General features: G+C 38.7%; 12 protein-coding genes and 2 long non-coding RNA genes across 23 annotated transcripts; 5 read left to right on the top strand and 9 right to left on the bottom strand.

The window, feature by feature from the left end:
* Positions 1–28,866: 28,866 nt before the first annotated feature.
* On the bottom strand, positions 28,867–35,690 carry LOC122985620 (high choriolytic enzyme 2-like). 2 transcript variants are annotated; one of them, XM_044356435.1, is made up of 10 exons: positions 33,374–35,690; positions 33,170–33,253; positions 32,789–32,816; positions 32,626–32,676; positions 32,095–32,226; positions 31,321–31,438; positions 30,548–30,726; positions 29,814–29,895; positions 29,293–29,417; positions 28,867–29,115 (listed from the first exon to the last, which is right to left on the bottom strand). In XM_044356435.1, the coding sequence occupies exons 2-10, from the start codon at positions 33,221–33,223 to the stop codon at positions 29,111–29,113; spliced, it is 774 nt and encodes a 257-aa protein (XP_044212370.1). In that variant the 5' UTR covers positions 33,224–33,253; positions 33,374–35,690; the 3' UTR covers positions 28,867–29,110. The 2 variants fall into 2 exon arrangements, with proteins under 2 accessions (XP_044212370.1, XP_044212365.1); XM_044356430.1 differs by lacking the exon at positions 28,867–29,115 and having other exon boundaries at positions 29,285–29,417.
* A 15,620-nt stretch (positions 35,691–51,310) lies between these two features.
* Positions 51,311–57,796, bottom strand: LOC122986478 (protein NLRC3-like). The gene is made up of 6 exons (XM_044357763.1): positions 57,778–57,796; positions 55,815–57,585; positions 55,536–55,709; positions 54,167–54,340; positions 54,029–54,075; positions 51,311–53,196 (listed from the first exon to the last, which is right to left on the bottom strand). The coding sequence occupies exons 1-6, from the start codon at positions 57,794–57,796 to the stop codon at positions 52,619–52,621; spliced, it is 2,763 nt and encodes a 920-aa protein (XP_044213698.1). The 3' UTR covers positions 51,311–52,618.
* Positions 57,797–64,932: 7,136 nt separating this feature from the next.
* Positions 64,933–73,204, top strand: LOC122985607 (V-type proton ATPase subunit d 1). The gene is made up of 8 exons (XM_044356395.1): positions 64,933–65,145; positions 67,219–67,390; positions 68,858–69,036; positions 69,174–69,253; positions 69,604–69,681; positions 69,976–70,152; positions 70,371–70,448; positions 72,170–73,204. Exons 1-8 carry the CDS (start codon positions 65,019–65,021, stop codon positions 72,329–72,331), a joined length of 1,053 nt encoding a protein of 350 aa, XP_044212330.1. The 5' UTR covers positions 64,933–65,018; the 3' UTR covers positions 72,332–73,204.
* LOC122985614 lies at positions 67,601–74,579 on the bottom strand. The gene is made up of 2 exons (XR_006404163.1): positions 74,378–74,579; positions 67,601–67,883 (listed from the first exon to the last, which is right to left on the bottom strand). It is a non-coding gene; the product is annotated as an uncharacterized LOC122985614 (long non-coding RNA).
* A 114-nt stretch (positions 74,580–74,693) lies between these two features.
* On the top strand, positions 74,694–79,290 carry foxr1 (forkhead box R1). Its single transcript, XM_044356408.1, has 7 exons — positions 74,694–74,900; positions 75,172–75,264; positions 76,723–76,928; positions 77,737–77,799; positions 77,956–78,083; positions 78,499–78,731; positions 79,211–79,290. Exons 1-7 carry the CDS (start codon positions 74,780–74,782, stop codon positions 79,237–79,239), a joined length of 873 nt encoding a protein of 290 aa, XP_044212343.1. The 5' UTR covers positions 74,694–74,779; the 3' UTR covers positions 79,240–79,290.
* A 97-nt stretch (positions 79,291–79,387) lies between these two features.
* Positions 79,388–87,782, top strand: LOC122985600 (macrophage mannose receptor 1-like). The gene is made up of 6 exons (XM_044356384.1): positions 79,388–81,180; positions 81,394–81,573; positions 83,275–83,499; positions 84,591–84,814; positions 85,914–86,230; positions 87,268–87,782. The coding sequence occupies exons 2-6, from the start codon at positions 81,401–81,403 to the stop codon at positions 87,457–87,459; spliced, it is 1,131 nt and encodes a 376-aa protein (XP_044212319.1). The 5' UTR covers positions 79,388–81,180; positions 81,394–81,400; the 3' UTR covers positions 87,460–87,782.
* Positions 87,783–98,665: 10,883 nt separating this feature from the next.
* On the top strand, positions 98,666–133,518 carry LOC122985573 (lymphocyte-specific protein 1-like). 3 transcript variants are annotated; one of them, XM_044356342.1, is made up of 15 exons: positions 98,666–98,909; positions 109,567–109,707; positions 112,836–113,091; positions 113,203–113,339; positions 114,547–114,787; positions 115,888–116,022; positions 118,046–118,069; positions 118,747–118,788; positions 119,199–119,230; positions 119,685–119,769; positions 120,007–120,147; positions 121,219–121,317; positions 121,634–121,717; positions 122,832–122,934; positions 133,243–133,518. In XM_044356342.1, the coding sequence occupies exons 1-15, from the start codon at positions 98,851–98,853 to the stop codon at positions 133,266–133,268; spliced, it is 1,605 nt and encodes a 534-aa protein (XP_044212277.1). In that variant the 5' UTR covers positions 98,666–98,850; the 3' UTR covers positions 133,269–133,518. The 3 variants fall into 3 exon arrangements, with proteins under 3 accessions (XP_044212277.1, XP_044212292.1, XP_044212284.1); XM_044356349.1 differs by having other exon boundaries at positions 98,683–98,909; positions 109,567–109,711; XM_044356357.1 differs by lacking the exon at positions 121,634–121,717.
* LOC122985593 lies at positions 110,776–115,921 on the bottom strand. Of its 3 annotated transcripts, none has more exons than XR_006404158.1 (3): positions 115,837–115,921; positions 112,808–112,977; positions 110,776–111,161 (listed from the first exon to the last, which is right to left on the bottom strand). It is a non-coding gene; the product is annotated as an uncharacterized LOC122985593 (long non-coding RNA). The 3 variants fall into 3 exon arrangements; XR_006404161.1 differs by lacking the exon at positions 115,837–115,921 and adding an exon at positions 113,182–113,259; XR_006404160.1 differs by lacking the exons at positions 112,808–112,977; positions 115,837–115,921 and adding an exon at positions 111,556–111,595.
* On the bottom strand, positions 124,340–135,691 carry LOC122985561 (uncharacterized protein PB18E9.04c-like). Of its 2 annotated transcripts, XM_044356329.1 has the most exons (4): positions 135,489–135,691; positions 135,048–135,089; positions 130,455–132,699; positions 127,017–127,374 (listed from the first exon to the last, which is right to left on the bottom strand). In XM_044356329.1, the coding sequence occupies exons 3-4, from the start codon at positions 132,688–132,690 to the stop codon at positions 127,196–127,198; spliced, it is 2,415 nt and encodes an 804-aa protein (XP_044212264.1). In that variant the 5' UTR covers positions 132,691–132,699; positions 135,048–135,089; positions 135,489–135,691; the 3' UTR covers positions 127,017–127,195. The 2 variants fall into 2 exon arrangements, with proteins under 2 accessions (XP_044212256.1, XP_044212264.1); XM_044356321.1 differs by having other exon boundaries at positions 124,340–132,699; positions 135,489–135,690.
* Positions 135,692–140,301: 4,610 nt separating this feature from the next.
* Positions 140,302–161,336, top strand: LOC122985536 (troponin T, fast skeletal muscle isoforms-like). Of its 4 annotated transcripts, XM_044356273.1 has the most exons (16): positions 140,302–140,441; positions 145,780–145,819; positions 145,960–145,973; positions 146,547–146,555; positions 148,844–148,978; positions 153,515–153,532; positions 153,793–153,813; positions 154,450–154,468; positions 154,563–154,608; positions 156,243–156,359; positions 156,521–156,598; positions 157,090–157,203; positions 157,362–157,471; positions 158,558–158,648; positions 160,097–160,137; positions 161,108–161,336. In XM_044356273.1, the coding sequence occupies exons 2-16, from the start codon at positions 145,800–145,802 to the stop codon at positions 161,142–161,144; spliced, it is 870 nt and encodes a 289-aa protein (XP_044212208.1). In that variant the 5' UTR covers positions 140,302–140,441; positions 145,780–145,799; the 3' UTR covers positions 161,145–161,336. The 4 variants fall into 4 exon arrangements, with proteins under 4 accessions (XP_044212208.1, XP_044212216.1, XP_044212223.1 ...); XM_044356281.1 differs by lacking the exon at positions 153,793–153,813 and having other exon boundaries at positions 140,303–140,441; XM_044356288.1 differs by lacking the exon at positions 148,844–148,978 and having other exon boundaries at positions 140,304–140,441.
* Positions 161,337–162,415: 1,079 nt separating this feature from the next.
* LOC122985554 (myoblast determination protein 1 homolog 1-like) lies at positions 162,416–165,131 on the bottom strand. The gene is made up of 4 exons (XM_044356307.1): positions 165,056–165,131; positions 164,329–164,966; positions 163,360–163,432; positions 162,416–163,056 (listed from the first exon to the last, which is right to left on the bottom strand). The coding sequence occupies exons 2-4, from the start codon at positions 164,872–164,874 to the stop codon at positions 162,863–162,865; spliced, it is 813 nt and encodes a 270-aa protein (XP_044212242.1). The 5' UTR covers positions 164,875–164,966; positions 165,056–165,131; the 3' UTR covers positions 162,416–162,862.
* A 22,719-nt stretch (positions 165,132–187,850) lies between these two features.
* Positions 187,851–259,747, bottom strand: otog (otogelin). The gene is made up of 53 exons (XM_044356260.1): positions 258,490–259,747; positions 255,705–255,806; positions 254,872–255,029; positions 252,527–252,648; positions 252,035–252,243; positions 250,974–251,104; positions 250,389–250,495; positions 249,136–249,245; positions 248,742–248,867; positions 248,416–248,524; positions 247,926–247,972; positions 246,583–246,728; positions 243,722–243,854; positions 241,881–242,058; positions 240,414–240,538; positions 239,587–239,799; positions 237,486–237,651; positions 235,695–235,769; positions 234,840–234,883; positions 234,198–234,363; positions 223,406–223,513; positions 222,580–222,718; positions 220,047–220,181; positions 219,790–219,936; positions 219,574–219,693; positions 219,275–219,391; positions 218,718–218,874; positions 218,196–218,222; positions 216,784–216,954; positions 213,661–213,939; positions 211,755–211,872; positions 210,594–210,673; positions 206,852–209,706; positions 206,310–206,487; positions 205,928–206,079; positions 205,737–205,826; positions 205,453–205,639; positions 204,604–204,824; positions 204,004–204,142; positions 203,313–203,501; positions 202,803–203,012; positions 202,582–202,686; positions 201,261–201,365; positions 201,046–201,147; positions 199,415–199,513; positions 198,897–198,937; positions 198,274–198,349; positions 197,962–198,140; positions 197,157–197,261; positions 196,199–196,318; positions 195,027–195,072; positions 191,882–191,961; positions 187,851–190,592 (listed from the first exon to the last, which is right to left on the bottom strand). The coding sequence occupies exons 1-53, from the start codon at positions 259,745–259,747 to the stop codon at positions 190,392–190,394; spliced, it is 10,803 nt and encodes a 3,600-aa protein (XP_044212195.1). The 3' UTR covers positions 187,851–190,391.
* A 7,715-nt stretch (positions 259,748–267,462) lies between these two features.
* Positions 267,463–277,948, bottom strand: aph1b (APH1B gamma secretase subunit). Its single transcript, XM_044356250.1, has 6 exons — positions 277,628–277,948; positions 275,708–275,878; positions 273,360–273,433; positions 271,524–271,646; positions 270,430–270,557; positions 267,463–270,302 (listed from the first exon to the last, which is right to left on the bottom strand). Exons 1-6 carry the CDS (start codon positions 277,738–277,740, stop codon positions 270,135–270,137), a joined length of 777 nt encoding a protein of 258 aa, XP_044212185.1. The 5' UTR covers positions 277,741–277,948; the 3' UTR covers positions 267,463–270,134.
* A 1,087-nt stretch (positions 277,949–279,035) lies between these two features.
* Positions 279,036–282,548, bottom strand: LOC122988743 (troponin I, fast skeletal muscle-like). Its single transcript, XM_044361322.1, has 6 exons — positions 282,518–282,548; positions 282,391–282,427; positions 281,143–281,271; positions 279,958–280,047; positions 279,423–279,599; positions 279,036–279,226 (listed from the first exon to the last, which is right to left on the bottom strand). Exons 1-6 carry the CDS (start codon positions 282,523–282,525, stop codon positions 279,140–279,142), a joined length of 528 nt encoding a protein of 175 aa, XP_044217257.1. The 5' UTR covers positions 282,526–282,548; the 3' UTR covers positions 279,036–279,139.
* Positions 282,549–284,514: the final 1,966 nt, after the last annotated feature.

The raw sequence follows: 284,514 nt of genomic DNA, 5'->3' as shown, positions 1-284,514 counted from the left end.
TTTAAACTAGAAAATGTAAGACAGATGTAATTCCTAAATTATACTAAACATCCCAGGTAATGGCAACTTCCCGGTGCCATTACCTGAGCAGCTTTGGGGTATTTTAGCTTCTATATTTGGCTCTAGTCGACGGAACAATTGATGAGCCTGAGAGCCTCCCTTTCCAATTTACCTATTAGATGTAATGGACTGATGGAGGACATCTCTGTGGTGGAAATCTCCAGACCTCTGAAAATCACAACAAAACTACCTGGGAAAATGGGGGTCTCGGTATGTAAGAGGAGGAGGAAAAAAAAGAAAGCCTGCACAACTTGTTTTTCAGCCTCTGCCAACAAAACTCTGCTCATGTTTTCTGGAGGAAAATAAGAGATACAGCAAGAGTTCCTGGCAAGGTCTAAAATCAGTCTGTGTGATCTCTTACACACAAACACACACACACTGCACAAACACTGAGTTGGTGTATGTTTGCAATCTTTTGTACTGTCAGTTAAGGAAGGATAAAAACACAGCAGTCAAATTTGTGAGTAAAGCAAGGTGAGATTTTGCGTCACATTCAGTCTGAACCAGAACAGTAGATTTGAGTTAGATTTCATTAAATCTGAGACATGACCTACTTGAGCCTTAACTCCCTTCAAGTCCAGCTGAAATTAAATTGCATTTTTCTCTCTGCTGCAGTATACATATCTCCTCCATAAATCACTTCTCCTGTGTTCTCCTTTGAGAAGAAAAAAATAAAATACAGAAACCAAAAATGATCTGTATTTTATATTTTTCAGCTTCATGGTGTCCCCTAGTTTTGTGTTAATTCAATGTAATACAGTTAGTTATTTGTCTATGTAGATTACATAAAGCGATAATGTGTCATTCTATCATAGGCAGAGCAGACGGTCACACTGAGCCTGATTGCATCCTGCTACACGACATAAGACTGACTGAACAAAAACCCACATTAGCTTTCCTGCTAAAGTCTCCTTATGTAACTAACTCCTTATCTAAACACGAACACGTCTTGTCCTGCACCTTAGCTTCTTGAACGAGCTACCAAACAAACATCCACTGGGGATAAGTGCACCGCTAACGTCAGTTAGCAGGCTAGGTAGCTAACTAGCTGCTCAGCTGCAGTGCATTAAACAGCATTTAAACATACCTGAAAAGGTAAGATGCTCGTATGGATAGTACAGAGATGGTAAAATACTAAAATACTATGCATTAACAATATAACACCATATCTATTAAATTTGGGTTTAATTACACTGAAAGTCAGACTTCAATATGGATGTTAGGCATCCATATTTGTTTGATAAATGCCGACTCACATACCGTATATCAGAGCTTTCAGGAAACTTTGAGTTTCACAGTCATAATAAGGACTTGGATGTTGACGTGAATGAATTTACAAGTTGGAAACTCGTAATTACAATAACTCAGATATCACAGGAAAATGGCTTTACTCTTCAATACCATTGCTAACAAAACACTGTCCGCCCATGATTTAAGATGCAGCACAAGTTTGTTTACTTTGTCTCTCGTTGCCCTACAGGTGCAGCCTGAGCTCAGCCTGCCAACTGCTGTTAAACACTTGCACCGACATGTCCCTCCACAAATGATTAACATTACATTTAAAATACATGTTGACATTATTTTTGACTGCAAACAGGGATGACTAAATGTGATTTCAGTTGGACTTTAAGACATTACTTGAGACTTAAAAGGAAAAACACTTAAGTCGACATGGTTTGACCTGGTAAAATCCCAGAACAAACTATTATAACACATTAAAAAAAATAGAGAAACAAAAGAGCAACTTGTCAGCCTTCATTGTCACACAGCTTGAATATTTAATAATTCAGTCTTTGCTTTGAAGCAGAGCTGCATGTGACTTCAGACTTGAGACTTGGACTTGAATCGGATTCATCAAAGCTATGAATTATTATTCAGCTTTTTCTCTTATTCTCTTCCCAGCTGTCTTTAGCTTTTTCTGACAATATTTTGATGACATTGATAGGTGCAGGTCTTTTAAATTCACTTTGGTCAGCTCCTGTTGTATCTAAACCAACAAATTATCCAAATTAAATGACAAAAATATGTCGTTGAACTCCAGAACGACACACTCCCGGGTTAAAGTCGGATGTTTTGTTGATCCATTCATCCACCCCAACCTCCTCCCTGTGTGGACTTTGTTGCTCTATAATACATCATCTCATTTCCTCCTTTGCTCTCATCATAATTACTACAACAGCTAGAGGGCTTCCGTCACTCGAATGTAAAAATATGTTGTTTTGAGGCACATTCTCAAATAACTGATCCAACTTTTCGTGGGAGGACAGTCTCACCTAAACTGACTCTACAATTAAATGTGACTTGAAGTCGTTGCCCTGCAAATAAACTGCCTGGAGCTGCAGAACAAGATAATTGTGACAGAAGGGAGCCCGTATGAGCCATAAATGACAGCCGAGAACACAAACAATGGAAATACTCACCTCGAACATGCGATCTGCTGTTTATTTTATCTCATCTGTTATTTTAAAACTCAAATTAAAAGCAGATCACATAGGCTCTTCTCACAGTTTGAGAGTGAGTTTCCAAATTTCTCCAATGTGACTTTGACTGTTTTTTCATCTGTTAGATTCAGAGCTGCAGTCGTCTCAGACAGACCTGTGGTGGCTCTATTTTCCCGACTGCCAGCAATAATCCTGTTAGTACATGTTGATGGTGTTTCAGCTGTAAACAGACAATTTCACATACCTGTCCTCTGCCACGACACCTCTCTCCCCGTTTCTGTCTGTCCTGCTTTTATTATAAGGCGTGTGTGTGTGTGTGTGTGTGTGTCTGTTCATTCACCTCAAAGATGGGCGGAGAAGCTGTCACAGTGCGAGCGCAAATATCCTTGTGCGAGGTTTGAAGATGGTGACGGCAGGCAATCATCGCATCAAACACACACACACACACACACACACACACACTTGGGCACACACACACACACAGGTAGTAGTAATCTCTCGGTGCTGACATGACCGTCTCAATCTGTCTCTCTGCCCCGAGGCCTCTATTGCAGAGCTGATTCAATTTGCCTCCATCAAAATGCAATTTCTCTGCCTCGCCATCACCGCTCACCTCTCCTCCTTCCCCTCCTCCTCCTCCTCTTCTTCTTCTTCTTTCCTCCCTTTCTCCTTGAACTTCCTTTTTCTTATCTCACACCTTCCCTCTCTTTCTTGGTGCCATTTACTTCCTGTCTCTCACCTCATCTCATCTTTCTACCCCTCTCAGACTTTTTTTTTTTTCCTTACAGGTTGGATCCTGATATTTCCCCGGGGTACCCCTGCCAGTCTGTCTTGTGTTGTTTCTCCCTCCCACTGCGATGGGGGGAGACAGGAGGTGGCGGCAACTTTATCCTCTTACAGACCGATAGACGCTGTCACATTGCAGAGGTTAGGGATGAAGGGGTATAAAAGGAGATGGGGATGGCGTCAGGCTTTCATGGCCCGTAGCCCCTTTCAGGCTCTCTGATGGTAAACGGCTGGAAGAAGCTCTGCACCGGCTGGCTGACGGGTTCATAAAAGACGATGATACGCATGTAAAACGGTTGAAAATGGGGCGCTTTAAAGGCAGACTTCACCGGGTTACATCAGATGTCAAAGCTCCTGCCACTAGAGAAACAGAAAGATGTGCTGTGAACATCGCAGAACAAAATACAACAATATTATTACTCTTTATACTGTAGGTGTGATTCACCTTGATGTCAGAATATGCAGGACAGATACTGTTGACTTTTCTTTACCAAACTGGTCTCTTAAAGAGTAACTACACACTCAAAACGAGAGGCTCTCTGATGTGTGTGTGTGTGTCTGTGGGGGAGTGTCAGTACGCAGCTGTAGCCCTGCTGTTTATCACAGTTAATGTTACCATCATCAGCCCTCAATGTCTTGTTAAGCTCTGAATATAGCACAGTTGGTTATTGGTAGACCAGTGTGTTGTGTTTACTGCCACAGAAAAGGAATAAATCTCTTGGTAATGTATGATGTCTCTCTGCCGTCTCTTATCTTGGCTCGCTAACGCTACCAGGAGCTCTGTGTGAGAGGCACAAACTGAGGCTACAGTTAACCAGAGTTCTGATATTTATAGTAGGTGTGGCAGCTGATATATGGAATAGACCTTGGAGTCTTGCCTAATAGAGTTAGGAAGTGGGAAGAGCTATTTCGGGCAATGTAAAAATACCATTCATTTTTCCCGTAGACAATGTTATGTTACTCACAGTTTGAGCTCTCATCAATCATCAGTATAAAAGCTGAACAAACGTGTTGGAAAAAAAATCTGGTACTTTGGTAAAAAGTCAAAGGTAGAAGACTGTGTACAAACCTTTGGGGTAGAAGTTAACTACAACTCCCAAGATGCATTTCAGCAAGAAACTACCAATCACTGAGCTTAAAATTCATGCAGGTTTATGGTGTTGTGTTGGTGAATCAATTTACTTTTCATTTCTGGGTCACTTTTAAGTAACTTCAGCAACTATGGCGCCATTTTTTGTTTACAACTTCAGTGACAAAGCATTTTGAATTCATTACACGCTGATTTAAGCCCTAAAATCAGAGCTGATGGGTAATGTAGTATTTTTAGCTGTCCACCAAAATCACAGACAAAACATGATTTCTCAGTTAAGCTGAAATAGTTGAAACTGGTGGTCATAATATAAACCCATAGGATCATTACATTAACCATGAGAATTTCTACGTTCAGTTAGGAGATTGTGCAAAGAAATTTTTGAAATGCGATACATAATGGGAGTGCACTTTCAAGAATTTTTAAATCCAAGCAGACAGAAACAAGCTAATTTTGATGTTATGACCCAGTTCATTAGACAAAAGGGAAGCAACATAAAACCAGAACACAAGAGGCAAATTACAAAGGAAAAGGTCCTGTGAGTGCTGTTCAAATCAGTAACCAAATATAACCAAAAGAAGGCTCTTTAAACAAGAGCTACAATTATCTTTATCTAAAAGAAACCAAAACAAAAATAAAACCTCACTATCTCAGCCTTACCTGACCGAAACCAAAAACAGTTAAAACAGCACCCCTGCGCCTAGTGTGTCTAAACACAGCAGATAATCAGTGAGTTATCAGTAATCATTGAAGACTATACATGGCCCAATCCTCAGGTAATTAACTAGAACCTCAATTAACACTGAAATTGAGCTTATACCGAGTCATCACTTTCTAGTAAAGGCAGGTTGAGAGACACAGTGGCGAGCTGCTCACAGCTGCCCCGACTGACAAGCTGGCCAATTATTTATAGGTTCAATTCCCCAATTGAACCGTTGGGATTGGAGAGCTGGATCAATAAGTCCAATCAGGATCATCGAAGAAACCAGGAAGTGGGAGGAACAGCTGAACCTTGGGACAGTACAGGCTGATTGACAGGCATAAAAAAACACACACACAAAAACAGGGTTACATATATACTCATATCCGTAACATTTGAGTATATAAAACATTTTTTACACATAATGCATATTTTTGGAAAGATCACCTGTATTAACATCAAATTCATTATGTTTGCAGCATAAACAAACAATGTTATCACGTAACATCACGTAACATTAAGTGTATATATATATATATATGTTTGTATTATAATGTATCTACATATATGGTCATTTATAATTACTAATGATAATATAAATAAAATTAAGAGCGCTGTAACACCGGCCCACATGGGAGTTTTGTGTCAGAACTGAAAAATTCAGCAGCGAATCTTAAACAAGACTAGGTCAAAACCTCATATATGGCTGGACCGTGTATGAAACGCTAGAGGGCTTTTAATTTGAAACGACGGATACAGGAAGTGGTGACACCAGGTCTTTGGCTGACCAATGGTGTAACTTCATCACTCAGTCACTCAGTCACAGACATCTATGTTTATAGGACTGATCCTGCTGGTTTCAATTTATTTTTATTCACTGTCACTTTAATTTTTTTATTTGTTTGATTCTTGGGAGATTTTGTTAAATTATTATGACAAATTTAATCCCATATGTGGTCAGATCTAAGTGAAGTGTCCATCTTACAGCTGTTTTTTTTATCCCTTATTGTTGTATTCAAATGTATTTACTGCAGGATCACTCCTGCTCTTATCTTTTACCACTGTATCTCTGTTACTTATTTACATTTCAATTTTAATACATATCTTCATGTTTGATACTGCTGGTGACATTTTTGTTTTATTGTCCTGTGTAGAGAGAAGGAAAACAGTGTCACACACTCTGGCTTTTATTTAGATGACATTTCAGCCCTCAAGCCTTCTTCAAGATCAACAGTAATAGTAGGACACAGGCACTGGTATGTTATGTAGGCCACATCCTAGTTACATATATGATGGTAATTAGACAATCATGTTCCAAACTACAGCCAATCAAATTACTTTAAACAAAGTGGCAAGAACCATTATGTCTCATACTATATAAAGAGATTTAAATTTTACATTACAATTCTTTAGTTAAGTATATTCAAAAATGTTAAAAATACATTTATTTTGTAATAAATTTCTAATAAATATACAGAAAAAGTTAAACCTCAGCTCTGGATGAACATCCTAAACAACTTAATGTAAATATCCAATAAATGAAGTACATTACAGAAAAAAAACTTCATCATAATCTATATTCAGTCCATAAGGTGACGGTTCTCAGACGGTGGATCCAATAGTGTTTCCCTCTGGGAAGTAAATCATCCAAGTTACCTCCTCCTGGGGAGAGTGATACCTTCTCAATACTAATATACAGTATCTTAGAGAGGAAATAGGATGATTAAATTCAACAAAGTGTGCTGCCACTGAATAATTCATGTTTTTGATCTAATACTGCTTCTCTGTTCAGCGATATGAGTTTTCAGTGCTCGACTTGTCTTTCCAACATATGACTTACCACGAGGGAAAGTGATAAGATAATTAACCGACTTAGTGTGACATGAAATAACTCCTTTTATAGAGATCTCTTTACCTGTGTGAGGATGCTTAAAACTGTACAACAACCACAGCGGTGCCCTCAGAGATACACAAGGTGTTAAAGTAGCTTGGGCTGGTACTGAGTGAAGAGGAGGTAAATATGAGTGAACCAGGTGATCTCTCAGGTTTAAATATTATACTGTAAATATTATACTGTCATTTGATTTCATTGTAGGTTTATTTTTTTAAGAGATCAGACCTAGATCTGTCTTTTATTTTAGTGACAGCATCATTTAGGACAGATTTCTTATATCCTCTTTGTTGAAAGTTGTTTTTCATTTCATTCGTGTTCCTGTCAAAATCATCAGTTTTCTGGCAAACTTGTTTTAATCTGCAAAACTGACTAGACAGGAGACTATTTTTTAACAGTACGGGATGATCAGAGTCTGTTCTTTGTAAAGTAGACGGTCCTTTCCTCCATTGATGGACCCGGGAGCAGGTTCAAGGTCTTTCTCTTTTTCCCAGGTTGTGTACGGCCTTCCCTCGGCCTTGACTTTTTCTTCTGTCTGTCATGCTTGGATAAAAAACTGGAACTTGAGACTGATGAGAGCTGGTCAGAGGAGAGATGATCAGTCTGTTGACGTCCTGCGTGCCGTCTTTTGGGGCTCACTCGAGGTTGCTCCAGTAATAGATGTTACCCTCACTCACATCCTTTTTGTCTCTGTTGAATTTTTTGATTTTCATGTCTTTGATCTCTCTCGAGAACTTCTCCTCCATGTCTTGATTAGCTTTGAGGAGATCATTTCATCATCTTCATTTCTGATTGCTTGGGATAGAGACAGTTTTTTCGCATCAATTGATTTCTCCAATTGATCCAAATCTTTTTTAAGTTGGTCAACAAGCAGAGTCACAAGGTCAAAAGCTTATTCAAGATGGCACACCAGCGTTTTTCTCACCCTAATGGTGGAACAGATATGTTACTAGGATGTGGCCTACATACACACACAAAAAATACATATGGAGTCAGAGTGTGTTGCACTTTTTTCATACTCTCAAGTCTACTTCCGGTGATCAGCACCTCACTACAACCCTTGGTGTGCATTACTTTTCCATTATTTATTGTCCTATGTAAACAGGGCGCCAATGCAAAATAGAGCAGTAAGATTTCCATCCAAATGCGGCACAATTCTTAACCCGAAATTTACAAAAATTGATAAAAGAAAATGCAAATTAACGTGCATTTCTATCCATTACTGTTTTACAAATATTAATAGTTGAGTGTGTCTAAGTAAAGTAAACCACAAAATGATGATGACATAATTAATAGAGCGACAGTAAACACTGAAGTGATGGAAAACGTGATACAAATACTGGTGACGGAGAGCGTAACGGACAATGGAAATGGAGAATCTTGAACAGCAACATCGCAGCTTCTTGCTTTTGGAAGCGTTTTGATAACTGTGTCAGTTAAATGCTGCCCAGCAGTGCGAAAGCTTCGGGGACATTGACACATAATTGACATCACAATTTATTTGCTACATCTGTTTCCTTTACACTTTGTTGTAATCCTCATCCAAGCATAGTGTGTAATTACCCTTTAACTGCACAGTATTGCACCACTTAAGTTGCGGACCTTCGAGTTATTGAAACCTGAAAAGACTAGATACCCCACATCAACATAGTTTTTTTTCAGTATTGACAGTCTCACTTATTTAACAACTGACAAAAAGTGGGCAACAAGTAACCCTGAACATCCCAATGGTAAAACTTCCATTAAAAAGGTTTACCAGTTGATGCTCAAATGTGTGCAGAAAAGGAAAGAAACATTATTACTACTTTCTTTTTGATCTTGTGTAGCAGGGTTTGCTATTTACTACTTCCGAATATGTTATAATTACCTTTAATTATAAATGGAAGTTCACACCTGATTATATTTTTCTCCAAGAGTAACCAGGCAAGCAGATAGCTAATAGCTTATAGCATTTAGTGTGATACCCGCTACTCCCTCTGGAGCGAGAAGTAGCTGCAGTAAGACAGACAGAAAGAAATTAAGGGATATTAATACCTACTGTTATAATGAGCCACCCTGGCATACAGTATTTTAATACATTTTCCACACTGCTGAATTGTGAAAAAACATGTTACTGTGACTGAATGGGAGCAGGCCTGTATTTTCAGAAATCACATCAGCAGTAGAAACTTTCTAACTTGCAATTAAAACTGTTTTCCTCTCAGCTGCGATGTAAACGCACAGCATGTAAACAGAAGTCACCTGCTATGTCATTGCGAGCGGCATGTTTGGGAGCATCATTACAATGAGTTATTGTGTAATTACTGAACGAATCAAAATTAATTAAGGATGTAAAGAAAAATAGCTGTTTAAATAGCTGATTGTATTTATCTTGGAAATGAATGTGACTGAACAGCATCACAGTAAGCATTTTTAAATAGATGGTGTGCGTCCTTGAATTAAAAGAACTTCCAATCACTATGCAACTAAATCCACACAGCGATTGGAAAAAGCTGCAGTCGGTAAATAGAATCAGATGCTTTGTCCCTTGTGAGAAAATATGCACAGGCACATTTAACAATCAGACTTCCCCAAGGACGTTGTGAATGACAGTCTGAATGATTACCACTAGCTGCGAGTGATAATGAACATCCTCATATAGGACAACTGTGTCTGTAAACATGCAGAGGAACATCACCTCTCATCTCCTCTTGTTATCTCTGTTGAAAATTAAATACCACAGAGCAATAATAGATCACGTTTTGTCAAATTTGTTTCATTTAGTTGACAATGCCTGTAATCAGTAATTAGACCACTGAGTATTTTTCCAAACTAATAAGAATTTTAATGCATCAGCCGACCCTTATTTACTGTTGCTACGCCTGTCAAGATTTCCAATCTAGCACTGTGTTTCCAACAACAACAGTGGAAAACTTTTAAAATTTGGGGTATGTTTTGTAACCACGGGGGCATTGATTTCTACCAAAAGGACAAAAGCAGCTCCAAATTTTTAGACCATGTCCACACTAAGCCAACTAATTTTTTTTTGAGCTAAAACAGCCTTTTTTCTCCTCCAAAAACAGAGCTTTTCCAAAATGGCTTCCAAAGTGTGTAAACCTGAAAATGCCTGCTTGGTGTTGTAGTTTGTGTGGTGAAAGAAATGTAGAAACGCTGTCATATCGGTAACAAAACAGAGTGTGGCAGTAGTGCGGTGTTTCATTGGAAGAAGAAGAAGAGCAACCAGTAGTAGCAGTATTCATGAATCCGATTATGCTAAGCTAACTAACATTAATAGCTATTGTTAATAACTAATGTTACTGTGTCAACAGTGTCAGGTCAGATATGTCGACCATATTACTTTTCTATTTTGCATTTACTCTTCAGTCTAAACAGGGACAGATATTAGCAAGCTAACGTTAGCCCTGGTAGTTGGTTCATTCAGCTAGCTTAGTGACACCTGACAATTAGTGGGTGTAAATATTTAGTAACAACTAATCTCTACATATGTACCAGTCAGTTTGTGTGGTGCAACTGGTTTTAATTTAGTGATGCATAAATCTACACTTAGTAAACACTTACAGTATGTTATAACTAAGTTAAGTTTGAACTGACGAACAGCTGGTGTCACCACTGACTAAAGTATAGAATTATGTGCCAAATTTCTCAAGTGATATTGTTAGTGATATTCCAAATAGGCTCCCATGTACTGAGAAAAGTCAGGTCCCTTCATTTTAAATGAACACTAATCAATGGAAACATTTTTTTTTTGATGATGTCTTTTACACTCCATGAAAATGTGCAGCGAATCACATGGATAAAGGAAGAAAAAAGAAGCAGAGAAAACTAGTCACACTTTCTCTCAAGGTCAGTGGAGTGTGCACGTCTGCTGTTATTGAGTAAAGACAAAGCTCCCACGCTGCTCTCCAGAGGCTCCCTGATAGGCTGGCTCACTGCCAACATGTTACCATGTGAATTAATGGTAACAAAGACAGATTGCCTCAAACAACACACCGCACATCTGAGTGCACTTTACCAGAACGGTACATGAAGAACACAGATTAGATACATAATGATGCTGTTGATATGTTGGCACTGATGGAAAAACTCTTTGACATTAATTGATTTTTTTAATGAAGTTGATTTGAACCAACAAGCAAAATGTTTAACATGCATGTTGACTGTTGACTGTCTCAACAGTCTTTATTTTGTCTAGTATTGAAGCAAATATATACTTTAGAGAACAGACTTTCACTCCCTGATGTTCAAGTTAAAGCAATATTTGACCAACATATTGGGAAGTATACTTGTATGTTTTCATACTTTTCTCGATTATGATACCTGCCCTGTTTAGCTAATTTAGCTTAAGCAGTAAAGTTAGCCAAAGTGTGCAGCTCTCGGTGTTCCCAGTAAGCTCGTTAGCTTTGGCCCGAGGTAGCGGGGCCTGTTTCCAGAGTGTAAAAGGCAACAACCTGCACTCCTTAACATAAGCAGCAACTCTGGGCTTCAAACCGGCTCCAATGCAAACCAATGGGTGACGTCACAACTTGCTACATCTATCTTTACATACAGTCTATGGATTGGACCTCGCTCGACTTTTGCACCAACACAATGCAACATCCATATCTGAAGTACTTTCAGAGAACTCATTAGCATGATTAGTATTACTTCAGTATCATATCACTGAGACAGTTGATAAAATGATCGCTGCTGTCATAACGTTTCAAAATTGTAAAATTCTTTCTTATAGTATTTTATTCCTTCATGCCGTGTGTTGGCATCTGATAAGCCTTAAAATCTTATTTTCTAGATCATAATTAATGTTTTTGTCTTTTCTTTGTAATGAGCAGTACAGCCTCACAGAGCTGTTAGCATGACTGTATTTTGTTAAAATTTCACAAGTGGAGTTAAAATGTATTTTGAAAGCCAAAGAGATCTTATAGTCTTGTCGCCCCATAGCAGGGCGACTTCAGCTGATATTACGTGAACATCACCCAAACTGCAGTTAAAAGGGTTTCCCAGGAGACCAGCAATATATTCTCAAGTTGAGACTTGGCAAAGACAGATATTGGTTTTTCTGATACTGCAGTAACCCTTGTGGCACATTGCTGCCCTGTTCGCCTGCGTTCTGCTCCATCACACTGATCAGAGCTGACAGGAGCATCTAAAGCTGCTGAGCCTCAGCTCCTGGACCAGCAACTATCGACTGACTGGTCATCAAGACTCTCAGGCACCTAAATTGATCTCCACGCATGCATGCTCCAACACAAAACCCACACCCACCAACACAATTCACGCAGCGCTATCCTCATTAAAGAGTGAATCAACTCTAAATCAGGCACAGCAGAGGAATCATTGACAAAGTTGGTGTTTGCAAACACCTGCTGTGAAATTAAAAGAAAATCTTTATCCCTGGAGATTCTAATGTTTATATGTATCACCATGTGATTATCACATCACTGATTCCAGGAGTTATTTTATGAAGTCAAGTGTTTACTGTTTTATTTTATCCAATTTCCCTCAACCTGCCTCTTCTGTGTCTACATCATAATCAATCCAAACACTCAGCTGTGGGTTTTACAGCAGCTTTAGCTGGAGAGAGTGATACAGTAATAAGTTGGAGTCAACAAAATATGAGGCTGTAGAGAGACTGTTGCTGTTGCTGAAGTGTTTTTTGGTTTAATTACTCAAATGTCACTGGAGAGGTCATTGTATTGCACACATTATTGACAACAGATCCTGGCTGTAGTCGCATTGCATTGTGGTCCTTTTTCTGTCCCTGCGGGAGTTTATATTGGTCCCATGGATGTATAATGAGAGCTGGATAGGGCGCAACCCATGGATGTATAATGAGAGCTAGATAGAGTGCCGCCGCTCAGCCTTGCAGCCAATTTTTCCCAGTGGACACTGGCGGTATTGCAGCAAAAAAAAATACTGCATTCAAAGAGCTGCCTTAATTGTTTTTGGCCACTAGAGGGCAGCACAACAGACTATAAACACTACACTGACATAACATCACCTTATCAAGCTGTTCAGGCATGTTAGCAAACACATCCAGCAGTTACAGAGCAACATTTTCATTAATTTGAGTCGTGTTTCTGTCCATCTGGTGAGTGTAAGTCCAATATTGAAATTTTGCTCTCTACCAACTCCTGAGGGAAATATCTGGCTCTTAAGCTGCTAAATGCTCCACTATGTTCACCAGGTAGTCTATAGCTAACTGTGTCTGCTATTCAGTGCTGAGTAGGCAGTGTAAGGTGGGATTATTAGTGAAACGACACAAAGAGAGCAGTGAGAGTGAATCTAAACAGTAAAGTTGCAGTAAAACCAAAACAATGAGCTGAAAGACACCAAAATGCTCCACAGAACTGAAGGAAACTGAATGATAATTCTCTCCATGAGTTCATCATTACAATTGTTCCCTTATAGTCATTTGATCCATTGTTACCATAAAAAGATTGAGTAGTGTGGCTTTAAATAAAAATACATAAGAATTAGCAGCAAATTTAATATGGAAATAGAGTTGAACGATTAGTTGATTAATCGATTAGTTGCCAACTATTAAATACCAATAAACCAATGATTTAGTAATTGATGGTTTGTAGTCATTCCTTAAGAAAAAAATATCCAAATTCTCTGATTCCAGCTTTTCAAATGTGAATATTTTGTTTGTTTGTTTTTTGTTTTTTATGACAGTAAACTGAATATTTTTGAGTTTTTAACTGTTGGTCGGGAGAAAAGATGAAATTTGAGGATGTCTCTTTGGGCTGGGAAACAGTGATCAACATTTTTCACATCTTATAGACCAAACAACTTATCAATTAATCAAGAAAATAACTGTCAGATTAATCAGTAATGAAAATAATTGTTAGTTGCAGCCCTATAAGTAACCATTATGAAGAACAGACACTTTCAAATTTTGTAACTTTTAGAAATTATAAACTTGTAAACAGCATTTTTACTAGGTGGATACAAAATGTTTAGCATCATTTTATCTGAGTTTAGCATATGTCTACTGAAACAGTGAAGTAACAGCTTTTATATAAATGAATTGGAGTAAAATGTACATGTATATTTCCCTCTAAAATGTAGTGGAGTTGCACAAATATTTTACACCTCTGGTTGCTGATGTTTTGCCAGTTAATCTTGAAATGACAAAAAATTAACTGAGCAGTAAAATGGGCAGAGAAACCCAAAATGCTTCATCAATAACTCTTTTTATTCTAATTATTGAACAGTTAAGTTTGTTGATTTTACTCATTTTTTTTCTTGCTTTTGGCACCAGCAACCAGCACTTTTTATTCTTGAATGTATATGAGTATGTCCTTATATCTACACAGTATATATCTCCATTGACAGTTTGGTCCCAAGGTAAAGTGCCTGTCTGCGGAGCCCATCTACCCCCACTCCCTCAGGTTTTAAAGAGCTTCGTAGAGGAGAAACACTTCTCTCATTACCTCCATCTGAGTTGCTGCTAATGACAGCTCCACAGCAAGCCCACCTCAGCTGCACAATGAGCACAAATTAATTGTGCTCTCTTCTATGGCAACACTTTACATCCCTTAACAAAGCATGAATACTGAGCACGTCAGCCACTCAACTACAGCACACACACACACACAAACACACACAAACACACACACATTCACCCCACTGCCACCATTCACACTCAAACAAATTAATGGACAAAACAGCCTCATGAGTTGAATTCTAAGTGAAAGGTCGAACGTGATGGAGAGCAAGCCGCTCAGACATCAAACACCTGGTGTGTTCAGTTTGTGCCCTGAGCTGAAGCTCGCACCATATGAATCCACTTAAACATTAGCATCACGTCGAATAGAGTCTAAGTCCTGCATAATATATCAGGTGTGTAGAAAATTAAACTAAATTCTGTAGCATCAACTGTTTCAAAGTGATGCTGAATAAAACAAAGAGTCAAAAATAATAACAAAATATGAAATAGCAATGAAAATATACAGCTAGGGTAATAACCCAATAAAGGAATAAAAAAATGAATGTAAAATGCATTTACGATCAAATAGCAGCGCCCTCTAGCGGCCCTAGTAATTATGACAGGAGTAAAAAGGTGACATCGTTACAGAGCAACGAACATCACACAGGGAGGACGAGGTGGATGGATGGTCAACAAAACAACCAAAGACCTGACCTGCTGTGAACACGGCCGACGAGCTGGCGTCAGACTGTCATGCGTGCCCATAAACATGCTAAGGTGGTTGCTAAGGTTTGTCGCTAAGGTTTTTCTATGTGTTGTGTGTTTGTGGGTCGTCCACTAGCCAGAAGATCTGCAGTTCGATCCTCGGCTCCTCCAGTCTGCATGTCGAAGTGTCCTTACTGAGCAAGATACTGAGCCCTAAATTGCTCGCGATGGTTGTGTCGTCGGTGTGTGAGGCTTAGATTTAGCTTAGACTCCTCCTGATGAGCAGGATGCATGGCAGGGTTAATGCGGCATGTAGTGTAAAAGCGCTTGGAAGACTAGAAAGGCGCTATAAATGCAGTCTGTTTACCATTTACCATGTTGTTCACATTGTTCACTCTCATTTTTCTGATCGCGTTTTGGTATGGATGTATTTGATAAGTTGACATTTCAAGTAAAGAATGAGAAAAATAAGTGAAATCCTACTATTTTAGTTTGTCTCATTGTTTGTTGACGTTGACTCCTGAGTGGGTGGAAGTTGGAGGTGCCACAGCTTCTGGGAGCTAAACAGTCAGGACAGAATGGGCTCCTCGGGGAGCCTTAAAGAGACATGAGCTAAAACTGCCTGTGTCAGACAGAGGCTGAACTGAGGAGCTGCATAAAGGGTCAGTATGAGTTAAATAAGGAGCTTTCTGAACTGTAAATCATGCAAAGATATTCCAGTAGAGCCCCAGAATATAAATAAAGACTTGGAAATGTGCAGAATATGTCGTCTTTAATACCTTTTGGTCATCAAATCTAATTAGATTTGATAAAAATATGGGCTTACAAGGCCAGAAATATCAGATATAAGAAGGAGGAAAACCATGGGGAGCTTTAAAAATTATAAAGGCAAATGAGATGATTTGTTTTTTATTTCACAATCCATTTTAATTATTAAGTTCATTCTATTATCTATTCATGAATGTAAATACTTTTTATTCATTTAGCAACATTTGCCACTTCTGAGACTCTGCACCCTCTCCACTGCACTTGTTAATGAGGGTTTCCTAAATCCTCCCAAGCATTTAGTCGCAGTTTTGATTTTGAATGAAGATCAAGGAATTAAGATCAACGGCGCGGTCAGAATCAATTGCCTGTGATAAATGGGTCTTTCGAGTGTGTGTGTGTTTTCCCCCTGAGGAGGTATCTATTATTTGATATAAAAATGTTTCTAGAAATAAAACACAAGAGGCTAGAAGCTGATTTGTGTCAAGACATCCCAGATCGCCTCTTAGATGACAGTTGGCCCTGCTGCGTTATTGGGCACGCTGTCGTTCTACCCTATCTTTATTTTACTTTGCCAGTGTACTAAGTGCAGGCCCGCAATAGGACCAGATATGAGATAGGAATGTTAGGTTGGCAATATATGCCATATATCAGCATAATCCGAAGCCTGCGGGTGTATCTCCTCGTTCCTCTGAGTCCAATTATAGTGTGTGTGTTGTGTGAGCAGACAGCCTGTGTTGCAGATCGAGCCCCAGATCCAGCCACCTCCTCTCATCTTCACTCTGACACCCACACACACACACACACACTCACATATACACAACTACAGAAACACACAAGCAAACACAATACCAAGGTAGGTGATTTGTTCAAATTATAACGAGGCATGCTGTGCTGCTGCATTGTTGTTTACTTTGGCACAGTTTCCATCATATGTATAGTTAACAAGGGAGAATTTATTTAATAGTCTGAGATGACGTTTTCATTCTTTCACCTGTATATCAACCTTACCTCTGCAAAATAAATTTGTAAGCTTCTAATATGATTTGCCATTTGCTGCCTGGATTACGTTCATGTGTCACATCCTACAGGTCAGTTAAAGGACAAATTAAATGACAACAGTTGAGGTGTTTTCGCCGCTATGGTTAAGATTTGGTTAGGTTTAGGCACAAAAACGTCTTTTTTAGGGTTAGGGAAAGATTGCTGTTTGGGTTAAAATAAATATTTTGTTATGGTTAGGTAACAATTGTGATCACTCAGATAGAAAAATTGCTGTGGCCCAGATCTGGCCCACACTTGACACTTTCATCCGGCCCACATACCACATGGAACGATGCCCATTGGACGGTCCGCTCCTGTTTCCCAGATCTGGGCCACAAGCGAGCCGTATGTCAACCACAAGAACAAGCCAGATAAACTAGAACTGGCCCACATCCAGAACACACATACCTGAGAGCACTGCATCTTTACCAGAGAAGGCCCACATTTGATTTTGGATATTTGGGCCATATTTGCTATTTTACATGTGGGCTATTTCAGGCTCACATCCATTTTGTCCGGGTCAGAAGAAGGCCAGCAGTGCTGAATCATTGCCTGAAGTGGCCCACTTCCGTATGCTATCTGGGCATAGTTAATAGAAACCAATATTGACTGTTGGTGGGAAACTGGAAGTGAAGCCACATTGTTGCACTGGGTGATATGTTCATTCACCACAAAGATTATGATTATAGTAGTTTGTCTCCAAAGACGAAAAGTTTTCCTCAAAACGTTCTGTTAACTAATAAAAATGTATTAAAATTACATTCATTGCTCTCTCCTCATTAAAAATCAATCATTTATGAATATGCTAATATTTTTCATTTTCATTTTTCTCTGTAACATCCATTCTCAGTGTATGTGCACTGGAGGCTTCACTTTTCAACATCACACTTGTGTACATCGGTCCACTATTGGGTCCAAACTATTTATGATGTCACAAATCATGTTCATAGCCCCGCCCTTTAAACTCAGACCTTTGGTGAGTACAGAGAAACTTTCCCTCTTCAGAAGATTAATGTGAAAACCTTCTGGAGTCAAACTCTGCACATACATTATTCTGCACAGTGAAGCTCAAACATCAAAATCAGATGACAATAAGAACATTTTTTTGGTTAATAATAAATGGACTGCATTTATATAACACCTTTCTAGTCTTCTGACCACTCAAAGTGCTTTACAACACATGTCAACACAACACAAGGTGCCAACCTGGTAATCAGGATCTAATCTAATGCTCATTCACACACACACACACACACACACACACACACTGATGGCACAGCCTTCAGGAGCAATTTAGGGTTCAGTATCTTGTCCAAGGACACTTCCACGTGTGGACTGGAGGAGCCTGGGATTGAACTGCCGATCTTCTGATTAGTGGATGACCCACTCGACCTCCTGAGCCACAGCCACCCAGTTTACTCAAGTAAATGATCACCACTGTTCGTACCAAAAATGTGTGAAGCAACTTTTTAACATGAAATTGTAAATTACCTTGAAAGCTGGCTGTGTTCTAGCAGGGTTCTTCTGTCAGAAATGTCAAAATGCTGAAGGTTGTAGGCTGGAAATTGCAGCAGGTGAAAGGGAACAAAAAATGATGTGCTTTAATACTTTAATAATAGCAGTGTGAGGCCCTGGGGAGTCTTTAAAGCTACTGATCAGAGGCTCTGGATCTGTAATGACACCCAATGGGAGAAGGATATTGCTTACTGCCAAGGACCTTCTTCCTCTCTGAACATATCTGCTTGTCATCCTCCTTCCTCACCTTTCCACCTCACTTTGATATATTTTTTACATGAACTGTCACTCTGTCCTTCACCCTCCATCTCTCTCACCACCCCTTCCTGTCTAACCGACGACCCCCTCCCCCTCCTCGTATCCCTGTTAGCAGATGCCTTAGACATCACTTTTCTCGCTGAGAATAAAAAAAAAAAAAAGATTTTACAACACAGCACATCTTTGAACAGATTTAGACAAAAAACTGCAGATGTAGTATTTCTCATGCAGGTGCATTAAAGTGCTCAGTGTCTAGAACAAAACCTGTTCCTTACATGCCCTTCTTTTTAAGACATTTCAGTACATCAGTATTAGTTCATCTTTAGCTTCTGCAACATAACATATTTCCAAGTGAAACGGCAGTAGCCATGGTATGATTTCAGGAGGGATTTGATGTCTTGACAGTGGATGCGACTTGTCTCTGGAGGATTTAAGTGATTTTGAGCTGGATGCTAACCCTCTGTTCGCTCTGTTGACTTTCACACCACCCTCACCCATGTTGTTGGACCAAGAGGTGGGAAATTGAATACATTTCAGCCACAAAAGCTCAGTAATTTAACATATTGTTCTGGACATGGACATTCAGCAGGACTAGCAAAATCGTTGTATTTGTTCCCAAATTGGCATTTATGTTGGTGTTAACATGTTTTCATCTATCAGATTAGCAGAAACATTTTGATGTGAGCTGATAAAATGCAGTCCAAAAAAAACCAACAACAAAACAAAACAGGAGGTCATTACGGCTGTAATTATTACTGAGGTGCACTCTGGACTGGAGGAAAATCACTGACCATCACAAGCAATGTTAAAATCTCCCCACCTCCCCTAGAGAAATAAATCAATAAAATACAAATACATAATTAAGTCTGAATGGGCTGTTAGACTGCAACTATGGCACTCTAATAAATGTAAACAAGAGAAAACAGGGATTTTGACACAATGAATACACAAAACGCCCCTTTTAACATATTAGTCATATGTCAAAATACCATGATGTGTTAAGTTATCTTAGTTGGGTTTTAGAAACTTTCCATTTTTATCTGAAACCCTGTGATACAAACTGAATTAGTATTTTATCCAAAGGCTGATATATCTTTTATATTATAGTAGCAGTTGACTTAAATGTTTTTAGATGCATATAAAATACTCTACTTTGATGAATGATGATCACAGAGAAACTTTCCACTTTCATCAGATGAATGTGAAAACAGCCTTCTAGTTTCAAACTCTGCACATACATCATTCTGCACAGAGAATCCCAAACATCCAACTGATGGTACAAGAAGACACACATTTTTCTCTTTGATAAATTTTTTTTTTGGTCAATTTAAAGGTCCAGTTTGTAAGATTTAGTGGCATCTAGTAGACTGAACTGAGCAGAAATGGAATATAATATTCATAAGTATGTTTTACTTAGTGTATAATCCCATGAAAATAAGAATCGTTGTGTTTTCGTTACCTTAGAATGAGCCCTTAATATCTACATAGGGAGCAGGTCCTCTTCCACGGAGGCGGCCATGTTGCACCGCCATGTTTCTACAGTAGCCCAGAACAGACAAACCAACCACTGGCTCTAGAGAGGGCCTTTCGCGTTTTTCACAAGTTTCGCAGCTACAGTAGGTTCTCCTACACGCTTAGAAGGGCAGGGTGAAGGGAGGGGTATTCAGTTGGTGGCAATGTGCAACCTCACTGCTAGATGCCACTAAATCCTACTCACTGGTCCTTTAAGAGTTGTTATTTCTGAAAGTCTTAGAGAAACGAACCTGTACAGATTCATCCATCTCCTCATTTTTCTGTCGCTATTTTTCATGGATGTAGCTCAGTAGCTAGCTAGCTATGTAGGAAAATGGTGTAGCCATTTTTAATTTTAAAAGTTTGGTACTCTCAAATGTTTAGCAGCAGAGATTAATTTCAGTCACGTTAAAAGAGATTTTGTATACAATGAATGTGATTTGAATAAGAGACTTTGTCCTGTTAGTAACAGAACATTAGTGATCTAGCAGGAAGTTAAAGTGTAGTAATTATTTATTGTGCATTGTTAGAGCATGGTATTTGTGCATTGGTTTAGGTGTATTTGTGGTATCCCAGATGGAAAACTTCTTTCTCTATCTCTATCTCCAACACTCTCTCCATCCATCACCTGGTGTCCTCTCTACACACAGTAACACTCTCACTTTTTGGCACCTACCGCCTACCTATTTAAGTGCATCCATCCACCCCCCCTCACATATCAGTCCATTTATCCATCCATGCACCTTTTTCTTGTCCCTGGTGAATTATATCCCATTCACACCCATCAAGGACAGAAACACCTTCTAGAAGTGTGTGAGGGTGTGAGATGGAGGAAGTGAGGCAGGCAGCGAGAGAGAGAGAAGTGAAGAGGCAACATCAAAACAACACGGTGGGCCACAAGATACAGATTTGGATTTGATAGATGTTGAGGGAGACACACAAAGAGGAAGACAATGGCTTAGGAAAAAAGATGGTAGACTCATTTTTAAAGGATTTCGCTGGTGATTTTCTACATTTTTTTATTGTTGACAAATCTCATGTGCAGAGTCAAACCAATAATGAACTCATCCTTCTATTTACACCTTATCGCTATTTTTACTTTTTGGAGCCGTTTCTGAACAAGCTACAGTAACCACCGTCTTCAGGGATGAAGGAACCTGTCACCCAGTGCAGCAGTGCAGCTCATTGACATGTTTTTTTATAGGTTTTGGACAACAACAGAGGTCTATGGCACAGAGGAATAAGATATATCAGGCTTTGGATATACACACAATACTTGTAAGTAGGACAAGTTCATTGTTAGTTTGGCTCTGCACATGAGATTTGTCTTATCCTTTAAATTTCACCTGGAGCCTTTTTCTCTCTGTGCGACTGGAGACAGACTGGTGTGTAATGATGTGCAGAAATATCAGACTGACTGTTGGCCAGTCAATCAACGCTGTGCATCACTGACAAGGTTCCTTCCTCAAACACAGTGACAGAAAAATCGTCTGGAACACGTCAATAGATATTGATGCATTTATAGAAATCAGTAGATATTAATTGTATTTAAAAGAACAGCCTCAACCTCACTAACTCTCAGCAGGAAAACAACTCAATATCAAACTAATCCTTTAAGAGAAGTCATTGCAAAGAAATTCAAGATATAACAGGGAACACGCACGGTATGATATTCAAATTCAACTGCGATTTTAATTGCCTAAAAGAGAGTTAATAGGCTTATTCCACAAACAACTTATTTCTATTTGTAATTTTCATTACTATATTAAGTATTAATGATTATACTTCACTGACACAGTAGTGATGCAGATTTTACAGATGCCGTCAGATAAAATTTTCTTTTTTAAATGTGGAGTATATGACCTATGACCTTTGGTCTGCAACCCAGACTTTGGAAAACAATGTCAGTCTACACCTTTTAGAGAAAACATTGCAAAGAAAATTTGCATTTTGCTGTAAAAACTTGAAACACGTCGGCATGAAAGTTGTCAGAATTAGAGATTTTTTTAACTTTGGGGGAAAAAATCAGTATATTTTGACCAAAAATGTCTATCAAATGTCCAAATGTGTATCAGCTTTAAAACATAGTGGTGAAAATGTTGAACAACTCTCCATAACTCATATGACAACATCAGGTAGCTTTAACAGAAAACCTTTTGTCTGCTGTCCAGGGGTTCCAGAAACAAACTATCCCATTAGTGGTGAGTCTTGACATGAATGTGTGTGTGAGAGTGTGTGTGAGTGTGTGTGTGTGTGTGTGTGTGTGTGTGCAGAGTCTCAGTAGTTTGGTATACCATCCACCTTCACTGATGCATTCTCCCCTCTCCTCCGTTAACGTGCTGTTGCTAAGATACCAGCCGCTCATCTTTACTCCTCCACACACAACCAGCCCAGTGTGTGTGTGTGTGTGTGTGTGTGTGTGAGAGAGATCTTTTCTCCCTTCTGACTACTCTTGACACACACACACACACACACACACACACACATACACACACACATACCTCTGTGTAAATCATACCTCCACACCCATTCGCCACCTTAAAGGTCACTGTTTGAAAAGGAAGAAAGGTGTTTTTTTTCCCCTCCTGCCTCCCACTCGCCTACAGACACATTCCAGCCTCCTGAAACCTGGAGACAAATTAAACAAGAGCATCAGACTGACCCAAGAGTAACTGAGACACTTCAAACACCAACATTTACATCCCACAACTCTTTACACAGTTGACAGTGTAGCAGCTTGCAGCTGACACCCATGAGATATGCTTCTTGTTGAATGCTGATGGAATAATGTTTTAAGATTTCAAATTTTATAACACAGTACAGTAGTAGATTTACTACTAGATCTTTTAAGCCCATGGGTAGCTCTACTGTAGTCGGTAGAAGCCGACGCGCTTCAGCTGTCCTGAAGCTGAAATAATGACTGTAAAGAGAACAACATGGTAAGACTTTTAAAACAACAATATGTCTATGTACATCTTCCTCAGTTCAGGTTTGGCAAAAAAGCAAACATCAATTTAATACACATTATAACAAGACTTAGATTCTAATTCATAGGTTGTACTTAGGCAAAGCTAAATGCTAACATACCCAAAATGACAATGCTAACATGCTAATGACTAGCATATCATGTTTACAATTGTAGTGTAGCTTGTTAGCATACCAACATTTGCAAATTAACACTAAACATATTAAAGTTGAGGCTGATAGGAGTTAGGGATGCCAAAGTGAGGAAATTACCACCAGCTGATAAAATTCTGACAACACTGGTGTTACCAGTTACACCGGACATTTGACAAGATAAGATATTTGTCGACGATGCTCAATATCTGTTGAGTGCTTACGTTGATCTTTAACATTAGATTTTCAGCTTAGATCTTCACCCTACTTACGAGTTAGTGACGGCGGGCTTTGGGCTGCTGCCTGTGGGTCCTCAGCGGTAACACCGACTACCACAGCCGGCCTAATGGGAATATTAGTTTTCTGCCAGAAATTATGTTTATATAATAATAATTTGCAACAGCAAATATGTTTCAGGAGAAATGTAATGGTGCCTGAATTATATTTTATATCAGCATAATAAGGGGAATGTTTTTGAGGAATATATTTGCCAAGTTGTAACATGTTTATATTGAATGTATTTGCAAAACATTCACTAACAGCATATTTATTACTTGTAGCTTTGTTAAAAAGCATTAACAATGCTTTTTTTATCCGGTTATGTTTAGTCACTCAAAGCACTTGGTTACAGCTACAGAAAGATAGTGGTCTTGGTTAAATACTGAGAAAGTGCACAATGAAGCATAAGACAGGACATGTTTACTTTATTAACATGTGCAACACTTTTGCTACCTAAACCTAACCACATGCAGGACTCAAGACGTGAACCCGGCCTCTGGTACTAAAGTCCTGCAACTTGTACGTCTACTATGCACCAAAGCTGTGAGTGGTACAAAAATGTTGTACCTCCTTCTTTGGAAAAAACCGTCACAACCCAACAAAATCAGACAACAATTATGTTTCTCTTTAATTGTTTTTTGACTAAACAAAGGGTATCTTTAAAAATGGGTCACAAATATGTAGTTTCGTTTCCTACAGAGGCAAAAGTTGGACACATAGTTTTTAGCAAACGTTGCTCAAACAGGAGTATGTGTGTTGGCGACTATATCAGCTGTGGACTCATCCACATTTGCTGATCTAGTGAGTATTTCTGGCAGCAGGATGGTGTGTGTGGGGTTGAGTCAAAAGAAACTACAGTGTGTGTGTGTGTGTGTGTGTGTGTGTTCATGGTGATGAAGGAGCATGTCACCCAGTGCAGCAGTGTGGCTCACTGATGGGTTTTTAATAGTTTCTGGACAACAATGGAGGTCTACAGCATAGAAGAATAAAATAGATCAGGCTTTGAATGCACACACACTTGTTCTTGTTAGTAGATCATTTCATTGCTGGTTTCTGTTTTTTCATGGGATTTGTTGACAATAGGAAAAATATACAATATAGACAGGCTTATCCTATTTAAGGCTGCGGAAAATCTGTTCTCTCTGTGTCTAAATGACATTATATGTAATTTTCAACAAATGACCCTTTAAAAAACAATTTACTGAATGTCATCAGATCAGTTAGCATTTGGTTTACAATCAACAAAATGTGTTTTACTCATTATCATTAAAACAGCACTGGTTGGATGATCACTCAGTTCTTCATGTTGTTGTTGATCACATTGGCTGAGTAGTCATGTAATATTCACTGGGAGACTATTGTTGCATTCACATGGATTCAGGCAGATGGTAGATGGCAAACTGGATATCATTTTAGCAGGATGGTAAAACTAGGCGAGGCTGGTAGAGAATAACAGCAACGGTAACGGTAGGTGGCAGAGAGAGGCGAAGTTTGTCCCCTCCCGCTGGACAACAATGGGAACTTATTTCAGAAATAATATGTACAGTAGTCAACAGCAAGAGAAAAATCATTTTTTGATCCTGTTTGAATTGTGCCATGAATTATACGTCAATTAAAAAAAATGATTTTGCAATTCAAGAAAGTAGCAGTTTGTCGTAAAACTGTTGAAGTATAAGACTGTGAAAATACATAATTAGAAAGACTACACACCCAAAAGTTGCGTGACGTAACGTCATAACTTTCTCTCTCCAGAAGCTACCCAGAGCCACTGAAGCTAACGTTAACGTGATGCTTGTGACAAGTCTTACTCTTTCTTTTGCTTTCCGGCTGATAAAAGGACCAGGAGTCGCTGGATAAAACACATCAGGTAAGATACATTTGTGTGTGTCAAGGTGACGGCCATGTTGGTGACGTATGTTGTGTAGTTTACTGAACAATTTAAAAACTAAATGGTACTTTACTATTTTTATGCTTGTAAATTTTTAAAACAGGGGACTTTTTATGGTGATATAAATTGACAAACATCATATGTGTAATTGGTAGCTTTTACCAATTCTACCAAAGATTATACACATACAAAATAATACATCAGCGTTGTGGTTGTCTGCCAGAAACTGTCATAGATTGACTTTTATTCAGTTTAACAATAAAGACGACAACTCCCATAGTCCCATGCTACTTCACAACGTCATCAAACTCTGTCTATTGTTATTGTTTTGATTGGGAAACCCCTAGCGGCAGAAATTACGTTACATTATGTGCTGTCATCAAAAAAATTGAAATGGTTTTAAAACAGTATCCTGACTAAACTTTTACATATACCAGTGTGCTATAATCCATCAACATATTTTCCTCTGATCTCGACTATAGTTAAAATAATTCATACTTTCTTAGTCAGGATACTGTTTTGAAACCATTGCAGTTTTTTTGATAACAGCAAATAATGACACCTGTTAATTTTGACCCGGGAGGACAACAGGAGGGTCAATATATTTTATTCCATTCTTTGTAAACAATACGACATCACTATAGCAACATATAGTCATGGTGTATTTCGTTTTGCCATCCTGCCATTCTGTCAGACTGTTTGTTTGTTTTTCTTGTGTTATCAGAAGGTGTTGTCTGTCTACCGTCTGCCTGAATCCATGTGAACGCAGCTAAAGGCTGTAAAATTTTCTGCCTCTTGCTCACACTAACAGTCAGACACTGTAGGGATTACTGGTGTTTTGTACACATATGCATGTGAATGCTTGCAGCATAGATGAGGGGGATGCTTCTCAAAATAAAGCTTTCTGTGGAGAGACACTTAACTGCTGGCGCTAAAATTTTGCCTAATTTTTGTTTTTGCCAGGGAAATGAGAATACGCTGCTAAGCAGGGAGACGAGTCCCAGCGCTACTGAGTGATGAGTCACTTCAGTCAGATAAACAGCAGAGACCAGAAAAAGCTAGAGAAATTATCTGTTTATGTGGACTGTCCCTGCACTTGATGTCAGCTGCCAGTTGGAGAATATTTTGCTTTCTAAATATGCCAAAGTGTTTTCATCGTGACAGAAAAATCCAGTTTTGAGTTGATAAATGGTCCAGCTGACCAGAATGTTGTAGACCTTCTGAAAAAGACTTAATCTCTCTCTTTGTTGTCCAACAGCAATGAGCCCATGAGTCTTCAAGCTGGGTATCTCCTCCCTTGTCCTCTTGTTTCCTGTAACAAGGCTTTTTTGCATTGGGCCATTGACCATCCTGGGACTTGTCTTTCTCCCTTTGGCTGTTGATCTTGGATTTGGATCTTTGTCCTCAAGGAGACTCACCCTCACCTCTTGTCTGTATCTCTCTGTGTGTGAATTGTGTCATTGGGTTATGCCTCTAGTGCAGGGGTACCGAAATACAAGTCTTTGAGGTCCGCTTAATACATTTCCATTGCATCGAGTAAGGGTGCATTATATGATGATATTTCAGTAAAAAAAACTCCAGACTTATGAACAACATTTCTATTAATGTGAGAGGCAACACCTTTGTTGTGTAACCAAGTCGTTAAACTTGGACACCAATGTTGTGATGCCAATGTCATTGGTGTAGGTGTCCATCAGTGAGTTCTTCACTGTATTCATTGATGAAAATGTTTGATCTTACGCTTATTCTTTTGACATGATGAGTTCATACCTGTCAACATTGGGCTTTGGAAATAAGAGAGATCCAGGATCCTACCTGACCATAATGTTTACATTATGAAAAGGGTTTCCTCTCTCAGCAGTAGTCAGTTGCTGTGGGGTAGCAGTGGCTCAGAGCTCGTCCACTAATCGGAGGATCGGCGGTTTGATCCCCGGCTCCTCCAGTCTACATGTCGAATACTGAACCCCATATTGCTCCTGCAGGCACACTGAAGGCAGTGCCATCGGTGTGTGAGTTGAGTGATGAGCAGGTTAGCATCTTGCATGGCAGTCTCTCTGCCATGAGCGGATGAATGTGTGTGAATGAGCGAATGTGGCATGTAATGTAAACTGCTTTGATTGGTTAGAAGACTAGAAAGGCACTATATGAGGTTAGTGGGGATGCCCTTTACTGTACATTTGGATAACAGATTGTGCCTTTAAAAATATTTACCAGAACATTAATTCATTTAGATACAGGGGGAAGTTCCTTATATTTACCTTAAACATTTTCTTTCAATCTAGAGTCAGTTGCACCTTTTTTATTTTCTCCTTGTTTTTCTTTCAACACCATTACATCCTGCAATTCTTCCTCACTCCTGCCTCCTCTCTCCTAATTCCTTCACTCACTCTGAAAATGTAAAAATGATTCATCTTTTGGTTATCCCCTGACTTTTTGTCTATCACCACTATGAGGGTCACATTTGTAGTGAACTGCTGAACTTGAACTGCTTGTACAGAATCTGGCATGTTTGTTAAAGGTTTTAATATTTCGCTCCTGCTCCTGCTAACACAACCAATTCTTAATTCAAATAGACACAAAAAATGGGTGTCTAGCTTGTATACTTGCTAAAACTAGAATGCTATCATTACTTCATCTTTACTCCATGAATGACCATGTACAACTTAAAAACATCTCCATCTATTTATGTAAAGATCAGTCACCTGATACATTCCATTTGAAGCTTTATGACAACTATAAGCATCTATTTAGATTTAAACCAACTCCTGTTTAAACCCAACATAAAGTAAAATAAGAGTAGAAGGTATCAGTATCAGTATCAGACAAAGGTAAGTGACTCAAATCTCTAACTGAACCACAAACAGCGTTGATCACAGGACACACCATTACTGCATCTAAAAATAAAAAAACCTATCACTCCAGTTGAGACATAAGAGCCAAGCTGATACAGTACTGTCTTCCTGACTGCTATTCCTGACACCAGTGAGTCACGGTCGTGTCTGTAACCTGCAGGTGACAAAATATGAGTCGGTGTGATGCCTGGATTAAAAGTGGCTGAACAAGCAGGAGACATTTTTTTGGAAATTAAATGTGTGAATGAAAAAAATACAATTCACCCAGGAAAACTAAATACACAAATAGAAAAACTATAATATTAAACATGTCAGATTTTTTGTGTGCATCATACTGTTCAAAGAACAGCTACTGAAACTGAGCATTAGTTTTATTCTGTCACTTAAGTCTGTGGGAAGTGCCATTTAAAACAGTGAATTGATATTAAATGCTTATACTGACAAACTGAGGTTAAACTGATGAACTGTATGCTGTACACTCCTGTTAAAATGACAGAGGGACACTGCCTCCTTTTGGCAGAAAAATGACATCACACTTTTATTTTTATTGCTTTTTTTTATTTATGTCTCACTTCATTGAAGAAATGAATACAAAGTAATTGGTTATGAATCAAAACCGGATAAATTTCCAGGATTTAAACAAAGAGAAACCCCAAATTGAGACACCACGAAAAAGAAGAAATTCATTCATTAATTATTAATATTCTTGAAGTAGAACAGGTGTGGGCCACTGGTATAATCATGACGGGCCAAGAGTTGAAGAATCTGGAGGCCGACCCTCTCAATCTGGTTGGGAAGAAAACAGTGAGACTGTGATTAATAGATTATTGACAATCAGATATACATGTATATATTTTACTTTGCTGCTGTTACATAGAAACCCAATCAGTAGTGGGATGTATATGCTGTGTTCTCATAAATAACAACAGTATGACTTGGTAGTAAAATTCGTTTTTCACTCACAGCATCCGTAAAGCCTGTTGACGCGGGCGATGTCATTGGCGCTCATTGTTCTGGCGCGTCCGAAGGAAAGGTTAGGATTGCTCTTGGCAATAATGGTAGGCCTCCTGTTTTTGGAGAAGGCAAATCTGTAGGACACAAACACAACATTATTAGTATATAATACACAGCTGTACACACACAAACACATAAACACACACCGGCTCCCCTTTCTCAATTATGTTACTGCAAATTAGGTGTTTTTTTCAGACTCTTGAAGTTTGACCTGAAGTATTGTTGACTCAGTTTGTTAGCACTTTTGATTTTTTTTCCTTTTAATGTAATAGAATGACCTATAGTAGAAATACTTAACTACATACTAAGCATTACCAATTCAGACAATCACTAATTTATGTAGCTGGTTTTGTATGTATGATAAAATGGTTTATCTTTGCTCTAAGAAACAAAAAACAACCATCCCATGACAATAAAAACAACTGATATATAAATACACTATACATTCAAAAACATTTGTGTGCACTCACTTGCTGTAGTGCATGACAGAGTTGAAGTCGTAGGGAGTACCCAGGTTGTTAGTCCCCACCTTCTCGAAGTTTGATTCCCTTCCTGCACAGAAGGAGAGAACAGACCAAAATATAAAAACAAAGCTTTTAAATTTTCATATTTTGCCTGTGGTTGCATCTCTTTTTTTTCAATGCAACCTGGTGCTGAAAGCTGAATGCCATGACAAAGTACATTAATAAACATTGTTGTAAATCAATATATTATAAATCTATTCACTAATTTACGTAGCTGGTCTTGTATATATGATAAAGTGTTTTATCTTTGCTTTAAGAAAAGCAAAAAAATAATCATCCTGTGACAATAAACACAACTTGTGTCTCACCCAAGTAATTTAAATCAATATATTATAGACACTAAACTAAGATAGTGAACATGTTCTAGTGAACATTATACTTGCTTTGCATCAGTATGTTAGCATTGTCACTGTAAGAATGTTACCATGCTGATTTGGCTCAAAGCAATGATGTGCTTAACAGAGCTGCTAGCATGGCTAATTAGCTAAAGGTATACATATTTTTACTTCCTGTGGTTATTACCTGTGAGTGTTTGGTCAAAAAGGCCCATCACACTCTAGTTACATCACAAAATTATGAATGCAAGCAGTATACATTATAAACTCACCCCCCATGTTTCTCAGCATTGTATAAAACATAAAACCAGAGCTGTAAAATGACATTTTGGTGGGTGAGCTGACCTGACATGATGTTCTCAGTGAGGATTCTGACGTAGCTGTCTCTGTCGGAGCGGACGTGCTCGTGATGGAAGCCAAGAGCATGGAGAACCTCATGCTGTATGGTGTCCGTGTACAAACAACCGTTCTTCCTCAGGGAGATCGCCTGTCCTCTTGGCTGACGGCCCAGGTAGGACCAGCACCTGATACACAAACACACACACAAACAGTGAAATCATATTAAAAAAAAAAATAGTTATTGTTGATGGATTCCTGGACTCTTGGGTTGATTGAGGAATTTTGAAGTTAACTGGCCAAATGGATGGGGTGCCCTGCAGCCTAGTGGTTAAGATGCAACATCACTGGTTATATTCCAACCTCCTTCCTCTGTAGACTTTGTGGCTTTATAACAGCATCTCACTACTTAGCCCTTTGCTATTGACTGACAATAATTCCTTTGACTGCTGGACATCTTGAACTTAACATAATGTTGTTTTTTGGAAATTTGCTGAAACAACCAATGCTGTTATTTTCTTGGGAGGAAATAAGACACACGATAGGTGGGAAAACAGTTTCTACACTCACAGGCAACCTACATAGATCAGAAAATGAGGGTAGATGTACATAGATTGGCTTAGTAAAGGGACCAAAAAAGTAACCCGCAACACAGATTAACTCTTGAAATGCAATCACAGATTGATGAGATTTATTTATGAAAGTTTCTAGGAAAGTCTTTTCATGAGTCTGTTCTTTTCATGGTAACATACAGTATTTGTGTACATATATGTTTTGCCTACCCACTGCCAGAGTAGAAGTAGAGGTAGTTATAATGCCATCGCCTCCAGACAAAGCGAATGCATGTGGTGCGGTGGAAGGTCAACAGGCTTCTAATGATGGTGTTGCGCTCATTTCTGCCTGCAGAGACAAAGAACAGACTGTTTAGAAGTGATCTACACTTCCTTCAAGCATCCCAACTCACATTTTCAGGATGATTCAATTTTTTTGAAATCATTCTTCATCAATTCAAAAGTGCACCTTTTATCTCAGCTGGTAAACACAGACCTTTGTAAAAAATGTGTCCTCAAATTATAAATCATTCCCTCTGTGTGCTCAATATGCTATTGACACTCAGTTCATTAATTTAAACCCTCAAATTATTTAAATTATTCCCTTGATTTATCATTTATACCCTCAAGTTTATAGTGTCGTTATTATCTTCATTTCATTAGTCCTTCTACACTTCCACTAGTCCTACATTTGAGTTAGTCTATTTAGATATCTATCTAAAGAAGTTCCTTGTCTTTTCTTTCTTGAATTACATAACAATACATAACAAACTCAAATGCCAAGGCTTTTGAGTCTTTTTCAATTCTCCAATTGTTTATTCAAGTGAATCCTACTATAAACAACATATATGTTAAGATAGTATTTCTGCGTATGGCTGGCAGATTTTTGTTTTAATAAAATAATCTCTTTTTCACTTAAATGAAACTTTAGTAGTTCTGAGTGGAACCACACAAACCTGACACTGACTAAACTGTTTTTTATGGGTCAAAAGTTAAGTGACTTACTGTAGGAGGAGGAGATACTGACAGGCACTATGACAAAGGCTCCAGATTTAGGCCATTTGCAGCCTCGGGCTGTGCAAGGGTCTGCATTCCTGTTCATGTTTGGGACAATGTCACCGTGAATCAGGTTCTTTGCTGCAAAACAAACAGACAGTCATATACATATTCAATGCAGGAAGGTGAATCTTGAATTTTACATGATTGCTAGATGTTTACATTTTTATATAGGGCTCAACTGATCAATTAATCAGCTAATATGTCCATCATTGTTTAGATAATTTGATCAGTTGTTGTATGTAAATGTAAGAAAATTGAAATTGTAAAAAAAAAACAATTTCCGAGACCTAAAGGTGACATCTTCAAATTGCTTCTGTCTAACCAACAGTCCAAAATCCAAAATACAGTATCGGAGAAAAAAAGCTGCACATCCTCACATATGACGAGCTGAAACCAGCAATTGTTTGTAATTATTCTTCGTTAAATTGTCATAATCTTCGACATTTTAAAAAATTAAATAAAATTATACTCTCTTACGTATGTTAGCATTTGCTCTTGCAATGATTTCAGAGGCGTCCAAAGAATCTTCTGGTGAGAGGTGAGACAAAGTAGAATATCAGAAACAAGCACCAGCATTATTATCCATATGTCAGATGTGAATTGAGAGGAAAAGATCAAAAGTTCAATAACTTCAACTCACCTGCCTCATCTCCATCATCAGTTGCGCCCTGCAACACAGAGGCACAAGAATGCACAATTTATAATCATGTTGGGTTTTTTTAAACCATTTTATGATGCTGTTGCTATGCAGTGACACCAGGTATCTCAAAATTTACAGTATTTGTTGATTAAAAGAAAAATCCATGTTAAAGAATTACATGCTCTTTTATGTGTTCAGACAGTACTTCTACATTTAAATACATTTAAATAATTTTTTTAAATGATTGAACTGTGTCAAAAATGCTCCGTCACCAAACCTATGAAAACCCTTTTTTCCCCTTTTTAGTTCACTGAAAGTTGCCATTTTGGAGATACATGATGTGTAATATCATGATGCCAGTGTTGAAATTGTCAGTCTGACCGGAGGAACAGCCGTCAGTGAGAGGAGGAGGATGAAGAGCAAAGCTGGAACCATGATGGAGGTCTTTTCCAGTTAAACTTCAATCTGAAAATACAGTCAAAATCTTAACATTTTTGGTAGTTTGGAATAAGTTAAGTTTGGTATATATAAGTGCTAAATCAGAAAGACCAAAAAAGTAAATATAAGGAGATCAGTGAAGTTTACCTGTTGTACCAGGAGTCTGATGCTGGATGCTGCAGGTGCTCAGCTCCTCGCTTTTTATAGGCAGCTCGCCCAAGGTGTGGCGGAAGATCTGCCAATATCTGTCGAGAACTGTCATCAGCCAAATACTTGGTTATGTAAGGCTGCTCGACTAGAACAATTGAACTGCCAGTGATCTTCCAGGGAGGAAATCACATCACAGTGAAGATATCAAGACATCATATCAATGAATGAAGAAATGCAAATTAGAATAAAAGCAAGAAAAAAGAAATAGACAAGAATTTAAAAAAAAAAAAAAAAAGAATGAGCCCTTGGGCTTGTTGGGAAGAATGTGTCAAAGAAAACCATTATGACAAACTGCTTGTAGCGTTGGGTAGTGAAGGAATGCGTTTAGAAACATTTAAAGTATTTGGGTTCAGCATATTTAACGTACATGTTTCTAAATGCAAAACTTGTACTCTTCTTGGATATGAGGATATTTTTACCCAAAGTAAAGATAAGTAGGGTAAAGATAAAAAACCTTCATCAGTCAACATTGGGTAAGATAATTGACTAGACAGAAGAATGTATGTGAATGACAAGCAAACAAATAGCTTATTGTTCACCATTGTTAGGGGTTGATGTGAAAACAAGGAAGCACTTACAGCTTACTTATATTCACTTACTACTCATTATGCTATCTTTTACCAGCATGTGTCCCCATCTATTTTAAGCCATCTTAAGCAATCTGTGATGATGAAACCAAACCTGAATCCCTTCCTTCCAGAGAACTATAGACCTATTTCTAAACTCTCTTTCTTTTCTAAAATGAAAAAAAGGTTGTTGAAAAGCAACTTGTTCAAACACCAGATTTGCACAGGGTGTGACAAATTTGAGTCTGGTTTTCATAAAGTACACTCCACTGAAACGGCTCCCCTTAAGGTTTCAAATGATATCTTAATGGCTGCAGATGCTGGAGAGAGTTCAGTTTTGGTTTTACTGGACATTCATGCTGCATTTGATACCGGTAACACCATATAAATCCACAGGCTAAAACACCTGGTGGCCTGCATTGGAGTGGTTCTCCTCCAATCTCACAGAATGGACTCTCAGTCTCTGGAGGTGAATTTGTGTCAGATACTGCTGCTTTGTCATGTGGTGTCCTCCAGGGGTCAGTCTTGGGGCCTGTTTTATTTTCCATATACTTTCACTAGGACAGATTATCAGTAGTTTCAGCAACATCTCCTATCATTTGTATGCTGGTGAAATCCAGTTATATTTTTCCTTCAAACCTGATGAGCTTGATAGACTTTCTGTATTGAACAACTGTATATATGCACTCGGGAACTGGATGGCAAATAATTTCCTGCAGTTAAAGCTAGATAAAACTGAAGTCTTGATTATTGCTACTGATTACCTACACTCAGTGATCAGGCAGAACGTTTGTGCGTTATCCTCGTCTTCTCAGTCTAATCTGCATAATCTTGGGGTGATTTTTGACCAATCTATGACCACTCCAGCCTCAAGAGCTGAATTGGAGACGCTAATCTTCAACCTATCGGCACTGGCTTCCTGTTAATTTTAGGATTAATTTTAAAATCTTGGTGCTCACTTATAGAGCCCTACATGGACAAGCTCCACATTATATCGTGGACCTTCTGCACCCCAAACCATCACAAGCTGAGCTCTCAGGTCCTCTAACCAGGGTCTTCTAAGTGACCCTTCGGACACGTTTTAAGACATGGGGAGATCATGATTTCCAGGCGGCAGCACCTAACTTTTGGAATAGTCTCCCAATAAGTCTGAGGTCTCTGGACTCTGTGGACTCTTTGACAAACCAGTTAAAAACCAATCTGCTCAGAAAGACATTTAGGTAACGTGGTATTTTATGTTTTAACTTGTATGTTATGTCTGTTTCCCCTTGTGTGTTTTATTTGTTGTTTATTTTTGTTTTATTTATTTGACTGTGAAGCACTGTGGGCACTACCCATTGGTCCAAAGGCCCATTATTCCAAAATCCAAATAGTTTGAAAAATGTCCCATTGGACCAAAAGCCTATTAGTCCAACGGATTGTTATCCTGAAAACATACGCCCATTGCTCCGAAGGCCCATTGCTCTGAAAAATACACACTCTGGAGTTGTTGGAGTTCAGTGACTGCCGGCCCTTGGTGCTGAATGAGTGGAGGGGTAGGGGTGAATAGGAGGTGTAACATTTAAAGCAAAAATAAATAGGATATCATACAGTTATTGTTTGTCTGTTAATGACTTTTTGGAAAAAACAAAATAAACATACACTCAGCAAGAACTTTATTAGGAACACCTTTGCAATCTAATGCAATCCAATGCAACAGCTCTGCCATAAATTCTACTTTTACGACAGTTAAACATTTTTAGGTTTTGTTGACATTGTCAGAAAGGTGATAATTCTACTTTATGTTTATTATTGAGGTTGTAGTATATTATTGAGGTGTAGTGAGGTTGTCAACAGCTGAGTCAACAGCTTCAACCAAACTTGTTCACCAGGAAATTAATTCTTATTGAGAAGAGATGAATCATCACTTCCAGAATATTTCATATGACTAGTCTGAAAAAATGTACAGGTGCAGTATGTTTTGATACTCAAAACCCAATTACATCAGCACACGTGTCAGGTTGTTATGACACAAAGTCACTTGTACAGGTTGGAAACAGCAGGGTTATGATGGAAACTGACTACAGGGGCACTTCACAGTGTGCGACCCAGCAGTCTACCTATATACCCTTTATTTTATTTTATTTTATTGTATTTTATTTTATTTTATTTATGTGAACTGGGTAGACTGTGAAACTTAATTGCCCTTCTGGGATAAATAAAGTTGTCTGATTACTGGCAGCTTTAGGGCATCACAGCAATTATACTGCAGTGCAAGTGAACTCAGACTTTAAATTGACATTCAAGTTTGGCAGACAAAATGCTCTCCGAATCACTTGGGAATGTAGCTTGGCTGCATGTTATTGGGTCCACCTGTGTGACCTATAGTTTACCTTGTTGTTTACACGTACACTACTACAGCATAACTTACAAACACACGCACAAGAAATCAGAATTGATCAGTGGAGCTTTATTTTATGGGCCCCTTAGTTAAATTTTTTGAGATGTAACTTGTCCAATTGTTCTTGTGGAGAGGACAATGACTACTTGTACTTATATTGTATGGTAACAATTATAATCAGAGAGAAAAGTAGTATGCAGTACATAAAAGATAGGTATAGTTTACAGGAGTGAGTTAATTTTCTGAGTTTGTTTATATCATGGACCGAAGTGCAAAATTTTGAGTAACTGGTAACACTGGCACACAGTGCACGTTGATTTACAACTGGAAAGATTATCCTGATTAATGAAATTAATTATTTATTATCTGTAATTAAACCCCTCAGGACTTTTGTGTCACATAATCACCTAAAAAGGGCCTTCACGTGCTGGAATGAAAGAAAACGTGTTTTCATTTTGCACGTGTTTTGTCTCTGCACCTGTTTGTAAATTAATGGACCATTCCTATGAGGGCAAAGTTGAATTAAAATTTGAATGATCACTTTTGTGGGAGAAAATATAAACTATAAGGATACAACAACAATTGTGAATATTTTTACACTTTTTCAAAAGAACCACACAATGTCTTGGTATTTGTGTTTTAATGATAATAAAACATACAATGTCTTGGTATTTGTGTTTTAATGATAATAAAACACAAATACCAAGATATTGTGACCAGTCAGCATCACAGTAACATGAGCAGCTGATCCAGGTGCTTTGTGGGAAAATTATCTAATCAGCACCATCATGAGTTTGTGAGTTCTGTCAATCCTTATTAATATGAATCATAAAGGTGTCTGAATATTTGCTTAAATGCAAGGAACTAGCCAGACTAGCTTGCTATTGTTAGAACAGGTTAATTTTCCTTCATGTTATTTTAACAGTTGCTGAGTCATCAGTAGTTCCTGCACACTCAATACTGTTTCATTGTTACACATATAAAGAGATGGTTTAGCTTGAGTTGTGTGATATTATGAACAGATCCATCAATCATATTAACATGTCCTCCCACATATTGTATAGAAGCGAAAACTGTTGGAAAATTATAATAACAACATTGACTCTGTGAAAAGTAGGTAGAAAAAAGTAGGAAAAGAGATTGTCTTCTTTCAGTGATATGTTTAGGTAGACAGTGTGGGCCAACGCTGTTAATGTGTAAAGGCAGCTGTTGGTGGGTACAGTTGTATAACTGGCGCTTCAATCAGTAATCAACCATTTCTTGTGTTTACAGATGGATTTTTTGTACATATTATTTATACTTTAATTGTATTTGTTTCTTTTACCTACCTCATTGTTCTTATATTTTCATTTATGTCAAGTGGCTGCTGTAACACTTTAATTTTCCTTTGGGATTAATAAAGTACTCTATCTATCTATCTATCTATCTATCTATCTATCTATCTATCTATCTTGATCTGTGCAAGTTTTTATAGTAATTAAGTTTTTTTTATTGTTTCAGTAAGTTTATGTCAGGAAGTTACAGTTTCTTGTAAATTCCACCCAGTCTTGAATTCTGTATTTACGTGCTGTTTCAGTTCCTGGTTCACTTTTAACATCTGTTTCTCTGACATATTCCAAGAACACTCCCCTTTCTCAGAAAATCTTTCGCAAATTCAAGTCAAGTCAGTTTATTTATAGAGCACTTGTAAAAACAACAAAAGACGACCAAAGAGCTTCACAGAGACTGAGAGATACAATCAAATGAAAACACAGACAAAGTTATGAGGATCAGTGAGAAAATTAATAAAAGTGTAGAATAAAATAAATGGGATTTCAATCCTAAAAACACAACAGCATTGCACAGAGAATAAAGAAATAGAGAAACAAAATAAACAAATAAAATAAAAACAGAGTGTGACCATGTTTCTCATACTCAGTGACCCTTTAAGTCTAAATGAGTTATTTGATTCTCATATCAGCGGGGCAGAGGAGGTATCTTCACACACAAATCACAATCAGACAGCAAACCCTGACATACTTTTGAAATTATTAGCAACTAGTGCAGTGCCTGTTCAAAACGGACCAACTGCTTTACTTCCGGCCGCTACTTCAACGCATAGAAAAGTTAATACAGTTGATGTGAGGTGAGAATGAGTATATACACCAACAACATGAGAGAAACTAACATTCTATTATACACAGATGTTATGTAAGGACTCTAATAGTACGTAAATGTTCTTTTCTCATTTCAAGTAGCCTAAAATAAAGTAATATGCATCCTAAAATAAAGTGGATCGATCATATTGGGCTCTTAGATCATTCCTATTTTCTGTGCCTTCAGTTTGGATTTGAGTGGGTATGTTTGCTCCAAAGATTTGTGCTTTGTCTGTAGTGGTGCTTCACATTCACCACGGTCACGGAGCATAGGACACAAACTGGTTTTGAACTCCCTGTGGAAAGTATTTCCTTCATTTTACACGCTTAACTCGAGTCATTGTGTGACCTTTGCTCAACTCTATACATGAACGCCTCCTGTGTCAACGCTCACTGCTAATCTGCCAAACGTGCTGTTAACACTACACTTTCTGTCTAGACACAGGGTAAGAGTATCCATTCTTGATTAAAAGCTCTGTTTTCGCGGTCTACTTTTCTCGTTTTAGAGCACTTTTCTCTGACTCGTGTAACGCCTCATCTCTGTTCTCGCCCTGACATGCTGGAGTCAGTCGGCAGATCCCTGAAGCGCCACCCTGTCCCTGCACAGAGCAAAGTGGCTTGCTGATTGCTGGTTTATTCAAAGTTTATTAATATTAATTGTATCAAAATTACACAAAATTGAAACTGCACTCCCTCTGTTCCTCAGCCATTCACCCGCCAAGTGTGGAGTTGATCGGATGAACAGTTGAAGAGATACAGGAATGACATACAGACGTGGCCGAAATTATTGGTACCCTTGCATTTTATTAAAATAATACACCATTCGCCCTGAACAGTGTTAAAATTAAAAGACATTTTATTATCAATGCATGTCTATGTTTGGTTTGCAATGGAACAAAACAAAAAAGTTGTGAAAATAACTGAATTCATGCTTATTCTACAAAGATATTCTAAAATAGTCTGGACAAAATTATTGGTACTCTAGGAGTTGTAAGAAATGATATGATAGTTTAAGCTACTAGTGTGTTTTAATTAGTATCACTGGTGTTTTCAATCTTATAATCACCCATGCAGCCAGTTTAAAAGGAGAAAATTACTCACTCTGATGTTTTGTGCCACTGTGTGCATCACACTGAACATGGAAAACAGAAGGAAAACTAGAGAGTGGTCTGAAGACAGAAAAAAAGGTAACAGCCAAGCATGGTTAATGTAAAGCTTATAAGACCATCTCCAAAGAGCTTGATGTCCCTGTGACCACTGCTGGGTGTGGTTGCAAGAGGAAAACAAGCCCAAGATTAAACAGAACGATTGCTCGAATGATTGAGAAAGAACCAAGGAAAACTTAACAATACAGATCCAAGCTGATCTTCAAGTTCAAGATACAATAGTTTCAAGTCGCACCATCTGTCGCTGTCTGAATGAAAAGGTGCTCCATGGTTGAAGACCCAGGAGGACCCCACTTCTAAGAGGGAAACACAAAAAAGCCAGACTGGACTTTGCCAAAATGCATGTTTAAAAGTCACAGTCCTTCTGGGAGAATGTGCTTTGGACAGATGAAACTAAATTAGAGCTTTTTTGGTAAATCACACCAACCCTATGTTTACGGAAGAAAAAATGAAGCCTTCAAAGAAAAGAGCACCATGACTACTGTGAAACATGGAGGAGGCTCAGTGATGTTTTGGGGTTGCTTTGCTGTTTCAGGCACTGGGTGCCTTGAATCTGTGCAGAGCACAATGAAATTAGAAGACTATCAAGGCATTTTGGAGCTGAACATACAGCCCAGTGTTAGAAAGCTGTGTCTTAGTCGCAGGCCATGGGTCTTCCAGCAGGATAATGACCCCAAACATGCATCAGAAAGCACCCAAGAGTGGATGGGAAGAAAACGTTGGACCGTTCTGAAGTGGCCTGCTATGAGTCCTGATCTGAATCCCATTGAACATCTGTGGAAAGAGCTGAAACTTGCAATTGGGAGACAGCACCCATCAAACCTGAGAGAACTGGAGCAGTTTGCTTGAGGAGAGTGGGCCGAACTACCAGTGAAGAAGTGTAGAAAGAGTTACAGAAAGCGTTTGACTGCAGTTATCGCCTCTGAAGGCTGTGCTACAAGATATTAAATTATGGGTGCCAATATTTTTGGCAATGCCATTTTCATTTGTTTTATTGTATTAAATCATATGTTAAGTTGTAAATAAAAGCAAAGTTTCAGTTATATTCAATGTGAAATGAAGAACGATGGATACCATATACTCACATTTCAACTTAATTCAGAGAACATTTGTTTTTTTTTAAGAAAGGTGGAACGGGACCAATATTTTTGACCACGTCTTGTACGTACATACATACAGTACATACAGAGATTTCTTCCTTTAGTAGAGGGATTATTTCAGATGACTGAGATGCATGCATTAAACCAAGCACCGCACAAGACATCAAAGTCTCAAGCATCAAAAAGTGAAAGAACAAAAAGGTAAACACAGAGCTCCACCTAGATATGTATCCATACATATGAAACCACTACCATGCGATACAATACAATTCACCCCATTACGATGCAGTGCGATTTGACAAGATTTAATTTACACAATGCAATTCTACGCAATATGATGCGATTCAATGCGATGCAAAAGAATGATGCAATGCAATTCAATATGATAGAGTTTGATTTTTTTTCTTAAGCATACAGCAAATCTTAAATAACTAAAAAGGTGCCATTTTTACTTTACATATTTATTTCTCTAGTACTGCAACTCAGTAAGCATCTCATTTATGTTGTTTCTTTTTGACCTCTAAAAAAACAACCTTTCACAAACAGGCCCTTTCACAAGTCCTTTGCAGTGTAGTGTTCTCTGTCTCCAGTTTACATGCATACGCTCCGTGAACCAAACAATTACCATCAAAATAGTTTAATAATCCACTTACTCAGATATGCGGAACAATAATTCCAAAGCTTGACTTTCACCTGGAGTGTTTTGGCAGCGCACCACTTACCTGTAGCGTGCTAGTGCACTTAAGAGACAGTTTAGAGAGGAGGAATCTAAATATCAAATTATTTGTCACATATTATTGGTCACATTTCTAATAATAAATTCACGGGGCCTCTACTAATAGTTATTTATAAATAAATTGGATTTTACAGATGCAAAGATGTTAAGAAATGATGCATGGCAAGTTCATCCTAAATTGCTTTTGCATTTGCAATTGCAATTGCACTGAGAACGCTTATGCCGGTGCACCGATGCAAATCGGTGAACCTTCCCATCACAAATCCACATAATGAATCCTGCCAAGCTAAATGATTGGGAGTGGAAAATTAATGTTATGCAAGGATCTCCTCTATAGCCAAGTGAATGATATATGAGCAATCAAAGTGAAACACAGTGTCAAATACATGGTTTTTAAAGTCCAGGTAACAGGAGATTCATTGGATTATACTGGGATCTAACCAGTACTGGAGGTCATCATCAGCAGAAGGCTGTAATACCCCAGTCTGACAGCAGGGTGTTGCTGTAGAGATTTGTCTTCATTCAGCTTGTGACAAGGTCATAAAAGGATTTCTTTCCCAATATGAGGTGAGCGCCCTGGAACAGCGGTGTCAGGACAACTCACCTTTTATACCTTTTACTGCTTTTATACTTTTTTATTCGTTTTTATATTTATATGCCTTATATATATTATATTATTTATTGTTATATTCTCGTTTCTGTAATGGAGCCTCCCAACAAAAGAATTTCACACAAGTGTATGTGACAATGAACATCTTGAATCTTACCTACAGGTGATATCACTCTTTTTTTCTGTAATGCTTCAATTTTCATACCAAAAAAAACATTTTTCTGTTGAGTTAATCACCCCTCTCTCATGCAGTAAAACACAAATCATCTGTCTACCGGCTGGTTCAAGTAAGGTGGCACCAGTAAGGACTGTTATATAAACAGTCTTTGACAAGGAGGAGTTTCCTTGTATTTTATAGACAGACTGTTCAAACCAGAAAAACAGCATCACAGCAACACATCATCAACACACATCATTTGTTTTGACCTCTTGCCCTGCAAATAACAACGATCTCAGCAGCAAAGTCAAAACTAACATAACATTGTAATGTTACAACAAAAGTCTTGGGAGGAGGCCCAGGGTGGATGGTTGGACATACAAAGTGTGCAAATTAAACACAGAAGAATATAGACTGTCTCTCCTCTACTACCAACAGTTGATGTTGGTTTCTTTTAACCATGACATCTTTTCCTTAACTAAATATTTATTTAAATATTTAGTTAAGTGTAATTGGCTGAACTTAACCAGACCTTAAACACACTGTTGAGGTGGCAGATCAGGTGCTCACTGACTAACAAACTATAGCCCAGTATCCCTAGGAGTTATGTCTATATTGAACATTTCTGCGCCTCGTGATATTATACTAGAAAGTGCTTCACAAAAGGCAGAAAATTAAAATGGACAATTAATAAAATCATTCAATTTATTATAAACAGATTTTATAACAGATAAAACCAATTCCAGTAATATAATATAAAGACAGTTCGAAGAATGAAAAAGCGCAAGTTTTTATTCATTTCATTTCAGATCTTTATTGTCCCACAAGAGGAAATTCTTTTTTGTAGCAAGGTAGCATAAAAACACAAAACCATGAAACATAAACACAATAAAAACACAAAAATACGATAGAAGACAGTAAAAGTGCTGCTTTTCACTACAGGTGCAGCACTCTCCTCCTGTTCTCTTCCAGTGCAAACATTCAGTGCCAATGCAATGCCAGCGGAGGTGTCAATGCAGAGAGCTCCGGCAAAACAATGCAGGATCATCCAGCAAAAAAGTTGAACCCGTACTGTGTATTTTATTCTTAGGGTATGATCTGAAGGAGCAAATGTGAAACTCTAAACAAAACTAAACAACAACTTCTGCAATTCAACCAGACATTGAAGAAGGGTTAAGTGTGTTCACTTCCAAAAAGACATCTGAAAAGCTTCTCGTGTGTCATAATCTGCGGTGATGTTGCTGGCTCAGCAGGTTACAGCAGTGATTAAAACACGTTGGATAAGCCAACAATGTTCGGCATGTACAGTTGTCTTCACAGTACAGTACATCTTAAATGCACGGGATTATGAATACCAGTGTGTGGAAAATGACTAGGTGTGTGTAACTGACATGAGAACTTGAGTTGCCCTATTTACACTTGGCATTAACATGTGTATCAGGTGATCCGATCACAAGCTCTAAGTACAGGTGTGAATGCACCCAAGATGCATTGAGGACGCATTGAGGTCCAATCACTCAGACCACATTCGGAGGTGATCTTTATGCTTCTTATATGTATTTGTTACATATTGTGTCAGAACCCAGAGTTGTTTTGCTCTCTTGTATAATTAGGTGCTGGTATCGTGTGTACATGATACCAGGTATCGTGTGCACCTTCAGTGTTGTGGTTTGTAAATGTTAAGGAATGTGAACTGACAGGCTGTAACATAATATGATAATTGTCCCTCTGGGGACAATATTGTCATTATTATCCATTTGGGGACAATAATAACATCATCCATCATGTTACTGTTAATGTTTTGTTTGCACACCAGTGTCGTATCCAGGATTTTAGAAATACTAAGACCAAGACTTTATGTACATTTCTGAAGCCAATGCAGAAGTACCTTGAAGTGCACAAGAGTGAATTCTTGCAGCAAGGCAAACATAAACACAATAAAAATGCAATAACATGACTGAAGACAGTAAAAAATAAACTAAGGCCACCATCAGACTGACTTCATCCCTGTGTAAAAAAATGCACCCCTCTCATTTGAATGAAGCCAGCAGAGGTGCCAAAGCAGAGCGCTCTGGCAAAACAATGCAGGATCATCCAGCAAAAAAGTTGAACCTGGCTCAATTTTTGTAGCAGCGCAATGTGACGTCATCTGACAAGGCACTGCATTGGCCAGTCACATACATGCAACGGCACATTCATGATGGATTATTTTCTAATGTGAATGCTGCATTTCTACTGTTAATCTTGCAATCATTGTGATGCAAGATAGTTGCTGCTCTGATAACTTTCCAGAGTTGTAAAATCCTGTTGGTGGTATTACATACGGCTGTGCAGTGTCCTGCTGTCTCATATACCTTCAAATGCATCAATCTATTTCTCCAAATGGACTTTCTGGATCTTATTTCATGTCTCACTGGTAACTTAAACAACATACCCCTATCAAAATTGGTTTTTGGTCTGAATCCCCGCTAAGCATGTGGAATGTCTGACTGTTTGCATCACTTTTTTATTAACCGTAACCAGGATCTTTCCTGAACCTTACCCAAGCGCCTTAATTACCTAACCCCAACTTAACCATATTTTATTTGCCATATCCATGACACAAAGTCACCATATCATAGTTGAAAGCGAGAATTTAAGAAATGTGTCACATACACTGACAATGTTTTGATAATGCTGATTATAATTTTCAAAAGTGTTTTGCTTTGAATGGAAAGCAAACAACATTGATTAAAAGACTTGAAAAAAATGAAAAACAATACATTGCAGTCTGTCAGAGATTTATATAAACAAACCTCAGGGAATGTGGGAGGCTTCTGCCGCCAGCAAGTCCAGGGGTCGCTCATATTGGATCTGGTAGAGTTTGGAGATCAGTTTGGCAATTTTTTGACTTAGCTGAAAGCATCCAGAGCTGTCCAAAGGAGAGGTGAGTGGTGGCATTGATATAAAATGTAACTGCAGGGTTAGTTGTAGCAAGCCTGCTACCAAACAAGCCAAAAATAGAGCAGGATTCTTCTGTGTTGTCTGAGTTGGCGGGTGCTGGATCTACTGCTCAAGTAAGATTCACATAGTGGATAACCGATATACAGATAATAGTCTGATAAAAATCAATTGAAAGTCAAGTAATCATAGACAACACACCATGAAAGAGTATAAGTGAAGGCATTGTGTGTTGTGTTGTATGATAATTGCTTATAAACATGATTTTGAACTGATGAAATAGAAGTGTTACTTCTGTTTGGGCTTTTGGAGACCTACGCTGGAAAACGTGTTAATACAATTAATTTTCATATGCTCTTTATCTATGATTGATGCTAACAGTAGACTTTAGTTAGCTCTACCCTTCCCAAATCTAAAACACAGTACGTCATGTAGGATAACATACTGTTCATTTCTTTGTCTGTGCATGACCTTTTGGCAAACAAAAGGATGTCTGTGTTTAATTTCCCGTACTTGATGTACTGCGGACGTGTGCTGCAACTCCTGATAATGGTGCCGCAGCCGCTAATTGCATATCATACATGTATCATGGAAGAAAAACAGAATTACCGTAGTTTTAAAAAATGTGTCCATATGTTTTCATATATGAAAAGACCCAAAATGAACACTGTAAGTGGACTACTTGATCACTATAAGCAAATTATTTAAACAGCATTTGTGTAGGAATGATTCTTTCCTGAGCTTTTTGATCCATATAAGCGGTTGATCACTGTAACCATGATCACTATAAGCGGTTTCCACTGTTAATAACATAATTAGATTATTAATAGTGAAGCATCAGTGTTAGAGCAGCATGTTACTGTTGTAGCTGCTGGAGGTGGAGCTAGTTTCAACTAATTTATATACAGTTAGCTAGTTTAGTCCAGTGGATCCCAACCTAAGGGTCGAGCCCCTCCAAAGGGTCGCCAGATAAATCTGAGGGGTGGTGAGATGATTAATGGGAGAGGAAAGAAGAAAAAAACAAAGTTCTGATACACAAATCTGTTTTCAGCTTTTTGACTTTTTCTCTAATATTTGATTTTACATGAAATATCGGATCATTTGAACATTTATTGAAATGAAACCATATGAGAAGTTTAGAGGGAAAAATCACCATTTGTTGGAGCTGTTAACAACTCATAGACATCTGAAATGTGACCCTGACTACACCCTGCTTTTTGTAAGACGCCAAAAGCCAAAAAGGTTGGAAACCACTGGTTTCATCTTTAACAATGTGTTGTATTTTAAAAGCTTGTTATATTATCCATTGTGTCAAATCTTCATCTGAAAAGTAACTAAAGCTGTCAAATAAATGTAGTGGAGTAGAAAGTACAATATTTCCCTCTGAAATGTAGTGGAGTGGAAGTATAAAGTAGCATCAAATGGAAATACTCAAGTAAAATACAAGTACCTCAAAATCGTACTGAAGTACAGTGCTTGAGTAAATGTACTTAGTTACTTTCCACCACTGACAAACAACTGTGAAAACAGACAAATACTGCTGGTGGGTAGTTACTTGTTTATTATTAGATAGATATTACTAATCTTTCAGTTTCTCATCCATAAAATGAATACTAAATTTAATATCATGTTGTATATGTTTTCACAACTTACTTCTCACACATCACTGTGATATTTAGGGTGCGTCTCATAACACATAAAAGGACAAGTAGAATCAATAAGGGAGCAGTGGGTGGGGCAGAGGGAGCCATTGCCCCTGTAGCAAGCCTGGAGCCCTCTGCAGCCCCCATAAAATGTAGTGTCTATTATTTGACAAAGAAGATTGTCAAATAATAGACACTTATTTAATTGTTGCGGGTATACCTACCAATTTTTCATTGAGATTCCTTAAATGTGTGAAACAGCACATCTCTGGGTTTTAACAGTTGCTAACTGTCAGCCAGTGTGTAGTCAAACATGATATAGCAGCTTAACCAATTTCTACCAAAAGGAAGAAAGGTGAAGTTGGCATCCTTTAATTAAACAGTTACCAGTTAAACCTGCATTAACTGATTTTTTTGGCCACTTGGGGGCAGCAGAAACAAGTTGTGAACACAACATTGACATATCATCACCTCGTTAGTTAATATATTGAACTTCTTGGCAAACTTAAGCTTATTTCCACATCCAGTAGTTACAGAACCACATTATCATCCATTTGGAGGCATGTTTCTATCCATCTGGCGAATATAAGTCCAACATTCACTCTCTTTGAGCTCTGTTTTTGCTCTCTACCAACTCCTGAGAAAATTAAGAAAGATTCAATTTAAATCTCTCTTTAAACATCAGTTGAGTTTTTACTCTAAACCTAGATTAAATTTTATTCTGTTGCACCAAAACGTTCAATTCAAATTTAAAATGTGATCCAGTATTAACTTTAAACTAACACTTGAGGAAGTTTCACTTTTAAAATGGCTGCCTTTTTGAGATGGATTGAGCAAAATAATCCAGTTCCTCATAGAAAATTAAGGGACAGACTCAACCCAACTGAGATTTATGATGCTGTTGAATTTTTTTCAAAATACCAGTTCAGCAAGAAAACTGTTATGGAGCTGAGGAGGAAAATTGGACCAACCATCAAACATGACAGTGAAAGAAATGCAGCTGTACCTTCAATGCTCCAAATCCTCATGACCCTTAAGAGAGAGATTTTGAGATTTTATGTCACCGGATGTTTCCAGAGGGTGGGTGGGGACCTATTTGGCCAACACAACTCCACTCTCTGCCGAATTGTCGGCAGGGTATCTAGGGTAATAGCAAGTCTGAAGAACCAATACATCTGGCTCTCTCTATCAGGGCAAACAGCTGCTGGATTCTACAGTTTTGCTTAAAGGAGGAGAAATTAGAGCTTCTCTCTAGAGCCATCATGAGTAACTTTTTAGCTAGTTAGCAAACAATGTAATGTTTATACAGAGCGTTTATATAGCATATAGAGCGTTAATACAGAGCAGTTGAAAGTTAACGATTGTAACGGTCCCCCCTCCCTCTTTTTTACTTACTAGATCCAGACAGCATGCAAATTTACTTTTTTAAAAATTTATTTAGCCTTATTTATTTATTTAATTTGGGTAAGCAAGTATCTCCATACTGATTAAACTTTATTTCATTTTGGTTTAAATCAATAAACTTGAATTTGCTAAATGGAGATTAGTTTTCAATTGTGCGACCGAGTTCTGCTTAATTTTAAATCTGGATTTACTCAGTTTAAACCTAGTTTTGCTCAACTCTGATTAGAACTAATCTTAGATTAAATTAATCTTTGTTGGTGCAACCCAGTCTTAGAAAAACAGCAGACTCTCATATATGAGAAGCTGGAACGAACAAATGTTTGGCATTTTTGCTTGAAAAATGACTGAAACTATTAATCGATTATCCAAATAGTTGCTGATTAATTTTCTTTTGATCAACTAATTGATTAATCAACTAATTGTTGCAGCTAATTTATTGGTGTTCAGCCACTTGTTGATGTGTGATTTGTGAATGAGTCTGAGCAGAGAATCTGACTTAAAGTGAGCTTAATGAGCTTAAAATAACAACAACATTGTAGGCTTTGTAAGCTATTATATAGGGCTGGGTATCGTTCAAAAACTTTCATTACCAGTACCAGTACCGATACCTTGACTTGACTTCAATACCGGTTCCTGAGCGATACTTTCGCTGCAAGGATCCCTTGCTTTGTCCCCCGGTGAGCCGGTTGTGGAGGACAGCTTGAAAAATTTGTTTTCGGGGCTAGGCGAGGCACACGCCTCTAACTTATGATGCTGTACACACTCCGTGTTTTGCCTAGAATGCTGCTCCACTGTGTTTTGGTCACCATCTTCCAGGCTAGTCAGGATAGCATGTACTTGACTCCAACCTCCGACATCACATGTAAACACGAAAGTGGCCGAGCTGTAATGGAGGCGGCTAACAGTGCTAACAGAGCTGACAGTGCGAACAGGGGTTGCTGTAGGGGTTAGCATCACCGGAGCAACATGGGGGGAATCGGAGTGTGGGTGCTACACTTCCACAACAACGCTGGCCCATCACCGTGGGTCAGGTCGGTGTTATTTGCTGCAACTGCAGTATGCACCACCACTCACCTGCGCACTCCTTAGGTATCGAAATTTGGTACTGAATGTCGAGTCATTTTTCAATACTCAATAGTATCGAAGCAATTTCGTTGGTGCCATGAAAGTATCAAAGTTCAGTACCCAGCCCTTCTATTATACTGTATGTATGTCGATCATATAGACGAGATTTGTCATGTTCATTAATACTTTTTGATGTGAACATAAACTCTTACATCTGTGAATGTTTAGTGTTCAATCTTTGTAGTATTCAGTAATGATCGCTACCTGAATCAGAGTATAAGCATTGTAGTACTTTATATATTTCTGTATACTCAGAAAATATATAGGAAACAAGTGTAACTCATGTACATGTGATATATTGTCTCGTTCTGATGTGAAAAAAAATCTGTTGTTATAACAGGAAGATACTAAATTTGAAGTTGGTAAAATTGTCCTATACTTTATTCTTTATTTCTTTAGATGACCTGAGTTAATTTAACAGATTCCCTGTGAAACAACAGCTTTGTTGATGCCCTCAAAATATTATAGCAAAAATGAGCATATCCTGCTCTCTACTGGCCAAAACAGTATAAAGCACTTTAGTTAAAGGAAAATCACAACTAAAAAAGAAGTTAGATCACCTTTATATGTGATTCTGGACACAGTAAAGTAAATATCTGCAACTGTCATGAAAACAACAACAACAATGGAGACGAAGAGCAGAACATCAACAAGACTTAAGACTTAATTGAAGATTTGTTGATGTAGGTGATGCTTTTTGGAACTAGTGCATTAACAATGAATTAATGACCAGTTGTCAGGAGTTTTTGTTTGAGATACTACAGCTAAATAATTTTGTGATTTCCAGATATAAATTGGAGAATGTGCCCATATCCCAATAAAACCCAATGTTGTTAGATTTGACTGTATGTTGTCATTAATTAGCACATTACTGTTCAAGGACAACACACACATATACAGTGGTGGTTCAAAGAGAAATATATTATTCCATATATTAATTCTAGTCCAAACAACTCACAGCAATGCGTCATTTTAAAGGAGACATACAATGCACATTTCCAGGTCTATATTTTACAGAGCCCCCCTGGGGTCAGCTGAGAAAAAAAAAAAGTTTTACAGTTCACAAATCTGTTGGCATGGGTTCATAATTCGAGGACACAGATTATAAATTGGTGAGCACAGTTTATACACCATGCACACAGCTGACCCCATAATATTTTTATTCTGGGCTCTACTGGAATGTCTTTGCATGATTTACAGTTCAAAAGACTCCTTATTTATCTTATACTGGCCCTTTTTACAGCCCCTCAGTTCAGCCTCTGTCTGAAGCAGGCCGTTTTAACTCCTGTCTCTTTAAGGCCCCCCTCCCAATGAGCCCACTCTGTTCTGATTAGCCAGCTTCATTAAGCTGTTACGTAAACAAACAATAATATTCAATTTTCACTTTTGTCTCGTTCTTTATTTAAAATATAAAGTTGTCAAATACTTTGTTTACTTTGTTTTAATTTTGTACCAAAATCTGATCTGAAATATGTGAGTGGACAACGCAAACAACCCATGGAACAACCTTAGCAACAAAGGCTACAGAACAGACCGCTGTTTGTGGCCATGCTCAAACAATCTGATGTCATCATGAGGAGGAAGTAGAGGTAACTTTCGGACTTTTAGCATTTAAGCATTTTTACATACGTTCACCTTGGGTTTAGGACCTTTGACCATGTTGAACATAGACATTCGACATCATAACAGTGTAAAAGTAACAGAAAATCACAAAAAGCATGCTATATCCCCTCTAAGGACCCTGAAAATGTATATTCTCATTCAGCTTCCCACTATGAGGGAGGAGGTTAAGTTAGAATGAAGATAAAGTTTGAGAATATGATGTGTTCATAATCAAACACTCACATGCTGAGTAATGTGTGCGTGTGTGTGTGTGTGTGTTGGTGATCCTGCACACCATAAGCCATACAGTAGGTTTTCACTATGAGTACTTCTCTACACTAGTGATTCCCAATTCTTTTAAACCATAGCCCCCCTTCACAGTGATTTTATTTTTCATGACACCCCCTCCATACATAACATAGAATAGAGAACATGAACTAATATCAATATAGAGTGAATTAATGTAGGCCTGTTATTTAATCACTCCGAGAAAAAGGCAGCAGCAGACAGCAGTTTCAGGATATGTCGATGCTCAGATTTGCAGATAAATATTGAACTTAAACTAAACAATAAATATTAAGTAATAGGTTAAATGTATGTTTTTTGTCCTCAAATGTAAAATTGGCTTACATTGTACATTTGCAAAGACCATACAAGTTGAAAATGTTTCAAATTGAGCTAAGACTTTGTCTGTAACTGTTATGAATCTGCTTCATAAACATACAGAGACAAGAGGACAAAGGGGAAAGGCTAGAGGAAAAAAAACATGAAGAACTGGAGTTCCTTTTGAGTCTCAGCTGCCACACAAATGCACAGACACACTCCCACAGATATGGTTAGTGTGTCCATTGCTAGCTAATGTACAGTTGGCACGTTGGCTGTTACAGTCCAAAAAAAGTTGCATAAATGACACAAGGCAAAAATTTGCTTCGCTTTCATCCGAACAAACCTTTAGTATTCAATCTCTTTGCCACAGTGGTGTTTTGTTTCGAGATGCCTCTTGAGCTTACTCATTGCCACATTAGTTTTTCTTTGCACATGCATTCGCTGTGGGGCAGCTAGCTTCCTCTTTTCACTGAAAGCCTGACACCAAGCAGCTTTCACTGTACAGTCTGCAGTTCTTTTGTCAGGGTGAGGTATATCGTTCCTAGTCCATGTTGAGAGCTGATGTGTGTCAGAATTTCTTTGCACTCTATTACAGAGATAAATCTTTCACCTCACTTGCTCTGACAGATGCTTCAGTTCCACAGTCCATACAACAGCCTGCATAAAGATTTTTTGATACTATGGGTATATTTAAATGCATATTAATGAGACAATATCAGCTAAAGTATAGCTGTTTGGAACAACTGTAAACACAACATGTACAAATCAGTTGTTATCCACCATAGACTGACCCTCACTGTCATCATCTTAGCTGTCGCATAACTGCATATATAACAGTTTTTAATAAGGTAATTAATGGCTTATTTCTTACATTTTGATACATTAAAAAAGTAAGCCCATTTTTTGTGGTGAAACATCATTAAAAATGTACAGAAGATGAAAAAAGGGAAATAAATCTTGTTATACATATTTTAGCAAACCCACTGTTGTACATGGGAGGCTACATAGATTCTTAGATTGGTGACAGATAAACAGACGATGGTAACAATTTACAGTCAGACCCAAACTCCAGCGTTCGTTCAAACCCAAATGCAGGGTAGAGGGGTTCGGTGAATGTGGAGTGGAAGGTGTGGAGGTGGATGTGTTTGATAGAAGAGACTGTGGAAGGGAGACTGTAGAAGGACAGAGTGCCTGCAGGCCAGTCCAGATAAACTGCGACTCTGTTAGAGTCAGAGGGCGGGGATGTAGATATGTCTGTTGCTGTGTAATTGTGCCAGGCACTGTAACCCTTGTCAGAGCAGAACAGACTCCAGGACTGATCATTCCATCCAAAACAGCAGGCATCACTGTCTCCTCTCCTCTTGATTCCTCGGTATGTCACTCCGATATTAACCCTTCCTCTCCACCGTACCTCCCAGTAACAGCATCCATTCAGACCATCACTACACAGGAGCTGTTTCCACTCATCAAATCTCTCTGGATGATCAGGATATGGCTGCTTCTCTTTTCCCACCATCACTGCTTTGTTGTCTTCAGACAGAATGAGATTTCTGTGGGCTGTGTTTGGGTCCAGTGAAACCTCACAAGCATCTGATGGAGAAAACAAAAACAACAAGTGGTTTATAATCTAATACACCTTTTCTGTTTGCCAGTAGTTCATTTATTGGTGTTTATTCACTTTGGTCCAAACTAAAATGTCTCAACAAGAATTTGATAGATTGCCATGAAATATGGCACACACATTCATGTTCCCCTCAGGACGAACTCTAAAAACTTTGATGATCTCTTAACTTTTTATCCAGTGTGCTATTAAAGCAAAAACATGTATATTTGTTGAATTTTTGCAAACAAGTATTCAACATGCTTGTGAAACACGAAAAATACTGGCAAAACAACTCTGAACTATATTAGATACTGTATGTGGCTACTGAAGAATAGACAGTTCGCTTCTGAGATGTTTCCAGTGGACATTAAAACAAGCAAGTAAGCCAGAATGCAGCCAGAAGACGACACAGTTGGATCTTGTGGACATAAGGAGTCATTAACGCATCCCCCTCTTTCACTCTTCACACAGACAGTGAAATACAGGCCTTGTTTTACAATTCATTGATGTGTTGAAGTTTTTGGTACATATGACCGCAATTCTTACAGTGAAACCTATGGCCAATGAGCAAGCATTACATATTTCAAAATAAATTATAAAAATGTTGTCTTCTGTGCATCTTTTGCTTTTGGGTACTGTTACACCCCTAGATACAGTAGGATATGATATAGTATCAATGGGATCACACATCCATGTTAATACTGTGGGCATTGCAACCACACTGAAATCATAACCCAATTCAGGACTATTAGAGGGCTCTGCATGTCTTTATAGAACTAGAGTTACAGTGTATAACCTTGACATTAGAAAACAACTTACACCTAAATGGAGATGGTTTCAACCGACACTCTCCATGATTGTCAAAGCTGTGAAAGAGGTAGAGAAGTGTCAGTGAACAGACATATCAACACAGACGTAATGTATAATGTATCGGTACAATAATATAATCTACTCTACTTGAGAGTGTCCAGTTTCCAGTGTGGGTCCTTGAGTCCAGCAGACAGCAGCTTCACTCCTGTGGCTCCTGGGTGATTGAAACTTAGATCCAGCTCTCTCAAATGGGAAGGGTTGAAGCTCAGAGCTACAGCCAGAGAAGCACAGCCTTCCTTTGTGACCAGACAGCCTGACAACCTTTGAACACATAGACAAAAGTGTCATGTTAGAGTTACATTTGCATTAGTAAACATTATATTGAAAGGTAAGCCTGGGCAGTATCACAATGTTAAGGTATTCAATGGTATTTAGAAATCCTGAAGGTATTATTTTCAATACCGTCAAAAACATGTGCTCCTTTTTCTATTAAACTGACACAGAGATGCTCTATTAACGTGAGGTATTGTGGTGCACAACACTTGCCACAAGAGGTCTTGATATAGGCAAATGAAGGTGCAGGCAGGTAGCCGTTGGGACAGATGAAGCTGTGTACACTATTTTCTGCAAGAAAATTGTGGCAAAGGAGGGTAAGACATCAAACCTCTATTCACACCTCAAAGTGCATCACCCATTAGGTTGGACAGACACTGTGTGGTTTTATTAATCTTGTATGTTGTGTTAACTCACACTTTCTACATGGCAACTTTCATGCTCACAACGTACCGATCAATTGACGGGCCACAACGTGATGCTGACACTGAACGTAAGCATGGATCCCCCAGCCACTATTGTGCACTGACAATTCCAAGTAACTTTATTGAAACAAGATGACCGTGCACAACTGGTTTTAGCTGCTGCAAATGTCATAAATGTTTTTTCTTGTTCCTTCCATTAGATGTGCACATTTTTTGTGGAGAAAACAGACATAATTTACTATTCCAAGCAAGCTATCACCTTATACCTCGATGAAATGTTGGGAAGGTATTAAAGGCGACTTTAGACTGTGCGACAACAGCGATCATCTTAAATTTATTGCATGTCACACTGTGAGAGACATCGGTAATAAAATCTCGATCACAGACTGTCAGATCAGTTTGAGTCATTTCATGCCACATTCTGATTGGTTTGTTTGGAGATGTGGGTTGTAGCAGCAGTCAGAATGTGTGAATTTGGTCCTAAATTTCTGGCACTGTCAGAAAGACTGACTCTTTACCACAACAGTAAAGTACAACACTGCACATGACTACAAAAATCTGTCAATTACATTCTCTGTCTTACCCTCATTTTGCTCAGTTGTCATAAATCCTTTGTGGTATTTTTGGTTTTATCAGCATTACATTACATTGATATCCAGAGATCAGAACCCCAAAGAGGTCAGATATCCTTGAACAATGTGAGTGGTTGCAACTTGTTATTAATCTATTTAAATGAAATCTATTAAACAAATATGGACCTGAGAATCTTTAATGTACAGCATGGACTTCCAAGTCCAGCCGAGAGCAGCTTTACTCCTGTATCCTCCAGGTCATTGTTGCTCAGATCCACCTCTCTCAGATTAGAGTTCTTGGAGGTGAAAACTGAGGCCAAAGCTTCACAGCTTCTCCATGTAAGCTTACAGCCACTCAGCCTGAAGAAGAAGAAATAAGTTTGAATGTGAAATGTTTCCTTGTTCTCTAACATAGAAATGATCATAATGAACATATTTAATGCCTCCAGTTATCTGTACACCTACAGAGATATTTTGGAGGCTTTGACCACTGGCAGCAGCCTCAGAAGACCCTCCTCTGAAGCAGAGAATTTCCTCAGGTCAAACACGTCTAGGTCTTTTTGTGATGACAGTAAGATGAAGACGAGTGCTGACCACTGAGAAGGAGAGAGTTTGTTATCAGGGAGATTTCCTGATCTCAGGTACTGTTGGATCTCCTCTACCAAAGAATGGTCATTCAGCTCATTCAGACAATGGAAAAGATTGATGCTTCTCTCTGGAGAGGGACTGTCCTTTATCTTCCTCTTGATGTATTGCACAAGCATCTCTTTGACCTGTGGTTTATTTTCTGTCTTTTTCAGCAGGCCTAGTAGGAGAATCTGATTGGTCTCCATTGAAAGGCCCAGGAGGAAGCGGACAAACAGGTCTAGGTGTCCATTTGGACTCTGTAGAGCCTTGTCAACAGCACTCTGATAGAGATGTTTACATTTAGAGGCCAAGCTTCTTTTCAGTAGATCGACACCAGTATCGATGAATGTCTGAAAGACATAGAGTGCTGCCAGAAACTCCTGAACACTCAGATGGACAAAGCAAAATACCTTGTCCTGGCTCAGCCCACGCTCATCTTTGAAGAACTGTGTCAATAGTCCTGAGTAGACTGAAGCGGCTTTTATGTCAACACCACACTCTTTAAGGTCTTCTTCATAGAAGATCAGGTTTCCTTTCTCCAGCTGGACAAAAGCCAGTTTTCCCAGAGCAAGAATCATCTTCTTGGTCTTTTTGTTCCAGACTGAATATGTTGCAGCTCTGCTGTGATACTTTACATTTCCCTGTTTGGTCTGAACCACCAGGAAGTGGATGTACATCTCAGTCAGGGTCTTGGGCAGCTCTGCTCTCTCTGTGATTTTAAGCATATCCTCCAGAACTGTAGCAATGACCCAGCAGAAGACTGGGATGTGGCACATGATGTGGAGGCTTCGTGATGTCTCAATGTGGGAGATGATGCTGCTGGCCTGCTCCTCATCTCTGAATCTCTTCCTGAAGTACCCCTCCTTCTGCGGATCAGTGAATCCTCTCACCTCTGTCACCACGCCAACACACTCAGGAGGGATCTGACTGGCTGCTGCAGGTCGTGTGGTTATCCACAGGTGAGCAGTGGGAAGCAGTTTTCCCCTGATGAGGTTTGTCAGCAAGACACCCACTGAGGTGGACTCTGTAACATCAGTCACAATCTCATTGTTGTGGAAGTCCAGAGGAAGTCGACACTCATCCAGACCGTCAAAGATGAACACAACCTGGAAATCTTCAAACCTGCAGATTCCTGCTTCTTTGGTTTCAGTAAAGAGGTGATGCAGAAGTTCCACCAAGCTGAAGCTTTTCTCTTTCAGTAAATTCAGCTCTCGGAAAGTGAATGGAAAGATAAACTGTATATTGTGGTTGGCTTTGTCTTCAGCCCAGTCCAGGATGAACTTCTGTGTTAAGACTGTTTTCCCAATGCCAGCCACTCCCTTTGTCATCACGGTTCTGACTGGTTCATCTCTTCCAGGTACAGGTTTAAACATATCCTCACATCTGATTGTTGTTTCTGAATTTAATGGTTTTCGTGATGCTGCTTCTATCTGTCTGACTTCAGGTTGATCATTGATTTCTCTACTTCCTCCCTCTGTGATGTAGAGCTCTGTGTAGACCTGCTTCAGAAATGTTGGGTTTCCTGCGTTGGCAGTCCCTTCAAACAAACACTGAAACTTCTTCTTCAGGTTAGACTTTAGTTTATGTTGGCAAACCACAGTCAGAGTTTCTGAGGAAACAAACGATAAAATCAGTCAGTGGATGTTGACCTGATGAATGTATACATTTCTCAGCCCTCTGGTTCTGCTCACCGCAAATACATCTTGATTGCCTTAATCTGAAGTAATGACTTTTAATGAACACTAAAGAGTAGTGTTCATGACAAATCTTACTTCAAATGAAGGTAATTCAGGAATTTGACCCCACGTTAACAACTTCATATTTTGATCAAATTATTCAGACATCAGACTAATTAAAGTAGTTAAAATCTGGAGTTCATATATAGTTCTTAAAGGTATCTTACTGCTCTGCAGAGAGTCAGCCAGCTGCTCCTGCTTTATTTTCCTCAGGAAATGCAGAACGATCTTCAGAAAGGCTTCTCTTTTGCTGCTGCTCTGCTCTTCTTCTTCACCACCCATGACTTCATCACCTCCTCTCAACCTCTCTGAGCATTCTGGACTCAGAACTTTCTTGAACTTCTTCAGCTCATTCTTCACAAAAGTCATGATGTTCTCTTCAAGCAGCTAGAAAAGCACAATGTGGTATTTAGACTTTGATTAAAATGATAGAGAAAAAAATGATAGATTTTTTTTTATGATTTATATAATGTTTTCTCGTTAGTTTAGGGGGTTTGGAGGTTCTAATGCTAAAATGAAAATAATTGGTGAAACTAAGCTCCTTTTTATAGTAGACCTAGATAGCTGAAAAGGAAGGAATACAATAGAATAGCATAAATATTGTATTCTATTAAATGCTTTTTCAGCATTCAGGGATAACATTACCGTTGGATGCTGAAGGGTAGCAGCTTTGGACATTGCATGAAAGAGCCTTCTCATGTTGTTTGAGGAACCTTTTATACTTTTAACAAATCTTATTTGGTCGAGGTGAATCAAAGACGGAACCACTTTATCAAAGGTGTAATGTGATTATCCTAGCAAACAACAAGTGGTTCCCCCAGTTTACTTGATTATGACCAGTTTGGTCATAATCAAGTAAAGTGGGGGAACCACTGTTGTTTATCAGCTGTTAAAGACTGCACATTACACCTGCCTCCTTGTGTGACACTTGCAGTTGATGTCTCGACTATTACATAAAGTGTATCACCTGCAGCTGAGCAAATACATGTACAGTAACCGACATCATGTGACATCAAGTTGTGAGCAAACAGGTTTGAATGAGAGGTGCTTTCCAGAGGGTTTGAGAAAGAGGAAAACATTTCCAAGACTAATGCAGAAAGTTCAGTTGTCTTAGAATTTTTACAATGTTAATTTTGAGTGTGTTTAAATCTGTAATAATTTCAGACAGAAATAAACAACATTCATTTTCACTAATGCACATACAAATTAATTGTTTGCACTGTATGATGTAAAAAGCGCTGGTGTACTTTATATACCATGAATATTGAGTCCAAGTTTGTTTGATGCTTCCAGGCAGGCCGACCACTGAGAACTTCGGACCTCTTTCGGTGATATCTGTGGACCCAGAAAATGTGAAGTCATTTAAGACTTGCTTTTTCTCTCCAAAAGAGAGGTGGGTCCCCACAATACATAAAAACAACGTATGTCCCCACAACAGGAGTAATACAAGTATTTACACACACACAACAAACTCACTATGGTATGAGAACATTTAATTGACTTACATCATCCTTCCCTGGAGGCTTAACCTTACTTTAACTGTAATTGTTACATGCCAATGTTTTACCAAGTCTTCACAATTTTTCAAGTCTGTCTTAAAACAACAGTCAAATGATTAAATGACCTTCGAAACATGTTTTTTTTGCTGTAATCATTCCTCCTGTTCACACTGACCATTAGAAGATCCCTTCATAATGATATAAATGAAATAAAGTCCCTCTTTTTGTTATCATTCTTCCACCGCAGCTCAACAGGGAAATACTGTCCGAGGAAACCCAAAGAGGGAATTTGATGCTAAAAATGTGGCAGATATCCACTTGATATGACTAACTTAGACTGCTGAAGCCTCATATAAGCTTCAGGTAAACTTTTAAAAACACAGTCAAATTATGGTGACTCATCTTGTGTGTGGACACACTGTGGATTTTGGCCTCCATCATTTACAAAGCACATTTGAAGGGGATCTTTTAATAGCCAGTGTGAACAGGAGGAATAATTACAGCAAGGAAAACCTCTTTCACTGTTCATATGGACACCTGACTGTTGTTTTAACACAGACTTGAAAAGTCGTGAACCTGTCCTTTTTTCTCCAAATACAAGATGAGTCCCCATAATTTGACGTTGTGTAAACAGATTAGTATACACACAGACTATGATGATGTGAATGTGATGTCTTGAGGGGAAAATGAGTTTGATTTCAGTTTAGAATAATTGCCACCTTCATTCTACCTGCACTGAGAAATAACATCTCATTGTCATAATGAATCCATCCATTGTTTACGGTATACCTGCTTATCGTTTGAGGTAGTTGGAGCTGAGCCCAGTTCACAACTACAGCACTTTAGAGTAACAACCTAACGTTGTGGAAGGAAAACCACGCAGGTACAGGAAGAATATGCAAACTCCATACAGGGAGTCACCAGCTGGTCAGTTGTTACAATCAGGCAAAGTCTTAATTATGCTTTATAATTACACTTTTACAGATTAATTTCCTTCCCAAAAATAGCAGCTTAGAGAATAGACCAGTTTCAGTAAAATGTTGTCCAACAGGTACGTGACAGTAAGTGCCATCCAAAAACATACACACCTGTTTAATGAATGACTGGCATTTCTTTTTCCAGGCAGTTCATTTCCTTGAAGTCACATGAGTTAGATAAAATATACTTCTGCTCTAAGCTCTCATGTTTTTAAATCTTACCCAAAGCCAAACCTTGAACTTGGTGTTCACTTTCGGACCGGTCACTAAAAATACTGTAACTTTGACAGATAAAAACCTAAACACACCAAAAACATACACTCATATATGTACATACATGCACACTTTATTAGGTACACCTGTGCAATCAAATGCAATCCAGTACAACAGCTTTGCCATAAATTCTGCTTTTATGAAGCTTCTACATTTTCAGTTTTTGTTGACATTGTCTGAAGGGTGACAATTCTACTTTATGTTTATTATTGAGGTCGTAGTGGGTGGTGGTGGTGTACTGGAGTGCATTATATTGAAAGGGGTTCCTAATATTTTGTACACTTCAGGGGGCAAAATATTACCCACTTCTCAAGCCTTTCAATTAAAATGTTATGGTCAATGGTATAAAACGCTGCAATCACAGCTAATAATACCAAGATGGAAACTAGATGGAAGACTGGATTTCGACCCCCATCACTTTAATTGTAAGTGCATTATGAAGGGATCTCTGCATTGCTAGTATGAACAGGAGGAATGACTACAGCATGAAAAATATGTGTTAATGTTTGTTTGGGCACCTCACTGTTGTTTTAGGACAGACTTGAAAAACTATGAACCTAATCTAATTTCTGACTTGAGTTCAGCTGTGATCTCTTGCTCTCTAAGTGCAGGTCAACAGATTCCTACAATGACTAATAATAAAAACCCTTTAAATTCTTACTTTGGCTCAGCAATTTGTCCTCCCTCCTTGAATTCAATGGGTTCATGTCTAGACTTGTCACTTTTCATGGAGAGACAGCTTGGTACAGGTGAGTCTGGTCTGTCCTGCTTCACTGGGCTTCAACACAACATAAACAATCATCAAGGTTATGAATAAAAATTGCATTAAAGCAAATGTCATTGGGGTTTATACAATAATATACTTATTTGCTTTAAATTCTCACCTTGGCTCTACAATCTGCCCTCCATCCTTGAACTCAATGGGTTCACGTTTAGACTGGTCACTTTTCATGGACACACAGCTTGGTACAAGTGAGTCTGGTGTCTTCTGACTCACTTGGCTTCAACACAACATAAACAATCAACATTCAAATTCCACAACATGAATCAAAATTTAATAAAAGCAAATGTCAAAATTCATATTTTAGCTCTGCTGTAATCTCTCAACCTCTAACTGCAGGTCAGCAGACTCATATAATAACACGCTCATGTGCTTTAAATTCTCACCTTGGCTCCACAATCTGCGCTCCCTGCTTGAACTCAATGGGTTCACGTTTAGACTGGTCGCTTGTCATGGACACACAGCTGGGTACAGATGAGTCTGGTCTCTTCTGCTTCACTGGGCTTTAACACAACAAAAACCGTAGAAGCTGATTTCAGAGTTGAACTCTGAGATAGTGAACAGTAATTGACAATCAGAAAGATGTTTATCTTACCCCATAGCTTCAGTCTGGCTGTCATATTGCCCAGACAGATCGGCTTTAGAGGTAAAGACCCCGTTCTCTGTCTCCTCAGACACACTCATAGTAGAGTGTTCACCTTTACAGAAACAAGCCTGAATGATTTGTCATGGTAAGGACTCCATTAAACCTCAGTGGATGTGATCACCCGTATCAGAAGTCACACACACATCAAGTATACAAAACACTGAAACACCTGCTTTTTAACAGCGAGCTTGATGAAACTAAGTGTATCTTTGTATTCATATGATATTGTTGACTTTTTCTTATTTGTATTATTAGTACATAAAGTACACTTCAGTCAACCTCATCCAAGCTGTCTGACCAGTTCTGAAACTTCTTTTCAAACAGAAAAGTTGGTGCTGATTCTACCTGAGTAAAGTAAGGAAGGTGAATAAATAATTTTTAAATCATTAATCTCAAACTATGAGACAAATGTTGGAAATATATTTATATCTTCAGCATGAACCAAATAGAAAATATCAGTACCATCACAATATTTCTGTCTAAAGTCTAAAACAGTTCATCATACATTTATCATTTTTCCAGTATTGTTCTTACCTGTCACACTCACATCCAGATCATATTAAAAATACTGTAAAAAAGCATTAAAACTGACGATACTCATCGTTGTCCCTCCTCATTCCTGATTATCTGTGTACATCTGAATTTAGTTTCAATTTCACAAACCAGTCCAATTTGAGGCAAAGGCCAAAATATCAGATCACAAGATGTTGTTCTACACTTTCTCCACTAGATGGTGGTAAATTACCTCATCTGATTACACTAACCTCAATCATACAGCAAATGTTAGACGCCAAAGCCCAAACTTTGACCTATAGTAGTCCTAAAGGTCATGAAACCTATAAGCAATGACGTCCAGCATGAAGACACAATTTCAAAGGTTAGAAGAGGTTTTGGTTTTCATATGAGAAATTTCTGTTTTTGTCTGTGCTCCTCTTACTGGTTTGAAGTGGGCTCAGTTGGAAAAAGGTGATGTCACATGCTGTAAATCAATTCATACCACACCCACACAGTCTTGATGAGGGTTAAACTCCTGATAAATGATAAATAAAAATATTGTCTCACCCAAAGTTTTAACTTTATTGTTGCTTATTTAGTCACAAATGTTGAATGTTATAGATAAATAATTTAATTTAATATTTTAACCCTGACCAAACCTTAACACCAAAACCAAGTGTCATTCCTAAAGTGGGTCAAATTATCAATACCGAGACAAAACATTCTGCCCTCATTGATATAAATGTGGTCAAAATATTGAAAACACCACTGAAATGGTGACCTCTTTCAAATAGTTTCAGTAAAAACTGAACATTATTACTGTGCTGAAATTAGGAGTTATCAGACTACATTAGTTTGATGTAAGTGTATCCTTAATAAACTGGAAACAGAATGTATATCAAATATTAATTGCTCAAATATCACTCAAAACTGTCATTAATGTTAACGTTTATCTAAGCTTCATTCATAGATTACTTCACTTCCAAAAATAGTAATTTAACCTGTGTAGAAAATAGACTTGTTCCAAAACAATGCTGACTGTCAATAACCTTGCATAAAATAAAAATAAACACCTGTTTAATGACTGATTTACTCTCTGTGATCCAAATTCAGTATGATTTGTAATTCCTTTGCAAATGCAGATTTCATATAATGAATTGAGTCAAAATACTGGCCTCTAACTGCTGTTTAAATCAAACAATAATAAACTCAAGTTTTTAATTCTTAGCATTGCTCATTCTTGAACTCAACAGGCTCACATTTAGATTCACATATCTTCTCTTTGCAGTGACATTTTCTTGAAGTCACATTAGTAAAATAAATGTAACTTGCTGCAGTTCATATTCAGTTTTTTTTTCAAAGAGGGTTTTGCAAATTTAAATTCCAGGTTTTCAAATGAAATAAAATGAATTCAACAATTCTGACTCAGCTATGATCACTTGACCTTGAAGAGAGTACAAATATAATTGGGGTGAAGAGGGCAGCTGAATCTCCCTTTATCTTAAAAAAGGCCTTATTTATGTCTTTGTGTATTCCCATGACACTGAAAAATGTATGCGAGTGTCCCATATTTATACTGTATATAGGGAAAAGATGAGTTAAAAGATTGTAAATTGTCAACCTACTTTCGAATTTTTGGAAAGTACTATGTTCATTCATGCCACTTTCAGTATTTGTGCTGAAGCCTCACACAAGCTTCAGATAAACTTTTAAATGCACAAACTGACTGTGGACACCAGGGCTGGTTCTGACTATGCTGGGGTCGTCAGCGAGATTTTAGAATGGAGCCCCCAGAACTGTGCAACAATGGCACCTCCAGCCCAGACAAAGTTCCCCCAGTCCTCTGGGCAAAAAGGCAAGTGGGTGTCAAGAAAAAAACAAAAGAAAAACATGTCCCACTCACTTAGTGCCCCCTCCCTTATCTGCTGCCATAGCCCTTTGGTTCCCAAATTTTTTGGCTTGTGACCCCATAAAATAAAACAAAGTCTACCTGGGACCCCTCATCACACGCTGCATTTTAATGAAAGAGGATTTATTTTGTTTAATTTTAATACCTTTTAGAGGCTTAATTAGATAAAATACAGTAATTCACAATACATAAAGCAAAAGTTAGAGGAAAGCTTGAGAAAATAATAATATTAATAATAATTTTATGTGTCAGATACATGTTTTTTTTCTGTTGTCCTATTCTGTCCTATCATTTTGCAAACCCTTAGATTAATCCATCAACCCCTTGTGGTGGTCCCGACTCCCATGTTGAGAACTACTGCTGTAGGCTACCTTCAATGTAGTTTATGCCACAGCCGCCCCTGGTGGACACACTGAGGACTATGAAGGGGATCTTTACAGCCAGTATGAACAGGAGGAATGATAACAGCGAAGAAAAACCTCTTTCAGTGTTCATATGGACATCTAACTGCTGTTTTAAGACACACTTGAAAAATTGTGAACGTGTCCTTTAACCCTAAAACCAAGCGTACACACACCCACACACACGCACACACAAACGCACGCACGCACACACACACACAGCAGATGACTGATCAGATGACGGTCACATGGTTCAGTCAGCTGACGCTAACCAGCCGGACGGACGGTTCTCCTGCGGTAGAGAAGGATCTGACGGTCGGACAGGATGCCTTTCTCCGAGCTGTATTTTAACGTCGATAACGGCTACCTGGAGGGGCTGGTCAGGGGCTTTAAAGCGGGGATACTGTCCCAAGCGGATTATCTAAATCTTGTTCAATGCGAGACCCTAGAAGGTGAGTTGGAAACAGAAGATAGCTAACGGCTAATAGCGGCTAGCTGCACCAATGCTAGCTGTCATTCTGAGCCACTTAGCTCGGCTCATATTAACAATAATATCCCTTTTTATTGCACAAGCCATCGCTCCATTTTGAATTATTGTCACCCAGTGCCTGTCATTAATTTCTATATCGCCACTTTATTCAAATTCAAGGAGAAATACCATTCACCTCTGAACCTTAGGTAGCTTAGCTAAATAGCATAGTGCTGACAAGCTAGGCAAAGAGCGTTCATTTTAGGTAGCTACTGATCAATAATTGGATTTTAGAGGAAGTGAAATTGCTTGAGATTTTACGCTGTTGCGTTACACACTGCAGCTTTGCCATGATGACATATTTAGCTCTACTGCACTGACACTCCTTCAGTTTTAGTATGGTTATTAACGATTTAACGGACTGCTAATGACCGTTTTGTGATAACCCTCGATGTAACTTAACTGATATTTTATTGCAATAAACGCGACTTGTTTTCTTCAGACATTTAATTTGAGTTAAAGGACGGGTTCACAATTTTTCAAGTGTGTTTTTAAACAAGTCAGGTGTCCATATGAATAGTGAAAGTGGTTTTTCCTTACTGTAACCATTCCTCCTGTTCATAGCTAAGCAGAAATATATGGATTAAGGGTCTGTAAAAGATCACATAAATAACTTAACTTCACATTCACAATGTCCACATTTATTATTGATAAAATAATGGCAACAAAACCGCAAAACATTACTTGCTTGGCAGAGTTGTTTTGTTGTTTCTGTTGTTGTTTGTTTGCTTGTTTGGAGGTTGGAGGGGCTTGTTATATGCCATGTTTGCACCTGTTACGTCTCTCTAGATCAGTTTGTTTTTGCATTTTGTATCTCTTTATTTATACAATAAATGATTGATAACAAAAAATTATACTTCACACTGTTGTGGACCATATTCAAAAACATATTTTAGTACTTTACCATTTTTATTTTACTACTCTCTGGGTGGTTTTATTAATTTCTGTGCAGCATCAAAATCAGAAAGTGAAAGATAACACAATCAATCACAATGAAAATTCTCTTCAGTTAGATATTGTGTCATGAACATACAGACACATGGATTTACAAGACACCACAATACATTTGTGGCAGTGAAACATTTGTCAAACAGACAAGAACAAAACTTCCTACATTACACTGCAAACAAAGACCTTTGTCTTCTGTACAAAACAGATAAAATCAGCCACATTAAAGCTTCCCTTCCTGAAACACAGCCCAAGTTTTTTTATAATCATTCATTCGGAAAAATTCATCAGAAATGAGACACTTTACTAAATAGTGTAGCCTTTAAATCATCATGTAATGAGCAATAAAACATGAAATGGACTTCGTCCTCAGTCTTACCTAAATCACTAGTGTTAGTTTTATGTTTTGTATTTTTGCAGTTGGAAGTGCAGATTCATATAAAAAGCCTGTTCAAACACACACACACACACACAGACAAAAAACTTAACAAATTGCTTTCATACCATAGTAAATTTAAAACCAGTGGCTGTCAGTATTAAACCTTCTGAAAAGATGTTATTCTATTTTAAAGAAAAACATGAACAGAAGGGGTTAAAGTCAATGGTGGGACAGCATGGACCTCCTAAGTATTATGTGGTATTATTAGGTGAAAAGTAGCACTTTGTTTCACATAGACAGCCTAGACAGCGTCTGTCTACAGTCTTCACCAAGTTAACAGTGGGGTTGGCAGCAACTGGGACTGCAGAATTGGACATTACAAATTGGGAAAGAAGTGAAACCACCCAAAAAAGACTGCAGCTTGCTTTGGAGAATAAGAAGTGTAGAAGTGAATAGAATATAGAACAGAATATTGGGTAAAACACAGCAATAAGGCCCTCTAGAGTCATTCTCTGATACACAAGTCTGTTGACGAGTAGGATGAGCAGCGTTCTTTGCTTGTCTTGCATCTTAATTTTATGTTTCTTCCAGGCAAACACTTAGTAACACTTATGAGAATGAGGCTCTCTAATCGTCTACACTTTCTCTGTTTGTATTTCTCCTCTGTAGACCTGAAGCTCCACCTGCAGAGCACAGACTATGGCAGCTTCCTGGCGAACGAGGCATCTCCTCTCACCGTGTCCGTCATTGACGACAAGCTGAAGGAGAAGATGGTGGTGGAGTTTCGCCACATGAGGAACCAGTCCTATGAGCCGCTGGCCAGCTTCATGGATTTCATCACGTAAGCAAAAAAATTGCCGTCTTAAAATAAGTTCTAACTTCTCGAACCATGACTCTCCCTGTTAATTTTCTTGTACGTAGCTTTGAAGTTGCAATAAATTCTTTTTCTGTACTGAGCAAAAAAAAATACAACATATTTTGTTTTATGCTACTTGTTCCAACTTCATTGAAGCTCTGTTATCCTTAGTCAGAGAAATGAAGAAAGTACGGATGTTTTTGGCATATTTTAATGCATTAAATGCACGCTGCACATACTTAACACTCATGACAGCCATTTTTCAAAGCATACCATAAGTTTTCCGGTTGTTTTCTTACCCACGAGACAAATAAGTACATGATGAAGTCAGCTTGGATATAGTTGAAACTTGATTGAAGTAGCAGTGAATATTCTGTCTGCTTTTTTCTTTGTCAAACTTATATTGTCATGTGGTGCTGCAGCTGAAAGCATGGACTGTTGTGGAAACTCATTGGTGCATTCAAATATACTCTGACATCTAAAAATGAGAGAGAATAAAAAGAACAGTCATCTACTGTAAATGCATTGATGAGGTACGTTGCCGGAAAAAAAACCAAACCCAGAACACAAAAAGTACACATATAAGAAGATATTATTGGTTTAAAGATATTGCTGTCCAGTAATCCTTAAATCAGATCACATCAAGTTTGATAATCAGGTTCAGCAAAAATAGATTGTGCTGAAATAGACAATTAGAAAAAATCTGCTGTGGTTTGTGTTTCTTTACAAGACATCTGCAGACTGCTGCTAGCTAGTGTTAGCTACCCAGCAGGTAGGACAATTTGTACAGAGTAGCATCTGGAAACTGTTCAGTTCCTGTCCAGCGCCTCACCTCTCCTAACCGGAGATGATACCTCATCAGCTAACACAAACTGAGAGCACAGATCAGTGTGTGGAGTCCACGAGTCTCATAAACTGCAGCAGGTGAACATGCAGTGAAACTAATCGCCTCACAGTTTACAGGGCTGACGTGACTCAAACGGTTTATGTAGCAGCTAGTTACTTTTTTACTAAAAATAATCTTTTTGTGCATGTTGTAATAACTCAACTTTACAACTTAGACGTTTCACACATAGTGCAAAAACAAAAAAATTGAATTAATCAAAGTAATTCCAGATGTTGCCAAAGCCCTACATTACAGTGAAGTTGATTAAATGTTCATATATTTCTTATTTCTGGCAAAGTTCATGTTTCAGCAGGTTGATTTTTCTTTCTACTTTTTCTACATTTAAAATTATAAGTTATGCTTTAAAAACAGTCAGCAGTAAAGGAAAGTATGATGTGTAGTATGTACTATTAATGGGTTAAAGGATGCTCTAGAACCTAAACAATCATTTAAACAAAAAACAAAAAGAGGAAATGGTCAAATTAGTGACAGACAGATCGCGTAGAGATAAACTGACTTCTTCTCTTTGTAATGACAACTTCTCCCCTCCTACCCGCTGACCTCAGGTACAGCTATATGATCGATAACGTCATCCTGCTGATCACGGGCACCCTGCACCAGCGGGCCATCTCTGAACTGGTGCCAAAGTGCCACCCGCTGGGCAGCTTCGAGCAGATGGAGGCGGTCAACATCGCTCAGACTCCCGCCGAGCTCTACAACGCCATTCTGGTGGACACACCCCTTGGTATGTACCTCTAAATAAACTGCAGTTTAAACCAAAGAGGATGTGAACACTACATAGTAATGAGTCTTACTGAACAGGAGATGGTGCCAAATGTTACTTTCTGTTGGTTTGATGTAGATTGTGTCTTTTGTTTTCAGCTGCATTCTTCCAGGACTGTATATCTGAACAGGACTTGGATGAAATGAACATTGAAATCATTCGTAACACACTTTACAAGGTAAAACATATTAAAGTCATGATCATACTCTTGAAATGTGCATTAAAAAGGAAGTGTTTACAGGATAAACTAAAACGACAGCAAGAGATACAACAAAGTAAATTTAATGAAGAGAAAAGAGGCAAATAGATTAAAAATGATAAAAGATGCTAACAACTCAAACATTTTGTTGAAAGTTGTAAGACAATATACAGTGAGATGATTTGTTTTATTTTACAATTTGATATGTCATTTAATTGATAGTCTTTCTTAAACTAATAACATTTTAATCAAGACCTGAGATGATTTTGTTTATGTGTTTTGTTTGTTTATTGGTTGCCTAAAAGACATTTTGATCCATGTCCTCTCAGGCTTATCTGGAGGCTTTCTATAAGTTCTGCTCCAACCTGGGAGGAACCACGGCTGACACCATGTGTCCTATTCTGGAGGTGAGTCTGTGCTGTTTTACACACACACACACACACACGTAATTTGTGTAATGTTATGTAATGTTTGTTGTAACAACAACAAACATTACATAAACTGTTGACAAAGTATGGTTCATTATATTGGAGCACTATTGTACTTAAAATGGGTTTAGTGAGGTAAGTGTGAACTTGAAAAGGTCTTTCACGTCGACTCTTTCGTGTTAATATAAATGAGCTCAGTGTTTGTGGCCGTTGATTAAAATATCAGCTCCGTCACTTGATGTTTCTCCGTTGACCTTCCCGTCTCTGCTGCAGTTCGAGGCCGATAGAAGAGCCTTCATCATCACCATCAACTCGTTTGGCACAGAGCTGTCCAAGGAGGACCGTGCCAAGCTCTTCCCCCACTGCGGCAAGCTTTACCCAGAAGGCCTTGCTCAGCTGGCCCGGGCTGATGACTACGAGCAGGTCAAGGCTGTGGCTGATTATTATCCTGTAAGTCTAAATGCCAGTGAACTGTTTATGTGTGTATATCAATATAATTTAAACATTATTAACTTGTTTCTTGAGATCTGATTGATGCTTTTCAGTCTAAATGTCTTTTGTCCAGTTTGTCCCTTTTTGTGAAACACTGTTTCAATAAGTTCAACATGCAGTTTATTATTCAGCTTCCTGTCACAGTGTCTGAACCTGTTTGCTTATGTCATCCTCAGGAATATAAACTGCTGTTTGAAGGTGCCGGCAGCAACCCGGGAGACAAAACACTGGAGGATCGCTTCTTCGAGCACGAGGTGACACACACACAGCCAAGCAGAGAAGCTTACTTAACTTATATCGTTGGCTTTTACAGTTACCTGAACACTACTTGAACTTTGTTTTCAGCATGCAGTAATTAATTTGGCGTTGCTGTTTTAACACAGTTTGCAGGGAATGTTATTTAAAGGGTGTGAAGGTGTTTTATAACATTTAAATTGTTCAATTCAGAAAATAGTTCCCAAAAGTCAATAAGTAGCCCAGCGGCATCATGTAGCATCGCTCACCTGATGCACTGTGTTAATGGAAGTGATAGTGAAGGTACAGACAGCCAGGACGTGCCGACCCAGGGAGTGAATCTGACAGAACAGCTGCTTTCCAGGATGAGACTGGGCAGACACGACTGTGCTGTATCCTGATGTGTTGATGCGCTTTAACGTTACTGTCTGTCAGCCCTGAATATCAAGTGAAGCTCTGCATTCAGCAGTGGTCCAAAGTGTTGTGTTTACTGCCCCAGAGGATGAATAAATGTTTGTGTCCGTAGCCATCTCTCCAAAAGTGTCCATGAAGGCTTGTTAACGTTACCATTTACATGACAGCTAGGAGGTCTAAATTAGAAACACAAGTCTCCAACTACAGTTCAGAGCCGCAGTTCTGGCAAAGCAACAGTGCAAAAGCCACTCGGAACTGATAAACAGTGAATGGAAAACACGACTTGTTACATTTTCCATCACATCTGTTCTATTTCAGATCCATCTGTATATAATCTTTCAAGTACTGTTAGTATATACTGTTACATATGTATATACATTGTGTAAATTATTCATGCATCAATGGACACTTAATTCTCACATCCATGGACAAGCATACACCTAACTACCTTAGCAATATCCACCGGACTTACACTAATGTACAGTGTATTATAGCGTATTAATGTCATTGAAGAGTGTTTACTCAGCAAATAGTATATTGTAGTTATGGTGATATCTCTAGTCTGTTCTGTTTTTATTTGTTGTGTTTATTTTTTTTATATTTGAGTTAGTCTATTTAGTTATTGTATATAATTTAACCTTTAATTGTATTTGTTTCTTTTACCTACTTCATTGTTTTTTTATTGTGATTTATGTTAAATGGCTGCTGTAACTTTGTAATTTTCCCTTAGGATTAATAACTCTATACTCTACAGTTTATAGCTATCTTAAAGCTGTAATCTAAAACCCAAAGATCAACTCTCCTAATCTAAATCTGATCCGTCTCAATGTGATGAAGAGAGCAGATCATGATCTTGCAAAGTGTTCTTCACCAATCTGCTTTTATATAGACTCTTTTTTTCTTAATGACATGTCTTGGTACGATTATACATGCTCACATTTCAAAATTAACAGGTTCTGTTAGTTTCATCCTCTAGGTGGCGCATTGAGCCAGATTTTTATTAAATTTATTACTTCTGCTGGCACATATGTGTTTAACTTTTGATAAAATCACTAGTATTGTTTTATTCTATCTGAGGCCAGTGATGATACGCCTTCTGTTTAAAATCATTTGGGTGTTCTTTAGGTTACTCTTTAATCATGACCATAATTATGACAATCCAAAAACGGAGAAAAATATTCAGGATGATCATTTTTGCAATAAACGTGTTGCCCTATAAAGTAATGAGTGTTTTTGTCATTACCGGTGTTGTGATGTTTGTACACTCATCAGTCTCTTCTTATATCTTTTCCTTCTTCTTCCTCCTCCTCCTCCTCCTCATCTGCAGGTGAAGCTGAACAAGCTGGCCTTCCTCAACCAGTTCCACTTCAGTGTTTTCTACGCCTACGTCAAGCTGAAGGAGCAGGAGTGCAGGAACATCGTCTGGATCGCCGAGTGCATCGCCCAGCGGCACCGCGCCAAGATCGACAACTACATTCCTATCTTTTAAACCCCCACCCCCCCACCCCCCTCACCACCACCTTCTCCTTCATCCCATCGGCATTTCATTCAGTCCTACATCTTGAACAGTGTCTGCAATCCCACCTCGGTGTTAAAGATCCTGACGCCTCGATGCTAAATTTCTTCCATTCTTTACTCGTTGGTAAATTGGTTCTTGACACCTGAGTTGGTTGTTGTAAAGCAAGTTCCAGTCAGGCTCATTATTGCTTACAAAGTGTAAAACATAACCAACTTTAAGTTTTTAACTCAAAGAAAAGAATGATATAAATCTGGTGCAAGAAAGGTGGCTGGGGCATGTTGTAACCAGCTCCCCAGGTAAGTTGTGGTATCAACTCATTTGACTGTCAAAACACTTAACTCCTATTGTCTAAACGTTCTCAGGCTCAGTGTGTTGTTTTTTGCAGCACACCCTGTCTGCCTGACACATCAGCTGGTAAAATAAACCAGAAGAAGAGTTTGCAACAGCAAAGCCTTGGAGTGGGTGAAGCTTAAATTCATTTTTCCCCTGAACTTCCAGCACATAAACACTAATCACCTTTTTGAGATCATGTTCATCTCCAGGCGAATGAAACAGTTAAAGGTCCAGTATATTTGTTTCTGGATTTATCATGTATCAAAATCATTTAAAAAGACAAAAATTAACGTCCCAACTCTGACCCTCAGACTGTCCAACTCCAAATGGACATGAAAACATTCCTCTGCTCAGTACCAGAACCACCAGGCTCTATATAACCTGTATTTATTTTTGTTTTAGTGCTAGGTTTTGTCAGCATGTCTGGTTGTTACTGTGGTTTTCCCCAAAAACTAACGAGTGAGATGTGTGTGAGCCCCGCCCGATTTGTTGTCTTAACTAGATTGTTGTCGGATATTAAAAATACAATCCAGCTGAACAGGAGTTTTCTGTCCGTCACTGCTCCTGTTTGATCTCTGGAATGAGGCAAAGTATCGTGAGTATATGACAGACGTAATGTTTAAACTATAAAAAGATATATAGATATTTAAAGATGACTATATGATTTTGTTTTTCTCATGCTGTACAAATTGATTTGTTGCTGTTTTGATCTGTTTCTTACTTGTGAAATGTGTATTGTAAATGTGAAAAAAATAAAACAGACTAAACTGCACTGATGCAGCTCTGGAGAAACTAAAAAATGGCTTTGAAATGATCATTTTCTCTTGTTAAAGTAAAAGATTCAAGATTTAGTTAATTGTCATTTATGTGTTTTTATAAAAGTGCTTTACAGATGACTGACAAGCTGATAAGGAAATACAGATGCAAACAGAAACAATTTGAGATGAAGAAATAATGATTAAAATATAGTAAAACCAATAAAATGGATTAAATAAAAAAACAAGTTGAGCATTTTAGCATGCTAACAGCTAATTAGCACTGAACACAAAGTACAGCTGAGGCTGGTGGGGATGTCATTAATTGTGCAGGTATTTGGTCATAAACTAAAGGGTTTGACAAATTAAAAGATTTAAAAGAATAAAAGATTTTAAATTTGATCAGTTGCTAGAGAAAGAGTTAACAAATCAATAAAATAATTACAATTAATCCTGAGAAGGACTTGAATTTCTGTAGCAGATTTCATGACAAACCATCCATGAGACATTTGATTAAATGGTGGGACTCAAGATAAAGTCAGGATTACCAACATCAGAAGGAATGATCCTCTGGGTACCATGAAAGTCTGTATAAAACTATATGATCCAAAGATGTTGAGATATTTCAATCTGGACCAAAGTGATGGACCGAGCGACCAAACAAACAAACAAAAAGTTTTCTGGTCACACAGGAGAACAGAACAAAGAAACAAGAGGTTATCAATCAATCAAATGACAGTTGTGATGCCCTGAAGCTGCTCAGAGCTGTTTCACTGCTTTGCTCAAGAGCTCAACACCACTTAAAAATCCTCAGATAGTGTCTCAGAAAGTTCAATCTGAATTTGAAAGAGTTTATGCCACCCGTTTGAACTTTTTTTGTAATTTTTTTTATTTAGAAAAATTAAAACGTAAATCAATACTCACTTACCAGCTTTTTTCTGGAGGTTTCAGTGGTTTCTCATGGTCTTCCTGAGCAGATGGAGTTTGCTCAGTTGTCATGGAGATAGCTCAGTTATGTTAACTAAGTATGGAACATTAATCACATGACAACAGGTGAGTGTATTTAAATGGTCAAACTCAATTCAGTTTGAGAATCTTACACACAAATTTCATAATTATTACTAAATTCAATGTTTGAAGCAAATTCTGATCTATTTAATTCAACTTTGTCAACTGCAGGTACAAATATTTACCTGGAAAGAGTTTCAGTACAAGCTGAACTCTCTTTAGGTTTAATTGAGTCCAATCAGGCTGTTCAGGTCCAGCTGCTGCAGGTCCGTCAGTCGACCTGCATCAACTATCACAGAGCTTCTGTAACACACATCCAGCCATGACTTTACAGCTGAAAACCAAAGCTCGACTCTTTGACCTGCACTGCTCTGTCGGCCTGACGGACTGGGACATGGACAAGGAGCTGAAACTGGCAACAACCACTGACCAGTTTTATCACGGTGACAGTTGTCTTTTCCTCTTTGCTGTTTGGCTTCACTTTAAGTTAAAGGACGATAATTAAATTTGTCAGGTTCATTCACTCCAAACAACAAAGACAACAGCTGAAGACTCAATTGATGCTTTAATTAGAACATAAATAATGACGAGAGAAAAGTTCCCCAGTAGAAACAAGTTCCATTTAAGGTTTCGTATTATATTCAGGAACTTTGAATGGCGTCCAAATGTTGAATTGACTGTTTTCTGTTTGTGTTTTTCTCTCACTGATGACAGATGACAAACTGAGTGATCAATACGTGGTGCAGAGACCCTCTGCACGAGCCTCAAGAAGAAAAGATGAATTCATTTGGTACGATAAAACATCAGGTGAGTGGAGGGAAAAACATCAAGTTCTTCAATGAAATTAAGTTGAGAATGTCACAATGTAGTGTTCATCTTTGAGGCCTAAAGCTGCTCTTATGATCGATGTGAGTGGTTAACGGGATTCCTGCCATAGATATACGGTGTAGGTTTTCACTTAAAGGTAAGTGTCTGATGTCTCCTGTTGAGCGTCACTGCAACACTAAATGGATGAATCATATTTGCTTCGTGTGTGATACTGAAAAGAAGCTTTTTCTCAGTTTGCTTCATCTTGTCTTCAATCTCAGCAGCCTCCCCACAGAGAGAGAAAACACTGGCAGCTTGTGCTAATCAATCACAGTTCTTTTGGTCCCCACATCACACATCTGTTGTACAGGTGCTCAGCACATGAATGAACAAATCTTTATCAATGAATCTTCAAAGTGAACTGGCTTTACTGAATCTCTGTCGTCACTGACCGAATCAGTAGCTTTTATCAGCGGAGCTTCTCACTGGTGACTGAGGGCGCTGCTGTCAGCACAGCCATGATTCACAGTACTTCACCTCCTCATGAAAGCATACTAGAAGGATGTGAAAGCTATAGAAATAATCATAATCTGATATCTCATCATAGGCTGCTAAGCTAGTAAACTTATGTGCTTGTATAGGACAGTTTTATAAAGAAAAGTCTGAACATACGACTGAACTGAAGACAGTCAGAATCTGCGATGATCGTTGGTCCATGTGCAACAGCTTAGTTTAGGAAAAAAGTGAACAAACCACAAAGTCAGTGACTCTAATCTTTGAACTGAATGAAACGATGCTAATAAGCAAAGTGAAAATCTAATCTGTAGCTGCTGTTGCCTCGACGTGTAGTGTAGATTTCTGTAGCACATCAGCTACAGTGTAGCTACAGAGTCTACACACACAGCTACCATACCTTTTTAACGCAGCTGTATTAATAAAACTTAACAAATATGTTGAATGCATTTCCTACCTCATAAAATGTTGTTTTTCAGTATTTCAAAGTCTGCATTGTTTACATCAGCTACCATCCTTCTTCAACTGTCAGTCAGAGAAACGGGGAACAGAGGGACGAGATGCAAACAACAGGGACCTGCTGATCAAAACATTGCTTCATAGAGTCACTGGTGTGTGTGGAAAATCCCAAAATGCATCTTTAGTGTTGGAATGGTAAAAAAGAAAAAAACAAAAGATTGGCAGATACAATCAAGCGCCATCATTAACACATCAGTATTGTTGTTTTCTTCTCTCACCTCTTGATGAGGATAAACATGTTGGCGCTGATTTTTCTTTTTTTCCAATGAAACTTTTATTGTTGTCGCTTTTTGCCAGAAACCTTGAAAACCTTCTTTTTATTCTGGAAAAACAGCAACGTCTTTCTTTCTAATTTGCCGAAATAAATTACAGTGAACTGATTGTTGTAACACCTCGAATGTCTGCCATGATTATTCTGTCTATCAGACACCTTTGTGAAGCCAAACCTGTGGCTGTTAGTGAATCCAAACATCGCCTGCCCGATCCAGTACGGACAAACTGCAGCAGATCAGCTGAGTCTCTGTGAACATGCAGAGGAAATCCGAACATCTGCAGAGACCCAACGTCCACCTACCCATGATGCTCCTCTCCAGGAGAAACTGCTGCACTCTGTGTCCTCCACTGAGTATCTGGTATACACTGCAAACATCTGTTTCACATTACCTGCTTGTGTGTGTGTGTGATTAATGTCAATTAATCATCAATCAAAGGAAAATGAATCTGCAGCTATTTTAATAATTGATTAATCATTTAAAGTAATTTTTCAAGCACAGAGGCCAAACATTTGATGGTTTTTGGTTTTCAAATGTGAGAATTTGCTGCTTTTCTTGGTCTTACAATAAGGTAAAGAAATTTTGGGGGTTTTGGACTGTTGGTCAGACAAAAAGACATTTGTTGATGTCACCATCTGCTCCAGACTAACTGATTAATTGAGAAAATAATATGCAGATTAATTGATGATGAAAGTAATCGTTAGTTGCAACCCTATACCATTTACCACACTATAAAAATACACCTTTATTAGTCCTGCATTCAATATTTTATGTAAGTAAAAATACATAAAATGACTTAAAATATTAAAAGTAATAGTACTCATTATGAAGAATGGCCCCTTCAATGTTTATCATATTATTGGATCGTTATTGTTGATGCTTTAATTTGTAAGCTACACTTTAATTATGTAGATAACTGCTTCATAAACTGTTGGGTAGATTCATCTTTATCAATGCACCATAGTTTATAAATTGATATGTTTTGTATGTAAAGCTGTAAAAATTACAATATTTCTATCTGAAATGTAGTGAAGTATAAATATCTCAAAATAGTACCTTAGTGCAGTACCTGAGTAAATTTACTTATTAAAAATCATTAAGACCACAGACGCTAATACAGGAATCAATGTGCTTATGTGTGTATTTTGTTCTTGACTGTTGCATAAAGGATGAGGACGCCTCCTGTCGATCAACCAAGAGCAGACGCAAAGGGAGAACCACAAAAGTCAGGGTGAGGATGTTCGGCTTTGGCACCCTAAATACACTGGACCTTTTCAAGAAAGCACATCCTCAAATGTTTCTTGGATGCTTTGGAAAATTTAAAATGGAAAACTGTATTTCAGATCAGATTCAAATGGATCTTCACTTGGTGTCTGTATGTTTCCAGGACAGTAAGACCCTGAAGCCAGGATGCTGGCCTCGTCCACCGGTGAATTACTGCATCCTCATCGCTTTGGCACTTAAGAGCAGCCACACCGGAAGCCTCAAAGTCCAGCAGATTTATAACTTCACTAGGTCAGAATTCAATAATTTAGCAAAATACTACACAATGATTTAAAGACAAAGATTTAAGGTCCCATGACGAGAGAAAATACAACAAACATTCAACCAAATAGACATATTTAAAGTTGCTGAATGATTTCTAGCTAGCAGCTTCCGCCTGCTTCCAGTCTTTGTGCTAAGCTAGGCTAAACCTAACTCTGGATAGGTCACACACAAATTAAATTAATAGTGAACTTTTCATATGGCTATGTGTTTAATAGCAAATACTTGTTCTGTATTTTCCAAAATGTGACTCTTACCTCAAAGGGCCTGTTAGTCATTCACAATGATGAAGTTGTATTTGGAGCAACATGCAGCATCACGGCCAGTTTTCAGGGTTTAAGCTCCCTTGTGGTCCTCAATCATCTTCCTTCATGTCCTTTTCCAGAGAACACTTCCCCTTCTTTCAGACAGCTCCTGAGGGCTGGAAGAACACCATTCGACACAACCTTTGCTTCAACAGCAGCTTCCGCAAAACCTGCAACCAGCTGTGCAGAGATGGCAAGAGGAAGTCCTGCTTTTGGCACCTGACTCTGGACGGCCAGCGCCGGCTGAAGGATGAGATCCGCATGCTGACAGGAGAATCTTTAAAGCAGCTAGAGAGGAGCATGTCCTGCCCAGGTGAATACAGTGGTGAAAAGTAACTAAGTACATTTACTCAAGTACTGTACTTATGTATAATGTCTAGGTACTTGTACTGTACTTGAGTATTTCCATTTGATGCTACTTTATACTTCCACTCCACTACATTTCAGAGGGAAATATTGTACTTTCTACTCCACTACATTTATTTGAAAGCTTTTGTTACTTTTCAGATGAAGATTTGAATCAGTGGATAATATAACAAGCTTTTAAAATACAACACATTGTTAAATATGAAACCAGTGGTTTCCAAAGACTAACCGCAATCTGTAACTCATTAGTTAATTTGGGGGAATACATTATGTCATGAATTCATTCCTGTGGCAAACTGTTGGGTGTTGATCTGTAAGAAGGCTTTTAATTAAAATGCTTTAAATCTGAAGACTTGACCACATGAGTTTCTGCATGTGATAAACAGAAAATATTCATTACTAATGACTGTCTTCTTTTTGTTTCAGGTATAATTCAGAGTTTACTTGCACTGTGATTGCAGTTGAAAAAGGTATCAAAGAATAAATTGATGCATCATTAATCTTAATATGCAGAATGTTTTCTTCTCCATTATGTTCTATATTACTACTTTGATGAAATTCATTCTGTTTAATTCTTGTAAATATTTGGAGATCCATGAGGAGAATTTTGATTTATTTATCACTAAGAATAGTGCAGTCAGGTGAGTTGCACTGTGATGTCATCAGTTAAATTTACATCCCTTAATAAACTTTTTCGTGCACAATCAAGGCTGATTGTTTGCATATATTTATTATGAGGGACTGAGGGATGTTTTCTTGTTTATACAAACATGTTATCTCAAGTTTTTCTTGATGCATTTCACGTTTTCTAGCTAGCTAAAGTTTTAGCTAGGTGCGTTGGAAGAGGAGCAGGATTATTCACATTATCATGACAAAACAGCTTTTGTGCACATCTCCTCCCTTTGTTTGACCTGAGCTGCACTGACCTTTGTGGCTGCAGCCAATTGCTGTTGATGAAAAACAAATCACTCGTCTCCTAATTTCAGACCTGGATAATAACAAACTGACACTTGATTTTCCACCATCATGTCAATATGACTCACTGCTATGAAGCCGACAGACATGATTACCTTGCAACAGCTGGCTGACAGTTGACAAACTTTAGCACCATGTCACATATTGTCTCCTGCATTGTCACGTTAGGGAGCCAGTAATGCAGAGGGTTATGGCAAAAAAAAGCAAAAACAAACAAACAAGAAAGGATAATTCAGCAAAAAAGTTGATCCTGGCCCAACTTTTGTTGCAATGCCTTGTTCTCAAGGTGCTGCTTTGATCAAATATGTGTAAGTGCACATTCCTGGTAGATTATTTTGTTACATGAACTTTTTTGATTGTGATGACAGATAAACATTTTATAATGTGATGTAACTTTCCACAGTTGTAAAATCTTGTCTCAAGTCAATTTTTTTTTTTGTTATCAAAATCACAAATTTGCCTCAGAGGGCTTTACAATCAATACAGCAATAAAAACATCCTCTATCCTTAGACCTTCAATTTCAATAAGGAAAAATTCCCTCAAAAAAACAAAACATTAACAGGGAACATGTGAGAAACCTCAGGAAGAGCAACAGAGGAAGGAACCCTTTCTTTTCCAGGATGGGCAGACAGGAAATGGATGTGTGTACAAAACAGACAAAGTAAAATGACAGAAATACAGCATGAAAAAATGAAAGATAGACTGATAACATGTCCAGGTTCCACCAAAAACAAATAAGACCTGAGCGACGTGACCTCCATCACCATGGAGACCTGGAAAGAGGACAGACTACACAAACACACAGTGGAAAATCACATTACACCATTCACATACAGAAGAGGAGAGACAAGAAACCACACACACATACGGGACAGAGATGGTATTATATATTATAAACTGATAAGTCTTCAGACTCATGGATGTGTTACTCAAACTGGCCCTTCTGGATTACATTATCTCATCACATGCAGTTATTTTTATGCAGTGCCATTACTGTAAGTCTGCTTAGCCTCTGCCTGCTAAACTCATCTCTCTTAGAAAGCACTGTGACCATAAACAAGTTTTATGGTTAACCTAGTTCAATATTGCACGGTAATTCAGAACAGAACTGTATTTTAAGGATGTTTAAGATGTCCTGACAGTGCAGCAGCAACGCAGTAGTTTTATCCCTCTGCTTCCTGGTGTCTCTAGGACAAAATATATCTTTCATTTTTTCATGCCTGTACGTAAATCCCTCCTTCATTTGCCAATAGTCAAATGGTTTCTGCAGATTCAGTGACGGAGAGCTGATAGTTAATTTAAGTGTGTTTGCTAGTCAAATGATTTTACTGATATGTGGTACTTAAAGTGGAAGTTCAGCTGGAATCTGGAGGCTCATCGAGCAGCAGCAGGTGTTTCTCACAACAACACATGAGGACAGGTAACAACACTCAGCTGGTTATTGGTTGTTAAGGTGGTTGGTAAAGTTTTTAGTTAATTTTAAAAGTAATGAACCATTAGTTTTTAGTAAAAACTGTCAAATCTCTGCAACTATAATGCTCACAAATATGAATAACTGCATTGATCTCAGTAATGTTTAAAAAGTCAGTTTATTCTGGGTTAACTATGATGCTTTCTGTTACTGGCACAACAGAATTAGGATGATGATGATGATGATGATGATGATGAAGAGCTGCCTCTCAGGACCCTTCCTGCTCCTCCTACTCCTCCTCCTCAGCAGTACTGTGTCTGGACTGGGATCGGTGGTGTGGAAAAAGTATACAGTCTTCCGAAATCATTTAACCTGGAAGGAGGCGCAAAGCTTCTGCAGGAGGTTGGGTTCACTCTTTATTCACATTATCATCAGTAGCTATTAGAAGTTATTATTTATGATTATACAAAGTAAAGCTTTTGGCATTACATTAAATAAAAGCAAACTAATGCTCACAATGGAAATATTAGCATCCTGATGTTATGCAGGTCATGTTCATCATGGTTGCCACCTTAGTTTAGCATGATAGCAACATTTTGCAAAGTAGAGCTGAGGCTGATGGGAATGTCAGTAGTTTTGCAGGTATTTGGTCTTATATTAAAGTATTAGACAAACTGAAGGTTTGACCTGATGATGCCGCTCGCTGAAAACTTAACACAAGATCCCCATAGTTATTAGAATTCATCCTGAGGGGGACAGGAATGTGTGTACCAAATTTCATGGTAATCCATCCAATAGTTGAAGAAACATTTAACTTAAAACCACAAATGTCCATGTCACGGTGGCGCCAGAGGAAAATTCAGATGAGCACCAAAGGTAGTAGGGTTCATCCTCTGAGAAACATAAATGTCTGTACAAAATTTCATGGCAATCCATCACACGTTTGTTGAGTTTTCATTCTGCAACTGACCAACTTTATCGCCCCTAAAATTCAAACCTCAGTGAGCGGAGCTGGACTGGCCGACTGCAGGCACTTCAACTTTGGTGGGATAAACATGATCAGGGCTGCAACTAACGGCTTTTATTATCAATTTTAATCTGGTGATGATTTTTTTTTCGATTAATAAATGATTCATTTCTATAAAATATCAAAAAATATTGAAATATGTCCATTATATTTTCCCTATGTCCTTGGTGGTGTCATCAAATGTATTGTTCCATCAGACCAACAGTCCAAACCCAAAAGATATTCAGTTTACCCTTATATAAAACAGAGAAAGGCAGCAAATCCTCACATTGGAGAAGCTGAAGTCACAGAATTTTGCATGGCAGCCTCTGTCATCAACGTATGAATGTGTGTGTGTGAATGGGTGAATGTTGACATGTAGCGTAAAGCGCTCTGAGTGGTCAGAAGACTAGAAAGGCGCTATATAAGTGCAGTCCATTTAATTCTCTGGCGATTGACTCATCATTGCAACCCTAATCATGATGACTTAAAACCAATCAAATTTCTATATTTATTTCCTGCTGAGTTTCTTTGCTCTTTCATCACTTAAGTTGCTTTAATTACTGAAAATGTATGTGTGTTCATTACTTACACATACAAAACTGACATTCCCATCACAGCGGATGTTAGCATGTTGACATGCTAAAGATGCTAAGTTGGTGACCACTGATGTTCGGTAGGTACAGTTGTACCTAACATCAGCATATCCACATTGTCATTGTGAGCATGTTAGAGTGATGACGTTAGCATTTAGTGCTACAGTGGCGTAAACGTGTGTTCACGCTGAAAAAGTGACAAAATTAAGTTTACCCAAACCAGACATATATTAAATATAGTATAATTGGTACATTAAATACAATTGTGATATCAATTTTTGAATTTGCTGTGCGTGGACAATATTGTCCCACAATGCAACACACAGTGGAAACAAATCACAAAACATCTTCTCCTGTGAGTACTATTTTATTTATTTATTTATTTGTTAAAGATTATTCTTTTGGCATTTTTGCCTTTTATTCTTTTTTTTTTTTTTGCCTTCTATTGTGTTCTGACAGATCACTTTGCAAATGAAGTGTCTGATTTTTATGTCCAAATAGAAACAACTACATTGACTTGGCCATCTTCTACACGGAGTCAGATGCAGACAGTACGAACATGGGACGTTATCGTGCATGGATCGGCCTTCATAAAGACACGGACACCTCTTCTTCGACTCACAATAAGTGGATTTGGTCTGACGGACAAAATTACTCCATCAAATGGGCGTACGGTGAGCCGGACAGCACTGATGACTGTGCTTATGCCGTTCACAAGGGCAGATGGTAATGTGAGACTGTTTTTACACTTTCGTTTAATACTGTGTTTTCACATGTTAATTAGATTTAATTCGAATCACATTTACTTTGTATTACTGGTGAATATTTTTCATAAGCATGCTGTCATGTTTTATATTTCATGATATTCTTTTTAAATGTTCCAAACAGCCTTTGGACCCTCTTCTTTACAATTAAACACTTTTATCTGCTGTTATTGTTATTAAAGATGTGTTAAGTTGATTTTTATAACATGCAGAAATGAATGGAAACAGATGGTTGTCTCGAGGTGCATCTTAAAAACCCTGAAAACTTTTCTCAATTAGCTTCTTATATGAACACATTATCTGCCAAAGTTAGAACAGTTATGGTTAGATTGATGTTTCTTTATCTGTCTTTTTGTGTGAGCTCTAAATCTTTTGACAGTTGTGGCTACTGTAAATCAAATCTGATCAACACCCACACATGATGAAGCAGATTAGCTCCGTTTTTGAGTATGAAATTCTGTTAAACTGACTACAGAAGTTTGTTTCTGAACTTTGACCTTGATTGCTGCTTATTTAGTTATGAATATTTAGTGGTATGGATAGGGATGTAAGAAAACACAAGCACATGGGTAAAACACAAGTTTTTAACATTTTTCTATGTTCATTTTAAAGTCCCACTCCAGTCAAAAATATGTTCTGCTTCTTGTTTTCCAGTTTGATGTAGTTCTTTTCACTGTGCAGAATGATGTATTTGTGGAGTGTCCTTACGTGTTGTCAGATTCGTGAACGTGTTTCTTAATTTGCTTGTGTTCTGACTATTTGCATGTATTTTCTTAAATTGCAGTGCATTAAGCTGTGGCTCTCGGCCACCACAGAGTAGTAGGGTAGAGGATAGACTACACTCAAAAATCAAAAGCAATAGCAATAGTGCAAAGTATATATTTGTAGTAAATGGGCCAAAAAAAAAAACAACAAAAACACTGGTATGTTCCTTTAATGATTAACACGGTCAACACTGGAATGTTTTTCCTTAAAAAAAGGATAAAGTGGATTTATGTATCACACTTTTTTATGTTTGTTTTGTTGTTCATGTTTCTATGTTTCTCTTGAAAGGATTTACGGCGCCAATTGCAAAGGAAATTTCTTCTTCTTCTGTCAAAAGCTCCAAAATACCTACTCCAAGTACACCTTTATACCACAGTCGAAGACGTGGTCTGAAGCCCAGGATTATTGCAGGAAAGACTATGATGGTTTGGCAGCTTTTACAGACTATGACAAATTGATGTCAGCTTTCAAATCAAAGGACTTTCCAGTCTGGACTGGACTATACAAAGATGGTAAAGACTCACACTGTCGCAGCCTAATATGTTTTTATGAAATATTACTTTGTATTCAGTCCAGTAATTTATCCATTAGTGAGATTTTTTTTCTAGGATGGCACCAAATCTGTTAAGTCACCATCTCAAATAGTGAATGCTGCATTCACGTCATATGGGATGGATGGTAGAGACACAGATTCCCATGTCTACAGCCTACGAGCGTTCACGTAACAGGACAACTCAAGATGGTTGTATGTTTACAAAGTTGGTCGAGTGAGGGTTAAAAATAGTGTGCATTGACAATATAACACCATGTCCAGTAAATGTGGGTTTAATCTTGTTGAATGGCTTCCCCATTTGCTTGATTTTCAGGAACTTCCGTACTAAGAAGCACCAAATCTGATCTATCTGAGCTTTCAGAGAATTCAATCAATTCAATATGACACGAAAATTAGAAAGTTTTTTGGCCACTTGGGGACAGTGGAAACAGAAAGTAGTGAACACAACACTGACATATTATCAGCTTTTAAGTTGAGATGTTGAATTTGTTAGCTTATTTAAACATTCAGCAGTTACAGAGCAACATTATCATTCATTTGGTGTTGTGTTTCTGTCCACCTGGTGAATGTCAGTCCAATATTCACTCTCTTTTAGCTCTGTTTTTGCTCTCTATCAATTCCTGAGGGAAATATCTGACTCTTTAGCTGCTAAAAGCTCCACTTTGTTCACCAGCTAGTCTACAGCTAACTGTGTCTGTTTGCCATTTGGTGCTGAGCAAGTAGTGTACATTGAGTTTTTAGAGCTTTTTCTCTGAAAACAGCTGCCTGCTGCAGCCGAAAATGATGCTATGAGAGCACTGAGAGTGAACTAAAACAGTAACCTTGCAGCCGGACAGCTAAACAATGAGCTGAAACTCGTTATAAAGCTCCATTAAGCCAAGGGGAGCTGCAGAGTTGCTGATAATTCTCAGCTCATGTATTGTTATTTCAAAAAAATATAGCCTTTTAAAGTAGTCTCTTTCACTTCTTTCATAAAGAAAACTTTTGGAAAACATGTGAAACACAGCTTAAGAAAACCATCTCATCTGTGTTGCTGAACTTTCAACATCTGTCTGCAGGTAAGGCATGGAAATGGAGCTCAGGGTTGTCTGAGTACAGAAACTGGGCAGTAGATGAGCCGGGGAACAAAGGCGACTGCGTCTCCATCTCCTCTGTGAGCAAAAAGATGGCCGCCCAAAACTGTGCTGCCCGGTTTCCCTCCATCTGCTTCACAGACAACCTGGTCCTGGTAAAGGAGAACAAGACCTGGGAGGAGGCGTTGGAACACTGCCGATCCCTGAAGTTATATTATCAAAGATACGACCTGGTCAGCGTGCAGCCTGGAGTGGACAACAACTATGTGATGAACAAGGTCAAGGAGGCCGTCACTGAGAGGGTGCGTTCATATTCTGCAACACTTATAAGAAATGCTGGCATGAAATCTGTTGTACAGGTGCTACATGTGGAGGTCGAGCAGCAGCTTCCTACTACAACTAACATGACCTGAGGCAGAATTACCTTAAAGATGCTCCGACCGACTCCTATTCAAAAAGCCTCAAGTTCTCTCTAGAAATAAGTTAATCATTTTTTTTCAGTCATTATGGTCTCAATCTCTAAATCTAGCTAAATCTAACTGTGCTGGTGGTCATTTTGGAAATTATTGCTCCATTAATATGATTTGAAGACTTATAGTAGCTGTGATGTAGCCCATGTGGACGTTGACTGATAGCTGTGATTGACAGTTGGCTCACCTGCTGCTCTCCCCGACTTCAGGACTCGAACTGAGTTGGACTATTGTTGCAATATTTCACTAAGTTTGGTGTTACTTGATTATGATATCTGCCCTGTTAGCACAATCTAGCTCAAGTAGCTAATGTTATTCCAAGTGTGTTCCCAGTAAGCTAGTGTTAGCTTGGGTCCGAGGTAGTGAGGCATGTTTCCAGACCATGAAGGGAAACACCCCACACTCCTTATTTAGAAGGTCCTGGCTCCAAATGGATGAGATGGCGCCGACCATAAGCTGCAACTCTGGGCTTCGAACCAACTCCAATGCAAATCAACGGGTGATGTCACACCTTGCTACGTCTACAATCTCCACAATTCTCTGCTCTAGGGGTGGAACTAACGATTATTTTCATTATTTATTGATCTGCAGATTATTTTTTTCCATTAATTGTTTTGTTTATAGTGTCAGAAAGTAGTATTACCTATACCTGCAGGGATGCAGGAGGGCTGGAGCTTATCCCAACAAACATGGGTCCATCCTGGACAGGTTGCCTTTTTGTCACAAGGCAATCACCGTAATCTTGAACATCCTAAATTTAAACAAAATCTTAAACAATGACGGGCACTGAGCAACAAAGATGACCACATAAGGTAAAAAAAAACAACAACTCAATATCATGAGTCTCAGAGGTTGTTTCTTCTCCTCAGGTGTGGGCAGGCCTGCGTTTCCTGGCCGGTCGTTGGCTGTGGGTGAACGGGGCGGATATGTTGTACTCTGACCTGCCGCTCTGCCCCCTCAAAATGCAGCAATGTGGAGCCTTCTCCAGGAATGAGATGGGCGGTTTGGAGATCAGAGACTGTACGGAGAAAAGGAACTTCCTGTGTTACGGATGGACGTAATGACATCACTACCCTGCATGATGGTGGAGCATCCCTCCATCCAACAGGTTTATGTTCACATGCTACTAAATGTGGTACACAGCTTCTTTAGATGATTGGTATACAAAAGGTTTTAAATGCATTACTGTAATATGTCCCACAATATGTAATAACGCTACAAATGTATGAGAATATCTCTGTAAACTCCTTAAAATGTTAATCTGTAACATTTTATTTATATATCAGCTCACTAATTATAATGCTCAGCTTTGTAAGTACTAATTAAAACAATGATCAACTGTGATAAAATCTCTGGTTCATTATTAAAGCTTCAACAGTTAGTAGATTAATCGATTAGTCGATAGACAGAAAATTAATCAGCAACTGTTTTGATGATGGATTGATCATTTCAGTTACTTTTCAAGCAGGAATGCTAAATAATCTCTGAATCCACGGACAGTTTGCTTTTTTCCTTTGTCATATATACAGTATACCCAGTAAACTGAATATCTTGAGGTTTTGGACTGTCAGACAAAATAAGCAAATTGAAGACATCAGCATAGCCGCTGAGACTAAATCATTAATTAAGAAAATAATCAGCAAAGTAATCAATAAAGAAACTAATAATTAGTTCATTAAAGATAAGATGTAGTAGCTTTAATGTAGCAAACCAACAAACAAAAAAGCTATTTAGAAGATTTGCACAGAGGCAACAGTAGAGAGAGGGTTTCAATCCCCTTCAAATGTGCTTAATGTAAGTGATGGGGGACCAAAATCCAGTCATTTAATGCAAAAATGCACCTAAAAGTTGATGTGAAGCTTATATGAGGCTTCAGCAGTCTGAGTTATTCATATCAAGTGGATATCTGCCACATTTACAGTCTTTTTAGCATCAAATTCCCTCTTTGTGTTTCCTCAGACAGTGTTTCCCTGTTGAGCTGTGGTGGAAGTATAGTAACAAAAAGAGGAACTTTGGCACTAAAAAGACTGTAACGTTGAAAGATATCTACTTGATTTGACTTATTTGGATGCTGAAGCTTCATATTAGCTTCAGATAAACTTTTAAATACATTTTTGCACAGAAGGAGGACTGTGGATTTTGTCCCCCATCACCTCCATTGTAAGGGGTTATGAAGGGATCTTCTAATGGTCAGTATGAACAGGAGGAATGATTACAGCAAGAAAAACATGTTTCAATGTTCATTTGGGCTCCTGCCTGTTGTTCTAAGAAAGACTTGGAAAAACTGTGAACTCATCCTTTTGGATATGGTTAATTCATGCAAATCACAAAAAAAACACACATTCTTTCATTGTTCCTCACTGTTTTCATTTTTCATGGAAAACTAAAATAGTCCCCATGAAACCTGCTGACAGAGGTCTGTTTATTCTCCAAAGTAACTGGGACTCATTTCTGGAAAGACAGGTTGCTGTTGAATATTTCTGAATTTTCCTCCTGTGTTTTATAGGACCAATAAAAAGGCAGAAATGTGACATAACACAGAATCTCTGTCCCAAGAAGGTTTGTGCAATAAATACAAAGAGCAAAAGTAAGAAACTAATGACAGTAACGGTTAAGTTTTGATTTTGGATGCTAATTATACTTATTTATGTTTCAAATTTGAGCAGTAAATTTTGGGTTGCTTGCTTGGTTGTTTGCATTTCCTTATTTGGATGAAATTAACTTCATAAACTAACCCTTTATTTAAAATTAGAACTGATGATTGATAAAACAAACTCTCTACAAGCAGCTGTTCTCTTGTAATTTTTCATTTGTTACCATGTTTCGCTTTTCACGCTGTTTTGCTTGCTAAGAGAAGAGATGGATGGAGTGGTGGAACATGGAAACAGACACTCCAAAAACCTGTTACTCACCCATAACTCACTGTGAACTGTATCCATGTTGTAATGGAAACACTGGAAGAAACCGATTCTTGCCAGTGATCAGAGTGTTGCTGCGCAGGGAAACATATTCACTGTAAATCACTGCAGTCAGTTGGATGAGTGAGTTTCAGTGTTGGCAGGCTAACACACACACACACACACATTGTCCTGGGTCACCTTTGGGGATATTACATAGACTTACATTCACTTCCTGGAGACTTACCCTAACCATAACCATAACCACTGACCCAAAAATCAGCATTTTACCAATTGGGGACACAGAAAAATGACCAATTAACTGGTCTCTAATCTGAAATGTGTCACCGAAAGTAGGATAAGTCAGACACACACACACACACACACACACAAGGCTTGTCTAGTATAACAGAAGCGTCAGCGTGCCGAGAAGCTGCTGGGATTCCTGTCCGGCTATCTTGGGAGTGAAAAGTCTGAGATGGACGAGAAGATCTTGGATTCTAATTTTGGAAACGGATAAAAAATAAATTAAAACAAGATCAAGGAGATCTGGAAAGTATTAAAAGCTGGACAAAGTATATGTTGGGAGTTACTGAGATTGTATTTTTCTTTAATCCCTCGCTGTGTTTAACGAAGCTGGCAGCTGTTCAGTCATGAATGTTTCACAGATGTGTCATGTGCTCTTTATGAGAGTGATGGAAAACCTCTCGGGTAGAATGATAGAAGCTCGGTCTCTCTGAACGCGATGCTGGTGGTGAGAGTGTGAACTTTTTGGAATCTTGTTTAGAACAAAACACATCATTTTTTTTTGTGTGAAACTGTTGAGATTTTCTTTCGTTTCAGTCCAGTCGGTAGTTTATGAAAATTATATGAATGTGTTTTGTCTCTGAATCAGCTTAGAGAAAACAGCTGTTTGGAGTTGTAATAACAGACAACAATTCATAAAACTAATTTAAAAAAAAGCAAAAAAACTCAACATTTCACAAATAACAAGTCCTCCAAACTAAACTTTAAACTTTGTTGCTTTCCAAAACACATTCATGAGACCATTTCTGATCTGCCACCATCTGCTACAATTAAGGTCGGGTTAGATTTACACACAAAAACTGCTTGTGTTCAGGTTATGGAACGATTGTGGTTATTGTTAAAAGAACACTGGTTCTTAAAGGTGCAGCAAGTAGAATTTAGTGGCATCTAGCAGAATGGACTTGGCAGAAATGGAATATAATATTCATAATTACATTTTCATTAGTGTATAAGAACCTTAAAATAAGAATTGTTGTGTTTTTGTTACATTAGAATGAGCCCTTTATATCTACGTAGGAAGCGGGTCCTCTTCCACGGAGCCGCCATGTTTCTACAGTAGCCCAGAGCAGACAAACTAGACACTGGCTCTAGAGAGGGCCTTTCAGGTTCTCCTACATGCTTGGAAGGGGGGCGGGGTGGTGGTGGGTGGTGATGGTATTCAGTTGGTTGCAATCTGCAACCTCACCACTAGAGGCCACTAAATCCTACACAGTGATCCTTTAAAGAAAACAAAGTAAACAAATACAAATAGAGGTAGGAAGCTAGGAGCTTATACAGACCTAAAAACTCAAGATGAGATAAACACAATAACATTAAATAAATATAATGATGGAACTACAAAATGAAATAATTTCTGTCAGTCAGATCTTTTGTTCGCCAGACTGCCCACCTCGAGCTCCCTGAGAGGTTTTACAGCATTAAATCACCATCTGCCTTCTGAGAGACAAACTATTTATATGCACAAAGTTACAGCTAACAATAACACTCAGTTCATTCAGTGACATGAACATGTGTCACATGTTTAATTCAGAAATCATGTTTTCTTTCCATTTTGTCTTTGATAAATTTAATAATATATTTAAAGTAATACACAGGATGTTTCATCGTGAACAATTACCTATTCATGGCACATAGAAATTAATGCAAACCAACAGCTGACAAAGTTAGAAAAGTACATAAAAAATTGAAAAGACTATGGTTTGGAAATTGATCAGCAGTCATACCAGGTGCACATCATTTGTACAAAATTAACTAGAATAAGCTACATTTTTTTGTAAAAAATATTAAAACATCAATACAGTTACACTCATTTAGATTTTGGATGCAAATCATATTTATTTGTGTTTCACGCAGGGCACTACATATTTTGATAATAGTTTTGGTTGGTGTTGTTTGGTTTGTGATCTTACATTAGTTTGTTTCCTTCTTTGGATGAAATTAACTTCAAAAACGGACTTAGAGCTAAGACCTTAGTTGGCAAAAGAATCTCACTACACTTAGTCCACTAAGTAGCTGCTCTTATGACTCATTATTTATATGCCGGTAGTGAACTTTTCATCATCAGGTCGATGACCTCTGCTCACAAATTTCCTGTCAGATGTACTCAGCTCATTCAAGAACATGAACATGTGTTTCAGATGTTTATTTCAGCTATATTTCAAATAAAAAAAAACATGTTTGAATGAACAAAGTAATAGTTTCATTATGATTAAAACAACTTTGGATCTTTGATCTAAGGAACATCAGCTCACTCAGTTTCCAGGCAGCATGCAGTACCATCAGATACTCACCAGGTGGCAGACACTGAGCTTCTGCCAAGCTGCTGAAACACAGAAACATCCCCACACACAAACACACACACACAAAGGCCTGTTTCAAATGCAAATACCAAACTACACCCAACTGGTGAAAGTAAAGGTCGTGTTTACAATGCTGCAGTCTCTGTTGTTGAGATGTGACGGTGAAAATATCTTTGACTTCTCTAATAAATATAATGCTCCCAAAACTTTGAGCACAAAACCAAAAGAAACACCTTTTACTACTCAAACCCAGAAGCCAACATCAAGAGAAACCTGAACCCTGATTCTTCCAGTTGGCTCAAACAGTTACGACCGACAGTATATCGTGCCACTGGTAGAACTTGGTGGTTATATTGTTAGCAGCAAAACAGATACAGCTGTTGATTCATTTGACATTTAAGTTTGATTTCAGCCAAATAATTTTATACTATCTTAATAAGGCTGGGGATTTTCTATATTTTTGTTACTGTTAACAAATCTCAGCCAAAGCAGTAATGAATTGATCTACTAACAAGTATTGTGTGTGTATCCAAAGCCTGATATATCTTATTCCTCTGTGCTGTGGACCTCTGTTGTTGTCCAAAATCTATTAAAAACACGTCAGTGAGCCACATGGCTGCACTGGCTCACATATTCCTTCATAATGAAGAGTTTGTGCATGTTAGTTTGTCTAAAAACGGCTCCAAAGACTAATAACAGCTCTGTTTACTTGCCCAAACACCTCATGATGAAGGAACATGTCACCCTGTGCAGCCGTGTGGCTCACTGATGTCTTTTTAATAGTTTTTGGACAACAGAGGTCTACTGCACAGAGGAATAAGATATATCAGACTTTGGATAAAGGCACAGTACTTGTAAGTGGAACAATTAATTGTTACTTTGGCTCTGCACGTGAGATTAGTTGACAATAAGACAATCATAAAATACAAAAAATCTCCAGCCAAATCCTTTAATAGCATTTTTTTTTTTTTTTGCACAAGCTTTGATGAAGAAAAAGAAAAAGAGCTCCGAGTGAAGAGGAGATTAAAATGGATTATTGACTACGTAGCGGAGGGAACCAACATGACTCATTCTCACCCTCACCTTTGGAAAAGTTGAGATCAGAGTTTTTGTTTTGTGGATGAATGCAGACACAGACACTGGAGGCTACAGCTGTGTGATGTTACAGAGAGCCCTTTCTGTAGCCCTGATCCACGACCCTCAGACTACATATCCTGGTCCTGGATCGCTGTCAGGGGAAAACCCAACTATTTCAGTCACTCGGGCATTTTTACAATTTATTACAGGAGAACTGTTGAACGTATGATCTCACCAGGTCTTCCTCTTTATCGTCTTAGCAACTGATAACATGTAAACAGGAGTCTACGGTCAATGAGGCTGTATTTACACATAGTGTTTACAATGATAAACATCTCGTTCAGCATGCTTAATTAGCACTAAACACAAAGTACATGTCATTAGATTTGCAGATATTTGTTCATGAACTAAAGTTTTAGACAATTAAAATTTGAACCTGAAGGTGGTCCTACATTAAAGGTTAAGGGATCAACAAAGTTATCACTATTCAAACATCTGATAGTTGTCGAGTTATTTCACTCTGAGCCACAAATCAACTTCATGCTGGTGAGGAAAAGTCAGTAAAATTGGGTGAATCCATCCAAACATTTTCAAGATATTTATTATTTCAGTCTGGAACAAAGAAAGCTGAGTCCAGCAGACTAACATTGTCATATGAAGCTGCTAACACAGGTGCAGAGTGGGAATAAAAATCTGCCCAGACATCGGAGATACACCACTAACCATTAGAATTAAGCTGCAAATAGAATTTGATAATTTTATAATTTGTAGAACGATACATGAAAATAAAACCTGCATACAGTGTAAAATTCAGGATTATTTTTTTAGGATTATTTTTATTTTCACAGTAAAAACAAAGCAGCATAAACACAACAACAAAAGAGAAGAGGCAAATTGTGCAGGTGAGATTTAGAACAACCCTTGAGGTTAATGGTAGTAATCTCACCTCATTATGCATTATAAGCAAATACAAAAGTCATGTGATCCACAAAAAAAACAAGCAACCACAGAATCAAAAGCAAACATAAAGTTGGCAGCACAAACCAAGCAAAGACACAAAACAGATAAAATGATAATATATTAACATAACTGTTCATAACATATCAAATGCTATAATTGTGCTCTCTCTCTGTTTTTTTGTTGTTTTTAAAAAAAAAATTATCTCACCATTGGCACCACAGTACCTCCGATGGCCAATCAGTGTTTGCGCTAGCATGGCTTAAAACTATTTTAGGCAGGTGAAAAGTAACAAAAAACATGGATTACTTTGAAAGAAAGGGGGTGATGTTCATGAAAGTCAATAAAAACCATGCAAAATCAAATCCTTTGTTCTTTTCACCCACCTGAAATCATTTTTTACACAAGTCGTTATGAAGCTTGTTTTCCATCCTGTGAGTTCATATTTCAACACTTCCTGCAACAAATTTTATGGATGCCTGACTACATTAGCCTGAGAAACAAAGACATTTTCCCTTCCAAGCTGCGTATCACCTCCAACAAGCACCTCACCTTTCTCGGATTAGCTGTTGAATGCTCCTGCATGACGTCACTCACCTTGAACCCATTCCCTCATCAGTCTGGAGCGGATCGGCAGCTGCTGCTCTCCTCCTCGTGACGCCGTCTTTACGGGACAGCTGGCAACGTTTTGTGCAGTAAGAGAGACTGATGGGTGTTTGGGCCCAGAGGGGAGGACAGAGCTGAAACCCTCTTAGATTGTATAATAAAGTTATGAAACAGTAACATATACAAGTGTGACAAAAAAACTAAGAGTGATGAATAATCTGTATGTTACGATGCAAAGTCAATGATGGGAGCAGAGGCAGGTTCACTCCAGGTGACGTGAACTGAGGAGACACATCTGCTTGAGTTGAGAATGTTTCAATTTCATGAGAAGTTTGCATGATGCAAGAAAATAAGAGGCAATTTAGCCTGTTTGCTGAATTTCTACACATTGTGTAAACTGATCCTGACCCTGTTTGTGACATCAACTGTAAGACTCAACCAGACACACTCAATGACTCCATTTCAACAAGGACACGGCAATTTGAAATTAATAATTGACTATAAACAACCCTCCAGCTCCTCTTAAATGAGTTGAGCCGCACTGATGCACACACGCGTTCTGAGTAACATTGAATGTAAATATAACTTTATTTGTTTATAAACGGGAAAAAAACTCAATGGGACAACTTCAAGTCTGGCATCCATCTACAGATTGGTCAACAAATTGATCAACAGACCACCAGTGAGAACAATTATACTTTTGCTAACAGATGAAAATCTTCCAACAAGTAAACAAACAGCAGGTTTGTGCTGCAAAGTGCATTTTTATAATTTACAATTCCCATCAGGAGGTTTGTGTCATTGTTTATTTTATCAAACAAATTGATCTCAAACTTATTGATTGTAAAGACTACAGCTACCAAGTTCCTGGATTTTGTTTTTTGAGCTGTAATAAAAATATATGCACATCTAAAACACATTTTAATAATGTTACTAACACTGGAATATCCCTCATGTCTTAATTTAACTACAAACTGTGATTATGGCATCATTATGGAAACCAGAAAACATATAGTAGTAATAAATATAGCAGTATCAAATCAAATCAAATTCCACTTTACTATCCAAAAGAGGAAATTTGTTTAGTCAGAGGTGAAAAGAACTAGACTTAGATGGAGTCAAATCCTCCCATCCTGCCTTCTTTATTTAAGAATAAAGTTGATTTATAATGCTGTTTAGGATTGTATCTGAGGACAGATGTTATTTTTCCCTTTAGTAAGTGAAAAACAGAGTTACAGCTTATTTTAATTTAATTTGGTCAAAAAACAACTCATTGGTGAATCGATGTTCTGTGTTGCACTTGGAAAGTTGAAGACGTACTTGGTTATTCGCACTTGATAAACAGCGTTCTGCTTCATTTATCGTTGACTGGAAGTCTGCTGCTGTTGTTGTTTCCTTAGAGAAAAATGGCATCAACACACCATTTCTGTTGGACTGACGCCCACCTGTGTTAAAAACAAACCTGTTCTGGTCCAACAGACTGAGCTTGTGGAACTAAAACGGTGTTAACCACTTTCTGATAAGGCACCTTTTATAAAGGGTTTATAAGCATTAATTAATGGTTAATTTAATAATGCTTTAGAACTAATTTATAAGCCATTAATAAGCATAATTTTTGGGTTGCCAGGTTGTGAAAAATCCATCATTTCTATAGCCTATCCCCATAACATTTGCTTTATGTCATTCTTTAGGAAGATACCTCCAATGTTCTGTTCAACCACTTACCTTCTGGAAAGAGCTGCAGAGCATCTGCAGGAAAATCCATTTATTAACAATTTATTGTTTCACGTCTTCTAAGTCATCAGATCTGCAGTTATATTTAATAAGTCATTGATGAAAGTAACTAAAGTCTGCAGTAATAGATGTTAATAAATTGTTTATTGTTTGTGATCAGTTATGTAGAAGTTTTGATCTAAACTATCAAAACTTCAGGTTTCATTGGTGTTGGGGGTGTAATATTTTTGCAGGAGGCCCAGATTTGGCTCACAGGCCTCATTTTGCCAACCGCTGCTGTATTATGGGTTTTTTGGGGGGGTTTTTTTGCACTTTATTTCTCTAAACTGAACTCCTCCTTTGGGGGAACATTGGAGAAAGTGTGGAAGTTGGCGGTCGGGGCGGCGGCTCTGTCCGTCCCCATCAGCCTCATGCAGAGTTGTTTCAACAGTCGGACTGTGAAACAGTGCTGTGGGAGTGTTGCTGTGGCAACCATTTGGTGGAGTGTTTGTGAGTGTTTCAAGCTCCCGTGGGATTTAAGGGGGGTGGGTGAGCAGGCAACAGTATGTGTGAGTGCGTGTGTGTGTGTGTGTGTGTGTGTGTGTGTGTGTGTGTGTAAATCAGTGTTGGCTGGAAATGCCTGAGTGACCTAATGCACATCTGTGTGTGTTGGACTGATAGACGCAGAGAGTTTTTAAAGAGAAAAGTTCCACTTTTGTCTTTGTGCTACGAAGCAGAGAGCAGAGTGCTTTATCTTCATCTAAATATATATAAACAAACAAACAAACAAACAAAGAGACGGACAGCAGCCTCGGTGGCATGAACGGCGATGTGACCCTGTGACTCGGTAGTCAGAGACGGACCGATTGGCTTGTCGCCTCCAGCAGCTGCTCCTGTTCTGAGCCGCCATATCTTATTCATAACCTGCTGAACAGTAAACAGATCCAACACCGTCGTTGCTCCCTCAGCTTCTCAGGCTGCTGCTCATATCTTGAGTTTTATAAAGTCTGAACAAAGACAACAGTTTCCTCTATGATCTTAAGTTCTGTTCATTTCAAGGCATTTTTCTGTTTCTAATTTTATGCACATCTAAAGTCTTAACATGGTGATTTCATTTGAAGCTGTGATGATCAATTAACGTTTGAGACCGTAAAGACAGAGAACAAACGTGAATTTTATCTGTGTCCACAAAAAAAAAAGAGGGATGATTTCACAAAGAGCGGTCGATGTGCATTGGTCTTGTTTTGATCTATAATAAAAAAAAGCTTTTTAAGTTTGTTACTTGACGCAGCAGTGTGCCGTGATGTTTTCGGGAAATCACTCCTCTTTTTTTGTTGACACTGATTGCTTATCCATGCGTCAAGAGCACCTGTTTTGTGTCACTTTGTCGCCACATCCAAGAAGCATTTGCTTATATGTTTTTTACTGAACTTGATCAACCTCCTTAGTTTCAGCTTTCATTCCCAGAATCATTTAGGATTCTTCCAGAAATTCTTTCAAAAATCAGATTTACTAAGTAAGTCAGCTTTTGTTTTGTTAGAGGATTCTTCCTCTTAAGATCCCTTTTAATTTTATCTATTTTTTCTTTTGCTAAATGCTTTTGAAAGTAATTATAATAACAACAGAGAGTCTGAGAAACACAGAAATCTGAGAAACAAAATGTTCATCCATCATATGCACATTACAGTGAATTTAAGTTGTTTCTAAATGTTTTTTTTCCAGTTATTTATTTTCTTTACTGGTTAAATTAAAGATCCATAATATTTAAAACCTGTGCATCTACTGGACATGTTAGACGGGTACGTTAAAAGGTGAAACATCCACCAACTATCAGGCTTTTTGAAGAACTGTGGGTAAAGTAACAGTCCAGATTCTGATCTGTAAAATTCAGAGAAACGGCTTATTTCTCAGAAATTTTCCAAACTGATTACTGTCTGGAAACACAGACGAATGTGTTTTTAATTCTGAAAATAACAAAGTAAAGGCTGAAACTCCAAGTCATAGTTACCATTGTATTTTTCGAGAGTTAATAATTTATCTTACAATAGAATAGACTCTAATTTAATAATAGTTTTCCATAATAGAGCTGTTCACGCGATTAGAAAATGACTGTATATAAACACAATACTATACTCGCTCCCTCCCACCATGACACTCCCCTCACAATATAAATATATACAATGTACATGCATATAATATTGTCACCGATCCACTCAAATGATATCATCTTACTTTTCCTCTTGGGAGAGTCACATGGCGTTAGGGTGAGGGGGTTTGGGGGCTGGGGGGGTCAAAATGCTTCAATGAAAACCACATGGAGGGAAGAGAGAGCTGCGACTAAACAGAGAGAGAGAGAGAGAGAGAGAGAGAGAGAGGGAGAGGGAGAGAGAGAGAGAGAGAGAGAGGGAGAGAGGGAGGGAGAGGCCAACATGAGCCACAGAGACAGAGACACAAGAACAAGAGAGCAGCTGTAGGAAAGGTCTCTCAGACTCCAGAACCAGAACTGGAACCAAGATCAGAACCAGGACCAAGACTGGAGGCTACAATACAACCAGATCCAGGAGCAGGAGCAGGAGCAGGAGCAGCCCAGTCCACCATGGCAGACTCCATCAGAAGAAAAAGCTCCAGCAAACAGCTCCTGCTGAACCTCATCAGGTGAGAGACAAACTTCAACAGATGATGGTCACGGATTTATTATTTTATATTTGTACCTGCGGGATGAAATTTGTAATTTTCTGAGGGGTGTATTCGGGGGAGTTTGATAGACTGTCAGGTGATATCAGGGAATTTAAAAACAGGTTGTTTCTCAGGAAAACAGATTGATTTACAGCTTCATCAAAATAAAACAAAACCTGAATAAACCAAAGTAACTACATTAATTAAAGTGAGTAAAAACACTTCTGAGGTACTTGTATTTCACTCTAGTATTCCCGTTATTTCAGTTTTTACTTCTACTACACTACATTTCAGATGGAAATGTTGCACTTTTTATTTCACTACATTTATCTGACAATAACAGTCATGACGCTGCCGCTCCTTTGCATTGAAAAGAGCCAGCTGAGGTGGTTTGGGCACCTGGTTAGGACGCCTCCCGGACACCTCCCTCTGGAGGTGTGCCGGGCACGTCCAACTGGTGGAAGACCCCGGGGCAGACCCAGAACATGCCGGAGGGATTACATATCTCTCCTGGCCTGGGAATGCCTTGGGATCCCGCAGGAGGAGCCCGGAGAGTGTTGTTTGGGTGAAGGATGTCTGGGCTCCCTTACTCAGTCTGATGCCGCCGTGACCTGGTCCCGGATAAGTGGTGGAAAATGGATGGATGGATGGTATTAAATAACCCAGTGGTGGACTCAGACTGTCTGAGGGGCAGGGGCAAAAAAATATAAAGGGCACCTGATACATTCAGTGGTCCCCCATCAGCAGAGAACAACAGTGCATGTTTGGTAAAAAGGCTACATCCCCAATTAAGATTTACATTTTATAGGGTGATTCAGAATATAAAGAAACAACACCCCTGTATTAAATAGGATTGACTTTTCGGACATTTATTTTTGCAAACATCTCTGTAATATAATTTAGAGGGAATGGGTAACATTTTAAATGTTTATTTCTCAAACACATCTGTAGTGAAAACATGGAACTATTAAACACTTTGAGAATTAGCTGATTTGAGCATTTTTGTCAAGGAAGCAAGAAGCAAGATGTGAAATCAAAGGAGAATTCTTTTGTTCAATAAGTTTGCAAATGTTAATGATCTCGTTATGGTCAATCGAAATGTCCCTCTTAATGGACAACAGCAGAAGATCTGAGAGCCTTCCTTCTCCACATCTGTTTCTAAGCCGGGTCCTGATGAGCTTCAGTGTGGATAATGATCGGTCGACTGAAACAGTTGTCACTGGCAATGTGGCATTTATTTTGAGGAGGTGTGTCTTAATATCTCCTTAATGGATCAATTTGTTTCTGTAAAAACACATTACAACAAGTGAAATTAGCTCCTGGAGAATGAAGGTTCGGGTCCTTTTCTCCTCCCTTAGTGTCCAACCTCTCATACAAATCACCATATACCTTTTCCTTATCCTTCGCCACCTCTCTCTTCACCTTAAGCCATATCTTTTACTCCTGTCTACTTTCTTCATCTCTCCTGCTGTCCCACTTCCTCTTCAACAACCTCTTCCTCCATATACTTTCCTGTATTTCCTCATTCCACCACCAAGTCTCCTTGTCTTCCTTCCTCCGTCCAGATGACAAACCAAGTACCTTCCCAGCTGTCTCTCTCACCACTTCTGCAGTAGTTATTCAGCCATCCGGCAACTGTTCACTACCACCCAATGCCTGTCTTAACTCCTCTCTGAACTTCCACCATTTGACCCTTGGCTCTGACTTCATTCTCTTCCTTTTCTTGGTCTACAAAGTCATCCTACAGACCACCATGTGACGCTGCCTCCAATCTCTTTCAGACTGCACCTCCTGCATAAGACATAGTCCACCTGTGTGCACCTTCTTCCACTCTTATGCATCACCCTGCACTCCTCCTTCTTCTTATAATAGGTATTCACTACAGCCATTTCCATCCTTTTCACACAATCCAACACCGTCTGTCCTTCCACATTCCTCTCCTTGACACCATACCTGCCCATCACCTCCTCATCACCTCCTGTTCTCTTCACCAATATGCCCATTGAAGTCCGCTCCTATCATCACTCTCTCCTCCGTGGATATACTCTCCACCACTTCATCCAACTCACTCCAGAATTCTTCTTTCTCTTCCATCTCACACACAACTTACTGAATATGCACTGACCACTTTCATCATCACACCCTCAATTTCCAGCTTCATATTCATCACTCAGTCCAACACTCATATTCTTCTTCAGGATTATCCCTACCCTATTTCTCCTCCCAGCCATACCATGGCAGAACAGTTTGAACCCACCTCTGATGCTCCTGGCCTTACTCCCCTTCCTCCTGGTCTCTTGCACACACAGTATATCTACCTTTCTTCTCTCCATTATATAAGCCAGCTCTCTCCCTTTACCAGTCATAGTGCCGACATTCAAAGTTCTGACTCTCACCTCCACACTTCTGCCCTTTCTCCTTCCTCCTGACATGCCTTCCCCCTCTCCCTCTCCTTTACCCAAACAGTAACATAGTTCCCACCAGCACCCTGCTGGTCAACAGTACTGTTGGTGGCCATTGCTATGGAAATCTGATTTCTGATCCACATTTTGATTTGGCATAGGTTTTACACCGGATGCCCTTCCTGACACCACCCTTTTGGCTGGTTTATTATCAGCCAAGATCAATGCCAATATTCAAGCAGCAGTTAGTTTAGCTGGCACTGATCGTGCTTTCGTGGTAAAAGAGGCGTGAGATGCTAACAAACGCTAAGTGAAACAAGTCTGTTGTCTGGGTGAAGTGCGCTGTGTGAGCTGCTGTCTGTGTTAGACAAAGATCAGATGTGAGGGAAGATGTTTCCTCTCTCAGTTTTGTTTTGTTTGCTGTTGCCATTAGACTGCGTGCTCTTGTAGTATCAACAATTCCAGTAGAGTAAGGAGTCTTCTTTAAAGGTTTAATGTGTAAGAATTGGTCAGGAGTTTAGTTTACAACATTTCCAAATTAACTAAAATTATCAACAGAGTGTGTTTTGACGTCAAGTCAATGACCTGTTTGTGTTGTGTTACAGAGATATCTACTGGAGTTAGCATGCTAACCAGCTAGCTGTCTCGTAATACCACTATGTACTACAGGACACATTCAGCCAGGCTGAATGCTGTTGTAATTTTCTCTGTAGGACTGTTAATATGTCACTTTATTAAGTTTTAATATTTTTTCAGGTGAGAAAGTAACCATGTAGACTCCCAGTACGGTATATGGTCAGTTTATCCAAATAACACCTATTTGGAAAGTTGCACCAGCTGGCTGGTTGCAGACGCTAGCTGGGGAGACATCAGCTGGTCATGTCAGCTGATCCGACGAACTGCGCTATGTTGCACCAGCTATGTGAAAGCAAGCATGAGCCATCTGACATCATAGCACATTGGATCGATATTGAAATGTTATATCAATAAATTAGGTCTCTACTGGATTACCTTGTTGTAAAATGGTATCAATTAATGAAGAAATGATGCTGTGTGGCAGAAAAACTGCGGTTTTACCTTAAGTGAGTTCAGTGACATTTTATGATTTACACCTACCTAGGGTTACCATGTGTGTAGATATTTAGTTGTTGCTTTCAGTTTTGTTGTAACTTATCTCTGTGGTGCAACTGCTTTCTGATCTGTGCAGCTCTTTGGTAATTTATCACTAGCTCTAATGTCATTGTAGCGTTTTGATATCTTGACAACGCCATAGAACAGATTAACTGTAAAGTAAGCTTTACACTATATTCAGTGAGTGATAATAGTGCTGGGGTGGAGTGAGGGGTGGGGGGGTTGTCGAGTTGCATTGTGGGTAATGTTGGTGCCAGGTTCTGACAAGGAAAAAAGATGATATTTCATCGATTTTGATGCTTATTTTAAAAAAAAGAACTGTCCAATGTTATTAGAGTGCAATGCTAAATCAGTGGAGTACTTTTATGAAAGAGGGTAGAAACTCTGAAATTAGATTAAAATCTCACATATATATTGTTCTCGTTCATGTAAGCAAACAGGTAAGAGCATACTAAGTTATCCAAAATCTTCTATATTAAGTATAAATCCATTTATATTGCTTTGCTTTATTATTCTGAATATATTTGAATTATATTCTGTTCTTTTTGGTTTTACAGTTATTTTATTGTTACATTTCACCACTTGATAGTCTATTTGTGATTTATTTCCTTTAAAAGCACAACACCATCATGACTTCATTTCTTGCTAGTCTCCTTTGTTTATGTTCCTAGTGTTGTTTTTTATATTTTAGGCTCTCTTCCAACTACTGTTCGTCATTGTCAGTGAGGTTTTTGTTGCCTCTGTGATCGGTGGAACATTACTGTGAGACTTCACTGAAAATGACACTGTACTCCGAGTTCAATGGCCTCTTTTATAGCTGCACTTCCTTAATGGCCATGACATCATCTGGCTGACTCCTGAACCCCCTCCTGCTCAGCGGCACACCAACACCCACACAAAGAAAATGCCGTTCCCCAGGCCTCCATTGCCTCATTGTGTAAATGGTGGAAAAAGTGATGCGTATTAGACCGATTTCCTCCATAATTTGCTCGTTTCACATTTATGCTCCACAGCATCACGTTCGCTGTCCCAGCAGACTCTGCAGATAGCTAGAAGTACAGAATGACCTGCGGTGATAATACCCTGTAACTGTGTGAATGAAACTAAGCAGACATCCCTCGTCTGCATCTACCACAGTAGGTGATTTTCTACACTTCCCCTTCTGATAACCTTCGGAGAGGGAGCCGTGACTTGTTGCCTCCAGCTGTGGGGTTGATATGAAGGTCATCTGTCATCACTGAAGTTTTCTGGCTTCAGGTTAGGAGATATTTACAGTATTTCCTTCATCTTAGTTGTTTTTCATAGTAAATATTCTGAAACAAAATAAAAATCTAAATTAATCTATTATTTCTTTTGTTTAAAAGTTTAAAAATGCTGCCTGCTCACAACAGCATTAATGTCCAAAGATAGATTTGGATAGATAGATATGTGTGTTATTTCAGATCAAATCGGGATACAATCCAGATGTGATAGATAAACTTTCATTTATACTTAGCCACATTTATACATCTCTGCTGGATCACAAAATCCACAATGAGCATTCCTAATTTCCCTCTGATATCTTATGAACCTAACAATTAATCGATCAATTGAGCAAACAATTGGTAGATTAACCAACAATTAAAACAATCATCAGCTGCAGCCACAAATAGAATTATAAAGGTACAATCCAGATACATGGCTACGGCTGATGGTGGTGGTGTAGTGGGGTGCATTCATTTGGAAAGTGTTCCTAATATTTTGCCTCCCTCATGTATGTTATAAGCATAATTTCAGTGTCTCTTCAGCTGCCATTACCACAGGGAACAGATGCATGATTTACTGACTGTTTGTATTTGGGTGGAGTAAATATTATGTATGCGTCTTGGAGAGACAGATACATTTAGAGCTTTTTAACATTTGGCAAGATGGATAGTTATCCACCCAAGACACATGAAGTGTAAACAGGATGCATGCAGTAAAATCAAAGAATTGTTCACTGTGATTCATTATCTTTCTCCAGCAAGTCTCTGCAATTTCATTTTTATGGCTTACTGTACAGAACTGGAACCGACTGAATCAATCTAAAAACTACTGTTATGCTTTGGAAAAATTGTTGATGTACTGCAAAGTGAATGTGAATCATAGTTATTTGGCCAAAATACGCAACAGCACTGATATGGTCCTTTAAGCATTTCATACTCTTTCCCCTTGTTGCATTTCACGCAGCAATGATGAGGTCCAGACAATCTAACCTTATCCCCAGTTGACCCATTTTCCCCCGAAAAAGTGTCCTCACTGAGGAGAAAAAAACAGCACAGACACTAAATCAAATCGATTTACAGCAAACTAAAGACTGACTCTTGCCAATATGGCTCCCACTGCATCTCTAGTGAATATTATCTTATGTAGGTCACTTTCCCACATAATAATGACAGCAGCATGTTTGACTCACAACTGCTCATGGCCAGTGTCCTCACCAACAGACTTAACCAATGACATCAGGCTTTCATATTTGTACTTTAGAGATATTTTTTGTGATGATCTCATTCAGCCAAATATTTGATGGGCTGAGGGGTTGAAATGTTGGGAAAATTAATTGCTTCTCAGAGGCCTTTTTTGTATTGCATTGACCTTCAATTGGCCGATACAAAGACAAAATCTGCATGTTTTATGTGTTCTCTTAATGAGAACCAACAAGCTTGAGGCTTTGGCTTGTTTCTGTTCCATGATGCTGCTGCAGAGCCAGGATCATCACAAAATTCAAAGGCTGCTTTTACCAGTCAATTAGGTTCCCCAAACAGACTGAGACCTCCAAACAAAGATGGTTACCTGCCAAAAGGGTTGGTGGTAAATTAGATGAATCAGAACAGAGTGGGGAGTCTCAGTCTCTCAGTCTCTCCCCTCATTTCCTGTCATTTCTCTACTGTCAGTTATTGATTAAAGCATAAAACTGCCCAAATAACAATAACAATAAAATAAAAGAGCTACTGTATGCTAGAGTTTAAGAGTAAGTCTGGTTTATTACAACAAGCACTATATTTCCATACAGTCTTGGCCATCAAGCCCATCAGTTATGAAAACATTGTTCTCATTAAAGTAATTACTGAAATCTGGGGATATGTTGACATTGCTACAACAAAGTTGAGCAGGGAAAGAAACATAAGTGGTGAGATGATCAGACAAGTTGTAGAAAAGCAAACTATTTATCCAGATTATTTCCTAGATTCTCAGACTCTGTGTTTTGTTTGTCAATGTTGTACCTTTATAAAATCAGACTTAGTTTAAGACATTTTAAAGGGGATACGTCATGCACATTTCCAGGTCTATATTTATATTCTTGGACTCAACTGGAATATCTTTGCATGATTTACAGTTCAAAAAAACTCCTTGTTTTAAATTATGCTGGCCCTTTATGAAGCCCCTCAGTTCAGCCTCTGTCTGAAACAGGCCGTTTTAGCTCCTGTCTCGTTAAGGGCCCCTCTCGATGAGCTCACTCTGTTCTGATTGGTCAGCTTCCAGAAGCTTCCGCCAGCTCCAGAGGCTATGTAAACAAACAACAGAAGTAGGATTTCACTTCTTTTTCTCATTCTTTATTGGAAATGGAAACTTCTCAGATAGATCTGTACATGTTTGAGCCCGAGTCCAATCTGAAATATGCGAGTGGACAATGTGAATAACCACTGGAACAACCTTACGTAGCGAAAAAGGTAACATTGCAAACAATATGTTAAGAGCAGGCTGAAGCCCCAGCTTTTGACTGTCAGGGAGTATTTTTACATACATTTACCTCAAGTTTTGGAACACTGACCATGTTTAACATAGACATCTGACATCATAACAGTATATAAATGACAGAAAATGAACAAACAACATGATATGTCCCCTTACAGTTCTTTTTGGAAGTAAAAGGTGGGCGCACTTGAAATGGCAGGTCATAGATGAAAAGGGAATCTGTTAACCGTGACGCATGTTTATACCAAACTGTTTGGTTCATAATATTAGTTTTTGCTTTCATTTTCTCCTCCATATAAGTTTAGCACACCTGGGGGATTGCTTGTCTGATCATCTGACTGCTTGTGTTTTTTGTTTTTTTTTTGCCTGTCAAACTTCTTTTTAGCGATTGCTGTGTTCCCAGAACTCAGCAATTACTTTGGTGAGCACAGCGTTTTATCATAACGGATTAAAATGGTAGCCAAAGCTATGAAAATAGAATCCAAGTTTTTAAAAAATGTAATTATCCTTTAAAACCACTGACACCAGAATGGAAAACTTGTTTGTGATTTCAATCTCATAGCCAGTCAAATGGCTGCCTGAAGATTTCCAAATGTCTTTGTATTCCAATTTCTTGACAAGATTCTCTCCAGACCTCCATAAGTATGACAAGATGGATTTAAGTTTCTCTCCTTCCTCCATCCTGCTCCTCCTCCAGCTCTTCACCTCCTCCCTCTCGCGCTTTGTTTCTCTCCAGAGATTAAAATTAAGTGAAACAGCACAGCAGCTGGCTCAAACTCTACCAGATGTGCTTCAACAATAAAAAGAGTTATTGTTATCAAGTCCTGCCCACAGGAACCAAAAACCGATCAAACAGAAGAAGTGAACAAGCCTTCTATGACAGAGCACACCAACACATTTTTTCCTCTGATTTTTTGAATCCACACATACAGTCACATAACAAATCTGGATCATGTGTAGTTGGGTGCCGTAGTGGTTAATAGAGCAGACAAGAGTAATTTAAATGTATAATTTTATGTTAATTTCTTGGTGTATCCATCTTCATCATGTCAACTTGCTTTATATGCACCCATGTGCACATAATTTTGTGTACTTTTGTGTACTGATGCTGCTGGACACATTATCAGTGATGCTGCTGGGCTCATCGGGAGTTTCAGGTCTTTCAGCATCATACTTCCTCTCCCAGGTGACCCAGCAGAGGCTGACCCTGCATCTAGGGTTGCTCTCTCTTCAGCCATAGCCATGTAGAGGCTCTTTCTGCTGTGCTGGTGGTCTCGCGAATGGCTGTTCTCTTCTTTTTTCCTCCAATGCCCGGTGTGCTGAGGGCTCTGGCGAGTAAACGGGCAGCAAATCCTCGACATCCAACCTCTATCGGTAGACACTTACCCTTTCATCCTGATTCTCTGCGCTGGCTGATTAGATCTTCATACTTAGCCAGTTTTCTCTCATAGGCTTCATCCAGGCTTTCCTCCCATGGTACCGTCAGCTCAGGTAGGATGACATGCTTGGTGGAGTCTGACCAGAGAACACATCTGGATGTAGGGTGGTCGAGATAATGGATAATGTGCTGGGGGAAGTTTAGCTGAGTCCCAGGTCCGAAGACAACTTCCAGTCTTTTGCCGAGACCAGGATGTGTGGCAAGTGTTGTTTTTTCCTCAGCTCTGACAAAGTTGATGGGCTTAGAAGAGCAAGTACACCTGTTCGACTCCAGTCCTTCGTTGATGGTTTGAGCAATGACCTTCAGAACCTGATTGTGGCTCCATTGATATCTCCTGTCTGCTTTTGGGCAGCCACGCAGTATGTGCTTCAGTGATCCACATTCTGAGCACAGTGGGCATGTTGGTGCCTCTGTTTTGCCCCATGAGTGGAGGTTAGCTGGTCTGGGTAGTACTACAATAATATTTTAGACAATATAAAGCTGAAGTCATGACGTCATATCCAGCCTAGCCTCTGTTCCACTAGCTGCTGTATTTCACAAAGTGTTTTCACAATTTCAGCATCATCCATAAGAAAGTAATCAATAAGTACATTCAAACTCAAGACTGATTCTGTCAGATAGTGTGAAATAAGATGCATTTTCTGACCTTAAAGCTACTTAAAGAGTACTCAGCTGATTTAGCATTGGACTTCCATAACATGTTGGATCCTGATGGAAAGGTTTTTTTTTAAACAAAAGTATCAAAATCAACGCAGCAGAACCAGAGGTGTCCTCTTTTTTATTCCATACATTCTTCTTCCTTGTCGAAACCTGGCGCCTACATTACCCACAATGCCACTCAATTGCCAATATTTGGAGTTGGTGGACGGTCAGAGATTTGGGTGCTATGCTAGTAGTGTCTAATGTAGCCTGGAGCTGCTAGCCTGAAGCAGAGATTAGGAGCTACAGAGGTCTGGTAACCTCACTTCTTTCTAATTCCATACTCCCAGATTCAGTTTCAAACTTGTGGTGTTCAGCCCCAAATGACTCAAGTGACATCACTTGAGGCAACTATCAGATTTCACACAGCTCCCTCTGGAGACAAGTCTCTGTACATCTTTTCTTCACACATGCAAAGGTACCCTGCAAAATCCTGGTGCTGCTGCAAACTTTCCACAAATACAGATTCTTTAAGGAATGCTTTATTTAGGGTGTTATCCTTAGTTTATAGTTTTAATATGTTAAAGGATTTGGCTGGTGATTTTCTGTATTTTTCTTATTGTCAACAAAACTCATGTGCAGAGCCAAACCAACAATGAACTTATTATACCTACAAGTATTGTGTGTATCCAAAGCCTGATATATCTTAATCCTCTGTGCCATAGACCTCCATTTTTGTCCAAAAACTTGGTTACTTCAGTTAGTTTAGAAACGGCACAAAGCCTAATAACAGTGATAAGATTGTAACTTTGTACTGAAATTCTTTGAGAAATGTAGATAATACAGTACAAAGTCAAGAGGTTGTAATATGTAGTACAACAAGCAAGCAAAGCTCACAGTGGCATCTGCCATACTAGGAACCTCATGTCTGAGGTTTACAATCTTATCCCTGTTTTTACTTTTTGGAGCCGTTTCTAAACAAACTATGGTAACCATTATCTTCAGGGATGAAGATACATGTCACCCAGTGCAGCAGTGTGGCTCATTGACATGTTTCTAATTTGGACAACAACGGAGGTCCACGGTACAGAGGTATAAGATATAATAGTCTTTTGATACACAATACTTTTAGGTAGGATAAGTTCATTTTGTGTTTAGCTCTGCACATTATATTTGTTGACAATAAGAAAAACATAGAAAATCACCAGCCAAGTCCTTTAACTGGTTCCTGCAAGGTTCTTAAATGAACCGCGTGTGTTGTCGGGTGTAGGAGGGTGTGCTGACACTCTGTTGGTGTTGATGCTGGCTGCAGGGTGACGGCCCAGCGGAGCCAGGAGGATGCAGAGGAGGTGGAGAGGGAGCGAAGGAGGAGAGCCAGGGAGAAGCAGAGAGGAGAGGGGAGCCCCTCCTGGCCAGAGCCCCCCCAAAACAACAGCCTCTCTCACAACACAATGTGAGTACGCAAACTGTCACACCACTTCATGTTATACTACATTTTGGGACTGATAGATTTGAGTGCCGTGTTTTGGATTGTATTGTATTTACATGTAAAACTGCCTGTGATGTTTACAGCTGAGTCTCCATCACCTGCAGTGCTGATTACAGGGGAATATATGTCACTTGCACTTGTCCAGTGAATTCGCAGGTGAATGAGCTGAGAAATCTGCTGTACCATCAGTTTCCACTTGATTAGTCAGCGATGTGATGTCAGAGCAGGTCTCGCAAAGAAAACATCCCCATCACCAGAGTGTGCACTGCTGAACAGACTCATTTACAGCACAGTGAATTCAAATGCGGTTCACTCATCAAACACTGTATACTGTGGGTCAGTGGTTCAGTAATAATAGGATAGGGGAGTTGCAAAAAAATCAGGCAACTTTATTTGCCCAATGGGGCCTAAAATAATAGACAAACAAACAGAGCTCAAAATATAACCTTAATGGAAATCATAATATTTATAATAACGGATCAACTAACAGTCAGCCATAAGCAAGTGTGACTGTGCGTGATATGTTTCCTTTGAGCTTTTAATAAAGGCTGAAACAAACATTTATCAACCACCAGAGATTTTCTGAAGGAAACTCTGGAGGACAAAAATGGCTCATTCATCAATAAATAAATTAAATCAATACATACATGTAATTTATTTCTACATCTTTACAAATCTAAATTCATTTATTTCTGTATTTTTATATGTCTTTACTTTTTCTTTGATGTGGTCAGGCAAGCACAGCCATTTCCTGTTTATAGCCTTGGTGACACATTTTACAAGCTTACAGCTCAATATATAACCATAAAATAATCAACAGTGTTAAACAAATGAGGTGAGCAACAAAAGGAAAAGAGCTGCGGGAGGCACCAAATCAAAAAAACAAACAAAACCAAACATTCGCTTCCCAACCCCACAGTTCCCCACTGACTCACTGTGGCTGAAACCAGCCAAATGAGACGAAATAAAAAACCTGTCTGGCTGCGCTACTCTTACCTGCAGAAAACATAAGCACACACATACACACAAATATAGATTTGTGTTGTATTTATTTATTTGTGTATTCATTTCAGTGTTGATGAATTAGTCATTTTTTTTATCCTCCATAGAAACATAATTTTTTAGCAGTTTTGTTAGTTCTGATGAGGTTCAGTCTGCTGATCTGAGCTGAGCTGAAACAGGAGGCAGCAGTGCCTCTTTGTTTGATGTTTCCATGGGTACCATCTCTGTTTCCATGGAGCCTGAAGCTGCAGGTCCCATTTGCCACCTGCCACCTGGCTTAACATTGTGTCCTGTTGGAAACCTATGGGTGACATCAAAGGCACCTGGTCACCTGGTGGGGAAACAACTTGTCAGCAGAAACTGCAGATAAACTTTCCCTCCCTGTGCTGCTGTTAGCAGCCTCCTCAAACACAAAACTGTAGACAACAGAGAACAGAAAAAACATGTCAGTGGCATCAGTCAGGTTTGGGTTTAGCATGTTTGAAGCAAACAAACTAAATGCTTGATTAATTGACACACATCAAGAAAAAATTGTGGGATTGTGAGAGGTAGTATGTAAAAAAACGCAAACATGCGTATTTGACATATAATATACAACACAGGTTTGGTTATAACAGAATACAAGTTTTCAAAATACTACACATACAAAATACTTTAAAATTATGTCATGAAACATCAATAATAGTATTACGGGTACTTTATACAATTAACAATTTTAAAGTGGCCATAACACATATATGTCTTTATAATAACAATGTATGAAACGACAGTGTTTAATGTGCGAGATGTCGCTCGTAGTGATGAACCTACAGAGAATTATCAGCTCCCCTCGGGTTTAGCTGTCTGGCTGCAACTTTACTGTCTTGGTTCACTCTCAGCGCTCTTGTAGTGTCGTTTTCGGCCGCAGCAGGCAGCTGTTTTCAGAGAAAAAGCTCTAAAAACCCACTGTACACTACCTGCTCAGCACCAAATGGCAAACAGACACAGTTAGCAACTATCTGGTTAACATAGTGGAGCATTTAGCAGATAAAGAGCCAGATATTTCCCTCAGGAGTTGGTAAAGAGCAAGAACAAAAGAGAGTGAATATTGGACTTACATTCACCAGGTGGACAGAAACACAACTCCAAATAAATGATAATGTTGCTCCATAACTGCTGCATGTGGAAATAAGCAAATGTTGGCTAACAAGTTCAACATATCAACTTAAAAGGTGATAATATGTCAGTGTGTGTTCACTACTTGTTTCTGCTGAAAACAAGTGGCCAAAAAATCATCTAATGCAGGTTTAGAGAGAATATGCCTATTTTTTTTTAAACAAACTATTAAAGATCTGTAGTCGAACAATCATACTCATACTCTACATGTGGTCTACATTTCCTCCCACGTGTCACGCAGTAGAAGAGTGCAGCAGCTTACATGCCTAGTTCTTGGAGTGTTTTATGTGTCTGCTGCTGGGATTCAAACGTTCAGCTCAAGGGTTCATCCAGCCCCAGATAAAGGGTTTTGGTCTTACTAATGCAAGCCAGAAAACACATTAAATCAATTCTCTAAGCCGTTGACATGATCGTCCTACATCTGCATGTCTTTAAAATAAAAGTTGTAGTCATATCTTTCACTTAAGTAAAAGTAGGAACACCACAGTGTAGAAATCCTCTGTTGCAAGTAAAGTCCTGCTTGCAAAATTTTATGTACAATAAGTAAAAGTACAAGTATTAGCATCAAAATAAAGTGCCAAAAGTAAAAGTACTCATTATGCAGAATAACAATTATTATTTTATTGGATTATAATTATTTCTGCATTAATGTATTATAATACTGCTGGTATCTACCTCCAGGGATCAATAAAGTCTTATTATAACATATAACAATACATCATAATTTATTTATTAATTATATTTTGCATTATCAATCTGAATTGGCAAAGTAACAAAAAAATCATCAAATAAATGTAGTAAAAGGAACAATATTTGCCTCTGAATTGCATTGGAGAAGAAGTATAAAGTAGCAGAACATGGAAATACTCAAGTTAAGTGCAAATATCTAAAAATTGCATAAACGTACTTAGTTACTTTCCACCGCTGGTTCTCAGGTCGGATGAGGAGCTGAAGCCCAGCTGCTGCCTGGTTCTGGACGAGGACGAGGGCTTCAGCGACTGGAGCCACAGGTTGGAGAACCGTAACGAGTCGGAGGCGCAATGTGACAGCAGGACCAGAGAGCAGAGACCTTCAACACTACAGTGGAAACCAGACAAAAAGGAGAAACAGCAGGAGGATGAAGAGAAGCAAGGATGGGAGCCAGAGCGAAGCAGCCGATCCCTGGAAGCTTCAACAAGACCTCCAGAGAAGGTACACTGCCTAACTGATCAGTCAATTAATCAATACTGGGGCTTTCAGTTGGAGTTAGCAGTTATTTCATAACTTCTGTCACATTCATACTTTGCTTTTGGTTCATTTTAGTTGTCCAGCAACAAAAAGGAAGTCAGGACATCATACAGCTCATCGGTCTTCCTGCCGCAGGATGCCAGACTACAGCACGCCGCCGGCCAACCAGTAGACAGGACAACCTACCTGGTGGCAGGGACGATGAAGCCACGGTGTGTCCTCCACTCATTATCTATTTATATGTAGCATGTTCCCAGGAACCTAACCAGTAACACTTCAAGTCCCCCTATTCATCATCTATAAGCAGTATATAAAAATTTAATAAATGTTTTATAACACACTATGATGTAGTTATTAATGTACAATATATGTCAGCCATAATAACTTCTCCTGGGAAGACATATTTTATATTATATTACAACTGTGTTTTACTATGTTGTCATTTACTATCTGTTTATACACCAGCCTCCAGTTATAGATGCCCACAGAAGTTATTGTGTGTTCAGACAGAAGGCGAAGCAAATTTTTGCCTCACGTCATTCGCATCAAGTTTGACTTCTGGACCCACCATGAAAAAAGAATTACAATGGACCAAAAACCATGAAAACCACCCCTGAATTTTGATTTTCATGGTTTTTGGCTCATTTTTGTGCACAACCCTGAAAATAATGTACCCAAAATAAAAAGCTCTTTAAATTTTACAGCCAAAGAGTCAGAATGAGTAAAAGTAATCATAAACAAAAGTTACAGAAGCTGAAGTGTTCCACGAGTGGGATAGTGTTGTTTAACACATTAAAGGGTTTTTACCCATTAAAAAAATTGTTAATCTGTACAAATAATCAATCCATTGAAAAATATCTTAATTATTTTATCCACTAATTTATCCATTAAATATCCCCTTAAAAGTCCATGAAAAATAACTTATTTCCATTATTATTATTGGGTAAATTAATAGAATTTTAAGGTAAAAAAATAAGGTATTCAGTTTGTCTTTATTGACGCTAAACGGTCAAAATACCAACTGTCTGTTAGTTAGCTAACAGACTAGTTAGCTGGTAACAGATGTTGTTTCTGTGTGTTTGTGTTCAGTTCAGAACTTCTTCATCTTTCCATTGACTTTGTATGTAATCACAGTGCATCTAAAATTCACTTTGCATTCTGTCTGAACACATTTATATTCTGTTATATACTATACTATATATTATATACTGCTTATAAATGCTAAATAGGGTGACTGAGGTCAAGTGTTACCCAATATCTAATATAGTGTTACTGTTTCAGTAATGTATGATGAAATAATATGGTATTGGTGTTGAATGTCAATGTCACGCAAGCTGAAGATGAATTTCTACTTGTGTGCAACAAATGTGGACAGTAAAGTTGTTTTGATTTTGATTGATTTTGATATCTTGTCCAAAGTGGAGGGGCCTGCCAGCTGGACGGAGCGGTGAAGCAGGAGGAGCAGGAGGCGCAGCAGGAAGAGGTTCAGGCAGCTGTGCAGAGAGTGTGGAGGTCAGCAGAGACCCGAAAGGACCTCACAGATGAGGACGACCAGGAGGAAGAAGAGCTGAGCTTCACACATGAAGAAAAGGAAGATCTCCACTTCATGACAGAGGAGAGACAAAAGGAGGAAGAAGAAGAGCAGAGGATGCTGTATGAGGTCAGCTTTCCATTACTACTACTGCTATTACTACTTATATTACTACTTACATTACTACTATTACTCGCACTACTACTGGTAGAGAGACCGAAGGACGTTTTTAAGTTGGTGGCTCTCTCTATCCATCCACACCAAATATCTTGACAACTGCAGGTCAGATTGTCACGACATTTGCTGTGGAAATTAATGTTCTCTAAAGGATGATTCCTAATTAATTTGGAGATCTGAACTTTAGTCTGGCGCCATCGTCAGGTCAAAACATAGGCTAACATGACATCACCCATTGGTTTGAAGACATCAAAGCTACTTCAAGTCTTCAAATCTTATTAACGGAGCAATCATTTCCAAAATGACCACCGGCACACTTATTAGAGGGTCTGACTTTAGCGATTGACCATGATGGCTTGTTGAAATAAATGAATGACTTAGTATTTCTAGAGAGAAGTTGATGCTTTTTGAATGTGAGTCAATTTAAGCCATTAGGGAAAACCTTTGACTACATTTTTACCCCCCTCACTGAATCTCTAAAACAGATGTCGTTAGCTCTGTCCAACTCTTAAACATTGTGGAATGTTATAGAGGGTTGCTTTTTACGGATTTTTATTCATGTTATTCCATACTTCTACTTCAACACTTAGTAGCGTACTGACATAACACCAAACATGCCGTGTTTCTTGTAGTGTTTAATAAGAGATTTTGTTAGACACATGCACGCTTATTAAAGAACACGCAGTTTGCAGAATTTGGCTCCAAGTCAAAAGCTGTAAAGGAAAAGAATGCAGCTTTGGCTCGCTGGGTGGAGAAATGAGGCATGTAGCTTGACGAAAGCAGCTATGATGCAATATATTTCAACAAATTCCAACTTTTAGCACCAACTGTTTGCCAGATATTCATTAAACTTTTTACACAATAACAGAAAGCAGTGCGAACATGTTTTTAAAAATATATAGAAATGATAGTGAAAGAACAGCTACTGGGGCCCACGTAGTTATAAGATGATGGAAAGTGTTGAGACCCACACAACCACAGCAGCAGAATTAGGAACAAACCTGCTTATAAAATAGAGACATTATGTTGATTTGTATGTTGATGTTGTCCAGAGGTCAATGGAGGACAGAGACCGGAGAACTGAGGAGGTGAACAGGAGGTCTGAAGCTTCTCTTTGCAGCAGCAAAGCAGCTGCAGCAGGCGAGGAGCCATTAAACTGCTACGGTCCCATGAGCCCGACGTTCAAGGTACCTGTGGATAACAAAAATGTTATGTACACACCATAAAGTATTCCAGATTCAACTAGAAGGAAAATAGGCCATTCATTTCATTTTTTAAGATTAAATATGGTAACCAAACCTGGTGTTGACAACTGGCAGCCTCTATGTCACTCCACTTGTATTTTTAATGCTTTTGTTTGTCAAAATGGAAGGAAAAAATGCCATAAAGCATCAGGCTTTAGTGTCAACTCCTCCAAATCGAAACCATTTGTAGCAGAATTGGATAATAAAATATAATAGACCAGATTTTCTCAGTTGATAAAAACTCTCTGCCTTATAACGCAACTCCACATACACCAAAATTCAACCACTGAAATGAGATTCTTACTTGTTGGTTGGTAATACATCACTGAAGCACATGTTAGAGTTTTTTATAGTTACTAATCTCAGTAACGCCCCATTACTTCAACACTTTGACTTGTTGGCTGTCTTTCTGGGAGTTAAGTGGAGGATTCAGGTTTGTCTCAATGGACAAACCGATGTGGAACGTTAGCTTGACGCAGCGGCTGCAGGTGGTCAGCGTCTGTTAAAGAAGAGAAATGTGCCTCCTGGTAATGAGGGATTAGACTCTCAGACTACTCCAAAGTTCACCCAAGAATCAGTTTGTTCAGAGTTAGAGGTTGTGCGAACCTAGCTTTACAGTCAGGACAGGGCCGAGTCAGAAGTGCTGCGTGCAGTCACGTAAGCTAACGTTAAACTCACATTTGACTCTCCGCAAATACTTCCAAACCTCAGGCTGACTGCTTGTCAAACCAATATCTTGTTTTCTATTTCCACATGTTAAATACAGAATATGTGACGTGTGGTGGCTTTGGAGTTGTTTAAAGTCACAAGTCAATTTTTATTTATATAGTCCAGTATCACAAATCACAAATTTGCCTCACAAGGGTTTAAATGAGCTCTGCTGAGGAATTAAAGTAGAATAATGAGTAATGCAACTAATTAGTTGCTTTTTAGTAATTCGTGAAGTAATGTGATAAATTTTTCAATGACTAACTGAAGCAGATACAGATGAAGTAAACAATACAGATACCACACCCTGATCTGATACTTATTTTCCTTGATAACACAGTTGAACAGTGCAAAATTAAAGTTCAATAAAGTTTGGAAAAAATTCAGAGTTGTTTACAAATGTTGTTTACTGTTTCCCAAAGCTCAAGGAGACTTCCTCAAATGTCTTGTTTTGTCCCAACGGAAGTGGGCCTGTAGTGGGCCTGTGGGCCTGAAATGGCTCATATATAAAATACCAAATATGGCCCAAATATCCCAAATCAAATGTGGGCCTTTTTTGGTAAAGATGCGGTGCTCTCACTGGGTGTGGGCCGGTTTTGGCTAATCTGGTTTGTTCCTGGCTGACATATGGCATTGCTATGGCTTGGTTGTGGTCCAGATCTGGGAAACAGGAGCGGACCTCCCATGTGTCATCATTCCCTGCGGTATGTGGGCTGGATGAAAGTGTTGAAAGTGTTGGGTGTGGGCCGGATCTGCGCCACAGCAATTTTGCTATCTGGGAGTCCACAACCCAAAGATACTCAGTTTACTGTCATAGAAAGAAACCAGAAAATATCCACATTTTAGTAGCTGGAATCAGAGAATTTGGAAATTTTCTTCTCAAAAAATGACTCAAAGCGATTAATCAATTATCAAAAAAGTTGGCGATTCATTTAATAGTTGTCACCTAATTGATTAATCGACTAATTGTTGAAGCTCTAAACACAAACATTCCCCACAAATCCTGCTGCAATACATATGTTGCCACTTTCTCAGCTTTCTTTGGAAGAATAGCATCTTCCTCATGTTTCTTACGATAATGCAGTTGTTTAGATTTGACTAAAAATGCAGAAAATGTTTTGGATTGCTTTGTCTTCTCAGTGATGGTGTCACCATTGTCTCTAAATTCATACAACAATTTGTCAATGATAAAATGATTTAATGTTGTGTCATGTTAACCTTGTTAAAATGTTTTGTCTCTTTCATGTTGCTCCACCAGAAACTCCTCATTCAGTTTTACCCAGTAAGTACCGTGAACATATAAGATTACGATTTGTACTGTGATGGGATGGAGTTCATTTTTTTCTGTGTTTCACATAATGCTGTTTATGTCCTGATTCAACAGTTTAGAGAGTAAACAGTAGTGAATTTCATAATCTTTTATCTTTTCTATCTCTTTATATTAGTAAAGTACAGCACATTCGGGTAGTTATTACAGCAAATAGATAAACTTCTGGCAAAACTTGAGTTCAATTTTTGTGTTTAAGTTCCCAATCATTAAGTTATTATATATGTATATATAACTTAATTACTTGTTTGCCAGTAACTTGTTATAAAGCTTAGCTGTTTACGGTGCAATGCATGCGTCAGCAGCATTTGGAGTTTCTTTGTGCTATAATTTATCACTCGACTTTGATATCTGCTACAAAAAACCCCAAAAAATCCTACTTGCAATAATGACAAGTAAAGTTTTGTCACCTAAAGTTCATATTTAGTTATTGCACTAAATGCATTTAAAACAAGACATATTTTTACAACATTTTAGGGTGTGTAACATTTAAAATACTAAAAAGATTAAGATTCAAACTATGGAACCTCAACCTTTCACATTAAACTGAGAGTGCTCATTTCCATTATTCCTGCTGATAGTAAACATGCCGAGTGTAACAGAGCTTTGCACTAATCTGTGTCTCTTTACAGGATGAAGTGAACAGCAGAGTCTCAACAGACGGTAAATGCACGGTGAGTGCTGATGTAGACAAGGGTCGGGGTCAAAAGTCAGCAGCTGCCTAAAGATTAGAGATTGCAGGTCACCGTTACCACTCTCTGCTTTTCTTATTGTCTTTTGTTCTTCCACCTTATGTCATTCAAAACTCAGTCAAGCCAATAGACACCAAGTCTCTCTCACCAGCTGTTTGGCAAATATAACAAACACTGTATCTGCTAATGATTTTATCCGCAATTAAATTTTTTTTCAGACAGTTGGCTCACAACCTTCTGTCAGCCCGTAGGTCTGAACTGCAGCCGGCCTCGGTATTAAGTGTGTTGGGTAATTTCCAAAGTGTTAGAAGGAGAATTCCTGTGAGTTTTAATCATAGACTGTATAAACAGTCTGTGGTTTTAATCATGTGTTGTCTTTATCCTTTCCTCAGATCACAGAGCGAACAGAGTCTCTGAGAAAAAGGTGAGTCTGTGTTATAAAAGACATAAAAGAATAACTAAACAGAATTAGTCTCACATGCTACATCATATACCATTACATTATATAACATTATAATTGCAGAAAACTTGTTCTTTGTTCTTGCTCACAGTTTTTTTTCACTCAACAGTTAGTGGTGTTCCACATGTTTGGAATGTTTTGAGAATAAAATTTTATTTTGCTCATTAAATATTTCTTTGCAGACATACACATATAACTGCAGTGGTGTTCAGATTCAGAAGCAACACTCACATTTTCCAAACAGACACACTGCCTAAATAAAGCATAACGTCTGTTATTTATAAATCTTTCCTCTGAATGACTGAACTGACTTGCAGCAGAAAACTAGATTTGTATTTTGATTATCTGATCTATTTTTCTTTGACGTATCAGAGAAATATACCTTTAATGATCTGAACTTTTATCCATTCTTCTAAAGCACCAGCAATATAAAGAAAACGCCACCACCTGTCCCTGTTTCCAAGATTGACAAGAGACTGGAGCAGTACACACATGCTCTCGAGGTAAAACCACATTACTGGGACCCTTTTTATTATTTCTTTGTCTTCAGCAGTACACACTAATTGTGAAAGTCCCTCCACAAATGATGATTCAACATTACATCATTTCTGATCTTCAAAACAGACTAAACTGTCAGTCTGGAGTCTGTCTGAGTATTTACTGAACTGAATCCTTAAAAAATCCTCAAATTCTTTGACTCAAACTATCAACTTTCTGCACTTCGCTTTTATTTTTCACAGCTTTCCTCAAAGGAAGGCAGATCAGGCGTTCAGGTGCTGACGGATCTGATGAGTCCAACCGAACCCGTCGCCTCCAAAAAGAACCTGTTTGAGGCCGGAGACGCCTGGAATCAAAACGCCATCTCAGTCACGCCATCTAAGGTCAACAGGACCAGAAATTTAATCAGTTTGTTAAAGTGTTTTTAGAGTGTTATTTTTTAGCCATGCTAGCAGTGTGGCTCTAGAGATTGTTTGTCTGTCAGTCCACTTTGGTCCAAACTGAAATATCTCAGCAACTATTGGATTGACAATCATGGTCCTCAGAGGATGGATCCTTCGAGTGATGCCCCGACTTTTCCTCTAGCACCACCATGAGGTTGACATGGTGATTTTAAGCTAAATGTCTCAAGAACTAACTACTAGGAATTTTAGTACATATGTTCATGTTCCCCTCTGGACAAAATGTAATAACTTTTGTGATCCCCTGACTTTTCATCTAGCTCCATCATCAGGTCAAAGTTTCAGTTTGTTTAATACTTTGGTTTATGGCCAAATACCTTCACAGATAATGGTATTCCCATCAGCCTCAGTGGGACTTTGTGTCCATGTAACCTTTACTGAATCAGGTAATGTCATTGAGACCTGAGTACAGCAGAGAGAAAGAAAACAAGCAAAGCCAAGCATAACACAAGGACAAAGACATACTATACAACACACATAGCCAGACAAACAAAAGCATGCTGAAATTTGGTAAATGTGGTAAACATTACATCTATTATTTTTAACACGTAAGCATGCAGACATTAGCTCATAGCACTGCTATGCCTAAGTACTGTACAGCCCCACAGAGCTGCTAGCATGGCTGTTTCACAATATTCTTTCAAAGAGTATTTTTTGAGTAACTTTTCATTCAGTCTCTAAAAAGTATACACTGAGCACCACAGAGTGTATGAAACTCCATGACAAACACACTCACTGCCACTAACATTTTTGTGTAAAGTGTTGTCCTGCATCAGGGTCGATATGTGTGGACTTTAACTGTAAGGACAGGTCTGCAAACTGGTTGAGATGCATTTACATGAGTCCTTCTATTCTTATTGGCTGCGTATAACATTCAAAAATGAACCATCTGCAGGCTTGATGAAATAGATGTAATTTGACTTTGTTGTGGCACATAAATTCAGATATTTCTTTTTCACTGTAAAGATAAATATTTCCTCATTACTGTCTCAGGATGCAGATGGTTTAAAAGTCGGAGTGGCTGATCTCATCAACCAGTGGGTGAAAGGAGGAGAAGATGGAAGCAGGTGCAGCTCACCCTCCAAACCAGCAGTGAGTCAGAATTTACCATCTCCTTCTTTTCTCCATTCTCATCTATCTGTCTGATCAGTTCCTTATCTTTACTTTATCTGAGGTAATTTATGTTTCATGACTGTTTTCAATCAGCATTATTCACTGCTCCTCTTTGCGTCATGCAACCACACCCCCAGCCTCTTTTCATTTCATCTTTTCATTCGATGTAAATCATCTCAGCTCAGTTTGGCAGTCAGTCAGTGGAAGTCTGCCCTCTTGTGGCAGCAGCAGCATCATTCACATGGAGATCATTCAAACAGAGACAAATGTGTGTTGTGCTTTGTTATATTTGCAGGACATTAAACCTGGTGATGTTTTAAACAAGAAGAACTTATGGGAGGGTCTCACTGACACTTTATCCCCTGGAAAGGAAGGCAAAGTATGCATTCACACGCCAAAAATCTGTCGAATGATGCTGGTAAATTTATATGCTCTTTACATTATTGGATGACTGTTTTTCCACAGTCATGCAATAAGTGAGCATGTTAGGTTCAGGGTCTTGCTCAAGAATAGTTTGTTAGACGCACAACTTTACATTAATATTATTTGCTTCATGCACATTATTACTATGAGACAACTTCCACTTTTTAGCTGGGGTAGTTATAATTTGTGATGCTGTAATATTTCCTCCATCCAGAGACCACAACCTCATTCAGCTGATAGCCTCAGTGAACTTTTGCAAAAGACATTAGTCCTTAAAGTGTAATTTAAATTTGTGGCACTCAACCAGCCAGTCAGGAACCCCCCCAGTGGGCCCTAAAATTAATCTCAGGGTCACTAAAGGATTGAAGGGGAAAACATCTGTACCACAGAATTATTATTTATATGTATTATACTTGCACAAATGTTCTTTGTTATTTTGTAATACTGGAAACTTTTACCTCATCAGGCCTGTAAAAACTTTATATTGAAGCAATCCAAGAGAGGAGTCACACAGCTTCATTTTGATGCCACAAGCACAATCACTTTTACATTTTCTATCCCTCTAATGTTAACTTAGGCTAAATTGAATGTTTTGACAGAAGTTTTGTTCATAATTTCATATAAATGTGTTGCATTCAGGGACACCATGAGAGTTGATATAAGAAAATGAATAATAATAAATAAATAATAAATCCATCACACAAACAGATTAACAAAAGCAAGACTTTTCTAGCTTCAGTCTTTAAAATGAAATATAAGTTAAATATACATTTTACACAGTTATAGCTTTAAACTGCTGCTTGTTTATTTACTGCAAGTTGTAATTTTAAGCAATATTTGCTGATATAATCAAATCTGGAAAAAATGATGAAAACAGGAAGGTTTTGCAGGAGATGAACAAAAACTGCAATCACACTGGAAGTTAATAGTGAAGTTGAATTGTTGGCATGACTACTGTTGAAACACTGGGACATCGTGAAACACTTAATGAATGAAGAAACACTGAAACCACAGTGTAAATGTCGGTCAAGCTTTCTATGACAAAGACTGTTTTATCAACTTCATTTCAGGAGAGCTCTGCTGGTAAAAGATACAAATTTGTGGTGACGGGTCACGGAAAGTACGAGAAGGTTTCTGTTGACGACTGCGGTGAAGATGCAAACTGCCAGTCAGGTAAGACATCCACTCGACAAACCATCATAAGTAGGAAAATAAAGGAAGTTTTTGTTGTTGTTGTTTTTTTGTCTTAATTTAAGTTTATAAGTCTTTTAAATTGTTTTCATTTTTTCCTCTTACTATAAATCACTTTGAGCTGTATTTCCATTATAAAAGTTCTCTAGCTATAAATAACTTTTACTGTTAATGATCATAATAATAGTAACAATAATAATAATAAACTTCATTTCTATAGTACAAATTATGCCTAAAATACAACAAAAACTACTTAATATAAAAGTAAAGAATCATAGCATTCACAATAAAACAAGGACAAATACAATCATTTAGGATAAGATTTTATTTTATTATTATTACTTACTTACTTATCTTAACATTACTGATAGAAAAAATGTGCCTTATCTTCACAAAATCCCTGTAATTACGAAGAATTACTGTTACTGATGCTGGTTAGTTTCTGCTTGCATTCAAAAACCTAAATTCTAACCTAACTTTGTGTGTGCTAACCTGGTGAGAAGTTTCATTTTATTCATCTAAAATGAGAGAATTTAATTCAGTAAGACATTGAAATATTGGATTTTTCTTGAGAAGTATTAAGTGTATATATTTAGTGTAGGAATTTAAGAAATAAAGCATATAGGTTCAAGAGATGAAAAGTAATTCACAGATTTTATATGTCAGAACAAATTGAAGGATAAGTTTTGTGATATTCTATATTTTTCTTGTCATCAAATCTCATGAAAAGACCAAACCAATAATGAATCAATCTACTTACAAGTATTACATGTGGATCCAAAACCTGATGTCTTATTCCTCTGTTTACTTCAGTATTGTCCAAGAACTAATAAAAACACATTGATGAGCCATAATGTTGCACTGGGTGACATGTTCCTTCATTACCATGAACACACACACACTATAGTTTATTTTGACTCAATCCCACATATATCATCCTGTTTCCAGAAATACTGAGTAGAGACACCAAAATATGTATTAATCCAGTACTGAAAATAGTTCCCAACAAATACACCATTTCTGTTTGAGTAACATTTGCTTAAAACTACAGTGACCAGCTGGTTTAGGAAATTACTGAGCCTTTGAAAAAAAGAAACTATATATCTGTACCTATACTTGTTTTTAAAAATGTTTTACATGAGCATCACAGACAGGATCTGTAAGTATTGAAAGATGGACTAACACATTGTTGGTTTTGGTCTTTTCATGGGATTTGTTGACAATAGCAAAAATATCGACTATCACCATCCTTAACTTTTTAACTACAACTTGTCGTCTGTGATGTGTCACCTTTTAAACCTACAGTTGGAACTACTTCTGTTGGAAATATTGCTGAATTTTAAGTTTTTGAATTAGAACAAACAAAACAAAACAAGAGAGACAAGAGTTTCACATTCAAATTTATGCATTTTAAAGAATCACACAGTAAAGAAAAACATGTTACAATCATGTCATTACAATCACCAGTGTAATAAATGTGGCTGTGACTAATCCACATCATGATGGTTGTCTGGGGGAAAACAATCCTTTTTAAAATTGAGTATTGAGACAAAAAGGTCAAAACAGTTACAGCACCTGCTGTGGCAGCAGCAAAATCCTCCAAACCTGTGAGACATCACACAACACATCTAACATCTGTCCTTCCTCTCCAGCTATCACTCCATTTTCCTTCAGTCTGTCTTCCTACAATGGCCTCATCACCTTAATCATCATCATTCATTCGTTTTCACCTCCAAATTACAATCTAAACTCAGTAATACGGTTGACAAGTCCTGGACTATCCACCACAAAGCAGGAAATTACCACCAGCAGAGCAATGCAAGTCAGCAAGTTTATTTGTTAAACTGTCTGCAAATATTATCATCATATCATCACTGCTGGATGAAAATAATGGATCTTCAACTTTCTGGAACAATATATAACTTGATGATGATGTTTTGTTATTGAAAACTGAAAATACTGACAATTCTGTTCCAGTTAGTTGCACTAGGGCTAGGCAATGTATGATGTGATGGTAAAAAAGCAATTATAATGTCAGTTTTCAAAACATTTGAGAATGCAGTTTGACTTCCTATTACTGCATAAGCGAATGGAGACCAGATTAAAGGTGTACAGCCACGTAATTAGCATATCAGTATACTAAAATGCTCACAATGACTATGCTAATATGCTTATGTTTAGCAGGTAATATTTATTGGAATCACCATCTTAGTGTAGCTGGTTAGCATGCTAGCATTTGCCAATTAGCAATAAGGCCAAAGTGCAGTTGGGAATAGGAAAGTCATTAGTTTTGCAAGTTTTTGGTCATAAACAAAAGCAGGGGACAAATTTGAATTTTGAAGGCTTTAGATGAAAATTCAGAAAATCACCAAAGTCATTAGGTTTTATCCTCCAGGGATATTGAATATTCATAGCAAATTTCATGCCAATCCATCCAATAGTTCTTGAGATATTTCACTCAAAACCTAAAATGTGAATGTCAAGGTGGCGCTAAAACAAAAAGTCAAATGATCACTAAAGGCATTAGGATACATCCTCTGGGAACTGTGAATATCTGTAAAAGATTTCATTGCAATCAATTTCAATAATAGTTGCTGAAATATTTCGGTCTGGACCAAAGAGGTGGACCGACTGACTGACAGATTGACATCGATCATCAACCAAATACCTTTAGAACAAATCTGATACTGCGCAGTCATATGTACTGACATTAAAATAAGGTCTTATAGTTACCATTATAGTTTTCCATATTGCCCAGTCCCAGGATGTTCCAGCCTGTGTGGTTGTAGTTTCCTGCCCTGATTGAGAGCCCAGACATCCCCTGCTACATTTCTATCCATACCTGACTTGCAGAAGCTATTTAATCTGTCTAGACCTTCACCATTTCTGTTTTCCTTCCTTCAAAATCCACCTGCCCTGTTGTTCCAGGAATGTAAAAGCTCTATATATTACATAGATTAAAAACTTCCTACCAGCGGTGAACACTAAACCTTACTTTGTTTAGAAAAATAGAAAAAGAGCATGACAAATGAAACAATCTTAGTATCTTCAGTACATGCATTCAACACTACATCCATCATCAAATGAAAAAAAGATCTAACCAAGTAGAGTTGCAGAGTGTTCCTTTCTTTCTTTGCCTTAACGTTTTACTTTTTATCAAATCACATACTTGTCATTTGATTTTATGAAAAGTGCAAAGATGCTACCCTTGTATTACATCTATATTAATATTTTTGACCTCTAAAACCTACCAAAACTAACACTATTTTATACAACTTAAATAACCACAACTGATGAAAATATCAGACAGATCAATATATATTTATGGTAAAGGGTTGAGTTTTCTTTCAGCAACTACAGAGTGAAACTTTGTACACTCTTTGCAGTATAAATTTAAATTTAAAGAACATGGAAAAGTTCTCACTCCAGTATTGGGTCAAATAGTTGGTGATTATGCAGTAATCAACACTTTTAATCCTTTTTCCCCTCAAGTATAATCTACCTCCTAAAGATCTGTTTTTCTGTTGCAGTAATCCATAAATGGTTTTGATGAATTACATAATTCATCAAGAGAATGAATTACAAATCACATGTCATTTATCAATCTCAAACATACTTTTGTATCAGTCTAAGTTACATGTTTTTAGTTTTTGACGAGCCAAATCCTCTGGCTGTTCTGTTGAAGTCTTTTTGTTCGTCTTCCTGAGATTTACGTTTCAGCAGCCCCCTTTCAAACACTGCTGCTATTTTTGTGAGTGGCTTCGCTGCCGCCTCTTTGAGCTTTCTGGCGTCAAATCGGGGGCTGTAAAGTAAAACTGGCAGGCGATTGACAAAAGAAGGAACTTCTGCCTGGTTTTCTTTTGGGACCTTTTTCTTGTCTGAATCATTCTTGACCGTGTTTATCTGGTACATTATTTTCTCTTTGGTGGAGAACATTTGAAAGAGGAGGGCGTCCCACATCTTCAGTGCCTTGGGACTATCTTTGTTATCAACAACCTCCTGATTGGCACACTGGTCTACTAACAAATTATCATTACCAACTTGATCTATTTTTTCGCTGCTGCCACTGGAATCATCCTGAGATTTGGCCTCTGGCTCTGGAAATGGAGGTTCTTCTGGTTCAACGACCATGTGTTTCTTGAGCCGTGTCCATCCGCTGAGCATACCCTTAAGGCCTTTCGGCTTCAGGGCTCCTTTGTGCTCAGTGGATGAGGAGGATTTCTCTGCTGTAACAACCTTTTTGTCAGCAGTTGAAGATGCAGTTGATGTCGCTGACTTCGTGGAGGGTTCGACTGCCGGGGCTTCCGTCGTTGCAGGTGTAGTTTTGATCTTCAGAACATCCTTGTCTGTGAGTCCAGTTTTTTGCTGAGATGGCGGTGACATTCCTCTGTTTGGAGATGGAGCTTTGACTGAGACTGAGGCCTGAGGCAGAGAGGCAGGAGTGGCAGAATCAGTCACAGCGTCTTTAACTATGGATGGTTTCATGACAGTATCTGTTGCTGGCTTTGCAGGAGATGTGCTCTCTACTGGTAGCTCTGTCGAAGGCTGAACATTACTGGTGTGCGACCTAATCTGTACCAGATCAGGGGTTTCTACAACTGAGGGTTGTGTTTCTACAGTGGCAGAGGATGGTCTTGTTTCTACCTGCTTAGTAGGAGGTTGTGCTTTAAGAACAGGTTTACTGGTTAAAACAGGATCAGTAGTATGGATGGTAGTGCTAGTTTTAGTATTCAGTGAGGGGAGTTTTCCTTCTGCACTGGAATTTGGGTTTGTTTTTACGTATTGCATTTGGGAATGTACTTTTATGCCAGCACTGTTAGTCATAATTGAAGTGTCCTTAGTTGTGGGTTGTTTTAATTCTGGTTTTGAAATACTCTCTGTGATTAACTTAGCAGAGGGTTGAGTGCTAGTAGGTGTGTTAGGAATCTGTGTGTGGTCTTTTATTATGACTGAAGAGGGTTTAGTTTCTGTGGTATGGTTAAAAGAGACAGGAGTTTTAGAGGTCTGGGGTAAGGTTGGAGTATAGGTTTGTATAGGGGTATTACACACTCTTGGTTCTGGTAGTGGGGAGGCTCTTATTGCAGCCCAAGGTCTGGTTAAGTGTCTGATTTCTCTTGGAGGGCTAAGAGGGGCTTTAACATCTCTGATGGGTTCAGCAAGAGGATGAATATTTGTAGCAGCATAGTTATTTAAAGCAGTGTGTGAGAGGGTTTGAGCATTTGCACTATGAACAGTGGTGTCTATAGATTTCCTTGTTTCAGTGACAGATTGCCTTATCTGTTTCACTCCAGTCTGAGAGCTAATTAAATCCACAGAGGTTTGAACATTATCTCCAGACAAAGTGTTTTGACATGCAGTGGATTGCTGTTGTACACTGATACTAGGTATGTTTGCCGTAACATAGCCAGAAGAGGAGGAAATTCTAGTCTCAGTCAGTGATGTTACAGAACTTCTAGTTTGTGTGTGGGGACTTGTTGAAGTTGTTTTGTCTATAATTGACTTGATAGAGGATTGTTCTTTTACGGTAGTTTTAGCAGTAATTTGAGGTTCAGATGTTTCAGGGTCAATCTGTTTAATGCCTGCTCTTGAGTTTAATCTTGTTTGGGCAACGGAGCCAGAAACCAATTGTGCATCGATGACTGGCTTTGTTGCAGATCGACTGTCAGGTCTCTCTGATCTCAGCTGAGGACTTTTTGGAATGACCCGCCTGATGGTAGGGCTTGACGGCACCTGTGCAGTATTAAATGATGGTTTACCGCTCATTGTTGGGTCTGTCATCATTGGCAGAACAGCCTCTGTGTAAAGCTTGTTAGGGGGGTTGCTTTCAGTGGCAATAATACTGTGAGCATTGCTGCCCAAATTTGATTTGTTTGACTGTGCAGTTTCTTTAACTGCTCTGCCATGTTGAATCATGTCTACACCTCCTGGTTTTCCAGGTGAAACCATGTTTGTGGAAGACTTGCTGACAGTAAGTGATCCTGCACATGGTTTGTTGGATAGTTTGGTTTCACTACTAGGTATGTTCAGTATGGTGTTTCCATTTGAAAGATTAGAAGCATTTTTTGTTTCAATAACACATTTAGTTTGAATGTTTTCTGCTATAATAGGTATGGTGGGAAGACACTCTGTTGGTATTTTCCCAGTCAATAAACCGACTCGTCCAGTGGTAGGCTGTGGATGCACTTCTTGGTCTACTGTTGAGCTGCTTACTCTGTTAGTGTCAGTATTATTATAAGTTGGGAGTTTGGTTTCTATATTTGGTTGGCTCAACAGTATTGCATCTTTAACAGGGATGTTTGGATTATTTTCAGTTGCCCGTGGAGACTCTACTACAGCTCTGCTGTTGTTTGGGTAGAAACTTACTTCATGAACAAGTTTATCTTTGAAACCGGGTCGCATGCTGCTGTTTGGAAATACATTGTCACTAGTTTTGTGTATCTTTGGGGGCTCTTTTGCTGGTTGTTGGTCTGTCTCTAAGTCTGACGAGTCAGTCCCTAAGGGGAATTTAATGTCTGAAACGATGGGTAATTTGGTTGAAATGATGGATTGGTCAGGTAGTTTGGTTTCTGTGGTAGGTTTATCTATTAAGACAGTATTTACAGCAGTTGGATTTGGTAAAACTGGGGCTTGGGAAGATTTTTGAAAGATCTTATTGTCTACTTTTTCACTGTGTCTGTAAATTTGAGTTTCTGTGCTGAGCTGTTGCATTAATTTGCTGCCTTGCTCATCTGAAGACACTGTGCAGATATTGGATTTTGCAGAACATATAGATGCTGTGACAGGCTCATGTGGCATCATATATCCTGTGGTAGTCATAATTTGTTTTTTAGAGAATTTATTTGAGACTTGGGGCTCAGCGTTTGTTTGGTCAATGATACGTTCCTTATTAGCACTCATAAAAGGCAAAACGTACCCCATGTTTGTCTTATTGGGTAGAACAACCTCACTGCTTGCCTTGATATGCTGGTTAAACTCTTCCTTTTGTTTGTGTAAAACAGTTTCAGTAGCCACTTTACAGTGCAATGGTGTTTCTGAAACTAGTTTGATGGATTGCTGTATTCCTGAAATGATTGCACCATTTTGCACTGGTTTTAACTCTGTGGCAGGAGATTGAACAAGTAGGTTTTTGCCGTCAACTAGATCTTTTACAGGCTTGGCAGTGAGTTGAACATTGAGACCATTGGTTACTGACAGACTAACACCACTGGCAGTTTGGTAAGATTGGATCGGAGCTGTCTCTATTTTTCCTGACTCTAGTTTTGTGACATTGGATTCTCCCTTACAGTTTATATTAGGTTGAGAAATAGTAGATGTTTTCTCAAGTTTGTCACCATTCTCTATGACATCTATGACTTTTGCAATATGCTGTGTTTCTGCATTTGAATCTACTTTCACTAATGGTGGGGAAAAACTAGACAGACCACTGCTATTGGTCAGACATTGAGTTGTATTTAGAGCTGTCTCTATAGGAAACAGTGCCACACTCTGTGTGTGTACCTCACCTGCTTTAGGTATTGGTACTGGAGCCTCAGAGTATGAGGCTTTTGATGTGGATACGTCACTTGTGGATTGTTGCATACTTTTCTGTACCAAGCCAAGGGGAAGCTCAGGTTTTATTGAGTCCACACAAGATGTTTTAACCGGTTGCATTCCAATACTGTGAGCTTCAGACCAACTTTCCTCAAACACATCTTTGCTATGTTTGACCATCCGCTCTGCTGGAAGCTCTGAATCCTTTGAAGATGACAGAGGTTGTAAAATGTGAGCAGCAGACACCTCCATCGAAGAGAGAAGATCTTGATGTCCATTGAGTTGTTTTGTTGCATCAGACTTTGAGACATCTACAGCTATATCTGGCTGTGTTTTGTTTGAAGAGGTTTCGTTGACCCTGCAGGGTACAGGGCTGTGATGTGATGCGATACTCCTAATCCCACCGTAGGCAGCATACTCGGCTGGAGTAAGCCCATAATACGTTGATCGGGATTTGGACTTTGAGGTTGCTAATGACATTTGAGTCTCCAATAGTGATGACAAGGACTTGCGTGCCTTGACCACAGGCGGACGATAGGTGGATGACAGGGGGCTTGGGCTCGTTGGTGCTTGTACAATCACTTTTGTAGGGCTAAGATTTGAAGTCTTTGGTACAGTAGAGAGAAATGATGGAACCATTGGCAAATGTGAAGCCTCACTGTCTGGAACTTGGTCTGTTTTTAGGTTTGGGGTAACAGGTTCTATTAGTGTTGGTTTAGTGACAGCGGAGTCGGGTTCAGTAATGCTTGATGCTAAATTCTCCTTGGGTGACAGCTCAGTGTTAGCAAAGCTTAAATTTAATGTGCTCTTTTGAATATTTTGAATCTCTTTCTTTTTGTAATTGCTAGCTTGTTTGATGGGAGTAATGTGATTAGCATCAGTCCACTTCAGTTCTTCTTTAGCAGCAAGGGGTTTACTTACTTTACTTTGAATTACTGGCTTGTGTTTAGGAGCCTCATTGGGAGTAGCAGAAGCTTGTAAATCAGGGAAGCAGCTGAAAGCAGGACTTGAAGCAAATAAAAGTGGGTTAGGTTTTGATATTTCAATGAAGGGGGTGGATACTCTTGAAGGTGTGCAAGGGGGAGTCTTAGATCTTCCACATTGGGTCTTGGACACAGATAGTTTCTGATCAGTTTTCACCACTGACAAAGCAGTTTTCTCCTGGTTTACAGCCGATAATGATGCTTCCTGGCAGGTTGGGTTTATTACTGTGAGTTCCTGCATGGAGGGAGGTTTAGAGATCTCATAAAAAGTTGCCTTTGACGTGTAAATCCTGGTCTGTGGGGCATCAGGCCTTCTCTCTTTCACTGCTTCAACAAGTGATATTTTTGAGGCTGTTATATCAGGGGACATCTGGCTTGGAACAAAGTTGCCATTAGTGGCAGTCCAAGATGATGATGTCTGGCTTGGAGGGTTGTCCTTTGAACTGGTGTTTGTCTCCCTCTGGCTGGGAATAAAAGGTTGCGTCTGGGTGTTTGAAACTGATAGCAGCACTGGTACAGGAGGTAAGTCTGCAACTTGAGAAGGTGCCGGGATTTGGCCGCAGTTGGGGGCGGCTGGGGATAGAGTCATGCTGTGAGTTGATATTTTAGGGCTGGACTGCGACACAGTGACTGGAGGGACTGTTGTGACTGACCCATGGGAATTTGGTGTCATGGTTACATTGGAAGCAGAAGGAGGAGTTGGTACTGGGACCTGCTCAGGTGATGATGGGGGTGGTGAAGCTGAAGGTGGCATCATGAAAGGAGTCGCATCATCAAATAAAAACGAGGAGCAATCGTACTCATACAGTGGAGCCACCTTCTCTTCAGAAGTCTTGATCTGAGCTGTACAGGTCTGAGAGGGAAAGCTGCCAGTTTCTTCATAGGGGCTGCTCTGAGGATAAGGGAATGCTGATTTAGAGTGATTGTATAGGGAGCCAAATGGGAAACTGGACACTGAAGAGTCTGCGACGTAGACTGAATCCGGTGTCCTTGGTGGGCTGGACTCGTCACTGTGTTCAAGGTCTGTGCTCGCTTCATTGACAGGTGACAAACAGGAGCGAAAAGGGATGGGTGTCTGAGAAAGGCTGCCTTTTCTCCTGGCTCTCTTTTTCTTGAGTTTCTGAAGCCTTGCATTGTCTTTGCCTGGTTTTGGCAGTAAGGGCGGAGGATACTGCTGGGAAAGGTCAGGCTCTAGCCCGTTACTGTAGCTTACTTCCATCAGCATATCAGATTTCTGCAAAATGAATGATACACATCAGTCTATTAATCTTCAACCAAAAAGTGACTTTTATAACAATAAAGCAGATTTAAAAAAGTAAAATTACTCATCAAAAGAGGCCTGTCATATTTTAGTGATAACAAGACAAACACTAACGTTATATGACGTCAATACTAGTAATTTATTAGTTTCCCTAAAAAGAGAAAATCAAAGGTTAAATCCAACAGAATGTCTAATGTCTAATGAAGAGGTTACACATCACTTTGGTAATGACTTTGATGATAAAACTGTTTTGGCATTTGCTTTGGAACTAGATTATTTGATGAGATGCCGTTCGCCTGGTGTGATGTTCTCAATTTCTGAGCAGCTGGAAATCTTGTTTCACAAGAGTTTTGTTGTGAAAAAAAGTCGGGCTAGAAAGTAGATATTTAATGCTAGCAGCTGGCCAAAATAATCACTCAGTATGCTTTTAAAAATAATAATGAATGTAATATACAGTATATTTGTTTAGATGACAAGAAAAATGCTAATAATGTTTTTTTTTCTTTTCTTTTTCAGATGGACAGTTCCATGAGGATTTGTAAAATACATGCTGGACTTTTGGATTTTGAAAAAGGAAATCTTTAATACTGCACAACTTTTAGCCACTATCACTTCATCATTCTCTGTATTTCAATCATTAGGTTACAAATGACTCTGTCATTCTTTGTCATAATTTTACAAAAACCTTTCCCTGTTTACTGGACACATATTTTATCCTGTGAATAATATGTTGAGGTATTTCAGTAGTAGTTTATCTTTTAATACAATAAAATAAAAACAATTTTAAAAGGATTTCTGGTGTTCAATCCTGTCATGAAGTTTTGGTCTTTGCTTCCATTGTTTTTTACTGTGTAGGTGAGCTCATCATCTACCACTGTATTCCTAGTTTAGTGTGTTCAGCTGCTTACTGTATGCATTGACTTAACTGGTGCTAATGGCTCTGAAACAAGTCTGCAGCTGGCTTTAGAAACTATGAGCTCTCGTGACAACGGGCTCATTAGCAGGTTTCAAAACTCTTAATTGAGTCCTGAAGATGCTGCATGGCTACAAGAAGCGTCACATTTGGAAATAGAAAGGCATGTAAAGCTGTTGCTTATGGCAAGGCTTCTTTGAAATGATGACAAACTACTTATGAAAATAGTATCTCAAGGAGACTGTCGGATTTAAAAATGACCTCTGCAGGCAGTATAAGTAAACCCAAACGGAGTTGACTGACACATACAGGAGGGTAACCAGGTTCACACATGAAGGAGGGGTGGTAGCATTTAACTAATGTTCATTTTCAGAGTACATTAAAATGTGATCAGCAGTAAATTGGGTCTAAATCCCTTGGTCATTGACAATACAAGCAAACAAAAGGAAAGAGGTCAGAGATCAGAAGCATAATTAACTGACAATAAATGTAACATACATTCCTCTGCACCTAGGATTACATTAGATGTGTTCAGCAGGGAGAGAAGAGAGAGAACTTGAGGCACAGACTGCATGAAAGCTTACATGATATTATTTTATCACAAAAGATAATTAATATTCAATTGTGATCACATTTTTAGTAGGTAACTGGTTTTGTTTTACTACATAATGTCCTTGGTTGTCTAGAGTGGCAACATGAGCTGAATTGTTTCCTTTCTGCCTGAATATTGGAGTATCTTTGGGTGACACTAGAAAAGGTCCATGGTCTAATTTTAGTCTGAGGGAAATAAGAGCAAACATTCTGACACCGCACACCTGCTGCCTGCTGTCCTACACTCACAGAAACAGCCTCAGTCTGCTGGAAATCAATCCGAGGCCCAAATCCTCTCAGAGCTGCTCCGACAGTGAGCTTAGCCTCATGTTTCGGAGCAATGGTTCTCTTAAAAGTTTATTAATGTCATGTTCAAGACAGCTTGGTCCGAGTGAAGCGGGATAATTACACCTAATGAGGTATTTTATAAAAGTTTCTCAATTTCTGACTTGAAAAAGGAAAGAATAGAAGTAGCATGATAGAAATGGTTGTCTCACTCATGAAATTTAAACACTGCGAGATGTTTGTTTGGTTTTGAGTAAACATGAATCCCTGTTGTCAAAGTGACTCCTACAGTCACAGTGACATGTAGGCCAGCTGACATGTGAGAAGTCCCCCTTTTAAGGCGGTGGGGTTGGATATCTGGGAGGCTTCCACTGGAGCAGCTCAAAAGAGGAAAGTATAAGATTAGCTTTGCAATAAAAACTGTGCCATGACCTCATCCAATCTAGATTTAAAGATCTCAATCACACAAAATGGAGGCAGAACTCTTTATTAATCATCAGGTTGCTAGATGATAAATTTAGGGAGCACTTACCTGAAGGTGGAAATAGGTGCTGCTAGTGTTTTGCTCGAAAGGCTGCAAAGAATAACAGTTCAGTGTAAAGAGGGAGGTACAGAGACAATGAATTAATTTACCATTTATAACTAAAAGTGGACAAACAGCACAAAAAGAGGGGGGAAAGTTTAATCAGTGTGCTGGTGTACAGATTTTTTTTTATCGCTGATTCATGCTTACATTTATCAAGAACAGAACACAATTGTGCAATAACACAACATGGTAAACACTGCATTACAAGCTTTTCCTCTTATGGATATAATGTCTGATATGCATCATGCGTTTAAGATTTCAGATCGTGCACGTTCCAATATCAAATCCTATGCAGCATTTGCAGGTTAGCGCCTGGCCGGCTGGTCAGGAACACGCTGCAGTACCACCAGCTTGTCAATCAACAGACACTGAGTTTGACTGGTTTACCTTCGGCGAGCGGCTGTTGGGACAAACTGCTCTCTGCTTGTTAATCCCAGCTCAGAGTGCCACAGGGCCGTCTCATCCTGAAGTGAACTGGAGCCTTAGGGAGTGAGCCACAGTGCCCGTGGTCACTCCAAAAATAAAACTGTTGCCTTCAGTGCGCGTTGCAGGGGCAGATGGGGGTTTCCAGGCCACCTGGAAATGGTTGAGGTGCAGCCCCTACAGGCAGCCGGCAGCCACCTCTACCTGTGGGAAGGTGGCCGCCTTTGTCGGCAGCAGCTCAGCGGTGAGACATCCACTATGTAAGCAGATAAGACAAATAGGCCCTTCATACCACACATCTAGCACACAAGGATGGATCACTGTCTTTTGACCTTAAACTTGGTGTTTGCCATAATCGTTAATTATGCACAACATCATGCATTTGGTTTGGAGAAAAGAACCACAAAGAACCACAAAGTCAGATTGTGTGGGCCTTCTGCAGATGTAGCTAAGACAAATAGTCCTGAAAACATGGTTTGAGATTGTCTTTTTTATCAGTTGCATTTGTGTGACTATATCATGAGCTTCTCGTTTCCTAAAAGGTGATTTGAAACACCTTTTGAAGGCATAAACAATGATCCGTTAGACTGTGTTTTAGTCCAGCGAGAGGCTGCAAGAGTATCGTGAGTCTCTTAAAACCAAAACTAATAGTGAAGTCAGGTCAGTAAATTTTTATTCATATAGCCCGATATCATAAAACAGAAAATTTCATTATGGGGCTTTACAATCTGTACAACATCCTCTATCCTTAGACTTGATTCCAATTGATTGATTCCTTGATTCCAATAAGGAAGACATAGGAAAAGTAAGGACGGACAGATATGCAGTAGATGTTGTGTGTACAGATTAGACCAAAATAGAAAAATTATAGTATGGAAAACTGTATGACAAAATGATAGATAAATTGAAGTTGTTCTATGTACAATTGTACAACATTTTAATCAGGTTTGACTTGAAAAACTATGAACCTATACAGTACTTGATATGATGTCCATATAGTGCACACTTGTAATTTGATCTCAGTTATATCCGCTCTTAACTGCTGCTATTAACGTGTGTATCCATGCTGCGTCTGTTCTGCAAACAGTGTCACTTTACCTCATAAAACTTAATTACCTTGGGAATTTATTTTTGTGGGGGCAGCTTCAGGAAGTGGGCCTGGAAGTAGATAATCACTACTTTCGCTACACTTGTCAGCTCCCAGGAGCAACAGATAAGAATTACTTCAACTATATGTAACGGTGTAGCATAGTTTTGTGAATTTTGTCATTTGTATTGAATAAAACTGCATTTTATTGCACTAAACTATTGACAGGTTAGCTAGTTGTTGGTAGATCAGGTGGTATCTCAGCTAATAAATGAATAGGGATGTGCAGAGGGCCCAGTATTTGTATTTGTATCTGTATTTGTTGAGGCAGAAAAATTATTTGTATTTGTATTCAAATAAAAGTGGAAAGAGGCTTAAAAATCCTGTTTTTGTTTTTTTTATTACGCTTTTAATTTTAGAAAATTATAGTGTTACAATAGGTGTTCATGAATAAACTACCTTACGAAGGAGGTCCCCACACCGGGTCTCGAACTGGAGTTTCCCAGATCATAGAGGACTGCACTGACTACTGAGCTAAAACTTTACCCATCGCCTCATTGCAGGCAGACCTCTACCTATTTATACACCCATAACACAGAGGCAGCACAGTATGTAAGGTGTAGGGAAGAACTTCAAAAGCGATTATTGCTTTGCACTTTTCATTTATTGCCTATTTTTTACAACCTAACTTTGTGGAAAGGAGAAGGGAAACAACAGGTTATGGAGAGTCCCTTGGGAGCACTTCACGTGTGTCAGTAGCTCAGCTTTATCTCTGGGGAACACCCCCAACAAATAATTTTAAAAATATTTGTATGAAACAAATATTCGTATAAAACCCACTATTTGTGCTTTGCTGAATAATGTATTTGTATTCGGGCACACCCCTATAAATAAACACCAGCAACAAATCTGAGAGCAGTCTGCAAGTTTAGAAAGTTATGCTCCTTTGTATCAAGTTAATAAATGTTAATGGTTTAGGTTTATTGACAACACTCAAAAATGCAACATATCAGACTTTGTCAGAGGTTTCTATTTCCATCCTCTGTATTTTGACAGTCCATCAACAATTTAATAAGATGGTTTACATGTAACGTATCTCTAAAGCTGTATTAATAAATTTTGGCCACCAAAATGCTCAAATTAGCTGACAGAGAAACAGCCAACAGCCCTGCCACCAACTTTCAAAGTTGTTAATGGATGCAACATGTTAGCAAACAATTAGCAACATTAACATTCATTAGGAGTTGGCCGGATTAACCTCCTATGGGGCCCTGGGGTAAAAGTTTGTTGTTGCGCCCCAACCAACCCTGATTATACATGGTAGTACTCTACAGCTGAAATGATTAGATGATTAATCAATTGACAGATAATGAATTGTCGACAACTTTGATAACTGATTAATAATTTCAGTCATTTTTAATGTAAAAATGCAAAAAAATTCTATGGTAGCAGCTTCTCAGATGTGAATATTTGCTTCTTTTCCAAGTTGATAGTAAACTTAACATCTTTGGGGTTTTTTATTGTTCGTCATACAAAACAAATCATCTGAATATGTTAACTTGAGCTTCAGTAAATAATGATTTTAGGAATGATGATTCATTTTCCAGAATTTTCTGAAATTTTATACACTAAAACACAACTGAACAACAAATGAGCTCAATATAAACTTTAAAAATAATTAAGGTCTTAAAGCTAGATTTTGACACAGAGTCTCTCTTCAAGACCAGGGCAACAAGATGGAGGATGGAGGTCCTGTCATATTTATATTGTACTTAAGAGGTGCAAATTTCTAACAGATTTTTGATTAATCAGATTATATAGACCCAAATGATATGGAATAATCCTGGTGTTTTTGGGGCCGCTGGGCAGATGGATGCTTTGCCTGGTTGGTAATCCAGCCTTGAGGGTGACTGTAGATTTGTAACGGTTTTGGAAGACAAAAATTATGTCATCCTGTGTGTCGTCCTGGATGGCAGTGGTGGCCTAAAGGTTAGGGAAGCATGCTTATGACCAGAGGGTTGCAGGTTCAAACCTCCAGCCCAGCAGGATAAATCTGGGTGGGCGTTTCCACCACTGAGGTGCCCTTAAGTAAGGCCCTTAACCCCAGCTGCTCCAGTGGAGCTGCTCACTGAGACTGTGGTTGTACTGCGCAGCTTCCTGATATGAATGCATAACTGTGTGAATGTGATCAGGGTGCCCCTGAGCATTGTTCTCCGAGAAACTCCCCTGAATATATAAAGGTTAAAAAAAAAAAAAGAAAATCAGCTGTGTTGGCAGAATTTGGTGTAAATTGGCACTTTGGTTTTGTTTGATGATGTAGAATGTGTCCCCTTAAGTACTATTCAATGTTGTAACTTAGGAAATATACAATCGTATGTATTTGCTAAAAATACAGATTCTTACAATCTCTACACACCACTACAGCTGGAGTAGCACACACACACAAAATTAACCTTTACAGTCTGTTAGCAAATCCTTCGATCTTCTTTGCTGAAGTGAAGCAAAATCTGCCTGCAGTGTTGCTCATTGGCTAAACTAGTCCTCCACAGGCCTGAAACTGAGACCTGAGTCCAGCCTAAACCCCCTACTTTAAGACCAAATGAGACTGAACCTGACTGGTACTGCTAAAGTTGAGACCAATGTACAGTATATAGTATATCTTTATCCTTTCTGTTGTTGTTGCACTGCTGTGGGCTGGGAGGAACCGCATTTTGTTTTTTTGTGTATGCAAATGAACAAGAAAATGACAATAAACTAAATCATGAATCTTGAATCTTGAAGGTGTGTCCAAACTTTTGACTGGTACTATTCTAATCTGCCTCTGTGCACTGCCTGTTGGCACCTACGTCCTATCAGAGTTGAATTTAGTTTATGGCACTCACTCACATTGTTCTCTACTGACTAGGTCCTTGCTTGTGTTGTATCAACTATCAGATGTACGTCACTTTGGATAAAAGCATCTGCTAAATGAAAAATGAAATTGTTAATTGAACTGTATGTGAAAACTGCTCCAGAAACCCCAGAGCTTCACACCACTATCAGTCTGGCCAACTCTGTATATTTTGACCTTTCTGGATCATTATTGTAGCTTTTTGGATCCATTGTCAGACTTGTTAGCTATAAATGAAGCTAGCACTGGTTTGTACAAACAGATCTCAATAAATATTTGTTTTTGTCTGTTTCTATTGATCCATAAGTCACATTAAAATAAAGTTTGGTTGCAACAATCCTGTTTTTAGTCCAGTTCTATTATTAATCTATTATTCTACAACACTATACTGACTGAGTGTCTGACTGATTGACTGACTCACTGGTTGATGATGTAGCTGGCACACACAAACACACACACACACACACACACACACACACACACACACACACACAAACACACACACACACACACACACACACACACACACACACACTTTCCCTCCATTGTCTGGATGCCAAGCTGATGTGTAACCCCCCCTCTCAGCCTTCTATCACTGTAAATTTAGCAACAGAAGCTTCTCAGCTGCTCCTTTCCAAAACCTGAGCCCTCCTCTTCCATCCACAGTATTTCATCCATCTCCTTCTCCAGGGTCATCACTAAACCCCCCACCACCCCTCACCACCCCCCCACCCTCCTCCTCCTCCTCCTCTCCCCACCTTTTCCACACACAAACATATATACTACGCACACACACGCACACCTCTCTCATCCCACAGCCAATAAGGGACTGATGAGCTCAGGTCTCACTATAACACAAGGACTTATTCTCTGAGCGGAGCCTGCAGATTCTTACAGACCTTCATCTTCATCGTTGAAGGAACTTCTCTTCCTCTCTGAGGTAAGACGACAGACCTGAAATCACTCCTCAGCACAACAACAACATCTTTCTGACAATTTGTTTCTCTTTTTTAAGATTCTGGTTGAGGATTTAGTTGTTTTTGTTTTGTTTTGTTTTGTTTTGTTTTTGCATCTGTGTGCATCAGGTGTCGTAATAGAGAAAACACAGATCAGCGTCTTTTAGCCGACGCTGCAGGCTGTAACCTCAGGAGGGACTTTGAAATATACATAGACATGTTTTGCTGCGGTTGAACGTGTCAAACATGTGTAGTTTATGTTCGGGATGGTTAACAGTCTTGTTGAAAAGCAGGTGTCCGGTTTCGTCACCACAGTTTGATTAACAGGTTAATAAACATGTCAGTTAATGTAATTTAATGAGAAGCTTTCAAATTAAAATGACTAGTTACATTTTTATGGACTCTTTAAAGACATAGATCATCATTTGAAAAGATGTAGTGAAAGTTAGGAGCCCTTTTTCATCAATCAAAGGTTTAACAGATATATGTATGAGACAGTATAGTACATAGTGGTAAGTAGTAGTAATATTAGTAGATAGTATATGAAATATGCCAAATGTTCTATAAATTTAAATCACTTTATGTGATGTTGATGCTCAGCTCAGACTGTCCAAACCAAGGGAAACTCTGAATTTCAGGGATAAATGGAAATTCTGCCAGTAAACTTAGTTTTTATGTTTTCCTTCCTCTTTAATATTGTTTCTAACAATGTTCACAATAATTTGATTTATTTATTTTAAAGTCAATTTTTCAGTTTACACAAATCTCTCAAAATCTTCACTCACATTCACTTCCAAATAGCATCTCCTGTTTTATTACTAAACATAGCTGCACTGGATATAAAGCATCTCTTGCAATATAAATATAATTTTGGGGACACTATACTGGTAGCTCACAGATGGGCAGTCAATGTGCACTCCTCCAAGAGCACAACTACTAGTTGTCCTTATCGGTGGTCTTCAATCAAAAAAACAACAAAAAAAACAAAAAACACTCATTATTTGATCCTGAAACCACACAGTTTGATCTTTTCTGATATTTATTATTGTTTCCATGGTTGAAAGTTGGCTTCTCTTCCTCTTTGCCTCCTGCATATTCTGTATTTTTAAGTTCGACTCTGTCTGTATGGTACATGTTAATATTATTTATTTATAAGTATGTTGGCAGCTGTATATGAACATCTGTACATGACGTTCATGCATCTTCACAGATTTAGCATCATGTTGCAGATTTCTGCTTTACCTGTGGCCTCTCCTGCACAATAACTGCATCACCTTTTCCCCTAAATGTTTTTCTTTAACTATTATATGAATATATACAAATTATGAAATCTTAACCAAAAAACTTGAGACATTTTCTTCCTGTAACCTCTTGTCAGTATGTTGAACTTTAAACTGATACGCCCGCAAAGCTCGACCTGAATTCTAGTCTGACATTTTGGAGACATGAGATTTAGAGATAGTGATGATACAGGAGGGTCTGTTTGCTGTCAGAAGTGGAATAACCATCCTTCATCCAGCTAACACCTTCTCTTTCTCCGGATCACACTGATGGTCTTGTGAATCCGTCTCATATTATCATTTCAATCTAAATCTGATTTCGTTTGGCTGAGGATGCTTTTTTTCACCTGTTTCATCAGTCTTTCAGTTTCAGCACCGAGTTTTAGTTTCATAAGTACTCAGAAACACTTCTCAGCATTCAGTGTTCTCATACTGAAGAAATGAAGTGACCATCCACTAAATATACAGAGTGATGAAGTGTTGGTATGCACTGAGTGAACGCTGGATGCACAGAGGTGAGACCGCTGTCAGTCGATCAAAGAGCTCATTTGTTGGAAGTTGATGCTGATTGGTTGACGGGGTGCAGAGGATCCTCCCGCTGGACCGAGCCGAGGGATTAAAGCAGCTATTTGGACACCGTTCCTCAGCTGATGGGTAGAAATACGATCTAGAACTAATCCTCTGAGTCCTCTGCAGCTGTGCCCACCACAAAGTGTGAAGGAGTCATCCAAAGACACTTTATATATATCAAATATGATATAGTTGTATATACAGTGAGTAGAAATCCTCCCACTTTGGCTCCAACAGAGTTGCTCCTCACCCCCTTGGACTTAATTGGCAATGATGTTGGGACTTTTACTGAGCTTCAACATACACTGTAGAAACATTTTCACACTCGGGCTGATTAGAGGGGGTTTTCCCTGTATTTCTTTGAAACTTTTATGATCTGTGAAAGCTGCTGTTGAATCCAGGAAAGCAGTCATGGTTTCACTTCAAATCAAGGTGAGCCAGTGATATAAATGTTTTAACATGTCACACTGAAGGGTCAGTTCATCCAAATTACACCAAAACATAATTACATGATTTATATTAAACCCTAGAGGTATCTAATGTTGTGTTTAGTTGTGGTTTTATTTGGAAAAATCACCTCTGGATGATCCACAGGGTTTGCTGTTAATGGTTTTCATTACAACTACTCACAAACAAAGAACTACAAGGCTGAGGTTGCGCTGAAGGCGCCTTTATACTGTGCGACAACAACGATCGTATAAGTTTATTATGTGTCGCATTGTGTGAGATGCCTACGATAAAAAGTCTGTGTCAGACTGTGTGTCAGTTTGACGCTGTCAGATTGTGAGATGAATGTGTGGCGAATCGTAGCGCTACGATGGAAATAGAAAAAAAGTAAATGATAGCAGAGACGTGTCATCGGCTCGTCATCAATCTGTAGCTCTGATGTTTTGAAAATGCAGCAAAGTCACATAAACTTCTTTTAAATGTCACCGACATTGTTTTGGTTTGTGTGCGTCATGGAGTCAAGTCAAGTGTGTTTTCTCCCAAAACTTTATCAAATCAAAATCAACTCAAGTTTATTGTCATTTTACCATAAATCTCTATTACTACATACAAGAAACACTTATGTAACACAGTCCCTGAGCCCGCATATCTAAGATGTGTTGAGTGCAACTTAAAATAGTTAAAACAATAGTAGAGTAAGTATGAAAACAGTATAAAAAAGACTTAAAAGTGTTCAGTACGGGTATCCAGCGAAAAACACGCAAATTAAGAGTCTTATATGAAGTTATGCTGCTGTTCGTCAGAGTGAGATGGATCGGTTATTCAGCAGCCTGATAGCCTGTGGGATGGGAGGAAGCTGTTTAACATTCTCGTGGTTCTTGCTCTGATACTTCGGAACCTCCTGCCTGATGGTAGAGGATCAAAGAGTTTGTGAAGAAGGTGTGGGGGGTCCCTGACGATGTTAATTGCCTTGTGAAGGCGTCGGCACTGGTAGAGGTCCTGAGTAAAGGGCAGGGAGACTCCAGCGATCTTCTCAGCTCCCCTGACTACCCTCTGCAGGTCTTTAGTGTCACTGTTATTGCAGCTGGAGTAGCAAGAGGAGATGCAGTATGTCAGCGCACTCTCAACGGTGCCTCTGGAGAATGTTGTGAGAATGTTAGGGGGGAGTGTTGCTTGTTTTAGTTTCCTAAGGAAGTGCAGTCTCTGCTGGGCCCGTCTGACAATCCTGTTGGTGTTTGTCGACCAGGTGAGTCTACCCAAGACCTGCACTCCAAGGAACATGATGTTCTCCACTTTCTCCACTGTGGAGCCACTGATGCTGAGGGGTGTTTTCTGAGGCTGTGACCTTCTGAAGTCGGCAATCACCTCCTTCGACATTGAGCACTAGATTATCGTCCAAACACCAGCCAACACTATTCAAAAAACTGCACTCACAAAATGTCACACTGCCCAGTATACTCTTTATCATTTCATGTCATATTCTGATTGGTTGGTTTGTAGATGTGGGTGGCAGCAGCAGTCACAGAACTTGGTCCTAAATATCTGACTCGGTCAGAATTTTGCCGCAGCCTGTTTTTGGTCACCAAAGCTCCTGGCTGGTTGTTGCTGGACGTGTCTCACAGTGAGATCTAGGACACTGTTTTTTACTGCCGACCAAAGATTTCACCACATTTCTCTCATGATTGTCAACTTTCATCTCAGACAGCCCAAAATCACACAGTGTAAAGGGGCCTTGCTAGCATCACTACTGAGATTCGAGAACAGAAACTCTAGTTAATTTGTTATAGCTGTAGGGACATTTTCAGGACAGACAATAAGACCTGCTGTTTTACTTTCATGCCGTCCAGCATTTAATATCCTCAAAACAATTTAAGAGAGAGTTTGTGAGTATCGCTTGGTTTCAGCCTCAGCAGCTGTTGCTGTGACAAAGATGCCAGTCAGAGCCGTAGCAAATTCAGGCCGATGTGTCATTGCACATGGGAATAAACACAACACCTAAATCCATGCAAAACTGACCCAGAAACAGACACTGAGATGTAAATTGTTGAATGTTTTATCAAGTTTGTACAAAGTGTAATCTTTAGATTAAGTTTGCCATTAAAGGTGCATGAAAAACAATTTTAAGATCTGTGATTGGATGTGTCTCACCAAACTGCCTCCAGAGTTGTGGTTGACTTCTCTCCTCAACTTTTTACGTACTCAGACTTGTACCTTGTACCTACCTACTTTTTTTTCATCAAATAACCAAATCTTTTCATACACAGTTGTTCAGGTTTTGTATTGATGATTCAACCAGGATGATTCATGTCAATCGGAGCCTTGAAGTGACAGATTATTGCCTGAAAATTTACAAATGCTGCTTGTGTTTCGATCAGGTGATGAAGATCACAGAGGGAAATTTTATTTTAAAACCCATGCATGTAGGATTAAAGCGGATGTGTACTTCAGTGTGTCAGTGTGGAGATTCTCTGGGGAATCATTTCAAATGTTGTTCAAGTATTATTCAATTTAAGAAAATGTATAGAAATCACATATTTGGACAATATGAATAAAATGAGTAATGTCAATGTTTAGTTTTCTGTCTCTGGTCGTGTGTGAGTGTGTTTTGATGTGTGCACATGTGTCTCAAATGATTGTTGAAAGTAGTGGCAGACTGTCTTAGATTATTTATGTTATTATTTGGAGAAGAGGGCAGGTGTATTATGATACTGCAAATTGTATCTTATATTTTGTGTAAAAGTTTGTGTTGGAATCAAATATAAATACTATGAAATAAAACTGATACAACCTCCTGTTGTCTGTGCAGAAACTTTTGCCAGAAACCATCTAAAACAAATCCTCCCTCTTCAAAGTCTTTGCTTTGCTTTTCTATTCTAAGTACAGTTTCATGGAAATAACAAGTAAACTGGAGCAGGTGAACTGGCAGCAACTGTCTCTGTGTGGATTAACCTTTTCATATCGACACAGTCTCTCTGCTGCTATTTCAATCCTGTCAACTCATCGGGCTCTTTGTCTTTCCCCTCAGGTGTGAAGTCTGCTGTCACCATGTCTGACGTTGAGGAAGTGTAAGTGAATCCGACTCTGTCAGTAACGACACACGCTGCTGTTTGATGTGGTTTGATGAGTCTTAACATTAATAAAAGAAACCGTCAGCAAGGATTTCATGTCTGATTGATCTCTGAATTTCTTATTTTTTACATTTCAGGGATCAGTACGAGGGTAAGTGACCATTACTCAGAAATGTCTGATTTATTTATTCACAACAAAATAATCAGGCTATAAGACTTTATCCAAAATTATGACACACAATGATTTAATATGTTTTTATTTGTATGTAAATGTACTATTTTAGTTTCACCTCACACAGTTAGTGACTTTGAAAGGCTTTGTGTGCACAACAGACATGAAAGTGACCTTTGACCTGACAAAATTAGCTCTTGTGTCACCGCTTTTGATTTTGGTAAAAGCAGCCATGTCATCTAAAAGCTGCTCTTCTTCCTATAATAATTAAATTTTCTTCTTAATATACTGGAAATATGTTTGAAATGCACTGTTAATATATACATATTAATATTTTTTGCCTTATATTTTGTACACATTCAGAAGTACATAATATAAAGTATGTCACATACATATTTTTACATAATTTTTTAAAAATGTAACTGTGCGTAAGACAATATATGTCAAAGTCAGTTCAGAGGAGATGTTTACATGTAATTATAAAATGACACCATGACATATCTGTCTCTGTTCTTCCTCTCTATGCTTTCTCTCCACTTTCCACAACTGAAGACGAGGAAGGTAAAGACGACTGAATCGATTTTTATCTCCTTTGCACTTTTGTCAGCTTCTGGGTTTTACGCTTAAGTTAAAGTGTTTGACACTGACATCTGGTTTCTACGCCGGCTGTAAACTAGCACAGATGTAAGTTTATTAAGCAGGGTTTGCTAAAAGTTGAGCCGAAAGTGAGTGAAAACCTTATTTTGGTTTAGAAGGTGATAAATGTCAATGAGATTGATTGAATACATCTACCTCGTTGCTTTATTCACCCTCGGTTACATTAAAAGTAGCCTTTATCGATTTATTTTATTTATTTTATTATTTATTTTTTATGAAGACGTTTTTGCTCGTCATTTTCTCGTCCAATCAGTGATCTATTTAATTTTCTGTGCAAAAAGGAAGATAAGATGAGTAAGATGTTTATCTTATGGTTACGTCGGTAGAAAGCTAACTAACACGCAGCTGTCAGTCAAACACTTCTAAGTTAAGGGTAACTTTTTCTGACTGAGTGATGTTTTTTTGATTCACATGGTTAAGAGGAAAATGTGACCGAGCTTCTACGCTCTGTACATTTATTTTCTTGGCATGTGACATGTTCACATTGTCATCTGTAAATGTCACATCAGTATAACTGTCATTGACCTCATTCACACAACTGCAGTGTTTTAAACAGTGGAGGTGGAAAACTACGTGGATAATTCTCATTAAACTGGAGCTGCTACTCCAAAAGTCACAAGAGACTTCACTGAAGATAGAATACATTTTCAAGATGTTAGCTAGCTGTAATGTAGCTGTAATGAGATGTATTAATAACAGCTAGCTATTTAAAACTCTTCTAGCTAGCAATCGGCTGTTCTAGCAGCTTCTGTAGCTTCTTTATTTTGGATTTTCTATCATTGGTATTTCTGAAAACATGAAATGTGTTCCTGGAGTTTCCTTTCTATATTCTAAAGATAAATTAATACTGATTACAAAAATAATAATAAACTTTATCTATATAGCACATTTTAAAACAGTGTTAGCCTACCAAGTGCTTTACAAAGAAAAAAAACAAAAAAACAAATCAGTGCCACAATTAAATAAAAGCCGGCAGATAATAACAAAAAAATGTAATAAAATAACTTAAATACAATAAAATAAGATAAAAACAATGAAATACACAAATAAAACAATTTGGAAACAACATTGAGCTAACATTAATAAAAGGCTAAAATTAGCATCTATTTCCAATTAGAATTTGAACCTTTTATGCTTTTAACAAAGTTAAAAAGTTAATTTTTAAGCGTTCAAAAAAAATGTACATGGCTCATTTTTTTCCAGCACTGCAGTGTGTTGTGCCTACATCATTATAACTGTTGGTTTCTCCCATATCTATGATATCCACCAACGCTGTCTTCTAACATCACCTTTCTAACGTTTTAGCTGCAAAGATACAAAAATACTGTTGAGTATTAGTTACAAATTTCAATGTAATTTTGAATGAATAGTGTCAAAGAATACACGCTGAGAGATGTGTTTCAATATTCCCCATATAGTATGTTCATATTTATTAAAACTCAAGCACAATACTGCGTGAACAACATATTTCATCAAGTTTTCTGTGTTGATTTTTGTTGCTACATGAGTCCTGTTGTCGTTAGCACCCGAGGGCACTTTTTTAATACTCTGTGCACGGAGCAAAAATACTTTGTTAATATTTATTAAGATTTTATTGTCATATAAAAAGTCATATATCAAGTTTTCTTCAGACTGACTTTTTTGTAGCAGAAGCCATTAAATTTCTGTGAATGCTCCTGTGCTTGTTAGTTTCCATTGTTGCAGTCTCATGTCACATTTCTGCTGAATATACAAATGCTAAATATTTATGATCTTTTTTGTTCACAATGTAAAGTTTTGTCAATAATAGTTGACAAAATGATTGAAATAACGTTTACTTAACAAAGTTTACCTATCTCAATTTATGGCTGCTCTAGGCTTCCATACTCTGGATTCATCAGGACCATTCATTTAAACAGGTTTCCAAACAGAATTGGTGAAATGTTCGTATGATCTTTGTACGTAACATCAGCACATAACTGGCTTCAGGTAGCTCCACCTCCGCTGCTGTGTGAATAAGGTCACATGACTCTGTCTCATCATCACCTGTTTCTCTCTCTCTGTTCTCCAGCAGTGCTGTCCGTCGCTCACCCATCCATCATCTCTGTAACTAAAGTAATCTCTCACTTATGGTTTCTAATGGCTCTGTCATGTCTGTGGTCTTCATTAACGGCCTTCTCCGACACCCTTTGGTGCATGCTGCGTGCCCGTAGCCCAGGAGGAGGTAGTAGAAGTAGAAGTAGCCCCTGAGGCGGAGGCCCAGGTAGAAGCAGAACCAGAAGTAGAGCCTGAACCAGAAGCAGAGCCAGAACCAGAACCAGAACCAGAACCAGAACCTGAGGAGGAAGGTACGTGGCATGGGCAGTCTGTTCACCCTTCTCCTGCAGGACATTCAGCACTCTATAGGATAGTCAGGTCTGTCGACATCAACACGCTGCAAAACATATCCTGCTTGACAAGTCAAAGTAACGAGTCTAAAAGGACAATTCAGCATGATTTGAGGTTTTGCTCATCCTTTAAATTTTACATTCCTCCAGTACATTTCCTAAAAAAAATCTAATTTCTATATCAAAAGTCAATTTGTTCTATTTCAATACTAAATATAATAGAAAATAAATAACTGGAGTCTTTCCATTCAGTCAGTAAAGGAAGTAGAAGCACACAATTATATTTTGAATAGAATAGAATAGAATAGAATAGAATAGAATAGAATAGAATAGAATAGAATAGGATGCCTTTATTGTCATTGCACAGCTGTACAACGAAATTTAGTGCCTCCCCTGACTGGTGCATACAATATATATAAAAACAAAACACAAGCAGCAGAATCTGCAACATATGCACTGCATATTTTAGACTACACACATAAATAAGTATAAAACAAGTTCTTTTTAAAAGTTAATTGATAAAAAATAGTCAATGTATTGCACTTAGTCCCAGAAATATGGAGTTCAGTTCAGTAGGATGGTCTATTATTGCACTTGGTCCGAGAGATATTGGACAGTCTTGCACTTGAGAGCAATGTTGCACTTCTGATTTCCTAAATTTCTTTTTCAATGTGTTTTAGGAAATGCATTTTTTATTAAGCTCCACCTCAGAATAACCAAAGAAGGAGTCCACCCACAGTCTGAGGAAAGACATGAAGGAAGATTTTCTCACATAGTTTGAATAGATTTTAAACTCCTGCCATGTCATCACTTTGTGGCACAATATTTACTGAAAATTTGGGTCTGTTTGACACACCAAAATCCCCAAATTTCTAACTTTATGGCAGTAACTTGCGCAGAAAGAGTAATGTTGTTAATGTAACTGCCAGCTTTTGAAAAGTTTGATTCCTGTCTTTGCTGCATGTTGTTATCAAACTGCAGCTGGTCTTGGACTCCTGGACAATCAAACATATCTTCTATTACGCAACTGTTGAAAATCTACTGAAATTTTACATTATAGTTTAACTTGAAATTACAATATTTAGCTCTATGTTTTATGTCAGACTGCATTTGGTGTTACTAGAATTTAACTAGTAACATTATTGGAACCAATGTGTTGTTTTTTTTCCTATAAATGAGGTCTGGAATCTCTCGACCATCTGCCATTTTGTATATTACCAAAGTACATAAACATATATTGCTTCTTTTTTGGGAGGAACTGCTAATATTTAGACATTTTGTCATAACTCTGAGATATGTTGGTTTCAAAGTGATTTATAACTGTGAGGGAATGGAGGAAACGAGCAGAAACTCGAATCATCCTAAAATAGTTTTGAAAATCTTTGTCTTGTGAAGTTTGATATATTTGCAGTTCACTAATTCTCTAGTTTCCCTTCAGCCCTTTAGTTACCTCCTCTTCATAACTGCCCAGTATTACAAAAGTTGTAAATCTGCAGAATTTGTGAACTTTCAGGATGCATTCCCAGCAGGAACAGATTCTTTTTTTAGTTTTAGATTTTTAGATAAACTAGAACAAGAACACAAAATCCACATGTCTCCAAAATTTGGAGTGGAACTTAGTAGTTCAAATGCTTTCATTCGCTGCCAGTATCTACTATAAGTCACATTAAAGGACGGGTTCATAATTTTTCAAGTCTGTCTTAAAACATCAGGTGTCCATATGAACACTGAAAGAGGTTTTCCTCATATTTACAATCTTTTTAGCATCAAATTCCCTCTTTGTGTTTCCTTGGACAGTGTTTCCCTGGAAGTATAGTAACAAAAATGCCTGAAGCTTCATATTAGCTTCAGATAAACTGTTAAATACATTTTTGCACAGAAGGAGGACTGTGGATTTTGTCCCCCATCATTTACATTGTAAGTGCATTATGAAGGGATCTTCTAATGGTCAGTATGAACAGGAGGAATGATTACAGCAAGAAAAACATGTTTCACTGTTCATTTGGGCTCCTGACTATTGTTTTAAGTCAGACTTGAACAGTCATCTTAAAAGTCAGGCCAGAAAACACATTTTAATCCATTTAGACCAACCTCAGACCTCAGGTCACTGCGTCAATCCGAAAGGTCACAGAACACACAGCGCCCGTATATAATGCTTCAAAACACATGGGCTCATTGTTTTCTGTGTTAGCACAAATAACATCTGCATCATTTTCTGGACACATCACCGCTCTTCTGTCCAGCATCCCCACACACCGACTTTCCCGGAGGGCATTGGTTTAATTATTCATATTCGCTTCCCGGATCCATTGGGCACGTCAAGGCCAGTGGTTCTGGTGAAGAACCCTAAAGTGCCTTTTAGTGTCTTTGAACATTTGACACTTTGCTTTATACAATGTCCACAGTGTTTACATCATATCAGCACCAGTTTTAGCTTACACATGATCACAGTATAACATTTTGTCCTGTTTCCAGCATTATTGCACAATGCCACATGTGTGTTTTGAATATGAGATGTGCATATAAATGTTGAAAGGGAGAAGAAAAACAGCTGCCTTTACATGAATCTACAACACTGTCTCATCCAAGGCCTTGAATCATTCCTTCCTATGTCTCATCTTGTTGTTAATGACTGCCTTTTGGCATGCTCATGAACCAATCTTTAAGGCTGTAACAGAATGGATGATGGGTAATTCCCAGTCATGTAAAAGCAATTTCTTCACCTCCCTTCACACCATGTTTAGCATCTTTCTCTCTGTGTGTAGATGAAGAGTGACACTGGCAAACTGCTCTAAAGCATTTACAGTGGGGTGTTGTGATGCAAAGTAATCATCCTGACTATTCAAGTATAAAGAGGAAATGTTTATTTTGTTCAAATGCTTTTATTATCTGTGCAAACTGTTTCACACAGAGTGGAGTCACTGCAGAAGTCCCAGGCTTTTAATGTATGCTTACTGAACTAATCTTTTAATGTCGCTGCCTCAGCAGTGTCAGATTGGAAGTCATCAAGTTTTGATACATTTCAAGTCTGGTACACAGTTGATAAATCAGCGTTTAACAATTGCTGACCACTAGATGGCAGAAATACTTGCTAATTTAGTTAGTACTATGTTAGCAAAAACTTGTCTAGTTAGTATACATTGAGCAGAACCAAGACGAAAACAGCCATTGGAATTTACTTTCTCACCACATGTTGAATGTAAGACCAGTGTTCACTAGGTTTAGTCAATAAGTTCACATAAGTTAAGAGATCAGAATAGGTAGTTTACTGGTGCTGTGCCTGCATCGAGTGTTTTCTGATCTGCTGCGTCTATGGTTAAGGTCTAGTTAGGTTGACGCAACTACAACTACCAAGTTAAGGTTACAGAGCGTCTATATTCTCCAGAGCAAAGTCAGGAAAAAGGCATATTCTATAGTTGGAAGGAAAAAAAACAGCAAAAAGAATGATGTATTGGTCTTTTAGATGAATTTATTCTCAATGTGTCAGCCTATTGATTGTGAATAAATTCATAGACCGATACATGAGATGATTCTTTGTGCTGGTTTTTTTTAAACTATGGAGTGTTTCTTTTTTCCTGACTTACAATATAGACGCCACTTTTTTTAGGCAGAGCACCCGTCTGAATTGCAGTGCCTGTTTACACTTATGAGCTATATTAAGGTTAGGGATCGTTTGCCTTCATTTTTAAAAGAAATCAGCATTTACTGTTGTAGGAGGCAGAATGTAAATCAACATCTCCGGTGTCAAAGTCATTCAGTTTGTTGGCAGAGTCATCCAACCTGACCTACCGACTGGAGGTTTTACAAAGGTTTAACAAGGATACGCTACTTCCATCTTTGCTATTTTGACTGGAGAGTAATTACTCTCAGCAGTCATAACCACAAAAGGGCACTTGGCAGAAAAACACAGGTCATTTTAAGGTTTTTAACCATGGTTTAAACAAATAACAAATACTACCATTGGTTATCTAACAGTGTCAGTTTATTCTTGGGTTGGTCAACCATTGATGTTGATTGATTACAGCATGAGAGTGGTGTTCTGTATGGGAGAAGAACAGCTACACAAGTAAAACCACTCTTTCTGCACAGTGCCACGTTCATCAGTTTCATTCTCTCCCAATCAGTCCTTATAGTATAGAAAATAACTAAGGAATAAAGCCAATAAAGATGATCTGAAAGGCTATTAGATTTTGAAAGAAGTTCACCAGAACGTCCTTATTAACATGCAGTCAGGAGGAACATGCAATGTTCTCGCCAAAGAAAAGGAACATTAGGAAAGAAAGAGCAGTCTGCAGTATTAATGCAGTATTAATGCATGACATGGGACTTGTGCAGTGGCTGCCACTACACTACACAGTAAGGATATAAACACCCCAGTTTAGTAAATGTGCTTCGTAAGCTGTGCATCATAAAGAGGACAGGAACAGGCTGCCAGCGCCGAGTTCAATCACTAATGATTTCTGTTCTGCCCTCGCTTTGGATGCTTGCTGCACGCAGAGGCCTATGAAGAAGAAGGTATGTTGATCCAGATTCTTATGTGTTCTTCTGTTTGGACCTTTTATCTGTTTCTCTGTTGGCCAGTGAGTCTTTCACACATGAACAATTCAAACAATTTGTTTGTTTCACACTTCCTGTGTTCCCTTTAAACCTGTTATTGATGTAGTTGATGTAGTTAGCCAACGGAGGTGACGTGGAGGAAAAGGTTGAGGTCATGGTTACGGGCCTCACTGCTCATCTCTGCTTCTTTTCTTTTTTGCATAATTGTGTCCTGCCAGTGGAGGACGAAGATCAAGATGGTAGTTTGTATTTCCTGCTGAGTCGCTGTTTCTTTGCCTGCATTTTCTTCCCGTGTTGATTGTTTTAGTGTGAGGGTCACAAACTTTGTTATTTGTTCCTGTTAGAATCCTAGTTGTTGTTTTTTTTTTTGTTGTTGTTTTTTTTTACCTTGCACATCAATTAACAGTAATTACACAGTCAAACTTAGTGTCAAAAGTGTGTGTGTAAGTATGCTCGGAAAATTAAACTATTAAATAGTTTCTGTAGTGATTTATGGCACAGTTTACTGATCCTGATTAGCACTTGAAACGACTCAGATGATATTGGTTTGATTTACACACTAATGCACAACAAATTAACACCGTGAAAAAGAAAAATCAGGTAACACTGTGTACTTACAGTACTTAAAGGAGAGGCTAACATACAGGAGTCAGGCCCCTGATGTTAGAAAGACTCACACTCACACGACAATGATCTACTGGAAGTGTGAAACAACTTGCAGCCCTCAGATGTAACTCAGCTTGTCTACATGGAACATCCCCCCTAATTAACCAGCAGCTCTTTAGACTGCGTCTCTCTCCATGTTCGTGTCTCTAACAGTTTGATCTCTCTCTTCTCCCCCTGTTGCTGTTTTGATGCTGATGCTGAATTACCAGAGGAAAAGCCAAAGTTCAAGTGAGTAAATTCTCTAAATTCTCTGACTGAAATATCATGTTTTCACACCGGTGACATGTGTAAGTTATAATATGAATGTTATTTCCTTCAATAGACCCTCTGCTCCGAAGATCCCTGATGGCGAGAAAGTAGACTTTGATGTAAGTTGTCAACTGATACTCATCCAAGAAAAAATAACTGAATGTGTAGCCTTTAAACAATGAACTAATCCTACTAACAAGTATTATGTGTATCTAAATTCTGATATATCTTATTCCACTGTGTAAAAACATGTCAATGAGCCAGACCACCGCACTGGGTGACACATTCCTTAGTGTGACTAAGACTAATAGACACTCAGTAGTTTACTCAATAGTGAGCGGTAAATAGAGATTTCAGACATTTACTCACTGATGATCATTTTGCGTCATCACAGCAATAAAGTCACACAGCAGTAACAGCATCTGTAAAATGCAACACATTGCATTGTGGGATTGTTATCTAAAAGCAGTGCACATGCCATACTACATTTTTGAGTGCACTATATACACAGGTGGATAAAATTACACACCAAATGGCAGAGGCTAAATATAGTGTATTGTTTAGTATATGGAGAGGAATTTCAGACACAGCCCTCTTTCATACTTTGGATGCGAACCAAGAAACCAAATCCTCTACCACAACAAGGTGGTTTGAGATTAGTTCCAGTCAAAATGTGGCAGCAACCGACGTCCAGTCAGAACACTTTCTGTACTATAATAATATGCATGTCATGACATACATCAGTAACATTCTTTTTCATCTGTTTATTGGTATTTTAGTTAACAAACCAGCAGTACACATTGTATACAAATTACATAAAATACATTAAATACACAAACAGATAAAAATAATAGGACATTGCACATACAGTATAAATATGTCATGACATACAACAGTTTTTACATCTGTTTATTGGTATTTTAGTTAAACAAGCAGTACACATTGTATACAAATTATAGGAAATACAAAAACAGTGCAGAATTTACATACACAGACACGTAAAAACAATAGGACAGTGCATACACAGTATAAATATTAACCAAGGTACAAAGCTGCTTTACATGGTGATTATTGACATCTTACATTAGCCTTGTTATTGTAGCAAAGAGTTAATAGGATATTTATTGCGTAGCCTCTACATAATCAATGAAGGGTTGCCAAGTCTCATGGGATTTCTTAGCGGAAACTTATTAAGTGACTCTGAGTTTTTCCAGTTTAAGATGTTGCGTAACATCTTCAATCAACGTAGTGTAGGTGGGAAGCTGTGCCTGTTTCCAGTTCAGTAGAATTCATCTGTGTGCTATAAGGGTTATGAAACTTTCCACAGAAGAAGTGAGTCCTCTAAGGGAACACTCCTTTCCTGGTACCCCAAATACAACCAACACTGGCTCCGGTTCTACCATGTGTCCCAGGATATCAGACAAAGTTTTAAATATGGAGTTCCAAAAATTGGACAATTTTGGGCATTGCGAGAACATGTGCCCCAACGAGGCAGGAAATACCCCACAATGGTCACACAAAGGATCTTCATTAGGATATGACATTCTTACTCTGTTTGCAAGAAAACTTACAAAATAACATTCATCACTGATGTATGAGACAGAATACATTTCAGTCAAGACAGGTTACAATCCTTGATGAAAGATTTGTGATCTCTTCATCTGCACTTTGGCTAGGTTTAAATGAAAGTGTTTACACAGTGTCTACAGCAACTATCTTTTGGTAACTGCTGTCTTCTGTTTGTTTCTTGCAGGACATCCAGAAGAAACGTCAAAACAAAGACCTGGTCGAGCTGCAGTCGCTGATCGATGCTCACTTTGAGTGCAGAAAGAAGGAAGAAGAGGAGCTCATTGCTCTCAAAGAAAGAATTGTGAGATTTTGCTCAAAACACATTGATTACATATGCAAAATGATAACTTTTTGAAGATCACCAATCAATTAAAGCCAGATGTATGAAAATAAACAAGACAACTACAGCATTATCTTAATTTCTGTTTAATTGCGATGTTGTCTTTTGGTTTGCGTGTTCAGGAGAAGCGCCGCGCTGAGCGAGCTGAGCAGCAGAGGATTCGTGCTGAGAAGGATAAAGAGCGGCAGGCCAGGCGGGAGGTACACAGCTCCTGTTTCTTATATCGTCGCAGCTTCAATCTGTGACTTTATTCTTTCTGTTCTTTCAACATTTGGTGAAGCATTTCAAAGAGATGAATTGATTTGACTCATTTGATCCACATTTACAAACACCCATCTGTAGTTGTCATTTTCAGTAAAGACGGTGGATTTGAAGAGTAATTTAACATCAAGCTGAAAAGCAGTGTTTCACTAACATCTGGGTTACAGTTTCAAGCATGTTGCACATCTCACCAAACCTGGCAGTGATGTCACAGTGTACTGACCACAGAGTGCATTTCTGCATCGCTGCAGGAAGTTGAGAACTTCAACCACTGGAGGGTAGCACAAACAAGGTTTTTAGCTGCTGTTAAGTTACTCCTAAAACTGTTTGTGGACATTACTAGCAAGAGGAAAAAATAAAACCACACTCATGCTGTCCTTTTACTTGTCATGGAGTCGAATCACGATAATCTTCGAAATTCGTTTGGCAGGCTGAACGGATGAGAAAGGAGGATGCCGAAGCCCACAGGAAGGCTGAGGATGAAGCCAAGAAGAAGATAGCTCTGACAAATATGGGGTCCGGCTACAGCGGCCTTCTGCAGAGGGTAACTTTTCATCATTTTTTTTTTTTTTATTGTTGGGATTTTAAATGTGTTTCTCAGATGTCTGCTTCAACTTCATACAAAACAGGTATCAAAGTGAAAAAAATATATAAATATGGAGGTTTTTAACCTGTTTTGATTTACTTGTTGGAATTTTGTAGGCTGAACAGAGGAGAGGCAAGAAGCAGACTGAAAGAGAAAAGAAGAAGAAGATTCTGGCAGAGAGACTCAAACCCCTGACTATCGACAATCTCAGCGAGGACAATCTGAAGTAACACACGGCAGGGAACGAAAAGACAAGTCACAGTCTAGATAATAAAGCAGTGACACCACAGAGGACATGCATTATTAAGTTTACATATGAGAATAAAAAAGGGGGGGAAAATCTGCCATCTCTCAGCTGTCAGTACAGGAAATATTGAATTATTTAAAATCTTCTCCACAATGAAGTCAGAGGAAGGACGATGGCTCTGCCCCAATAATCTATCTTTTTCTGTTGATAAGATTTTACTGATTGGCAATTTTAGGACAATTACAGGAATGTTTCATTAAATTATTCCTGCAACTTTTTCAAAAAAAGATAAATTAACAAGAGTCTACTCTCATGCTAGTGGCTGTACTTGAGCATTGTGGTGCTTTGAGTTAAACACTATCGTCAACATGCTCACAATGATAATACCATGAATGTCATGATAAGGTCATGAAATGTCTGTTGTTGAGATATTACACTACAAAACCATATGGTGGCACTAGAGGGTCACAGAAGTCATTACAGTATAATGTCAGTGAGTGATGAATGTCTGAAATTTGGTTCCAATCCATCAAGTAGATACTGAGATATTTCATTGAAAGAGTGAAAACTTTGACCGGCTGGTAGTGCTGACAGAAAAGTCACCAAGTGCTTAGGATTCATCCTCTGGGAACCATGAACGTCTTCAAAATTTCATGGCAATCGATCCAGCAGCTGTAGAGATCTTTCAGTCTGGACCAAAGTGATGGACTGACCAACAGAATGCCATTCCTAGAGTCATGCTGCTGGCACGGCTAAAAATAACAACAGTAGACACATCCCCCCCTTTATATTTATACCCTTTCATTATGATATGTTTGAGGTATTGTTCAGCATGTTCAGGTGTTAAAGTGCTGGCCTTTCAACCAAATTAAAGCCAAGTGTAATCATTTGGTTTCTCGTCCATGTGTTATGTTCAAAGCTACCTGCTCCACTAATCTAATTTTGATATAATATGAGGAAAATAATTGGGTTCAGATGAAGACTCAATCATAGGGTAAAACATTTTATTCCTAGCTGCATTCAGAGATTGCCTATTGAATGCTTGTGGTTTGTGTTGTTTGTCAGGGAAAAAGCGAAGGAGCTGTGGTCATGGCTGCACAACCTGGAGGCAATTAAGTACGATTACTGCGAGAGGCTCAAGAGACAGAGATATGAGGTCAGTGAGAAAGAGATATGAGGATATTTTGTATATTTTGTGCTGCAACAAACTCACAATCTCCACATTTCTTGGTCTGCCCATTTCATTTGAAACTTAGGAACAAGTATATCTAGATATTAAAGTTACCACATTTTCCTTGATAAGAACATTTCTCATGATTTACTACCACACTATGCTCAAAATTACAAAGGAAGTGATGAATGTGTGATTACTTTAGTGTGAAATGTATTTATCTCGTAATGACTTTTCCTGCATGTGGCTGTTTCTCCCCTGGTAACACAGATAGTTTGGTGTGGTTTGCAGAAAACAGTCAGAGCATTTCCTGCTTGATTTATCGGCAGTGACACATCTGCCTGCGTCAGTTTCTGTTTGATGTTGTACATTCACATTCTTCTCTGGTTAAATCATCCAGGATGGACAGTCATGTGACATACAACATGATATTCCCTCTCACTACCAATCATATCTAAAAAAAAATTAAATAACTATAGACTTTTTAAATTAAAGAGGACATATTTTGCCCATTTCCAGCTCTATATTTATATTCTGGGGCTCTACTGGAATATCTTTGTATGATTTACAGTTCAAAAAACTCCTTATTCATTTCATACTGGCCTTTTATGCAGCCCCTTAGTTCAGCCTCTGTCTGAAACAGGCCGTTTTAGCTCCCGTCCCCTCCCGATGAGCCCACTCTGTTCTGATTGGTTCCTCCAGCTCTGGAGGCCACATAAACACACAGTAGTGGCAGGATTTTCTGTATTTTTCTCGTTCCCTACTCAAAACAGAAACCTCTCAAATACATCTGTACATGTTTGAGCCCGAATCTGATCCAAAATATGCAGGTGTATCAGAGCAGGCTGAAGACTTTTAGGAAGGATTTTTACATTCACCTCAAGTTTTGGAACTCTACTATGAACTATGATATATCTACTATGTACTACATAGACATCTGACATCTTAACAGTATAAAAATAACTGATAATCACAAGCATTATATATCCCTTTTAAGAGGTTAATTAATGATTACATTTTGTGAGGTGGCACAACTTAAACATACAGTAGGTGGTTAAAACTTTACATAAAGGGCTAATCCAATTATGACGATGTGAATCACCTAAACCACCCTGGTTTACACTCTATCTGGGAGACTATCTGGTGTGTATGGTAACATTTATATCTGTGTCAAAGTTTGTATCACAAGCATTTGCCAGTGTACAACAACAACAAGAAAACAAACAAATGCATCGAGAGAAAAATGGATGAAAATACAAAAAAAGTGAAACACAAGAATATATATTAATACAATATAATATTAACCATGACATTAAAAGTCAAACTATAAGGAAAAAAGTAAATAAATGGGTAAATTTGTTTAGAATTGTGTTGGAAGTGCTACTCAGGTGAGAAGTATCTGTCAGTTTCAATCACACCTGTCTGTCTTTCAGGTGATCTCTCTCAGAAACCGCATCGATGAGCTGCAGAAACAGTAAGTATCCGCTCTCATAAATATGAAAATAAAGATAAACAGTGAGTATTGACACCACGACATTTGCAGACAACATCAGAGAAAACTAGTTTCACCATCAAATAAAACTTAAAAAATCACAACGTACATACAAAATTCACAGTTTATGTGAAACCCCCCCAAAAAACAGCTTCGGATAACTCTGTTTTTACAGGTTTCTAATATTTCAAAATAATTTCACAATAATATCCGAGACATGTCCTGGAAAGAACTCTTGAAAGAACATTTGATATTAATTACTGGGAAAATAGAGACAGTGTCCAAATACTTGTTTGCATAATCTAGAGAGTATTTTAGTCAGTGAGCAGCTCAGCCTAACAAGCGTGAAATGTGAAATTAGTCCCCAAGAAGGCATACAGTAAAAAATATGTCTCCAATAATAAATTTTAAAAAGTACTTTAATTGAATTTTTCTTTAGAGGACATTCCTGTTGTCAATATAAGTAGCAACATTACATAATTCTTTTCAGGAGATTCCTTGGAAATGTCGAGAAAATTATCCAGAAATTACATGTAAAATAAAGCATCATCCAGCTCTGTTTAATATCTAAAACACTAACTGCTAAAAAACTTGTTTGAATGAAAACAAATCACTTTCTTTATATGTTTATTTGTGTCTTATTTACTAGTTTGTTTATACTTTTCTCCTTGTTACCAGGTGTAATCCTGTTTATAGCTGACTTTGATTTACCTGGTTATTATTAGAGTGTTATCAATTATTTTCTGTATTTTCAAAGTTTTAATTAGTGTGATTGGACACTAGAGGCCGCTGTAGCTCCAAAGGAAAATCAGTATATTCAACGAATCAAATATTCCTTCAGTGTTGCTACAGCGGCCTAGTTTAACCCCTGATGTGTTGATATTCTGGTATTTTTCTGTAAAGGATCAATTTGCAGATCTGACTCTGTTTTTGCGCTTTTTGCGCCTTGCAGCAGCAAGAAGGGAGCCGCCTCACGCCGCAGAAAGTGAGCGGCTCCTCGGTGCCGTTCAGGCCGGACAGGAGGCTCGTTTCCTCGGCCAAGGCAGTGGCCCAGACCACCGAGACACCTGCAGCTCCGGTACCACGGCAACAACTGGACGTCTTACCGCCTGTGTTTGCTTAATTGAGTGAAATTGTTTTCTGGATGAATTTAACTCCAATAAAGAAATAAAAAAGTTTTACATCAATGTGTTTGTGTAAATATGATATGATGGTTCAGACAGTAAAATGCCAAAATGATTCATCCTTCAAGATGTATGCCCTAGTTTGAAGGCTCTATCTATCTATGTATCTATACATCTGATCAATATAATTAATTAGCTTCATGTGCAAGGCGGCTTTTGTGATTTTGGGACCCCAGGCAAACTCTGGCATGGGGCTTCTGTCATGCCTTATTTTCAGTCTGAAGAAGTACTTTAAAACTATCCTATATACCACACTCACAAATAAGTAAAATTCCTGCATTCAAATCTTTACTTAGGGGAAGAGAAGAAGCACTTTGAGAGCATCTTGTAAGTTATTTCAGCGTACATGTTAATCAGAATAGTAACACATTTTTACAAATTTTCTTTCGAAACATCACAATAAATCTATAGCTGTCAGAGACCCCCTTTATTCTAGTTTTTTGGATGAAATTTAGCTTAAATAAAGAATATATACAATATTGCATATTGCTGTTTAATGTGCTGCAGCTGAGTAGCTATCTAGCCTGCTAAATGATGTTAGACTTTAACGTGGGTTGTTGTTGAGTCTGTGGCCCTTGTGTTGTGTAGCAGGATGCAATCAGGCTCAGTGTGACGTCTGCTCTGCCTGCGATCAAACATCGCGTTATTGCTTTATGCAAGATTTGATTTTTTTTCTGAAATTTGAGGACATTGTGTGTATAGATTATGGGATGATTTGTGGAGTTAATCATTTCCAATATTGTCTGCTGGTCTGCACTTTTCCAGCCCTCTAAATAACCGTGTGTTCATACAGAGGCCAACATACATAAGAGTATTTATTATTATCACAATTTTCTCTGTGTTATGTTATCCCATACCTTTCTACTGTTACAAACACACAGAGTGAGTTATTGTTTTTCAAGTCACAAGTTGAGTCAGTGAAGGAGGAAAAGGTTTAGAGGACTCAAATAGAGAGCTCATAATGCTAGCAGGTCTGCAGGAGACATTTCAGTTTATATAGACTTATAACACAGGCTGTGTTAATGAAATATCAGAGCAGATGAAAGCCTTTGAAGGATTATATTGAGAAGAGGAAGTCACAATATAAATATTTATTTATTAAAATGTCATTCACTCATAAATAATATATAGAAACATTTGATACAACAATCCCTTCATACAGTATGTGTAGTATTAACAAGCAGCTCTTATTTACAGTTGTACAAAATGGTCCACCGTCCTCCAACCAACGAAGAAAATTTCTTCTCCTTTTATCATTTTTGTCTTTTGATATTAATGGAACACACAGCAGCCTTCAGTTCATCCAGGATGTTAACACTGGAGTACCAGTGTGACTCAAACTTTGGTGGAAAAGTCTTCACCCAAACAAAAAGAGTCAATGTCAATGTTACCATATGTTGTAAGCCCATATTTCTGTGACTCACTGCAGAAGACAGGAATATTACACTTGCACTTTCCTCCCTTAAAATGTAGGGAAAAAGGTTTGTCTTTTTGTGGAATACGAGTCCTCGGGTCCTTCGGGTTCAGAGTGGCTCATAGATGCTGTTGGGTTCATCAGAAGGACTGGAGACTGCAGGGCTGTTCTGAGGAGATCCAGGGCCCTGAGGGACCACGCTGTCCCCTGGTGGGGCCACAACCGGGTCCGTACTGATCCGCTGTACAATGCTGGACAAACAGTCCAAACTGGAAATAGGTGACGGCTTGCTGCTACTAGCGTCTGTAAAAAAAAAGAAAAAGAAAAAATAATGGATAATGAGAAATTTGTCATATTAACAAGAGGAGCCGATCATGTGTGGTCATAGTTAAGAGACATTAGTCATATGATCATCATCATCATCATCATCTTTGAACTATGAAGGAAACTAGGTTCATTAAAAATGAAAGCAGACATTTAAGGAGAAACATACCAGAAATGAGTCATATTGCAGCAGACATTGAAACTAGTCATATGTAGAGAACAATCAATTCTACCGGAGTATAAACAGGTCATATTTAAGTAGGAACTCAGTGTGAAACTGACCGTCTGATGTCTGGCCGCAGTAGGAACCGTCACTGTTTTCACTTCTGGTCGAACACGGAGAGATGAAATCCATCTGAACACAAAAGATCAACCAATCAGTCAACAAGCCAAACATGTAATCGATCAGACGGTGTTTAAAGAGAGGAACTCCCCAGAATGAAAATGACTCACAGAGCTGTGAAATTTAAGTGATGCAATTTTTTTCCTCAAATTTCTTGATGTACAGTATGTTTAAGAAGAGCCATATTACACTTACATGTACTTTTCATCATTTAATCATTTAATTACTTCTAGGTTTTATAAATGTTGGACGGAGTTTCTTGCACTGTGCACATGTCAGTGAAACTCTTCATTTTACATTTTAACATGTTATTAGCATATCTTAGATCAAAAAGGCAGATGTTTCAGATAAGAACCTGTCAAATGTTTAAAGCAACACTGACTTTCAGTGTTTATCTACTCATCTTTGCTGCTAATTCATATTGAAACCAAAATCAGAACTTTCCTGTGTAACAAAACACGAACAAATCAAGGGCACAGGTCAAAACATATTCTGTATTAAAATAACTGATAAATATATTTTCAGGTTTGCATCTGACATGAATGCCTTCCAAAATTTAGAAGATCAGGTTATGCATTTATCTTTCCAAATCTTCACAAAATAAATGTTGTATTTTGGTTTCAAATGTCTTTCAAAACTGTCACAAATGTCCAACAAGTCAATTTTTAAGTATTAATGTAAGTATTTAAAGCTGACTGACTTTGACAAGAACAAGTTCATATATCAAGCTTTAAAACATTTCACAGTCAAAAAAGGATTGGATCCAAAAATGTGCTTTTAAAGTGCATTTTTAAGACCCAACTCGTTGAAATTGTATTTAAGCACTGAGGCCAAAAATAAATATCCGAAACACATTCCTCACATTTCATGAGGCAGCACATGAACTGCTCAGCTGTTGTTGGACTCACCATGCCATCAGAGCAGTTGGAGCGGGGGCTAGAGGCGTCCGAGTCCCCGCTGTAGTGTTTGAGCGGCGGGTAGAAGCCGTCATCCCGGCCGGCCCTCAGCAGCGCCTGCAGGGACTCAATGTAGCTGATTGCGTTGCGCAGGATGTCCACCTTTGGCAGCCGCTGGTTGGGGTTGGAGGCCGTGCAGCGTTTCAGGGTCTCAAAGGCGTCGTTGACCTTACTGAGCCGTCGCCTCTCTCGCATCGTTGCTGCCTTCCTCCTGTCTGCATGTGTTGTCTTCCTCTTGCAGGCCTTGCAGGCCCACAGCAGGCAGTGTCCCGCCTGGTGGAGGCCCCCGGGGGCCCTCACATGCTCGTCCTCCTCCTCTGCGATGGGGACATGGTAGTGGTGATGATGATGGTGATGGTCCTCGGACTTCAGCAGGCCGGCGTGCATCAGCCGGGCGTCCAGGTCATCAAAAAAGTTCATGTCACTGGTGCTGAAGCAGGGGTCATCGTAGAGGTCATCAGCAGAGGAGAGAGGGAAGGGAAGGTCGGACAGATCCATCGGACTCTGCAGAAGATTCCCTCTGAGTGACACGAGACTCTCTCTGATGACTGAAACAGTTAAAGTCTCCTCAACAGCGTCTGTCTGTTAAACTACACAGAGAATGATATTTAAAAAAAAGGAAAACGGCAAAAAAAAATTAAAGGACTCTCTGTAAAGTCTCCTGTCAAAGTCAGCTGACCTGCGTGAAAAAGTAGAAAAAGTAGAAGTGGTCTGCAGAGGAGAGTAGAGGAGTGTTTTTAAAGGGCCAGTCTGTGTAACTTCAGCTGCTCTGGCTCGGTGTTTGGTGTTTATAAAGGAGTCAGCCACTGTGGAGGCGGGGCTGTGATGTGAGTAACCAATAGACTGAGGGGTGTGGTGTGTGATTGTGTGTGTGTGTATGTGTGTGTGTGTGTGTGTGTGTGTGTGTGTGTGTGTGTAGAGTGTGTTAGGGTCACAGAAGTGAAACTCAGCAACAAAAAGGAAGCAATAAAAAAGCAATCAAGTCCATCCTAACAAATCATTCAGTCCGATGTTTTGATGTTTATACATAAATAAATGTTGCTGACTGATTTAACACCAAGTTTTTTTTCCTTAAATCAAGAAATAAAATTCTGGATTGAGTGGGTTCAATTTGCAAGTTTCTTTTCAAGGCAGATATTACGAAATCAGTTTATCTGCTGTAAAAAAAAAAAAAAAAAAAAAAAGTCAAACTGTTTCTATTATGGCACTATTACTTTTTTAAATTTCTGATTAAGTAAAAATAAAATTTCAGTAAGTAACTGGATACTGATAAATCAAATGTTTAGAGAGATAATTTTGATACATGGAACAACTTTTGAACATGTCGTACTGCAGTTTAAGTACATTTTGCTTATTATCCAAACTAAAGGTTTCATGTGAAATTCAGAAAGTTTTCACATTTTTACTAAAGATGTGAAAATTTCAATTCACACAAGGTGTTTATAAGACACCTGTTAATTTTTGGTCACATTTTCTCTACTTTACTTACACATTTAAATCTGTCACAGTTTCTAATTTCATTTTATTTTTTCAAGGAACACTTATGTAAGGTAACGTCTTGCTGTCACCATGACAAAAAATATATTAGCTCGATTAACGAGAAAATATAACAGTTTTCTTGTTATAAATGAAATGGAGGCATGTGAATGTTTGAATGAATTGATCAAGTCTTACTTTCTTTTAGGGCAAACACACAATGAAATTCTGCTCTTAGGGTCTTGAAGGAGTTGTTAGTAGCATGCATATTTTCCAATCACATCTCCTTAGAGAAAAAACCACAGTGGGAACCAGGTGGTTTCTGAAATTTAATGGAATGTATTTGTCATAGTCAAAGAAATTACTTTTACGAGAAAACCTTATTATTGTAAGAAAGACATTTCCTCATTAAAACAACAAAAACCTGTCTTATGAAAGTGAACATGTTTTTTTGTTGAAACAAGATGTTTTCTCGTTATAACATTCTTGTACGGCTCTGTGCTGCCGTACTTGTAAGTGCAAAAATATGTCCCAAAGGTGTATGTGAGGAAAGGTTATATTTTTAAATAAAAATCCATCCTGAAACAACTTGGTAGAGAAAGAAAAGCATCAGATTGACAGCTGACAGCTCAAGTGGCAACATTGCAGTTTGTAATGTACTTTTCTGCAATGTTTTTATCATTATTACTGTAAGTAGTAAAAATGTTGGATAACGCACTGATGGAATAGCAAAAATATAGCCATATGTTCTTTTCTTTTTAAATTATTTGCTTGGCCATTGACAGTTTAAACCAAAATCGTGCTGTAATTAAAAGTTCAACAAAAAGAAACATCAAAGATTTTTAAACTATGCTGTTAATTATTCAGACAGGGTGTATTTACTGTACTTAAGGGAACTTATAATACATTTTAGATTTACAGCAAGATGGAAAGTTCAATTTCCAACGATTATACTTTCACTTTTACTAATTTATACTTTTTACATGAAAATAACTGCAGTATTTTAGGAGATCAGATGTAAAATCCATATTTGTGTTTGTTCACAGTTACATCAGACTGGACAGTGACAGAGAGACGTGGCTGCTTAAGTGCTTCAGTCTGCTGTCCTGCTGAGGAGGTCAGAAGGTCACGAGATCGTCAGGTCTCTGATCTGAGGAGAGTGTGTGTGTGTGTGTGTGTGTGTGTGTGTGTGTGTGTGTGTGTGAGGGTCATTACTGGACAACAGTTTAAGACAATTTGTGCGAACAGGTGAAATGAAATGATCTCAACTCGCTGACAGACTGATTTTGTTGTAAGGTTTGTTTGAAGTGGTCATCTGTTTTGTTTTTTTTTTCTTCTCTTATATATTTTGTCTTTGTGTATTTTAAGAGTTAGAGTGGAAATAGAAAGAATATTATATGTTTCTTTAATGGGGCCTGATCTTATGAAATTTGTATTAATTGTAGTACAAAGACAAATCACCACTGATATCAAAAATTGGGGAAGGAGTGGTGTAGACCAGAAATGTTGTTTTTTTTTTAATGTTAGTTATGACACTCTGACCAAACCCTTCACCTAACCATAACTAAAATAACTGTAAAAATAATCAATTTTATTTTAAATTTAAGCCAAAAACTGAGCAAAAACTTACCTGAAAATGTGTGATGGCAATTTCATTATTTGATGCAAATCTAAAGTCATACAATATTGAGAATTTGTGTATTTTTGTTGGACAGTAAAAGTCAGAGGATTGTTTAGGTATCATACTAATTTCAGACTGAACTGCTCTTTTTGACCGGATTTCCTTTTATGTAACTTGTTTTATGTTTTTTGTCTTGTAAATGTGAGATTCTTCACAGCTTCAGAGACCAAACAGCTCACATCTCAGACTCCTCACAGCTTAATGGGAAGGCAGTGCGTTAAATTTAGAAGCTTGTGAAATCTAAGACAAGTGCCCTTCTAGCTGAAGCGGGTATTATTTTGGAATAACCCCAACTCCCACATGCTCCCTCTTTTTCCTGGGACACATTCAAATGAACCAAAAGAACAGAAACCTGAGAGCAGAGGAATCAACTGCTACGATGAAGGTATCACTCTTGGCATAATTTAGAATTTTTCCAGCTCCGTTAAATAACACAGTTCACAGAAGAGCATGTTCACATGATAAATAACACAATAAATAGTTCAAAGAAGTATTTTGTGGCATAAAATGTGCAATGAAGTCCGATTTGTTAATAGTGTAAGTAGTGAAATGATGTTACATCATAATTATTCAAAATTCATCTTTTTCTGCAACATGTTGCACAACATGCAGTCATGTGAATGGAGACTGACAGTTTCAGATGATCCAACGTGCATTTTTTGCAACAAAATATACAAAATTTATAGTGGACAAAATGCGTGTCATGCAAAAAAAACAAAACAAAACAATATCTGCCTAATGAGATCACAGAGGTGGAAGAAATACTCAGATCCTTTACTCAAGTGAAAGCAGCAACACAACAATGAATAAAGGTTTAAAGGACTGGTTTTCAGGACTTATTGGCATCTAGCAGAACAGACTTAGCAGAAATGGAATATAATATTCATAAGTGTGTTATAATTAATGTATAATCCCATGAAAATAAGAATCGTTGTGTTTTTGTTACCTTAGACTGAGCCCAATTTTAACCTCTATTACGCTATTGAGTTTTTAAAAAAATCTACAACAGCGGATCATATTTTAAACATTCATATGTTTTTAATGTAAAATTGTGAATTTTAATATAGCTGTTGAATAAATGTGATGGAGTAAAAAGGTACAAAATTTCCTTCAAAAATTAAGTAACAAAATATAAAATACTCCAAAAAACAGGTACAATTCCCTTAAAACTACACTTAGGGAGGATAGGATCACATGTTTAGTGGCACCTATAGCAGAACAGACTTGGCAGAAATGGAATATAATATTCATAAGTATGTTTTAATTAGTGTATAATCCCATGAAAATAAGAAATGTTGTATTTTCGTTACCTTAGAATGAGCCCTTTATATCTACATAGGGAGCGGGTCCTCTTCCACGGAGGCCGCCATGTTGCACCGCCGTGTTTCTACAGTAGCCCAGAACTGACAAACCAAACACTTGTTCTAGAGAGAACCTTTCACGTATTTCACGGGTTTCGTGACCACTGTAGGTTCTCTTACATGCTTGGGAAGGGGAGGGGTATTCGTTTGGTTGCAATCTGCAACTTCACCACTAGATTCCACTAAATCTTACACACTGGTCCTTTAAAACAATAGTCAGGTGCCCAAAAGAACAGTTTTTCTGTGGCGGATGAGGAATAATAATGAAGAGGAGAGAATTTTGAACTATATTGTGTTACGTTAATCATTTGGTTTATAACTCAGAATCGCCAAACTTCAGATAAACTTAAGAACATTTTTTGCACAGAATGGGGACTGTGGATTTCATTTCCCATCATTTACATTAAAAGCATGTTAGGAGGAATCTTGTAAATGGTTTGCATGAACAGGAAGAATGATTACAGCAAGCAAAAGCTGTTTCAGTGTTCATATGGGACTGTTTTAAACCAAGATACTGGAAAACTAGCAAAAATCTCTCTTAACCTCACCCAGTAAGTGTTTATTACTGTAATCTGTTGTAACACTGTCAGACCGAAACTCTCAGTGAGTCACTGCTGATCTTGTGATACTCGGCTGGTATGTCAGTGTTTTTCTGCTGATTCCTAAGAAGGACAACTTTCAGTCTTGCTTTTGAATGACAGCCCGCTCCTCCCTGATTCTTTAAAATCCTAAACAAATACATGTATGAGTATGAGTATGCGTGAGAACAATACTCCTCTGCACTCCTTCCATCAGCATGTTGCATCAGCTATAGTGTACACATCTAAACATTAGATATGTGGGAAGTTCAGTGTTTACAAGTTAGCTTGGAGTCAACAAAGTTACACAATCATCTTAAGACGTGAAAACAGTTTCACTGGAGATACAAATGTTAAGAACATCTAAACTCAAACTGTGAGATTATGATGATGGCCATAATAGGATACTAGTTTATTGTCTGTATCAAAAAATGGAGATCCTTGTAGAGCTGTGGGGGACCACTCTGATTGTGAAACCTCATGCAGCAAATCCGAACCAGTACAAGAACAATTACGTTTTATATAATATTGTACATCAGGTACGTGTCCAGACCAACAAGCTCAGGTGTGGCTTGCTGGTTTATGTTGCACCCGCAAACAACAATTATACTTTCTGTGTCCGCAAGTATACAACGGTCCACTAGGGTCTGCGTGACGTAAATTTCATCATCAGAGGGTGTACATGTAGGCTTTGTGCAGACATCCATGTACCTCCAATTTCACAACATACCATCCATACATCTTCCCATAGACGCCAATCTACTGCGCACGTGTGGAATGCATCCGCAAATTCAACATAAATAAACAGGACACAAAGCTAACATAGAATTTGCTACAGGTAAGCTATTAACAGGACAGGACATAAAGGCAACATAACATTAGTCTATGGTAAGCTACCAGAGAAGGGGAGGTGGGGAAGTCATCAGACGTGCCTTAGCTCACATAAGTGACTCAAACTCGACTTTGGGTTTCGTTTACTGGCTCATATCAGCAGCTAAATATAGAAACTGTGGGCCTGAATATAGATCCCATCCATTCTTTCATTTTCTGTTCTGTTGAAGACTGTTCAGTCTTTCTCAGCATGGACTGGATGAGAGAAAGGGAACATTGAGGACAGATCACCACTCTGTCAAAGGGCTAACACATTGACAACCACATTCACACCTACTTGTTATTAAGAGCCTCCTTCACCATGTTTTTAGACCGTGAGGAAACTGATGGGGGAACAACGAAGGAGATCAATTATTGATTAAAAAAAAATACTATTCCCATTTTAATGTCAATAGCAAAAATGACGGAAATCCCATTTTAGAACAGAGTTTTTTGACTAAAAAGTAACAGAGAGGTAATTTCCCAGTTGGCAGTATTATCGTACCATTCTTCTTTAATCCAGATTTTCTCTGCTTTTTGAGTTTGGCTGAAGCTGTTAATCCCATTTCCGTCTGCTCAGTGTTACAGCAAACGTCTCACATTTCATATGGGCCCTTGATATCCCACCAGGGACTGATGCCAGATCAGTTTATAGCGTCTGGTACCAGGCGAGGATATTTTTATTATGCTGAAGGTGTGTGGGTATGTGTGTCACTTGTTGGTGCTGGGACATTGGATTAGCATCTCCTGTTGTTGCTGTATTTGATATATTTTTTATTCTGTGTCTTTTTCATAAATTGTGGAGATTTGTTATGAGGTTTTATCATGAGACAATAAACAATGGAACAAAACTGGATTCAATTGAAGGAACATTAATGAAATTATAACAAAATTTCTGCTAAAGCAGAAGAATTCCTATTTAACTAACAAATATTTCACGATTGGTTATTCTATCACAGTTTGTAAAATGGCAAATGAATGCTCCAAAATATGTTTTCTATTTAAAACTGTTATTCTGTTATTTATATACTGTTATAATGTCAGATATCTATCTTAAACATGGTCAAAGTTCCAAAAGTTGAGGTGAACATATGTAGAAATGTGGCCTGCAAGTCAAAACCCAGGGCTGTCCATTTGTGATGTTTTTTTCTATGTTGCTGATAATTGTTGATGTTGGTTACTCATGCATACACATAAACAACATCTGTTTCTTGGTTTCTAAGGTCGTTGCTAAGGTTTTTCCATGTGTTGCTTGTGTTGTGTACTGTTATATTTCAGGTCGGATTAAGAAACTGACATTTCTAATAAAGCGAAAGAAAAAGAAGTGAAATCCTACTGCTATAGTTTGTTTCATGGTTTGTTGACGTGGCCTCGAGAGTGGTGGGAAGAGTTTTTTCTTTAAATGTAAATCATGCAAAAATATTCCAGTTGAGCCACAGATTAAAACTATAGACCTGCAAATGTGGTCTCTCAATCAAAACAATAACAATAGACAGAGTGTGATGAGGGGGGTGAAGTAGCATGGGATCATGGGAGTTGTTGTCTTCATTGTTAAACAACCAGCTTCTTCAGGTTAGGATTACTCCATTGTTCATCGTTCAGGATGTTTTTACCAGGAGCCGAATTATCCGCAGAGGTCTCCTCCTCTCCAGAACAAACGGACCCGGTGATTAAAACAGACAGAAACGCTGAATAAAGCTGTTTCACGTAAAAAATCAGTGTTTCTCTGATGCTGTTCAGCTGGCAACGGACGTCCAGTAGAGGCTGCTAGCTGAGCTGCTGCTAACGTTTGCTCAGCTTGTTTTTTCTGATAACTTAAGATTAATTGTAACCTTCATTCAGATATTTACACCTGTCTTTTGTGGTGGTTGTATTGTTCTCTTACCTTGTATAGGTACTTGAGTTGTCTCTTTCCTTCTACTTTTTGACTGTTACGCACCACAACACAAAGGCAAACTCGTTATATGTGCAAACCTACTTCCATGCTGACCTTTTGAGGACTAGCCAAAAAATAAAAAAACTAAAAAACAATAATAATGTTTAAAAACCCAATCTGTAGATTTTTGAAGCTTTAAATGTTTGGTAGTTGTACTTTATAAACTTATCAACATAATCAGTAATTAACTAATAATGTTGGTCCATCTATTTCAATTGCTGCTCTAGTTTTTCTTTCAAATGAAAACAAACAACAGTAAATCTTCCGTCCCGTCACCTGTCGTCAACATCATCATCAAAGCTCAAACGAGGAAACCATGAAACCTCAATCTGATCTGATCTTCTGTGAGCGGACGTGTTGGGACATGCAGGACAGGACGGGGTGACATCCTGCCGGACCTGCTGGATGTGGATTCCAGATGGATCGTAGCTCGACTCCAACACATACACACATACACACACACACACACATACACGTACACAGCACCGTTACCCCCTCCTCAGTTTTACGACTCCTGTTAACTGTCACAACAAACTGACCATCGTCTGGGTTACGAGGTGTTTCACTCCTCTTGATTCTCAGCACCCTTTTTGATGTTTTACTCCTTCTCCCGTTATTTTCAATCAAACACAACAGTAAGAAATCACTGAACACACACAGTTTGCTTCAAATTAAGTAATCACTATCTTCTTATATCTCCTTCAGATGGCGGAAACTATAGCGAGCAGCTTCCTGCTTTTCTTGTAACTGGCAGACGACTTGACAGTTACGGCCATTTTACAGTGATTTGCTACCATAGGTGTGTGTAGGTGTGACATTAGGATGAGTGTGAGTGTCTCTCTCAAACTCTGTTTTTCATTCTTCACTTCTACAGTTAGATTTCAAGCGTGCAACCACAAGTCCACACCATGAACAGCCTATGAAGAGAGACTATATCGAAAATGTGTCAATATACCAGTTTCCATCAAAGTTTAGCCCAAATTTTGACAGAATTTCCAGAATAGAAAAGAGAAGAAAATTCTAATTAATCTATGTTTCCATCCACATGTTGTTTTGAGAATATCTGGAGTTGATTCATCAAGATAAGTGGAGCTATTTTTCCAGTCGGGGTCATGAACCCATTTCAGAAAAAAACAAGTGCAAAGAGATAACTTTCAGTCAAACACTCAGACAGTGGAAAATAATGAAAACATGATGGAAATATCACGTTTCTCTTTGTGTCATGTGTTAATTTGAGTCACATGTTACGTCATGATTTAATCTCTAAATCTGTTTCCGTTTCACTTTGTTGTGTTTTGCTTTTGTTGATGTACCAACCTTTCCTCCTCAACCAAGTTATTTAGAATTTTGTGTGTTTCCGCTCAATGCAGATAAAAACAGGTCAGTGGAAACTAACCTTATGACAGCATGCTCTTCACAGATTTTTCTTTGTCTTAACAGAGCAGGAGGAGACACAATCAGAGCCTCCTACTACGACAGTTACGAAACAACATTTCAAGTTTGCTCGACCGTTATGGAGGCAGCTGCTGTAAGTCGTAGTGATGTGACGACGAAGGTGGAGTTTGACAGGTGTACAACTTCTCTCTCTGGACAGGTTGAGTGACGCTGCTGCTGGCTGATGGTGAATTACTACTTCCTGTTGCGTGGTGAGGTGGTTGACCTCTGGACACACAGTGATGGGTGCGACTAACTGCTCTAATAGGATGTGACCAGCCTGCTGAGACACAAACACACACACACACACACATACACACAGATTAGTTAACCATGCCTCCATCCTTCAGTCCCTTCTCACTCTGTACAGTATGTATCAATGCATCACTGATGTCATCACATACGATTTTATCTGCAAAGGTATCTATGAATTTAAAACCTCGTCTGTGGTTTTAAACTTTAAATAAAGATTTGGTGATGTTTTGAGAGTGTAATTCTTTACGCGTGTGTATTTATGGTTTATTACTTCAGTTGTAACAGTCATTATATGTTGCATGATGAGAATATTAAAGAATAGAAAAGTGGGAGAAGAGTTTGAGAAATGTGGTCTCAAGTCAATTTTTATTTATATAGCCAGATATCATAAATCACAAATTTCCCTCAGAAGCCTCTACAAACTGTACAACATCCTCTGGCCTTAGATCCTCAATTCGAATAAGGAAAAACTCCCCAAAAAAACCTTTAGCGGGGAAAAAACGGAAGAAACTTCAGGGAGAGAGGACAGACAGATATAGATGTGTGTTCAGAACCAAGAAAGCCAATTATAATGGATTTATAACATATATGAAGAATCTAATAGGACCTCCATCACCATGGAGACCTGGGAAGAGGACAAACTACACACAGGAACTCACATCACGCCACATCTACTGTGGCGGAGTTCGCTGTCTGTCATCATCTGACCGACATTACGAACTGGAGGACGGCTTCGCTTGCAGTTCACCTTCAGATGTCAGTCTGGATTGACTACAACCACTGTGACGCTGTGTTTTGTTCCCACCTGTAACGACCGTTGCGTTTTGAATTTTAACACAGCTCTTACCGTCTTCTCAGCAACAGCAGCTGAAAATCATGAGGATCATATTTAGTTAGTTCCACCAAAACTAATGAAAAAAAGAACACATGACTTTGCAGAAACAAAGTTGATGTTGAAATTTAAACTAGTGGCTATAACACACTGTAAACCTACAGCATTGTTGTGTTATTTCTATATTGAGCAGTGGTGGAGGGATGCAGATGATATATGTAAGTAAAAGCAGCATCATGTACTGTTGAGTAAGGTTAAGTTGTGGGTCGGGATTTACAAATACATAATAATAAATATCACAAATGTGATTTTTAATGAGTTTTTTTCGCTTCTGGAGCTCTTTGTAGCAAAAAACTAGTAAAAAACAAGTTTTTAAGTTGCAGCTTTTAGATATTGTAACTGTGCTGTAACTATAGTGGTGAACAAACACTTCAAAGCACCTTAAATCACTGTTGCAAACAATGCTGTCAAGATGTCATCATAGATGTCATAATAGTTCAAATGCCAGTCAGCAGTATTTGAGAGAAGATCTGATTCATTTTCCTGTTTTCACAGTAAAAACAACCCCAAGATGTAAATGTTCACTAAGCACTGTAACTGTGCTCAAAATGTGTAATGCGGCATTGTAAATGTTGTGTTATTGTAACCACACTGTATGTGTAATGTAGTTTTTATTACTGTATTTTACACTACAGTATAGGTACACATACAGTCAGTGAGCAGACAGTAACAGTGTTTGATCTCGGCTGCAGGCCAACGTGCAGCAGCAGCTGCTGCTGGCCCTGCTTTGACATCCTCCTCTGATTACTCATGTGTTACTCCTCAGTTTTCTGTGAAAAAAGAACAACACTAAATCTTCAGTCATTGTTCTTGAAAATTCTCATGGTCCTCCCCATTTGTTATGAAATAACAGTGGCGTTGTTAGTGACCACAGCTGAGAGAAAACCACAGAAATGTGTTTCTTACCATGGTTACACAGATGTTTGCCAAAGTGTACTAACTTCAGGCACAGAAGAACGTGACGATTCATAATTTGTAAAGCAAAAGAAAATTAACTCAAGTGTTGTATTTAAGTATAATCACTTATTATAATATAATAAAATACATTAAAAATTATCCATACATTAAATAATAATTATAGTTACTCATTACTTCACATACTTAGGTTTTATATACAAAACAAGTGATCATCTTATAAAATATGATGCACTTAAAAAGATTAAATTCATAATAATATGATGATTTTTTCCAAAATTATCATGGCATATCTTTCAAAAATTAGGGGAATTATTTGAAATTCGACAAACACAGTGGGAAGACATTCTTATAAATCTAAAAACCTTCTTTTTTTGTAATTAAAATGTATATAAATTTAATTACTTAAATTACTATCCCATATACCTTTTATGACACATTTAAACTTATCCTTCAGTTTCACTAATATGACCAAAATTTTCTTCAAATTTCGAATTTTCGATTCCAGCCAAAAATTAAAATCGGTCACATTCCCTATATTTGAATATGCTATACATACTTAAATATAATTACTTGTACTTTGAATTCAAATTTTCTCTACATTTCAGAGAGAAATATTCTACTTTTTAAACATTTATCTGCTAGCTATACTTACTGCATACTTCACACATTTAGATTTTACATACAAAACACATGGTCATCTTATAAAATATGATTAATTTCATTAGATTGAACTACCCAACAATATATAAAATATTTAAAATGAGCTCCACCTCTACCAGCTACAAGATGAACATGCTCCATACATGTTACTGCATTAATAATAATAATTTAAATTATATAATAGGCTAATATAATATCCTGAAAGGGGCAATTCTGTTACATTTGATGCTTAAAGTACATTGTGTTGCTTATATTTCACTTGTAGTGTTGTATTTTTGCAGTAGTATATTTCTTCTTTTACTTCCACCACTACAGAATAACCTAATGACTAATAATCCTGATTCATAGTTGAAGGAAGCAGCAGCGTCAAACTGTCTTCTCCCAACACTCCTCACTGTGTTTCAGTCTTGAGAACAGATCAGGTCCATCTCTCTCCTCTCAGGGGTCAAAGGTTAAATCAATTCAACCTGTTCTCTCTATTTGCTCCTGCTGTGACAAAGCCATCAGGTCACTTCCTGTAGAGGGGACAAATGTCCAGCTCTCCTTCTCCTTCTCCTTCTCTGTCCCGGGACGTCACCTGGCCCTGGTCGGGGTCTGGCCTTGTCATCAGCAGCCTCTGACGTCGGGATGTTTTTTCACTCCTCCTCCTCCTCCTCACAGATATAAATCAGAGCGACACTGCTGTCCTGTTCAAAGACACGGTGACAAAAGGAGCAGCGATTGAAGCGGTGACAGTGCTGACATGTTTTATGAGCATGTGACCTGAACAGGAAGGATTCATCAGTCAAAGTCAAAATCTGCTCTTGTTTTTTTTTATCTGGCTAAATAAATATCAAGAAAAACTACTTGTTAACTTGTTGACTAGCACAGACAAATTCATATAGTCAAATGCTTTACTGGCAGGACAAATGGCTATATTAAGTTATGGTGATGGGGTTGGTTTATATTCACGTACAACAAATATCAGATGTTTTTAAAAAAGAGTCTCATTAACATTGATTGAAGGCTCAGTGAGTTAATATTTCATGTCTCCAACTTATTATTTCATCTTCAATTAATATTTTTATTCTTTCTTTGAATAATCAATAACATGTTTAGTCTATAAAATGTCAGAAAATAGTGAAAACAGCCATCATAATTTCCCAGAACCCAGACTGACATCTTCAAACTGCTTGTTACGTTTCAACCAAAAGTCCAAAAACCAAAGATATTTAATTCACAAAGATATAAAACGGAAGAACAGTTGAAGATGAATTTTCTGTTAATCAAGTAATCCACAAATAATTTCAGCACTATTCATTTAAAGATTAATTTTGCCAAAACTATCTTAGTACATGAAGAGAAATTTAGATAAAAGTTGACAAGACAGTTTTTTGTGTTTTGTAATAATAAATAAATAATAGCAATCATTATACAATACCTATTATGACATAAGATGCATTTATACTGAGCCTTCGAATCCACTAATAATCAGACAAAAATGACTAAAACAACTTTCTGACAAAATAGTCCAAACTGGATGAACTAGCTCTGTAGTGTAAACTCAGATCCTTTACTTAAGTAAAAGTACCAATAAGGCAATGTAAAAATACTCCATTACAAGTAAAAGTCTTACATGAAAAATCCTACTACAGTAAAGGTACTTCAGTATTATGAGCTTGGTGTAGTTTAAGTATTTCAGTAAAAGTAGTGGTTTGGTCCCTCTGACTCATATATTATTATATATGACATCATTAGATTATTCATACTCAGTTTTTGGGGGGGGTTTGGTGAAATATTGGATCATTTGAAGATTTATTGAAATGAAAGCATGTGAGAAGTCTAGAGGGAAAAATCAATTGATGAAGCTGTTAACAACTCATAGACATGTGAAATGTGACCCCAACTACACACTGCTTTTTGTAAGACGTCAAAAGCCAAAAAGGTTGGAAACCACTGGTTTCATCTTTAACAATGTGTTGTATTTTAAAAGCTTGTTATATTATCCATTGTGTCAAATCTTCATCTGAAAAGTAACTAAAGCTGTCAAATAAATGTAGTGGAGTAGAAAGTACAATATTTCCCTCTGAAATATAGTGGAGTGGAAGTATAAAGTAGCATCAAATAGAAATAATCAAGTAAAGTACAAGAACCGTAAAATTGTACTTAACTACAGTACTTGAGTAAATATACTCAGTTACTTTCCACCACTGCATTCAACTAATTAGTAATTGGTCACCAAATATGTGTCTATACTCCCTATTTTTAAAAAAATATATAAGGTAAGGTAAGTAAAATAAGTTTTATTTGTCACATACACATTATATAAGACAATGACAGTGAAATGTTTCCCTCCTGTGCAAAGTATATAAGAGGAAATAACAGATTATCTATCAATGTATAACTTGTATTACTTAGCAAAGAAGAAATTATATAAAAGCAAATATAAAAATGTAAGCAACACAAGAGTAAAAACATAAACTGTATTATAACTACACTCGTTTTTGTCCGTGGCCTCTGATGATATTTATTAATTTCTGGGAGATTCATAATCACGGCGGATGCTACTTACAGTTGATTTTCCATCTCCGGCTCATTAACTATAAGTAATAAAACTGTTTCAGTGGTAAACTAATAACTCAGTGCAGCTCTCTCTCACATTCAGTGGAGAGTTGAAGTTCATCTTTCACATGTCAGAGTTCTTGGAGCACGGATACTGGACACGTGAATGAATCAGATCACTTTCATTCGCAAAAGAAAAAATGAACTGCAGTCACCGCAGACCGCGTATCATATTACTGTATGTGCTCGTAATCAACGTTCAGACTGTACAGTTGGCAGCAGGTTGGAAAACAGTCTGAGAGAGAAGTTCAACAAGTCCAGCAGGACTTCAGTGAAGCATGAACGTGGAAGATTTACTGGATACAAACAAACATTTAGATAGTAGGCAAAAAAATCAAAAATAAACACATTAAATGAAAAAACAATGTAAAATCTTGATTTGCAATTATGTTGTAATAAAATAAAGTATAGTAAGTATAAATACAGTGACTGCCCTGATGCAAAGACACTAAATTATTTGGCGATAATATCACACGTTTGTCCTTTTACAAAAGGACTGAAGAAGTTTATTTGTCAAAGTTTCACAGTGTTTCAGAGAGAATTCAGACCTGTTTGTTTGTTTCACACTTTATTGTGTTTTAGATTTGATTTTAAGGATTAAACTGATTTTTTGGTCTGACAAACACTGTGAACTGTGGTACCTTATTAACACAGGTGTGTGCCTTTCAGAATGATATCCAATCAATTGAATCTGTCTGTCAGCATATTTGGGTAAAAGCTGACAATATATTTTTTTGGAGGGACCTCTATAAAAAGGGTTGTTGTCATGTTGACATTTTTTTCTGGTGACTTTTATAAACCCTTTAATATTCAAATACTCAATTCATGCTACATGGTCAAATGGTCGAATTTAACTTAATATGCATGTGCTTAAATTTTCATTTTGATTTTTTTTTATTTTATATTAAAGGACATAGATAAAAGATTAATAAGGAAAGTTATTTTGAATGTTATTACAATATTTTTGCAAACATTATGGTAGTGATGTTGACATAAAAAGATTGTTTACTGTTTTTTTGTTTTGACTTTACATTAATTTACACAATGCAGAAGATGCATCACACCAACAGGATTTACAGGATTGACACAGGCCTAAGACAAAACTTTGATAATATGAACATTCAGAACAATGTCGTGCTAAATAGGCTGAAACAATACAAATGGATATAACGTGACAACAGTCAATACTGATGTGGCCAACTGTACCTGAGTATTATCTTACCAGTAATGGAAACATTCTATGTAATCAATATGAAGCATCTCTGCAGTCTATAGTAAGGTCAAATTTGAAAACAAAATAAGCAAATGTAGTGCAATTTCTGTGTACATTTAACACAACGTCTCTGTGAGTTTTACTAATCCTGATCAAGGTCTATTTCTTTGTAGTTAGTTTCTTCATTGTCAAATGAGTTATTGCACCAAGCTGCACATCCATATGCCCCACTGCAATACATTCCTCTTCTGGTTCTGCACTGGTTTCCACTTTCCCTGCATCCACAGATTGTCAGCTCTGGTCTGTACAGGTTCTTTAGTTAAAAGCTGGGGGACTAGCATGTCATCCACCATGTGCAAACCACAATTAATGGATGGGACACTAGTGACTCTTTCCAAACCTTTGTATTATAGCGGATGATGTGCTGAGTCAAGGTATCGCTTGTTAGTGGTAAAGTATCAACACTGGCTTTCAGTTTCTGAAACAGGGCACAGAGAACTACATGGATTGAGTTGCTGGTTTATTTTGAGTCATACAGTTTGTATATAATTATTTTTTGCCAAGGATAGAGTTACCGGACTCAGTGATTCATCTTCACTAAAGTTGTGGAGAAGATGAGCACACTGCTGGAACACTTTCCATGTGATCTTCTTTCCTATTCCAGTGAACTGGCTGGTAGTGTCATGTCCAGTGATAGCATGAAATGCCAACAGACCATTCAGCATCTCATTTTGCATTTTGATATCATGAACTTTGACTGGATAGGTTGTCTGATTTTACCTCAGAGGTGTTATCTTAATTTGCAATATCAGTCTTGGCCCCCTGACTAATGCACCTGAGCTCAGTTTGGAAACACTAATATACCCAGTTTTTTAGGTACACTGATAAAACTATTGCAGTATATATGCAGAGAGATGTTGCTGTATACTGAGAGGTGTTTCTAATATTTTGTCCATACCATTTATATGAATTAAGGTAGATTGAATATGAGAAACCCTGCAGACATTTGAAACTTTCCTAAGTTATGTGATTCATGACAGTGAACATCAAGTCTGCATAATTTTAGTATTTTAGTTTTAGTTGCATTAAAAAGCGCAGACCTTTTCAAATTAATCTGCACTTAAACTGCATTACAGGGCAGCAATGATGCAATTTTGACAAAAATGTACACAGACTTGACGTTCACTGTAATAAAATAGAAGAAAATAGGGTTGCAAAGTGAGTGGAGTTATTTTGAACGCCCCTAGTTCCAGAAATCAAAATCCTATTTATTTTTCCCATAGACAACATTACATGACTTTCCAGTTTGAGCACTTCTACGGCCTTGATCAGTATGAAACTCTTCCGGTCAAATCATCAGTACACAATTTGAACAACTGTGTTAGAAAATATCTTGTTCTTCAGTAGAAAGTCGAAGGTACAAGACCGAGCTTAAAATACGGACAAATGCGCCGCTAACGGTGAGCGGAAGCTAAAGATTACGGTGCTGAGAAAAGTGATTTTACATTTAACAGAATGAATTAGGTCACTTTTCATTTCTGGGTTACTTTTTAGTGAAATCAGCAACTATAGCAACTTCAGTGACAAAGTGTTTTGAATTTATTATGCTCTGATTCGTGTCAACGGCTTCTTCTCCATAGCAACAGCAGTCGAGGCTCATGGGTATTGTAGTATTCCTACCCGTCCACCAAAACCACAGACAAAACGTGATTTCTCAGAAACAGAAAAGTGGAAATAATTGAAACTGGTGGTCATAGTATAAACCTACCTTCTGTGTTAAGTAAAATTGAGGATATTGTTCAGGAAAAATTTTTAACGGGGGAAAAACACTTCCATAACCAGCGGCCCCTCACACTTCTCAACTCTCCAGAATGCCTTTACTGTCATTGCACATTTCCAGCACAACAAAATTACTTTTGCAACTTCTGGAACGGTAGATACGACTTAAAACAAGAACGTACTGTATATTAAAGGACAGTATGAAAAAAAGGCTCTAAATATATAAATAAAAACAGAAATAGATGGAGATAGATAAAAATAAATAAAAACATCCTTTCCTTTCACAATATTTCACTTGGAATATACATATAAGCACAACACATTGACTCAACTCATATTTAACACACAATATCAGAATCTTTTACATGCAGAAAACTCTGCTGCAGCTGATTGCTGATGATGAAGAGCATGACGACAATGGAAAGTGAGTTTGTAGTGGAGTATGTAGACCCTCCTTCATCTCTGCACCTCGTGTCCCACACTTGTGTTTCACTTGTGTCACACAAGCACGAGAGAGAGCGAAAGAGAGTGTGTGTGTGTGTGTGTGTGTGTGTGTGTGTGTGTGTGTGTGTGTGTGTGTGTGTGTGTGTGTGTGTGTGTGTGTTCTGCAGCTGCTTTGAGCTTGTCAAGCTTGACAGTCACTTTTCCAGTGATGTCACTGTGAGCATTAACCCATGATGCATTTCTCTCTGGCAGGGACTCTGCTGACAAGCTCAGTAGTGGGAAGGAGATCTGGTACATGCAGAGTGCTAATGAGCGTGTTGGCAGGGACATCCCAAAATCTTAACGTTTTTATTGGGTGAAAATTTCATATACATACCAGAGGTCAATAGGCAAGGCAAGTTAATTTGTATAGCACATTTCAACAATAAGGCTATTCAAAGTGCTTTACATAGAGCGTAAAAGGCATCGAGGCAGAATATAAAAGCACCACAGGGCAAAATAAAAAGACATTTAAATACAATTAAAAAGTATTAAATTGGAAATAAAAAAATAAGCTAAAATAGAATAATTACTACAAAAAGATGTCTGGCTTGGTTTGAGATTTTTAACATTATCAGTTGAAGCTGAGTGCTGACTTTTAATTGTTCTTCCTTGGCTGTGAAAACATTTACTTCAGTTTTATCTTTGTTTAATTGAAGAAAATTCTGGCACATCCAATCACTGATTGTTCAATACACTTACTCAGTACTTATGTATGGGATTATAGTCTTCTGGTGATATAGTTGTGTAAATTTGTGTGTTGTCAGTATAATTATGGTAACATAATTTGTTGTTTTCCATAATCTGAGCTAGTGGGAGCATATAGATGTTGAACAGAAGAGGCCCCAGAATGGAGCCTTGGGGAACTCACAGGTCATTTTTGTCTGCTCAGATGTGTAATTAACTATAGACACAAAGTAGTCTCTGTCCTTTAAGAAGGATTCAAACCAGTTTAGTACAATATGAGCCTTTCCTTTTATCCTTTAGCCTTTTACAAATATTTAACCACCACTTCGTTACTATTTTATTATTAAATCCATATTTGAAAGCAGCTATAATTCATATTTTTTAATAATAACAATGTATGAGCTGAAAGTGTGTAATGTGTTGGTTGTGGCTCATAGTGATGAACCTACAGAGAATAATCAGTGACTCTGCAGCTCCTCTCGGCTTTACGGAGCTTTATAGCAAGTTTCAGCTCATTGTTTATCTGTCCGGCTGCAACTTTTACTGTTTTGGTTCACTCTCAGCGCTCTCATGGTGTTGTTTTCCGTTTTTCCAACAGTTCCAGAGATCCATTTGTTTCCGTACAATTCTGTATCTAGGCTCTCAGGGCTCCCCAGTAATGCAACTAAATATGAATTTAATTCAATTAATGCAGACTTGATGTTTGTTGTGAAGAAATACACAACTCAGTCAACTTTCAAGAATCTTCTGATAGATTTTCATACCAACAGATGCTGGAAACAGTAAATAAAATACACATTTAAACCTCTAAAACAACAGCATGGTTTGCAAAATGGTTAGCTGAGAAGTGTGTTTGATGTTAAGTATATGAGACTTGTGGTAAATGGCATAAAACATGGAAAACCACCAGTGTGCTCCTTCAAGAGAAATTGTGCTGTAAGTACAGTCGCTATCTGAAATCACAAATTATTGGTTAATGGATAATAAGTACTAATAAACATGATACTGTAAGTTAACAACATCTGTCATTTGCTGCAGGAATGTTACATTCTTTCATGTTTTTGTTTTGACTCTTATTCTGTCAGTTCCTTGTTTTATGAGGCTTTGCAGTGCTGAAACATTGCTGGTTGACAACCTTAATATCAACGCTCTTAAAGGGTGGGGGTTGGGGGTGCAGCTGTTGTAGCAGGATTATCAGGGTGACCAGAGTCGACCCTTCACAGCCCCCACAACCCCCCCCTCCACCCATAACACAACACTGGTGGTGAGTGGTGTCTGAAATGACTTACTTTTTGTTTTTGGGTTGTTTTTTTCAGTCTAATCTACTCACTGGTTCATTCGTGTACATCTAAATTGTATTTCAATGTTTAAAATCTGTGCGTTACGCACTTTGGGTTCCCTGAGGTCTACACTGTCCTTAGTCGGTTTTTATTGTGGATAATCCAAGTTTAACTGGTGATCAGACGAGTGTTTTTCTTTAATCAACATGTCCAGAATCAAAGTGTTAGCAGTTGCGTTGGAGAGAGTAAAAACAGAGCATGACTTCATCTAGAAATTCAGGCAGCAACAGCAGAACACTGCTGTATGAATATGTCACCCATCGTGCGTTCCTGACCCTGTCTGAACATATGAGCCTCAGTTCGTTTTCTTTGTGCATGTTTGGTGACATCAGGAGCGTTATGGGAGGCCGTCCAACCAGTTGGACGTCAGCAATCATCTGCACTTTGACAATCACTATGTGCCCTTCTCAGTACAGGCTAACAGGAGAGGTGTAACTGGGTGAGCTCAGGTCAGACACTCTGGTCAGCTGACATTATCAGCTACTAAAGTGCACAAGCTAGCAATTAGCTTTGAAGGGAACGTAACACTGGCAAAATTACATTTTTTGTCAACATTATGAGAAAATGTTGTAAATTAATGTATCTAGCTGGTCACAAAAATGTTGATACTGAACACACAAGAATAAGTTCAGTGACGTCTTTCTTTTTTCCGATCTTGCGGTACAATATCCGTTTGTGTAAACTCCGTCATTATTAAACTTTTTTATCTTTAGGCACTAGCAGCACTTAGTTAAGGTTAAGGGAAAGATCATGGTCTTGGTTTAATACAGAAAATTGTATTAACATTTAAGTGAAACCACAATCTAACCCTAACCATAGTGCTATAGATAATGTTGAATCGCATTTGGAGCAATAAGTGCAACCAACTATGTAAACAGGAAGTCACTGTAGCATCACAAGCTGTAACATAACTTCAAAATATAACAGTTTTAGGGGCTAAATGATAAAATAAACTTATCGGCCAATTCTTTGTGAACGCAGGTGTGACTAACAGCATATTTGGAGAAATATGTCAAATGTTATTGGCATAAAGTTTTGTAATTTGAGGTGTTTTTTCTGTGAAATTGTGTTTAAAGGTCAGATATTAGCATGCTAACATTAGCTTTGCTGGTTGGTTCATTCAGCTAGCTTAGCAACAGTTCCACCCAGCAGTTAGGAGCTGTAAATATTTCGTAACAACCAATCTCTTCCAAACAACTGCTTTGTGTTGTGCAACTGGTTTTAATTTAGTGATGCCTAAATCTGCACTTAGTAAACACTTTTGTCATAATGAGGCTGTTTGATCTTACAGACATCTGGTGCAAACGGCTCATGACTTTATCACTCTACAAAGTCTGATATTATGTTGTATTGTTATATTAGATTGTTGTTGAAACCAAAACACCTAAATTGTCGCCCTGTTCTTGACATCACAGCTTGTAGTTTCAGTTGTGCCTGATCTCCTCTTGGCAGCTCGCTCTGTCTCAGGACAGAATCGGATACAAACGGCGGTGACCAGGCTTACATTTGTGCTATAAACTGTCCCCCAGATTTTGTGGGTTCAAAGCTCAGTATCATTTTCCTGTCTGCCCGTGCCAACACGCTGCACCATGTAATTAACCAACCAGCCAGCGAGTCTGGAGTCTGAGCAGGCTGTGAAACACCAATATGAGGGAAGAGCAGATATACTGGCCCTGCTTCCTTTGGGTATCCTCCTTTACACATCTGGTTAAGCACTTGATTGATACTGGACACTCTCTGAAATTAAAGAAGCAACTGTAATGTTCTCATATGGTCTCAGCAGTCCCAAATCTTGCTTTCTCACATCTGCTGTAGTCATGCAAAGTAAGAATAAGGATATCACCATAATTTCATATGTGTAATGACATGAAAAATAAGACAGCAGAGAGGAGAGAAGTAAATATATGTATTTAATATTAAGAATAAAGGCAAAGTTTGAGACATGATTTGATAAAGAGTTTAATACCAAACCCAAACTTTCAGTGTGTTAACTAGATAAATTTATTTCCCTGATGATAAGTCACACAACTGACACTCTGCATGCATCTTTAAAATGTCTTAAATGTACAAACATTAGATCTTAAACCTGCAGTAACTGACTTTTTGGCCATTTGTTTTTAACAACACTGACATATTATCACCTTTTTAAGTTATGTTGAACTTGTTAGCAAACAGTTGCTTATTTCCACATCCAGCGGTTGAGGAGCAACATGATCATTCATTTGGAGTCGTGTTTCTGTCCACCTGGTGAATGTAAGTCCAATATTCACTCTCTTTTAGCTCTGTTTTTGCTCTCTACCAACTCCTGAGAGGAATATCTAGCTCTTTAGCTGCTAAAAGCTCCACTATGTTCACCAGCTAGTCTACAGCTAACTGTGTCTGTTTGCTGTTTGGTGCTGAGCAGGTAGTGTACAGTGGGGTTTTATAGCTTTTCTCTGAAAACAGCTGTCTGCTGCGGCCCAAAATAATGCTATTAAAGCACTGAGAGTGAACCAAAACAGTAAAGTTGCAGCTGGACAGATAAACAATGGGCTGAAACTCACTATAAAAGCCGAGGGGAGCTGCAGAGTCACTGATAATTCTCTGTAGGTTCATCAGTACGAGCCACAACCAACACATTACACACTGTCAGTTCATGCATTATTATAAAAATATTGATTAGAGGCACTTCAAGTCATTAATTTGTCTCAAATATAAATCAGTGATCCATGAGATCAAAATTTCAAAGCAAGGATTTTGTCTGATTTATTAATTATTATTGTATTTGATTATTACATTTACTCAAACTTGTTCTGTGCCGTTTAAAACACAGTATAGTAATATCAAAATATACAGAAACATCAAAACACAAGATTGAGTTGACGTTTCACATATGAAACATTTAAGTTAGTCAGTTACTTGGAGAAAGAAAAATGAGGAAAAAAGTCCATAGTCCATAGTTTTTTTCTGTCTTTCTTCTGCTATTCAATACATATTTTATTAGAAACTTTGTACATAATATATATATATATATATATATATATATATATGTGTGTGTGTGTGTGTGTGTGTGTGTGTGTGTGTGTGTGATAGGAACTACTGATGCACATACTTTGTCTTTTATTGCAGCTTTGTGCTCAGTTATGTTTAACCCTCTAATGTTACAGCTGTCACAGCTAATCACTTGAATCACACACAAAAAATGGACAAAACCTGACTCAAGTGCAGACACTGATCTTTTAAAGTTGCAATTTTTGACTTTCAGCAACTACAGGGCAGAAATCAAACACAGATGTTTTTTTCCAAATGAAATATTTATTGAAAATGCAAATGTACATTTGTATGATACAAATCCTCTTTAACTCGACTATCCAGGTGGGTCTGTGTGATTTGGACAAACACATTAAGAACTCGGTCCACGGAGAGACACTGCTGAGTCCTCTGGAGTGAAAGCTGATGTGCTCTCCTGATATTTACTTCACCTTCACACTTCTCTGTAAATCAGGAATAAAACCAAATCAAAGTTTTTGGATCCAATTTGGTTTGTTTGTTCTTCTTCTCTTCTCTTAGTGTCTGTGCTCTATCAAACTCCAATAAATAAATAAAGTGCTCCACATACAGCTGGATTTAAATCACTTAATACACCTCACTAGGATTGATTATACCAAGTATATCTCACATCACTGAATATACAGTTTATTGTCGTCTTTCTACAAGTGAAATATCTACGAATTTGATATTGCAAATCATTTAAAAGTTAGGAAATTGACTTATTTACAAAAAACAAGGCACAACTTGAGGAATTCTGGGTAAAATATTGATATATCAAATAGATGATGATGATGATGATGATGATGGACTCAACCACCACTGAACCAGGTGTTTTCTGAACACAATCACACCTCAGGGCTCGTTTCCTGATTTTATGCATCGCAACCACTTTTTTTAAAAAACGCTTTAAAAATACATTTTTAAATTTGTGTTACTCTTTGGCCAACGCAGCACACAGAAGCGCTCTGAAAAAACAAGCAGAGACACAAGGTCCAACTCAAAAACCAAACGATCGATTAACTTTTTCCTTCACTGAACATTTTCTTCTTCTCTGCAGGCTGGCAGGGAGGCGGCAGTGCAGCAGCATTATACAGCAGAACGCTTAAAATGATCTGTGGTCCTGTTACAGACGCGTTTTTAAAGGTGTTCATGTATCATTTCAACATCATTAACTTATAAGCACATTACTGAGAGACAACAGAATAACTACAACTTTGTATTGCACATGGTGGATAATAAATCTACTGGGTTTCTTACACGAAACTGGAAGAGGGATCCGTTCTGCTGCAGAGAAAATGGTTTCTTGTGATGACAGATTGGTAATAAAAGCCTAATGACTTCCTTTATAGTCCAACTAAAATCACATTTATTCATTCCCTTTTGCAGTCGAAAATAATATCAAAGTGGATTTTTTTATGTATTGTTAATAGTTTTTTTTATTATTAAAAGAAAGGAAAAAAGGTCTTTGAGAAAATATCAGGCATGTTTGCTGTAGTGGACAAAAAAATTCAATGCCAGTTAAAACGTCAGCAAAACGTCAGCATTTTTATAGCTGCTTGGTTTGTGCTCTTATAGTTTATTTTACAAATATACACAATCTTAATCTGCATAATCTTAATTATTTTTTGTAGTGTATCATAATGCTAACAAAAATGCTAGCAGACCTGACTACTGCATATACATATATAATTGTATCAGGACTTTAAATACCATGAAAAGAAAGATGCTAAGTGTGTGGGTGTGTAGTATAACAGATGGACCATTGAACTTTTAAAAAGGTGGTGTAATGCTAATGTGTGCTACTGTTTCTTATTTCATGTGTTGTTACTGCCCGTGTTGTTGCTCTGTAGTGTTTATTTGTGAATTTACATTGTGGAATTGTAAAGAAAAATATTGTGGACTGCAGTGTGGAGTCCAAAATAAAATTCACCATGGAGACAAATACATATATAAAAATAAAATAAAATCTTGGTCTTGAAACAGATTTTGTGAGCCTTTTTTTTACTTCCATATAAATAATTTGAACAATCTTGCAGTTGCTGACAGCTGTAAAAACACGTCATATTGTATATTTGTACAATAAACCCTGAAAACTGAATGGATTTGTGTACTGCAGATGACAGGCTTAGCCCAAAACAAACAAGACGCCATCTTTTGTGTCTTGTGTGAGTGACTGATGGGAAATCTGGTCTTTTCTACAGAGAAATTAGCATTACTATATTAATACCACTAGTATGAATTACAGGTTATAAATTATGTCCACCATGTTCTCACAATAGGCTTATTTTAAAGTAGAATACCAACCTTATGATAAATTGATGTTAAAATGATACACTGAACAACTTATAATAGTATTACCACTATTTTTAAGTAATTTTGAATCTTGCAGCCTCAGAAATTTCTTCCAATAAATCTAAATTCTCTTGAATGTGGTGTCATGACTCTCGTCACTTACTTCACCTGAAGGGTGAAATATCCCTCTCCACAACCCAGGGAAGTCAGAGGTCAAAGGTCAGTGGTCAGTAAGAATAAATGACCTGCTCAGCTGCTCTGTAGTACCACCTCCCAACCAGCAGAGGCGCCAGAACAACTTACTGTACAATAATTAACTGCCAGCGGAGCCCATTACACATCCTGCATCAGTCCTGCCAATCACAGCTCAGTATTCCACTCTCCCAACATCCTGTAGCAACATGGCTGAGGTTTCTTCTTACTTATCTTCTGTGTCTTGTGGTTTTAGAGGATGTAGATCTGAACACTGTGTGTGTGTGTGTGTGTTTATCTGTGTGTGTGTGTGTGTGTGTGTTTGTAGTATGTATGTCTAGGACCACTGGCAGGAGCAGTCGGTGGGCTCCTGGATGGTGTAGCTGACCCAGGTTGCGTTGCCGCTGCAGTAGAGCTGCACGGAGCGCCGCTGCAGCCCCGTCTCCCTGCAGCACTTGCAGAAGCGAGCGTACGTGTTGATGTTGTAGTTGTAGATGCTGGCGGACGGGCACTTCCCGTCACATGACACGATATTCACCTGCAGGACAGACAGTCAGTACAGAAGGTAGCAGGGCTGCAAAAACCACTGATTCAAGTAGACGTTATTCCATATAAAATGTTCCTGCTTTTTATTGTTCTTAATCTGGTGGATGTGAAAGCCTGCTCTTACACTACATACTGTTTTTATCTCACATATATACTTTTTTTTTTCTACATAAGCCACACAGTCGTCACAGGTGGATGCACGTCATTTTGTCAGGATGCATGACTGTTCTATTTCCCAGCGTCAACTCACAAGAACTCTCCAGAAAGGCATCAGTTTTATTATATTTTATCTGTGGATACGTATATTCAGGGATAAGTATGACTCCTCCAGTGTGTGTTATGAGCATCAAGTGCAAATCTCATTGTTGCAGTTGAGGTGTGTTGCACTTCAAGCTGCTGTGGATTCATTGTAAAACTGACCCCCCACAATCCCACATCTCAGTAGTTGAGCAGCTGAATTAAATTAAATTAAATGATAACAGATAGAAAAAGATAACACACCCAGGTTGTAAAAATTAAAGAATTATTCTTGAATTTCAAAGTCGAGACACCATGACAGCGTTCTGCAGGTGTTTAATGAGTTAAATTTTAAACTTTTTACGACCTTTTGAATACCACATATAGAGTACTTTAATGCTTGCATGATACATAATGGGAAACCAGAGAGGATGATATGGCCTATCATATACATTTTTTTTCAGTACTCCCCAACAGTATAAAACAATAATTCCTCATAAATTATTTAATTAAATTAATGCAATCTGGACCCAGACAACCAGCAGAAAATAGATAGATTTATCAACCAATGAAAAATTATGAATTCATTTTAATTAATTTAAGTTTTTGCTCTTTTGTCCATTGTGAGTGGATGAGCTGCTGTTGTGATCATGTTTGCTGCAGGTCTGATGCTGCTGACTGAAACTCCACAAAGAAGGATTAAACAGCTTCCTGCAGCACAATCCACTGTTGCAAAAGTCTCTCTTTGTATAAATACAAAAACATTTTATAACTGACATTTAACTCTGTCTACAGTAAGCAAATTATAAGAATTCTGTAAATTAAGTTTAAGATTTTGCAATACCCTCTAAGGCATTTTTTTTAAGGAAGTGTTTTTTATGACCTGCAGATGTCCTGCATGAAACCACACCATGACCATGAATCACAATTAGTGTTGGACCAAAACATAAGATTTCCATTTTTTTCTAATTCAAAATTCAAGTTACTTCAAACAGTAAAGAACAACAGCAAATCACAACAGACACACACACACACAAAACGTACCGGCCTGTTGCTTCGGCAGTCATTTTTCCTGATGGTCATCCTCACCGTCACCTTCTGACACGACTTCCCGTCTTCTTTACCTGTTCACAACAAACAAATCAAATCAGCTGCTACAAGCTTCACATAACACGTCCAGAGCAAAACATCTAATCTGCTGTAAAACGCAGCAAACACCAGGAAGGAGAGGACAGAAAGCACCAAGGCTGCTGATCATGCACAAGCTGACAAGCTGTTATAGTGGATGAGTTAGATGAGGGAAGAGATGAAATAAAGTCCAGGAATAAAGTAGAAAATAAACAAAACAGAAAATAGCTTAATAGTTATAAAGCAGCAAAGGAGGAAGTTTCTCAGGCAGAGAGCAACAACAACAACTGTAGAATGATGTTTGATGCTTTCATCGTGGACATAAAACGGCTTCAAACAAATCTGTTTTAAAATTTTAGCATTTGAAAGTTAATGCGTGAATAGATGATTAAAACACAAAACCAGTTTCCCAGAAAATGCCCCGTTAACCCTTGTGCCATCTGGAAGTTGACAAAAAATGAAAACAAAACAAGCAAAGTGAAGGTGCTACAGTATGTTTGGCATTTTACACATCAAGATCAGTTTTCTTGTCGTAGAACAGTTTAATATATAATGTCCTCTCTGGATAACCCTCACGATGTCATGATGACAGGCTTGGAGTGTTTTCGTTACCTTACAATGAGCCATTTATATCTACATATGGAGCGGGTCCTCTTCCACAGAGCCCGCCATGTTGCACTGCCATGTTTCTACAGTAGCCCAGAACAGACAAACTAAACACTGGCTCTAGAGAAGGGCTTTCGCGTTTTTCGTGGCCACCGTAGGTTCTCCTACATGCTTGAAAGGGGAAGGGGTAATCAGTTGGTTGCAATCTGCAACCTCACCACTAGATGCCACTGAATCTTACACACTGATCCTTTAATAACATCCTCGATGTTCCTTAATATAGCAACAGAGGAACCTCTTGGACAGCAAAAACACGATAGGTTTATGTTATTTATGGCCATCAGTTTAATAATAATAATAATAAACTTAATTTATACAGCACTTTTCAAAACAAAGTTACAAAGTGCTTTACATAGTTGAACCAGGATTAGAACTACAGAATGGCTCCAAATACTACCGTGCCCATCAGCTTCAGTGGCTATCGCTAAGGCTAACACACCAGTCAAAAGACGGACTCAGAGCTGCAGCAAATTCAGAACTCTTTGCTGTTAAAGTTGAGGACAAAACATTGTATGATAGTGGCTGAAGTGATCAAAATCTGACCGAGAATCTGAAAGTGAACAAATTTAAAATGCTGAATATTTTATCAGGTTTCTGTCCAATCTTTAGCTTCAGCCTGCGATTAGTGCTGCAATTAACAGAATTTTAAGCTCTGTGGCTCAGGAGGTAGAGGGGGTCGTCCGCTAATCGGAAGATCGCAGTTTGATCCCAGGCTCCTCCGGTCCACATATCGAAGTGACCTTGAGTAAGATACTGAACCCCAAATTGCTCCTGAAGGCTGTGACATCGGTGTGTGAGTCTGTGTGTGAATGAATATACTCCTCCTGATGGCAGCCTATGATGCCATCAGCGTGTGTGTTTGAATGGGTGAATGTGGCATGTAGTTTAAAAGCGCTTTAAGTGGTTGGAAGACTAGCAAGGCGTTATATTAATGCAGTCCATTTACCATTTACCATGTTTCTTGGGGAAAGACTCCTTGAGGATCACAGTTTTTATGTCTACAGGCTTGTAGCTTTAACTTTTTATTAAAAAACAGATATTTTCTAACACAGTGCTCATCTTTTGTACTGATGATTCAACCAGGAGAGTTTCTTTTCCTTCAGGAAAACTCAAAAATAACTCTCATTTCCTTAAATAAATTTACTGACTTTTCTGTTTTTATTGTTTGTGCTGATAATTCTTGATGGTAAAATGCTTCACATAGCAGCTTCAGTTTTCCCACACAGCTCCCCATGGTGGTGGAAGAACACGGCAGCTGTGGTGCAGCAGCATGCAGATCCTCTACAGCAGCTATAACGTTCAGCGAAAGACTCCCGACACCAACCCACATCAGTATCTACTGACACATGCAGACGTCTAAGCCCGACTACTGGGCCACTACCAACAGCACATTGTTGGCAATCAACAATGCACTGCCCAGACAGTGCTAAATGGGGAAAGGTTTATTATGTAGATGTAGGTGATCCACAGGGAGGGGTGGGGAGTAAATATTTGTTGTTGTCCTCTCAAGTGTGACATCATTTTTCGGCCTACGTAAAGGATTGTGGTCCCCGCCTCGTTTTAAGGTGTAAAATTATCTTTAAATTACATTGTTTGACTTCTTTTTAACTTACAAAAAAGAAAACTCACAAGCCAGAATGTAAAGGCTTTATGAAGCGAGGACAGTGCACCATCAGCACCATAATTGTTACAAATCTAATTTTAATTCTGTAGCCTGTTTTGGATTCATTGAATGTCATTTCTACAGATTTCTTTTCTCAATTAGAGCCTGAAATGAGACAGCAGTTGAGAGGACTGTCCTGCTGAGGGGAGTAGGTTGCAGTCAGACTTTGGGGTTTCCTGTGTGTTTTATATAATATAATATTTTGGAGGGAGTACATTGTTGAATATCAACAATAGCACTGACAAGCCTTGTTGTTTTGGTACCTCTTTCACAGTTTGTGTTAACTGTGGGAGTCAAGGGGCTAACGGGGAAAGGGAACAGAGAGAATCCAGTACCTGGTGGGATTGGTACATGATGGTAAGCTGCAGCACATAAACCACAAAGCCACTTGCATGTCTTCAGATGCTTTTCAGTGACAGCTACATCTGTCGTTTGGCACTTTGAAAAGGTTATCCGTTGCCTTTTTTACTCACAAGTCTTTTATTCACTGAAAAGCACACTGACAGATCTTACTAATATGAATAAACAGAAGACAAATGTAATAGAAAAAACAACAGACGCCAATTCAGACAACGTGGTCGAGGTAGATTTTGGACTGAAACGGACAAACTGAAGGGCAAACATGTTGGATACATGTTGAGCGGCAGGTGGAGGCGCTCTTCAGTGTCAGCTGCAGCCTACAGCTCTACTTCTAACTACAAAACTGCCGCTACGCTCAGATCAGATACTCACACGTCTTGCAGCATCCGTCCATGTAACTTACGACAGTTCCGCCGATCTGAGAGCACACGGAAGTCAAAATGTTAAACGAAAGAAATTCTCCTTGATTATTTTTTCATACTTAAACAACAGCTTGAAGTTAGAGACAATCGTTCCTCTGAGGGACTTTAAAGTTTTAATAGCTGATATTCTTCATAATGTTTGTTTTAATTAGTGTTAGTATGAGTGTGTATGATGATTGTTTCATGATTTCAGTATATGTAATATGTATGTTTTCTGATCTGATTTGATCATGACATACGACATTATCACAGTATTTATCATGGGTTAAAGAAGAAGCGAAGAAATAAAAATAGATAAATATTAATACACAAATACAGCTTTTTTTTTAAATGGGAAGAAGGGGTAAATAAAATAATATATAAATGTTAATGTGTAAGAGGAGCAACATTGTTTCTTTACACTGCAAAAGTTATTCTTTTCCTTTATGTGAAATATTTAGTAGATTTTTCTGTCTTTGTGTGCATCAGAGTTTGTCTAATATGCTTTTTAAAGGCTGATATTCTTTGTTTGAAGTCCCTGATTGCTGGTATTTTGGACAAATACTCGATATCTTTAAGTTCTGAATGATTTACACATTTGAGTGTTCAGGACTTAAACCGCTAAAAACACCTTTTAGACCATCATGTAACAACTGTAGTGCAAAAAAAAATCATTATCACTATTGTTACATGTTAAATACGTCAAAAATTTCTGCTCTTTTCTTCTTATGGAAGATAAATAATACCTCATAACAGACCTTAAGGTGATTCTAGCAGCCTGCAGTGTTTTATAAAACCTGTAAGCAGGTCAGCATTAAAGAACAATCATAAAACTTTTATCTTTTAAATATAAATGTATTTGTATGTCCTATAAGTATCATAAGAGTATCACACAGCATAAAAAACAAACTCATTGTTCTGACATCTAGTGTTTGTTCTGCCCAAATGTATGAAAACTATCAAACTATGGATGAGAATAATGATTTAAAAGTTGTTTCATGAGCTCTTAAATAAATCAGTACGATGTGAGACACTAATCCCATTCACTTCCTGTTGTGTGCATGTGTTGATGTATGTATGTGTCTCTTTATGTGTACGTGCCTTGGTGTGTGTGTGTGTGTGCGTGTGTTGCTTCATGCTGACCTTCATACACTCAGTTTCATTGAAGGGTGGGCAGCTGAAGGAGTAGGAGATGAGTGTCGGTCCAGACAGAGTGTCTGTGCAGTCAAACTTCATGCAGTTTGACACCCACGATTTCCCCGGCTGTAAAGACACCGGAACCATTGACAACATGTGCTGCAATTAAGACTAGACAGTAGCTCTGCTCACGGCTCCGACTCAGAGTTACCAACGAGAAATGAAACCACAGTGAGGGACAGTCTGCAGCTTGTGGAGCCAAGGTTGTCTTTACTGTAACTGCAGTGCATCATTTAGAAACAAACATTTTCAGATTCAAGGATTATTCATCCATCTGTATTGAAACTAAAACATGTATCAACTGGAGTGAGCTGAATAAGCATCATTTGCTAATTTAGCTAATTGTGATCAAATTACAAAATACAATTTGATAAATATGACAAAATATTGTACTGGATTAAATTAAATAATAGCATACACTGGATATACAATGACTAATGAATAAGATCATTTTCACAACAGTTTTCTTGAATGTGAAAATTCATTCTTGACCTTAGAAACAGGCCACTTGCTAGTTTTTTTTTTCAAGAGCTTTCAACCACATCTAATGGTCTTCTTAAGTGGATGGAGACGGCTCAGCTGGTCGTATACAGGTGGGGGTCACATGGCTAAAGTTCCTTACTTGAGTCACATTATCACAACTTCATCTGCTGATGAAGACTATGAGATGTGGTTGAATGCTCCAGAAAAAATAGTAAGTAGAACTGGAGTATTTTGTCAAAAACATTTATTTAATGATTTTAGCACCAGACTGACTTTGGAAGGTAGCTTTGTTGAAAATACAGGTCACACGGGTTAAAATATTATTCAATATTCAGGATAAATGTTCAATTACTACTGTATATATGATATATAAACTGTATGATATATCATTCAGATGTGAAACCAGAACGACTTGTCCTACCTTATAGAGAACTGTCGTCCCGTTCTCATGTTCGTAGAGACAGGAAATATTCTTACAAACACCACAACAGGTCGACTGGTCCTTGGAAGGGATGTAGATCTGATTCTGAAACACACGAACATTCAAGATTGGATTTGTTAGTTAAAAAAATAAAATAATCTGAAATCAGAAAACAGAAACAAGCAGAGAAAGTGACCAAACAGAACAATTAGGGAAAAAAATGTTTACATGAGTTAGATGTTTGGATGTGTAGAAGTGCCTTTGTGGATGCAGACATGCATTCCTTTAGTGTGTTGCGTCAACGTGGATCAAGGCACAACATCACATAGTATGGTTGTGTCCAACATATTTTTGGTAGTTTTGTGGCATTAGTTTGATGAAGAGGATTACATTTCAGAAGGTGTGGACACTACTCCTCCCTCTATAAGGCATACAAATACAGATCACAAAACAAATGTGGTGCATGTGTGTACCAAAAGCACAAAATTAGAGAGCCTTGGGTTTATTTTCTACCTAGAAAATTAACTTGCAGAAGCTTGAAACTTCAATCAATCATGCACATCCCTCTGGTAGAATGGTGAAATCTTTGTTGCCTGAATAATGGGTGAGAGTTTACTTTTGGGTGAAGGAGATTTGGCTGCTGTGGTTCTTTTCTAAATTCAGATAGTGTTATTGAAAAAGAAAAGGAAGAGGGAGGAATAGAAGAAAAAGATGAGGAAAAAGACAAAATTGGTCTATAAAAGTTCAAGCACTTCATGCCTGGATCTGTTGTCGGGGTGTAATGGTGTGTGAGTTGTGGTCTTACTGGTTGGCAGTGGGCGGAGCAGTTGGTGCTGCTGGTGCGCAGCAGGTGGAAGCCGCTCGATGGGTCGAGGCTGCGGCTGCACTGTCTGCTGTGACACAAGCCGTCATCACCGTGTTCCACCAGGGTCTGACCCGGCCGCAACACTCCTCGCTCGCCGTACACACACACCGCCTCCCGCACTGCACACACACACACACACACATACACACACAGGGTTATTCGGAAACTGCGAAAAATATCTACAATGGCTTCCAATTAACATCTTCTTTAAGTATTATTTTTGTTGCCAGTAACACAAACAGCAGTACTCACCACACTTGTATCTTTTGCAGGCACACTGGTTCTGTGGGTCGGACAGGAAGGCCCGGTCCAGCTGGGCGGCCTCTCCCTGCAGAGCACAAAGAGAGAACAGAGCCGGGGTCACAGAAATGGAGAAAAAAAGACATATGAAACAATAAAGATACACATGAGAACCACAGACACATGTATACAGCAACTACATGAAAACATGCAGAAAACGAGGGACACACATACACAGAGAATGTGATTAAAACACACAGAGAGGCAGTGTTAAAGAGAAAATTCATAGAAATTTCATGTAGTTGCATTCAAAACACAGTAGAGTACATAGAGTCACTTTTAAATTGCGTTGTTGGGTATTATCTTAAGGATGTCAGTTATGTCTGGAACTAAGATTAAAGCTTTATTGTTAGTTTTTTATGCATTTTTTTGTGTATTTAGTTTCTCAGCTGAAACATGATGTCCTCTGATTAGTGTGCGGAGGTGAAAACCACCAGAAACAGTTTTCTCTGACAGGATATACATAATAACACACACCCAGGGAGTTCTTCTGTATGTCATATCATGTATCATATAAAAAAAACATAATTACTGTAGATGTCCAAACAAACTGAATGTTAAAAGTCAGGACATACCAAATCACATTTAGGGGAGGCGATTTTGTCACAGGAACACTCTGAAAACAGAAAACATGAATCATCATCATCTCCATATTTCAACCAACACATTTTTCTATATCACTAGAAACAAAAAAAATCAGATTTTAGCTATTTAAATTCCTTTTTATATTGAAATGGATCTGATCTCATTAATTTAAAAACAAAAATATGAGTTTGAATCATTTTAACAAACTTTTCAAGACCAAGCAAATGGAGACAATCTGATAATTCTTGCATTTTGTATTGTGTTACATGCAAATCTCCATTATCCAGAAATACTGTGATAATTATTCATTGTGTAATATGTTATTTCTGCTGTTGACACTGTGTACAAAGCGTTCTTTTTTATGCTGTACTGAAAACGTGGTCGCATGGCCATTAAAGTAAAGTGAGGTGAAATCAGGCGGTTCTGGTTTGTCCAACATGACACAAACGCATCATTTCATATCATATTATTACATGTTTGCTGTGTTCAGTGGTTTTACGAGTCGTACCGCATGTTTGGTTGGGACAGCAGCGACCCGGACTGGACACGGACATCACCGACATCCCGACAGGACAACTGAGCTGAGCACATCTGTAGGGCTCACACACTGCGCACACAAAAAAACACACACGCACACACACATAAAGTAGAAACATGCCAGTCATTTATGTATTCGTAGCTGTTTTAAGCTGTGTTTTTATCTGTATGACTGTATGCTGTTTGTGTCTTTATATTTTTATTGAAAAAGAGTATGTTAAGAACAGTCCCTCAAATATTCTTCAAATTTCTCCCCTCATCAGACAAAAAAAAGAATTAAGAAATCAGATTTTTAAGTCCAGCCCACCCTTCAGGTATCAAAGTCATAAGTATAGTAGACAAGGAAAAATACAAAAAAGAAGTGAAGAAAGAGAAAAGATGAATGACATATTTACCGTCTCATAATCCCTCTGTAGTGTATCCCAGAGACATATCACATAAAAGAACATTTGCAGGGACAAGACTAATACATGGACAACTGTAAATGTAAAAATATAAAACTGAAAAAATGTATTTAAAAAAGTGAAAAGACAAGGGGGAAAAACTAAAAACATTGTGAGGTTGATTAGTTAAGAGGGTACGAGTTTGTAATAACTGCTGATAAAATTAGCTAAAATATAAAAAAGTGTGTGTGTGTGAATGTGTTTTTCTATCCTTATTGAGACCAATGGTCCTCATGGAGACCAAAGCTCGGTCCTAATGCAGCATAATGTCATTTCTAAGATCCTGGTTATGGTTAGGGTTAGTCATGAATTGGTTATGGTTATGGTTATGGTTATGGTTAGGGTTAGGGTTAGGGGTTGGGGTTAGGGGTTAGTCATGAATTGGTTATGGTTATGGTTATGGTTAGGGTTATGGTTAGGGTTATGGTTAGGAGTTATGGTTAGGGTTAGGGTTAGGGGTTATGGTTAGGTTGAGGGTTATGGTTATGGTTAGGGTTATGGTTAGGAGTTATGGTTAGGGTTATGAGTTATGGTTAGGGTTAGGGGTTATGGTTAGGTTGAGGGTTATGGTTAGGGTTATGGTTAGGGTTATGGCTAGGGTTAGGGGTTATGGTTAGGGTTATGGTTAGGGTTATGGTTAGGGTTAGGGGTTATGGTTAGGGTTAGGGGTTATGGTTAGGGTTAGGGGTTATGGTTAGGGTTATGGTTAGGGGTTATGGTTAGGGGTTATGGTTAGGATTATGGTTAGGGGTTATGGTTATGGTTAGGGGTTAGGGTTATGGTTAGGGGTTAGGGTTATGGTTAGGGGTTATGGTTAGGGTTATGGTTAGGGGTTATGGTTATGGTTAGGGTTATGGTTAGGGGTTAGGGTTATGGTTAGGGGTTATGGTTAGGGTTATGGTTAGGGGTTATGGTTAGGGTTATGGTTAGGGTTAGGGGTTAGGGTTATGGTTAGGGGTTATGGTTAGGGTCAGGGGTTATGGTTAGGGTTATTGTTAGGGTTAGGGGTTATGGTTATGGTTAGGGTTAGGGGTTAGGGTTATGGTTAGGGTTAAGGGTTAGGGTTAGGGTTAGGCAGTACAAAATGAACGGAGTCAATGCAAGGTCCTAACAAGGATCGATGCACAAACTTGTGGGGTGCATGTGTGTGTGCACTGACCACACTGGTAGTTGGGGCAGCAGCGGTCCGTCGTGTTACTGTCCACCGTCAGCACCTCCCCATCCTGGCAGAGAGGAGGCGTCTCTGGACACGAAGAACACACTGCAGGAAACACACACTTCATTCATCACACTGACGATATTTAAGTTAACCTGCTGATGATTCATTGACAGTTAAATGGTTACAGAAGATAGTTTTGTTTTTTTTAAACTGACTGCAGATGTGGGCCAGGCAGCAGCTGCCATCGGCTCTTGTGGCAATCAGAGTGTGGTCATCTCTGCAGGCGGGAACTTCTGACTCACAGAGCTCAGGATCACACTCTAAAACACACACACGACAGAAACAGAAACATTAAAGGAAGAGTTCAACAAAATAAACTTATTTGCTTTCTTGATGAGAATATCGAAACCACACCCATGTCTATCCGTGAAATATAAATGACGTGTCCAAACCACAAAAAGTTGTGGTTTTACAGGGAATAGTGGTGCCTGAGTGGTTTTTGGCCAGATGCAGTGAGTTCCTGGTCTCTTGTTGCCAGACAGCCGCGGGAGATTCCCTTTAGTCACTGCTCCCGGCCAAGAAGTAGCACAGCATAATCTGCCATAAAACCACAACTTGTTCTTTTTACACTTTGTTTGTTTTAGGGATTAAAGCAACAAGATATATGTTATAATTAGTGAGCTTTAGAAGTGCTGGTAGGCAGATTCTTTGGCTGCTGGACGGAGGCAGGCCAGCTGTTTTCCCCCTGTTTCCAGTCTTCGTGCTAAGCTAAGCTAAACTAACCGTCTGCTACCTATAGCTTCACATTCAAGAGACAGATATGAGAGTGCTATTTATATTCTCATCTAAAAGGACAAATCAAGGATCAGCCAAGGTACGCATGATGTAAATTTTGTCAATGTCTGCCAGATGTGGACTCTATGCACCACTGCGTTTGCACAAGAAAAGCAAACTGGAAGCTTGTTTTGTGTATCGTGTGACTTTTTGGGTTTTCCAGTTTCCTGTAAGTCCACAGCTGTACACATACTTGAATTTGGAGTTAACTCTATCCGTCTAAGAAAGCTGATGGTGTTAATTATGTTTTCATTTATTTTCGGGAAATTTTCTATGACCATCCAGTTTTGAATGTACAATGTTTACATTTTAACATCTGTGCATTTCTAACCCGTGATGATTCAAGATGATTCCTCTTAATATTACAAAAACGTGTTTTTACTTGCATCAGTGTAACAGTCCACATGTTACAGGGGAGCTTTTAAGGAACATGCTTTCTACACTTGACTTAAAGTAATTGATGCTCACCTCGTAGACTGTAGTGTTTTGTGATTAGGAAAGTTACTAATACTGATTTTAAAAATGGACTTAGTGGATTGTATTTCATCTTTGTACAGGTATCTGAAACAACATGTCTCCACCAATGTAGACCCTTGTGTTTTTTTTTAATACAGGGAGGTTTTAACACTGGGTAAAGTCATCAGAGTCTATTGTTCAGAGAGTTTACACATCAGAGAGTGTGTTGATCAGACAGAAACTCACCACACGCGTAGTCCGGACAGCAGGAGTCTTGTCTGTAGTATGACACCAGCTTCTCCCCGTATTTACACTCAGGAGGGAGGAGGTCACACAGGGTCTGATTACACACTGCAGAGTCACAAATCATCTCATTATCTTTTTTTTTTTTCACATCTGCTTCAGCCTCAGTTTTGATAATCAATCAGGTTTGCTGATGTGACCGCAACGCTGAATCAGTTACTCACCGCAGACTTTGTGCGGGCAGCAGCTGGTGTCGTCGGCCAGGCTAATGATCACCTCCCCCGTTCGACGGCACACAGGTGCTGCAACGCTGGAACAGTTGTACTCCACGGGGACGATGGTGTCGTTGTCGCAGCGGTACATGCAGCAGGCGTCTTTCGAGGCCTTCCACACCTCGCCGTGTGCACGAGGAACGCCGGAGCTGTCGGTGCAGGCTGCACACACAAACACATGCACACATACAACCATGATTACCTAGTTCATTAGTTATGAGCTGACAGTATTGAGGGACTAAATGCTGTGTAACAACAACAGGTACTGTCTAATTTAAAAATAAGGCCGTCATTCTGCAACGCTGGTTTCTTTAAGAATCTATTCTTCAAGTTCTATCAAATTTAAAGCATTAATCAAAAACTTTAAAGTCATGGCGATTAAGGTATGTAAATTGCCCAAACGACCTCATGCCCCTCTATGATGCCTCCTGCTCTGTATATACGGGTAAAATGTGTTCTTACCACACTTGTCGGGGGGGATGCAGAGGGCGGAGTATGGCCGGTGGAGGAGTGTTCCTTCAGGGCACACGCAACCCTCGGTCAGGCCCGAGCACTGGTCCGGGTCCGAGTCGAAGTCGTGGTTGGGGCAGGACTGAGATGTGCAGGCAGGAAGACAAGCCTGATATCGCAGAGTGTCGGGACACATGAAGGCTGCAAGAAGAGAGATAAAGCTGTCAGTGCCTCAAACACATTACTTACTTACTACCTACTAGATTTTTACTTTAAAAAGTAATGGTGGAAGCAAATGTTCTGGATTGTGCTGATTGAAAAAATGGTCTGTACGTGCCCACACAGTCCCGAGAAGAGGACAGTGGCTTTAACGCTGCATACGTTTTTGTCTGGTTCCAGCTTGATGGATTGATTTTGTATTTTTAAGATTCAGTGATCCTGCACTTTATTCAAGTGCTGGCAGCCTCAATAGGTATGTAAATACAGTACATTTGGCTCCAATTACAGTACAATCAAATCACATTACATGTTAACCACTCACTTTTGCTGTTGTCACAGATGTCAACTACAACTCGGCTAAAAGTTTTGTTTTTAAACATTTTGAACAATCTCTATTTTAGGCTGTGTAAACAGAACTGTTTCTCTCCTACTCAAAGAGAAACTGCAACTACTTGAATGTTTTAACAGCAGCCGGAAATCTTACGACAGTAATCTGGACTCCTCCACTCGATGCAGATGTTGAATTTGTGGCAAGAAGCAACGTAAGCAGCCAGTGCCACACAATGGTTGTTGACATACTCCGAGTCTCGTACCCAAACCTCACAGAATGTGCTCGGTGGGACCTGGAAACAAAAAACAATCAGATAAATTGTATTCAAAGCTACTCATTAATAGTAATCTTATCATTATATATTAGGAAACACTAGTGAAGTGCAGTTCACCACCACAGCTCTGCTCTTCTTAAGTAATCTAATTATTCTGATATATGTCATGCTGGAGATTTAAAATTATGCACATCTATTGACTGATTCATCAAACATCTCTTACTCAGAAGTCAGAGAGCAACAATGCTGATAAAGTAAATACATCAGTGGGGTTTTGATAATTGGTTGAAAATACATTTAGGTCTTTATAGTAAATCTTTTCGTCCTGCCAGGAAATACAATCTGTATTACCTTTAATACCTGAACAACATCCTGTCTGGGTTCACACATAGTCTCTGGCTAGTTTGGAAACTACTAAGATACTGGTCCCTGTGTATGCAAAGGAACCTGGAAACAAGTTCACAGATGGCTAAACATACGAAGGCGTGGCAGGAGGAGAAGGCGTGGTCCTGCAGCATGACCAGGCAGCTAGAGCAGTCGCTGGTGGAGCAGTTGAGCTCGCGGCGGCGGCTGTGGCTGATGTAGCTGGTGGTGTTGGGAACCTGCCAGCTGTCAATGAACACAGCCGGATCCTCGCTCCCGCCCACCGTGGTGCCGTTGGCCAAAGTGAGGTCATTGGTTGGGTCTCCATCACAGAAACCTTGGATGGGTGTGAGGAGTTTCGCAAAGACACAGATAGAAATGATCTCAGTCAAGTGAAATATTTCTCTTCTAATTTTATGTATTTTTAATCTTCTCATTAAAACACATTTTTCCTGAATGAAAAGGCTTTGACCAGTAATGGTAATGGTCACCATATTGCCATCTGGTGCACACTTATCAGCAGGATATTGGTGGAACCCGATGTCTATATCGCAGTTCTCACTGATATTTTTGTAAACATCTATACAAATTGTTGTTTGTCTGTAAATCAGAGGTCTAAATTTACCAATCAGTCTTTATTTAAAGTTATCTATTCCACAAGATTCAATTCAATCTTAAGGAAATCAAAACCCAGAGGCAACTACGCACTTATCTTTCCCACCTTCTTTTCATTTAGAGCTCTTATCTCAATTAATCTAAACAAACAAAGAAAATGTAGAGAAATTTGGCTTCATAAACAAAATGACATGCTGAAGTGACTGTAGGCTCCATGTTTAGCTCCACTTTCAAATAAAAAAATTAACACAAATGATCAAACCATGGGAAAACAATGATTTTGCACTTAAGAGTTGTGCACAATGCAAAAAACAACTAATACCAGTGCAGGACTACAAGACTATTCGTACCACAGAGGCCCATGGTGGGAAGTTTGTTGCTGGAGTTCTCGGTGTCGATCACCATCATTCCGGTGCTGTGGTACCACTGCAGCTTGAGTCCTGCCGGGCTGCGGATCAGGTACATGTTGCCTGTGTCGTAGATCTCAAAGCCAAACTTTTTGAATCGAGGCTTGGCATAGCGTGAGTTGACGTAGAGCTGAACACAAAAAAAAAGAGAGAAAAGTCAACATTATCAGATGTATTTATCAGTAGTAGAGCTTTAATGTGCTCACAGAAGTAAAAATCTACCCCACCCTCCTCTGCAGCCTGTTGATGATGATGTGGTCAGATTTGTGGGTGATGTTGAGCGCCACCAGACACAGGTTGGTGAAATTCCAGAGGAGCTTTGGAAAGGAAAAGAAAGTCAGGTGAAGTCACAAATAAAATCAGTGACTTACATTCACATCTCACTAAAGGAACCCCTGTGAGTGTAATATTGACTCACTGGTGACTCAGAGTCAGCAGGGCACTCCTGAACCAGGACACTGACAGTCTCATTGGGCAGCTGGGTCACTATGTAAGAGGCAGCCTTGTAGATGGCAATGCTGTTCCCATCAAACGTGATCACATTCAGGTCCGGAAACACCGAGCAGCGACCTGCAACATACAGGAGAGATGACGATGAAAAGCTGACACAACCATACCTCTCTGGGAAACAACATCGGTCTGCATAATTTTAAAAACAAGAGCTTGTTCAGTCCAGTCAAATTAAAACAGGCTTATGAACAGAGTCTGACACTGGAACAGGGTTTTCTCTGATCTTAATTGGCACACGATTGGAAATTCATACATAGAATGTAGTGAAATCTTTTGTGTGTTTTCCTCACATGGACAGTCCCACTGAGGGCAGCACTTGTCTCCATTGACCAGTATGGCAAAGCCAAGCAGGCCGCAGTTAGGCGGGTCAGGGGTGAAGGGGCAGCTTTGGGATTTGTTGAACAGGACGAGCTGGTTGTTGACGCAGATGTACTTAGTGCAATCATCAACGATCTCTGCATATGGAGGCTGGAGGGAAAGAAAAAAAAAACTGGAAGTCACAGAAATGAAAAATAAAGCACAGAGGTAATCATAAGCAGGAAATAGTATATATAAATATGTCTGCTACACTAAAGCTAGAAAAACACAAGAAAGAGACATTGTACAGTGGCTGCTGCTGTATATATTTTCTTATTTTAAATTTTAGCTTTCAAAACATCTCTTTGTCCTTGTGGCTTTTTTTGGTCCATAAATAAATGTACATGTAGTCAGAATTAACATTAAATGGGTGGGAAACATATAGAACTTGGACATATTATTAAATTATAGAGCTGTCCTGTAACTGATTATGAATTATGAGATTAAAAGGAAGATGTAAAGTAACAGAACCCACTGTGCATATCCTTGTAGGTGATACAGCCATGGACATTGTGCCCTCTGTTGTGTGTCTGGTCGTTTCCAGTGGTGTGTAAGGAGACGCTGGTGAAGGAGGAGTCGTTGCCGCTGGACTGGTATAACCCCTTGTGTCTGGAGTGGTAGTTTGGACTGATGTGGCTGCTGGGAGTGAAGTTGTAGTGGGAGTAAGGATACCAGGCTGCTGGGAGGAGATCAGCACATCAGGTGGAGGAGTCACTGGTTGGGATGTGGATGGTGATGCCTCAGTCTCTTTGGTTGTCACAGCTTTCTCAGATGTGGTTGACTCTCTGGTGGCCATTGTTGGCACAGCTGTAGATACTGTGATTGTCGTTAGCGTGGGAACAGGCACTCGACCTGGGGCAGTTGTGGTAGTTGTGCCGGGAGCTGCAATGGTTGTGTTGGCACGCTCAGTCGTGCTCACTGTAGTGACCGGCTCAGCAGATGTTGCAACGGTTGTAGATGGCACTTCTGACACTGTTGTTGTGCCGGGGCTTGGTGTGACAGTCGGTGAGCCGAGAGTGGTTGATCTAACAGCCACTGTTGGGGGTCTTGTTGCAATGGTAACCCTTGCCGTGACTGGCCGGATGGTTGACCTCTCAGTCGACGTGATTCTGGGAGTAAATCTTGTTGTGACAGGAACTCTGGGTGTCGTCCTGAGGGTGGTTGTCCGTGTGATGGTGGTAGTTGTTGGAGCAGGTGTAGCTCTTGCGGTTGACACCAACCGGGTGGTGACTTTCTCTGCAAAAGTTGTTTGTCTTGGAGTTGCAGCAGAAGTAGTTGTGAGTAGCGGAGACCAAGATGGAGGCGGTGTAGTTGTAGCTGTTGTTGTTGACATCTCCACTCTGCCTGTCACTGGGCTTGTTGTCTCCGTGATTGGTTGTACGGTGATAGGTCTGAGCGTGGTGGTGACAACGCTGGGTGGAGCGCTTGTAGGGATTGTGGTGAGCGGTGTCTCAGGAGCACCAGGCACAGGTGGAGGCTGGGGTGTAACTACTTTCTTGGTTGTGGTGACTGTAAATTCTGCAGAAGAGATTTCATGAGACGCTGTAGTTGTGGCAGTGGTGGTTGTGGCAGCAGCTGATGTGGCAGAGGTGATGACCAGCTTTGTTGTTGTTGGAAGGCGAGGCACTTCAGTAGTTTTAGTGGAACTGACCACATGGATAACAGTTTCAGAAGTGAGCTCTGGTGTAGTCTTTGCTGTGGGGCTGTAGACCGGGGTGGAGGAGGTCTCCCAATGGGGTGGTCGCCACGGCTGGGAGGTCCGTGTGGTAGACACAGGACGGGTGGAGCTTTCTGCTGTTGTCGATAGTGGTACAGTAGTAGTTTCTGTAAGGGACACTGGTGGCACAGTTGGTTTTGTTGTGGCAGGAGAACCTGTGGAAGTTTCTGGAACCTCTGGAGGTCTTGAGGTTGTGGTCGGAGTGGTTCTTGCTGTTGTTGGGATGGCGGCAGACCAAGAGGTCCTCTCAGTATAGGTTGTGGAGGTGGACACAGTAGAAGGCATTGTGGTGTCTGTAATCTTCAGAGGTGGAGGTGCAGCCGTTGTTGTGGTAGCCGTAGGTATTTTAGACGCAGTGGACTCAGGTATAGTCACTTTTGTTGTTGTTGTTGTTTGCCAGTCTGTAGTAGCTGAGGTAGCAGGCGGTGCAGTTGTAGTCAGTGCAACATGGATTGGGGTTGACGTTGGTAACTCAGGAGCAGTTGTTGTGGAGGTTGTCAGTTCAGTAGGGGTGGTGTGCACAATCCTCTCTGTGGTAAACACAGCTACAGGTGGTATTCTTGTCTCTGGACTCATGTGCTGTGTTGTTTTACTGGTGGTGAAAGGTGCAACTGGTGTGACTGATTCTGTAGTCTTTGCTGAAGAGACTGTAGGCAGAGATACAGTTCCTGTTTCAACAGGAGGTGAGGTCGGGAGAGGGGAAGTGGTTGTGGAGGATATGCTTGGTAAACCAGGAGGGATGGGTGTAGTCGTTGTTGGAGGAACTTTCTCCATTGTTACAGGCTTTGTGCTGGTGTCTGTGTACACCGTGGTAGTGGTTGCTCTGGGAACAGTAGTTCTGTCTGTAACTGTAGAAGTCTCTGAGACCTCAACTGGGCCTGGACTAGAAGCGGTTACAATTGGAATAACCACAGCTGAAGGTGTTGTAGCCTTTGTGATCTCATCAGTTGGGTGCACGCCCACAGGGGGAGGGGTAGTGATGGTGGTTGGCCCCTCGATGGAGCTTGTGGTTGGTGCTGTGGTGGTAGATGGCTGCAGGGTCGTGGCTGTGGTGGTGAAGTGTGGCTTTAAGGAGTCAGTTGGCCTGGTGGAGGAGATGAGCCAGAACAGCGCAGTGATGGCAAAGGGAGCACTGCTCGTCTTGGACGTGCTGGGGCTGAAGGGGCTGATAGTGGAGCTTAAAGCACTGGTCGTCCAATCTGTTGTACCTGTTACAGCTGTGGGATGGGCTTCAGTCACTTTGACCGTAGACAGCAGCTCCACCACCTCTGGCCTGACAGCAGGGGGTGCTGTTGGAGGAGGTGGGGTTGCTGCTGTTCTGGAGAGTTCAGGAGCTGCAGAAGAAGAAGTGGTGGCTGTTTGGGTTGCCTTGTCAGGGGCGGGTGGTGCCTTAGACGAAGTTGTTTGTGTGCTCACGGCAGGAACAGTGGTGGTGATTTTAGCGGTAGGAGCTGTGTGTGGAGGGGTGGAGGATGCGGTGGTGGTGATGGTGGTGGTGCTGGGAGGTGTGGTGGAGGCAGCAGAGCTTGTGATGGTCGCGGTGGTGACAGCTGCAGATGTCAGCTGAGGAATGGATGGTGTTACAGGCTTTACAGCAACTGGGACCTTAATGCCTGAACCCAAACAAAAAAAAGTGTGTTAGAGAAGGGCTGAGCTCGACAGACTTAGATTATGAATGCTTTGGGTTAGCAGTAGAGATGTGCCAGTATCAATTTTTTATGCTACAATTATAGTAGGAAAAATATCATAAATAATATGATAATCAACAATGTTTCCTGAAATCCTACTATTACTGCTAAAATATAGTTAAATGACTTCACACAATGATCGCCTGAGATTTTGTTAACTGAGTAGTTGTCTGTATGTTGCAGCTTTGTTGTACTCTGTATAAGTAATAACATCAAAAACAGTTTAAACTCTATAAACAAAAGTAGATTGTTCAAAGTTTAAGACTTTATGTTTAACTTTAAGTTTAAGACAGGTAACTGGAAATCTCTTAAAATGCAGCTCAGTGTCTCCTAGATTCTACGCACCCGTTCATGTTTCGGACGTTCTTGGACTTTTCCTGATGACATTGATTGATTGAAATTTGTGAACACATGCAGAAGTTAGCAGAAGTAAGTCAGCTAGTTAGTAGTAATGTAAACTGTGTGATTTTGGCCTAAATCAAGGTGACTAAAATTTTATTGTATTCATTGTTGTTTCTGTTTGTTTTTTTGCTAATTTGCAGGTTTTAATTTTGTTCTCTGTATTGTTTTATCTGTTTGGCTGGTTTTGCATTGTTTTGTCTGCAACTTTTGCCTGCAAGGATTTCCATGCAAGAGTCTTCCAACCTCAAATTAATGTTTTTTTGCTTCATTCATTTTTTAACTCTTATTGTTTTGCTGATTGTGTAACCTCCCTATTCCAACAATCCCACCACAAAACATCCTGGTTTAATTACAAATCGGTGAAATCACTGAAGCAGAACACCACTGAAATCAGTCAGGGGGATACTCACAGTCTTCAACATTAACACATCGGTGGGTGACCTCATCCAGGACCATGTGTGGAGGGCAGACAGGAAGGCAGCCCTCAATTCTGTACAGAGAGCCAAACACAGCTATGAAGAACCCCACAGAAAACTGTCTTATCCAAACAAACCTGTAAAACTTGATGTTTAGTCTTATCTACCATTAGCATCATTCTGTTAGTCTGAACATGTAATATCCATGTAAAAATACAGCAGATGTCTTCGTTTCTGTCACGTCAAGAAGCCATTAGCTATGAATGAGCTTCAGCCTCAATCATCTTAAACATCAGCTACACATGTTTTCAGTGTTTTCTGTTTTGTTTTGAAATTGTAACAGATTTATGGTAGGAAGAGAATAGAAAATAGTAAAACATGTATGTCATGTCTCGTCCAGTGTCTCAAGTTATGTTTTCTTTGTTCCACATTTTTGTTGCTTGACTTCCTGTTTTATTTTGTGTTACTCACCTCTCTTCTCTTTTCAGATCCCTACTTCCTACCCTCGTTTGTTTCCCACCCCTGTGATCGTCTGCCCCCGCCCTAATGTGTTTCACCTGTGTCCAATTATACCTGCCTCCTTTGTGTATTTAGTCTGTGTGCTCCCAGTTCCTTGTGCCAGTTTGTTTTCATCCCTAGTGTCAAGCGTTCCAGCATTTTTCTACTGTTTATTGTTCCTGGTTTTCTAGATCTCTGCTTGTGTTTTTGACCTCGTCTTTGCATAGCCCTTTTTCTGGATTGTTGCCTGACCGACTGCCTTGTTGTGTACCGAACCCTGTTTCTGAGTAAAGACATTTGATCTCACAACTGAACTGTCTCCAGAGTCGTGCACTCGAGTCCTCCATCATCTCTGTGTACCAGAAAGAAAATGCCATACAGTGTTGACTACTGAAACTAATAATTCTGACTCGAGTAATGAAACAAACAACCTTTTTACAAGGTTCAGAGGTTCCAGATGCATTGCTCACTTTAAATAAAAAACATAGTTGAAATGAAAGTTTCAGAAAATATGTTTCTGCAGACTGTAGCTGTAGTCAAACACAAGGATCCAACCAGATGAGAGCTGGATGACATCTGATGTTTAATTTAAGGTCTGATGTATTCCTCTATGTCCAGTAGAGAGTAGCTTTGTGTTAAGAAGGTCAAAGGTCTCACTGTGGGATGGTGACGCAGGCTTCAGCTGTCGGGTCACTGCAGGTCTTGAAGCAGGGGGTGACGCAGGAGTCGTACCTCCACTGACACCGAGGACCTGGCGGGACGTCCGGGCCGGGGCCTGATAAAAATCACACAAATAGTTAACAATTTCACTTCAACATCACATGACCACAGCATTGTATGCTTGTCTAAATTGGCCTTGAGTTAGGTATAAAACTCTCTCTCAGAACCAGGTGTAGCTATGTGTTACTGCTGTGCACCAAGAAGCATAACACTGCATGATACTGAAATATATACGTTAGAATTTGATTTGATCTGGTAAAATGAAAGCAGGTCAGGTGAATCCAAACCTCTCATTAAGTTTTAATGGTTGCATTAGTACATCAAATGGAAATTTATTCACATTTTACAGTTGTTGTTCATCTTGCATTGGTGTCAACACTTAAAATATACTTTACAGTCTCAATGAAACGGCTCATACAGTAAGCAGAGAAATCATCTTGATGGCCCTCAATCTGCAGGAAAATTTGATGTGGTTACAAAACAAGTATATAACACTACAAATATGGGCCGGCTAAAAATGGTCCATAAATGTTTTCATAGAACAGTTATGTGATGAATTTAGAAAGCCATTAGTGTTTGCTTAACGTCTCCGATCTCCTGCTCCGAGCGCGTACAGCATTCACTGCTGTCAGCAAGAAATTCAATCCGCTATTGGCTGCTATGCCTTTTCCATTAACTAAAACAAATGCTCTCTTATTTTTAGCAGCAGCGATCATCCTGGCTGCTCTCTAAGCTGAGTATGCAGGCAGACAAGTGCTGACCTTTGACCCTGGAGAGGAGCGCTGACGACCAGCTGAACCTCCTGGATCCTTATTGATGGCTGAGTGAAGTTAAAAATATAATGTGGAACCTTCAACATGCCTTTTTAATGACAATATCTCTAACTCTCATCAGGTAAAACTCCAGCTTTGCCAATTAATAAAATGTGATACAGATGTATGTTGAATTCACCAAAGAAAAAAACAATTGTAAACATTTTCTCTTTATGATAACTTGAACAGACTCTTCATATACGTATGTTATCAAACTATCTATCATTTTGTCATACTGTTTTTCCACACTGTCATTTTTCTATCTGGTCTATTCTGTACACACAAAATCTATCACACATCTGTCCGTCCTGGAAGACGGATCCCTCCTCTGTTGCTCCTCCTGAGAATTCTTCCATATTTTTCCCTGTTAAGGGGTTTTTTAGGGAGTTTTTCCTTATTCGAATCAAGGGTCTAAGCATAGACGATGTTGTATGCTGCAGTGCAGATTGTAAAGTCCCCTGAGGTACACTTGGGATTTGTGATATTGGGTTACAGTATATAAATAAAAACTGACTTCATCAAAATGATGACTTCTTTAATGCAAGAGAGAAATCTATGAATTATAAAAGTGTAATAAGTGGAGGACAAAACTATGAAAACAAGATCCAAGTTGCATGAATTTTCCTTAAAGATACCTGAGCAAATGTATAAATGATAAGATCATCTCCTCTCTTATTTAATCACACAACCTTTATTTTGTAATTATGAGATTTTATTGTGTTGTTTTTCTTTTCTCTTGGTGTTAAGCTGATCAATTCTGAAAATATTTCTGCGTAAAGGAAGCAAACAGTTCCTACTGAGGCTGCAGAAGACATTTGGAAAGGCTGAATGTTTTAGATGAATTTAAAAATGAATTTAAATCCAGTTTTACTTTAATCTGTTTCGCTGTTGAATCAGATTTTTATGGGTGACTGGCAGCTCTGCTATCATGACAACACACTGCGTCTTTCAGTGTGAGGGAATCCTCAGGAATCCAGTAACAGCAGTGTGTGATGTGTTCACTGCACATTGGTCATATCAGTGTTGCTGACCTGTCAGTCTGAACAGAGTGGCCTTGCGGAAGCTGTCGGTGTGTCGGTATTTGAGCAGGTGGAGGCGGGGCAGCGTGGCGTGCATGAAGAAGCCCGGCTTGGCGTGGGACTCCAGCGAGTCGTAGCCGGAGATCCAGGTGTCCCTGTGGAGCACGAAGGTGGCTCCGTCCCAGAATGCCTCGCTCTCCTCCCACTTGGCCAGCCTCACCTGGCCGCTGGGGCTTGCATACAGGAAGTAGTTGGGTCTGTCCGCGGCCTCAAAGGAAACCCGTGATGTGTCTGTGCAGAGAAAGCAGGGAAGCATTCAGAAGACGGCTACTGAGATATTTAATATGTTTTCACCCAAACACACACACTCCATTACTGATAATACAGATTGTAACAGAACTGATTGAGCTCAAAAACAAATGGACAGGAGGAGCTGGGATCAAACCATCAACCCCACAGAATTCCCAGATTGATTTAATTTTAATGGAAATGGTGCATTAAATGTCCGTGTGCTCTCTTCTGGTAACTCTCAGAAAACAATGAAGCAAAAATGTTATATTAGACTTAATAGTATAAACTGTAGTTTCATTTGTTATGAGAATGAGCCTGAATGCAGCAGATATCACATCTCAGATACACTAAACCGACCAGCTTGTTCCAGTCTTGGCTTGCTGACCGGCCTTCGCCTCGACTTGTAGCTCAGGTTGCTATATTAGCATTTGGCAATCTGATCCTTGCACCCGTCTGCCACTGTGCCGTCCATCTCCCACGTCAATGTTTTCACTGGGACGCACAAATCATTCAAAATAATGTCAAACGCAGAGGAAATAGTGGAAGAGGAGATCGCCGGCAGGCTGAGTTTCAGTCGGAGCGGGAAGAAACTCTGAAACTCTCTGATTCTGTGATTAACTGGAGGAGGAGAAGCCATCGAACAGGAAGAGGACAGAATGAATCTGCTGTATGATGCAGTGAGGAGCCAGATGTCAACGCCTGATATTTTCATGGAAATTACCTGGACATCAAATTCAAGTACTTTTCAATGATTTTTCAATATTGACTGGCCTCCACGATACACAGTCGATCAGACAAAAATGTTTTTTTCACAAAATCACAGGAAGGCAGCTCTCTGTTACATTATGGAAATCATCAATGCTAACTGACATTTTTAAAAATCCTCTTGACCATTATGTACTTTTACACACAAGCTAATAATTTCTTATTATACATTTCACTACTGAGGTCCAGATCAAGTAAAGAATTTAATGATTACTGTTCACATCTATAAGAGGCTCTGCTGCAGACACATATGGATCCACAGAACCACTAAACGTTTTAACATTGGAGACATCGGTCATGTTTTACACATAAAGCTGCATCTATCAAAATTTGTACATTAACAATTTATCAAATGATTGTGTGTGATGTGACAGTTCCCCTCAGCTCTATGGAGTGTTTTAGTGTCTTTCAGCTCTTTGTCTTTGTTTGGAAACTTTACTCTTTTGGTTCAGTCTCACTTCTTTCATTAACTTGGTTTTGAGCCGCAGAAGGCAGCTGATAAATCCGCTGTGCATTACCTGCACAGCACCAACGGACACAACGGCAGACAGACAAAGTTCACCACTAGCTGGAAGGTCTGATATTTTTCGCAGGAGTTGGTGGAGACCAAAACAATGTTACTCCCTGCAGCTAGATAGGCCATCACAACTTATAAGTTGTTGATGTTTTCAGCTTTTTCCACTGCCTGCAAGTAGCCAAAAAAAACTATTAATACTGCATTAAAACATCCTATATATTGTGTTTTCTTCAAGCAACCACTTGCAATCATGGGAATGATGCGTGTCCTCTCTTGGTTGCAATTACGGAAGAAGCATAACGATGTTATACCGACACAAGAAGATGTTGGATGGATGGTTGGATGTACGAAGTGTGTGACTTTGACACTGGAGACAAGTAGTTTTAATTGCTTAAACGTAACCAGACCTCAGCCATAGAGGTGGAAGATCAGAAAACTCTGATATGAAGTGTTTTTCAAACGCTCATTTGGGCAATTTTAAAAGGAAAGAGCCTATTTTGTCATTAAGATATGATAACTTGTGGTTAAAGAGATTCCTTAAGACACTGATTTCTCACAGTCCATTAGGGATACAGTCAAGTTGTAGGAGTCAAACTACTTTTGTGAGTCTTGTGTGACTCTTTTTTTATTCAGCAGCCTTTTGTATTCTGCTTACAGGAAAACATATCACTGGTATCTACACAATGATCAAACTTTCCCAAACTCCACTACAGACGTTCTCTTTCATGCACTGATACCGCTTCCATTGTATCCTGCATTAGTAATGCATACACTTTGTTTTTCCACAGTGACACTAAATGAGTGTAAAATAAAACTATGAAGCCTCTCAACTAACCACAGGGTTCCCACACTCACTTAGACATTAAATTCAGGGACATTTCCATGATTGCAGAGGTCTTGTTTCGGGAAATTCATGCATACAGCTCTTTTTAAATATGAATTCTCAATTAGCTGTGCTTCTTTCCATGTGGGCCTTCGCTAGAATATAAATTCTTAAGAGGAAAGAAAGATCTCTGATAAATATTCATATAGAGAGTAATATTACTACCACAAGACTGAGAAGAATGAAGTCTTTTGCATGATGTTAAACTCCTTTGTGATACATCTGAATAAGAAATATTCTTGATTTGCAGTTATTTAAAGAATCAATAATTGACATGTTTGGGGTTAAATAAAACAGTTTTTGTACTTGTTTTTTTTACTGATCTTGTCAATCAAGAAATACTGATGAAATCCAGTAACACAATTGATGTGTTAATGATCTCAGGGAGAGATTCATTCATTACCTGAACCTGATTTTAGGTTCCAAACTTTCAAGGCCATTCACTATAAAACTTTTAAGGACATTTTTTGCATTTTCTTTACATTATCTAATTATCAGATAAAAGTTGTGACTTCTGGCAGCTGAAAAACATAAAATAAAATCTTCTCCAAAGCAAAATTGGAGGAGAAGACTGCAGAGAGAGGAGGGACAGTGCTGCACAGAGGAAAGTTCTTGCATTGAAATGACTCCTGCTCTGTAAATTAAGTTGAACCCTGCAGTTCGAATAAAACAAACTCACCGTGAGGTCGGGCTCTGCTGAGGCCCGGCGTCATCATGAACTGCGAGAGGAAGCCAGCTGCGGTGGTGATGTTTCCCCGCTGCACAAACACGGAGCCGCCGGACCTGGCAGCTGCCAACAGCGATGTCCGATCCCTGAAGGGGATCAACCTGAAGGGGCCTTTACCAAGAACTGCAGACAGGAGGCCATGTTAGTTCAGCAGAGATTACTGTTACAGAGTAGTAATGCAGTTTTAGCTCATATGCAACAAATCCCATATACTTTACATCACAAATAACCATTGTGCAAACCGTTACCGCTCAGTTTTGAATTTTGGATGTATTTTTCCTGCAACTATAAGAAGCTAGTGGTTTCCATTCATGTCATGTATCATGTGAAAATCAGTTAGCAGACTCTTGACTCTTGAGATGTGTAATCTATCACAGTGAACATTGTTGTTAGACTGAAATAAGTCATTCAATCGCAGATTTTATGATCTATGACCTTTTTATGCAATAATTGTCTTGTGTAAATGTGCGTCTTGTGGGTTGTGAAGGGAGAGTCGCAAATTTCGAAATACATCTGAAACACACAATGACCCCGAATCTAAGGCGTCAATGTTAAAGAAAGGGAAGTGAGAGTGACATGGAGTTACACTGGTCGCAGGCAGACACAAATATGCGATATGAGTTACTGATGATGCATTTATTCTACGAAGTTTGCAGTGACACAATGCATCCCAGAGGCATGTGATTAAGGAGTCTTCAACTCAGAAGCCTGGATTGAGACTTTTGTTTAATTTTCCACGAAAATCTGCATTATTATCTATTACACCATCATCACATGGTGGTGTGAAGTACACACCTTTTAAGTTAATCTGCACTTGAACAACACGCTACACCACACAATTACCAGGTAATGCATTTTAGTTGAAAACTATTGGCTGCCACAAACACAAACATCCAAGGAAGTAGCTTAAACTTGTAAAAACACGAGTAGTGTCCTTTAAATTTCAGTAATTGAGTCCAAATGTCTCCAGTTTCCATTCCTGGACACACTCCTATAACTTTTTAACTATCTCCCATAACTACTCACTACAACATTTCCCACTGTCATTACACACTAATAAATAATCAATCAACAATAACAACCCATTGACTAATCACAGATGTTCTTGCTGCACCAATATTATATCTCACAGTGGTATTAAATCATGCTTGCAGAAAAAAATACCGTTGATGTTTTGATGAATAAATCTTCGCCCAAATCCCTCTGACATCACATCAACACTCAGCTCAGGATATTTTATCAATACCTTGTAAGCGCTGTGCACATCATTTATATATCTAAACTCAGTAAGTATAGACGTTGGTGTTTGAGTGTGTGATGTAGTTTGTCTTGTAGCTTTTAGGTCAGTGGAGAGACAGTCGTACCTTTGTTGTAGAATTCACAATCATAGGCTGCAGAGAGACGAAGAGAGACAGTTAATAACAATAGTGATGGTTGTAATAGAAGTTACAAAATGCTTCATATTTAAGACAAATAGGTACCATTTTCTAGCCACAAGCTTAGTCAATAGACCTCCCAACAACTTATAAAAGAAACAAAAACTAAACCAATATATAAAATGTGATTTATCAAAACACAGAGAAAAAAGTTACAATAAGAAACGCACAAATTGAACAGAAGAGTTCACCAGTCAGCAGAGAATAGTCATAGACAAAGTAAAACATATAGTAAAGGAAAGACAAAATGACAGGACAAGGACAATGAGCTCTGGGATACTTTGGTATTTCATATCTGTACACCACTTTGAGGGTTTATGAGCTGTGACTAATGGGTTTATTAATGATGAATGTTTAATTGGTGTTATAGGTTATCGGCTTCAGATTTATCTCTCGAAACAGAGATTTAAGAAATACTGAAGGTTTTTCACTCCTTTCTTTCTGACTTACGGCACAGAGAAGGGGAGCGCCAGTCGACAGGAACGCCCTGGTGGCAGCAGCGTTGGGCGTACGCCGCCACGCTGGTGCAGAAACACTCGCAGTCGCCTCCTCGGCTGCAGGCGCACGTGTCCGCCAGGCAGTTCATGTAGAACCAGGTAACGTCCACCTGAGCACAAAGAAAAACAAACACTGTTCAGCATTCACTAAGAATGAAACAATCATTTAGTATAAAAGTTCTCCATTCTTACACAAACCTTGAAGGTCAAAATTAATCAGAAAGGACTTTTAAACTGATATTCCAATGAAAATCTATCTAACCTATTTACTTTATATTATCTATTTATTTATCTGTGGATTTATTTAATTTACCTAAAATATTGATTATCTAAAAAATATTGTCCTTTATGAGGTAACTGCAAATAACATGGAGTGAGTGTTTCATTCAAGACAAAAAGATGCAAAAACCACCAATCTGGGTTATATTAGGTTAAAAGTAATTTATTAACTTTAAAAGATAATCTGTTTGCAATCAGACTGAGTAGAGTTGTTGTTGTACCGTTACTCACCACTGGGTGGCAGGCCTGGAAGACTTCACTGAGCAGAACGGCACACTGCCGCTTTGCAAAGGGCTCCCTGAGCGGACTGAGGCTGCAGGGGTGTCTGATATCTGGACTGTTCACACACTGAACAAACACACACACACACACACACACAGATGTGTTCAATTACAACTTTTATTGGAGGTTAAGAAGTCAGGGCTTAAACTAAATGAATAAATGATGAATGTGTTGAAAACAAACAACAAGCGACTGATTAAAAGGCCTCACAGGGTTGATGATGATGATGCAGGTGATGTGTCACTCACCTCTGTTGCGGTCCAGCTGTTTCCAAACTCCTGTGGAGTTGGGGAGTCGATGTTGTCGGGTGTCCGCATCTCATTCACTGTCTTCAAGTCAAAGTTCCCACACAGCCCGCTCAGCTTCCCCTGAACACATCACCAACATCGTTTAATTTAACATTTCACTGACAGCCATCATAACAATCCAGTCAGTCAGTTAAAGGCAGTGGTCAATAATCCTACCTGCCAGCGAGGTCCAACCTGGATGTGGACGGTGGTCTTACGGTCCCAGAGGACGGTGACATCTTCCTCCGGGAAATGAACCACTGTGAAGTATCCAGCCGGCCAGATGAACATCCTCTGCTTCCTGTCGACTACACTGGATGGGTTCTACATGGGGAGAATAATTTCAATATTCATTTTATAAGATTATGTTGCCAGTGTGCTGCTGGTATGATTATTAAATGAATCTAGAGAATGTACTAAAAAGTGACTCTTACTGGCTTCCCAGTGTCATCATCGAACGCTATGAAGGATCTTCCGATATTGATCAGCAGTGATTTCCTGCAGATGACTCCGCTGTCGAAACAGTCGACGTTCTCAGCCATTACACTGAGCATCACATCAGCGCTGCTCTGTGGAGGAGAGAAAACACGTGCTGTTGACACTGAATCTAACATAACTTAAAGGATAAGTTCTCAATTTTTCAAGTGTGTCTTAAAACAACAGTCAGGTGTCCATATGAACAGTGAAAGAGGTTTTTCCTCGCTGTAATCATTCCTCCTGTTCATACTGACTAAAAGATCCCCTTCAAATGTGCTTTCAATGTAAGTGATGGAGGCCAAAATCCACAGTGTGTCCACACAGTCATTTAAAAGTTGATGTGAAGCTCATATGAGGCTTCAGCAGTCTGAGTTAGTCATATCAAGTGGATATCTGACATATTTACAGTCTTTTTAGCATCAAATTCCCTCTTTGTGTTTCCTCGGACAGTGTTTCCCTGTTGAGCTGCGGTGGAAGTATAGTAACAAAAAGAGGGACTTTGGCAAAGTTGAAAAATATCTACTTGATTTGACTCATTTGGACGCTGACGCTTCATATTAGCTTCAGATGAACTTTTAAATACATTTTTGCACAGAAGGAGGACTGTGGATTTTGTCCTCCATCACTTCCATTGTAAGTGCATTATGAAGGGATCTTCTAATGGTCAGTATGAACAGGAGGAATGATTACAGCAAGAAAAACATGTTTCAATGTTCATAAGACACACTTGAGAAATTGTGAACCCATCCTTTAACTTAATAGCAGCGTTTTTAACTTACTTCAGAGTAAAAGTCTTTTTTTATGGTCGTGACTTTGTCTTCAGTTTATCACAGTTTTTTTTAAAGATATGACCATAAATTTCCACTTTGTTGCTTGTGGTATTAATAACTTAAGAAATGAGTTTATACTGTTGGTGCACTCTATTGTAAAGATCCATAAAAATGTTTTTTTTTTTAAGTTCAGTAACAACAAACAGCCGACAAATCAGTTACGTCTTACTTTTGCTGGGGACCATTTTGTTATTTAGATTGATTTTCCACTGGTTTCAGTAATGTATGAAATCAGTATTGAAACTTGCTTGAGATGGGTAATCTATCACAGTAAACATTCAGTTAATGCATTTTTTATTTAAAAATGAGGGAAAAATCAATAACACATAAAGCCAGGAGAAAACTGGATTTAAAAAACTCTTAACTTTTTCATTTTTATTTACTTACTTAAAGGGAAATTCTAGCATTTTCAACCTGGACCCTATTTTCCCATCATTTTGAGTGACTAATGGGGATAAAATGCTTTGGAATTGGTTCAGTACTGTTTGAGAGCGCCTCAGCTGGCAGCCGCAAAACAGGTGCAATGTAATCCTTGGGGGACAATTGCGAACGTCAATGTGCTTGTTATTATAAGTGTCTGACAATGAAAATAAACAGGAACCAGCCACCCATAGTAGCATTATGGCTAACTTTCTAGTTTCCTTACAGTCCAACCATGATGACAGTCACCCTCATACATGTAAACAAACCGGCGTGCACGGATGAATATGCAGGTGGTTTGGTTAGATATAGATCTCTATGTAGTTAGCCATAATGCTGCAACGGGTGGCTAGTTCCTGTGTTTACTTTCATTGTCAGACACTTATAATAACAACGTGAGCCTGTCAGTGGCTAAAACAAGCACTTTTAGTGGACGTACTTTGACGGGCGCAATTGCCCCCAAGGATTACCAGCTGAAGCCATCTCACTCAATACCAGACTGATTCCAGAAAATCAAAAATCAAAAAATACCAGAATTTACCTTTAAAGGAACTCTGGAGGCATTGCTCACTGTATGTTATGTTTCTCCTCACTTAATTACCACAATAATTTTCTGAGCTGTCATTGTCACAAGAGGATCTTGCTAACTAGAAACTGCTGTGAAAAATTGTTTTCAATAAAAACTGATTAAACTCTCCACCCCAAAAACAAAAACTGTATTTTTTTTTTCAATTAGTGGTCTTCGTGATAATTGTTTCTTCTTAGGATGGTTTTTGTGATTCATGCTTTACGCTGAATTTTTGATGTATTTTTTTGTATATTTTGCTCAATGCTTTTCTATTGTTGCCCTTTATTCAGCAGCGTGTCTTGTCCTTTAATGGGAGTATCAGAGAGCGTTATCCAGCTCTGATCTGATCGGTTCAGTCTGAGAGCAGATTGACTCTCAATCTTGCAGATTACAATCACCCGAGAGATGAATGTGTCTATTGTTTGTTCAGCTTTGTGTTACCTGTTTGACAATGAAGAAGATTCTGTTAGTCTGAAACATTGCTCTATTAAATTTGTCGGGGCTATCGGTGCAGTGTGCAGATCTTGTGTCTGATTTTGGCCTTCAGTTTGTTTTTTGCTCGAGCATCTGTATAAGTTTTTTGAGAGGTGTTTACCCCCAGCACTCTTTTAGTTAAGTTAAAGTTAAGTTAAAGTATGCTAAACCACAGTTTTGGTTAAATATTCCCAGTACCTTTATAAGATAGACTTTGCATGCACCAACGTAGTCAAACAGGAGGCCATCAAACGTCCTGTAGTGGCGATCACCATAAGCCGTGCACATGGATGGACACGGATGAAACACACACTGGAACGTCCCATGCTGGCAAACACTACAAAGACAGCGAAGCTTCAGTGATTCAGCATCAACTTGTTCCCACTTAGTGCAAGGACATTTTTTCACATCTAATGGCCTCCTTTTGTGGAGAGCCTCAGGTTTTACAGCAAGCAGAAAAGTGGTCAGTTAATTGTCAAAAGGTTGAATCACTGCTCATTGCACTATTAGGCTGTCATCTACATCTTCTTCCCTGGCTGTGGCTTGAAGAAGAAATTGAAGGATGGGAGAAAGACTGAGATCACTGGGAGAGTGTTTCCTTTCACCGGCGATGAACAGCCTGAAGCCGAGGGAATCAAAGAGTCATACAAGGGCCCGCTCTGTTTTCCGAGCCTTTTTCTGCCCCGTGATAACAGAGAATTATGGATATCAGGTGGCCACTTTTGCTGCTCTGACAATCTCAGGATTCATCGCTTTCAGGCAAAATCTGACTTTGATAAATTAGCGACATTGTTGGAGATTTGTCTTAATTCTGACAGATATTGTTGGAGGATGCCTGTTGAAGGCAATACAAATTTGTATGCCATGGAAAAGCTGATGAAAACCCACCGAAGTAAGGAAGAAAAAGGAATGTATAAAGTACCGTCAACATGTGGAAACACCAGACATTCAACTTAAAGTCTTCTGTGAAAGCTTGATGTGATTTTATACGTGCAATATCAGACGCTGGAACATGTGAACGTACCACTGGTGGCAGGGGGAGGAGACTCTGTCGCCGGGGTAGTACTCCTTTCCTTTCCACAGACAAGGGCAGGCTCCAGGTTCAAAGCACTCATCTCCGTGTTTCAGCAAGCTGGGGGCAAACACACATTTTGTTACAGACAAACTCTGCACTTACTGATAATGAAAATGGAGCCTGGATGTGGTGGTTTAAGTTGAACAGATTCTGATGATGCACAAATATCTTCTCTTGGTTTTAAAGCCTGCAGCTGTGGCTCTTTATTTCAGGAGTCTTAGGGTCTCAGATGTATCCTGTTTTAAACATCCATGAGCCAGATGTTAAATTCACTTTTGCTTTGTTTGTCTATTGAGAATAATAACATCAAACACCAAATTATGGTGCCACAATGCCATATATAATGCTAACTATGTCACTGCTGTAGCAAGAGAACTGTAGATGAATTAGCAATGAGAACAGAATCCAACCAAGGAACAAGGAGAAAACACTGTAGAGGAAGAAAGATGCAGTTTCTCTTACTTGGAAAACTCATCAAAAATCAAAAAGAGACTGAACAACCCAGACATGCACTGAACATGCTGCACATCTCTCAACACATCGACTATATAACATCAAATAGCCCTCATAGGCTGCTGCAAAATGCTGCCATTTAGTGGGAAAATATTGTTCAACTAAAAGAACATTTCAGCAAAATGCACGTCTACACTGAGTGATGACAAGATATCACAAGACTAAATTGGTTGCTTGCTCATACAATTTAAATTGCTTAGTTCTGTGAGCTGAGTGCAAACTACGTCATGGCTTTCAGGGGAGCTCACTTTTTTTTTCTTTTTGACATTTATATGCTGACAAAGAGAAATGAGTAATGGCAATTTGGAAAAATGTGGAGTAATACACGTACTAAATGGGACTAAGGCAGTTTGTTTTTTTCTGATCTTTGAGTTAAAGTGAGTTAGGTTTATGATATTGCGCCGCCACGCTTCAGTGGTGATGGCAGGAATAGCATGCATGCCGGTATCTTAATTAAAGTGGATTAGTGATGAATCAGCTTCATGCATAAATCATATATCAATAATAGCCTAATTTGCACATGATCCATGATGATGATTATACAGAAAAATAGAAATGCATGGCAAAAAGAGCATATTGTCAATATTTTAGAGACCCCTAAAAATTGCACAAATCATGTTTTCAGGGGAACTCATGTCCTATTAAGCTCGCTCCTTCAGGCTCCCCTGTAGTTCACACCCTGATTGTATGTTTAAATGTCTGTTATAAGCAGTGGTGTAACGGAGTGTGGTTGATCCGTGATCTGTTCATGCGGCATGCATGTGAACCACAGATTCACTGCAAAATTTAATGTCTCATTGAAGACAAAGTAAACAAACTGTTGTAGCTGCTAGTCATGAACAGACAGTGTGTCACTAACAGGGATTTTTAATAGCAACGACCTAAACAGCATCTAACGGGTCCAAAGTAACATCAGCAGGTATGTTTACACGCTGTTTAATACGCTGCAGCTGAGCAGCTAATTGGCTATCTAGCTGTTAAATGACGTTCGCAATGAATGTTTGTTTGGTGGCTCGTACAACAAGCTAAGCTGCAGGACAAGACATGATTATGTTTATAAGTTATCATCAAGTTTTGATGATGTGGACACAGGCGGTTCATGCCTCATATTGCACTTCAATTTAACAGCTGAGTATTGAATATTGTATGTATTTTAAGATTTTATTTCAACACTGGACATCTTGAATGTTGTTTTCATTTAAGACCATGGGCAAAAGTTCCATACAGTACAGAATAAATGGAAAGCAAAGTTATATGTCTCCCTTTTTTTTTTTTTTTTTGCTGATCTGAAAAATGATCTGAACCGTGAGTTTTGTGATCTGTTGTACTCCTAGTCATAAGTAGCCTGACATTTTTATACGGCTGCAACACAACCAACCAACAACCAGGATGCCAGGTGTGTGACTGTGACATAAGAGTTTGTATCCCATCTCCTACCAACAGTCATCTTCAGATTTTCCTCATCTTATCCAAATAGTTTTAGAGAGCTGAACCTAACCAGACCATTATCACAACATGGCAGGTCTAAAAATACTCATAGAAGTAATCTCAGGAACAATTACACGGCACACACTTGTTTTGGAAGTCACCGACGAACTTCTCAGACGTTTAAGCAAAGAATTCTCACCAGCGGACAAAAGGCGACCAATAGATGTTCAGTGGTCCCACCTGAAGATCTGAGATGTAAAGCCGATCAGAGTGAGAACACACCTGGACGAGTTGTTGATTTAAATCATCAATAGGCCAACGATGGAGCCTCATAACTCAGTTCAATCTAATTTGGAGTAATGGATGTTATTATTCAAGAATTGTGGTCTACTAAGATGCCATCAAGTTGTAACATAATCATCATTTGAAGTTCCTGTGTTTCATTTCTAACCAAGATATGAGGACTGTCCTATGCCAAGAGGACGACAGAGGCAGAGCCAAGGCAGGTTAGCTTCCAGAGCGGAACGATGCCAGGAAACGAGAGAGAGAAAGAGTTTCGGGGGTGGGTGACTGTGGATGAAAAGCAGTAACACTCGTTAGCTACATGAGAAAACCAGACAATTAGGATTCTCAGAGATAGAGAGAGAAACAGTCTTTGTGTGGATCCCTCCATTTGCTTTCCACTCCGCGAGACGAAGCTGATAAGTATCTTGTAATATCCAGGGTTGAGCTATATCCACTGGCGAGGCTGCAGACAATGAAGTGACATACTGAATGGTCTCGCCACAAACCTCAGGTTCATCTGAGTAGAGTTACACCCCAGATAAAACGGTGTTAACAGCTTCCTTTATCCGCTCGCCAAGTTTCTGTATCAATTACTCTGATCAAAGATTCTAAAATCATTCATTCTCCTGACCTACGTGCACATTATGAATAAATCCTCGTAAACATAGCCCTCATTTTGAGTTTAATTCTATCTGACGATGTAAAACTGCCGGAGGAAGATGTAGTTGCATAGTGTGGCGACTGGCGAGCCAGACAGTGCAATGGGTTGCCTGCAGTGTGAGATACATCTGGTGCTGTGCCAGGTTTTATACACCTGCTCAGAAATCATTGTACAAACTAATGAGCTCACAGAAGGGGAACAGGTCACACAGCTATGAATGTACAACTGATCAAATAATATCAGTAACATTCTGTGGAAATAATTCCCCATATTAAATGAAAGAAAAAGTGAGGACTCCTGCAGGAAGCGAGGCAGGTGTCCCGTCTCTTCCTGCCTCGATTTTTTCATAATAATTCACTCAAACTTATTTTAACAACGCTCACAGCTGAAGACACAGTCGGCGTACAGTAGGTACGGCCATAAATCAAAAGAAAGCAGACCTGAAGCATAAAAATAAGCTTTGAGTTGCATGCATGACGCACAAGTGAAGCAAGCACAAGCTGTGAAATGCCAGGTGTAGACTGACAACTCAAAAACATGGTTTAAATGCGTCTGGTGTAAACATGATTTATATTGTATTGTGGAAATACTTGAGATTGACACAAGGTCGGAATTATTTGACCCAAACCTGTGTCTGGTATCATCTTAATCCATTAAAAAAATGTAATGTATTTACAATGTAATTTCTAGTTTGTAAAGAAGCTGTTATGTTATAAAGCATGAAAAAAAGCATATATATATTGTTAGCACAAAGCATACGCTTACAAGATGTGAACAGGCAGCTTCTTGGCTTTGCTAACTGCTAGCACAAAGACAAGCTACCAACAAAAATGAGAAAGAGAGGATGAAATATCGTCTTTTTTCTTCCACGCAAAACCTGGAGCCTATATTACCCACAATGCAACTCAACCACCAACGGTTCAGTCACAAAGATTTGGGTGTGCTATGCTAGTAGCAGCTAATGTAGCCTGCAGCTGCTAGCGTCCAGCAGAGATTAGGAGCAGGCTACAGAGGTCTGGTAACCTCACTTCTTTCTAACTCCAGATCATTTTCAAACTTGTTTGCATTGGAGCCGGTTTGAAGCCCAAAGTTGGCTTTTCTAAACTATGCTAACAGGGCAGGTATCTAAGTAACATTGAACTTACCAAAATATTGCGGCAATATGAACAGGTGATAGATGAATGATATGTGGATACTGAGAAAAGCTGCGTACGATTGTTCTATCAACTACATAACACTGTTTCAAACAAAACAACACAAAAGAATAGAATATCAAATACCTGAAACAACAATTGGTGGATGGCTATCACTAAAAAGTGCTCCAAATGCCAAAGTAAAATCAGTTGTTGGAAAACACATATAGAAGCCTGCACCCATCACATATCAGGTGACAATGTGTATAAAAATATCTTAAATCACGATATAATCCACATTGAAATATAAAATGCTTCCAATTTACCTCAGCAATGTGAGATCCAGATCTAAATTGGGCACAAATCAAACTTTGTACTCCGGTCATGTAAAGGATGACATACTGTAGATATGTTCTCACTTTAGGTTTGCCTGAAATTTCCTCTCATCATTTTTTACTAATTCTGCAATTCTTAAATAAAACAAGATATACTTCCTGGTTTTGGTGTAGCACCCAATATCACCCAAATCCCCAAAATGTTCTCCCAGCTCGCTTTTGATATTTCTAGTCAACACAGCTGACAGTTGACGTCCCAAATCGCATCTCGACTAACTGAAAGGTTTGAGGTATCTTATGCTTTTCTTTTCCTATACTGCATCACTCTGTATTTATCTATAACACCCCAAACATCTCCAGCGTAGTCCAAAAACTGGGCACACATCAGATTTATGTACAGTGTGTAAGCACTGTAACCAGAACCAAATTCTGGTATGCTGTATGGTCCCAAAGTCCAGGTTCATATGAGTTCAGCTGGGCTAATTGTCACAGAATGAGGAATGAATGAATGGTCTACATTTTGATCATAAACAAAGTGTGCCATTGTGAATGGAAACACAATGGATTCTTCTGTCAGCACCTCAGCTAATTATTCCCCATTAGAGGTTTTTAAGTCCTGCTGCAGATAAATACCTTGCAGATGACTTGAGTTCTGTTTTCACGATAATCATCCAAGTGTAGTTATTAGTACGACAGAGGGAGCAGCTGCTTATCATCTGCTGTCTGTTTTAGTAAACCAAAACTTGGAAGCTGGGAATGTGATTGATGCTGTTGCAGTCCCATAAATGCAAAATAGAAGGCAAAATAGAAGGAAAAATAGATGGAACACTCAAAAACAAAGCTGAGTTATTGGATTTATATCTTGTGATATTGTTGAAGTCTTTGGCTAGTGTTCATCATCATCAATGGGAAGAATAAGGTGCTATAATTTTGACTGTTTCATGAGAAAAACGGCTCTCTAAATGCATCCATATAAAAACAATCTTGCATTACAGCTTCCTTCAAAAGTTTGCAAAATTCTTACTGCTGCTATTAATTTTCACTTAATGTAATTTTTTCAGATTTCACCTCCAACACATATACACAAACATTGTCTGCATACACAAGCTCTGGGCCTGATGTTTACTTATAGATTTAATCTGCTTTTTCGTCAACCATCAGGTTCAGTTCCTCAACATCTTCTCATGTAAAGACTCTCATCGGGGAATGCTGTGGTGGGAATTTTTATATACACAACTAAAAACATACATGTAAGGTTAGAATTATGTTTCTACAAAGATACATGTAAATGTCTCTGCAGGTCTACGCAGACGAATGGTATTAAAGGCAACCCTGTGTTTATATATTACTAAGTTGTCTTCCCAATTACATTGCATTGGCAAATGTAATAGCTGCCTGGATTCTGTTCACAGGCAATGTTTTTTTCAAAGGAATGAAGCACCTCTTTAATATATCACTCCAAAGTCGGAGGAAGGGCGCCAGGATGGATAGCAGGCGTAAAAGACGCAGGAGTCTGACAGCAGGGACTGGTGTTCGTAGCTTGAGGTCTCATGTGTGGTTCGGTTTAGGACAACAAAGAACTTTGATTAAGGTTAGTGAAAGACTGTGGTTTCACTTAAATGTCAATAAACATGTTGTGCTTTCAGTCGTTACAGACTTTCTTCTGTGTTGACTCAAGACCGTGATCTTTCCCTGACCTTAACCAAGCACTGCCAACCTTTAAAACCTGAATATTGCTGTAGTTTCTTCTAGCAGGTATCGTACTGCATTGCATTGTCACTGAAAATGTTACTCATATGTTCAATATCAACATTGCCAAATATAACAACATTTAACATTAACAACATTTTTTCATTATGTTGAGAGAAAACATAATTCATCCAGAATTAGCAAAACAAATTTGCTGTTGTAATTCAGTCGTATATGAACGTAATTTATAGGAGACGGCTGTTTAAAGGTTACGGTTGGTTGCAGGGGCTCACAGAGGAACTCATGTGTGCGCCTACCAAAGCTCAACATGTTTTAGTTGATCCAACTCCTATCAGGAGGTGGTTCAAAACAGAGAAGAAAAAAGCTTTATTTTTAACAGTTAGTGTCACACAAGTTGTACATTATGTAAAACATTGTGTTGTACTTAATGTATACAAAAGAACAGCCGGGAGAACATCTCTGAATGATCCCCAATGAACAGCCCAAGAAAAGGATGTCTCAGCCCTAACACATGAAACCCTGAAGGGCTTGGTACTGCACACTGATGTGTGTTAACTGACTGTTTTTTGACCCAGATCTTACTAAATTGCTGCTGCAGCTTTTCACTGGACTTCTTCACTGGTTGTCAACAACTTTAGACAGTCAATAATTTTTTGTTCAATCTGAGCCAAACTCAAAGTCTGTCTTTGTCCAAACAACCACTAAAAAACAAAAACTCATCACTCCAGACTGATGTCATGCATCAGGTAATCACCCAGAAAACCTTTAAATCCCCCTCCACCTTCCCGTTACTGCACTTGATACAGCTGTGGGAGCATCCGGCTGAATGAGATCTCTTTGTGTTCGTTTACACACAAAATTAGTTTGCAAACTTCTATCAGGTTTCCAGGGAATTATTAAACACTCAAACTCATGACTGGATTTGAAGTGTGCTGGGTTCGTGTCACCATAAAGGTCATGTTGCTTAACGCGCTGAACGGGAATCCATGAATCACGCTGGTGAGATCTGCAGAAATGACGTCAAAATGAGCTTGCAGTATCTCTGTTCCTGAGTAACCTTTTCTGCCTGACAGTGTGTTTGATGATGATAGATGAACAAAAACTGATGATAGAACGGGACTGACCTGAGGAAGGTTTCAATTGAGAATTTATTTGACAATATAAATGACATTTTGTACCTGTGTTGTTCAACTGATCATAGATTAAAATGTGTTTTAGTTCTTTTGTTTGGTGCTAGAAGCCAGGCTTTGCTTCAGGGGATTTTTGTTCACCTTTACATCTTTTCATAGTGGCTACAGAATAATAATGGAACTTATCCCTTTGAAAGTTTTGACCTACTGGCTTGAGGACAAACTGTCGCAAAATATGGGCCCACTTCTTCTGGGATAAACTTTTATATAATGTGGTTGTTTAAACCAATAGACATATCTAACAAAAACAGCTGTGTTGACAAGATCCCAACAATACATCAGCATGACCGATATTATCATATATTATATTCCTGGTTTTATAAGCTGTAGTGGTTTTTATGTCATTGGTCTTATTGTGTTTATTTGTTTGTTTTTGTATGAATGATGTAGGGTATGTATGTATGAAAGTATGTTTGGGAGATGAATGTTTTGTGATGCAGTAACGCTGAGCCTGAGAAAAATGTCCCTATTGAGACAATAAAGTATATCTTATCTTATCAGCCTTAGTAAGTATTATGAAACTGCAATACAAAAAATGCCAAATATGTTGAGGTATATTTGAGGTAATGCAGAAACAATGTGGTCATTAGATTTCTCCAGAGAGCACCGATAAGTTTATTTTTCAACTGTGAAAAATGTGTCAGTCACAATTCTTTAACTTTAACAACCAAAGATGCTCCTGTTGTTAGGTGTAGATCTACCATCAGTCAGATATATCAGGGGGCAGCTGTGGCTCCAAACCCCAAATTATTCCTGATGGCTGCACCATTGGTTTGTGTGTATTGATGGTTGAGTGAGCATTAGAAACAATGTAAAGCACTGTGGATAAAAACCACTGTATCGCTCCTGATGCATCTTGCATGGCAGCCTCTACCATCGGTGAATGAATGGGTGAATGTTGGCATGTGTTGTAAAGTGCTTTGAGTGGTCGGTAGACTACAAAAACGCTATATAAATGCAGTCTATTTACCATTTACCATATATTATCTGTACAGAAGTGTTATAAGCCTGGACGTGTTTAAACTGACCCCTGCCTGTGCATATTCTTATCAGGATGACTTCTGGTTGATGTCAGAGAATGAAACCACTTAACCCTCCTTTCAGGCCGACAGCCAAAAGGGATTACGGGGATCAGATGACTGTAATCTACCTGATGATGTCTGGCCACCTCATCTGCTGGTTTTAAGGATTTCTGTCTCCCACAGATAATCTAGGACTTGTGTAAAAACATGGCCAGTAGCAGTGATTGACATGTTACTGCAGTGGTACAAAAATGTATTATTTTCTTATAATAATGTAGTTACCACTACACTGCAAGAAAAATACCACCCCTAAAAAATCCCCACATAAGGCAAGGGAATATACATGTTTTACAGTGTATAACTACTTCTTGGTTACACTGTACTTTACATAGACTCAATCTACTGTACATACTGTTCAGTCTATCCTTATTTATCTATTTATATATCTATAGGCACTTGCTTCTGTTTACACTATCTGGTTAGATGCTAAACTGTACCTACTGTGTACAATGACAATAACGTTGAATCTAATCTAATCTAATTTGAGGTATTGGGAGAGTTTTTGTCATTTTCAAGGCTCAACAGAAAGGCTATAATTTATTTAAATCTCAAAATATCAACACATGGCTTGGAAAGTTTCTTTAAAGTCAACGACCAACCTGACTTTGCAGTCAGAAAGCTTAATTTAAACCTTTAAAAAAAAAGATGGTTTAATACCCTTTGGCTTTACATTTTGGCTCAAGAGCAGACTGAGCTTTGTGTCACTCTGACCAGCAGTCCAAGCAATCACTACCAAAAGAATAGCTGTTGAATGATGTATGAATTTTTTTTTTTTTGAGCATCACAAACACGGCTCTCTGTGGTATCAGAATTTGAGCCATTAGATCCAATAAAAGTTGACCACCAGGATCAGTAAATTATTCTTGTGGTACTCATGAGTCAGCAGGAAGTCAGCCAGTTCAGCCACAGGAAGACTCAAGTGCTCTACAAATCAAAAACTCAGAGGCCTGATAAATTATTATGAGCGCATGCAATGCAGATGAGCAATACTTCATTGGAAGGAACACAGTATCCGGTTCTCTTAACACACCCTTGAGTCCTAGAAGCAAAAATAGTTGGCACATGGAGCTAAGTCTCTTTAAAATGTCTGACAGAAGAATGGGGCCTACTGTGTCTGAAACATTATGGTCCCACAATTTAATGTGTGTGCCATTTTATTATGTGTGATTTATTACTTGATAGTGAGCAAGCAATGGTCACTACCAGACTCTGACTACATGTATTACACAGGACATAGTGTTGAATGTAGTGACCAGCGTCACCAGGTAGGGGGGGGGATTTTTTGGTCCCTGAGGCTTGTGTAACATTTTCTGAGAGTCTTTAACGAGCCTGCAGCCCGACCTCCTCCTGATCTCAGCTTCAGTGACACGGTCAGTCTGGTGAACTCACAGCTTTAGGTTTCACCAAGACTACATTACACTCATTTTGTGACCTTTATTTATCAAGAAAAAGGTCGTGCTCTTTTGCAGCATCAACATGAATCACCTTCATACACTTAAGACACCTTCATACCTGACGGCAAACAGTCGGCTAGTAGTCGACAATCAGCAGAGGAACATTTGGAGATTCAGTGACACATTAACAGATGTTTGGGGATCTTTGTATTTATGTAACAAAATCCTTCATCCTCTGAGTCAAAAACTCTCTGGTCATAAACAGTAGAATCACCATGGTGACCGAGGTGCTAAGGTGCCAAGCAAGACTATCAAAATCCCCGGTTCACTGCGGACCTGTCATTCCCAATCTCTCTCTGTCTCCTCTTTTCCTGTGATTTCTCCACTTTCAACTAAAGAACTGACACATATAAATGTCACCCCTCCCAAAAAAGGAAGTCAACAGGAAAAAACAGACATGTCCTCAGGGCCAGTCAGTGGAATAAATGGTTGCAACACATGGAGAAAATGTGTGATAAATTTAGCTAGATATTGCTTTTACAAAGAAATTCAAATTTAGATTGTGTTCGCTGAAATCAAAATTTTTCCCAGAGTAAAGAGGAAAAGCTTGCTGACCGCTATGAGACAGGAGTTAATGGTACAAATATGTCTGTTGAATCAACTGTGTGAACTCATTGTCCCGTTAGCAACCACAAACCCCTTTTAGCTCAGAGAGATTTTCTAATCTTCAATTAAACTCTTAATTAAACCAAATGATTTACAATCCAAAAAACAAAATACAACAACAAACCCTGCGAGTAGACATTACATCACCGGGCTGCTATAACCAAGTATTTTGCGAAGATGCTCAGATTAATTTCAAAGTTTGACTTTCTGGTGCGACCAGGCCTTTACACTTAAGAGTACACTGAAAAGTATTTGTCAGTGGAACAATGTGTTATCATACATCATGCGCACAAAAATAGAAAACGTCATTTTAAGTGAAAGGAGTCACTCAAAACGTCACTCACCCAGGGGGGCAGGTACATCCAGCCACGCAGGGCTCGTGTGTCGAGCAGGTGAGGTTGAGCAGGTAGGATTCACAGGTGCGCTCACAGGCCACGCCCCTTCCCGGCGGGAGGCCGTCCTCCCCCTCGGAGCAGCTCTGGTAGAGCTGACCTGCTGGACACAACCTGTCTGCAAGAGGAGAAGAAGAAGAACTCACAATGAAGATGAGCGTTTAGCAGTTCTGAGTATCACTGAGAAACAGTAGATGACACATTTTGTGTTGCTCTATTCCCATTCCTCCTGTGTTTTGTGCTCCACAGGCTTCTTATAATTAAAGTCAACTAAATACAAGAATGAAAACAATTACAAAACTATTATAGTTTTTCTGTGGTTCAGTGTATATCTGCGGTTGTACTTAATCGTGGTGTAAGAGTGGGAAAGAGACGGAGGAGGTCAGTGTTGACTGGCAGGTAAGATGTGCCTCCTGTTTACATGGTTGTTACTTTCAAAGACTGAGTCACACAGACAAATACGTACGAACATGGATTTTATAATTATTATAGAATAATTACATGATAATGTGACATGTGAAACAAAGCATCTTCTTGCTGAATATCAGCTTAAGAAATAACAAGAAATAACAGTTTTTGATCTGAGTGACTTACCACTGTCTGATGTTTGGGACACCAGTTTACCGTTCAGACAGAGTCTACAAGGGAACACAGATGAAACACAATGAAGGTAAACACATTAATTACATGGGCAGTTAATACGTTAATATACATTAAATTTAATAGAATGATCTCTTGAGGGCGATTCCAGTTTGATTGTAGTCTGTGTTCATTTTTCATCACATCTTTTTTTCACAATTGGAAACATTTGTTCTTTTTCATTATTCTTTCTCTCTAGCACCATCTTTATGACTTAACTTTTTCCCTACATGACTGATAAGACTTGCAGAACAGCAGGATGTTGTTTGCACTATCCAACGCTTTCATTTTGTGGGGTGTAACAGATATTGTAGCTCCTACAGTAAGGGAGCGCTAGTGAAGCTTTAGACTCCTACTTTGTTCACAGTAAATATTCTGAGGCAAGTGCTGAGTTCCCCCTAATAAAAAAGGAGGAGTACTTTGTCTGCATGTCTGGGTTGTAACCACAGAGCCTTTTTATTTGAAGAAACACAAGGAAATCTGACCCACAGTGAACCAGAAACTTAAGCAGTAGACAGCTTTGTCTCTGTGCTGTTAATCAGTGCTCTGATTGTAGCTTCTCAACCACAGTAATGGATTTTCTTAACTAACTGAATTACAGCCTCCAGCTGCTTTCTCAGCTGTCTCTAATGGTTTGCTAACTTAGTTGCCTGAAGTAACTGAAAAATGTCTTTAATCGTCATCTTTAAGTAGCATGAATGGATTGGGGAATGTGAAAGAAATTAGCAAAAAGCTGAAATTGTCCATTAAGATGTAGGAATGTTTTGAGAGTTAAGATCAGGGAGACAGAGATGGAGAGGAGGATCTTACTGAACACCTGCTGACGTCATGATCACATCTCCCGGTTCGTAATCGGCCCCGAGGAAACTGCAGGGACACTCACTCCTGGAAAAACACACCAGTAAACAAAAACAAAGCACACAAGACCAACTATCAATGATGCAATTATGTGACTTCAACGGAAAATATCACTATGAATGTGAGAAATGCAACATCTGTTTGTTAGATGTCAGGATCAGGCTTTTGGCGATGTAAACCAGATGCTGCTTAGTTTGTTCATTACTGTGTAATTAATTATTCTAAAGCGGGCTCTGTGTTATCTTAAAGGCAAACTATGCAGGATTTGTCAGTTGGTGTTTGTAAACACACAGCATTCAAAGTTGGCCCCTCCTCTCCGGTTCAGAGAGCAGCTAGAGAGTGAATGAAGAGCCAAAGCCGTGAATCTGAGAAATAAAAATTTCTGATTGTTTCACGGCGGTTATGTTCACACCTCTGCACAACCCTGCAGGAAGGTACAGCATTGCCAGATTTTGTGTGAATGCAGAGCTTCATCCTGTCCTGCTGTGGCCTCTCGGCTCTGCGTGTGTGTAGCTCAGCGCCGCCCTCGGACAAGCAGACACACAGACCTGCAGCTCTTTATACATCCATGACACAGAGAGCAGAGAGCAGAGCAGAGGAGAGAGACGGAGACAGAGATGTAACCTAGTCACTACGCTACGAGTCCCGATCTCACACCTGCATGCTGTAATTGGCTGGGGGGCTACAGACCCACTGCCCCAACGTTGATGCCCGGAAACGTCCCGAACACAGCAAAATCATAAGAAAATAAGAAAATACAGGCAGAGTCCCTGTAGATACATACACCGCCACACACTTCCCGTGGGTCATAAGTGATGATTGAGAGGGATTACCTTTGTATGAGTCTATACATTGTTTTGGGGAAAATCCTGCATAGTATACCTTTAAGCAGATTATTACAGGTGAGTGGATAAAGGACAAATAAGCATGCTTGCAGCCATAACTAAACCTTCTGCTTGGTCAAAATTCTAAACATTAAAAAAATAAAAAAGTTGTAAGTGTAAGGATTTACACTGCAGTAAAACTGTTTAGCAGAGGCTGAAAGCCTTTGTAACATATAGGCCAATGCCACACATCGGCCTCTGTACTACAAATTCTTTCTCACTGGTTATCAGATATCTGTGTTGTCCCCAACCCGAGTGGGAATGAAAGGGGGGTTTCACGGTGAATTCCTTGATGTAACTCTATCACATGGTAAGTAAGGCACCGCGCTGCACTAGGACGTAAAAACCTGGGACATTTAAGAGGAATTAAGCCGCATGTCTTCTAGAGCAGAGCCGCCTGAAAGGCAGAGCCCAATTACCGAGGTCCTCTGGCTCTATAACGTCTGCAGGAACGATACAAGGCTTTCCACTTAAAGGCTGACCTAAACTTCAGAGCAGATACAAATATCACTTTGAGAGGATTTGTCTGGTGGAGCGACTCCAGCCAGACAGTCGTTTAACGGGCTTCATAACCTTCCACAGCACCGCAGCTGGCAGAGCTGGAGCTACTCCGATACACAACAAGGACACCTGGTCACTGATTCCTACCTGCTGTCTGTACTGAACACTAAAATAACAGAAATTTTATTGTCTGATTACATTAAAAAATGTTATAGGAAAGTCTCATTTATAACGACAAGTGTTATAAGTTTCTCCTTGTGTTGCTATTTTGCACAAAAAATGTAAATGAAGGTTGATTAAGATTTGTTTTTCTGGATTTATTTCCACTCGGCGACCCCGCCCCCTCAGCCAGCCTTACCTGTGCACACAAGTGTGTGTTCGGTGGTTGTAGAAGGATCCCTGAGGGCAGACGCAGCCCTCCTCACACTCCTCCCCACAGTGCTGCGGGACGGAGAGGGCGGAGCAACGGCGCTGGCAGGATGACACGCAGGTGCCGTACTGCATGGTGGCAGGACAGGTGACCGCTGCAGCGTCAACGGAAAGATTTAGCAAGAACCACAAGAACTGCTCAAATGTGAGATTCAGATTTCAATATTACCTCATTAATCTACAGGGCAAAAGTCTGCTCAGTTTGATTAACTTATTACACAAAGTTACTTGGATGTTCTGTGCTAATGTCTCGACATCTTCACATTTAATTTCCTTAACAGGTTAAACAATTTCAAGCAGAGATTTTTGCTAAATCGTTGGTTCAATAGTAAAACGTTACCACTTCAACAAGACTAAGCATCCACAGCCATGCTTACTGCTCTGTGAGACTATACTTGAGCTAAATGCTCATATTAGCGTGCAAACATGCTCACGATGATAATGCTAGCATGTTGATGTTTAGCTGGTATAATTAATTATTACTGGTAGTTAATTATTTCGTTATCTCAAGACAACAAAGCTCGTTTTCTCGTGATAACAGGTTAATTTATCTTGTTATCTCGAGAAAACAAAAGGCCAATTTCCCAAGCTAACAAGAAGATTTATCATGAGAAACATGTCAGGATTCATAACTGACTGAGGCTCCTCCAATCCATCTCAGGACTATGGACAGTGTGGTCCAAGCATACACCTATGCAAATAGCCTAAAATAGCCTAAAATTATACTGGCAAAGTCATTCTCCGACACGCCAAACCAGCAGAATTCTTACAAAATAAATTGTCATGTGACGTGCAGCACACACAACACACAACAAACAGTAGCGCTGTCCATGGTTCTGAAACAACAGCAGCTAAGCAATAGTTACATATATCTCGGCCACTACTTTTGTTGTTTTTGCTATTTTTCTATAGATACTTGAAGCTAAAACAGAGGGGGCGAAAAATACAACAGAGGGGGCTAAGCCCCTTTAAGATGCCTCATGGCGCCAGGCCCGTGTTAGACCTTGATATAAGGACAGTCTGATGTATTGATCAATAATGGGTACTCCTTGATTTGACATTTTCAGCTTAAATTAGTTGCCACAGTTGTCAAGACACCATCTATGCATGCTGGCATGGCACTCCTGATCTCTGATAAACATTATAAGTAATAAGAGGAAACGACCTTTTGTTTTCTTGTGATAATAGGTTGATTATCTCGTTATCTCAAGATCACAAAGCCTGTTTTCTCAAGATAACAAAATAATTAACTTGTGATCTTGAGATAACAGCATTGCAGAAATAATTGCAAGTCCGTCCGTTCTCTGCTTCCGTACACACACAAACATACATTAACATATATAACTGTACATCAATTTATCTGTACTAAATGCAAAGTACATACTTCTATTACTGTCATTGTGTCTGCTTGTAGGTTCTTCTGTGCATATTTAACAATGACTGAGGTTCACCTGTAATTTGGTCTCTGCACGGCTAAACAACTAGTTTGCATTTGTCTGTTAGCTAAACTATCCCCTCACATCTAAACAGCTGTAAACTTTTAAGAGGCTAATTCGCATCAGTAATGCCCGGTATTAAACCTATTTTTGTTAAAATATGTTTATGGTCACCATCTAGTTCTCCTGTAACAACTTATTTCCCATCTGGTAATAAATATAAAATAAATTATAAAACAGGTAATTTTACATTTCAGATGATTTCTGGTCAGTCTGAGTTTAAGATATGCTCTCTGATTTTACGATGGTGCTCCCAAAATCCCCATATGTTGATGTTCTGAAACTCAACTGTGAACATCAACAGTGAGCTGGGATATTGGGCACAATAACACAAACAAAACAACAGAGCGAGCTGCACCATGGATGGCTAATCAGATTTCAAGGAAGGCCCCCGATGATCCATCCCGTCTTTGAACACATCATCATAATAAATTCATAAATCCAGCTGTTAGTAAAAGTTGTTTGTGAATCCTGGGACAACAACAAACCTGCAGACAAAATGTGTCAGCATGGTAGAATGTGCTGAACACTCACCACAGTCGGGAACGTGCGATCGAAAGTCAACGATGATGGAGAATCTGCGGCAGTGGCGAGCGTAGTGGGCCAGCGCAGAGCAGAGGCAGGGCGTCCCGCACTTACAGGTATCTGAGCGACACTGCTGATGGAAGGGCGTCGGACTGAGGTACTCATGACAGGCGGAGAACAGATCCTGGTTCAGTACGTCACACATCTCTGAGGCATAGGCCACTGAGCAGGGAAGAGAGCAGGTCGGCATCACGTTACAGGTGAGATTCAGTGGGAGAAGCACAACAGGTTATAATCTACTGCCTACCTGTCCACTGTTAGACAGATTTTATTCATTCATTTGACTGCAGCTGCTTCACAAAGGAAGCTGAAGAAAGCAAGGCATGAATTAATGAGAAGTTTACCATGAAGCAGCTGCACACACTTACATGCTGAAAATAAATACACTGTCTTTACTTTACTACTCAATCAATGATCCGCCTACAAAAAAGTGGTACAAAATGTGGAAATAAAGGTTTAAACCAATTCAATTTATTCATTTTCAAGATTTATACTTTAAATATTCACAATCAAAGCTACTATAAACTTTAAAAATGTAAATCTATGTCTCATATAAGCACCATAATATCAAAAACATGCTTCATTCATTGTATATTTTTATATCATATATCTTATATTATAGCTTTAATTGAGAAGCTTTTCCATTTCTACCTAATGTTACTGTAACATTGAACATATGGAATGTTTTAGGGATATAAATAGAGTAAAATTTAAAGATAATAAACATGAGCATAGACTAAAACATTGTCATTTAAAACGAAAGAGGAGAAACTGACCGGCCTGCTGGTGAGTGTCACAGGGGTCGAGCTGAGGAGTACTCAGGCTGGGAGAACACGCCGACGAGACTCTCCAGGCGTTTCCAAACAGCTGAGGAGTGCTTTCTATCATACCAGATGGCGACCTGAAGGAAGACGAGAGCACAGCTTCACTACCAGCTTGAAAACAATGAGCAGTTTCATAGATGCATCACACAAACTCTCTTTCAGCTCCCGACATTAAAACTGATGATTAGCTGATCAAAGGTTGCTACTGTCAAGTGTACTACACCAGCTACCCCTGTGAATGATGTGCCACCTTTTTGATTGTTGTGTTTGAAAGGTAGCTGTTGCAGCATATTTCACAAAATTTCCACTGTGAAAGAACAAATGTGAGCACGCTGATATCTAGTGCAACAACAGCACAGCTAACATTAATGCTAGCTATATCCAAGGCCAGGGTTTGTATAATAGTCATAATAACTGAGTTTTTCATTCACCTCCATTCACACCTGTCAACATGGTATTTGTTACAAGACTCCAAAGGCTCAGACACACTTCTCAAACATATTAATAATAATAATAATTGTGGCACCATCTTGAAATGTTCCTGAAAAAGTCCATTTTCCACCCAACCCAACAAATGAGGGGGAGGGTGGAAGATTATGTACACTTGGGGAACATTTGCCTATAAATGTGAAATTTAGTTTTGCCATCTCAGCATCTCTTTCCTCAATACCCCTCTGCAGTCTGATGAAGCAGGCAGGTGGACTTTGATACTGCAGCAAACTCTTTGATACTGCCAACAGGCTAAGTGTTACTGACCTGCCTCGCTTCTCCTAATTGTCCTCATTGGTCAGATGGTTTCCACATATTTCATTTTTAAATGAGAATAGCAGAGGACAGGAGCTACCTCTGTTTCTGCAAATTTGATCTATTATTGTACAAAAACCCTATTAATCGATAAAAGTTAACCACTGCAGCTTTAAGGCAACTAAAACCAAAACAAAATGTGAAAAACACGACAGAAGTCAGAAGACAGGATTCAACAAGTCGTCATAGTTGCTTCTGGAGAGCTTCAGGCAAAGTGAGTTTTCTTTCTGGTAGCGTACGACCACTTCAGTCACCAACTGTGATGTACATATATCCATTTACAGCTGTAAGACAACATCCGCCCTTTTTAGCTGGCCATTGCGATACGGCACAGTGGAGCCCCTATTCCACTAACAGTAAATTCCTTGTTGAAGTGGCGCGTCCAGTTGGGCGCTCATCTGGCCCGCTTAAAAGAGCGGATCAGAAAGCGAGGCTTTTGATGCCGAGCCGCCTGACCAGTGTGCATTTCAGAGAGAGAGTGTGACAGAGAAAGTACTTCACCGTCATCTCTCTCTCTCTGCCTCTGAAACAGGAGTATGCTCTTTCTTTTTATTATTTCGGGTGGGGTTAACGGAGGGCGCGGGAGGGCTCAATGGTCAGTCGGCGCACACTTACAGGAAGTCATCTTGAATGTTGCCGTTGAAGGTGCCGCACAGCCCCACGGTGTCGTCCTTCCACAGCTCGTCAGCCTGCAGGTAGAGACGAAACTCCTTCCAGCTGTACTGCAGATGCAGGCCGAACGCCGTCTTCACCTGGAGGAACATGGACGAAAGCTCCTGGATGTGGAAGATGTCTGTAAGAGATGGAGGAAGAAAACATTTCACAAAAGTGTATGTGCATGTGCATATGATACAAACAAAATGAGGACTCCTTCATAAAAACATTGCTGCTAGTGGTCAAAAACCTTAAACAGGAAGTGGACACTGTCCTGGATATTTGATGGATGATGATTTCTTACCTTGTGAGGCAGTTGGATTAACATGGTCACAACATCACGCAAGAATCCATCTTTTCAGGCATCAATCAGCATCCTGTGAGGATTCTCACGTGATCTTGTAAATCCAGTGATAGACAGAAGGTTCATCCAACCACCTGCCAAGTATTCTTTGAAAGTGCCTTCCCTTTTCCAAACAGTTTCCAAGGACGACTTTTCAGATGGTTCTGTGTAACAAACCATCTGGCGCCTCAAGTGAGATGATTTCACTCTGTATGCTGACTGAGCAGATGGAAAGAAACTTAAAGAAAATCTAAGGTTTACTGTTTCAGATCGCTGAAATAGTTTCTGCTTTCAAACTCAACATGACATCACCATGTCCACTTAACCAGCCTTTACAGCCAATCAGATCAACTTATAAATTGTGTTTTTCCTGCTCTGTTTTTATAGTGACTTGTATTGTGTCTTGGGTATAGCACTACAATTAATTAATATTTCAATTATCTCTCCAATTAACCAGTCAATCATTTAGTTCATTAACCCTCCTGTTGTCCTCGGGTCAATTTTGACCCAGGAGGACGACAGGTGTCATTATGTGCTGTCATCAAAAAAATTGAAATGGTTTCAAAACAGTATCCTGACTAAGAAATTATGAATTATTTTAACTATAGTTGAGATCAGAGGAAAATATGTTGATTATGGCAGACTGGTGTATGTAAAAGTTTAGTTAGGATACTTTTTTAAAACCATTTCAATTTTGACCCGGGAGGACAACAGGAAGGTTAAATGCATATTGCAAGTATCGGCAGCACAAGGTGTCTTTGTTTGGGGTTATTTGTTTGTTTGTTTTACACCAAAATGATGTTAAACAGAGGAAATCAACAAATCCTCCATTTTAGAAGCTGGAATGAGTAAAATTGTTGCGATTTTTTGGACTGAGAAATGTTTAAACAATTGATGAAGTAATGAAGATTAATGATTTACACAGTTAATTTCCTGCTAAAAAAACAATTGATCAACTTTCAGCACAAGTTGTGGATCTGTTTGGGTCTGCACTTCAAGATTTCATTTCATTTTTATTTATTTATGTCTGTAATTTGTTGTGAGTAGTTTGTATTGTCAGGAAGAACAATTAAATTGAGTCAGGAATGCAAAGTACTTTGTCAGAACCTGTTTGTAACAGAACATAAAGTGCTGTAAGTGGTAGTGTTGTTTGTATTCCTTAAGGTACCAAAATATCTGATCATTCTCACACAGTTGAGCACAAAACACACAAAGGACTGTTGACTCCATCAACAGAATACCACAGCGATGAAAACACTGGTATGAAAAAGGAGCAATACTCAGAGGGAAGGTATTTTGTGCAACACAATAGAAGCGCTAACCCAGTAGTATTGGGAACATTTCTGTCAATAGATCAGCTGTCATTCAATCCTTCTCTGCCATAACCTGCAGAGTACTGAAAGGAGATGAGCGTCGGATGTGAACAATGTTGGAAGGTGATAAAAGATGAGGAGGTTACCATCCGAATAGGGCAGGGAGATGCGGTACTGTCCGGCCATGAAGACTTCTCCAACATGACTCAGTGTAATCTCCGTTCTTGGATCCTCGTCAATTACCAGGTTAACTGATTGGATGCAGGCCCCGTCCAAATTCTGCAATTGAGACAAAGTGGCTTGATAAAGCACGCTGGCATTTTCCCAAACTGCAGCAATTCAGACACATAACAGGACGCACAATGAGGGTGAAATAATGGGAAGAAAGGGAAAGACAAGACAACAAGAAGCGGGAGGAAGATACAAACAATTTACCTTTCAAATAAATCATCTGCTTCATGACATATGATGAACTGTTATTGTCAGATTAACAGTCTGCAGTGGTGGAAAAACTACTACAGATCTCTCTTTTTTTAAACCTAATGAACGCCTCACCAGTAGCCCCAAGAGGCTGCAATGTGCAATACACCACACAATACAAAACTGTTACGGTGGCGCCCCACTGTACGCGAACTGACTGGCGACAAAATCCGCACTCATTCATTGTCTATGGGAAGTGACTAATTTGCTGCACAAAGCATGCTGGGATACTTGGCAATGTGGACCAAGCTGGCGGTGCTACGACAAGGCGGGACAAATTCAAAAATTCAAACACAAGCAAAAAAAACAAAATCCAGGAAGTCTTGCTGAATATTTGTCCTTAAGTGGTGCAACGCGTATCGACTCTAATTCTTCATCGGGGTCTTAGAGTCGATACTCGTTGGTCTGTTTGATTGCCTTTGCTCAAAGAATATATTCATAATATTATTTCACCTGAAGATGGAGTTCCTTAGTCTTTCTCTATGGTTGTCTGCGCCACTTATGGACAAATATTCAGCAAGACTTCCTGGATTTTGGGTTTTTTTGTGTGTTTTCACCTGCTCTGCTAAAGAGCACCTGTTGCATGAGTCATCAGAACCATGCAGCGCTTCCTCCTCCTGTTGTGATAAGTGCTCACATCAAGAAAGCCAATCAAGCTGCAGCACCAGCGACTTTCTGAACAGCTGTGTGTACCGGCTGTGCGATTGGCGGGGCAGGGCGGACCGCGGGGCTGCAACATGGAGTGTTCACACTAAATTTGAAGCAAATTTTTCACGCGTCGAGAATACATACAAAGTCAATGCAAAATTAAAATTGGCTTTGTGTTTGGTGTGAACACACCATGAAAAATGAGGACGACCTCCAGAATGATGAGCACCACCAGAAGTCAGACTAAAAGTGAAATGTTTGTCTTGAGGGTCATTTAAAACAAAGGGATTCACTCTCTGGAGAGCATGAATGTGTTCAGCAAACTTAATGGCAATCGGCACAATTACATTTGTCTATTTCTTGCGTGCACATGGAAATTCAGTCTGAATGTAGCACCAGAGGAAAGGTGGAGGAGTCACAAAGGGTTCATCCTCCGGCGACCATGAATATTAGAAGATTGAAGCAAATCACAAAAGGGTGGTAAAAGACCACAACGCCAGACTTAACAAGCTGGGAAAGCACTATTCAAGAGGTCAGAAACTGACTCACAAAATAAAAAATATGGTGGATGCATTTGAAAAAAGACGCAAAATTATATTACACATAAAGAAAAAAAAAAGACAGCTTGTCCTCTTTCTGCAAGTAGTCAGATGATTAGCTTACTTTATCCTCTGTGACTAGCAATAATTTCCTGTTGTTCTGTTGGTACAATGTATCAGTAAATATATATATGTATATATAAATGAAGTTTAGCTATATTTTTATATGTATATGATGATAAGTGTATGTAATATCAAATCTACTTTGATTTCTTTATCTAATAGATAGATAAATAGATTTAATATACAGTGATGTGTAATTGTTACATTTTGAGCACTGACTGGCTTAAAATCTGACAGTGCATCATATTGTTTGAGCGCGTTATATATTTTGCATTTAAAACCTCTTTCTGCAAGTGTCACAAAGTGCAAATACTCAAAGAATTCGGCAATACTTCAAAATAACACACTAACAGTATAATTAGTTACTTTCTCTTAGTTACTTTCCAGTTCAGCCACTCTGTTATTTCCAAACTAAGGACGCCTGCGCTGTGCATCGCTGACAGTAAGCAATCTGCCTCTATGAATCGTCTCTTTCATAAGTGGCAGAGCCCCATAGCCGAAAGGTTTTAGCACCCACCTCCCCGCTCCCCTCCTTCTTCTATTCTTCCCATCATTCACCTCTTGTTTTTGCATAACCTTCTCTCTGTCCAAGTCCCCCACCCCTCCAGTGCCTCTCTTCACCTCCCTCTTCACTACAAAGCCGTCCACAGCTCTGTCAGTCAGGCCAGATAAGGTAATCCTGTTCAGTTGGCTGTTAGAGGTCTCGGGCCTCTGCTCTGATGAGTGGGACATCTTATATCTCGCCTCCTCCCCTGCTCCCTCCCCCCCCCCCCCCTGTTTGCTGAGCAGCTCAAAGGCTGCTGGGAAATTGGAGGCTTATAGAGAAGGGGAGAGGAAAAGAAGCTCTCAGCCTTTTGTCGTTTTTCATGTTCATTATCTGTCCAGGGTTGATCGAGACGTTTCCTAGACGCTTTCATCCGCGCACCGTCTCAGTCGCAATGTGGCTCTCGAACAAAAACGACCTGGGCTCAGCAGGGATTAGTGAGCACTTAAATTATGATATGATCTACATGACAGACAAATTGCAGAAACCTGTGAGCCAAGCTAGCATGAATAGTTTGATTGAAGAGGCTAAAGTGGAAGAGTTGTTCAAGAGTTTCCGAAATGTAGAGACACTTTTTTTCAAAGGCAGAAGGAGAAAAAAAAAATCTAAACTCAACAAGAAGGATCATATCTTTAAAATAAAACAAAAATAATGCAGATTAAACATGACTCACAGCTCCACAGGGGGCGTTCTGGATGGTGACTGTGAACCTCCCTGAGTTACGACTCTTGACGAGGACATACTGACACGTAGCTGGGAAGGTGTAGATCCGCCCGTCAAAGGATTGAAAATACATATCGCCAGTCACCGAGCATTCGCCTGTAGAGAGGGATGAGACATTTCTCACACATGTTCTTCATTTATCCAAGAAAAACTACAACTTAGAAGGACATGGTAGCCACTGAACACATGTTGCCCACAAGAACTTCACCAGCAATCAGTGGGAGCTCTTCTAATTGATTGGCCAAAACCAGATTTCCTGAGTTAAAGCCTCTAAGCATAATGTCAGTAAACTCATGACTACAGTATGTGAATGTCTCTTCAGTCTTTCTTGCTCCCTGACAAAGAAGCAACTTTCTTCCTTTCTACTGGTCCAGGACAGCTTTTTACATCCTAATTAGGAAGCTTCCTCTTTCCTCTGTCCTTAAACTTCCGTCTCCCTACCAAGGGAGCTTCCATCTTCCTTGTTCTTGAACTAGGAAGGTTTGGCCTTTCATAACCTATCCCATCTCCTTGCACCATACGGAGGGAACAAGGAAGAAGTCCTTGCTCCCTTGAACGAGTCCTGGCTCATCTCAAAGAAGCTTATAATAAAACTGCAAGGAAGGCAGAACCAGCAGAACTATCATAGTTAGGGAGCCAGAAAGGAGAAATATTTAATTCTTGTAAGTACTATGAAGCAACATAAAACTTTAGGTAGCAGGTGGGATGTGAAGATTCTTAAAGACACATCTGTACAGGTGTGAAGCCCGGACAGTATAAATATCTGACCAATCTGATCAAACCAGAGTCTTGTGTCCCTGCTTTTCCTCCTATTTTGACTACTGATTGAGGTTCATGACGGATAACCTTTCTTCTACAGAAATCATTAAAACAACAATCATTGGAGACTGGATAAAAGGTGAATAAATTGGTCTGACAGCATTTTATCAAATCAGGATTTGATCTAATGGGATGTGAATGTTTCTATGATTTCCTGTCCTTCATGTCTGCAGCTTTTTGTCTCTTCGTCCTGCTGCAGCCTACAGGCGAGGCAAAATTTTCCTTTGTCGTTCATCCCTAACTAGAAAACCTTACCTCCTTGGCTCCAAAAGTAGGAAACATTTTCTCCTTCCTTGTTCCCTAAGTAGGAAGCTTCAGATTTAGAAACCAAGCCTGAGGCAAAGGCAAAAGTTGCTGAGAGCATCTTTGGACTGAAACAAAATAATCTCCACCCATCACGGTGTTTTGCTGATCGAGACTTGCAGTGCAGTTTGAGTAAAAATTTAACCACCTACAGAGGACAAACAGACAAACCTGGGCAGCTGTAGTCGGTGCAGTTCCACACTCCACCCACGCATGTGCTGAAACAGAAAGCAGAGACGTCCACAGGTGGCTCTGGGAACATGAAAGGCTAAACTAATCAGCAGGATCACTGACAGAAACTGGACACACAGATCCAGGTGGTCAGATCTGAGAAGATTAAAAGGATAATATCCTGTGTTTTTATGCATGATGATGACATGTAATGCATGGTCTTAATGGTTCATTTAAGGTCTAAATGGAGTGAAATACAGTTATTAGGGAAAATAAGGTTTGTACATGTTTGTCAATTTGTGATTGAGTGCTGTCAGAGATGTTATTTGAATACTGCAGAAGCATGTTTTTATGTGATGAAAGAACAGTACTTGCACAGGTCAAGCAGAATTTCCTCCTCAGGTCGATGTCATAGTGGTAACAGATCAAATATTGTCATCCACAGTCAACAATGGGATTGGAAGTGACAGAGAGGTCAAATGCTGCTCACCAGTTGTTGCATTCCTCCTGCAGCGTTTGTCCAGATGGGTAAAACATGCCGTGGTACTCACAGGGACAGTCGGACGGCGTCACACAGCTTCCGTCCTCATAGATCAGACCTGAGGAGAGACAACAACAGAGACAGATATAGAGGCAGGCTGGAGTTGAAAACATCAGAATACAGGCAAGATGGAGTATGCGTTTTTTTCTCGTGTCTAATCAGTCGTTAATTGGTGATATTTCATAGAAGACAAAACAGGAAAAACGACAAAAAGTGTATTTACAGACAGATGTTTCAGGTTAATACAACAAAACACAGCCTGATTACAAACTCACCGTCAGGACAGTAGCATCCATCCAGGCAGGCCAGCTTGCTGTCGATGCACGTCCGCTCCAGGTTGCAGGATGCCGGACAGCAGCTGATGCATTCCATGTAATGCAGACCTAAAGGACACTGCTTCGCTGGTCGCAAAAATGAAACACGAAACAGACGTCAAAAACGTAAATCTTTCTACTGAAACAAAAGATTTCCCCATGCAGCAGACGAATCTGACAACCCTGACAGAGCAGAAACTGTATTTCATTGTTTCAAAATCCAGAATTGTTGCATTTTCCATAAAACAGAAACAGGGAAATGGGAATCCAGCCAGTGTATTGTTTGATTGGACTCACAACCTTTTCAGTCCTTCATGGCTCAAGGTACCAAACACCTGGCTGAGAGGAAACGTACCACACTGAGGAATGCGCCGCCTCCAGTCGTGCAGTGGGTGGTCAGCGTGGGCGCAGGCCCGGGCGTACTCGCTGAACACCTGGCATACCACATCACCGTTGGGACCCGACCTTCAAGGAAGGAGGAACAAACAGAGAAGGACTTTTTGAGTGGAGCCAGGAGAGGTGTGGCCACAGAGCCAGATACGCTGAACTTATCAGACTGGACAACTACCCACCAGCTGTGTCTCCATCATGGAGGACAAAAAATCTTCCAACTAAGCTAAAGATTGTAGCTGAAAAAGTTTGGCATTGGAACAAATTTTTGGAGCATGACCCATAATACAGAACCATAACTCGGCTGTAATTACTGCAGGAGAAACAAATAATAATATTGATTAACTGCGCATCTTTCACTACTGAATAAATGCTGACTCTAAGTGTTTCCTGTGCAACCACAAGTTAAGCTCTAGATGCCAGTTTAAAGTGCTGGATCAGAGCCCGGAGATGGTGCAGCACTCCCGCGTCTGTCCGACTCAGATTTCCTACTGAGTCAGTGAAGGAAAACACTTGAGGGGAAGTGAAACGCTCTCCTCTCTCCTTTTTAAGAACAGAAAAAAACACAGCGGGGGGTCATCAGGTGCATCAGGTGTCCAGCATGAACTTCCAAATGAAAAGGAAAGATATGCTAATTATCTATTTTTGACCACATTTCAAATAGATGTTTTTATAATGATGTAGTTGCATTTTAAAAAAGGTCTTTGAAATGTATTTCTGTCTCTGAAATATTTTCCAGAAATACACTCTCACATGTCCTCCCATTTTGGAAATCCATTTCAAATACCTTCCTGATGCATTTAAAATATATTTAGCAAGATAAAGGAAGTATTTTGTCTCACTAGCGGCAGGCGAGACAGAATGCTGTCCACAACAACTACATGCCAGATGTCCATGAAGTGTAGAAATGATAGTCATGGTCCCCAGAAGATAAACCATAGTGATCTCCAATTGTGCACAAGAAATATCTCAAGAACTCACCATGTCATTAACTCATCACATTCATGCTCCCCTGAGGATAAGTCCTTTCCATTTTGGACAGTTAATTTATTTAATTAAATGGACAATAAGAGCTCAAAAGATTTCTACAAATCTTGCTGTGGATATTCATGGTCCACAGCAGATTAACCCTTGTGATTTTGGTGACCTCCTGACCTTTCATTGAAGGCCACCATCACAGCAAAATGAACATGAGGAATGTGAGTCTGTTGTTCTTACATGCAGAGGTCGTTGGAGCAGCTGGCCATGTAGGACAACGGGCTGACGAAGTCGTGGCAGCTCTGAAACGGCGGATCCAGCAGCATGGCGCACACCTCCTCCACTTTCTGCAGCCACAAAAACACACAAAGACAAGTTTTCACTCAAGGTCAAGGTCAAGGTCACATTTACTGTCTCCTTCAGGAGAAATTCGTCTTGGACAAAAGGAATCGCTGCAAAAACCACATCATAAGAACAATTTAAGAAGAACACAATAAATAAGAACACAAGTGCAGAGATAAAAGAAATTATCATCCAATAAATACAAAAACCATTCACTCACAACTGTTAAAAAACTGCAAAAACATCTCAAGCATACACAGCAATACAAGTGAAATTTGATGAAAGATAAATAAAATGAAAGAAGAAACATTATCTCACAATTCACTCTTTGACTGAAGTACATTCAACTGTTTCAACGTTTCCTGATGACCTCATTAACCTGCTGTGTCACTGACATGTGTACCTGCTGAGTCAGGTTTTTGTGTTGTGTTTACTGAGGTTTTTCTGCAGCAGAGAAGCCTACAGTTTATATCAGAAGCTCACCAGCAGGACGTGAGCATCGACTGCAGCGCAAGGTGAAGAGAAGCCAGAAGACACCACCGGACATCGGGTCTGATGTGGCTCCGACTCCACCCAGCTGTTCCCAAACATTTCTATTTCATGAGTCAGAACACCTGAGAGAGAGGAACAGGATGTGTGTCATTAAAAGACATCATCAAAAAAAACATATTTTCTCCTGAAGTTTACTGGAAGGATCATAATATCTTAAAGAGATAATGTTGTGTAAACTTTACATCACAGCTGACGATTTTCCAAAACATATCCCAAGTTTTTAGTTCAGTACATGGAGCTTGAATTGCATGAGTTAGATCAAAGTTACGATATGTGTTGGTCTGGTGCATTCATGGACATGCCGAAATCTGATAACTGAGACTGGCCTGCTGACCAGCAGTCTTTCAAATGCAAGAAACAACCAAATTAAACTTAATCTTTTCTCAGAATCAACATTTTTATATTTTTTCTTATTCTTTATCTTCAGCATGTGATTTCCAGACACACAGCTCATGACTGTGATGGATTATGTTGCCAACTGGAAGGTAGGAAATGAGAAAATGATGAAGAATAAAGAATATCTGATTTATTAAAACAAATCCATGGCTACTGTCCATGTCGCCTGTTTGTTCAGCTTCCTGTTTCAATCAAAACACTTAAGCTGATGTCTGTCATTGTAGCTGCTGTGAGTGGGCTGTTTGTGTTGCATTTACATTTTTCTGTTAATGAGGTTTCTCTACACAGATTACAATCTATCTGGATGTGATTACACCAGGATTCTTTTGTGGTTAAGTACTCTCTGATTATAATCTGGTCCTCTAAAATCCAGGTTCACGCAGGTGACCCGAAACTTTAGAACAAGCTGGGCGGCTCTCACACCTCATGATCAGATTTTCCGAGTGATAACCCGGTTAAGTAACTTGCTGGAAATCATTCGAAGCACTGAGATGACTGTGTTTCAGTGTGAAACAGCTTCTAACAACACGTTGAAATCTAATCGTCGAAACACTGTCGAACAACACCTGCAAAGCACCGCTTACACAAAACCGTACCGTAGCTGGTCTTCAGGTCGTCCTGAACGTCTGCGTTGAAGTTCCCACACAGGCCGCATGTTCTGCCCACAAACTCTGGGCTGAGTTTGATGTAGACGGAGCCGCTGCGTCCCTCCCAGGCCAGCGTGAAGCCGTGCTGCTGCGTCACAAGCACGTACTGCGAGATCTGCTCCAGCTGCAGGTCGTGGATGTGATGAGGCAGCTGCAAACTGGATACAGAGACGATGAATCCATGATGATACAGATACCAACTTCTCTTCTGTAAAGAGCTCAGACTGGCTGATATATAGTGTTAAGCTCTTTTTCAACAGATGTTATACAAATGAAAAATAAGTATAGATTTTAAAAATGGATGAATAAACTTTTAAAGCATCTTGCATACATGTCAAAAACAATCCTGATATAAAGGAGAGAAAGAGGATCTAGAAACAATAAAAACATTAATATATTTGTATATAAAGATGATGTTTTGTCTTGTTTTATACTGCTGACCTTTGGCCTTTGAAGGTCACGTTGGTGGCGTGAAGCCGGACCTCACCCTCCCATGGAAGGAAGAGGCTGACGGACCGTTGGCAGGTATAAGGAGCAGAGTTACAGCCCGGGTCATTGTGGACCTGCAAATAGCAAGATGCAACATTTAATCAAAATGTCTGTATTTATATTGAAGTGGCACAAAAATAAACAGTTTGTGTTGAAGTGCTCCAACAGTCAGAATGGAGCAGTGACAGGCTCTGTACCCTTTTAAAGCATCATACTGATGGTTTTTCATGTTTTTTTTACTCCATTATCTACAAATCTTTAAAAAAACAACAAAGAACTTTCCACTTTCCACACAGTTTTTTGACTGGTTTCCTCACTTCTAAGCATTCCAGTTTAGAAATTTCAGTACACCATGAAAAGCACATACACCCACAATGTCAATTAAAAATTAATAATGTAAACTAGGCTCAGTGATAACATAACTTTGACAATAAAAGGGAATAAATGTTCATGGTGATGAATGGTGTTTATAATTTCTCTAACTCTGTATTGTTTGTTGTTGTGCTGTTGTATGTTTTGATTGTGATAAGCTACAGATGCAAATTAGCTTCAAGCTAACTCTGGTGCAGTGCATCATTTATGCTTAATACTGCACACGCTGTCCTGTTCAATAAATCAAATCTCAAACAGAGAGTTTAAACAGTCCCTGCTCTTCCTTGTTGCTGCATTCAAGGACGCTGTGACATCTGAGATTTGACAGTCGACTGCTGAACATTCACACAGCTATCAGAAAAAATTGTCTTTCAGTTACTTCTTTTAAAACAATCAGCGAGGGACTGAAAATAATCCTGTTATGTTTTATGAGTTTGCTCAGTGTTCCTGAATATGATGTATTAATATGAAATGTTTCAAAATGTCAGTCTGGCGTTCTCAAAGTGAAAGTTACAATGATACATTTACTTTATTTTTTAAAGGATAAAGTGTTTCTTCTACATCTTTCTTATTCTCAACAAATCCCACAAAAAGACCCAAAAACCAACAGTAAATTGATTCTATTATCAAGTATTGTGTGTGTGTCCAAAGTCTGATATATCTTATTCCTCTGTTTAAAGCTCAACTGTTGTCCAAAAAACTATTAAAAACACATCAATGAGCCACACTGTTGCACTGGGTGACATGTTCTTCATCACCATGAACAAACACACTGTAGTTATTTTGACTTAATGTCACACACACCATCCTGCTGCCAGAAATACTCACTGGAGCATCAAATGTGTATTCATCCGCTGCTGAAAATAGTCCCCAACAAATTCACTAGTTCCACCTGTTGTAGTAACATTTGCTAGAAGTTACAGTGAGCAGCTGTTTAAGGAAACTGCTGAGCCTTTTTAAGAATTTAATTATATGTTTGTGTGCTGTTTTTAAAGATTTAAGTCTTCTGGAGGAACCAATTAGCTTAAGGCTGAGTGCCTCAGAAAGGGCAGGAAAGTCATGAGAGACAGACGAACACATGTTGTTTTGGGTCTTTTCATGAGATTTGGAAAAATGAAGCTTATCCTTTTAACTCCTTAAAATTTGCCTAATTTTTATGATTACTTGTCTAACAGAGTTTTTTCCAGCTTTTGAGTTAAGGAGGGTTGAGTTACATGTTTTATTTTGACCATATTATGTCTGTAATGTCTTTTCTGTGGACCACAGGAAGAGCAGCATGTACTGTACCTTCTACTAGGGATCCGTATAAAGATAAAAAGAAATAATCTGAAGAAAAAAGATACGAGAGAAAACCTTTTTGCAGCCGGCTCTACCCATCTCAGATTGCCATTTACAGCATTCTTGAAGAAAGTTCAGGTTTATCCATTAAAAAAGAAAATGTCATCTTACCTCCTTCTAACAAGCTCTTGCTTCTACATTTCCAGCCTGTTTTACATTTTATTTTAGTCCATAACATGTTATTTTCATTATAATCATTAAATTACTATCAGTGGTCTTAATGCATTTGGATCTTTTTGTGTTCCCTGTTTGGTTTTCCCATACACAGATACGGTATCTGCTGCCTTTTCAGGGGAACAAAGTCCCGGTCTGTTGCAGATGCTTTCAAGGCATAGTGGGTAATTGCAGTATTTAATGGTAATTGACTCTAATAACCAGATAGCTTTCACTAATCTTCAGAGCAAATCTTTTCCTCGGGCTGAGACTGAACCTCACGGTAGTCAGAAAGAAGGAGAGTGTGTTTTGGATCAGGATGCCGCTGAGTCCAAACTTTCCCTGACTAGAAGCAGGCGTCGGACCGAAACCTTCTGGGCAGCTTCTAGTCAGGAGGATTTATTTCGTGCCGGTGCAGCTGAGTCTGAACTAACCTGGACGACGATGCTGGCCTGAGTGGTTTCTTCACAGTCCTTCAGCAGAGTGTAAGTGCATCGACCGGGGAAGTAGTAGTAGAGGCCGTCGAAGGTCTCGAAGTTGTACTGACCCCACGTCCTGCACGTCATCTCCCTCTCAAAGCCGGGATTTGGAACTGAGCAGATGAGTCAGAGGAGAGAAAACATAAATATCAGAGGTTTTTGAAGCATAATTCAATTAACTGAATTGTAATTCAATTCTAATACCTATGTTTATTTAAACAAGGCAGAATAAGACAGATCTCAGCACTAAAAACAACACTGAAGTTGATTTATATTAAAAAGAAAATATCTTATTAGATAGTTATAGCAGATTTTTGACTTGTGTTACTAGATAATATTTTGGTTCATCCTATAATGGACTTTATTATATAACTAATACAATTAGTTCCTTGTTGCCTTGTTTTGTACAAAATGAATTCTAATTTTGGAAACTCATATTTGGTCTCATAATAACTCATAAAAGGACGTAAACAAAATTATTTCCTTCAAAACAAGTGTGATTAACATTCAGTGTTAATGCACTGTGACACATTCTTACCCATGAAAACAAATAATGTTGATAAACTCAAGAAAAAGAAACAAACTAAAAACTAATTTATGTTTAATTCAGTTTAGAAACCAATTTTTCATTAAACCTTAATTAAGCTTTAATTTCATGCTGTAAAAATAAGCCCTGACGTTGTTGTTCATGTAGTGTTAGAACATAAATCTGAACCGGTTAATGATTGTGTTTCTCATTCACAACATTTTTAGACTCAATAAAGAGGAAGGACAGCTGTGCGGTTTACCTGTCTGACATCTGCGTCCGGTGGCCTGATACAAGCTGCAGTCACATGACTCCGACTGAACGCACTGTCCTCCGTTCAGGCAGGGAAACACACATGGCTCCGCTGAGAAAAAAACAAAAAAACAAACAAATACACAGCTGCTCTTCACACTGGAAAACTGTTTATAATTTTTGTTTCACTGATACCAATTTCACCAATTTCATCATTCATTATTTCACCTGAACCTACTATGAAAAATAAAGATCTACTGACTGAAACATTGTGACTAAATAAACAAAATGACTGGCAATATGCAGGATTTCTGGTTTCTTTTTCATTCAGTAATTCACAGGTAAAAAACAGTAAGAAAGAATTGATAAGCTAATACATTTATATCTCACAAAATCGCTGTCAAATACAAAACTGTCTCCGAACAACCATGCTAAGAACCACTGATACAGACAACTGACTCTGAGTATCTGCAGGTTACATCGTCAGACTTCATAGGGAGATGTGGGGCCCCAACAAATGTTCCAGTCACTGACCGATGGCTCCTCATCCTGCAGTAACACCATCTGCTCAGTGGGCTTACAGCATGTCTGCCCAGTCAGCCACGTCCCACACAAGCACAGGTACCATACAGAGGATGGGTGAGTAGGGGGGGGGAGTTAATGAATCAGATAAAAGCTATTTTCCTTCTGTTCACTCTGAAGGGGAAAGTAAAACAGAGGGCTTACTTGTTGCTCTGTTTAAAGACACATTACACAGTCTGTAGCGCTTCGAAAATGGCATCAGGAGGTAACCGTTTGAGAACGTTAGACCTCTTTATCTACAACTCCTGCAGAGTGATGTCACGTCTCTAATGCCTTACACAAACAAAACAGGTAAAAGAGCAAACAGAGCAACTCATTTCTATTTAGTGTAGCCCAATCAACCAAATATGTTGACATGAGATGATCCTGCAACCAAACACTCTACAGGAAGTAGTGTGCAGTTTATGTTGCATGTTGATAAGTAAGGCCATGGAGGTTGCATGGTGGACGGTGGGTAAACGGTCCAACTTTGACAACAGACATTGAAGTTTGCATCCGATCTCAGACAAGCAAATGATGTTAGCTAGTTTGTATCCATAACTACAATATTTTCACTTATTAGCCTTCTTGCTAGCTCTCCCAGGTTTCGTTGTTAAAACTGAGTGGAAACAACAATTTAAAAAAAACCTGCATTGCAGAACCGATCCAAAGTCTTTAGGGAGGCCCTTCATATTGGTGGGGTGATACGCAGTTCGCTACGAGAAAGGGGGGGGGGGGCATCATTTCCAGTAAGGCATGTCCTTGTCAAAATGTAAGGGTCGTAGGTTTATTAAGCAGCTGTTCATGCCGCCACTCAAGCAACCACTGTGCATTTAGAAATCCCCAGACCTCAGTAGGTGGAGATCTTGGATTGTCTGGTATCGCAAGTCTAGGAGGAGATTAGCTTAGCTTAACATGATGAAGACTCTAAAGGAGGGGGAACAGCTTTCCTGGCACTCTCCTCTTAAGTTATAGGATATGTCATATCTAATTTCTCTATTCCATACACAAAGAGAAATGTAAAAATAACAAGTTGTGGTCATAGGGTGTTACGTCCTGTAACTAGAGGCACAGAGACCTAAAGTCTCTGCTAGCTGCCTGGTATAGCTTCATGCTGACAACAACACTACAGCAAGTCACTGCTCCAGGCTGTTAATTCGTCACAAAGTAGTTCCAGCATTTAACTTCTGATAAAACCACAACTTGTTGATCTTGCACTTCATTTTGTGTACGGATTAAACAAACAAGATACAATGTGTTACTTAGTGAACTTCAGATGTGTTGCTAAATATATTTTTGAACTTTAACAACCAAGCTTCCCCTGCTTCCAGTCTTTATGCTAAGCTAAGCTATCAACTTCTGGCTATAGCTCTACTTAGTACACAGTCGTGTCTCAATAGTAACCCTAGATTTGCGAAGGATCTTGCGTGAGTGATCATTTTAACCCAAAACATGATCTTTCCCTAAACCTAACCAAGTATTTTTGGTGCCTAAACCTAATCAGACCTTAACCACAGCGTTGTCACATCATAAAACATCATTATTTTGTACAGTGTCAAACAACACGCACAATGAAGGAACAACACATACAAATCTTGCAAGAGTTTTGCAAATTTAGGGTTACCATCTAGACACAACCTAGTGCACAGACCAGGCCCCCAAGAACAGTGCTGGGCTGACATAGTGGCCAAACCATGTAATTACAACTTCCGGGTCCATCTTGTGATGCACATTTACCAAAAAAAAAAACATTTCTGTCACACAATCATTGGAAAAGTAACAGCTGTAAAACAGTGAATACATTTTTTCTAGGCATCATGACCCCTGCAAAATTACTGGTTTTATTATCAGAATTTGATCCATTTGGTCTTATAAAAGTTGGAAAGTCTTAAAGAGACACATTATTATTATATCTGACTTTTTTGGCTTCATGTGTCACTGAGCAACTTTCATAGGAATAAATGGGCGCCGTCTTATTATTTATTTTCCAAAAATGTCTAGCCATTCTTTTAAAGCCACTTCATTTATAGAAACTAATACACCGATTGCACCAATTTTCCCCAGGAGTCTTATACTTTTTAACAACAAAATTATATGCAGTTAGAACAATTTGAAAGATGCTGAAATTGCTTATAAAATCTATAACATATTTAAGTCTGAGGCATATAGACCTGTGATGTTGTACCAAACCAAATACACACATTCAGTATTCATATGAACTTCTCTAAACTTACCTGAAATCCTACGAATCGACGACCTCAGAGCTTCTTTCGTCTGTCTGGTGAGCAGTGAAGTATTAACTGGACGCTCATTTGGTGAAAAGGCTCCGTTGGCTGCGTTTCCTGGTGATGCTGAACTGGATGATGATTGGTTTGATTGTATCACTGAGCTGGTCGAGGATTGGTCAGATGGTGCTGAATTTGACAGTGATTGGTTAAGAGATGTAAAGCTAGAGAATGAGTGGTGTGGTGATTTTGAGCTGCTTATGGATTGATTAGCTGTTATCGAAGTGGTTGGTGATTGGTTAGAAGATGTTGAGGAGAGCGAGGATTTGTTTGATGTGTTTGAGCTGGTTGATGATTGGCTCAGTGGTGTTTGGCTGGATGGTGATTGGCTAGGTTTGGTCTTGGTTGGTGCTTTGCTGACTGGTGATCGACTGGATGCTGGTGAGTTAATTGATGATTGGTTGCCTGGTGCTGCACTGGTTGTTAATTGGCTAGATGGTGCTGTGCTTGTTTTTGATTGGCTGGATAATGTTTTGCTGATTGGTGATTGGCTAGGGAGCACTGTCTCGGTTGACGATTGTTGGGCTGGTACTTTGGTGGTTGCTGATTGGCTAACTGGTGATTTGGTGGTTGCTGATTGGCTAACTGGTGATTTGGTGTGTGTTGATTGGCGGGCTGGTGATTTGGCGGTCAATGATTGGCTGACAGGTGATTTGGTGGTCGATGATTGGCGGGCTGGTGTTTTGGTGGTTGATGATTGGCTGGCTGGTGTTGTGGTGGTTGATGATTGGCTGGATAGTGTTGCAGTGGTTGATGATTGGCTGGATAGTGTTGCAGTGGTCGATGATTGGTTGGATAGTGTTGCAGTGGTCGATGATTGGCTGGCTGGTGTTGCAGTGGTTGATGATTGGCTGGCTGGTGTTGTGGTGGTTGATGATTGGCTGACTGGTGTTGTAGTGGTTGATGATTGGCTGGCTGGTGTTGTAGTGGTTGATGATTGGCTGGTTGGTGCTGTAGTGGTTGATGATTGGCTAGCTGGTGATTGGATGGCTGAAGCTGTTGATGATATTTTACTAGACGGTACTGTGGTTGCAGATGATTGGTCAGAGCTGAGGCTCCATCTGGAGGTCGGCGGCCTCTCTGAGCTGTAGGACGCCAGGTTGGACCCGGGGGTCCGGCTGACTGGTGATCCACTGGAGGATGATGAGTTGGTTTCTAATACAGCAGCTTTTATCTGAAGGTCCTTCAAGAAGAGAAACTTACACATCAACAGGTATTTCATGCAAGAGTTGCAACCAACTCAACCAACTCAACTTAATACCACATAACAATGTTTCAGAGCCTCTTCCAGCTAAATATATTAAATCTAATCATTTTCACATTGGGCTTTGGCACAGTTTGACAAGGTAAGCGAGGAGCCAGTTTCAGCAAACCAAAACTAAGTCTGTAACGCAGTCTGATTCTCTTAATTAATCCCACTGAAGTTCCAGGAGTTTAATATAATATCAAGCAAATCTGAGAAACAAGCTCAGCTCTCAGGTGACAGATTAATAAAGATTTGATTAAAACGTGGGACACCCTAAACTTTTACAATTCTGCGTTTTGTTAGGGCGAAATTCCTCCCAGAATTACGCTCATTGTTTCCGAACCAGAGTCCTGACTGGTGAGGATGGAACCGAGGCAGCGCTGGGAAAAGAAGAGGCTCGAGAGAAAAGACCTGTCATCCAACCTTCATTAATGACTCCTCTGTGACTTCCAACACAGCTTTCCCATCCAGGTCGACAACCCTACCCTCCACCACCCCCACACCACCTCTTCTGCCTCCACCCTGTGTGTTTTCTCATTTTGGAGGAGGATCTTTGTTCTACGAGATACTGTAAGCAGTGTGGGGAAGTTTTTCTAGGCTGAACGGATTATGAAGATTTCAGAGGGTTCTCCAAGAATAAAACTGACTTCTGGTATGTTCAGCAATGACAATGTATCCGTAGATCAGATATTGAACTGACTAGGTGAATAGTAATAAAAGCTTTGGTTTAAAAATACATCAGCACTCAGTCAAATGTTGTTTCTACACTTTGAGCCTCCCTGGATACCTGAGCTCTTAAACCAAAGGCTTTCATCTCAAAGAGCAGGAACAAAGCAGATGGCAAAGGTGACGAGTAGGGGGGTTCAGGGGGTGGATGGCTATGAATTATTAATCACTGATCAGTATCAGAGATATCGAGACTGAGCAGGTCAAGCACAAATAAAGCAGAGTCGATCCAGACGTCAAGATACGATGATTTAACCATGAGTGAAGTGTTTTGTTCAGAGATCTGACATGAGATAGATCTGCTATCTATACCTGTGACCTGTGACCTGTGCTACTAATTGCTTTGTTCGTTTACAAACTTCTATAGTTTGGACCGGATTCTCACGCCTCTCTGAAGGGAAGCCGGACAAAAGGAGCGACCGCATTCAGGCTGATAGAGGCTCTCATAGAGGAACAAGCGAGACAACAGAGCAGCTACTGTATATTCCTGCTGGGACTCCATCACATGTCTGTTTCTGAGAAGAAAATGTCACTGTGAAGCTATTTCACTTTTTCACTATGCTGAGGTTTTACAGGAGCTTGAATAAAAGTGGACGTCAGTAGGGAACAAAGTAGATTTTCAGGTCATATATTGTCTTCTTTATGTGTCATCTAGGTACAGTGTCAGTCAGCTCTTATGGGAAATGTGTACTTTTTTGTGCAGGAATACTGTATATGTATACTTATTATTCATATTATTTACTTTATACTTAACTATACTCATACTTTATACTAAATATATATATATTATTATAACACTTGTCTAATCTGAAAAACTACAGGCTGTTTGGACTCTACTAGCATGGGTTTTTACAGTGAAACATGACCCAAACTTATAAGGTTATTAAATATAAATTAATTTGGATATAACCTAAATATTTTTACAGAGTCCAAAAAAACACAAAACATAGAAGGTGTAGAGACATTTTAAACTAATATGAAAAACAATCACTGCCACTTTTTTAAGGTGTAATTTTGTGAAAAAATTCAGAAAACATGTTGACAATTTACATCTACAGCTACAACGTCCTATTTATGCTTATATATTTACATACTTTTATATTTAAATTAATTCATCTATTGTGCATGAATCTACATCTGTAAACAAAATAGTGAAAATCTTGGAAGTTTTACTTGAAATACTGGAACATTGGGAATAAAATGATGTGAATAGAGGCTGTCAGGCGACAGTTCTTTTCTTTTCTCTGGCTCTGTGTTTTGGCGTGAGCGTCGCAGCTTTTTTGGTGATCTCTGGCTGTGTGTTCGCCGCCCGAAGCAGCTCCGTCAGCATCAATGATCAATGCGGCTGCCTACCTGCCCTCCCTGGGAAGCGGTGTCCCATTTCTGCTGCTTTATCCCGCTGCTCCCGCTGCTGGGACAGAGAGAACAAGGAGAGGTTTGTCCCTGCTTCTTGCTTTGCCCCCCTGACTCCGCAAACCCACCACCAACCATTAACCTACCAAACCACCAGAGAACCAAACAGCCAAAAAAACAAACTATCAACCAACCAAACAATCACTGCCTGCTCCTTGAAATAAACATAAGTAGGGACTAAGGCTGCAACTAACAAAATTGCATTATGGGTTAATCTGCTGATTATTTTCTCAATTAACCAGTTAATTGTTTGGTCTAAAAGGTGTCAGAAAATTATGGAAAATGACCTTTGCTATTTCTGAAGCTGACATATTCAAATTGCTTGTTTTGTGCAACCAAGCATCCAAACGACAAATATACTCTTTCAAGTTACTTTCACAGAATGGTAGGTCATCAATAATTAATCAATTAATCAGTAAAACTGCAAATATTCACTTTAGTGAAGCAACAACCAGTGAATATTTGTCATTTTTCCTAAAAAGTGACTTAAAAGATTAATCAGTTATCAACATTTTTGCAGATAACTATTCTGTTGCTCAACTACGTCATTAATGAATTAATTGACTAATAATTTCAGCTCTGTTTACAGTTATGTACCTTGAATATTGTTATTATTATAAATATAAATTATTCTAAATTAGAAACTATAGGAATAGCAAGGCAGGAAAAATTAGTGTTGACTATATACAGATAGATAGATATAGATATAGATGTATAGATATAGGCCATATAATACACATAACATCATACTATATAAATCAAACATCAAAAAACATAAAATTATATAATAAAATTATAAAAACACATTTCTATTGTTATTTAAATAGTAAAAATTAACTCACTTATTAAATTCATCCCAGTTAGAAACGTTCACTCTCTCAACACTCCAGGAAAGTTGCGCTGAAATCAAGGAAAATAAATAAATAAATACACAAATACAGGAATAAATGAATAAATAAATAAATAAATAAAGAGAATCAGAATCAGACTGAACAGCAAACCCAGTTTAAGATCAACGAGAACAGTTTAAACTGCAGGCTGAGCTGCCACATAAAGTGATATATATATATATATAATTTTCCTAATTTAGTCTAAATTTATGTAACAATAAATATAAATTTATCTCTGTATTTCTCACTTTCACTTTGACATCACAGCTCACTTTTCTTGCGCTGTAAACAGCAGATCAGAGTCGTGTGCAGGTTTTCACTCAGAGGAGACTCACCTTGATAAATTAGGATAAAATACAAAGATAATAAGTGAAAAAGCCTTTTCCAGCTAACTCTTAAATAGGGATCCATTCGTGTTTCGCGGATCCGCAGTCAGTCGGGTTTGGACAGCATCACCTGGTGAAAACCCTCCGGCTGGACTCCCGCTGCTCCCTGCGCTGCTCCATCCGGCTCACCCCCGAGCGGCCCGCCGCGCGCCTCAAGAACCGCTGCACCTGCTCATTAGCATAAAATATGCGCAGGTGAGCGCGCAGATGGGCGGGGCCAGAGAGCCAGATAGGTGTTCTGCTATGATGAGTTTAAACTGCTGCAGAAAAAAACTGCAGCCATCAACTGAAACTGAAACCACTTCTCCAGATTCAACTTTCAATTTGTGATATAATTCCCATTAAAATTCAACATACTCCAAATATAACTAACCAAACACCTAAACCTGTGAGATGATATCAGTTTGAGTCTGAATCTAACCGTACAAACCTGTATTGGAACGTGTTCAAAGCACCTGAACCTGACAGGTGTAATTGTGCAGGACTGAATATCGCCCCCTTGTGGTCTGCAGTCAGTGGAGCATTACAGCAGCATGTGGAGGGACTGGAACTTATCACACTGAATGAAAATGAGCAGGATTTTCAGGATAAAAACAAGATTTTGCATCTTTCACAAGATGAATCCTCTTTTCTTATTCCTAAGCTGCACATGTGACTCTGATGTGACGGATGAACTGAGACTGAAACACAACAAAAGTGTTTCTTTCACACAATAAGAATTTAATTTAAAATTTACATGAATATTATACAATAAAGCATAGTACAGTTTGCAGCACATTAGAAAGTTAACTAATGTATTGAATGAAAAATGAATATGAAATGCAACAAAGAACTTTTACATATAAATGAACGTCCATTACATTCAAGCTCTTGCCAAATGAGTTCACACAATGCTGATTAAACCAATCACCACCACGTACATCTCTCTGTATTTCACAGTATATAGTATATATATTTTAATCTGTTATCAGGTTTGATATTCCGGTCGGATGAATGCATGAATGCGGACTTCTGCCAGCCGAGCCAGCTAACTTCCAGTTAGTCCTCTGATAACTTGAATGGGGATAAACTAATTTAATCATGCAGCTCTTCTAGACTTTCTAAATATTATCGGACCGAATGGTTCAAATTCTGATAGTGAGGCGTTTGCGGGGGTTGTGTGACGCTTAAAACGATTTATCCACTGTTTTACAGCCGCTACAGTAGTGACGGAGTAGACTACAGCAGAGCCGATGACGTAAACACGTGTCAACAGTGTTTTTGTAAATACTCTCACTGCCAGAAGGGGGAGACAAAAGTCCCACACTACAGCTTTAAATGAGTCTTTAAAGTCCCCCTCAAGTCAAAAATGTGTTTTGCTTCCTTCAGTTGATGTTCTGTGCTTGTGTGATTCTGGGCTGTCGGTGAAGAAAGTTGACAATCGTGAAAGAAAAATAGTGAAATCTTTGGTTGTCAATCAAAAACAGTGTCGTAGATTTCACTGTGAGACTCGTATACGGACGACGGATTTGGAGCTTTGGTGACCAACAACATGTTGAAGCAAAATTGTGACAATGTGGCTGCTGCTATGACCCACATCTACAAACCAACCAATCAGAACACAACATGACATGTAGCCAGCATGACCTTTCATACGTCTAAATACGTCCACAAACTTTGCTGAATTTTCAAAACATCAGAGCTGCAGACAGATGACGAGCTGATGACGCTTCTCTGCTTTCATTTACTTTTTTCTATTTCCATCGTAGCGCTATGATTCACTATACATTCATCTCACAGTCTGACAGCATCAAACTAATGTCAAATAGTCTGACACAGACTGTGACCAAGAGTTTATCATAAGTGTCTCACACAATGTGACACACAATAACCTTACACCATCGCTGTTGTTTCACAGTTTTAAGGCGTGTACCTTTGAGCCTGATTTGTGACATCACAACAATTTTGGAGCCAATCGTGGTCCAGTGTGCAACTTATACAAGTGTGATGTGGAAACTTGAAGCCTCAAGCACACAAACACTGTGAACAGACTTTACAGTGAAGTAGAAGACACATTATTATTAAAAACAGAGTATTTTATACATCTTAAAACATGTCTGGGGAGGATCTTTAATTTCAGTTATCCGTCTTCTCCTCTAACACCACCTGCAGGCTAAAACATCAACTTTGCAAACTAGAAACCTGCTCAGTGATGAACAAGATGCTCACTTTGATTTGAATCATCTTTTTGTTCCCAGTTTATGTGCTGCAACATTGCAACATTTGCATTTTTGATGTAATGAACAATTTAGCTTCTGGGGGCCTTTAGTGGATTTTTTGGCTTTTATTCCTGTTCTCTTATCATTTTAGATATTCAAGGGAGCAACCTTTTCCATAATAGCGTTTCAAAGGGAAACCCTTAATCTGTTTCTCTTTTATCTCTCATCAGGTGAACTCGTGTTCAGACCGTGACGACCTGATCTGAACCCGAGCATACAGCCTCCTAATACCTGACAGGAAACACAAATCTCAGGAGAAAACCCCCTTTAATATCGCGGCGGTGACCCCGGTGTCACCGGCATGTGAAAGTCTGGTTTTCGGCAGAGGAAACACTTCCTGCCTGTCTGTCTGTCTGCTGTCCCGGTAAAAAAAAAAAAAAAAAAAAAAAAAGGCCTTTGACTGACTGGAGCCCTCAGAGACCCCGACAGGCTTTGTGTCGCCCAGCCGGGAGGTGTCTGCTTTCATAAATGGAAACAGGACCAGGAGAGGAGGGGGGGGGGGGGGGGGGAGGGGGGCAGACTGGAGGGAAGGTTTAGGAAGCAAAGTTAAAAAAAAAAAAAAAAGAAGTTAAAATAATTTCTTATTTCTTGTCAGTGTCTTAATCACCTTCTTCTCCAGCTCCTGGTCTACACGGATGTGAAAGCAAGCATCTCTCTGAAGTATGCAAGGTTTTGTCCCATCACACACACACACACACACACACACACACACACACACACACACACACACATACATACACAGCACTGGAAACCTGGCGCCTGCTTTGTGCCCTGCAGACTGTTCATTAAAGGTCCCAAATGACATGAAGAGAACATTTTTTTTTTCTGTTGTAGTTTATGTGTTTCTGCATCAAATGAGATGTTGCAGCAGGACTTAAAGGACGAGTTCACAATTTTTCAAGTCTGCCTTAAAACAACAGTCAGGTGTCCGAATGAGCATTGAAACAGGTTTTCTTCTTCAATGTAAATGATGGAGGACAAAATGCACAAGCTTCGTTTTGAGCAAAAATGCATTTAAAAGTTTATGTTAAAATAATATGAAGCTGTTCAGCTGCAGAACAACGATTGATAGAAACGTTGTTGTTAAGGGCTGCATTAATTATTCAGATCAGTGGTTTTATGTTGGACTGCTGGGTTGTTTAATGACAATAACACAAGTGGTTCGACTTAAAAACTCAGAAGAAAAGAAGGTTTCAGTAGAACCAGAGTGAGCTTTCCCAATCCCAAATATTACATCATTTTCCAAAAGAAAAATAAGTCAAAAATCATGAAATTGAAACAAATAATCTACACAAGGATGTAACAAAGGTAAATAAAGCTGATAAAAATCTGACAGTGTTAAATTTGGATAGAAAGATGAGAACTCCTGCAACACTTGTAGTATGAGGAACAACTTTATTAGTTGACCGACGCGTTTCGGCTTGTGGCCTTCGACAGGGTCATCATAAAACACATTACAAACACCATTTAAATAAAGTAAGTTGGGTATGAAAAAAGGTGAAATCATATACAAATAGACACATATCAGCCAATGGGACATAAACAAAGTAGATGTCGAGATAAATATTCTACAAAGTAGATGTAGGTGTCCCATTGGCTGATATGTGTCTATTTGTATATGATTGATTGTCTTTTATATTTTTTTTTCACCTTTTTTCATACCCAACTTACTTTATTTAAATGGTGTTTTATGTTTTATGATGACCCTGATGAAGGCCACAAGCCGAAACGCGTCGGTCAACTAATAAAGTTGTCCCTCATACTACAAGTGTTGCAGGAGTTCTCATCTTTCTAGACTTATTTCCCTTCTCCGTGCACCTTGGAAGTAGGTGAAGTTGTGCCAGAGACCCTCACTCTGCATCTACAGTGTTAAATTCGGATGAAATGATTGTTTAAATGTACTAATGAACTATTGATAAGATACAAGCTAATTAACATTTAGTTGCATCTGGCTGAACATTAATTTCTCTTTAAACACAGAATTGATAACAACCAACATTCAAAAAATGATTATTTAATGATTCAGGAATACAAACAGAAAAATTCATTTAAGAAAGAAGCTCAAATATATGAACTCGCCTTTCTCGATTCAGTTTCTAGAAAACTGTATTTCATGATGAAGTCTCTATTTAATCAGTATTTTACATATTTCCAGAATGTCTGCTGAGTTAAATAAGAGTTTCATGGAGTCTTTGTTGACATAAAGTTATAAATCATAAAGTAGGCTTGTGTGTAGATCCAAACTGTTGTTTCACTTAATTTTTAATAGTTCATGACCACAACTTTTTCCTCTCAACAGGTTTGTGTGCAGCAACATGAAATCAACAGATTGTGATGTTTAGATTAAAAGACATTAAACATAAAAAGATATAAACATAAGAAGACAACAAACATGTTCTCTCTCTCACTGTTAAAGGTTTGATTTAAAGGATCATTCCAATTATTTTAACTTTTTCTTTATTCAATCTTGATTTTTAAAAAAAACCCACAAAATTCACTCTGCAGTTAAATCAATTTAAGTAACTGATCAATTATCATAAAAATCCAGTTACAACAGTCAGTTTGATATTTACAGTACATGCATTTCTTACATACTTCCTGTTTATTCTCAGGCATTCATGTCTAAGTAAAACATGAGGAGAAACCAAAACACCAAAAAAAAAATCAGATTTATTTAAGAATTGAACAACCAAAGATGACTGGAATGATCCTTTAACAGCCTAAAAATCAAAGTGGACAAACTGTGTGGAGTTTAAAGACGCAGGTTGTGTGATCAGCATGGACGAGCCCCCGAGCATGATGGGAAATGAGGGTATGGAAAGTGAAGGTTTAAGTCCAAACTAAACAGAATTAGGTGGGTTTTTACTAGGTTTTGTTTAATATGACAACAAGATCAGCAAACTCAGAGATCTATTTGTTCTTTAAATTAAGATGTAAATATTTGGAGTGCATCTGGTAAAGTTAACCAAAGATACAAGATCCACATCAATCATTCACTGATGTATTGTGGGAAAAATGATCAACAACTAGCCTGCACACACGCCACATATACATATATGTGCCACTTCTCTTCAGTCATATATCAATTTTTATGTGTGTTAACACTTCAATTCCGTCTGGAGTTAATCGTCAGCCCGAAGACATGCTGAACACACAACTAGTCGCTAAAACTTGGCCGATCCTCATTTAAAAAAACACGGCAGATTGTAACCGACACAAACTGTACAAGTAGGACGACGACACACAAACACAACAAAAATCAGGTGCAAAAGAAAAAACATTCGTTGTTTGGAATGACTAACATGTCACATCAACTCCTGCGCTCGCTCACAAACAGCTAAAACATAAAAAAAAAAAAAGGCAACAAAGAAATCGAACATTCAAAGATCACCTTCATCAGCTTATGTTCTTATTTATGAGTTTATGATGGTGTATATTATTTATAATGGTGAGGAAAAACAAAGTACAAAAAACCGTCTGCTAATCTGAAAAGAAGCCGAGAGCTTTTATTTGACTCTGGGTACCTTTAGATAAAGACTTTATTATCTTCTTACCTGGAGATATTAAACATTTATCTTTTCCCAATCATCATAAAAAAGCTAATTTTCTGTCAGGTAAATGACAGAAGCTGCAGGTGTCGGAGCCTTTCAAAAGGTAAAATCTGAATTCTTGAGCAATTCCAATTTTTTATTTCCTCTTCTGCTTGTTTCCACTTTATCTTCACTGCCAGTTTGAACGTCTTGCCTCTCAGAATGAGACAAAACTTGTGATCATTGCGCTGACATTCAGATAATCTGCTGGAACAGTATTTTAAAAAAACATAGTGATGTCCATGACTGTGCAAATTTCATTTGTTGAAATGGAAATTTTGAGCATTTTAGCCTTCAAATTAGCAGATAAATAGTCCAGTTTAGAATCAAAATAATTCACCACAACAAGTCATGATGACATAATCTATACCATGTCCTGAAGATCTCAAATTAACTGGGATTAAAATAATAATAATAAATACCAGTCGTGTCTCCTCTCAGCTGCTGTGTTCATTTAAAGTCAAAGACTAAAGATGATGCATCACAACTTTGAAAAAAAAAAAAAGGTGAAAACCTGTGACTATCTACATTTCAGGGAATTAAAAATGCATAAATATATACACAAAGAGTTTTGTTCATGAATGATAAATCCACCCTTTGAAAGATGTGACACATTTGAAAGAAGAAAGCTTTGATGAGCTTTGATAAGAGTTGAAAACATTGGAATCTGTTTAATAATTAAAGACTGAATTGAAATATCTTTTGCCAGTTTGTTCACCTTGTTATTAGCCAAACATTTTGGATTTTTTGAATAAAACACTTTCATCAGATCTGAATTAAATCCATACAAACAAAATGAGCTTCTGAACTAGACATGAATCACTGTCAGAGATAAAAAAAAATAATCTCCATCTTTGTGTCTCTCCTCCGGGAAACACTCACTGCTTTTAACTGTTTTTTTTTTTTTTTTTCTTGTGGACATTAGATGATGAAATACCCCAGTGGGTGTAAAGTGAAAAAGCAGATTAACAGAGGGTTAACACTCCTTAACTGTGTTTAGTGTGTGTGTGTGTGTGTGTGTGTGTGTGTGTGTGAACTCGGTGATCTTTGGATAGAGAGTCCTGCACGCTGCCTGGCGTGCTGCGTTATCTGGGCCGGTGGTTGGCGAGCAGGAAGTCCTTGTCTTTGCAGGTGAGGCAGAGTTTAAGGTTCCTGAGCGAGCCGCCGGCGGAGTAAAACGCCCAGACGCCCATCAGGAACAAGATGACGTAGGTGGGAACCAGGCTGGCGACGTACTCCGGGTTCTGGAAGGTCTGCACGAGAAGACGGGAAACAGAAATCAACACCAAACAAGCCTCACAACCACACCAGCACGGCCTTTTGCTTTTGTTTCTTCTAACCCTAACCCTAACCCCCCCCCCCCCCCCCCTCATTACTCACCAGACAAGAAACGATGAGGTGGCTGATGACGACAGCAGCTACCGCCCACCAGCGCTGCTTCTCGCAGGCGTCGAAGAAGACGACGCCCCAGAACATGTGGAGGAGGATGATGGCCATGGTCATGAAGGCTGAAAAAACAAAAGTGTTAAAAATAAAAAAAGTGTAGCGCTACATGCAGGACTCATCTAACATATTTCCCAGAATGCCTTTTGACAACTCCCATGAAAATGGCAAAGTACATAGAGTAGCTAATAGCTGATGGACTCGGCTTTGTCCAAAAAACGTTAAAGCCTCTTGAAACGTGGCTTGAAATCATAAAAATACATATATGACATCAAAGTTGAGTGTCTCATTATGCATCCACAAAAATCTGAATGAAAATAAACATTCATAACTATTAGAAAACTGAGCTCAAAAACAGCTCATTCGGCTGCTCAAACCATTTCAGATCACGTTTGATTGAGCTCACTTTAAGCTCAAGTACCGTTTTATTTTCTATTAATTCACTAAAACGTTTTGCTGATATGGAATAAAATACCAAATCTATCAAATGGACTCTACTTGGTTAGAAAGCGTGACTAATCGACTAACTAGCAAAACAGTTTAGACCAACCAAATCTGTGTTTTTATTTAACTATACCTCCCGGAGTATGATGCTAATCATTTTAGCATTCTCCATTCACTTACATGAAACGGTTAGCATTAGCTTTACTATTCAAAACTTTTGAGCTTATTATCAATTACCCCAGTGGTCTACTAGTTATCTTGAGTAATTGGCTAACTAGCAGAATAGAGTAGATGACACATATCTGTTTTTATTGAACTATACCTTCCAGACTACAAAGCTAAGTGTATGATTGGGCAGGTATTTATTATGTAATAAATTAGCTAAATTAGCTTAGCCCCGCCTAAATGCAACCCAGTAACAAGTGAAGGGAGAGAAACTTTCTAAGGAATTACATAGACTATGTCAAAGGCTGTTCTCATACTTTTTAGGTGTTTACTATATATACATTAGATCCCAAATTACATGATTAATAGCCAATCATGGATTTGCCTTTCCAGGGGCTTTAAGTTTCTGTGGGAACTGGTACCTGAGGACAGGAAGTAGTGCTGTGAGTCTCCGTGGATCCCGATGGTCCCCGGCCCCACAGAGTCAGCCAGGATGTTCACCACGGAGAACGCTCCGCTCATGAAGCCGAAGCCGAGGCCGGACACTGAGACGGAATAAAAAAAAACAGAGGAACATTTAACACTGGAGTCCAGCTGCTGTTTAATTTCATTACTGATTCATCTGCCAATCAATTTTTCAATCACTAGTTTTGGCTGTAAAATGTCAGAAAATAGTGAAAAATGTCTGTGATCGTTTGAGGCGACATCTTCAAATGTCTTGTTTTGTCTCAACAACAGTTCAAAACCCCCAAAATACCCAGTTTACTGTCACAGAAGACAAAGAAAGATTGTTGCTCTAGCTGCGTTATCAGCTGACATTAGCTTATCACAATATCAGTTATGGTGTTTAAACCACACGATAAGGAACAAGAAATTATAGTACAGAAATGCTAAAGATGTGTTGGAGGTAACTGTCCACCGGAGAACAAGTTGATTTTTCAACTGTAAAATTCTTTAATAACCAAATTATATCAACATGTTTGTGTATGTTACATGTGTATATTTACTCCAGTGAGGTAGTATTGCTCTTCTATAACATTGGGGGATGTGAGTGAGACAGATTTAAAAAAAAGACTACAAATGGTTGTCTGCCTGCCAACCAGTCAACATGCAGTTTACGTCCATGTCTGTCCACACTCATAATATTTGTAGTGAAGACTTTAAAGGAATTTAATAAAAAAAGGTATTAAGTGTTTTTCCCTTGTATGTGTTCACATTTTTGGTCAATAAAGCTGACAGTAGCCTGACAGTAGACGCTGCTTCAGATACGGACGCTGCTGCAAAGTAGCCGAGATTAGAACCGAGAACCGAGATTAGTGTCACTGATTCAGTATCTGATCAAATATGAAATATGGTCACAATCTCTCCTTCTGTTCCTGAGTTATGGTGTTATGAATAATGAGCAGAAAAGTGTTTTTGCAGAATATTATGATGTCACAGTGAAGTTGACCTTTGACCTTTTTTGATATAAAAGGTCATCACTTCATCATTTCATCCTCTTAGACATTTGTGTGAAACTTTGTCATAATTAGCGTATGAATTCTTGAGTTATGGCGAAAAAAACGTGTTTTGTGAGATCACAGTGATTTTGACCACCAAATTCTAATCACTTCATCTTTGAGTCCAAGTGGACGTTTGTTTCAGTAGTGAAATTCCCTCCAGGCGTTTCTGAGATGTCACATTCATGATAACGGGACGGACGGACAACCTGATAACATAAATCCTCCGGCCTCAGCGTGGAGGCTTAAAGATAAACTGCAGCAGAGACAGAGATATCCTGACTTTTAATCTCTAGTTAAACTCCAAACAACCTTCATCCTACGCTTCCCATGATGCATCTTGATCGCACATTTCATTAGATCCTCTCTGCCTGGTAAATACCCACAAGTCCAGTCCCCCAGTTTATATCTCAGGCTTTCCATTTAAGTCACCAACCGCAAACCAAAATAACCCCGATGACATCTTCAGTTTTATGTTCTCAGCTGTGACAAAGAACCACAAAAGACATCATACAAATACTTTCACAGGCTGATTACTGCGACCATGACAAATAAACTGAATTAGATGTGCAAAATCACTGGAGTTCCCCCTCAAAAACTGATTTTTTTTTTTAAACACTTTAATCTAAATATCAAAGGTGATGAGACGACAGGTGAACCATGGTCGTGGTTTCAACAAAAATATAATCATCTTGTTCAGCAGCTGAAAATCTGGATTAAAACTTTTTCTAAAGCAACAGATATGAAGACGAACTGTACCGTAGGCCAGCTGCCGTATGGAGATGGGCATGGTCTCCTCCTGACTGAGAGTGAGGAGGCCTTCATTGGCTTTCCTGCAGGAAAACAAACACACACACACATAAACACACACATCATGATGTCGGCTTTTAGTGTCACTGTGACGCCGTAAAACGAGAGCGTCAATAGGAAACATGTATGTCAGCGAGCGGAAGACGACACGAGCTGCAACAATGAGCCTTTAAAGAAAAAGATGAAAGGCGGGAAAAGTGGGACAAAGTGTGACACCAAAGAAGATAAAAACACTGAAACTACTCCTCAAGTTGTGATGATGATGATGATTAGTGAGTACAGAATGTGTGTGCAAAATTTACTTATATATTACTGTAGTGTAAATACTATTTATTAAGTTCTGTTCGTACTGTTCATATCAGTTGTTTTACATGTTTGTATATTGTTTTGTTTATTTTCTATACATCACAATTAGATCCATTATTTCTATCATACAGAACCTCTGGTCTATAATCAATTATGTGTATTAGTTTATATGTATATATCTCTATATGTACTTTTGGCTTCTGGTATTTACTGTGTGCAATTACAATAAAGTTGAATATAAGTTAATCTAATTGTTTGTTTGTCTCTTTGTGTCCATCAGATTTTTGACTGAGGAAAAATAACTCCATAACAACAAAGTGAACTGTTTGGAATTTCTTCTGTTTTCTTCACTTTGTGTCTTTTTTACTGTCACACAATCGACGCCTTGTCTCGACACTGCAGTCAGCTGACTGACCTTTAAACAAACATGGCTGACATTTTACATGTTTTTTCACAAAGCCACACTCTCTACTGCTGTAGAAAAGTTGTAGCATTTTACAGCTTTAAACACTTGTTGCATCCTTCTGCTCCTCCACTGGTCTCCTGTACAAACTTGAAACTTGCTTTAGTTATAAAATTCAGAGTTTTGGCATCAGACAGGTTTTTCTCTACACCGTCATGGATTTCATGACTCAAATAAGTTTCAAGTCTCTGCGTGTTGAAAGTCAATAAGTTGTTTTTTTAGGCAGCAGTTCAGACATTCAGACATATTAAAACTGTAGAGGCCTCCAGTAGCTGCTGATTAGCTGGTCTAAGTGTCGTGTGTCCACACTGGAAAAATGACACAATTAAGGCTCCTGAAAAAAGTCTTTTGACTTTGCTGTCGATGGACACTATTGTCCCACAATGCAATGCACAAAGGAAATGGAGCTGGATGCAACTATTAGTCGACTGACATAAAATTAATCTTCAATTATTTTGATAATTATTTTAATAAGTAATTTTTAAGCAAAAATCACAAATATTTTCTGTTTCTTGGATGTGGGGATTTGAAGTTTTTATGTGTGATACAGAGATCCAGTCAAAAATTTGGACACAATGTCTTTTTGGATTTTTTGGACCGCTGATAAGAAATACAAGATATTTGAGGATGTCACCTCAGGCTTTTCACTATTTTCTGATATTTTATAGACAAAACAATAACAGATTCATCAAGACAATAATCTTTAGAAGACATTTTTCACACATGTATGATATAATTTCTTGTTAGTAAAATATTAAAGGTATGTTGATTTGTTGTATAACTATAAAGATTAGTATGTAGAATATAATGTATATAATTACTAAACAGGAATTTGGACACAACAATGTTTGATCTCAGCTGATCTAGTAGCTTCTACCATCCAGTCCTTTAATAAATACAGCTTGTTCATGTTTCAGTCAGATTTGTGATGGTCATTATTTCACAGACATGTCGACACCAGTAGGGCTGCAACTATTTATTATTATTTACATTATCAATTAATCTGACAGTTATTATCTGGATTAATCGTTTTGTCTATAAAACGTCAGAACTGTGAAAAGTGCCCGATATAATTTCTTAGAGCCCGAGACGACGTCTTCAAATGTCTTGTTTTGTCTCATCAACAGTCTAAAATCCAAATATATTCAGTTTACTATCATGTACGACACAAAAAAAGCTTAAAGTCCCCACATTTGAGAAGCTGCAACCAGTATAATTTTGGCATTTTTCTTTAAAAATGATTTTTTGATTATCAAAATAATTATGTAATAATTTTCTGGTGATCAACTAATCGCTTAAACAACTAAATGTTGTAGCTCTAAATACAAGCAGTAAAAACTCACCTGTCAGAAACAAGATATTAAAGATTAAATTAATATTTTCTGAAAATAAATTTCTGTCATAAAGGATGTGATGGAAACCTGATAACAATCATCATGATGGTAAAAGGCTCAGAGTGAATATAATCTGAATAATTGAGAACGACGGTGTGTGAAACCATCAAACAGCTGTGAAAGCCGCGACTTACTTCAGCAGCTTGTAGTAAGCAAAGCGGAAGGTTTCCTGCAGCAGGACGGACAGCACCACGCCGAAGATGAGCAGACCTTTCTGCTGCGATGCGCTCTCTTTGTTACTGATCTGAACCGAGATGAACCAGACGAGAGACGACAGCAGCAGAGACACCAGCCAGAAAAACGCTCTGACAGGGAAAAAAAAAAACACACATAACATACATGATTACTTATATGAAAAAAAGAGAGTTCCTGAATGTATTATTTTGCATGATGTCAGCCTGATTCTATGTATATTTACATAGACATACTGTCTTACACAGTTTAAATAAGTGCTCTAAGGTAAGTAATTCACACAGGGCATTCACTTTTCAACAGGCTGTCTATTTTAGGAACAAAACCAGGCAGAAGTGTCCTTTACGACTCACTGAGCACAAGACAGCCGGACATGAATGTTAATTTCGTCACCCTTGACATTGAATGGCAGGTTGCTCCATTCACTACCAAATAATAATAAGAAAAAAAAACAAAAACAAAACTGAACAAAACAATCTCACTTCAAGGTCCATTTAGTAGCTGTTCTGGAACTTTCAATCACATTTGCCAATCAAGATAATGATAGAAAGTTTCAGAGCAGCTACTAAACGGACCTTGATTTGAGGCTGTGTTGTCAACTGCTTTTTATAAAGGTCAAGAATGAGCTTTTAAATCTCAGGTGTTTCTAATATTTACCTTCAACCCCCTCATTCACGCTGTATAGGAGGTTAAACACCTTCTGAGTTGAGTTGAATCAACACTTCTTCGACACAGTGTCACCAAACTCAACATTTTAAACTCTTTATGTACGCAGAGAGCTTTAAAGTTAAGAATTGGTCATTGAACCTGCAACCTCCAACAAACCCACTTTAGGCCACTACTGACCCCTGACAGATTGGAAAGCATTAAAGGACAGTGTTTCCCTGTTGAGCTGCAGTGGAAGTATAGTAACAATAAGAGGAACTTTGGCACTAAAAAGACTGTAACGTTGAAAGATATCTACCTGATTTGACTCATTTGGACGCTGAAGCTTCATATTAGCTTTTACATTACATGTTCATTTGTGCTCCTGACTGTATTAAGACAGACTTGAAAAATTGCAAACCCATCTTTTATATTATTGTCAAATGACTGTTTGTCTTCAATTTTGGACAGCCGTTTGAACTTCAAGTTCAACACCACTTGTGCAATTTGTGTGTGCAGCTTTAATTTCTTCTGCTTGTGTACACTGTCAGAAAAAACAATGAGCTAACGTACTGATTCTGTACTGTTTATTAAACGATCGTTTATTTGTCTTTATAATGTCAAAGCAGCTGAGGCTACTTAAGTGTGGAGTTAAGTTCAGCCTGTTTGTAAGTGACGGACAATCGGTGCCACCCATTCAAACCCTTTGTCATAGACAGTTCCATTATCGGACATTCTCGGAGTTCCATTATCCACGATAGTGCTTGTTTGGCCCTTTTCATTATTGTTCCTTGTCTCTAAAATAACATTATCATAACTAAATAGGAGATCAGTGTACGATACCAGCTGATAAAAGGATCGGAAGAACATCAGGAAGAATGTCTTCAGTCGGAAGCTATGATCACAAAATATTTGGACTCTAAAGTTGTCGAATGGTTAATGTATATATGTGTGTGTCTTTATATAAAGGTCTGAACACCTTTGACTGGGTGATTGTGCGGGTTTACAATAAGAAGGAAATGAAGTATACTAACACAGTGTCCGATAATGGAAGTAGAGCATAGCTCGCTACTGAAGCGGTCTGTTAGCTCGCAGGCTAGCTCTGGTAAACACTGCCGTTTACCCATTTAAACACAGCGGAAGTGTTGTTATCGCCCCATTTTGACAAAGATAAGTTTCCTGTCACTCTGCTGTGATGAAGGTACGTTAACTCTCACCCTGCTATGAGGAAAATGACCCTCAGCGGCTCCCGGGCGATGGTAAACAGGAACAGAGCGATGGCCGGGCCGAAGGCGATGAAGGTGCAGCCGAAAAACACCGCCGCCGTCATTTTGGCTGTTTCTGGGTAAAATCAGCGGCCAGCAGCGCCACACACAGCGCCTTGTCTTGTTCTTTAAAAAGGTGATAAACAGGTTACTTCTATTATTTTACTAGTTAACCTGCTTTTGTTACTGCTGCTGCTGTGGTTTCCTTTAAGTGCTTTCAGCAGAGTATCACAGGTTAGCTCATGTCGTCATACGTCCTCACGTGACCGAAGAAAAAAAAAATTACCCTAAAACTTTATTGAAAAGGGGAAGAAATGACAAACAGTCACCACTATTGAATATGTGTAACAGCATTTAACAAAACTATAATGTAATTACAAAAAGGACATTGATACTAATGATTAAACAGAAAATGAATAAATAAATAAATACATTTTGGTAATGAAAAAGGACAAACAAATGAATGTTTTGGAGATAAGACTGGAGTTTTCAGGGCCTCAGGACAGTTTCCTACTCGTGATCCAGCTGTGCTATTAAGAATAAAATGATGGGTTGCACAATTTTACTACCCACATGTTAAGCAAACACTTTGCACAACAAGCCCAAGACATCTTCCCTCAACTCCAAACTGCTGTTTCCCACATCCAGAGCCTACATTCCTCATTGTGATCTTATTTTTCTTAACATTTCTGTCATTTGACTATTCAGAATATATAACTAAATGTATAACTCTACATTTTGCTTTAACTGCAGGAATGTGTAAACATTTTGTTTGTTTGTTTGTTTGTTTGTTTGTTTGTTTGTTTGTTTGTTTGTTTGTTTGTTTAATGTCATGTGCACGTATGTGATTTTCACACAAGGCAATAAAAAAGAAACATACTCAATTAACAAAAGTTTGCCGTTAACTTAACTAAAAAAACACAACATTAAATTCAATTAAAATAATACTATTATCATTAACAGCCAGAAATGAATAAAATTGAGTTTTATTTGCCAGCTTAAATCTGCAAACTCACCTTTATGTCAGTTTTCAAGTGTTCCCTAAATACTACTATTATTACATAATGATAATGATACTAATAATAATATTCATCATATATGTAAATAACTTCTCAAAACTCTTTATAAATTAGATTTTTATTGTTCTGATGTATTTGATCTGTTTTGTTTGTTTTTCCTTCTTTAAATCTTGTTTTATTTCATTTCATTTTTCTACTTTAAAGTATCTGATTTCTCTTGTTTCCTTGTTACCACTTGTAGTCCTGAAATGTATCTTGATTTACCTGTGTAGAACATATTATTTCAGTCATGAATTAAATTAAATTCTGTTGAATTATTGCCATGAAACACAAAAACACTGCATGATTTATTCCTTTTTATTATTTATACAATTTGTCAACAATGTGGACACACAGACGCACAGTAATACACAGAAATGAATAATGCAGATCAACACACTGGAGTTCAGGCCTCTGTCTCGAACATCTTCTTCCTGCCGTCCATCCCGGCTTTGTCTTCAATGTTCTTCCTCCAGTCGCCGGTCTGCTTCTCCTGAGAGAAACATGAGCAAAAACAAGAGCCAGGTAGATTTAAAGCACATATGAGGTGGCGATAATGACGATTATGGCTTATTGTTTTATCTTAAACTTTGATTTCAGAGATAAAAACACAGAAAACGTCAAACATCAAATGTAATCATGCTGAAACTGTCCTTCAGTGTCTAATGTAAAAAATCTGAATCACCCACCTCCTCTTTCACCTCCTTCTTGACCTGCTTCAGGTTGGCTCTCAGGTCCATGGACACTTTGTGTTTGGATCCCAGCAGGGCGGCCAGCATGGCGTCAGCCGACATCCGCACCTTCTTCAGGGCCGGCTTCTTAAACTTCCCGTTCAGATCCTGAACCATCAACTTCAGGTCGTCGATCTGTCGGAGAAGACAGTTACTCAGACCATCTGTAGTAGGAAAGTGTGTATGTCTAAACACCTATGATCGGCTTAAATGAGGCGGGTTGTGTCGCCTTGTAAAACCTTTTAGCTTTAATGTTTTATATTGTTCATTGTCCAGAAACACAATGCACAATTTAAGAAAAAGACCATTTGGAGCTCTAATTCAAATGAGTTCTAGTTTGAATAAAACATGGTGTAAAACGTTGTCACAATCAGTGAGAGTCAAACAAACAGACAGAATAAACTGACTGTGAAGAATAATTTACTGGGTTTACAGTTTATATGTATTTAAATGAACAAACAGGTGACAGGAAGTCAAACTTTAGAAGACGTACCTCCTTGTTGGACTTGTTCACTTTGATCTCCATGTCGTATCGTTCCTCGTCCACCAGATCGATCTCCTTATGAAGTTTTCGGCACAGCTCCTGATGGGGTGACAGACAGGAAACAGAGACAGTAGATGAGTCTTCATATTGCTGATGGAAACTTTTTTCACAAACATGTCCAACGTACTAAGCAGAGGATTCACCCTCTGAACATTTTGTGTTATGGACATATATCTTCTGCTCTCTGTGTTTGTTTGAATATAGCATAAGACAATAAAGCTTTTTACATACAACACAATATTCCTCGACAGGATTCACACTATTGTTATCCAAATCTTTATTATTGTGTGATTGCTGTTATGCTGTGGGGGGCATTTTGCTGGCATGAGTTGGGTCCACTTGTCCCCTTAGGGTCACTGCTAATCAATACAAAGTTATTCTGAGTGATCAGCTTTGTCCTATGATGACATATTTGTATTCTGATGGGAGTGATCTCTTCCAGGATGCCCCAATTCACAGGGCATTTCCTAGTTTGTGTTACAGTCCTAATTCCTAATTATTCAAGTTAACAAGGACTTCACAATAAAATGCTTAAGTGACTTTTTAAAGACAAAATGTAACTATTTATCTGACATATCAATACAACAGCTGCTGTGTTAAGGTAAGTTTGCTTGATTTCATTTGGTAGTCTCTGACAAAGCTTCCTCACAGGTAAAACTTTACGGTGGAGTGCTTTTTTGGATGACGTGGCTCAATATTAATTGAGGAGAATGACTTCATATTAAATATCCTCAGCCACATATACTTGGAAATATAAAATTAAATGAGCAACTTCACATTTTACAATCACAGGCTATAAAACACCTTTTGATGGCAGAAAGCCCGAAACAGTAGTCGAACGCGCCGCATCTGCCAACAACACAATGCTCTTCCTTTAGTCTTCAGCTATTAAAACCTGACAATAAAACTTTATTTGTCAGAATCAAATGATTAAAACGGATGGCCTTGAGACAAAATACTGTATAATAGAATAGAATAAGTAGAGCACATACCCAGCTGACTTGAACTAAAACTGTACATCAGCTCTACAGTCACAACACTCATCATGCCAACAACTACATCAGTCATGTTTGTGTGAAGGGTTTAGTGAACATCTGTGAGTGTTTTTCTGTCGTCCAAGTGGTCGAGGTTTACCTGGAGCTCCTGCATGCAGCCCGGGATGGAGAGGTCGGGGCATTTCTCCTCTATGTACATCATCTTCTCCTTCTCCTTCTCCTCTGCCTCTTCCTTCAGCATCGCCTCACCGATCTGCAGCAGCAAGCTCTGAGGAGGAAGAGGAGCAAACATGCTCATAGGTTAACGCCGAACACAGAGAAACTTTCCACTTTCAGCAGATTAATGTGAAATAATCTTTACGCATACATCATTCTGCACAGCGAAGCTCAAACATCCAACTGAAGGAACAAGAAGAAAAACACATTTCTGACTTAAGGGGGAATAATCCTCTGAGGACGGTGAACATATACAATAATGTGCAAAAGTTTTAGGCACTTTAGATGTTTAGTTTCTCATCCATGATGCAGCACCATCAGGGAGGCGTCTGATTGGTCCCAAATATATTTCTGCAGCATGACAACGACCCCAAACATCCAGCCGGAGTCATAAAGACCTATCTTCAGCTACAGGAAGAACAAGGCGACAGATGGTTCGGCCCCCACAGAGTCCTGATCTCAACATCATGGAGTCAGTCTGGGATTAACGTGAAGAGACAGAAGCAGCTGAGACGCCGAAATCCACAGAAGAAGAACTGTGGCAACTTCTCCGAAATGCAGGAACAACCGACCTGCCGAGTACCTGAAACACTGCGTACAGGTGAACCGAGCTGCTCACAGCAAATATTGATTTACTTTAGGTTTCTTCTGCTTACTCAACTTTGTAGTTAATTGACAAATAAAAACTATTGATGGCATTATTTTTAAAAGCCTCCTCACTCCACTTTTAGTGCCTAACACTTTTACACAGTGCTGTATATATAAATTTGAGAAATGCCTTTATATGAACCAAATTTTCGGACAACCAATGAACAACTGATCAACATCATCACAGAGGCTGCTAATAGGGCAAAAAGTAATACTGTATATTTCATGATCTATTTATTTGTTGCACTAGAAATGTCAGTTTTATGAAAAAAAGGAGCAGTGAATTAATGTCGACAGTCTTTTTCTTTAATAAATGGTAAATCTTTAAATAAATGGTTTGTATGTACAGGAAAAAATGTGGGTTTCTCATTATTATCATATCATATTTTTCTTAATAAAATACCATATTTCATTTATGATGGTGATGATGATATTTCATTTCAGACTGATAACAGGAGAGCAACATACCAAACACAAATTTGAAACTTTAAAAACTCGAGGCATCATCATCATCTTACTGTACCTTGAGATGATTCCTCCGGCACGTTGACATCTTTTTTCTTTATAGAAAAAAGAAGAAGAAAAATTAGAGTTTGTCTGTGAGTTTTGTGGATTCAGAGAGTCATCCCTCAGTGTGATCAATAACTTACTCTGCCATCCTGACTGCAGCTGACTCCTGCCTGCGGCCAGTAGAGGAGAAGAAAGATGAACGGAAACGCTTAGGGGTCTCTTTATAGATGTTGGTTCAGTGTGTGTGTGTGTGTGTGTGTGTGTGTGTGAGGGACCAGCAGCAGTTGTCCTCAGAATTGAATTTCAGACACAAGGGTCGACGGCGGCAGCAGCTGAGCCTGAAACAAATGCTCCAGGAATTTTTCTTCTGGAAGCATCTCCAGACAATGTGGGACCATGATGAGAGCTCTGGTTTAGGTTTTTAGGTTTGGATTTTTCTTAAAATGATCTCTTCTTAAAGGATACAGCTGGTGACACATTATTATTACAAAAAACTATTAAAAATACATCAGTGAGCCACACAGTTGCAGTTGGTGACATGTTCCTTCATCACCATGAACACACACACTGTGGTTTATTTTGACTCAATCACACACACACACACACCGCCCTGCTGCCAGAAATACTCACTAGAGCACCAAATATGTATTAATCCACAGCTGAAAATAGTCCCCGACAAATGTACCGTTTCCTCCTGTTTGGGTAACGTTTCCTAAAAACCACAGTGACCAGCTGTTTTAGGAATTACTGAACCTTTTTTAAAATATATCTGTGACATGTTTTTAGAGATTTATATTTTAGGGATTTCATGTCAGAAAGTAGAGACAGACTAACACATTGTTGGTTTGCCATAAAAGCCTTAAGAGTGAACTGTAAACTGAATGAATGAATTTTTATTTTTATGTCCCACATGACACACAATAATACAACATCTGAACAACAACTTCCAGCAATTGACATTCATGTTCAATCAAAACAATATGAAAGCTACCTTTACAAAATTCATAATTTCAACATCTTCCAAGTAATAAATATCAATATAACATCCTGTTTTTAAATGTAAAGGTGAGATACAACATCTCAGTTGGGCACACAGAGATCTTTTCCTTTTTGGCAGATTACTTTTTTATTTATTCCATCATATGTTCTGGGTTTTGACTTATTCCAAATCTTATTAAGTTGTTTTTCTTCACACTAAAAATCACTGGGTTCAAATTTTACCCAGTTTGTGTCAATATAGCACCAATACAACATTAACTTCACCCAGTAAGAATCTGTTATTTTGACCCAGTGTTACACACAACAAGCTTTAGCTAAAAAACTGCCACATATGTATTGTTTCTTGCACAAAATGATGTGTATATGACATTCAAAAGATACACAAGCTATTAACAACTTATTGCAAACCGTGACATGTAAGTTTAAAAAGAGTAGAGTGGATTATAACAAGCTTAAGTTTGGGTAAATAAACTGATATGTAAATTACCTAAAATAACACTAAAACTGGGTCAAAACAATCCCTAAAGTAAAGTTTTAATCTGGTGATTTTTAGTGTATTTAAACAACAAAATCTTTAATTCTTTCTAAAGGTACGCTTCCTCACACCCTGCTTTTTGAAATAAGGTGTTCATGTACTCTGACCGAGGATCACATGTCTGTGTTATGATATTGTTGTGAGAGATATAAGTGGCTTTAAGAATATGAAGCAGTCGGTGGTAAATCAGCTTAAAGGTAATCCATAACTGGATGAGAAGCTTGAATCAGAACTCAGATATCAGTAGAGTGTTTGATGTTAAAGAACGTTTTTGTCCTGTGATATTTAATTAGGAGGATAAACCCCCTTGAGATGCACCATCTCGTTTCCGAGGGGGTCCTCCAGGGGCCCGATCAGAAAAAAATAAAACCAACGCTGCTCTATAACAGCAACGACAGCTCAGTCTCCTGAACTGTGGAGGGATTTTCTCTGCTGTCCTCGGTTTCCTCTGAGTCAGCGTTAATCAACTCAGCTGCGGTCTGTAGCAGCTGACTGCTCCGTTCATCTGTCTTCAGTTTGCTTCATTCCTGCTATTTAACAAACAGCAATGAGTTCTCAGCAGTGACGTTAAGAAGTGATTAAAACTCACATTCAAGTAAAAAT

This window comes from Thunnus albacares, chromosome 1 (assembly GCF_914725855.1).
Source record: "Thunnus albacares chromosome 1, fThuAlb1.1, whole genome shotgun sequence".
Taxonomy (NCBI): domain Eukaryota; kingdom Metazoa; phylum Chordata; class Actinopteri; order Scombriformes; family Scombridae; genus Thunnus; species Thunnus albacares.
Note: the sequence above shows the minus strand (reverse complement) of the source record. Positions and strands in the feature narration are given on the sequence as shown.

Bases quoted from the DNA above. Each gene is read 5' to 3' on its own strand.
- LOC122985620 (XM_044356430.1), bottom strand. From the start codon at position 33,223: ATGGTTCCAGCTTTGCTCTTCATCCTCCTCCTCTCACTGACGGCTGTT. The intron at 32,817-33,169 runs GTCAGACTGACA...TCTGTGTTGCAG, and splicing joins CACTGACGGCTGTTCCTCCG to GGCGCAACTGATGATGGAGA. The intron at 31,439-32,094 runs GTAAGTCACTTA...TTGTCTCTGCAG, and splicing joins CAGTATCTCCTCCTCCTACA to GCAGAAATGAGCGCAACACC.
- LOC122986478 (XM_044357763.1), bottom strand. The intron at 54,341-55,535 runs GTCCATATTTGT...ATGTGTTCAAAG, and splicing joins TGTACATTAAAGATTCTCAG to GTTGTCAGGCTGTCTGGTCA. The intron at 53,197-54,028 runs GTAAGTTGTTTT...TTTCTCCATCAG, and splicing joins GAAACCATCTCCATTTAGGT to ATGCTTGTGAGGTTTCACTG.
- LOC122985607 (XM_044356395.1), top strand. From the start codon at position 65,019: ATGCCTTTCTCCGAGCTGTATTTTAACGTCGATAACGGCTACCTGGAG. The intron at 65,146-67,218 runs GTGAGTTGGAAA...TCTCCTCTGTAG, and splicing joins TCAATGCGAGACCCTAGAAG to ACCTGAAGCTCCACCTGCAG. The intron at 69,254-69,603 runs GTAAAACATATT...ATGTCCTCTCAG, and splicing joins TTCGTAACACACTTTACAAG to GCTTATCTGGAGGCTTTCTA.
- foxr1 (XM_044356408.1), top strand. From the start codon at position 74,780: ATGACTTTACAGCTGAAAACCAAAGCTCGACTCTTTGACCTGCACTGC. The intron at 75,265-76,722 runs GTGAGTGGAGGG...TCTGTCTATCAG, and splicing joins TTGGTACGATAAAACATCAG to ACACCTTTGTGAAGCCAAAC. The intron at 76,929-77,736 runs GTATACACTGCA...TGTTGCATAAAG, and splicing joins TGTCCTCCACTGAGTATCTG to GATGAGGACGCCTCCTGTCG.
- LOC122985600 (XM_044356384.1), top strand. From the start codon at position 81,401: ATGATGATGATGATGATGATGATGATGAAGAGCTGCCTCTCAGGACCC. The intron at 81,574-83,274 runs GTTGGGTTCACT...ATGTCCAAATAG, and splicing joins GCGCAAAGCTTCTGCAGGAG to AAACAACTACATTGACTTGG. The intron at 86,231-87,267 runs GTGCGTTCATAT...TCTTCTCCTCAG, and splicing joins AGGAGGCCGTCACTGAGAGG to GTGTGGGCAGGCCTGCGTTT.
- LOC122985573 (XM_044356342.1), top strand. From the start codon at position 98,851: ATGGCAGACTCCATCAGAAGAAAAAGCTCCAGCAAACAGCTCCTGCTG. The intron at 114,788-115,887 runs GTCAGCTTTCCA...GATGTTGTCCAG, and splicing joins AGCAGAGGATGCTGTATGAG to AGGTCAATGGAGGACAGAGA. The intron at 119,770-120,006 runs GTAAAACCACAT...TATTTTTCACAG, and splicing joins AGTACACACATGCTCTCGAG to CTTTCCTCAAAGGAAGGCAG.
- LOC122985561 (XM_044356321.1), bottom strand. From the start codon at position 132,690: ATGCTGATGGAAGTAAGCTACAGTAACGGGCTAGAGCCTGACCTTTCC.
- LOC122985536 (XM_044356273.1), top strand. From the start codon at position 145,800: ATGTCTGACGTTGAGGAAGT. The intron at 154,609-156,242 runs GTAAGTTGTCAA...TGTTTCTTGCAG, and splicing joins GCGAGAAAGTAGACTTTGAT to GACATCCAGAAGAAACGTCA. The intron at 157,472-158,557 runs GTAACACACGGC...GTTGTTTGTCAG, and splicing joins CTCAGCGAGGACAATCTGAA to GGAAAAAGCGAAGGAGCTGT.
- LOC122985554 (XM_044356307.1), bottom strand. From the start codon at position 164,874: ATGGATCTGTCCGACCTTCCCTTCCCTCTCTCCTCTGCTGATGACCTC. The intron at 163,433-164,328 runs GTGAGTCCAACA...TTTTGTGTTCAG, and splicing joins CCAACTGCTCTGATGGCATG to ATGGATTTCATCTCTCCGTG. The intron at 163,057-163,359 runs GTCAGTTTCACA...TTTTTTTTACAG, and splicing joins CTGCGGCCAGACATCAGACG to ACGCTAGTAGCAGCAAGCCG.
- otog (XM_044356260.1), bottom strand. From the start codon at position 259,747: ATGTGTAAGTTTCTCTTCTTGAAGGACCTTCAGATAAAAGCTGCTGTA. The intron at 243,855-246,582 runs GTGAGTCATGTT...TCTCAATTGCAG, and splicing joins AGAACGCCCCCTGTGGAGCT to AATTTGGACGGGGCCTGCAT. The intron at 213,940-216,783 runs GTGAGTTTGTTT...TTCTCTGCACAG, and splicing joins CAGCAGAGCCCGACCTCACG to ACACATCACGGGTTTCCTTT.
- aph1b (XM_044356250.1), bottom strand. From the start codon at position 277,740: ATGACGGCGGCGGTGTTTTTCGGCTGCACCTTCATCGCCTTCGGCCCG. The intron at 271,647-273,359 runs GTACAGTTCGTC...ATTCCGTCTCAG, and splicing joins CATACGGCAGCTGGCCTACG to TGTCCGGCCTCGGCTTCGGC. The intron at 270,558-271,523 runs GTACCAGTTCCC...TTGTTTTTTCAG, and splicing joins GCACTACTTCCTGTCCTCAG to CCTTCATGACCATGGCCATC.
- LOC122988743 (XM_044361322.1), bottom strand. The intron at 280,048-281,142 runs GTAAACCTCGAC...TCACCCCATCAG, and splicing joins GCTGCATGCAGGAGCTCCAG to GAGCTGTGCCGAAAACTTCA. The intron at 279,227-279,422 runs GTGGGTGATTCA...TGTTTCTCTCAG, and splicing joins AGAAGGAGGTGAAAGAGGAG to GAGAAGCAGACCGGCGACTG.